This window comes from Silurus aristotelis, assembly GCF_946808225.1.
Source record: "Silurus aristotelis genome assembly, chromosome: 3".
NCBI classification, from domain to species: domain Eukaryota; kingdom Metazoa; phylum Chordata; class Actinopteri; order Siluriformes; family Siluridae; genus Silurus; species Silurus aristotelis.
Window position 1 is genome coordinate 31,642,844 of NC_139576.1, and position 288,358 is coordinate 31,931,201.

The following is a 288,358-nucleotide window of genomic DNA, read 5'->3' on the forward strand; positions in this document are numbered from 1 at the left end:
AACACGTGCTCAAGCATTTGGATGAGTCTTCGATATTCAGTGAAATTTTGCCAAAATATTTCAGTATCAAACGAGCAGCAGAAGACTTGAGCATTATCTAAACAAACTGTAGAATCGAACACAGTCAGCATGTTAAATAGTTTTCTCTAATGTTCTTACAGTATCAATTCAACAAGTCTCCCCTGCATGGGGTCAGTTCAGAAAAACTGACCAAGAAGGTACACACCTGTCAGATTCAAACCCATGCCTTCAGAGGAGACTGCAACCTGAACGCAGCGCTTTAGACCGCTCAGCCATCCTGACAGCTGTCTATCGTTCGCGGTTTAATTATCTACACGGATGACTTTAAATAGTTCTGCGGCAGTGTTAAAGAGCTGTGTTCTGGTGGAACAATCTGTGGGGAATCTAAAGAAACTAAGATCACAAATGTAGTAGGCACGATTTTAACACGATGCAGGGAGACCCCAACGGGGAATCCAGCATTTGTCCTTTTCACCCATGTACTAATCACATGCAGATAGTAAAGTAATAGGATTTGGAAATAGGTTTTTACTATTCCCCACTCTGAATAAAATACTAATTCTTATATGAATGAATTACATGCGAGCACTACATTCTTAGCCCTATTCCCAATGAAAAGGGGCTCATATAAAATTATGTGGCATTTATTAAATGTATGATTAAAAATTACTTTGGCCTAACTGTCCTTAGGCTAGCTGAAAATGTGCATATAGGAAGATGTTAAACACAGAATTTAGATACCTCGATGGTATTATGTGTTCAGACTGCCATTGAGGAATGGGACTGAGATATTAAACAGGTAACAGAGGATGGTTTCGATCCATCGACCTCTGGGTTATGGGCCCAGCACGCTTCCGCTGCTCCACTCTGCTCACGGCAAGCATTCAAGATGGGACTCACATCTTGTGGCAAAGAGTGGCTCGGCTCTACTCTTCTAGATTCCAAACGGTGCTGGGAAACCCAGTGGGGTTCTTGTCAATATCAGATGAAGTGTCAATTGAATTTGAATTACAATGTAAAGGATTCATTTGGAGACCATGCTCAGCTATCATGATAACAAAACAAGTGTTCAAGCCAGTGATCTCAAATAAAACCTAGACTTTTGTTTTGGTGACCATGTGTAGGCCAAATAATGAACACGCAAAAGTCATGGATGTATTTTGTTGGCGTTTTAAATATCTACAGGGTTGAGTTCAAAACGTGCTGCTGCAGTGTTAAAGTGCTGTGTTCCAGCATTTCTTCTCTTCAACCATGTACTGACCACATGCAGATCTTGAAGTGAAAGAATTTTGAAAGAGGTTTTACTGTTCTTCACTCTGAAGCGATACTCATCCTTATCTGTGATCTTGATCGATGTCCACCTCTCTGCTAATCACATTTAAGCACTACATTCTTACACTTATTCCCAATGAAAGGTGGCTCCTATAAAATTGTGACATTTATTAAATGTATGATTAAAAATTACTCTGGCCCAAGTGTTCTTAGGCCAGCTAAAGATTTGCATATGGGAAGATATTGCACACAAAAATCTTATACCTTCATGGCATTATGTGTTCAGATTGCTGTAAAGGAATCCTTGATCACAATTTCCTTGTAGAGCTTTTTCTTATTCTGCAAAATTGTCCAACCAATTATTTTTTTTGTATATAAAAAAGGTCCAAATGACACATACTAAGCTAATTTTCAGAAAAGATTAAAGGACTGGATTATGCAGAGCAGTGTACAGTGTAAAGCCATACACTGATTTGCTTTTATGTCACACTTTTTCTTTTACAAAGGCTGTACATGAGAAAGTGTCAAGGTTTATGGTGAATAATGCTCTTCACACCTTGGGAAACAATGGTCCACCTCCTAATTTAATTATTAAGATAACATGCCACTGTAGAAAAGGGAAAAAAGGAATCTGAGGATACTAGCAGAAAGGATGTTTAATTGTTTTTTTCCATTTGCACTTTATTTACACACAGATTTAACCCTCTGGAGTCTGAGGGTGTTTTTGGCCTCTTGAGAGATTTTGACATGCTCTTACATTTGGTTCTTTTTAGTTGCTTTTAAATATATTATTGACAAAAGACTTGTTACACTGTACTCAGCACAAACTGGGCTACCATAATATGTAAACAGCTTATATGTGTGTGTTTGTATTTTTGACTAAATAAGGTTTATGCGTGGTTTTTGAAAAAGCAAAAAAAAATAAAAAAAACTCATTGAAATAAAGCCACAAAACCCGATAGTAAACATGTTTCCCCAAGACTTTTTGAGAACAGATCTTCTAATGTAGGTTTTTTTTTAATCATGTGAAAATCATCCTGCCTGCTCATTCACATTAAACAATACATTGATTTAAAATGTAAAAGACACTTTATACTTTGAAAGGCCATATGCGAAGAGGCGTCGACATGCTGTGACTGACAGCTTCATAGACAATGGGTCGCATAATGAGCTGTCGATTACATAATGAGCTGTGGATCACTGAGCCAGGATCACAGTGAGAAGTACAGTATTACAAGTAAGAATGTGTTTCTTTTGTGGTTTATTTAAAATTGTTTTAAAAATCCCTGTTCCACTTTTGAAAGCAGTTCCTGTTCAACTGAAGACACAGGTGAACATCGCATGCCAGGCATTTCCATGGTGTTTTGTGGTGCTTACTGTAAGAAAGGATTCCTATTCAGTTGTATTTCCACGCTTCACCACTAGAGGCAGACATACAGTTTACCAAGCAATGACAAGCTCAGGGTTTGGAGTTCCTGCTCTCCTCCATTCACCTTATTTTCGGCCTTTATCTGGTTTGATTGAGACAAAATGAATATGTATAAAACCTTTATTCTCTCTGAGTCCAACTATACATTGCTTCAGCCTTCAAGTGCGAACAACCATTTTGCGGCCTATTTTGTCTTCCTGCATCTGCAATGGGTTTTATTCTTTTTATAATGCTGTTTGATATTCTACTTTCATTGAATTTAGCTATATCAATGTATTAGATTGTCTATTCGTATATGTTTGTCTATATTACTCCACTTGATTATACAAGTACCTAGATTATACTTCATTTGTATTTTCTGAACTGATTGTTACATAGCGTGTTGAACTTCACAGGAGAAAGCATTTGCAAGCCAGTCAATCTTGCATGCACCTATCAATTTGTGTTTTTGTCACTGTGATTTTACCCCGTTTAACATCTTTATCTCTGTTGGTTTCTTTTGCTCAGCTTAATCACGCAGACGTTCTGGGACATCTCCTAAGAGTGGTCTCTGCAAACAGTATCGCCAATTCCAGCTCTTCTCACTTGCTACTGAGATTGCTCAATTTATTGAACATCTCTCTAGCCCAACTGTTCCAGAGAATCCCTTTCTGCCTCCTCGCATCGTGCAGAGCACCTTTACACGTAATATGGGCACACAGACCTCATCTGACCTCTCTGCTGCCTTTAATCAACAGACCCAAACTTATGATGACGACCTTGACAATGACACCTGATTTCCTGCAACATGACCAAAAAAAAACCTTCTTTTTTTGGTGGGGAGAGCAAATCTCAATGAGGTGTTCTGTAAGATTAGTGTGACAGCCATGGGGAAAATACTCCTGAGTGAATTACAAGTCAAGTGAGTTTTTTTTAAACTCCAAAAGTTCTTAAAGGCTAACAATAAGCATTAAAACAATACCAAAAAACATTAAAACAAGAGGATGAGTTACAAATACTAAGCTTTCCCTCTGCCTGAACCATGAACACAGTAACACAGCTATTTACATTTTTATCTGAACAAAAATCATTTGAATCTATTTTTTAATCATTGTAAAAATTCAGAATTCATTTGTGAACCTCTTTCTTCTCATTGCTGTGTTTTAGGAAGATGTCGAAGATGCCTTTATGATGATCTTTTAATTGTATATTTATTTTTTTAAATGAATGTATTTGTTTTTATTTTATTAATTAATTAATTTTAAATATAAACAAACATTTGTTAAATGTAATCAAATTTTATTTAAAAAAAATCTAATTTTATTAATACTGTTAAACAAATTATTTTTTTTGTCAATTTAATTCCATATTAAAGTGCTAAGTAGATAAAAAAAAAAAATAATTAACTCTATATTGAAACATTAGTACTGTATGTTATGCCAAGTAAACATGCCAACATTGGGATGTTTTGCCAGATCAATTAAGTCTCACACTATTACTTTACAAAGCTTTAGTATGCTTAACTCTTAAAGACTGTACAATAAAAAGGGCATACACAAAAGCATATTAAAACAGCTTTTAGTAAACATATTTATTTGGATATACAAAGAATAAGTTCCATAGCAAGGTGTCAAAGTCTTTGCTTTCCCACAACTATAAAGTTTGATACAGTCTTAGACAGAAAAATAACGTAAATTTTTTTAAAAATATAATTACCCCTAAAGTTTGAAAACAATAAATACATTTACTATTAAACCTCACTGAACCAAAATAACGTGCTGTATATCCAAAAATTCTATCCATGTAATGTGTACAAACGCAGTGCAAATTGGGTGTCCAAAACTTATGAATGTGTAAGCTCACTCGTGCATTGAATCCACCAACAGTGCAACGAAACAGCAACAACGGTCAATACAGTAAGGGCTCTTAATTTAAAGATCAAATCTGAAAATATCACAGATGCTGCACTTGGATGTTGCAGTGTAATCCTAAAGCACAGTTACACTATTCAAGGCTTCACTCCACATATACAGAATCAAAGATGTATGTGAGGTAGCATACAAAATGTAGTGCAGATGCAGAGTTCTTAAAGTGATTCTCCAAAGGCTTTTTAATCTATCCAGACACTGAATTCACAACCATTGCAATGAAACGGCAACAACAGACCAAGAGAATTCTTCTCCTTACAGCTGCTCCCGTTAGGGGTCGCCACGTCGGATCATCCGTCTCCACACTACTCTGTCCTTAACATCTGCCTCTTTCAAACAAACTACCTGCATGTCTTCCCCTTACCACATCCATAAACCTTCTCCTTGTTCTTCCTCTTTTACTCCTTCCTGGCAGCTCCATCCTCAGCATTCTCCTACAGATATACCCCATGTCCCTCCTCTGCACATGTCCAAACAATTTTAATCGAGCCTCTGTCACATTGTCTCCAAAAAGTCCTACATCCGCTCATTGAAAGAGTCTGTTTTTGAGAGTTTGTGCTTTGTTGGGCAGTGCAGGCCCTAAAGGTCCATGACAACTTTCTGCAATACTTTAAATGTATACTTCAGTTAAGTCAAGTCAAGTCTCAGGAGGCTTTTATTGTCATTTCTACTATACACAGTGGTACACAGTAAAAACTAAACAACGTTCCTCCGGAACCCTGGTGCTACACTAAACAACAACATAGAGCTACAACACAACACAAGCTACATAAAGTGCATCGAGTGCAACCTAGTGCAAACAGTGCAGACGAGAAGCAGTACAGACAGACAACACAAGACAAGACACAAAACCTGAGATAGCGCCGACCAGTAAACCTACTGTATACTCTGATTATACAGTATTGTGCGAGGAGAACTGTAAAAACTATATCCGAGAGTGAATATAAACAGAGACAGTGTAGTGCAAAAAACAGCAGCAGTCAAGAGTTGTAAAAGACAGCATGTAAACAGTGTAGTATAATAACAGTATAGAATAATAAAAGACAGTCAAAGGTGCAAAAGACAGCATGTAAACAGTGTAGTACGGTAAAGTATAAATAATAATAAATAAATGATGGTGAAATGGGCTGAGATGAGTAATGAGTGTGTGTTAAGTGTTAAGTCCAGGTTATACAGTGCGTGGGTAGTTAGATGGGTAGGTTAAGTTTAAGTTAAATGGGTAGTTTAAGTTCAAAGCATACATTAAACTAAACAACATGGCAGTAGTTCATGCAACATTATCCAAGTCTTGAAATACCATCTGGCCTTCAAGGACCGTCAATTCCGACAGTAGTCTCCTCCATAGACTCTTGAATGACATCTTTGTCTTCTGCCTGCACAGTGCAGTCACAAAATTAGATACAATAAAACACACTAAATACGTGTGTATTTATATAGAAAAGCTTGCAGGTGACTATTTCCAGGTAACATCTCCACACCATCCAACCTTTTCTCTCTCTCATTTTCCTTATTCATCAGCTGCTCAAAAAACTGCCCCCACCTTCTCAACACACTCTCCTCACTAGTCAACACATTTCCATCTCCATCCTTTATTGCTCTAACTTGCAGCACATCCTTCCCAGCTTGGTCCCTCTTCCTGGCCAATCGATACAAATACTTTTCTTTTTCCTTAGTGTCCAACCTCTCACACAGCTCCTCATATGCCTTTTTCTCAGCTTTTGCCACATCCATTTTCACCTGCTGCATCTTCTTGTACTCCTGCCTACTTTTCTCATCTTTCTGCAGATCCCAATTCTGTTTCTCCAACCTCTTTCTCCTTATGCTTTCCTGCACTTCCTCATTCCACCACCACGTCTCTTTGTCTTCCTTTCTATTTCCAGATGTCACACCAAGTACCTTTCTAGCTTCATGACTCCTGCTACACCATTCCATCTAACTCACTCCAGATTTTTTCCTTCTCCTCCATCTCACAGCCGACTTGTGGAGCATAAACACTGATAACATTTATCATCACTCCTTCAAAATCCAGCATCAAGTTCATCACCCTATCAGAAACTCTCTTCTCCTCCACTACACTCTTACTGTACTCTTCCTTTAGAATCACCCCTACACCATTTCTCTTTCTATTCACACCATGAAAGAACAGTTTAAACACCTCCAATGTTACTGGCCTTACTCCCTTTTCACTTGGTCTCCTGAACATACAACATCTCTACCTTTCTCCTCTCCATCATATCAGCTACCTCTCTCCCTTTACCAGTCATAGTACCAACATTTAAAATACCAACCCGAACCTCCACTCCCCTACACTTCTCCTTTTCCTGCTGTTTCTGTAGACATCTTCCTCCTCTCCTTCTCCTCCTTCGGCCAAAAGTAGCCCAATTACCCTGTTGGCTAACAATACCTGTGGCGGTCGTTGGTAGCCCGGGCCTCGAACAATCTGGTATGAAATTCTTATTCGTGATCCGCATATTTGAATTTGCACATGTTTTACGCTGAATGCCCTTCCTGACTCAACCCTTCCCTTTTATCTGGGCATGGGACCGGCACTAAGAGTGCACTGGCTTGTGCCTCCCTAATGACTGGGTTTTATTTATTTAGCAGACGCCCTTATTCAGAGTGACATACAAAAGTGCTTTAAGTCTATTGAGATGTATCGATCTGTCTAATTTATATATCCATCTTCCTGCTAGTCTGTATTAACAGTTTTTTTTTCCACTATTAGGTAACCATCTACTTGTTTATTCTGTATGTCTGTGTTTGAAAGACAAAGGAGAACAATTATTTTATTATTGTTTTGATTTCTAATGAAAATAAAGTCACTGTCAGAAGTGGGATTTGAACCCACACCTCCATGTGGAGACCAGAACACTCAGTTTCTTGGAAGGTATTGAACCTTGAGGCTGGCGCCTTAGACCGCTCGGCCATCCTGACATACAAGCATGTGTTTCTTATCCCCTCAAAAAAAACTATTTTTACAAATTTCTGTCTACTTGTTTGTCTTTTCTATCCTTCTATTTGTGTTTTTCTTATCTATCTATGTTAGTCCTAGCATTTTAGATCTAAATGCCTATATGCCTGCGTGACACTAAAACATGTAGTGGTAACGGCTACTTTTTATATATCAGAGCCCAAACTTCTTTACTTTAACTTGAGTAAAAAAGTGTAGTCAGTACTTTAACCTTTACAAACGTTTTTTAAAACATGAGTACCTGTACTTCTACTTAAGTGAAGGATGTGTGTACTTTTGCCACCTCTGATGATTAGCTATTGTTTTAAGCAAACCCTGCATTGACTGGTCAGTTCACATACACAATAGGCTCATGCTGGACGTTTTTTTTTGTGTGTATTCTAGCGGTTGGTTGGATAGATGTATGGAAATACAGTGGAACCCACTTATCTCGACCTCGGTTAACTCGACAACCCTATTAAGTCGACGTTTTTAAAGTGGAACCGCCAAATTCTCGCTTTTTCTAAGCATTTCTATTTGTTTGTCGACTTTTTTATGTCGCCGAACCCTAATATCTCGAGCACAAGGGGGGAAAAAATTGCCATTTAACGTCAGTTATCTCGATTGGCACTGTGCAGCCGCAGAAGAACTCGAGAAAGTGGCGGAAAAATCAAGCCTTACAGATGCCACAGATGTTGTATTGTATACTGGTGAATCTCTGCTGTTAGTTAGTGCACATATGCCTTTTGTTGTTAAATGTTATGCGATGAACGGGAGGCGAAAGTAGAAGCGCGGCGCTGAACAGCACACGGGAGAACGTGGGATGAGCAGCAAAAGCATAGAATGAACAAAGGCAGGATCGGGGGGGGAATCCGCGATGCGCTTTGGGAAGAAAAGAGCAGCTGTTGAGAGAGTGCCGGTGGGAAGACACGTACCGGGATACGCATGCGCGATAACAGCGACCGCCGTGAACAAACATATACCAACAATAACGGACGGTGAGAGTGTGGAAGTTTAAATAGGAGCTGGTGATGAATGTTGAACGAGCACCATATGTGCGCGATTGAAGCCGGGAGCTTCAGAGAAAGCGTCCGAGAAAGCACCTGCAACGCCGAAGGGGGTGCCGAAGGGGGCGTGGCAGGTGGATTCCTGACAGTTAACAAACATGTACTGTATGTATTTTTATAGCATGCCTTTATCAAACAAATCGCGGCAACGCTGTTGTGTAAAAAAACCCTTCAAAAACACGTGCATGCACATTCTTATTTATTAATGCACATCATGTACATAAAGAAATGTCTAGCATGTTAATATATTGGCGCCATATTGATTTTAGTTTATCTCGATCATCGGTTACCTCTATGCTTTTTGGCAACCCCCTAGGACATCGACATAACCGGGTTCCACTGTATTTGCATACAAGAAAAAGAAAAGATTTTCAGGCAAGAAATTGAGGTAGAGGGGCATCTTCTACAGCTACAATCAATTATTAGTTTTTGTATTACATTTAGAAAAGTGTCAACCATATTGAGGTAAACGCCACGCGGTGTGATTAAGAATCTACTTTTCTTCTTTTTATTTCTTTAGATCAACATATAAAACACTGTAATATATTATAGGGTTGTTTATCTGTTCTTATAACTTCATTGACAGTGAAATCGTTCATCCATTTCTGATGGTTCTTTGTGTCCTTTAGCCTGCTGTCCTTCATCTTGCAGTTTGATCTCAATCATGCCTCGTTTCTGTGTAACAGAATGCTGATGAACAGAGAAGCTTCATGTGTGAACATCTACATGTAGAGGAATGTATCTACCTTGATGTTATCTCTTCTCTGCATCTCCTCTCCTTCTGGTTCTGCTGGAGAATCTGCCTCAGAGCAGTTTCCATATCTGTAGGCTAAAGAGAACAGCAATAAGCTTCATTCCACACACCGACTCTGTAGATGTGTAGGGGTGTGTGTACCTTTTTCTCCTTACGTGTGTGTTCCTCTGTAGGACGGTCCAAGTATGTACCTGCTGCATGTGGCTGGACCTGAAAAGAAGTACAGATAAAAGTAATGAGGTCGAGTGTGAGTGTTTTCCTGGACAGAAGAAAGTTCAGGCTTCCAAGTCTTTCTTCTTTCATAATGAATGAATCAGTGAATGAAACTAACTGTCTTCACTCTAAATGAAACATTTTCTGCATGTTCATGGGACACTGTACTGTAGCGGTGTGTAAGTGTGTGTCACCTCGTCTCATCTCTCTGATCTCATCCTGATAATGCTGTCCGATTTGTTGCAACTGCCTGAGATACTTTTGAGCCCCGTCATTTTATTAATCTGTCTTGTGCTGCTTGTTGAGGTGCAGCGACTCTCTCATTGAGGAATCTGGACCATTCAGCATCTGCTGTACTTGGCCTCAGACCCTGCATTTAAATAAAGTGAAGTAAGATTTCACATTAAAAACAAGTATTTATGTATTTTTGGACCTTTAAGTCAAAAAGATTAAGACCTTCTCCATGGTTTAAGGAGGATTCTGGTCTCCTAATATACATGTAGGTTTAAATCCCACTTCTGAAATGACAAAAATTTTATTTTATTTCATCTATTTAATGTCCAAATATTCACATTTGTATCTGTAATATTAACTGGCTGTGGGCATGGTCTCAACTGTAAACACCTAAAAATGAAACAGTTTTAAAATAAATGTGAAGGAATTAGAAATAAATGATGTTTGTGATCTGGCACACTTGATATTGGACAAAGTGTAAGTGTAAGAACTGCTCTCCAACTTCTACAGCTTCATATCTACAGTGGGGGAAATAATTATTCAATCCCCTGCTCATTTTGTAAATTTACCCGCTTACAAAGAAATGAACAGTCTAGAATTTTTATGGTAGATTTATTTTAACTAAGAGACAGAATATAAAACTATATAAAAAAATATAATTAAAAAATATAATTTTTTTATCAAGTTTTTCTCAGGTTCAATGACAAAGCAAAACAAGGAATTAAAAAAAAAAGGAAAATTTTGTATTGAAATTAATTAAGACATTTAAGAACAGAATAGAAATTGATTATAAAAATACAGTGGGGTCAGTTCAGATGTAGCACAGCGCTCATTTAGTAAATGCACAGATAAACAATATGCTAATTGTGTTAATGTTAAATTAACATTATACCAATTCATCCCAAATAAAACACTGCATGGGAAACGGCTTTGGTGTGTTAGTGTAAGTGCACTATGCTACAAGCTATCGTAAATAAGCTAACGTTCACTAGATAAGTCATATTTTAATCGCTAATAGAGCAGATTCATAGAAAATTACACCGCTAATCAGCATTTTTACCGCAACTCATTTATGAATGAGTCTGCATCAACTACATCAAAGAGAATCACTTTATTTAAAGTGAATAAAATACCCTAGTTAATGGAGTTGAACATTAATTGAGCCGCAGACACACACCTGACTCGTGTGTGTAGAGTAGGTGTGATGAACTGGGAAAGCAGGCAGTGGGTCAAACCACTGTGAGGAAGGGGAGGGGGAACTCAACTGTTTCTAAATGCGATTTTTTTTCTACTTACACAATTATTTAGGTATGCATACATTTATTTTCCACAATAGAGAGTGTGATATTTTTTTAATAAATTTTTTTGGGGGGATAACACTTGGATATGGGGGGGCATGTCATCCCGGTCCCCCCCGGGATTTACGCCCATGTTTACCTGTACCTATTTTAATATATTTTGGTCACGTTCGGCGGGCCGGATTAATAAATCCAACAGGCCGTAGTTTGCCCATGTCTGGTCTATATGCAAACATCTTACGAAAAAAACGCAATTTAAAATGTATCTTTTAATGTGGTATTATATTGAGTAACTACTATTTGTGACTCAATCAATATAATAATTATTGGAAAAACTTTGTAGAGTTTAGTACAGTAGTAAAAAGGGGTTTCCCCCCCCAAAAGAGCACAAAATATGATTTAAATAATAATAAAAATAATACAAAATCATTAAATGTTGATTAATTAGGATCTACAAACATTTAGATATTTTTTATAAATATTTAATAAAATGTTGCCCTATTCAACAGGTGGCTCCGTGGCGCAATGGACAGCGCATTGGACTTCTAGGCCAGGCACTAGTAGCGATGTGATTCAAAGGTTGTGGATTCAAGTCCCACCGGAGTCGCTTCTTTTCTTTATTAATTCAAAAGAAAAGAATAATAATTTTACTTATATTAATAAAACGCCTTGAAATAAATACGATCGCAATTTGTATTTCTTATCAAATTTTCTTTGTTTCTGTTAAACCTAAAATGCATTGACTAACAGTTTCCTATAGGGGGCGCTTAGTGTCCCAACTCTGGTCTTAAAAACCCCCATTGTTCAGGGGTTTCGTGTGCATTATCCAAGTGTATCACGTTATTAATAGATTTACTAAACCTGTGCAAATTTGCTTAAATTCCCTGGACCTAAAACCTACTAGCACCCCTGCTGAGATTTTTACCGGCCTTCAGCTCCATTGTTCTCCTGCTTTTGTTGTGCAAACACACCAATTACCTGTGAGGCCTGGCACATTTGCATTTGTTTACTCAGAGTAGCTCAGAGGCCAGAAGAAGACTCAGAATTGTGTCTCACTGAATTGTGTCAGAGGGCCACACCAACGATAACTTGAACTTCATTCTGCTCAACTTTTTTCCATTGTAAAATGCACTAAATTATATATTTTGAATAGCTGGTACTGATCATCGGAAGAATAAAACTATTCTGTAAATATTTGTAAAATTGTGGTGTATCGAATAAGAAAACAAAAAAGATTATTGTCATCCTAACCTCACTAAAATCAATGAATTGCAATTCAAAGAATAAATTCAATTACAAAAGTTTTTTATTTATTATTATAAATTATTATAATTTATTTGGTACCATTCATAGTATTGACAGACAGACAGCGGTCAATTATTATTAGCAACGGTCTGTTATACAAAATAATTGCCTGCAGAACATTTGGAAGCCCATTCAAGTGAATGGAACGTATTATTATATTATAATAATTAAGTATTTTCTGGATCTACGGGGAATGTTTCAAAGATGACCACATGATCTAAGGCAATGAATTCCATATTTTTTGTGTTATGCCTTTTTCCTTGGCACATCACTGGAATAAACTCTTTGCAGATACATCCTCTCTTGAAATTTCAGCATTGCATGTTTTGCAAATCGCTATCCGTGGGTCTTTCTCTAAGATATTGAAATAAGTCCACACTGCAGACATGTTGGCTCTTATCCAGATAACTGTGTGCAAGCTGCGCTTTTTTATTGCGTCATTAGCAGGCCGTAGTTTGCCCAGGTCTCATCTATGGTCATGTGTTCTCCTGGAGTGAAACTCTCAGCACAGTTCTTGTTGAAGCGTGTCCAGATAATTTCTCTGTTTTCAACTGTTCTGCCCGCATGTCCTTGTCATCAAATCGAAGGTGTTGCATAATTGAAATAAATCTATCTCGGGGCATTGTCTCTTTGATTACTGGCACCAGAAAACTTTCTGACCAGCAAACCACACTGGCACCAACAGGACACATGATTGCTCTTACAAACAGAATTGAAATGAATGCCATCAGTTCATGAATTGCCAAATTCCAGTCCCGCTCTGTTCTGCGGGCTTGATGGACCGTGCATTTCCTGATGGTCTGCAGCATTCCCACGTCTAACAGGCAAAGGAAGCTTTGAAGCACGCTTGTTATTTTACGCTGTCGGAAGATAAACAAATAGAGAATGGTAAATTTACATGAACCTCACTCTAAATAGGTTTATATAAATATCATATGTACTATGGCAATGACAAACCTTAGCAGACTCTGTGGGTTCAGCTTGCGCAGTGAAGCACGAGTGTTTTGCTACTGCACTGGGCATTCCAATGTCCTCCTCTACCCACACAGTGTCGTCTTTTGCCGTCTGGCTCAGACAGGGCTTCCCAGTACCACGGTGCATCTTCCGTGGAAGCATGTTGGGTTCTTGTTCCGTCTCCTTTTCGGATTCTTCTAAAGAGGTATCAGTGGCCTGCTGGACAATTGAAATCTCTCCTCCATCAGAGTCTGCTCCGTCCATTTCCTGAAGCCAGGCCAAAGCTTGTTGCGCGGAGACGTTCTTCCTGCGAGGCCATCCTGATGTGCGTTCTCAAAAATGCGAAGAAGAAATGATTCTCCCGCCTGGGTCGGTCTGCTTTTATGCACAGCACTGTGCTGTAGTCATGCAATGCCACTCCCTTACATACACAGTCACAATGGACAGAATCACGACCAATTGTTAGGAAGGTTTCCTATCCAGCTCGAAGGACAAAATGTTAGGATTTTCACTATCTGGTGTGGGGATCAGGGGATCGTACTTGCCCCAGCGTGTCAGTCAAAACACGGTACAGGATTCAGAACACTCAACATTCCTGGGTATAGAACTGATCGCATATAAGGTGATTCTTGCTATCTTAGCTGCTGTTCAGTAGGTTGCGTGATGCAGAATGCATGCTGAAAGGCCACTGCTGAGTGACCACTGCTGAATGGTCAGTGCTGAGTGACTCTCCTGAATGGTCAGTGCTGAGTGACAGGTTGCACAATGTCGAATGGCCACTGGTAGTTTACACTGTAGTTCACCATCTCCCTCAGAGTCTAATGACTTCAGGAGACCCACGAGAGCTTGAATTTCAAAGGGAGAACAGATCAAAACTGGCTGTATCTCCAGGCAACACTAGAGGCAGACACACAGTTTACCAAGCAATGACAAGCTGCCTAAAGCCCTATTCGGACGGGACTAGTTTTACAGGGGGTCGTTAGAGAAATTTCTGTTTCACAGAGGTACTTTGTGATTTTAATCCGTCCGAATCTGCCATGTCTGTCTTTTTCTCACACGACCTCTGTAAAAATTCCAGAGCAAATTACCTACTGTATTTCAGCAAACTCGCCGCTCCTATGAGAAATCTAATCCCGTCCGAATGCGAATTTCTGTGATTGGCGAAAACGTTTTTTTAAAAACGTGTTTACTTGTGTGTTTTGGTCAACCTGAACTACCGTACTAACCCTAGCGTGCCAGTATTCAAATTTCTGCTTTCTGCGCACCAATAATGGATGTATAGGTCTTGTGTAACGCCCACATGTAAAACACAGACATTCCTACCTCCGCAATAAACACAGAGATGTTAGTCCCTTACGAATCCATACATGAAATGACAGATGTCGGCTGAAAAAAATTCGAACTCAAACGTCGTTTGGAAAACTAGTCCCGTCTGAATAGGGCTTAGGACATCACAGGAGATTTAGCAACTCCGTGAAGATAAGGCGGCCATTCTGCACAGGTTAAGACTCTCTCACACACACAGAGACACACATAAAAAAAATTATAAAATAGAGGTGGGGAAAAAGACTTAGAAAACAAGAGACAGGATTGAGAATGATGTAGAATTCTAATACACACAGACACTCACAGACACACACACACACACACACACACACACACACACACACCTCATGAAGATTACGGACCATCACACACCCCAGTGCTCATGGTAGTTTTTACTCCTTGGTGTTTTGCATTGTTTTAAGATTCATAAACACACTGTTGATATCACCCAAATGAGGATGGGTTTCCCTTTTGAGTCTGGTTCCTCTCAAGGTTTCTTCCTCATGTAGCGCCCTATTCCCCTCGATTTTTTTATTGGAATGGGGCCTGGGTTCTCTTAGTTAGAAACTGTCATATTTTGTTACCTCACAAGGTTAAGAAATAGGACCACATGAGGACCACATGAGTCGCCCGCGGGCCTTTTCCAAAAATAGCACACTATAGCGCCACTTACCAGTGAGCTGCATCTAATTTTTTTGTTGCTATTCTTTTGTTTTAAATGACAATATTAAAATATAAATGACTAGATATAGATGAATATAATTCATTATTAATAATAACTTTAGATACTCATCTTGAAAGTACTCGGTATCGGATTAAAAAGAAAATGATTGGTATCGCTCATCAATATTGATGACACCAGCTGAAATACTTGACTCTGTGTGGTGTGATGTGAAATCAGACACGGGACTGCAGACTGCAGCTCACTGGAAGTTTTTAATGTTTCTTCTGATAAACACACAACAAATCAGGAGCCTCTGTGGTGATATTTCACTTATTGTTCTCTATAAAATAAATGTGTGGTAGACTTATCACCATGTGCCCTCACATTCATAAAAATACAAACAAAAAGTGTAAAATAATCACACAGATAGATAAAGAAACCTCACACAAAAACTTCAGTGAGAAGAAATAAAAAAATTATTTCGGCTGCTTCCTTTAGGGGGCGCCACAGCGGATCATCCTCCTCCACACTACCCTGTCCTCTATTTCTGCTTCTTTCAACCAAAAAATATATATAAATAATACATAAATAGAAAAGTAAATTATATAAAATTAAACCAGTGTATCATAAATTTAGGAGAAACCCACCACTCCAATGAGATTACAATACAGAAAGGGAAGAGGAGGAGTCTTGACAGGAAGTGACATCAGCTTCTATTATCAAGGCATTTAAAGGAAGCACCCATTTTGATCAGGCAACTACATTTATAAACACAGATATGAGTATAAACAAGACAAATCAACAATTTTGTATGAATTGAAACAGGACATGTAAATTTAACAGGGTAAATTATACACCTGTTACATACATCTATAGGTTTAAAACGAGGAAAAGGTTTGTCACGTGTCACCTTTTAATGTGTTTCATTATTTAACCTGGACTTCCTTTTTAATCATTCTTCAATTACATGCAGTAGCACAAGTAGTTACTCTCTTTGGGTGGATGAATGGATAGATATGTGTGTTATAGGATGTGTAAGAGGGTACATTTACAGAATAAGCAGGAGATTGAATAATTATTTCCCCCACTGTAGATATGAAGCTGTAGAAGTTGGAGAGCAGTTCTTACACTTTGTCCAATATCAAGTGTGCCAGATCACAAACATCATTTATTTCTAATTCCTTCACAATTAATTTAAAACTGTTTCATTTTTAGGTGTTTACAGTTGAGATCATGCCCACATCCAGTTAATATTACAGATACAAATGTGAATATTTGGACATTAAATAGATCAAATAAAATAATATTTTGTCATTTCAGAAGTGGGATTTAAACCCACTTGTATATTAGGAGACCAAAATCCTCCTTAAACCATGGAGAAGGTCTGAATCTTTTTGACTGAAAGGTCTGAAAATACATAAATACTCGTTTTTAATGTGAAATCTTACTTCACTTTGTTTAAATGCAGGGTCTGAGGTGGTCCAGATTCCAGATTCCTCAATGAGAGAGTCGCTGCACCTCAACAAGCAGCACAAGACAGAATACAGGGACAACCGGTGTCTCTGACTGTCTTCTAAATTAAAGAGAGATCAATTATAAAACTGAAAAGGGGGTCATCCTTGCAGAAGTGTGTGTGTGTGTGTGTGTGTGTAAGAGTATCTCAGGCAGTTGCAACAAATCGGACAGCATTATCAGGATAAGATCAGAGAGATGAGACGAGGTGACACACACTTACACACCGCTACAGTACAGTGTCCCATAAACATGCAGGAAATGATTTAGAGTGAAGACAGTTAGTTTCATTCACTGATTCATTCACAATGAAAGAAGAAAGACTTGGAAGCCTGAACTTTCTTCTGTCCAGGAAAACACTCACACTCGACCTCATTACATTTATCTGTACTTCTTTTCAGGTCCAGCCACATGCAGCAGGTACATACTTGGACCGTCCTACAGAAGAACACACACACATCCACCATGCAAAGAGAAAAAGGTACACACACCCCTACATGTCCACAGAGTCAGTGTGTGGAATGAAACTTATTGCTGTTCTCTTTACAGATATGGAAACCATCTGAGAAGGATCCAAGCAGAACTGGACTGGGACAAAAAATCAAGCTCTGGCATTTTGGTCCAGATTTATTAATACAAAAAAACTCTAATCCACACTGATGAATCCTAAAACTAATTATGACCTCCATCTGATGCAGCAAGCTCACACAGAGCCCAAAAGGGGAGATGATTGAAGATGTGATTGGGTCAGCCCAATTTCTGTAAGGACTATACAATGTGTGTATGCAGTATAAGTGACTTGTTCCTAATTGTTTATTTGTTTTGCTTTGAGTGCATGAACTTTATTAATAGTGAAAATCATAAATGAAGAACAATTAAATAAATAAATCCTGCCGTTTATTGCGCCCCACCTGTTATGTCTTTATTCCCCACTAGAGGGCCGCATCCCACACTTTGAGATCCACTGAGCTAGGCTAACTAGCCGGCTAATTAATCTTAGCTTCAATCGTTTTCATCCTCAGTCTAAATATTGTACATTTAGTGAGCTATAAATAAACTATACGTATCATAATAATGTAAAATAGAATGTATTCCTCTTTTTGTTTAGATTTCAGTCAGAAATTCTAAGAAACTAGTTAACACAAAAACAGCGCTAGCAAACCACGCTAGCATGAGGCTAATTATGATGTCTCCTACACTATTAGCCGAAATGTCAGTTTCTGCTCACTGCAACATTTCTGGAAATATTATCTCTCTTTTATTCTTTATTTTTTAGTCAAATTTATCATTTTTTTCCTGCAAGTCTATGAATTATGTATGTGAACAGACTAATCAACGCAGGGTTTGCTTTCAGTGCTAGCCAATCATCAGAGAGAAGGGGCGGGACTTGTACAGAGTATATAGCGCCATCACTCGGCCCTGTGGTCACGTGGTTCTTTATGGCGCTCAATCAGTTCCTGATGTGTTTTTTTCTTTTGCCTCTGCGGCGAATATATAAATTTATTTGTGTATTTGTATTATTTAATTTAACGTAAACAAGAAGAAAAGAAGATGCCTTTTTTGGTAAAAATTTTAATAACATTTTTTTCCCCTTATAGCGCCAACCAATCAACTGAGAAAAGGGGCGGGACTTGTACAGAGCTGTAGTTCTTAAGCTGTTATTGATCTCTTCTTTTGTTCTACCTGCATGTAGCCTAGTGGTTACGTATCTGGTTGCAGTGTTCATTGCAGGACAAATTCGCGGTTCGAATCCCGCGGTGGCATCTCATGCTAATGAAATATAAACTGCAACCAGCCAGGTAGGCTGTTCTTTTGGGATTATATATATAATTTTTTTCCCACCCAGAATTATTTATTTATTTGTGTATCTTTTTTAGGTATTAAAGTATTTTTGTATGTACCTTTTTTTCTGTTAAGTTTAAATATTGAATTTGTTTCTTTTCCTTTTTTGTAGCTTGGGCTCTTCTAACCAGACAGGTTACAAAGTATGTATTTTAATAATGTATTAATCCTCTGGAGTCTGATTCGCCGCCGGCACCCAAACGTGATTTTTTTCAGATGCCAGCAAAAAGAGCTTAAACTGCTCGGTCATATTTGACATGTCAAACATGTCAAAGTAATACATCATTTAAATCTGTAAAGGGTCTACTTTTATTTGTGTATGCTCACTATATAAACAAAACGTTGTATTTTTTTTAATGAATAAAATAGTCAGGGTGCGCCATCTGTCGCCTTTGTCTGCGTGAACTTCGTTTAGAAACACGTCATCAATATGCGCTGAAACTCGGCCAATAGCTGACACACAGAAATAAAAAATATATATTTAGACAGCTTAAAGTGTGTAGTTTTAGAATAAGTCGGTGAAATAAAAAACATATGTTTTCAATGAATATAAATCATGTGAAACGAAGTAGAGGCACAGATTTTCCACCAATTATCTGATAATGAGCTGCGAGCGGACACGCCCCCCCGCTATTCACAGGTAAAACAGTTCACACGTTGAGTCACACACACACACACACACACGCCCACGCCCCCCGGACAGTGGCATAAAACAATGGCAGAGAATTTACCTTTTCATCTAAAGAAGACTGCGATTCCGACGAGGAGCGTTTGCATTTTGAAGAGCGAGGACTTTCCAGCAAGTTGCTACGATGAGTAAGTTATTAAGTCTTACATTGTGATCATATAAAACTCATATTGTTTGTAGACATCTCTGACTAGATTTTGTCAGCATTGCCTTTTAATGTTACAACAAAAATACGCCAATATCTGCTCATTTATAACATGAACTGTTTGTAATTGTATGCTCTAAATATTGTTGCCGTTATATAAAGTTATATTTTAGCCTCAGTTCAGTTTTGGTTCGTGTCACTGGTCATCCTGAAAGTCTGTTATGTAGTGTTATCTAGCAGAGATGTTCTGGAATGCTGAGGTGTAAATGCTATATGTACAATGCATGTTAACAAATATATATATATATATATATATATATATATATATATATATATATATATATATATATATATATATATAATTAGTTCAAGTGTATTCATCAAAAATACTGAAAAATATATTGTTTGGTTATTTTTAGGAATGTGGCTGCATCACCCCTGCCTTCACTGGAAACTCACACCAGGCCACGCAGGTGTCGCTCCATTTTCAGTTCGACTGAGAATCATCCTGAGTAAGTACATATTTTATATTTTCTTAAGTTTGAATCATTATTGCATTGTATGACAACTTTATCAATGATAATATTATTTGCTCAGCTGTAAATGGTGATGGTGTACATGTCTGAGATGCATTATGGTCTATGGCCCATCAACAAACATTTATCTGTCCTATTGCCCATCAACAAATAGGCCTATAGGCTGTACAATGCATGCTAACAAATATATTGTTCAAGTGTATTCATCATCCTAAAATATATTGTTTGTTTATTTTTAGGAATGTGGCTGCATCACCCCTGCCTTCACTGGAAACTCACACCAGGCCACGCAGGTGTCGCTCCATTTTCAGTTTGACCGAGAATCTTCCTGAGTAAGTACATATTTTATATTTTCTTATTATATTTAGTTTGAATCATTATTGCATTGTATGACGTATGCAAACAACTTTACCAATGACACAATAAGTGATGTTCGTGTGTGTGTTTCATAAACAGATGTGATCAAGCACCTGCTCCAAAAAGGGCAAAGGCAGCACACACAGTCCACCATGTCATGGAAGGATCAGACAGATAACGACACAGTTCCACAGACTCTGCGATTCCTGCCCGCACGTGAAACCTGGACCTTAACTGAGGTCTTCTGACTCTCATTCTCCATTTAGTCTATTTAAAATATTTTTCCCTGTATACTTTGTGCCACAACAAAATGCTCAAGCTGCCAAGTCAATAGCCAAGGGACGCAAATACAAATGGAGAGATGTAACCGTGAGTGAGATGTATCGCTACATTAGGCTTTTATTTTACATGGCAATGGTAAAGTTGCCCTCCATCATAAACTACTGGCAACAGAGCAGTATTTTCACAGTTCCCTTTCCAGCAACAATTATGTGAAGGGACAGATACAGGACAATTTCATGGAATGTACACATGAGTCACCCAGATGCAGACAAAGAAAATGACAGAAAGAGGGGCACATCTGAACATGATTGTCTGTTCAGAGTGAAACTGCTTATGGACACAATCCGTAAGACCTGCAAAGCAATTTATCATCCTAGTAGACATTTAGCCGTGGATGAGAGGATGGTAGCATGCAAAGCTAACACTGGGAGGACACAGTACATGAAAAGCCAAGCCAACTAAGTGGGGGTTCAAGTTGTTTGTTCTTGCCGATTCCTCAAATGGATACACTATTATTATTTAATGCATAGTATTGTAGCCCTACAGGCTAGGATTTGCAGAACCCTACTGTAGTGTATTGTGTTATTGTTTTTGTTGCACTCTTTATTTTTTATACATACTGTACTGTATTGTTTTATCATTACACAATTCCCTTTTTAATGCTGTCCTTGCTAATGTGTATTTTTAATAAACACAAAGGAAACACATTCCTTGTTGTAGTACTGTACTTCTCACTGTGATCCTGGCTCAGTGATCCACAGCTCATTATGTAATCGACAGCTCATTATGCGACACATTGTCTACGAGGCTGTCAGTCACAGCATGTCGACGCCTCTTCGCATATGGCCTTTTAAAGTAGAAAGTGTCTTTTACATTTTATTTCAAAGTATTGTTTAAGGTGAATGAGCAGGCAGGATGATTTTCACATGATTAAAAATAAAAAACCCTACATTAGAAAATCTGTTCTCAAAAAGTCTTGGGGAAACATGTTTACTATCGGGTTTTGTGGCCTTATTTCAGTGAGTTTTTTTCTTTTTGCTTTTTTTTAAAAACCATGCATAAACCTTATTTAGTCAAAAATACAAACACACACATATAAGTTGTTTACATATTATGGTAGCCCAGTTTGTGCTGAATACAGTGTAATAAGTCTTTTGTCAATAATATATTTTAAAAGCAACTAAAAAGAACCAAATGTAAGAGCATGTCAAAATCTCTCAAGGGGCCAAAAACACCCTCAGACTCCAGAGGGTTAACTGTAGGTCACAGCTGAGCTGAAAGAGGATGAGCTTCTTTAAACTGACAGTGAAGTACGACTGGATGAAAGAATCTGTAAAACCCCACAACGATGTACTCGAGAAAGTCATGACTTTTATAAAACTGCTCGAGAATTTTTATTATAAGATTCAACAAAAAAGTCCATAAATTTACTCATTTTCTGCTCAATGACTTTGTTTTAGGACCTGATTTAAGAGAGACACGAACACAACCACCTTCAGATAAAGTACCAAGAGCTGATGGAAAACGCAACAAACCATGAGTTCTTCTATAAGTGTGTGTGGATCCAGTAGAATGGGAGGAATACAAACAAAGACTGAATTTTTGTTGTAGTTGTTGTAAAGTCTTATGATGGTGAGGGTATGAATGTAGTAGTAGTTTCTTTCGGCTTCTCCCGTTAGGGGTCGCCACAGCGGATCCTCCACACGTTTGATTTGGCATATGTTTTACGCTGGATGCCCTTCCTAACGCAACCCTCCCTAATTTATCCGGGCTTGGGACCGGCACTGAGAGTGGCTGGGGATGGTTCCCTGACCGGGAATCGAACCCGGGTCGCAGCGGTGAGAGCGCTGCATCTTAACCACTAGACCACCAGGGGACCTATGGTGAGGGTATGAATATAATTGACTAATAGCGACATCTAGTTCAAAGAATCTGAAATCTTATCAAGTGTGCCAGATCACAAACATCATTTATTTCCAATTCCTTCACATTAATTTTTTAAAACTGTTTCATTTTTAGGTGTTTATAGTGGAGATCATCACATCCAGTTATTATTACAGATACAAATGTGAATATTTGGACATTAAATAGATCATATAAAAAACAATTTTGTCATTTCAGAAGTGGGATTTAAACCCACATGTATATTAGGAGACCAGAATCCTCCTTAAACCATGGAGAAGGTCTGAATCTTTTTAACTAAAAGGTCTTAAAAAATTTGTACAGCAGATGCTGAATGGTCCAGATGCCTCAATGAGAGAGTCGCTGCACCTCAACAAGCAGCACAAGACAGAATACAGGGACAACCGGTGTCTCTGACTGTCTTTTAAATTGAGTGTGTGTTTGTGTGTGTGTAAGAGTATTTCAGGCAGTTGCAACAAATCGGACAGCATTATCAGGGTTGATTATTGCTGTTCTCTTTAGCCTACAGATATGGAAACTGCTCTGAGGCAGTTTCTGCAGCAGAACCAGAAGGAGAGGAGATGCAAAAAAGAGATAACATCAAGGTAGATACATTCCTCTACATGTAGATGTACAAACATGAAGCTTCTCTGTTCATCTGCATTCTGTTACACAGAAACGAGTCATGACTGAGATCAAACTGCAAGATGAAGGACAGCAGACTAAAGGACACAAAGAACCATCAGAAATGGATGAACAATTTCACTGACAATAAAGCTATAAGAACAGATAAACTATATAATACTATAATATATTGGTGTTTTATATGTTGATCTCTGGTGGTCTAGTGGCTAGGATGCGGCGCTCTCACCGCTGTGGTCCAGGTTCAATCCCTGGTCAGGGAACCAACCCCAGCCACTCTTAGTGCCGGTCTCAAGCCCGGATAAATGGGTAGGGTTGCGTTAGGAAGGGCATCCAGCGTAAAAGCATGTGCCAAATTAAACATGCGGATGATCCGCTGTGGCGATTATAATTGATTGTAGATGTAGAAGATGCCCCTCCACCTCAAATTTTTGCCTGCTGCTTTTTGGAAAATCTTTTCTTTTTCTTGTATGCATATATTTTCATCCATCCAACCGCATCCCTGGGTGGGTTTAAACCACCAACCTTTTGGTTAACAGACGAAAGTCCTGACCGATTGCACCAAAAGCTGGGGAACAGTAGTCTGTTAAGGGGTGGGAACAAGGAAAAAGAAGAGGAAATGGGAAAGAAGAAAAAACAAATTAGAAAAATAAAAGAAAAAAGAACGAAAAGGGAAAATAAAACCAACCTTCCACATTTCTTATAGTTTTGGCAGACTGATGTTCATGTTTAACTAAAAATCGGCTTTTTATGTACAGTATAGAGAGTAAAGGAGAGCGAGAACTTTATCTCTCGACAAGCTGTGAGCAAAATGAGTGAACTTTTCGCCACGTGATTATCAGCCAATGTTTTGTTTACTACAGTTGCTAGAATACACACAAAAAAAATGTCCAGCGTGAGTCCATTGTGTATGTGAACTGATCAGTCAATGCAGGGTTTGCTTAAAGCAATAGCCAATCATCAGAGGTGGCAAAAGTACATACATCCTTCACTTAAATAGAAGTACAAGTACTCATGTTTTAAAAAAATGTTTGTAAAGGTTAAAGTACTGACTACACTTTTTTACTCAATTTAAAGTAAAGAAGTTTGGGCTCTGACATTTGGTATTAAGTAAAAAGTAGCCGTTACCACTACATGTTTTAGTGTCACGCAGGCATATAGGCATTCAGATCTAAAATCAGATAAGACTAACATAGATAAGAAACACACAAATAGGAGGATAGATAAGACAAACAAGTAGACAGAAATTTGTAAAAATAGTTTTATCAGCCACTGAGAGGATAAGAAACACATGCTTGTATGTCAGGATGGCCGAGCGGTCTAAGGCGCCAGACTCAAGGTTCAATACCTTCCAAGAAACTGAGTGTTCTGGTCTCCACATGGAGGCGTGGGTTCAAATCCCACTTCTGACAGAGACTTTATTTTCATTAGAAATCAAAACAATATTAAAATAATTACTCTCCTTTGTCTTCCAAACACAGACATAAGCCCTATTCAGACGGGACTAGTTTTCCATCTATATAAAATACCTTTGGTTGGGTAAAGTGCAAAGACCACATAGAATAACTGAAACGACGTTACCGCGAATGTGTGAAGCACAACAAGAAGACTGGGTCGGATCCACAACGCTGCACATTCTTCGAGGAACTGGACTCTGTTCTTGGTTAGTTGCTTCTTTTAAGAGTATTAATTTTGTATTGAAATGTATTTAACAGTGTATAAAGCATGTATGGCTATGTTCATAAGCATACATATCAAATGAAATAATAGACATAAATAATACAATGCAGTGAACAAGCTACCGTTAGAGACACAATCAAGTACTGTAATTCAACCAGTACTGTCGATATTGAGTAGATATTTCTGTTTCTTTAGCTTGTCGTCCAATGACTAACCCAGGTGATGGACATATGGATGCGTCAAGTTTAGAGGAAGGTGATATCACTGGTAAGTTTGGGAATTTTTCTCTGTACAAAATGTCAGTGTTGCTATTTATTTAATATCTTGAAGCTCTCGAATTTTCTAAATTATATGATTTGTTACAGGTACCAGTTCACACTCATCTGGTATAGCAGAGCCATCAGGAGACAAAGCAGCTACATTTACAGCGACTGAAGATGACAGTGGTCAAAGGTCAGAGCAGACCACCAATACTGGCCAAACTTCCATCATTACAAGTAAGTTTGAAATTAATATTAAGCAAGATTAAACATGACTTTAAAGAAACAATAAAGAAATGGAACAGTTTTAAATGGTATTTATAGTAAATTTTTTTATTATATTGAAATGTAAAAATGCATAGGTGTTAAAGTATTCTGTATTTGAATAGTTGGTGAACACCAGAGTGAAAAAGTTTTAAATAATTTACAGAAACAAATTAACCAGTTAAAAATTTAAACTCTTTCTAAAAAGCCAAGTAATTCATAATTATTCACATCTTGAAGTCTCCACAATAACAATATTGACAATGTTCATTATTATGATATATTGTATTATCATATAACAGCACGTCTTTTTGTCTTATGATACAATACAATTTTGTGATTTTTCTCATCAGGGCGTGAACGCAAAGGAAAAAAAAAAACAAATTATGGGAGCCATGGAGAGAGGGATAAACATGTTAATACAACATGACATTGATACAACAGCAGCAGAGCTTAAACAGCGTCTTGACAAAGAGCACATGGCCTAGAAGAGACAGCTCCAGCAGGCCAGGTTGGATCTGGACAAAGCACGTCTTGAATTTGAGATAAAACGTCAGGAAGCTGAAGACAGGCGTGCTCGAGAGACCCAGCAATTCATGGTTCAAATTCTGCAAGTGCTTAGACCTGCATTGCCACAGTATGGCCCCTCGACTTCGTTTGCACAATATCAACATCCTGCTCAGCACTATTATTTATCTGATCCATTTGCTTTTTCACCTGGCGAAGCCTCGCACTAAAATCCGTCAACATCGGTTTTCCAAGATCAACGCTCACTGTCTGACCAAAGAAATGACCACTAGTTTTCTGGCCATTGTTTTTTGCAAACATTATTGTGCAGTTGCACTTGTTTATACTAAATAAAATAACTGTTCTAGGAACAGTAATGTTGTGAAACTGTAGGAAGTTATGTTTTTGCACTAAGCAACGTTTATATTTTTGTACTTTAATGCCTAATGGTTACTTGAATATGTTAAAATCCAGTTCACTTTAAAAGTAAAGAGACAAATGTTCAATACATGTCACAAGCTTTATTAGGAACATAAGATTGTTTCTTTTTTTGGTTCTTATAAACAGTAGTTTTGTAAGAACAAAACTACTGTTTGTAAGAACCAAAAAAAGTAACAAAAAAAGTTTTTAAACAAAAACAAAAAACAGACCCCATGTAAAACTAGTCCCGTCAGAATAGGGCTTAAGATACAACCTTGCGACTTAAACCCACGCCTTCTCTGACATTCTGAAGTTATGGTACCACTCAGTTTCCCCAAAATTCTGCAGCACATCTGTCTCCCAAAAGGTGCCGGTGCACTCCTTTCTAGCACTTGGTGCAGTTGACATGCTGTGAACTATATGAAAGTGCATTTCAGTAATATAATTGAAAAACTGCCTTGGTGGCCATTGTCTAGGTCAGATGGTGAACACGCAAATGTAGAAGACGTATTTCGTTCGCGGTTTAATTATCTACGCTGATGACTTTAAATAGTTCTGCTGCAGTGTTAAAGAGCTGTGTTCTGGCGGAACAATCTGTGGGGAATTTGTAAGACACTAAGATCACAAATGTAGTAGGCATGATTTTAACATGGCGCAGGGAGACCCCAACGGATTTTAGGTCCGTCACCTTATCCTCTCAGCCTTGATTATGGAAGGTTTTCCATGACCCCTGCACATCCATCAATGAGTCAACTGGTGCTTGCCTGCATCAAAAGGAAACCAATGGCAATCTTTCTGTTTGGTGCACAAAGTAGGCAGGTCATTTGAATCCAGCATTTGTCCTTTTCACCCATGTACTCATGACATGCAGATAGTGAAGTAATAGGATTTGGAAATAGGTTTATATTTTTCCCCACTCTGAAGTGATACTCATCCTTATATGTGATCTCAATCTATGTCCACCTCTCTGCTAATCACATGCGAGCACGACATGCTTACCCCTATTCCCAATGAAAAGGGGCTCATATAAAATTATGTGGCATTTATTAAATGTATGATTATAAATGACTTTGGCCTAACTGTCCTTAGGCTAGCTGAAAATGTGCATATAGGAAGATGTTCGACACAGAATTCAGATACCTCGATGGCATTATGTGTTCAGATTTCCATTGAGGAATGGGACTGAGGTATTAAACAGGTAACAGTTAGCAGAGGATGGTTTCGATCCATCGACCTCTGGGTTATGGGCCCAGCACGCTTCCGCTGCGCCACTCTGCTCGCTGCAAGCAACCGAGACGGGACTCACATCTTGTGGCAAAGAGTGGCTCGGCTCTACTCTTCTAGCTTCCAAACGGTGCTGGGAAACCCAGTGGGGTTCTTGTCAATATCAGATGAAGTGTCAATTGAATTTGAATTACAATGTAAAGGAGTCAGTCAGAGACCATGCTCAGCTATCATGATAACAAAACAAGTGTTCAAGCCAGTGATCTCAAATTAAACCTAGACTTTTGTTTTGGTGACATGTGTAGGCCAAATAATGAACACGCAAAAGTCATGGATGTATTTTGTTGGCGTTTTAATTATCTACGGGGTCGACTTCAAAACGTGCTGCTGCAGTGTTAAAGAGCTGTGTTCCTGCATTTCTTCTCTTCAACCATGTACTGACCACATGCATATCTTGAAGTGAAAGAATTTTGAAATAGGTTTTACTGTTCTTCACTCTAAAGCAGTAATGATTTGTATTTATTTCTCCCAACAACCAGATATGTCCAAAACACACATACTAAGCTTATTTTCAGAAAACAATAAAGGACTGGATTATGCAGATCAGTGTACTCTGTACAGCATTGTTGTGAAATATGTCCTTTTCATACGGTGGCCGAGAAGTGCAAAACACATTAACAAATCCAAAAACAAATTAACAAATCCAAAAACAAATTAACAAATCCGAAAACAAATTAACAAATCCGAAAACAAATTACCAAATCCAAAACCAAATTACCAAATCCAAAAACAAATTAACAAATCCAAAAACAAATTAACAAATCCAAAAACAAAACAACAAATCCAAAAACACATTAACAAATCCGAAAACAAATTAACAAATTAGAAAACACTAACAAATCCAAAAACAAAATAACAAATCCAAAAACAAATTAACAAATTCAAAAACATAGTAGACAAGACACCTGTCACTCACCTGTATATCTTGACTGACAGGTGTCTTGTCCAATGATCTGTAAGTTTCCATTCGCAAACTATACCTACCTTTTCCGGTTTGTCTGGCTTGTCGTTGTGTTTTTTGGATTTGTTAATGTGTTTTTGAATTTGTTAATTTGTTTTCGGATTTGTTAATTTGTTTTCAGATTTGTTATTTTGTTTTTGGATTTGTTTGTGTTTTCTAATTTGTTAATTTGTTTTCGGATTTGTTAGTGTGTTTTTGGATTTGTTGTTTTGTTTTTGAATTTGTTAATTTGTTTTCGGATTTGTTGTTTTGTTTTTGGATTTGTTAATTTGTTTTTGGGTTTGTTAATTTGTTTTTGGATTTGTTAATTTGTTTTTGGGTTTGTTAATTTTTTTATGAATTTGGTAATTTGTTTTTGGATTTGTTGTTTTGTTTTTGGATTTGTTGTTTTGTTTTTGGATTTGTTAATTTGTTTTTGGATTTGTTAATGTGTTTTGCACTTCTCGGCCACCGTAGTCTTTCTCCATTGCCTCTCTGATAACACATGATTTTTTTCTCCAATGTTATTTCATCAAAGTCTGATTACATTTTTGTTATCCATCAAAACCAAATAAGATTTGGCATTATTTTCTTAACTATGGTTGTTGGGATGCTCTGCACATCTGCCAGGTCCAGCTTTTCCCTACGGCCCTTAGCAGCCTGAGAGCACTTTCCTTAGACGGGGATCCTTATAAATATGAAATAAGATGCAGATTAGACAATAAAGTTTGGAAATAGCAAAGAGGGTTAACATTTTTTGTAGTTTGTAGTTTATGTGGTACACATGGATTTACTTAAGACACAAAAATATTGTCTTAAAAACACACAACAGTTCACTTTTTTCTTTTCTTTTTTTTGTGTATTTTTTGTATCAGCAAATTCTGATCTCTAATATAAAAACTTCCCAAATGTAACCTGTTATTAAAAGTACAAATCATTTCTAGGGTCATTTAAGTCTTACAAAAATATAACTCACAAATATAAACAAGGTAATTAGTAAACTTAAAGTTAATAAAACTTACGTAATGTAAAAAGCTTCACTTTGGAGTTATTAGATGAAACCTGAAAAAAGTCTAATTACAGCAACGACAACAAGCTGCTGATAATATGACCTACAATATATAATAACCTAAACTAATACATTTAATACTACACTAATTTAATCTAAATCATTAAAACTCACCTACAGAAAAATAGAAAATTACCAATCTGGAATACTCTAAATATAGCTGCAAAACTAAGTAATAAAATGCAACGAACAAAAAAAATCATGACATAATTCTTTTAACATAAAAAAAGTTATCTGACCATTTTATATCATTAATACAAAAAAATAAACATAAAATACCTGAAGAGGTCTGCTGGAATCACCAAGGAGCTGTAATCTAATACAGACTCAAAGATACTGAAGTCACAACACACATTTAATATTTTTTCCTGTTAATCAAAGTTGTGAATTTACCTCAAATATCTGGGTCACAAGGTAGAATATAATAAAATAATTTCTAGATGGTATTTCTAGTGTTAATATTCAGACTGCATCTAACCATTATGGTGTGTGAGTGTCTGTTTGTATTACTCTCCATATTGCCAGATAACAACATTTAAATCACACAATACATGCTACAAATCCACAAATCTAGGAGACAGTAACATGAGAAGTGATGCTGTATCATGATATAATACCGTATTTTCCGGACTATAAGCCGCTACTTTTTTTTCCATGCTTTGAACCTTCTTAAACAATGAAGCGGCTAATTTATGGATTTTTCCTGGGTTTTTCTCGGTTTCACAAGCTTCAAGCCAAAAAACTGAGCCCCAAAACATTAGACCAATGAAATTGCCGAAGGGGTTCAGATGAACCAATAAATTTCTTCATATCAAATCGGGTGCGCTCTCACTGAATCATAAATATGCATGAGGTTCCTCTGACGTTTGACCTGCCGCTCACTCGGACTGTCAACAGGAAAGGCGACGTCACACTAAAAACAACCGGGCATAAAAAAATGCACTTCAACTGTGTTCTGAGCTGCACGGCATCGGGAGAAAAGCTTTACCAATGGTGATTTTTAAACGCGCGACGATGCCAAAAGATAAACTCCCGAGAGAAATTGTTGTGAAAGGAAGGAGGAAGACAGTAAACAATGACTTTCTTGGTAGGCTACTGTTTAGATACAAGCCGTGTAACAGGCACTGTCTTTCGTTAAAGCCTGTGTAAAGTTCATTAGTTTCAATGTAGGCACCTGCAGCTTATAGACAGGTGCGGCTGATTTATATTCAAAATGAAAATCTTTGTAACATTCAGTGGGTGTGGTTTATATTTGGATGAAATCATTAACTCCATTGTACACTTAGCAATAAGAGGGTTCATACAACACTTTGACTTAAAGCAGAACCGCTGTGAGCAGGATTTGAACCTGCGTGGGGAAACCCCATTGGATTTCGAGTCTAACGCCTTAACCTCTCGGCCATCACAGCAGTGTTGAAGTGAAAGATGGAAATGAAGAGATGTCTTTATTATTCTTTCATAGTTCTTCATAGTTTCACCTTAAAAGAAGCATTTAGAATTGAACAGTGTCTCTGACAAACGTTGGTTAAAAAAGAAACCCTCAAAGCATCTGTCCCAGACGCACCACCCTGCCAGCAACAGTCACTCAGTCCACTCAGTGCTTGGTGTCTAACAAAAGCCAGAACGTCCCTGGGTGGGTTTGGAAACCAGCCTTTTGTTTAACAGCTGAAAGCGCTAACCAGTGGCGCCATTGGCTGAGAAACAAATGGAAGATCTCGCACTGATTAGCTGTCATTACAAGAGACACAGCGCACAAGTGAGCTTCCGAGATCAGACGAGATCGAGCGTTCTCAGAGTGGTATGGCCGTAAGCGAGAATTGCTGATTCAAATTGCCAATTTATTTTTGTTTGCTTATATGCCTTTTCTTCTATTCAAGCTCAACTTTTATCACAATTTATCCACCACAGTAGATGTTCATCCTTAAATTAAGCATGAAGGCAAATAAAATGTACATAATTTAAAAAATTGGGCCCAGGACCTCAACAGTTCTTTATAAAAATCTAGAAACCCCTCTGTTATGTAATTCTTTGTTTTCATCCACAATGTTGTCTCCAAGTTTGAAGTTGCTTCACTTTTTTAAGAAAAAACCCCATTGTTACTTTCCATGACACGTTGCTTTCTTCATCCATGTACTTTTTTAACATTTATCATTTGTTCCACATCCATTAACCCCAATCCTTCCTTCTCTATTACTCCCATTAAGGTGTTGTATGCAATTCTTGCGGGCTTCCCTTCCCATAAAAAATCTAAAAAACTTTTTTTAGCCTTCTTTCTGCCCACAATGGCACAGATGATGTGTAGAAAATGTACCATAATTTAGAAATCAATAAAATGTTAAGAACTAACTTTATTTCTTTTGCTGTCTTTTCATCCCTCCTCATTAAAACTCCTAAAATCTTTATTTCTTTTGCTTCCATAAAAGTAAAATGCTCCTGAATCTCATGTATAGCGTTTTATCATAATTTATTTTGGCTCCTGATCCCCTGCAGAACTTTTGTACCGTTTGCATTGCTTTTTTCACCCCCTCCAGATTTTTTACCAATAGCGTTGTGTCATCCGCATATTTAAATATTTTATTCTCTTCTCCCTCGATGCCTAATCCTTTTATTTCTTGCTCTTGTTTTTTTAAGTTAGTCCAAAAGGAACCACAATTAGATGTACAATTAATGTATGGGTCATATACAAATACAACATGAATGGGTCCAAGAGCAAACAATCGAGATCAATTGCTACTGTGGACAGTGGTGCCTAATGTTTGTTAGTTGCAGCACTGCTTTGTTATTGCTGGAAGAGTAGGACCCTCAGAGCAATTGCTGTCAACAGTTGTGTGTTGCATGCTAATTTCAACAGAATTTTAGTGGTTTGTTAAAACTATGACCAGATATTAGATAGAATGTTTTCACTGCTATGGCATGGCTATTGTTTGTCAATATGTATCTTATAACTATATTGAACTATATTTGTATTTGACCATATTTATTGTTGAGTACCTTAGCTCAAATTAATGGTAGGACTAGCATCAAGACAAAAATCAAATCTATGCTTCTGCCTTATTAGCTGTTAGCTCGAATGCATATGTCCAAACAATATTTTTTCCCTAAATCTAATAGCAAAGTATTTCCATTCAACAGCTGGCTGAGTAGTCACCAAGTGGCATCGAGGCGCTGTGGCTTTGTTGGTTAAAGTACCTGTCTTGTAAACAGGAGATCCTGGGTTCAAATCCCAGCAGTGCCTGGTGCAATTGTCCTTTGCTGCTTCTTCTTGAGTACCTTCCATCTTTTTCTTCATGGCTTGAGATGTAACATTGCAAGTGGATAAGATGGTTTCTCTGGGGCACTGAATGGTAAATTGCAGGCTTTGCTCTGACCCTTTTAAAGGCTTGATAGTATTTTTTAGCAATGGAAAAAACTTTTTGAACAAACTACAAGCCATCCATTAAGATGAACATTTCCGAGATAGTAAAATACAGCACTGTTTAACGTAGGGCTCTGTGGCGCAATGGATAGCGAATCGAGACAATGGACTGGTTAAAAGATGAAGAGATGCCAATAAAATCAATAAAAAAGAAAGAAAAGGAACTGCAGAAAGAGTTTACCTGAAGGAAGTGACAGTGGAGGCAGGTCAACTGAAAGATATGGGAGTATCAGACATAAATAAAGCATTAATAGAGCGGATTGTTGAAGGGAGGATTCTCGCAGTGCGTCCCAAACAAAATAAGTTGTATAAGGTCACTCTGGAACAATAAGAGGACACTGAGAATCTCTTGGACGGTTTGGTTATCAATGGAACCAAGTGTGAGGTCAAAAGACTGCAAAATAGAGACTATGTTGTCTCCTTCATGCAGCTGCCTGTCTACATTACTGATAATAAAATTATAAATAAATTGTAGGGATGGGGAGTTTTCCCAATATCCAAAATAAAAAGGTGAGTGTATCCAGGCACCAACATTGAGGACGAGGGACAAGGTTTGTGAAAACGTGGCTCCCAAAAAAAGTTGCCTCTCTCCCAATACAAAAATAGAAACGGCAGAAGGCCTGTAGTACTTCCGGTTACGCACAGCCATCAAGTGAAGACCTGCCAGCTGTGCATGAGCCCGAATCATTTGGTGAAGGATTGCCCAGATTTTAAGTGCTTTAACTGTGAGAAGAGAGGGCACATTGCGAGGGACTGCAACGCAGTAACGTGCCCGGATTGCAATCTGCCTTTAAATAAGTGTGAGTGTTGGATGGGGAATGAAAAGGCGGAGGATGAACAGCAGGTGGATGCGCAGTTGCATGAACGAGACAGTGAGCAGCGAGAAAAGTAAATAACAACACAAGAGGGAGAAACAACAATGGACAAGGGCGTGGAACAAGAAGAAAAGAAGCACAACAACCAGGAGGATCACTTACAGCAGGACGGGGAATCTAGACCCAAATAGGACTAACTGAAAGTTTGCAAAACGCTTTGGTGGAGAAGAAGGACCAAGAGAAGAGACATCGGTGGACATGCAACAAGGACGGAGAATCATGGACTCAAATGGAGTTGACGTACAGCCTGCAAAATGACCTGAACACAATAGAATCCGACCCTCCAGCATATAAGGAACAAGCAACAGGAATTAAAGATGAAAAGGGAAAAGAAAAAAGGAGGACAAACAAGTGAAACCAACGAAAAGAATGAGGTCAGTAAAGGCAATATCTAATGTAGAGGTTGCCAGGAAGAAAGTCCTTAAAAAAGACATGATAAAGACTGAAAACAGGTTTGACTCGCTAAAGGACTTTGAGGAGCTGAACTGAGATGATCAGTCAAAGGGAAATTAAAATGTATCTTTTTTTTAAAACTGTTATGGATTATAAATTGATATCCTTCTAAAAGTTGCTAAGTAACGCCGTGACATCATTGTGCGATGACGTCGTTTCGTCGTTGAAGTGCAAGACTGCGTCTTTATGTTACAAAGTATATAGAAAATGTAGTACAGGACAGAGTCTCTGTATTTTCTGAGCAGCACTGCAGCGCCCCCTGTCACCAAACAGGTGAACCCTTCCCAAGGAAGAACAATCAATCAATCAATCAGTGTATCGTTCAAGGCTGGTCAGGGAACATTGATTTAGATGCATCTTCAATGGAATGAATTTGTGTAGGCAGAACACATCAATAAAAAGGAACTACATACCTGTTTTTACTAACGAGCCTTACTCCCTTTCCACTTGGTCTCCTGAACAAACAACATATGTACCTTTCTCCTCTCCATCATATCAGCTACCTCTCTCTCTTTACCAGTAATAGTATTTGGGACCGGCACTAAGAGTGCACTGGCTTGTGCAACCCTATTGGCTGGGTTTTTCCTATCGATCTGTCTAATTTATATATCCATCTTCCTGCTAGTCTGTATTAACAGTTTTTTTCTGTCTGTCGTTCCCACTATTAAGTAACCAGCTACTTGTTTATTCTGTATGTCTGTGTTTGAAAGACAAAGGAGAATAATTATTTTATTGTTGTTTTGATTTCTAATGAAAACAAAGTCACTGTCAGAAGTGGGATTTGAACCCACGCCTCCATGTGGAGACCAGAACACTCAGTTTCCTGGAAGGTATTGAACCTTGAGTCTGGCGCCTTAGACCGCTCGGCCATCCTGACATACAAGCATGTGTTTCTTATCCCCTTAGTGGCTGATAAAACTATTTTTACAAGTTTCTGTCTACTTGTTTGTCTTATCTCTCCTTCTATTTGTGTGTTTCTTATCTATCTACGTCACTCTTATCTGGTTTTCTGTCTGAATGCATATATATGCCTGTTCATCTTTCCTATCAATCTATTGATCTGTCTAATTTATATATCCATCTGCCTGCTTGTCTGTTTTAACAGTTTGTTTCTGTCTGTCTTTCCCACTATTAGGTAACCATCTTTGTTCTGTATTATATATATTTTTGTTTTGATTTCTAATGAAAATAAAGTTACTGTCAGAAGTGGGATTTAAATCCATGCCTCCATGTGGAGACCAGAACACTCAGTTTCCTGGAAGTTATTGAACCTTAAGTCTGGTACCTTTCAAATATTACTCTGTCTTTCTGTCTATCTGTATATCCACCCGGCCATCTATTTGTCCGCCTTTTTGTCTATCTATCTGCCTGTCAGGCTTATATTGTTTTCTGAATGCCCATCTGACTGCTTGTCTTTCCTATCTACCATGCTGTCTGTCTGTCTGTCTGTCTGTCTGTCTGTCTGTCTGTCTGTCTGTCTGTCTGTCTGTCTGTCTATCTATCTATCTATCTATCTATCTATCTATCTATCTATCTATCTATCTATCTATCTATCTATCTATCTATCTATCTATCCATCCATCCATCCATCCATCCATCCATCCATCCATCCATCCATCCATCCATTCATCTGCCTGCTTGTCTGAATTAACTGTTTTTTTTTCCTCTCTGTCTGTCTGTCTGTCTGTCTTTCCCACTATTGGGTGACCATCTACTTGTTTCCTCTGTATGTCTTGTTTGAAAGACAAAGTAAAAATTATTTTTATATTTGTTAGTATTTGAACACACACCTCCATGTGGAGATCAAACACTCTTAAAAATATTTCACTCTCAAATACTATTAAGAGCTATATTTTACACATTTCTGTCTACTTATTTATCTTATCTAGACTTCTATTTGTGTTTATCTATGTCAGTTTAATCTGTTTTTTAGTCTGAATGCCTATATGCCTGCTCATCTTTTCTATCGCTCTATCAATCTATATCTATCTAATTTATCTACCCATCTGCCTGCTTGCAAAGGCGGCAAAAGTACACACATCCTTCACTTAAGTAGAAGTACAGATATTCATGTTTTGAAAGACTCTGGAAAAAGTTGAAGTTCTGACTATAATTTTTTACTTAAGTTAAAGTGAAGAAGTTTGGGCTCTGACATGTACTTAATTAGTAGTAAAATGCTACTTTTTTACTTGTTTCAGTGTCACACTGGTAACTGGACCTCACATCATATTATTATTAGGGCTGCCAATCGATTCAAATATTTAATCACACTGTTCTAAATGTGAAGAGAGATGACAGAGATGTCAGAAAGCGCCCCCTATATGTTTTCTCGCATCAGTAAAACAAATGTTTACTGATTAAATATTATTTTTCGGTAAAGTATTTATTTATTTTTATAGCTGAGCAAAGAAAAGACATGGTGAATAAACGTGTGTTGCACTGGAGGATTAATTACACCTCTTTTATATTTATTTATTTATTTATTTATTTATATTTTAATTAAAAATGATCAAACAGAAATGCGCTGCATTGATCACACGTTAATAAAAACGGGAATTTTTTTTTTTTACAAAAAAACTAATTACAAATGTTGTTACCCAATGAATGCTGAACAACAACCATATAGAACACAAGCAGAGAAAAGATGATGATGATCAGGAATGTCTCTGTTCTCAGTCATGTTTACATCACTGACTCCCTCTGTCTCATCCATGTTAACCCCAGACTCTTGTTGCCTTCTGACTGCTTATTGTTAACTTTGTAAACTAGTCTACATCTGTGGTGTGTGAGAGCCAAACAGAAAGATTGCCATTACTTTCCCTTTGATGCACGCAAGCCACAGTGGCCTTAAGGCAGAACCTTGTGTAGTCATGGCTAAGTGGGTAAGGTGACGGATTTGAAATCCGTTGGGGTTTTCCTGCACCACGTTAAAATCTTGCCTACTACGTTTGTGATCTTCGTTTCTTACAAATTTCCTACAGATTGTTCTGCCAGAACACAGCTCTTTAACACTGCAGCAGAACTATTTTAAGTCAACCCCGTAGATGATTAAACCGCAAACGAAATACGTCTGCTACATTTACGTTTTTTAAGTCTTCTGTTGCTTGTTTGATACTGAAATATTTTGGCACAATTTCACTGAATATCGAAGACTCATTCAAATGCTTGAGCGTGTCTTTGGACAAAAATAGTTGAAACCTCGCTGTAACACACCAGTCTAGCTTTCATTTGACATCACTGGCTTGAACACTTGTTTTGTTATCATGATAGCTAAGCATGGTCTCTCATTTGAACAGAATCTGGTTCCAGGAATGGCACAAAAGTGTGCAACTGTGTGGCTAAATCTGTGTGTAAATAAAGTGCAAAGGGAAAAGAATGCAATGTCTTATCTGCTAGTATCCTCAGATTCCTTATTTTATCGTTTCTATAGTGGCATTTTATATTAATAATTCAATTAGAAGATGGATCATTGATGAACCTTGACACTCTTATTTACAGCGTTTGTGAAAGAAAAAGTGTCACATAAAAGTAAATCAGTGTATTGCATAATGTGAACAAGTGAAAAGGACAGATTTCACAACAATGCTGTACAGAGTACACTGATCTGCATAATCCAGTCCTTTATTGTTTTCTGAAAATAAGCTTAGTATGTGTGTTTTGGACATATCTGTTTTTTTAGAGAAATAAATACAAATCATTACTTTTTGACTAAAAAAGGCTAAACTTCACAAACTAAAAGAAAAACTGTGTGCAGTGCAGGATAACCTTTGTATTGTATTTGACAAGAGCTCGTGAGACTGTTTAACATAGAGCTAAAACGAGCACCTTTTGACTAGCATTTACAGCGACCCTCGATCTCGCTGGATCTAGAGTTTGGACCCATTGATTAAATTCTGCAGTATTTATTGAAGGAGATTTGACCAAATTTATAAAGTGGCAGCAGTGGGATTCGAACCCACGCCTCCAAAGAGACTGGAGCCTAAATCCAGTGCCTTAGACCACTTGGCCACGCGACCAGTAGTTAAACTCTGAGATAGGACTGGGTCTTCTTTTTCTTCTTGGCCTTCTTCCATGTTTTCAATTCTTTTTAGCCATTCTTGAGGTATAGAGTTCTTGATTACATCATATTTATTTTCTATTTCTTGTCTGCTCAAATCCTCCTTTGCCTCCTCCATTATGTCCACAATGTATTGTGTTGGTAAAAACCCCTCTTTGAATTCATGTAAAACATCTCTTACTTTCATAATACCCACATCCCACCATTTCTTAAAGAATATCTCTTTCCCCTGATTTAAAATGCCATTGTTTAAGAATAAAGACTGATTTAAAATGTTCTCTTTTCCTTGTGGATTAAAATGTACATGAGATAAAAATTTGCCCCAGGCTCTCAAGAGTTCTTTATAAAAGTCTGGCAACCCCTCCGTTATCCAATTCTTTGTTTTCATCCACAGTATGTTGTCACCAAGACACTTGTTGCTACACTTAATTTAGAAAAAACCCATTGTTGCTTTCCATGCCGCATTGCTTTCTTCATCTATGTATTTTTTTTTATCATTTTCACCCTCAGACTGTTTTTTCTTTGTTCCACATCCATTAATCCCAGTCCTCCCTTCTCTATTGCTCCTATTAAAGTGTTGTATGCAATTCTTGTGGGCTTCCCTTCCCATAAAAAATCAAAAAAACATTTTTTCAGCCTTTTTTTCTGCCCACAACGGCATAGATGATGTGAATAAAATGTACCACAGTTTAGAAATCATTAAGACGTTAAGAACTAAAACTTTCCCTTTTAGTGTTAATGTTCTCATTTTCCAAAATATCAACCTCCTTTCAATCCCTCCTAATATTTCCTCCCACATTGTTTCTTCTGCTTTCTTTTCATCCCTCCCCATTAAAACTCCTAAAATCTTTATTTATTTTGCTTCCATAAAAGTAAAATGCTTCGTTAGAACCGTCGCCCTTCCCAATCTCATGTACACCGTTTATTTTGGCTCCTAATTCCCTACAGAACTTTTGTATGATTTGCATTGCTTTTTTTCACCCCTCCAGATCTTTGACCAATAGCATTGTGTCGTCTGCATTTTTAAATATTTTAATCTCTTCTCCTTCGATGCCTAAAACTTTTATTCCTTGCTCTTGTTTTATAGTTAGTCCTAAAGGTCTAAAGTCTAAACTGATAATAAAACCATCTTTATTCTGCTCACGCATGTATCTTATCGTATCTTTTATACTAATTGTTGTGTCTGCTATATCTCTACCCTTTACACCGTACACATGGTTAGTTTTAATTATGCTCAGCATTACTTCCTTCAGTCTGTTGGCTAAGATTTTGGATAAAATCCTAAAATCAGTATTCAGCATAGTGATTGGTCTGTAGTTTTTAAGATTTGTTTTCTCCCCTTTTTTCTTGTATATCAATTTTATTAAGCCCATTCCCATTCTTTGATTTAACTCTCCTTTTTAAAAAATATCCACGTATACTTCTTTCAAAATACAAGTTAAAAGGTCTTGAATAACTATATATATCTTGAATAACTCAGGATACTAGCGGAACGGATGTTGCATTTTTTTCCCTTTTGCACTTTATTTACACACAGATTTAGCCACACAGTTGCACAATTTTGTGCCATTCCTGGAACCAGATCCTGTTCAAATGAGAGATCATGCTCAGCTATCATGATAACAAAACAAGTGTTCAAGCCAGTGATGTCAAATGGACTATTTTTGTCTAAAGACATGCTCAAGCATTTGGATGAGTCTTTATTATACAGTGAAATTTTGCCAACATTTTTCAGTATCAAAAAAGCAACAGAAGACTTCGAACATAGTCAACATGTTAAATAGTTTTCTCTCATGTTTTTTCAGTATTAATAACAACTCAAGTCTCCTCCACATGGGCTCAGTTCAGAAAAATTGACCAAGAAGGTACAGCCCTATCTGAAGTGCGATTCAAACCCACACCTCCAGAGGAGACTGCAACCTGAACGCAGCGCCTTAAAAAGCTCAGCCATTCTGACAGCCAGGCTTTGACTTTTCTTGCATTTGTAACCATGTCTAGGCCATATGGTGAACATGCAACAGTAGCAGATGTATTTAGTTCGTGGTTTAATCATCTACAGTGTTGACTTTAAAAAGTGCTGCTGATCCACTCAGCCATGGTTACGGAAGGTTTTCCCGATTCTGAACATCCATCAAAAACATTTGTTTTACTGATGCGCCAAGTCTCAAATCAGCACTGAAATCAGCCATGATGCGCACATTCAGCATTTTACTGTCTGGGGGCGGCAAACACGGCAGCACGTTTTGTGCCATTTTTTTCTCATAACACCGAAACGAACATAAATTACTGTCTTTTTTGATCCCACTTCTGACAATGACTTTAATTTCATTAGAAATCAAAACAATAATGAAATAAATATTCTCCTTTGTATTTCAAACACAGACATACAGAATAAACAAGTACATGGTTACCTATTAGTGGGAACGACAGGCAGAAAAACATGGCAGCATCAGTCGAGGATCTGGCAAAAAGTGTAACTGAGTTTCGGGAGACAAAAAGGTATCACTAAAGGATCAAATAAACAAGTCCTTTATCAATCTTTATCTTTATCAGATAACAGACAAGTATATATACACACTGGATAAAACCCGAGCTTAAACTGTTCCTGGTTGGGTAAGAAAACATAGTAACCAGGGATGTGTGAACCCAGACAAACACTTTCTGTGTACCTTACATACTCACATCATAAAGATCCTATAGACACTGAACAGACAACATAGGAATGTGTTTAGAGAACCAGTGTGAGACCCATCTTAATACTAACAAATATGAAAAAATATACAAAAATTTAGCAGGTTGGCCGAACACTCGAGCGCCTTGCAACCCTTGTCAGACTGTCCAAGAACTTCAGCAACTAGCTCAAGAATGGGACCCCCATATTCTTTATTTGTTGCAGTTCTCAAATGCCCATCGAGGGTAACATGTCTGCTCATAAAAAACCTTTTACCCAGAAGAAAAAGCAGCACCAGCAACTCCCCATAACTGTGTTCATCACTCGGAAGAAGACACCAGACACTACGCCTTTAGCGACAACAGAAGTTATGGACGAGGGTGAAGATACTGCACCACCTGATGAAGAGCTGTAATACTCTTCTTGGGTATGCAGTACATTCATTTCATCACCTTCATCATCATTAGTACTGCATACTTAATTCATCCTCATCTTCATCATTCAGGTTGTACCTTCACTGGTGAGGACCCATATAGAATTTTTATGTTAAAATGGTAAATTACGTAGGTTTAAGAATATTAAATGTTTAAAAGCAGAGAAAAGGTTCATGAGAGTGTCGATGTGGTTTATAAATTCTGTATACTGTACTGTATACATATTAGGTTGCCACTTCACGTTCTTTCTCCTATCGGGGGGTCTGGAACATAACCTCCACGATAGGCAAGGAATTACTTTATATCCAAATCTTTTATTTACTAGAGAGGACCTTTGGCTGATCCTGAACACTTGGCTGTTGCAAACAAGAACAGAGCAAACACCGTACTAATACGTCTCTGTAGCAGCAGTTTTCAGGCTTCTTGGTATGTTTACCGTAAATCCTGATTTTGAGCATCTTCTCACATTATTTGTGGACTGTTCAGTTTTTTACTCATGTTCTTTGTCCATCTGAAACAGGACGACTTGGCTAACAAGGGCTTAAGGAGAAACTCCCAATGTCAGTCCAAAATCTGACAAAAAAGCATAGTTGTGTTTGGAACAGAAAAACTCAGGAAAGATATCATTAAATCTTTATTCTCTGATGTTTAGTTCTTTATCAACAGGAAAGTGCTTCATCCACTCATGATCTGGCAGCCAGCAACCCCAAAGTCACTGTAAAGATTTTGATATCATGGTGGCAAGACATCACAAAGCTCATTCCTCCAGCCGTCACCAAGCCTCAGACTCTCTTTATGAATAATTTAATAGATTACTTTTATAGTGATTTACATCTAAAACTTTTGTTCATAAAGAAATAAATAACATTTTAGATCTGTACAGTGTTATCTGCTGTCTTTTATAGTTTATGTTTATGTGGAAAAAGCCTGTATGCTATAGACTCCATGATGGAGACATCAGACATGCTGGTTTGTGATGGTTGGACACTGGTTTGTAATGGTTGGATGCTGGTTTGTGATGGTTGGATGCTGGTTTGTGAATGGAGGGAGGAGCCAGAAAAGCATAGGAAGGAAAAAATGCATAAGCGCACATGGAAACCCGGAGATATTTTATGAGGTTAATATAAAAGCTTCTGCTAGAGATGATGAATGCGGCGGTGCAGCTGTGGCTGCAGTGAAAAGAGACTTGTTGAATTGTGTTCACTGGATTTCCTGCTTTAGTTACCGGCATTCATTTAAACTGTATTAAATGTCTGTGATGCAGCGCTCTGTTATACTGCATATCTGTATAATTCTATAGCTGTGGCATCATAATGATGTTATTAAAAGGGGGATTGGGACTGAAGACCTGCCACTGTATAAACTATTAGAGACAACGAGTAACGCTGTGCAGATCTACTGTGTATTTTATTTATTTATGTACATATATATACAATGTTATGACTTTAATCTATAAAAAATATTCATAAAGAGATCACATTTTTAGGCTTCATGTGATGATGGAGGAAGCTGATCTAAGGCACTTGGTGACGGCTGAGGGAACGCGCTTGAATGTGACCTTGTTCTGCTTCAGGATCAGTTGCAAAACAAAGCCCAGGTGCTCGTAAGCTCTTAGTAAACGCTTCAGGGAGAAAAAATGAAAAGGAAAAGCATTTAAACACATGCAAAGTTTATTAAATACAACATGCTCTAAAATTAAAACACACCCAAATACACAGGACCAAAAACAGTGTTATTAAAAAAGGGGCTTCTCTGCATTTAATTGATGCTTTTTCTACAACAACTCATAAAAAGTGCCAGGAAAATTCCTTTGGGGTTTTTAGTCACTTTCTTTACAAAAACATGCTGTATGTTACCACTGAAATGTTGCAGTAGTTCTATATTATGAATCTGGACTTTTTCAATGAAGAACAAAGCATGGAGTAGAATAAACTAATACTAATACTAATAATTATAATAATAAGAGGAAGAAAAAGAACTGCATTAGTTAGAAACAGTTGAATTGTAACACTCAGGTCACATTGGCAATTGTCAGTCTCACACTCCCCTCTAGTGGCAATGTCAGTGCTTGATTTTTGCTTAATTCTGAGTAAATATTATTAATAATTTGTTTGTTTTATAATATGTTTATGATGTATCTCTCTCTCTCTCTCTCTCTCTCTCTCTCTCTCTCTCTCTCTCTCTCTCTCTCTCTCTCTCAGACTAGAGTACAGGTGTGCAGTAAAAAAGCTCACACATCTGGCCTATTAAAGAGATGTGTAAGGATGTTGAGCAGTGTGTCAGGTTTCATTAAACACTGTGAGTGTGGATGAGAGAGCTGGTCTCATATTGCTCCAGAAAATTATTATTAAGTTACTGAAAATAACTTGCATTGTTTAGTGGCTGTTTCTCTGATTTAGTGACTGGCAGAGTAATGAAAATACTCCAGCATGTACAGTAATTGAGTGACAGTAGGTAGCGCAATAATGACCTTGTTTATTCATGACATAAGAATTAATGATGTCAACATTAATTAAAAAAAAACACAAAGTTGAATGAGAGAGATCTCAAAGTGAGCTACCTAGTAGCTGAACTCGTAGCCTAATCAAAAAAAAGCCCCACACTGTGGCAGAGACATTAATGCTACCTGCCTGCAAAGCCGCTGTCAACAAGATGCTCGGCCCTGACGCAATTAAAGATATAGCTAAAGTTCCTCTCAGATTACACAATTACCAGACGTATTGATGAAACTAAAAACAGAGAGACACTGAGAGCTGCTGAGCAAAAGCTTTGTGTGTCTTTCCTCAATTCCTGCAGGAAATCATTGTTGTGTTCATCTAAACAGCCCCAGATTTCACACTGAGTGACTATAAACTAACTGAGAGACTGAATTAAGAAAGAAAGGAGACTAGTGGTAAATCTTTTCTATAGTTGTGAGGTGACTGATACACAAAGCCATGGAGCAGTTGGACACTGGGGAGACAATCAGATGAATGAAAGTAGAAAATGTGATAAAAACCTAAAGTTTATTGTAAGATTTGAGTCATAATTGTTCAGATGCACAGTGTAGCAGCAATGACACAAAATTCACTTCAGTACAAGAGCAAAAAATTATAGAAAAAAAAAGAAAAACAGATTAAATTAAAAAAAAAAAAAACAATCCAATGTTATAATGTAACTTTACAGGCAAAAAATGAAGAAAAAAAAGAATAAGATATTTTCTGTTATTTTTCGCATTGTTTATGTCAAACATTAATTAATAAATAAAAACACACAAATAAATAAATTCCAGGACGGATGCAAAAAAATAAAATGAATAAATAAATAAAACAAATAATTAATAAATAAATAAATAAATAATACAAAATAATAAATAAATAAAAACACCACCAACCTCATTATAGGACCTTATTGAACACAGTTACCGACCACGTGACCACTAGGCTACGCGGCAGGTCGGGTGATGACGTCACTCAATAAGCTGCTACATACTCTGTACAAGACAAATGATTGGCTGGAACTTTGAACAAACTCTGCATTGATTGGTCAGTTGACAGACATAATAGGCGTGGTCAACAAACAGCACTGCAATCCATCAACTCACTCTTGTGTGTATCTTAGCAACTGTAGTAAACCAACCAGCAGCTAATAATCACAAGGCGAAACGTTTATTCATTTTGATCGCGTTTTCATGTTTTTGTATTTTTGCAGTATTAAACTGACAAATGGATTCTGTTCCTCCATGTGGTGATGGCCCCTGGAACACTCCAGTAGAAAGGTGTGTGTGTGTGTGTGTGTATTGAGCACGTGGGTATTATCTTATCCAAACCCGCGCGCGCGCGCTCTCTCTCTCTCTCTCTCTCTCTCTCTCTTTCTCTCTCTCTCTCTCTCTCTCTCTCTCTCTCTCTCAGTATACCCAGAGCCCAGGCAAACCCTCAAACGGGAGATGCTCCCAGCATTGACAATATTTATATTGATGCCATAACTCATGATTATATGATATTACGTGAGCAGGATACAGGCAGAAGTAAGTTCCTCTTCAAAGCAGATGCTGTTACAGAAACACTGTGTATGAGTGTGGAAATCATACTTTTTCGGTTCGTGTTAAATGTTTTTTTCTTCCTTTGCAGTTATAGTTGTTTATGCCATTGACAATCAATACGGACGTTAGAGTCCAGACACGTCTCAAGCCGCAGCTTCAAAGCAGATGCTGTTACTGAGCCACACTGTGAACGAGTGTGTTGGATCTCATTCAGCTAATGAACATGCAATCGTGTGCTTCTTGTTCCTGCCGTTAAAGTGTGTGATCTTTTTTTTTTTTTTTTAGATGATCACCTCCAAACCTTTAGCTCAAATATAAAATATCACAAAAATAATTACTTTAAAATATTAACAAACAAAAATCTAAAACAATAACAAAAATAAAAACACAAAAATAAACCCTGTGTCTCTGATTTCATTATTCCCCATTCTACTGGATCCACTGCATGGGGTTTACTGGGTGGCTCCTGGAACTTCAGATCCCGGGAGATGCACAGGTTAAGACTCTCTCACACACACACAGAGACACACATAAAAAAAATAGAGGTGGGGGAAAAAAGACACCAGAAAATAAAACAAACTACAGCAAAAAATCCAACACAAAAAAAAAACAGAAGAAAAAAACAACACCAAAAATACTTAGAAAACAAGAGACAGGATTGAGAATGATGTAGAATTCTAATACACACACACACACACACACACAAACACACACACCTCATGAAGATTACGGACCATCACACACTCCAGTGCTCAGGGTAGTTTTTACTCCTTGGTGTTTTGTATTGTTTTAAGATTCATAATCACACTCTTGATATCACCCAAATGAGGATGGGTTTCCCTTTTGAGTCTGGTTCCTCTCAAGGTTTCTTCCTCATGTAGCTCCCTATTCCCCTCGATTTTTTTATTGGAATGGGGCCTGGGTTCTCTTAGTTAAAATCTCTCATATTTATTTACCTCACAAGGTTAAGAAATAGGACCACATGAGGACCACATGAGTCGCCCGCGGGCCTTTTCTAAAAATAGCACACTATAGCGCCACTTACCAGTGAGCTGCATCTAATTTTTTTGTTGCTATTCTTTTGTTTTAAATGACAATATTAAAATATAAATAACTAGATATAGATGAATATAATTCATTATTAATAATAACTTGTGTTATAGGATTTGTAAGAGGGTAAATTTATAAAATGAGCAGGAGATTGAATAATTATTTCCCCCACTGTAGATAAGAAGCTGTAGAAGTTGGAGAGCAGTTCTTACACTTTGTCCAATATCAAGTGTGCCAGATCACAAACATCATTTATTTCTAATTCCTTCACATTTAATTTAAAACTGTTTTATTTTTAGGTGTTTACAGTTGAGACTATGCCCACATCCAGTTATTATTACAGATACAAATGTGAATATTTGGACATTAAATAGATCAAATAAAATAATATTTTGTCATTTCAGAAGTGGGATTTAAACCCACATGTATATTAGGAGACCAGAATCCTCCTTAAACCATGGAGAAGGTCTGAATCTTTTTGACTGAAAGGTCTGAAAATATATAAATACTTGTTTTTAATGTGAAATCTTACTTCACTTTGTTTAAATGCAGGGTCTGAGGCCAAGTACAGCAGATGCTGAATGGTCCAGATTCCTCAATGAGAGAGTCGCTGCACCTCAACAAGCAGCACAAGACAGAATACAGGGACAACCGGTGTCTCTGACTGTCTTCTAAATTAAAGAGGGATCAATAAAAAAAACTGAAAAGGGGCTCATACTTGCAGAAGTGTGTGTGTGTGTGTGTGTGTGTGTGTGTGTGTGTGTGTGTGTGTGTGTGTGTGTGTGTGTGTGTGTGTGTGTGTGTAAGTAAGAGTATCTCAGGCAGTTGCAACAAATTGCAGCATTATCAGGATGAGATCAGAGAGATGAGACGAGGTGACACACACTTACACACTGCTACAGTACAGTGTCCCATGAACATGCAGGAAATGATTTAGAGTGAAGACAGTTAGTTTCATTCACTGATTCATTCACAATGAAAGAAGAAAGACTTGGAAGCCTGAACTTTCTTATGTCCAGGAAAACACTCACACTCGACCTCATTACATTTATCTGTACTTCTTTTTAGGTCCAGCCACATGCAGCAGGTACATACTTGAACCGTCCTACAGAAGAACACACACACATCCACCATGCAAAGAGAAAAAGGTACACACACCCCTACACGTCCACAGAGTCAGTGTGTGGAATGAAACTTATTGCTGTTCTCTTTACAAATATGGAAACTATCTGAGAAGGATCCAAGCAGAACTGGACTGGGACAAAAAATCCAGCTCTGGCATTTTGGTCCAGATTTATTAATACAAAAAAACTCTAATCCACACTGATGAATCCTAAAACTAATTATGACCTCCATCTGATGCAGCAAGCTCACACAGAGCCCAAAAGGGGAGTTGATTGAAGATGTGATTGGGTCGGCCCAATTTCTGTAAGGACTATACAATGTGTGTATGCAGTATAAGTGACTTGTTCCTAATTGTTTATTTGTTTTGCGTGCATGAACTTTATTAATAGTGAAAATCATAAATGAAGAACAAATAAATAAATCCTGCCGTTCATTGCGCCCCACCTGTTATGTCTTTATTCCCCACTAGAGGGCCGCATCCCACACTTTGAGATCCACTGAGCTAGGCTAACTAGCCGGCTAATTAATCTTAGCTTCAATCGTTTTCATCCTCAGTCTAAATATTGTACATTTAGTGAGCTATAAATAAACTATACGTATCATAATAATGTAAAATAGAATGTATTCCTCTTTTTGTTTAGATTTCAGTCAGATATTCTAAGAAACTAGTTAACACAAAAACAGCGCTAGCAAACCCGGCTAGCATGAGGCTAATTATGATGTCTCCTACACTATTAGCCGAAATGTCAGTTTCTGCTCACTGCAACATTTCTGGAAATAATATCTCTCTTTTATTCTTTATTTTTTAGTCAAATTTATCAGCTTTTTCCTGCAAGTCTATGAATTATGTATGTGAACAGACTAATCAACGCATGGTTTGCTTTCAGTGCTAGCCAATCATCAGAGAGAAGGGGCGGGACTTGTACAGAGTATATAGCGCCATCACTCGGCCCTGTGGTCACGTGGTCCTTTATGGCGCTCAATCAGTTCCTGACGTGTTTTTTTCTTTTGCCTCCGCGGCGAATATATAAATTTATTTGTGTATTTGTATTATTTAATTTAACGTAAACAAGAAGAAAAGAAGATGCCTTTTTTTGTAAAAATTTTAATAACATTTTTTTCCCCTTATAGCACCAACCAATCAACTGTGAAAAGGGGCGGGACTTGTACAGAGCTGTAGTTCTTAAGCTGTGATTGATCTCTTCTTTTGTTCTACCTGCACGTAGCCTAGTGGTTACGTATCTGGTTACAGTGTTCATTGCAGGACAAATTCGCGGTTCGAATCCCGCGGTGGCATCTCATGCTAATGAAATATAAACTGCAACCAGCCAGGTAGGCTGTTCTTTTGGGATTATATATATAATTTGTTTCCCACCCAGAATTATTGATTTATTTGTGTATCTTTTTTTTAAAAGGTATTAAAGTATTTTTGTATGTACCTTTTTTCTGTTAAGTTTAAATATTGAATTTGTTTCTTTTCCTTTTTTGTAGCTTGGGCTCTTCTAACCAGACAGGTTACAAAGTATGTATTTTAATAATGTATTAACCCTCTGGAGTCTGATTCGCCGCCGGCACCCAGACGTGATTTTTTTCAGATGCCAGCAAAAAGAGCTTAAACTGCTCGGTCATATTTGATTAAACATGTCAAAGTATTACATCATTTAAATCTGTAAAGGGTCTACTTTTATTTGTGTATGCTCACTGTATAAACAAAACGTTGTATTTTTTTTAATGAATAAAATAGTCAGGGTGCGCCATCTGTCGCCTTTGTCTGCGTGAACTTCGTTTAGAAACACGTCATCAATAAGCGCTGAAACTCGGCCAATAGCTGACACACAGAAATAAAAAATATATATTTAGACAGCTTAAAGTGTGTAGTTTTAGAATAAGTCGGTGAAATAAAAAACATATGTTTCCAATGAATATAAATCATGTGAAACCAAGTAGAGGCACAGATTTTCCACCAATTATCTGATAATGAGCTGCGAGCGGACACGCCCCCCCGCTATTCACAGGTAAAACAGTTCACACGTTGAGTCACACACACACGCACACGCACACACACACGCCCCCGGACAGTGGCATAAAACAATGGCAGAGAATTTACCTTTTCATCTAAAGAAGACTGCGATTCCGACGAGGAGCGTTTGCATTTTGAAGAGCGAGGACTTTCCAGCAAGTTGCTACGATGAGTAAGTTATTAAGTCTTACATTGTGATCATATAAAACTCATATTGTTTGTAGACATCTCTGCCTAGATTTTGTCAGCATTGCCTTTTAATGTTACAACAGAAATCCGCCAATATCTGCTCATTTATAACATGAACTGTTTGTAATTGTATGCTCTAAATATTGTTGCCGTTATATAAAGTTATATTTAAGCCTCAGTTCAGTTTTGGTTCGTGTCACTGATCATCCTGAAAGTCTGTTATGTAGTGTTAGCTAGCAGAGATGTTCTGGAATGCTGAGGTGTAAATGCTATATGTACAATGCATGCTAACAAATATATATATATATATATATATATATATATATTATATTAGTTCAAGTGTATTCATCAAAAATACTGAAAAATATATTGTTTGTTTATTTTTATGAATGTGGCTGCATCACCCCTGCCTTCACTGGAAACTCACACCAGGCCACGCAGGTGTCGCTCCATTTTCAGTTTGACCGAGAATCATTCTGAGTAAGTACATATTTTATATTTTCTTATTATATTTAGTTTGAATCATTATTGCATTGTATGACATGCAAACAACTTTACCAATGACACAATTAGTGATGTTCGTTTGTGTGTTTCATAAACAGATGTGATCAAGCACCTGCTCCAAAAAGGGCAAAGGCAGCACACACAGTCCACCATGTCATGGAAGGATCAGACAGATAACGACACAGTTCCACAGACTCTGCGATTCCTGCCCGCACGTGAAACCTGGACCTTAACTGAGGTCTTCTGACTCTCATTCTCCATTTAGTCTATTTAAAATATTTTTCCCTGTATACTTTGTGCCACAACACAAATGCTCAAGCTGCCAAGTCAATAGCCAAGGAACGCAAATACAAATGGAGAGATGTAACCGTGAGTGAGATGTATCGCTACATTGGGCTTTTATTTTACATGGCAATGGTAAAGTTGCCCTCCATCATAGACTACTGGCAACAGAGCAGTATTTTCACAGTTCCCTCTCCAGCAACACTTATGTGAAGGGACAGACACAGGACAATTTCATGGAATGTACACATGAGTCACCCAGATGCAGACAAAGAAAATGACAGAAAGAGGGGCACATCTGAACATGATCGTCTGTTCAGAGGGAAACCGCTTATGGACACAATCCGTAAGACCTGCAAAGCAATTTATCATCCTAGGAGACATTTTGCCGTGGATGAGAGGATGGTAGCATGCAAAGCTAACACTGGGAGGACACAGTACATGAAAAGCCAAGCCAACTAAGTGGGGGTTCAAGTTGTTTGTTCTTGCCGATTCCTCAAATGGATACACTATTATTATTTAATGCATAGTATTGTAGCCCTACAGGCTAGGATTTGCAGAACCCTACTGTAGTGTATTGTGTTATTGTTTTTGTTGCACTCTTTATTTTTTATACATACTGTACTGTATTGTTTTATCGTTACACAATTCCCTTTTTAATGCTGTCCTTGCTAATGTGTATTTTTAATAAACACAAAGGAAACACATTCCTTGTTGTAGTACTGTACTTCTCACTGTGATCCTGGCTCAGTGATCCACAGCTCATTATGTAATCGACAGCTCATTATGCGACACATTGTCTACGAAGCTGTCAGTCACAGCATGTCGACGCCTCTTCGCATATGGCCTTTCAAAGTAGAAAGTGTCTTTTACATTTTATTTCAAAGTATTGTTTAAGGTGAATGAGCAGGCAGGATGATTTTCACATGATTAAAAATAAAAAACCCTACATTACAAGCTCTGTTCTCAAAAAGTCTTGGGGAAACATGTTTACTATCGGGTTTTGTGGCCTTATTTCAGTGAGGTTTTTTTTTGCTTTTTTCAAAAACCACGCATAAACCTTATTTAGTAAAAAATACAAACACACACAAAAGTTGTTTACATATTATGGTAGCCCAGTTTGTGCTGAATACAGTGTAATAAGTCTTTTGTCAATAATATGTTTTAAAAGCAACTAAAAAGAACCAAATGTAAGAGCATGTCAAAATCTCTCAAGGGGCCAAAAACACCCTCAGACTCCAGAGGGTTAACTGTAGGTCACAGCTGAGCTGAAAGAGGATGAGCTTCTTTAGACTGACAGTGAAGTACGACTGGATGAAAGAATCTGTAAAACCCCACAACGATGTACTCCGAGAAAGTTTTTTTGTATTACTAAGTCATAACTTTTATAAAACTGCTCGAGCATTTTTATTATAAGATTCAACAAAAAAGTCCATAAATGTACTCATTTTCTGCTCAATGACTGTTTTAGGACCTGATTTAAGAGAGACACGAACACAACCACCTTCAGATAAAGTACCAAGAGCTGATGGAAAACGCAACAAACCATGAGAAGACACTGAAGTTAAGTTCTTCTATAAGTGTGTGTGTGTGTGTGTGTGTGTGTGTGTGTGTGTGTGTGTGTGTGTGTGTGTGTGTGTGTGTGTGTGTGTGTGTGTGTGTCTGTGTGGATCCAGTAGAATGGGAGGAATACAAACAAAGACTGAATTTTTGTTGTAGTTGTTGTAAAGTCTAATGATGGTGAGGGTATAAATATAATTGACTAATAGTGACATCTAGTTCAAAGAATCTGAAATCTTATCAAGTGTGCCAGATCACAAACATCATTTATTTCCAATTCCTTCACATTTAATTTAAAACTGTTTTATTTTTAGGTGTTTACAGTTGAGACCATGCCCACATCCAGTTATTATTACAGATACAAATGTGAATATTTGGACATTAAATAGATCAAATAAAAAACAATGTTGTCATTTCAGAAGTGGGATTTAAACCCACATGTTTATTAGGAGACCAGAATCCTCCCTAAACCATGGAGAAGGTCTGAATGCTTTACCTCTGTGTATTCGCTCTGTATCATCCTTATCTGTTTTTAAAACTTTGCTAAAAACCCATCTTTTTGAATTAGCATATACTTAGTGAGGAAGTTGTATTGTAATGTTTGTTTTATTATGATGTTTTTATTGCTTATTTGTTCTGTGCAATTGTCTATTATAATATGTGCAGCACATTGGACAACCTCGGTTGAGATAAATGGTGCTATATAAATAAATTTGACATTGACATTGACATTGAATCTTTTTGACTAAAAGGTCTTAAAAAACTCGTACAGCAGATGCTGAATGGTCCAGATGCCTCAATGAGAGAGTCGCTGCACCTCAACAAGCAGCACAAGACAGAATACAGGGACAACCGGTGTCTCTGACTGTCTTTTAAATTGAGTGTGTGTTTGTGTGTGTGTAAGAGTATCTCAGGCAGTTGCAACAAATCGGACAGCATTATCAGGGTTGATTATTGCTGTTCTCTTTAGCCTACAGATATGGAAACTGCTCTGAGGCAGATTCTGCAGCAGAACCAGAAGGAGAGGAGATGCAAAAAAGAGATAACATCAAGGTAGATACATTCCTCTACATGGAGATGCACACACATGAAGCTTTTCTGTTCATCTGCATTCTGTTACACAGAAACGAGTCATGATTGAGATCAAACTGCAAGATGAAGGACAGCAGACTGAAGGACACAAAGAACCATCAGAAATTGATGAACGATTTCACTGGCAATGAAGCTATAAGAACAGATAAACTATATAATACTATAATATATTGGTGTTTTATATGTTGATCTCTGGTGGTCTAGTGGTTAGGATGCGGCGCTCTCACCGCTGTGGTCCGGGTTCAATCCCTGGTCAGGGACCCAACCCCAGCCACTCTTAGTGCCGGTCTCAAGCCCGGATAAATGGGTAGGGTTGCGTTAGGAAGGGCATCCAGCTTAAAAGCATGTGCCAAATCAAACATGCGCATGATCCGCTGTGGCGATTATAATTGATTGTAAATGTAGAAGATGCCCCTCCACCTCAAATTTTTGCCTGCTGCTTTTCGGAAAATCTTTTCTTTTTCTTTTATGCATATATTTCCATCCATCCATGCATCCAACCGCATCCCTGGGTGGGCTCAAACCACCAACCTTTTGGTTAACAGACAAAAGTCCTGACTGATTGCACCAGAAGCTGGGGAACAGTAGTCTGTTAAGGGGTGGGAAGAAGGAAAAAGAAGAGGAAATGGGAAAAAAGAAGAAACAAATTAGAAAAAGAAAAGAAAAAAGAAAAGGGAAAATAAAACCAACCTTCCACATTTCTTATAGTTTTGGACAGACAGATGTTCATGTTTAACTAAAAATCGTCTTTTTATTTACAGTATAGAGAGTAAAGGAGAGCGAGAACTTTACCTCTCGACAAGCTGTGAGCAAAATGAGTGAACTTTTCGCCACGTGATTATCAGCCAATGTTTTGTTTACTACAGTTGCTAGAATACACAAAAAAAAACGTCCAGCATGAGCCTATTGTGTATGTGAACTGACCAGTCAATGCAGGGTTTGCTTAAAGCAATAGCCAATCATCAGAGGTGGCAAAAGTACACACATCCTTCACTTAAGTAGAAGTACAGGTACTCATGTTTTAAAAAACGTTTGTAAAGGTTAAAGTACTGACTACACTTTTTTACTCAAGTTAAAGTAAAGAAGTTTGGGCTCTGACATTTGGTATTAAGTAAAAAGTAGCCGTTACCACTACATGTTTTAGTGTCACGCAGGCATATAGGCATTCAGATCTAAAATCAGATAAGACTTACATAGATAAGAAACACACAAATAGAAGGATAGATAAGATAAACATGTAGACAGAAATTTGTAAAAATAGTTTTATCAGCCACTGAGAGGATAAGAAACACATGCTTGTATGTCAGGATGGCCGAGCGGTCTAAGGCGCCAGACTCAAGGTTCAATACCTTCCAAGAAACTGAGTGTTCTGGTCTCCACATGGAGGCGTGGGTTCAAATCCCACTTCTGACAGTGACTTTATTTTCATTCGAAATCAAAACAATAATAAAATAATTATTCTCCTTTGTCTTCCAAACACAGACATAAGCCCTATTCAGACGGGACTAGTTTTCCATCTATATAAAATACCTTTGGTTGGGTAAAGTGCAAAGACCACATAGAATATCTGAAACGACGTTACCGCGAATGTGTGAAGCACAACAAGAAAACTGTGTCGGATCCACAACGCTGCACATTCTTCGAGGAACTGGACTCTGTTCTTGGTTAGTTGCTACTTTAAAGAGTATTAATTTTGTATTGAAATGTATTTAACAGTGTATAAAGCATGTATGGCTATGTTCATAAGCATACATATCAAATGAAATAATAGACATAAATAATACAATGCAGTGACCAAGCTACCGATAGAAACACAATCAAGTACTGTAATTAAACCAGTACTGTCGATATTGAGTAGATATTTCTGTTTCTTTAGCTTGTCGTCCAATGACTAACCCAGGTGATGGACATATGGATGCATCAAGTTCAGAGGAAGGTGATATCACTGGTAAGTTTGGGAATTTTTCTCTGTACAAAATGTCAGTGTTGCTATTTATTTAATATCTTGAAGCTCTAGAATTTTCTAAATTATATGATTTGTTACAGGTACCAGTTCACACTCATCTGGTATAGCAGAGCCATCAGGAAACAAAGCAGCTACATTTACAGCGACTGAAGATGACAGTGGTCAAAGGTCAGAGCAGACCACCAATACTGGCCAAACTTCCATCATTACAAGTAAGTTTGAAATTAATATTAAGCAAGATTAAACATGACTTTAAAGAAACAATAAAGAAATGGAACAGGTTTAAATGGTATTTATAGTACATTTTTTAATTATATTGAAATGTAAAAATGCATAGGTGTTAAAGTATTCTGTATTTGAATAGTTGGTGAACACCAGAGTAAAAAAGTTTTAAATACTTTACAGAAACAAATTAAAAAGTTACAAATTTAAACTCTTTCTAAAAAGTCAAGTAATTCATAATTATTCACATCTTGAAGTCTCCACAATAACAATATTGACAATGTTCAATATTATGATATCTTGTATTATCATATAACAGCACGTCTTTTTGTCTTATGATACAATACAATTTTGTGATTTTTCTCATCAGGGCGTAAACGCAAAGGAAAAAAAAAAACAAATTATGGAAGCCATGGAGAGAGGGATAAACATGTTAATACAACATGACATTGATACAACAGCAGCAGAGCTTGAACAGCGTCTTGACAAGGAGCACATGGCCTAGAAGAGACAGCTCCAGCAGGCCAGGTTGGATCTGGACAAAGCACGTCTTGATTTTGAGATAAAACTTCAGGAAGCTGAAGACAGGCGTGCTCGAGAGACCCAGCAATTCTGCAAGTGCTTAGACCTGCATTGCCACAGTATGGCCCCTCGACTTCGTTTGCACAATATCAACATCCTGCTCAGCACTATTATTTATCTGATCCATTTGCTTTTTCACCTGGCGAAGCCTCGCACCAAAATCCGTCAACATCGGTTTTCCAAGATCAACGCTCACTGTCTGACCAAAGAAATGACCACTAGTTTTCTGGACATTGTTTTTTGCAAACATTATTGTGCAGTTGCACTTGTTTATACTAATTAAAATAACTGTTCTAGGAACAGTAATGTTGTGAAACTGTAGGAAGTTATGTTTTTGCACTAAGCAACGTTTATATTTTTGTACTTTACTGCCTAATGGTTACTTGAATATGTTAAAATCCAGTTTACTTTAAAAGTAAAGAGACAAATGTTCAATACATGTCACTTTATGAGAACATAAGATTGTTTCTTTTTTTGGTTCTTACAAACAGTAGTTTTGTAAGAACAAAACTACTGTTTGTAAGAACCAAAAAAAGTAACAAAAAAAGTAACAGACCCCCTGTAAAACTAGTCCCGTCAGAATAGGGCTTAAGATACAACCTTGCGACTTAAACCCACGCCTTCTCTGACATTCTGAAGTTAAGGTACCACTCAGTTTCCCCAAAATTCTGCAGCAAATCTGTCTCCCAAAAGGTGCTGGTGCACTCCTTTCTAGCACTTGGTGCAGTTGACATGCTGTGAACTATATGAAAGTGCATTTCAGTAATATAATTAAAAAACTGCCTTGGTGACCATTGTCTAGGTCATATGGTGAACACGCAAATGTAGAAGACGTATTTCGTTCGCGGTTTAATTATCTACGCTGATGACTTTAAATAGTTCTGCTGCAGTGTTAAAGAGCTGTGTTCTGGCGGAACAATCTGTGGGGAATTTGTAAGACACTAAGATCACAAATGTAGTAGGCATGATTTTAACATGGCGCAGGGAGACCCCAACGGATTTTAGGTCCGTCACCTTATCCTCTCAGCCTTGATTATGGAAGGTTTTCCATGACCCCTGCACATCCATCAATGAATCAACTGGTGCTTGCCTGCATCAAAAGGAAACCAATGGCAATCTTTCTGTTTGGTGCACAAAGTAGGCAGGTCATTTGAATCCAGCATTTGTCCTTTTCACCCATGTACTCATGACATGCAGATAGTGAAGTAATAGGATTTGGAAATAGGTTTATATTTTTCCCCACTCTGAAGTGATACTCATCCTTATATGTGATCTCAATCTATGTCCACCTCTCTGCTAATCACATGCGAGCACGACATGCTTACCCCTATTCCCAATGAAAAGGGGCTCATATAAAATTATGTGGCATTTATTAAATGTATGATTATAAATGACTTTGGCCTAACTGTCCTTAGGCTAGCTGAAAATGTGCATATAGGAAGATGTTCGACACAGAATTCAGATACCTCGATGGCATTATGTGTTCAGATTTCCATTGAGGAATGGGACTGAGGTATTAAACAGGTAACAGTTAGCAGAGGATGGTTTCGATCCATCGACCTCTGGGTTATGGGCCCAGCACGCTTCCGCTGCGCCACTCTGCTCGCTGCAAGCAACCGAGACGGGACTCACATCTTGTGGCAAAGAGTGGCTCGGCTCTACTCTTCTAGCTTCCAAACGGTGCTGGGAAACCCAGTGGGGTTCTTGTCAATATCAGATGAAGTGTCAATTGAATTTGAATAACAATGTAAAGGAGTCAGTCAGAGACCATGCTCAGCTATCATGATAACAAAACAAGTGTTCAAGCCAGTGATCTCAAATTAAACCTAGACTTTTGTTTTGGTGACATGTGTAGGCCAAATAATGAACACGCAAAAGTCATGGATGTATTTTGTTGGCGTTTTAATTATCTACGGGGTCGACTTCAAAACGTGCTGCTGCAGTGTTAAAGAGCTGTGTTCCTGCATTTCTTCTCTTCAACCATATACTGACCACATGCAGATCTTGAAGTGAAAGAATTTTGAAATAGGTTTTACTGTTCTTCACTCTAAAGCAGTAATGATTTGTATTTATTTCTCCCAACAACCAGATATGTCCAAAACACACATACTAAGCTTATTTTCAGAAAACAATAAAGGACTGGATTATGCAGATCAGTGTACTCTGTACAGCATTGTTGTGAAATATGTCCTTTTCATACGGTGGCCGAGAAGTGCAAAACACATTAACAAATCCAAAAACAAATTAACAAATCCAAAAACAAATTAACAAATCCAAAAACAAAACAACAAATCCAAAAACACATTAACAAATCCGAAAACAAATTAACAAATTAGAAAACACTAACAAATCCAAAAACAAAATAACAAATCCAAAAACAAATTAACAAATTCAAAAACATAGTAGACAAGACACCTGTCACTCACCTGTATATCTTGACTGACAGGTGTCTTGTCCAATGATCTGTAAGTTTCCATTCGCAAACTATACCTACCTTTTCCGGTTTGTCTGGCTTGTCGTTGTGTTTTTTGGATTTGTTAATGTGTTTTTGAATTTGTTAATTTGTTTTCGGATTTGTTAATTTGTTTTTAAATTTGTTAATTTGTTTTCAGATTTGTTATTTTGTTTTTGGATTTGTTTGTGTTTTCTAATTTGTTAATTTGTTTTCGGATTTGTTAGTGTGTTTTTGGATTTGTTGTTTTGTTTTTGAATTTGTTAATTTGTTTTCGGATTTGTTGTTTTGTTTTTGGATTTGTTAATTTGTTTTTGGGTTTGTTAATTTGTTTTTGGATTTGTTAATTTGTTTTTGGGTTTGTTAATTTTTTTATGAATTTGGTAATTTGTTTTTGGATTTGTTGTTTTGTTTTTGGATTTGTTAATTTGTTTTTGGATTTGTTAATGTGTTTTGCACTTCTCGGCCACCGTAGTCTTTCTCCATTGCCTCTCTGATAACACATGATTTTTTTCTCCAATGTTATTTCATCAAAGTCTGATTACATTTTTGTTATCCATCAAAACCAAATAAGATTTGGCATTATTTCCTTAACTATGGTTGTTGGAATGCTCTGCACATCTGCCAGGTCCAGCTTTTCCCTACGGCCCTTAGCAGCCTGAGAGCACTTTCCTTAGACGGGGATCCTTATAAATATGAAATAAGATGCAGATTAGACAATAAAGTTTGGAAATAGCAAAGAGGGTTAACATTTTTTGTAGTTTGTAGTTTATGTGGTACACATGGATTTACTTAAGACACAAAAATATTGTCTTAAAAACACACAACAGTTCACTTTTTTCTTTTCTTTTTTTTGTGTATTTTTTGTATCAGCAAATTCTGATCTCTAATATAAAAACTTCCCAAATGTAACCTGTTATTAAAAGTACAAATCATATTTAGGGTCATTTTAAAAAATATAACTCACAAATATAAACAAGGTAATTAGTAAACTTAAAGTTAATAAAACTTACGTAACGTAAAAAGCTTCACTTTGGAGTTATTAGATGAAACCTGAAAAAAGTCTAATTACAGCAACGACAACAAGCTGCTGATAATATGACCTACAATATATAATAACCTAAACTAATACATTTAATACTACACTAATTTAATCTAAATCATTAAAACTCACCTACAGAAAAATAGAAAATTACCAATCTGGAATACTCTAAATATAGCTGCAAAACTAAGTAATAAAATGCAACGAACAAAAAAAATCATGACATAATTCTTTTAACATAAAAAAAGTTATCTGACCATTTTATATCATTAATACAAAAAAATAAACATAAAATACCTGAAGAGGTCTGCTGGAATCACCAAGGAGCTGTAATCTAATACAGAATCAAAGATACTGAAGTCACAACACACATTTAATATTTTTTCCTGTTAATCAAAGTTGTGAATTTACCTCAAATATCTGGGTCACAAGGTAGAATATAATAAAATAATTTCTAGATGGTATTTCTAGTGTTAATATTCAGACTGCATCTAACCATTATGGTGTGTGAGTGTCTGTTTGTATTACTCCCCATATTGCCAGATAACAACATTTAAATCACACAATACATGCTACAAATCCACAAATCTAGGAGACAGTAACATGAGAAGTGATGCTGTATCATGATATAATACCGTATTTTCCAGGCTATAAGCCGCTACTTTTTTTTCCATGCTTTGAACCTTCTTAAACAATGAAGCGGCTAATTTATGGATTTTTCCTGGGTTTTTCTCGGTTTCACAAGCTTCAAGCCAAAAAACTGAGCCCCATAACATTAGACCAATGAAATTGCCGAAGGGGTTCAGATGAACCAATAAATTTCTTCATATCAAATCGGGTGCGCTCTCACTGAATCATAAATATGCATGAGGTTCCTCTGACGTTTGACCTGCCGCTCACTCGGACTGTCAACAGGAAAGGCGACGTCACACTAAAAACAACCGGGCATGAAAAAATGCACTTCAACTGTGTTCTGAGCTGCACGGCATCGGGAGAAAAGCTTTACCAATGGTGATTTTTAAACGCACGACGATGCCAAAAGATAAACTCCCGAGAAAAATTGTTGTGAAAGGAAGGAGGAAGACAGTAAACAATGACTTTCTTGGTAGGCTACTGTTTAGATACAAGCCGTGTAACAGGCACTGTCTTTCGTTAAAGCCTGTGTAAAGTTTATTAGTTTCAATGTAGGCACCTGCAGCTTATAGACAGGTGCGGCTGATTTATATTCAAAATGAAAATCTTTGTAACATTCAGTGGGTGTGGTTTATATTTGGATGAAATCATTAACTCCATTGTACACTTAGCAATAAGAGGGTTCATACAACACTTTGACTTAAAGCAGAACCGCTGTGAGCAGGATTTGAACCTGCGTGGGGAAACCCCATTGGATTTCGAGTCTAACGCCTTAACCTCTCGGCCATCACAGCAGTGTTGAAGTGAAAAATGGAAATGAAGAGATGTCTTTATTATTCTTTCATAGTTCTTCATAGTTTCACCTTAAAAGAAGCATTTAGAATTGAACAGTGTCTCTGACAAACGTTGGTTAAAAAAGAAACCCTCAAAGCATCTGTCCCAGACGCACCACCCTGCCAGCAACAGTCACTCAGTCCACTCAGTGCTTGGTGTCTAACAAAAGCCAGAACGTCCCTGGGTGGGTTTGGAAACCAGCCTTTTGTTTAACAGCTGAAAGCGCTAACCAGTGGCGCCATTGGCTGAGAAAAAAATGGAAGCTCTCGCACTGATTAGCTGTCATTACAAGAGACACAGCGCACAAGTGAGCTTCCGAGATCAGACGAGATCGAGCGTTCTCAGAGTGGTATGGCCGTAAGCGAGAATTGCTGATTCAAATTGCCAATTTATTTTTGTTTGCTTATATGCCTTTTCTTCTATTCAAGCTCAACTTTTATCACAATTTATCCACCACAGTAGATGTTCATCCTTAAATTAAGCATGAAGGCAAATAAAATGTACATAATTTAAAAAATTGGGCCCAGGACCTCAACAGTTCTTTATAAAAATCTAGAAACCCCTCTGTTATGTAATTCTTTGTTTTCATCCACAATGTTGTCTCCAAGTTTGAAGTTGCTTCACTTTTTTAAGAAAAAACCCCATTGTTACTTTCCATGACACGTTGCTTTCTTCATCCATGTACTTTTTTAACATTTATCATTTGTTCCACATCCATTAACCCCAATCCTTCCTTCTCTATTACTCCCATTAAGGTGTTGTATGCAATTCTTGCGGGCTTCCCTTCCCATAAAAAATCTAAAAAACTTTTTTTAGCCTTCTTTCTGCCCACAATGGCACAGATGATGTGTAGAAAATGTACCATAATTTAGAAATCATTAAAATGTTAAGAACTAACTTTATTTCTTTTGCTGTCTTTTCATCCCTCCTCATTAAAACTCCTAAAATCTTTATTTCTTTTGCTTCCATAAAAGTAAAATGCTCCTGAATCTCATGTATAGCGTTTTATCATAATTTATTTTGGCTCCTGATCCCCTGCAGAACTTTTGTACCGTTTGCATTGCTTTTTTCACCCCCTCCAGATTTTGGACTAATATCATTGTGTCATCCGCATATTTAAATATTTTATTCTCTTCTCCCTCGATGCCTAATCCTTTTATTCCTTTTATTCCTTGCTCTTGTTTTTTTAAGTTAGTCCAAAAGGAACCACAATTAGATGTACAATTAATGTATGGGTCATATACAAATACAACATGAATGGGTCCAAGAGCAAACAATCGAGATCAATTGCTACTGTGGACAGTGGTGCCTAATGTTTGTTAGTTGCAGCACTGCTTTGTTATTGCTGGAAGAGTAGGACCCTCAGAGCAATTGCTGTCAACAGTTGTGTGTTGCATGCTAATTTCAACAGAATTTTGGTGGTTTGTTAAAACTATGACCAGATATTAGATAGAATGTTTTCACTGCTATGGCATGGCTATTGTTTGTCAATATGTATCTTATAACTATATTGAACTATATTTGTATTTGACCATATTTATTGTTGAGTACCTTAGCTCAAATTAATGGTAGGACTAGCATCAAGACAAAAATCAAATCTATGCTTCTGCCTTATTAGCTGTTAGCTCGAATGCATATGTCCAAACAATATTTTTTCCCTAAATCTAATAGCAAAGTATTTTCATTCAACAGCTGGATGAGTAGTCACCAAGTGGCATCGAGGCGCTGTGGCTTTGTTGGTTAAAGTGCCTGTCTTGTAAACAGGAGATCCTGGGTTCAAATCCAAGCAGTGCCTGGTGCAATTGTCCTTTGCTGCTTCTTCTTGAGTGCCTTCCAGCTTTTTCTTCATGGCTTGAGATGTAACATTGCAAGTGGATAAGATGGTTTCTCTGGGGCACTGAATGGTAAATTGCAGGCTTTGCTCTAACCCTTTTAAAAACTTGATAGTATTTGTTAGCAATGGAAAAAACTTTTTGAACAAACTACAAGCCATCCATTAAGATGAACATTTCCGAGATAGTAAAATACAGCACTGTGTAACGTAGGGCTCTGTGGCCCAATGGATAGCGCATCCAGACAATGGACTGGTTAAAAGATGAAGAGGTGCCAATAAAATCAATAAAAAAGAAAGAAAAGGAACTGCAGAAAGAGTTTACCTGAAGGAAGTGACAGTGGAGGCAGGTCAACTGAAAGATATGGGAGTATCAGACATAAATAAAGCATTAATAGAGCGGATTGTTGAAGGGAGGATTCTCGCAGTGCGTCCCAAACAAAATAAGTTGTATAAGGTCACTCTGGAACAATAAGAGGACACTGAGAATCTCTTGGACGGTTTGGTTATCAATGGAACCAAGTGTGAGGTCAAAAGACTGCAAAATAGAGACTATGTTGTCTCCTTCATGCAGCTGCCTGTCTACATTACTGATAATAAAATTATAAATAAATTGTAGGGATGGGGAGTTTTCCCAATATCCAAAATAAAAAGGTGAGTGTATCCAGGCACCAACATTGAGGACGAGGGACGAGGTTTGTGAAAACGTGGCTCCCAAAAAAAGTTGCCTCTCTCCCAATACAAAAATAGAAACGGCAGAAGGCCCGCAGTACTTCCGGTTACGCACAGCCATCAAGTGAAGACCTGCCAGCTGTGCATGAGCCCGAATCATTTGGTGAAGGATTGCCCAGATTTTAAGTGTTTTAACTGTGAGAAGAGAGGGCACATTGCGAGGGACTGCAACGCAGTAACGTGCCCGGATTGCAATCTGCCTTTAAATAGGTGTGAGTGTTGGATGGGGAATGAAAAGGCGGAGGATGAACAGCAGGTGGATGCGCAGTTGCATGAACGAGACAGTGAGCGGCGAGAAAAGTAAATAACAACACAAGAGGGAGAAACAACAATGGACAAGGGCGTGGAACAAGAAGAAAAGAAGCACAACAACCAGGAGGATCACTTACAGCAGGACGGGGAATCTAGACCCAAATATGACTAACTGAAAGTTTGCAAAACGCTTTGGTGGAGAAGAAGGACCAAGAGAAGAGACATCGGTGCACATGCAACAAGGACGGAGAATCATGGACTCAAATGGAGTTGACGTACAGCCTGCAAAATGACCTGAACACAATAGAATCCGACCATCCAGCATATAAGGAACAAGCAACAGGAATTAAAGATGAAAAGGGAAAAGAAAAAAGGAGGACAAACAAGTGAAACCAACGAAAAGAATGAGGTCAGTAAAGGCAATATCTAATGTAGAGGTTGCCAGGAAGAAAGTCCTTAAAAAAGACATGATAAAGACTGAAAACAGGTTTGACTCGCTAAAGGACTTGGAGGAGATGAACTGAGATGATCAGTCAAAGGGAAATTAAAATGTATCTTTTTTTTAAAACTGTTATGGATTATAAATTGATATCCTTCTAAAAGTTGCTAAGTAACACCGTGACATCATTGTGCGATGACGTCGTTTCGTCGTTGAAGTGCAAGACTGCGTCTTTATGTTACAAAGTATATAGAAAATGTAGTACAGGACAGAGTCTCTGTATTTTCTGAGCAGCACTGCAGCGCCCCCTGTCACCAAACAGGTGAACCCTTCCCAAGGAAGAACAATTAATCAATCAATCAGTGTATCGTTCAAGGCTGGTCAGGGAACATTGATTTAGATGCATCTTCAATGGAATGAATTTGTGTAGGCAGAACACATCAATAAAAAGGAACTACATACCTGTTTTTACTAACGAGCCTTACTCCCTTTCCACTTGGTCTCCTGAACACACAACATATGTACCTTTCTCCTCTCCATCATATCAGCTACCTCTCTCCCTTTACCAGTAATAGTAATTGGGACCGGCACTAAGAGTGCACTGGCTTGTGCAACCCTATTGGCTGGGTTTTTCCTATCGATCTGTCTAATTTATATATCCATCTTCCTGCTAGTCTGTATTAACAGTTTTTTTCTGTCTGTCGTTCCCACTATTAAGTAACCAGCTACTTGTTTATTCTGTATGTCTGTGTTTGAAAGACAAAGGAGAATAATTATTTTATTGTTGTTTTGATTTCTAATGAAAACAAAGTCACTGTCAGAAGTGGGATTTGAACCCACGCCTCCATGTGGAGACCAGAACACTCAGTTTCCTGGAAGGTACAGAACCTTAAGTCTGGCGCCTTAGACCGCTCGGCCATCCTGACATACAAGCATGTGTTTCTTATCCCTTCAGTGGCTGATAAAACTATTTTTACAAGTTTCTGTCTACTTGTTTGTCTTCTCTATCCTTCTATTTGTGTGTTTCTTATCTATCTATGTCACTCTTATCTGGTTTTCTGTCTGAATGCATATATATATGCCTGTTCATCTTTCCTATCAATCTATTGATCTGTCTAATTTATATATCCATCTGCCTGCTTGTCTGTTTTAACAGTTTGTTTCTGTCTGTCTTTCCCACTATTAGGTAACCATCTTTGTTCTGTATTATATATATTTTGTTTTGATTTCTAATGAAAATAAAGTTACTGTCAGAAGTGGGATTTAAATCCATGCCTCCATGTGGAGACCAGAACACTCAGTTTCCTGGAAGTTATTGAACCTTAAGTCTGGTACCTTTCAAATATTACTCTGTCTTTCTGTCTATCTGTATATCCACCCGGCCATCTATTCGTCCGCCTTTTTGTCTATCTATCTGCCTGTCAGGCTTATATTGTTTTCTGAATGCCCATCTGACTGCTTGTCTTTCCTATCTACCATGCTGTCTGTCTGTCTGTCTGTCTGTCTGTCTGTCTGTCTGTCTGTCTGTCTGTCTGTCTGTCTATCTATCTATCTATCTATCTATCTATCTATCTATCTATCTATCTATCTATCTATCTATCTATCTATCTATCTATCCATCCATCCATCCATCCATCCATCCATCCATCCATCCATCCATCCATCCATCCATCCATCCATCCATCCATCCATCTGCCTGCTTGTCTGAATTAACTGTTTTTTTTTCCTCTCTGTCTGTCTGTCTGTCTTTCCCACTATTGGGTGACCATCTACTTGTTTCCTCTGTATGTCTTGTTTGAAAGACAAAGTAAAAATTATTTTGATATTTGTTAGTATTTGAACACACACCTCCATGTGGAGATCAAACACTCAGTTTTCTGGAAGGTTTTAATCCTTGAGTCTGTACTTTAGACGACTCAGCAATACTATTAAGAGCTATATTTTACACATTTCTGTCTACTTATTTATCTTATCTAGACTTCTATTTGTGTTTATCTATGTCAGTCTAATCTGTTTTTTAGTCTGAATGCCTATATGCCTGCTCATCTTTTCTATCGCTCTAGCAATCTATATCTATCTAATTTATCTACCCATCTGCCTGCTTGCAAAGGCGGCAAAAGTACACACATCCTTCACTTAAGTAGAAGTACAGATATTCATGTTTTGAAAGACTCTGGAAAAAGTTGAAGTTCTGACTATAATTTTTTACTTAAGTTAAAGTGAAGAAGTTTGGGCTCTGACATGTACTTAATTAGTAGTAAAATGCTACTTTTTTACTTGTTTTAGTGTCACACTGGTAACTGGACCTCACATCATATTATTATTAGGGCTGCCAATCGATTCAAATATTTAATCACACTGTTCTAAATGTGAAGAGAGATGACAGAGATGTCAGAAAGCGCCCCCTATATGTTTTCTCGCATCAGTAAAACAAATGTTTACTGATTAAATATTATTTTTCGGTAAAGTATTTATTTATTTTTATAGCTGAGCAAAGAAAAGACATGGTGAATAAACGTGTGTTGCACTGGAGGATTAATTTCACCTCTTTTATATTTATTTATTTATTTATTTATTTATATTTTAATTAAAAATGATCAAACAGAAATGCGCTGCATTGATCACACGTTAATAAAAACGGGAATTTTTTTTTTTACAAAAAAACTAATTACAAATGTTGTTACCCAATGAATGCTGAACAACAACCATATAGAACACAAGCAGAGAAAAGATGATGATGATCAGGAATGTCTCTGTTCTCAGTCATGTTTACATCACTGACTCCCTCTGTCTCATCCATGTTAACCCCAGACTCTTGTTGCCTTCTGACTGCTTATTGTTAACTTTGAAAACTAGTCTACATCTGTGGTGTGTGAGAGCCAAACAGAAAGATTGCCATTACTTTCCCTTTGATGCACGCAAGCCACAGTGGCCTTAAGGCAGAACCTTGTGTAGTCATGGCTAAGTGGGTAAGGTGATGGATTTGAAATCCGTTGGGGTTTTCCTGCACCACGTTAAAATCTTGCCTACTACGTTTGTGATCTTCGTTTCTTACAAATTTCCTACAGATTGTTCTGCCAGAACACAGCTCTTTAACACTGCAGCAGAACTATTTTAAGTCAACCCCGTAGATGATTAAACCGCAAACAAAATACTTCTGCTACATTTAAGTTTTTTAAGTCTTCTGTTGCTTGTTTGATACTGAAATATTTTGGCACAATTTCACTGAATATCGAAGACTCATTCAAATGCTTGAGCGTGTCTTTGGACAAAAATAGTTGAAACCTTGCTGTAACACACCAGTCTAGCTTTCATTTGACATCACTGGCTTGAACACTTGTTTTGTTATCATGATAGCTAAGCATGGTCTCTCATTTGAACAGAATCTGGTTCCAGGAATGGCACAAAAGTGTGCAACTGTGTGGCTAAATCTGTGTGTAAATAAAGTGCAAAGGGAAAAGAATGCAATGTCTTATCTGCTAGTATCCTCAGATTCCTTATTTTATCGTTTCTATAGTGGCATTTTATATTAATAATTCAATTAGGAGATGGATCATTGATGAACCTTGACACTTTCTTATTTACAGCGTTTGTGAAAGAAAAAGTGTCACATAAAAGTAAATCAGTGTATTGCATAATGTGAACAAGTGAAAAGGACAGATTTCACAACAATGCTGTACAGAGTACACTGATCTGCATAATTCAGTCCTTTATTGTTTTCTGAAAATAAGCTTAGTATGTGTGTTTTGGACATATCTGGTTTTTTAGAGAAATAAATACAAATCATTACTTTTTGACTAAAAAAGGCTAAACTTCACAAACTAAAAGAAAAACTGTGTGCAGTGCAGGATAACCTTTGTATTGTATTTGACAAGAGCTCGTGAGACTGTTTAACATAGAGCTAAAACGAGCACCTTTTGACTAGCATTTACAGCGACCCTCGATCTCGCTGGATCTAGAGTTTGGACCCATTGATTAAATTCTGCAGTATTTATTGAAGGAGATTTGACTAAATTTATAAAGTGGCAGCAGTGGGATTCGAACCCATGCCTCCAAAGAGACTGGAGCCTAAATCCAGCGCCTTAGACCACTCGGCCACGCGACCAGTAGTTAAACTCTGAGATAGGACTGGGTCTTCTTTTTCTTCTTGGCCTTCTTCCATGTTTTCAATTCTTTTTAGCCATTCTTGAGGTATAGAGTTCTTGATTACATCATATTTATTTTCTATTTCTTGTCTGCTAAAATCCTCCTTTGCCTCCTCCATTATGTCCACAATGTATTGTGTTGGTAAAAACCCCTCTTTGAATTCATGTAAAACATCTCTTACTTTCATAATACCCACATCCCACCATTTCTTAAAGAATATCTCTTTCCCCTGATTTAAAATGCCATTGTTTAAGAATAAAGACTGATTTAAAATGTTCTCTTTTCCTTGTGGATTAAAATGTACATGAGATAAAAATTTGCCCCAGGCCCTCAAGAGTTCTTTATAAAAGTCTGGCAACCCCTCCGTTATCCAATTCTTTGTTTTCATCCACAGTATGTTGTCACCAAGAAACTTGTTGCTACACTTAATTTAGAAAAAACCCATTGTTGCTTTCCATGCCGCATTGCTTTCTTCATCCATGTATTTTTTTTTATCATTTCCACCCTCAGACTGTTTTTTCTTTGTTCCACATCCATTAATCCCAGTCCTCCCTTCTCTATTGCTCCTATTAAAGTGTTGTATGCAATTCTTGCGGGCTTCCCTTCCCATAAAAAATCTAAAAAACATTTTTTCAGCCTTTTTTTCTGCCCACAACGGCATAGATGATGTGAATAAAATGTACCACAGTTTAGAAATCATTAAGACGTTAAGAACTAAAACTTTTCCTTTTAGTGTTAATGTTCTCATTTTCCAAAATATCAACCTCCTTTCAATCCCTCCTAATATTTCCTCCCACACTGTTTCTTCTGCTTTCTTTTCGTCCCTCCCCATTAAAACTCCTAAAATCTTTATTTCTTTTGCTTCCATAAAAGTAAAATGCTTCGTTAGAACCGTCGCCCTTCCCAATCTCATGTACACCGTTTATTTTGGCTCCTAATTCCCTACAGAACTTTTGTATGATTTGCATTGCTTTTTTTCACCCCTCCAGATCTTTGACCAATAGCGTTGTGTCGTCTGCATTTTTAAATATTTTAATCTCTTCTCCTTCGATGCCTAAAACTTTTATTCCTTGCTCTTGTTTTATAGTTAGTCCTAAAGGTCTAAAGTCTAAACTGATAATAAAACCATCTTTATTCTGCTCACGCATGTATCTTATCGTATCTTTTATACTAATTGTTGTGTCTGCTATATCTCTACCCTTTACACCGTACACTTGGTTAGTTTTAATTATGCTCAGCATTACTTCCTTCAGTCTGTTGGCTAAGATTTTGGATAAAATCCTAAAATCAGTATTCAGCATAGTGATTGGTCTGTAGTTTTTAAGATTTGTTTTCTCCCCTTTTTTCTTGTATATTAATTTTATTAAGCCCATTCCCATTCTTTGATTTAACTCTCCTTTTTAAAAAATATCCACGTATACTTCTTTCAAAATACAAGTTTAAAGGTCTTGAATAACTATATATATCTTGAATAACTCAGGATACTAGCGGAACGGATGTTGCATTTTTTTCCCTTTTGCACTTTATTTACACACAGATTTATCCACACAGTTGCACAATTTTGTGCCATTCCTGGAACCAGATCCTGTTCAAATGAGAGATCATGCTCAGCTATCATGATAACAAAACAAGTGTTCAAGACAGTGATGTCAAATGGACTATTTTTGTCTAAAGACATGCTCAAGCATTTGGATGAGTCTTTATTATACAGTGAACTTTTGCCAACATTTTTCAGTATCAAAAAAGCAACAGAAGACTTCGAACATAGTCAACACGTTAAATAGTTTTCTCTCATGTTTTTTCAGTATTAATAACAACTCAAGTCTCCTCCACATGGGCTCAGTTCAGAAAAATTGACCAAGAAGGTACAGCCCTATCTGAAGTGCGATTCAAACCCACACCTCCAGAGGAGACTGCAACCTGAACGCAGCGCCTTAAAAAGCTCAGCCATCCTGACAGCCAGGCTTTGACTTTTCTTGCATTTGTGACCATGTCTAGGCCATATGGTGAACATGCAACAGTAGCAGATGTATTTAGTTCGCGGTTTAATTATCTACGGTGTTGACTTAAAAAAGTGCTGCTGATCCACTCAGCCATGGTTACGGAAGGTTTTCCCGATTCTGAACATCCATCAAAAACATTTGTTTTACTGATGCGCCAAGTCTCAAATCATCACTGAAATCAGCCATGATGCGCACATTCAGCATTTTACTGTCTGGGGGCGGCAAACACGGCAGCACGTTTTGTGCCATTTTTTTCTCATAACACCGAAACGAACATAAATTACTGTCTTTTTTGATCCCACTTCTGACAATGACTTTAATTTCATTAGAAATCAAAACAATAATGAAATAAATATTCTCCTTTGTATTTCAAACACAGACATACAGAATAAACAAGTACATGGTTACCTATTAGTGGGAACGACAGGCAGAAAAACATGGCAGCATCAGTCGAGGATCTGGCAAAAAGTGTAACTGAGTTTCGGGAGACAAAAAGGTATCACTAAAGGATCAAATAAACAAGTCCTTTATCAATCTTTATCTTTATCAGATAACAGACAAGTATATATACACACTGGATAAAACCCGAGCTTAAACTGTTCCTGGTTGGGTAAGAAAACATAGTAACCAGGGATGTGTGAACCCAGACAAACACTTTCTGTGTACCTTACATACTCACATCATAAAGATCCTATAGACACTGAACAGACAACATAGGAATGTGTTTAGAGAACCAGTGTGAGACCCATCTTAATACTCACAGATATGAAAAAATATACAAAAATTTAGCAGGTTGGCTGAACACTCGAGCGCCTTGCAACCCTTGTCAGACTGTCCAAGAACTTCAGCAACTAGCTCAAGAATGGGACCCCCATATTCTTCATTTGTTGCAGTTCTCAAATGCAATCGAGGGTAACATGTCTGCTCATAAAAAACCTTTTACCCAGAAGAAAAAGCAGCACCAGCAACTCCCCATAACTGTGTTCATCACTCGGAAGAAGACACCAGACACTACGCCTTTAGCGACAACAGAAGTTATGGACGAGGGTGAAGATACTGCACCACCTGATGAAGAGCTGTAATGCTCTTCTTGGGTATGCAGTACATTCATTTCATCACCTTCATCATCATTAGTACTGCACACTTAATTCATCCTCATCTTCATCATTCAGGTTGTACCTTCACTGGTGAGGACCCAAATAGAATTTTTATGTTAAAATGGTAAATTACGTAGGTTTAAGAATATTAAATGTTTAAAAGCAGAGAAAAGGTTCATGAGAGCGTCGATGTGGTTTATAAATTCTGTATACTGTACTGTATACATATTAGGTTGCCACTTCACGTTCTTTCTCCTATCGGGGGGTCTGGAACGTAACCCCCACGATAGGCAAGGAATTACTTTATATCCAAATCTTTTATTTACTAGAGAGGACCTTTGGCTGATCCTGAACACTTGGCTGTTGCAAACAAGAACAGAGCAAACACCGTACTAAGACGTCTCTGTAGCAGCAGTTTTCAGGCTTCTTGGTATGTTTACTGTAAATCCTGATTTTGAGCATCTTCTCACATTATTTGTGGACTGTTCAGTTTTTTACTCATGTTCTTTGTCCATCTGAAACAGGACGACTTGGCTAACAAGGGCTTAAGGAGAAACTCCCAATGTCAGTCCAAAATCTGACAAAAAAGCATAATTGTGTTTGGAACAGAAAAACTCAGGAAAGATATCATTAAATCTTTATTCTCTGATGTTTAGTTCTTTATCAACAGGAAAGTGCTTCATCCACTCATGATCTGGCAGCCAGCAACACCAAAGTCGCTGTTAAGATTTTGAAATCATGGTGGCAAGACATCACAAAGCTCATTCCTCCAGCCGTCACCAAGCCTCAGACTCTCTTTATGAATAATTTAATAGATTACTTTTATAGTGATTTACATCTAAAACTTTTGTTCATAAAGAAATAAATAACATTTTAGATCTGTACAGTGTTATCTGCTGTCTTTTATAGTTTATGTTTATGTGGAAAAAGCCTGTATGCTATAGACTCCATGATGGAGACATCAGACATGCTGGTTTGTGATGGTTGGACACTGGTTTGTAATGGTTGGATGCTGGTTTGTGATGGTTGGATGCTGGTTTGTGAATGGAGGGAGGAGCCAGAAAAGCATAGGAAGGAAAAAATGCATAAGCGCACATGGAAACCCGGAGATATTTTATGAGGTTAATATATAAGCTTCTGCTAGAGATGATAAATGCGGCGGTGCAGCTGTGGCTGCAGTGAAAAGAGACTTGTTGAATTGTGTTCACTGGATTTCCTGCTTTAGTTACCGGCATTCATTTAAACTGTATTAAATGTCTGTGATGCAGCGCTCTGTTATACTGCATATCTGTATAATTCTATAGCTGTGGCATCATAATGATGTTATTAAAAGGGGGATTGGGACTGAAGACCTGCCACTGTATAAACTATTAGAGACAACGAGTAACGCTGTGCAGATCTACTGTGTATTTTATTTATTTATGTACATATATATACAATGTTATGACTTTAATCTATAAAAAATATTCATAAAGAGATCACATTTTTAGGCTTCATGTGATGATGGAGGAAGCTGATCTAAGGCACTTGGTGACGGCTGAGGGAACGCGCTTGAATGTGACCTTGTTCTGCTTCAGGATCAGTTGCAAAACAAAGCCCAGGTGCTCGTAAGCTCTTAGTAAACGCTTCAGGGAGAAAAAATGAAAAGGAAAAGCATTTAAACACATGCAAAGTTTATTAAATACAACATGCTCTAAAATTAAAACACACCCAAATACACAGGACCAAAAACAGTGTTATTAAAAAAGGGGCTTCTCTGCATTTAATTGATGCTTTTTCTACAACAACTCATAGAAAGTGCCAGGAAAATTCCTTTGGGGTTTTTAGTCACTTTCTTTACAAAAACATGCTGTATGTTACGACTGAAATGTTGCAGTAGTTCTATATTATGAATCTGGACTTTTTCAATGAAGAACAAAGCATGGAGTAGAATAAACTAATACTAATACTAATAATTATAATAATAAGAGGAAGAAAAAGAACTGCATTAGTTAGAAACAGTTGAATTGTAACACTCAGGTCACATTGGCAATTGTCAGTCTCACACTGCCCTCTAGTGGCAATGTCAGTGCTTGATTTTTGCTTAATTCTGAGTAAATATTATTAATAATTTGTTTGTTTTATAATATGTTTATGATGTATCTCTCTCTCTCTCTCTCTCTCTCTCTCTCTCTCTCTCTCTCTCTCTCTCTCTCTCTCAGACTAGAGTACAGGTGTGCAGTAAAAAAGCTCACACATCTGGCCTATTAAAGAGATGTGTAAGGATGTTGAGCAGTGTGTCAGGTTTCATTAAACACTGTAAGTGTGGATGAGAGAGCTGGTCTCATATTGCCCTAAAATTATTATTAAGTTACTGAAAATAACTTGCATTGTTTAGTGGCTGTTTCTCTGATTTAGTGACTGGCAGAGTAATGAAAATACTCCACCATGTACAGTAATTGAGTGACAGTAGGTAGCGCAATAATGACCTTGTTTATTCATGACATAAGAATTAATGATGTCAACATTAATTTAAAAAAAACACAAAGGTGAATGAGAGAGATCTCAAAGTGAGCTACCTAGTAGCTGAATTTGTAGCCTAATCAAAAAAAGCCCCACACTGTGGCAGAGACATTAATGCTACCTGCCTGCAAAGCTGCTGTCAACAAGATGCTCGGCCCTGACGCAGTTAAAGAAATAGCTAAAGTTCCTCTCAGATTACACAATTACCAGACGTATTGATGAAACTAAAAACAGAGAGACACTGAGAGCTGCTGAGCAAAAGCTTTGTGTGTCTTTCCTCAATTCCTGCAGGAAATCATTGTTGTGTTCATCTAAACAGCCCCAGATTTCACACTGAGTGACTATAAACTAACTGAGAGACTGAATTAAGAAAGAGAGGAGACTAGTGGTAAATCTTTTCTATAGTTGTGAGGTGACTGAAACACAAAGCCATGGAGCAGTTGGACACTGGGGAGACAATCAGATGAATGAAAGTAGAAAATGTGATAAAAACCTAAAGTTTATTGTAAGATTTGAGTCATAATTGTTCAGATGCACAGTGTAGCAGCAATGACACAAAATTCACTTCAGTACAAGAGCAAAAAATTATAGAAAAAAAAAGAAAAACAGATTAAATTAAAAAAAAAAACAATCCAATGTTATAATGTAACTTTACAGGCAAAAAATGAAGAAAAAAAAGAATAAGATATTTTCTGTTATTTTTCGCATTGTTTATGTCAAACATTAATTAATAAATAAAAACACACAAATAAATAAATTCCAGGACGGATGCAAAAAAATAAAATGAATAAATAAATAAAACAAATAATTAATAAATAAATAAATAAATAATACAAAATAATAAATAAATAAATAAAAACACCACCAACCTCATTATAGGACCTTATTGAACACAGTTACCGACCACGTGACCACTAGGCTACGCGGCAGGTCGGGTGATGACGTCACTCAATAAGCTGCTACATACTCTGTACAAGACAAATGATTGGCTGGAACTTTGAACAAACTCTGCATTGATTGGTCAGTTGACAGACATAATAGGCGTGGTCAACAAACAGCACTGCAATCCATCAACTCACTCTTGTGTGTATCTTAGCAACTGTAGTAAACAAACCAGCAGCTAATAATCACAAGGCGAAACGTTTATTCATTTTGATCGCGTTTTCATGTTTTTGTATTTTTGCAGTATTAAACTGACAAATGGATTCTGTTCCTCCATGTGGTGATGGCCCCTGGAACACTCCAGTAGAAAGGTGTGTGTGTGTGTGTGTATTGAGCACGTGGGTATTATCTTATCCAAACCCGCTCTTTCTCTCTCTCTCTCTCTCTCTCTCTCTCTCTCTCTCTCTCTCTCTCTCTCTCTCTCTCTCTCTCTCTCTCTCTCTCAGTATACCCAGAGCCCAGGCAAACCCTCAAACGGGAGATGCTCCCAGCATTGACAATATTTATATTGATGCCATAACTCATGATTATATGATATTACGTGAGCAGGATACAGGCAGAAGTAAGTTCCTCTTCAAAGCAGATGCTGTTACAGAACCACTGTGTATGAGTGTGGAAATCATACTTTTTCGGTTCGTGTTAAATGTTTTTTTCTTCCTTTGCAGTTATAGTTGTTTATGCCATTGACGATCAATACGGACGTTAGAGTCCAGACACGTCTCAAGCCGCAGCTTCAAAGCAGATGCTGTTACTGAGCCACACTGTGAACGAGTGTGTTGGATCTCATTCAGCTAATGAACATGCAATCGTGTGCTTCTTGTTCCTGCCGTTAAAGTGTGTGATCTTTTTTTTTTTTTTTTAGATGATCACCTCCAAACCTTTAGCCTAAATATAAAATATCACAAAAATAATTACTTTAAAATATTAACAAACAAAAATCTAAAACAATAACAAAAATAAAAACACAAAAATAAACCCTGTGTCTCTGATTTCATTATTCCCCATTCTACTGGATCCACTGCATGGGGTTTACTGGGTGGCTCCTGGAACTTTAGATCCCGGGAGATGCACAGGTTAAGACTCTCTCACACACACAGAGACACACATAAAAAAAAATAGAGGTGGGGGAAAAAAAGACACCAGAAAATAAAACAAACTACAGCAAAAAATCCAACACAAAAAAAAACCAGAAGAAAAAAACAACACCAAAAATACTTAGAAAACAAGAGACAGGATTGAGAATGATGTAGAATTCTAATACACACACACACACACAAACACACACACCTCATGAAGATTACGGACCATCACACACTCCAGTGCTCAGGGTAGTTTTTACTCCTTGGTGTTTTGTATTGTTTTAAGATTCATAATCACACTCTTGATATCACCCAAATGAGGATGGGTTTCCCTTTTGAGTCTGGTTCCTCTCAAGGTTTCTTCCTCATGTAGCGCCCTATTCCCCTCGATTTTTTTATTGGAATGGGGCCTGGGTTCTCTTAGTTAAAATCTCTCATATTTATTTACCTCACAAGGTTAAGAAATAGGACCACATGAGGACCACATGAGTCGCCCGCGGGCCTTTTCTAAAAATAGCACACTATAGCGCCACTTACCAGTGAGCTGCATCTAATTTTTTTGTTGCTATTCTTTTGTTTTAAATGACAATATTAAAATATAAATAACTAGATATAGATGAATATAATTCATTATTAATAATAACTTGTGTTATAGGATTTGTAAGAGGGTAAATTTATAAAATGAGCAGGAGATTGAATAATTATTTCCCCCACTGTAGATATGAAGCTGTAGAAGTTGGAGAGCAGTTCTTACACTTTGTCCAATATCAAGTGTGCCAGATCACAAACATTATTTATTTCTAATTCCTTCACATTTAATTTAAAACTGTTTTATTTTTAGGTGTTTACAGTTGAGACTATGCCCACATCCAGTTAATATTACAGATACAAATGTGAATATTTCGACATTAAATAAATCAAATAAAATAATATTTTGTCATTTCAGAAGTGGGATTTAAACCCACATGTATATTAGGAGACCAGAATCCTCCTTAAACCATGGAGAAGGTCTGAATCTTTTTGACTGAAAGGTCTGAAAATATATAAATACTTGTTTTTAATGTGAAATCTTACTTCACTTTGTTTAAATGCAGGGTCTGAGGCCAAGTACAGCAGATGCTGAATGGTCCAGATTCCTCAATGAGAGAGTCGCTGCACCTCAACAAGCAGCACAAGACAGAATACAGGGACAACCGGTGTCTCTGACTGTCTTCTAAATTAAAGAGGGATCAATAAAAAAAACTGAAAAGGGGCTCATACTTGCAGAAGTGTGTGTGTGTGTGTGTGTGTGTGTGTGTGTGTGTGTGTGTGTGTGTGTGTGTGTGTGTAAGTAAGAGTATCTCAGGCAGTTGCAACAAATTGCAGCATTATCAGGATGAGATCAGAGAGATGAGACGAGGTGACACACACTTACACACTGCTACAGTACAGTGTCCCATGAACATGCAGGAAATGATTTAGAGTGAAGACAGTTAGTTTCATTCACTGATTCATTCACAATGAAAGAAGAAAGACTTGGAAGCCTGAACTTTCTTATGTCCAGGAAAACACTCACACTCGACCTCATTACATTTATCTGTACTTCTTTTTAGGTCCAGCCACATGCAGCAGGTACATACTTGAACCGTCCTACAGAAGAACACACACACATCCACCATGCAAAGAGAAAAAGGTACACACACCCCTACACGTCCACAGAGTCAGTGTGTGGAATGAAACTTATTGCTGTTCTCTTTACAAATATGGAAACTATCTGAGAAGGATCCAAGCAGAACTGGACTGGGACAAAAAATCCAGCTCTGGCATTTTGGTCCAGATTTAGTAATACAAAAAAACTCTAATCCACACTGATGAATCCTAAAACTAATTATGACCTCCATCTGATGCAGCAAGCTCACACAGAGCCCAAAAGGGGAGATGATTGAAGATGTGATTGGGTCGGCCCAATTTCTGTAAGGACTATACAATGTGTGTATGCAGTATAAGTGACTTGTTCCTAATTGTTTATTTGTTTTGCTTTGAGTGCATGAACTTTATTAATAGTGAAAATCATAAATGAAGAACAAATAAATAAATCCTGCCGTTCATTGCGCCCCACCTGTTATGTCTTTATTCCCCACTAGAGGGCCGCATCCCACACTTTGAGATCCACTGAGCTAGGCTAACTAGCCGGCTAATTCATCTTAGCTTCAATCGTTTTCATCCTCAGTCTAAATATTGTACATTTAGTGAGCTATAAATAAACTATACGTATCATAATAATGTAAAATAGAATGTATTCCTCTTTTTGTTTAGATTTCAGTCAGATATTCTAAGAAACTAGTTAACACAAAAACAGCGCTAGCAAACCCGGCTAGCATGAGGCTAATTATGATGTCTCCTACACTATTAGCCGAAATGTCAGTTTCTGCTCACTGCAACATTTCTGGAAATAATATCTCTCTTTTATTCTTTATTTTTTAGTCAAATTTATCAGCTTTTTCCTGCAAGTCTATGAATTATGTATGTGAACAGACTAATCAACGCAGGGTTTGCTTTCAGTGCTAGCCAATCATCAGAGAGAAGGGGCGGGACTTGTACAGAGTATATAGCGCCATCACTCGGCCCTGTGGTCACGTGGTCCTTTATGGCGCTCAATCAGTTCCTGACGTGTTTTTTTCTTTTGCCTCCGCGGCGAATATATAAATTTATTTGTGTATTTGTATTATTTAATTTAACGTAAACAAGAAGAAAAGAAGATGCCTTTTTTTGTAAAAATTTTAATAACATTTTTTTCCCCTTATAGCACCAACCAATCAACTGTGAAAAGGGGCGGGACTTGTACAGAGCTGTAGTTCTTAAGCTGTGATTGATCTCTTCTTTTGTTCTACCTGCACGTAGCCTAGTGGTTACGTATCTGGTTGCAGTGTTCATTGCAGGACAAATTCGCGGTTCGAATCCCGCGGTGGCATCTCATGCTAATGAAATATAAACTGCAACCAGCCAGGTAGGCTGTTCTTTTGGGATTATATATATAATTTGTTTCCCACCCAGAATTATTGATTGATTTGTGTATCTTTTTTTTAAAATGTATTAAAGTATTTTTGTATGTACCTTTTTTCTGTTAAGTTTAAATATTGAATTTGTTTCTTTTCCTTTTTTGTAGCTTGGGCTCTTCTAACCAGACAGGTTACAAAGTATGTATTTTAATAATGTATTAATCCTCTGGAGTCTGATTCGCCGCCGGCACCCAGACGTGATTTTTTTCAGATGCCAGCAAAAAGAGCTTAAACTGCTCGGTCATATTTGATTAAACATGTCAAAGTAATACATCATTTAAATCTGTAAAGGGTCTACTTTTATTTGTGTATGCTCACTGTATAAACAAAACGTTGTATTTTTTTTAATGAATAAAATAGTCAGGGTGCGCCATCTGTCGCCTTTGTCTGCGTGAACTTCGTTTAGAAACACGTCATCAATAAGCGCTGAAACTCGGCCAATAGCTGACATACAGAAATAAAAAATATATATTTAGACAGCTTAAAGTGTGTAGTTTTAGAATAAGTCGGTGAAATAAAAAACATATGTTTCCAATGAATATAAATCATGTGAAACCAAGTAGAGGCACAGATTTTCCACCAATTATCTGATAATGAGCTGCGAGCGGACACGCCCCCCCGCTATTCACAGGTAAAACAGTTCACACGTTGAGTCACACACACACACACCCACCCACCCACACACACCCCGGACAGTGGCATAAAACAATGGCAGAGAATTTACCTTTTCATCTAAAGAAGACTGCGATTCCGACGAGGAGCGTTTGCATTTTGAAGAGCGAGGACTTTCCAGCAAGTTGCTACGATGAGTAAGTTATTAAGTCTTACATTGTGATCATATAAAACTCATATTGTTTGTAGACATCTCTGCCTAGATTTTGTCAGCATTGCCTTTTAATGTTACAACAGAAATCCGCCAATATCTGCTCATTTATAACATGAACTGTTTGTAATTGTATGCTCTAAATATTGTTGCCGTTATATAAAGTTATATTTTAGCCTCAGTTCAGTTTTGGTTCGTGTCACTGGTCATCCTGAAAGTCTGTTATGTAGTGTTATCTCGCAGAGATGTTCTGGAATGCTGAGGTGTAAATGCTATATGTACAATGCATGCTAACAAATATATATATATATATAATATTAGTTCAAGTGTATTCATCAAAAATACTGAAAAATATATTGTTTGGTTATTTTTAGGAATGTGGCTGCATCACCCCTGCCTTCACTGGAAACTCACACCAGGCCACGCAGGTGTCGCTCCATTTTCAGTTCGACTGAGAATCATCCTGAGTAAGTACATATTTTATATTTTCTTAAGTTTGAATCATTATTGCATTGTATGACAACTTTATCAATGATAATATTATTTGCTCAGCTGTAAATGGTGATGGTGTACATGTCTGAGATGCATTATGGTCTATGGCCCATCAACAAACATTTATCTGTCCTATTGCCCATCAACAAATAGGCCTATAGGCTGTACAATGCATGCTAACAAATATATTGTTCAAGTGTATTCATCATCCTAAAATATATTGTTTGATTATTTTTAGGAATGTGGCTGCATCACCCCTGCCTTCACTGGAAACTCACACCAGGCCACGCAGGTGTCGCTCCATTTTCAGTTCGACCGAGAATCATCCTGAGTAAGTACATATTTTATATTTTCTTATTATATTTAGTTTGAATCATTATTGCATTGTATGACATGCAAACAACTTTACCAATGACACAATTAGTGATGTTCGTGTGTGTGTTTCATAAACAGATGTGATCAAGCACCTGCTCCAAAAAGGGCAAAGGCAGCACACACAGTCCACCATGTCATGGAAGGATTAGACAGATAACGACACAGTTCCACAGACTCTGCGATTCCTGCCCGCACGTGAAACCTGGACCTTAACTGAGGTCTTCTGACTCTCATTCTCCATTTAGTCTATTTAAAATGTTTTTCCTGGTATACTTTGTGCCACAACACAAATGCTCAAGCTGCCAAGTCAATAGCCAAGGAACGCAAATACAAATGGAGAGATGTAACCGTGAGTGAGATGTATCGCTACATTGGGCTTTTATTTTACATGGCAATGGTAAAGTTGCCCTCCATCATAGACTACTGGCAACAGAGCAGTATTTTCACAGTTCCCTTTCCAGCAATAATTATGTGAAGGGACAGATACAGGACAATTTCATGGAATGTACACATGAGTCACCCAGATGCAGACAAAGAAAATGACAGAAAGAGGGGCACATCTGAACATGATTGTCTGTTCAGAGTGAAACTGCTTATGGACACAATCCGTAAGACCTGCAAAGCAATTTATCATCCTAGGAGACATTTTGCCGTGGATGAGAGGATGGTAGCATGCAAAGCTAACACTGGGAGGACACAGTACATGAAAAGCCAAGCCAACTAAGTGGGGGTTCAAGTTGTTTGTTCTTGCCGATTCCTCAAATGGATACACTATTATTATTTAATGCATAGTATTGTAGTATCTACAGGCTAGGATTTGCAGAACCCTACTGTAATGTATTGTGTTATTGTTTTTGTTGCACTCTTTATTTTTTATACATACTGTACTGTATTGTTTTATCGTTACACAATTCCCTTTTTAATGCTGTCCTTGCTAATGTGTATTTTTAATAAACACAAAGGAAACACATTCCTTGTTGTAGTACTGTACTTCTCACTGTGATCCTGGCTCAGTGATCCACAGCTCATTATGTAATCGACAGCTCATTATGCGACACATTGTCTACGAAGCTGTCAGTCACAGCATGTCGACGCCTCTTCACATATGGCCTTTCAAAGTAGAAAGTGTCTTTTACATTTTATTTCAAAGTATTGTTTAAGGTGAATGAGCAGGCAGGATGATTTTCACATGATTAAAAATAAAAAACCCTACATTACAAGCTCTGTTCTCAAAAAGTCTTGGGGAAACATGTTTACTATCGGGTTTTGTGGCCTTATTTCAGTGAGTTTTTTTTTTTTTTGCTTTTTTCAAAAACCACGCATAAACCTTATTTAGTAAAAAATACAAACACACACATATAAGTTGTTTACATATTATGGTAGCCCAGTTTGTGCTGAATACAGTGTACTAAGTCTTTTGTCAATAATATATTTTAAAAGCAACTAAAAAGAACCAAATGTAAGAGCATGTCAAAATCTCTCAAGAGGCCAAAAACACCCTCAGACTCCAGAGGGTTAACTGTAGGTCACAGCTGAGCTGAAAGAGGATGAGCTTCTTTAGACTGACAGTGAAGTACGACTGGATGAAAGAATCTGTAAAACCCCACAACGATGTACTCCGAGAAAGTTTTTTGTATTACTAAGTCATGACTTTTATAAAACTGCTCGAGAATTTTTATTATAAGATTCAACAAAAAAGTCCATAAATTTACTCATTTTCTGCTCAATGACTTTGTTTTAGGACCTGATTTAAGAGAGACACGAACACAACGACCTTCAGATAAAGTACCAAGAGCTGATGGAAAACGCAACAAACCATGAGAAGACACTGAAGTTAAGTTCTTCTATAAGTGTGTGTGTGTGTGTGTGTGTGTGTGTGTGTGTGTGTGTGTGTGTGTGTGTGTGTGTGTGTGTGTGTGTGTGGATCCAGTAGAATGGGAGGAATACAAACAAAGACTGAATTTTTGTTGTTGTTGTTGTTGTTGTAAAGTATAATGATGGTGAGGGTATGAATATAATTGACTAATAGCGACATCTAGTTCAAAGAATCTTCCTTCACATTTATTTTTTAAAACTGTTTCATTTTTAGGTGTTTATAGTGGAGACCATCACATCCAGTTATTATTACAGATACAAATGTGAATATTTGGACATTAAATAGATCATATAAAAAACAATTTTGTCATTTCAGAAGTGGGATTTAAACCCACATGTATATTAGGAGACCAGAATCCTCCTTAAACCATGGAGAAGGTCTGAATCTTTTTAACTAAAAGGTCTTAAAGAATTCGTACAGCAGATGCTGAATGGTCCAGATGCCTCAATGAGAGAGTCGCTGCACCTCAACAAGCAGCACAAGACAGAATACAGGGACAACCGGTGTCTCTGACTGTCTTTTAAATTGAGTGTGTGTTTGTGTGTGTGTAAGAGTATCTCAGGCAGTTGGAACAAATCGGACAGCATTATCAGGGTTGATTATTGCTGTTCTCTTTAGCCTACAGATATGGAAACTTCTCTGAGGCAGATTCTGCAGCAGAACCAGAAGGAGAGGAGATGCAGAGAAGCGATAACATCAAGGTAGATACATTCCTCTACATGTAGATGTCCACACATGAAGCTTCTCTGTTCATCTGCATTCTGTTACACAGAAACGAGTCATGATTGAGATCAAACTGCAAGATGAAGGACAGCAGACTGAAGGACACAAAGAACCATCAGAAATGGATGAACAATTTCACTGACAATGAAGCTATAAGAACAGATAAACTATATAATACTATATTATATTGGTGTTTTATATGTTGATCTCTGGTGGTCTAGTGGCTAGGATGCGGTTCTCTCACCGCTGTGGTCCGGGTTCAATCCCTGGTCAGGGAACCAACCCCAGCCACTCTTAGTGCCGGTCTCAAGCCCGGATAAATGGGTAGGGTTGCGTTAGGAAGGGCATCCAGCGTAAAAGCATGTGCCAAATCAAACATGCGCATGATCCGCTGTGGCGATTATAATTGATTGTAGATGTAGAAGATGCCCCTCCACCTCAAATTTTTGCCTGCTGCTTTTTGGAAAATCTTTTCTTTTTCTTGTATGCATATATTTTCATCTATCCAACCGCATCCCTGGGTGGGTTTAAACCACCAACCTTTTGGTTAACAGACGAAAGTCCTGACCGATTGCACCAAAAGCTGGGGAACAGTAGTCTGTTAAGGGGTGGGAACAAGGAAAAAGAAGAGGAAATGGGAAAGAAGAAAAAACAAATTAGAAAAATAAAAGAAAAAAGAACGAAAAGGGAAAATAAAACCAACCTTCTACATTTCTTATAGTTTTGGCAGACTGATGTTCATGTTTAACTAAAAATCGGCTTTTTATGTACAGTATAGAGAGTAAAGGAGAGCGAGAACTTTATCTCTCGACAAGCTGTGAGCAAAATGAGTGAACTTTTCGCCACGTGATTATCAGCCAATGTTTTGTTTACTACAGTTGCTAGAATACACACAAAAAAAATGTCCAGCGTGAGTCCATTGTGTATGTGAACTGACCAGTCAATGCAGGGTTTGCTTAAAGCAATAGCCAATCATCAGAGGTGGCAAAAGTACATACATCCTTCACTTAAATAGAAGTACAAGTACTCATGTTTTAAAAAATGTTTGTAAAGGTTAAAGTACTGACTACACTTTTTTACTCAATTTAAAGTAAAGAAGTTTGGGCTCTGATATTTGGTATTAAGTAAAAAGTAGCCGTTACCACTACATGTTTTAGTGTCACGCAGGCATATAGGCATTCAGATCTAAAATCAGATAAGACTAACATAGATAAGAAACACACAAATAGGAGGATAGATAAGACAAACAAGTAGACAGAAATTTGTAAAAATAGTTTTATCAGCCACTGAGGGGATAAGAAACACATGCTTGTATGTCAGGATGGCGCGCGGTCTAAGGCGCCAGACTCAAGGTTCAATACCTTCCAAGAAACTGAGTGTTCTGGTCTCCACATGGAGGCGTGGGTTCAAATCCCACTTCTGACAGAGACTTTATTTTCATTAGAAATCAAAACAATATTAAAATAATTATTCTCCTTTGTCTTCCAAACACAGACATAAGCCCTATTCAGACGGGACTAGTTTTCCATCTATATAAAATACCTTTGGTTGGGTAAAGTGCAAAGACCACATAGAATAACTGAAACGACGTTACCGCGAATGTGTGAAGCACAACAAGAAGACTGGGTCGGATCCACAACGCTGCACATTCTTCGAGGAACTGGACTCTGTTCTTGGTTAGTTGCTTCTTTTAAGAGTATTAATTTTGTATTGAAATGTATTTAACAGTGTATAAAGCATGTATGTCTATGTTCATAAGCATACATATCAAATGAAATAATAGACATAAATAATACAATGGAGTGAACAAGCTACCGTTAGAGACACAATCAAGTACTGTAATTCAACCAGTACTGTCGATATTGAGTAGATATTTCTGTTTCTTTAGCTTGTCGTCCAATGACTAACCCAGGTGATGGACATATGGATGCGTCAAGTTCAGAGGAAGGTGATATCACTGGTAAGTTTGGGAATTTTTCTCTGTACAAAATGTCAGTGTTGCTATTTATTTAATATCTTGAAGCTCTCGAATTTTCTAAATTATATGATTTGTTACAGGTACCAGTTCACACTCATCTGGTATAGCAGAGCCATCAGGAGACAAAGCAGCTACATTTACAGCGACTGAAGATGACAGTGGTCAAAGGTCAGAGCAGACCACCAATACTGGCCAAACTTCCATCATTACAAGTAAGTTTGAAATTAATATTAAGCAAGATTAAACATGACTTTAAAGAAACAATAAAGAAATGGAACAGTTTTAAATGGTATTTATAGTAAATTTTTTTATTATATTGAAATGTAAAAATGCATAGGTGTTAAAGTATTCAGTATTTGAATAGTTGGTGAACACCAGAGTGAAAAAGTTTTAAATACTTTACAGAAACAAATTAACCAGTTAAAAATTTAAACTCTTTCTAAAAAGCCAAGTAATTCATAATTATTCACATCTTGAAGTCTCCACAATAACAATATTGACAATGTTCATTATTATGATATATTGTATTATCATATAACAGCACGTCTTTTTGTCTTATGATACAATACAATTTTGTGATTTTTCTCATCAGGGCGTAAACGCAAAGGAAAAAAAAAACCAAATTATGGGAGCCATGGAGAGAGGGATAAACATGTTAATACAACATGACATTGATACAACAGCAGCAGTGCTTGAACAGCATCTTGACAAAGAGCACATGGCCTAGAAGAGACAGCTCCAGCAGGCCAGGTTGGATCTGGACAAAGCACGTCTTGAATTTGAGATAAAACGTCAGGAAGCTGAAGACAGGCGTGCTCGAGAGACCCAGCAATTCATGGTTCAAATTCTGCAAGTGCTTAGACCTGCATTGCCACAGTATGGCCCCTCGACTTAGTTTGCACAATATCAACATCCTGCTCAGCACTATTATTTATCTGATCCATTTGCTTTTTCACCTGGCGAAGCCTTCCACTAAAATCCGTCAACATCGGTTTTCCAAGATCAACGCTCACTGTCTGACCAAAGAAATGACCACTAGTTTTCTGCCCATTGTTTTTTGCAAACATTATTGTGCAGTTGCACTTGTTTATACTAAATAAAATAACTGTTCTAGGAACAGTAATGTTGTGAAACTGTAGGAAGTTATGTTTTTGCACTAAGCAACGTTTATATTTTTGTACTTTAATGCCTAATGGTTACTTGAATATGTTAAAATCCAGTTCACTTTAAAAGTAAAGAGACAAATGTTCAATACATGTCACAAGCTTTATTAGGAACATAAGATTGTTTCTTTTTTTGGTTCTTACAAACAGTAGTTTTGTTAGAACAAAACTACTGTGTGTAAGAACCAAAAAAAGTAACAAAAAAAGTAACAGACCCCCTGTAAAACTAGTCCCGTCAGAATAGGGTTTAAGATACAACCTTGCGACTTAAACCCATGCCTTCTCTGACATTCTGAAGTTAAGGTACCATTCAGTTTCCCCAAAATTCTGCAGCACATTTGTCTCCCAAAAGGTGCTGGTGCACTCCTTTCTAGCACTTGGTGCAGTTGACATGCTGTGAACTATATGAAAGTGCATTTCAGTAATATAATTGAAAAACTGCCTTAGTGACCATTGTCTAGGTCAGATGGTGAACACGCAAACGTAGAAGACGTATTTCGTTCGCGGTTTAATTATTTACGTGGATGACTTTAAATAGTTCTGCTGCAGTGTTAAAGAGCTGTGTTCTGGCGGAACAATCTGTGGGGAATTTGTAAGACACTAAGATCACAAATGTAGTAGGCATGATTTTAACATGACGCAGGGAGACCCCAACGGATTTTTGGTCCGTCACCTTATCCTCTCAGCCTTGATAATGGAAGGTTTTCCATGACCCCTGCACATCCATCAATGAGTCAACTGGTGCTTGCCTGCATCAAAAGGAAACCAATGGCAATCTTTCTGTTTGGTGCACAAAGTAGGCAGGTCATTTGAATCCAGAATTTGTCCTTTTCACCCATGTACTCATCACATGCAGATAGTGAAGTAATAGGATTTGGAAATAGGTTTATACTTTTCCCCACTCTGAAGTGATACTCATCCTTATATGTGATCTCAATCTATGTCCACCTCTCTGCTAATCACATGCGAGCACGACATTCTTACTCCTATTCCCAATGAAAAGGGGCTCATATAAAATTATGCGGCATTTATTAAATGTATGATTATAAATGACTTTGGCCGAACTGTCCTTAGGCTAGCTGAAAATGTGCATATAGGAAGATGTTCGACACAGAATTCAGATACCTCAATGTCATTATGTGTTCAGAATACCATTGAAGAATCGGACTGAGGTATTAAACAGGTAAAAGTTAGCAGAGGATGGTTTCGATCCATCGACCTCTGGGTTATGGGCCCAGCACGCTTCCGCTGCGCCACTCTGCTCGCTGCAAGCAACCGAGACGGGACTCACATCTTGTGGCAAAGAGTGGCTCGGCTCTACTCTTCTAGCTTCCAAACGGTGCTGCGAAACCCAGTGGGGTTCTTGTCAATATCAGATGAAGTGTCAATTGAATTTGAATTACAATGTAAAGGAGTCAGTCAGAGACCATGCTCAGCTATCATGATAACAAAACAAGTGTTCAAGCCAGTGATCTCAAATTAAACCTAGACTTTTGTTTTGGTGACCATGTGTAGGCCAAATAATGAACACGCAAAAGTCATGGATGTATTTTGTTGCCGTTTTAATTATCTACGGGGTCGACTTCAAAACGTGCTGCTGCAGTGTTAAAGAGCTGTGTTCCTGCATTTCTTCTCTTCAACCATGTACTGACCACATGCAGATCTTGAAGTGAAAGGATTTTGAAATAGGTTTTACTTTTCTTCACTCTGAAGCGATACTCATCCTTATCTGTGATCTCAATCGATGTCCACCTCTCTGCTAATTACATTTAAGCACTACATTCTTACACTTATTCCCAATGAAAGGTGGCTCATATAAAATTGTGACATTTATTAAATGTATGACTAAAAATGACTCTGGTCTAAGTGATTCTAGGCCAGCTGAAAATTTGCATATAGGAAGATCTTGCACACAACATTCTGACACCTCCATGGCATTGTGTGTTCAGATTGCCATGAAGGATTCCTTGATCACAATTTCCTTGTAAAACTTTTTCTTAATCTGCAAAATAGACCAACCTATATGAAATAAAATGGTAAGATTTTTTTTGTTGTATATTTAAAAGGTCCAAATGACACATACTAAGCTTATTTTTAGAAAACATTAAAGGACTGGATTATGCAGACCAGTGTACAGTGTAAAGCCATACACTGATTTGCTTTTATGTGACACTTGTAGTTTTAGTTTCAGAAAATGTAAATGACTAGTTATGTCTGCAGCAAAGGCCAATTTCCATACCCACTCTTCATCAGACAGTAAAGGCTGTGGCTTGCCTTTACTTTCCAGGAAGTCACCTATTTCCTTTCTTAACTTAAATTCTCTGCTCAAAACTTTCTCACAACTTAGCCATCTTACTGCTGTGTAATATGGTAAATCTTGCGATTTTGTGTCTGTATCTTTTAACATGCCTCTGAACTGTCTATGGTTGAGGCTATGTGACCTTATTAAATTCACCATCTTCACCACTGGATTCAGTACACTGCTAATGTCCACATATTTAGCACACAAAGCTTGCTGGTGAATAATACAGTGCAGGAACATTGGTTGTAGAATGTTTTTCTCATTACACATCTGCTTCACTTGTCCAACCAAGCCTTTCTTTATGCCACTCATGTTCTTTCCTCCATCAACAGTCAGGCAACTGAGGTTAGTCCAGTCCAAGTTATAATCAGCAAATGTTTTTTTCAATTCATTGAATATATCCTCTCCGGTAACAGTGCCATACCTGCTATGTAGGGAAGCCAGCTCTTGTGTTATATTCATGTCTTCATCCACACCTCAAATGAACACAAGCAGTTGAGAGGTGGAACAGCTGTCCAGTGATTCATCCATTGCAATTGAAAAATGGCGAAACTTGCTTGCATTTTTCGCTATTTGAATCACAATGTTTTCACCCATGTCTGCAACACGGCGGGCAATGGTATTTGCACCCAAAGCTACATTTTCAAATTGTACAATCATTCCTTTACTACTTCACCATCTGTAAACGGTTTGCCACTTTTAGCCAGGATGTAGGCAACTTTATAACTGGCCTTAGTTAGGGATTCATTTTCATTTGAGGATTTACTGAACAAGTATTTCAAACTCCATTCTTCTTGAAATTGCAGACACTCATCGTCTATTTTTCTTTTCCTCTTCTCGGCCATCACTGGGCACTAAAATGAGGTGAATTCAACATAAATAAATAGTGAAACTGAAAGTATCTTGCACACAATATCGCTCAAAAAACCTGATTATGCAAACTAATTTCGTCGCAATTATTGCTGCAAATGACCCGAAACAATTTTTAAAAATATCTTATGAGTTCTTAAGTTAAACTTACCTGAATAAAGTGTGCAAATATATCTACTTATGGTAGAGAGATTGTTGCTTTTAATCTTTCCTCTTCAGAATATTTGAAAAATTCTTACTAAACTAACGACATTCCCAATACTTTAAACACTTATGTGAAGGAAATTATCACTAAATAAAATAGAGTGCAACATGTTTCGCAATCAGACGCTAACTGACACCAACAACTCCTCATCGCAGCAGTCAACCGCAACTGTCAAAATGTGATCAAAATAATCAAGTCTTGAACAAGCAGCAAACCATTTAAAAACTTCACCACTAGATGGCGTTATATCATTTTATTGACTGTGAACGGAAGCAGAAAAAGTAAGCAGCGAATAAGGTTTTGCAATGTAGTGATCGGTTGGAAAACATAACGCACTACTGCGTGCCTCTATTTTAATTCGGTAAAAACATAACGTCCACATAAGCGGCGGCTGATCTTGGCAGGATACATGTAAATTTCCGTAATTTTTTTCCGTAGACAAAAAGGTCTCCACGGCCCGGATGAGAGGGCCGTAGTTTGGAGACCCCTGCGTTAATTGAATACTCCTTGAATTGAGCTCCTTGAATACTGCTGTTGGACATGAAATCGGGGATAACCTTCATGGTGGGCTTCTTACAAGAAAAGCACATTAAACAATTGGAGAAAGCTTCAAAAAACTCCTGAGATTCGCCCTCTCTGAGCAAGCACAGAGACAAGTATATTATTGAGGCCAGGTGTCACAACAGCAGACACATGAGCGGAGCCCGGATAGCTCATTTAGTAGAGCATCAGACTTTTAATCTGAGGATCCAGAGTTCAAGTCCCTGTTCTTGTGTTAAAAAGCTAATGATTGTTTGTTGTTATTTGTGGGAAAATCAACAGCTTGTCTGAATCTTCACTTGATGACAAAATTCTATGAACCTTTCTCTTGCACAGAGTACAAGCTCTGACATGCCAGATGTTTTCCAAGTCCTACCCATACATGAGTAAATAATGGTTTAGTCTCACTGTGGTAAGCATACTTTATGGTGGTGACCAACAAATGGCTGTGACAATAGTCGTCTTTGTTTGAACCCAAAAGATATTCCCATGATCCTCCCATGCAAATAACATTGGTTTAAACATACTTTAACTGTGACATTATTTGACGTGTCACTGAAACTTGAATTGTGAATACATAGGGTTGTTTTTACTCTGAACAGGCAACACAGAAGACGCTGCGGGTTCACAGAATAATTCACGAGTCGCTGTTATATGAACAATAAAACATTTTATTTTTAATTACCAGAAAAACTACAAAGATGTCAAATGATAAAATATCAAAGATGCAAACACACAAAGGTACAAATAATATTTCAAAATGATGTATATATTAGCGAAAGAGGCACAGGGTTTATTTGTATATTTGTTATTATCATTAAATCTGATTAAACATTTTAGGAGATTATTTTCTTTATATGGTTTAATCTATAGGTGGTGGTGAGGGTTTCTGTGTGTGTGTGTGTGTGTGTGTGTGTGTGTGTGTGTGTGTGTCTTAGTGTCTGAGTGACTGTTACTGGGTGGTGCGTCTTAGAAAAAGGCTTGCAGGTTTGAACAAGTTCCAGATGCTACTTTTCCTCATGGTGAATTTCCTCGGAGACCACATGACTCTCATAGGTTTCCCCATATGAAACTCACAATTAAGTGTTGCCAACGCTCGCTCAGCTGAGGAAACAAAATTCATTACAGGTCATTCATTTCAGTAAAAAATACTGGGGAAAGATGGGTGAGGAGAAAACACTCTCAAATTTTAAGTCAGAAAACCTGACCATATTCATGTAATAAAGTAGTAAAATAATACAGAAATTACTCCTGGAGTTTTAAGTGGACAATAAACTGGTAAAAATGCAGAAATAGTGTATTGGGGTTTAATGAGGATTTAATTACCATCGGCTCTCTGGTAAAAGTTGACGTAGGAAAAGCAAAAAAACAGTCTAAACAGTATTCAGAATAAATAGGATTAGTTAGCCGGCTAGTTAGCCTAGCTCAGTGGTTCTCAAATTGTGGGCCCTCTAGTGGAGAATAAAGATATGACAGGTGGGGCGCAATGAAAGGCGGGATTTATTTATTTATTTGTTCTTCATTAATGATTTTCAATATGAATAAAGTTCATACACACAAAGCACCACAAACAAAGTTGTAAAAATCTATTCGATGGATAAGTGTGTGACATTGATCACAAAAAACAAACAAACAAACAGGTAATTCAGCACAAGCAGACAAAAAAATGTAGATGGTAGGAGCAATAAACCAAAAATTCAGCCTTAAAGAAAATATAATTGTGGTTTGTGTTATCCTGTTCCTTTTGCCACATCTTATCTCTGAAACCTTTTAGATGTTGCTAAACTGAAAATGAAATACAGATCTGATCTCAATATTAAACATGACTTGAGAGTGACAGTATCAAGTCTACAGCTCAGTTGTGAAAAGATGTATGAAATGCATTTGCTCTATTTTACACAGACTGCAAAGTGACAGAAAGGCAAAGTGATAACACAACTACACCTTTCTTTTCTCTATTTTTGTTTTTGATGTTAGTTGATGATCATTTAGAATTGGATAGTTTAATAAATTAGACATTTTTCAACTTGAAATATTTCATCATCCTTTTTTGAGGTGACGGAGGACAGGTGGGGTTTAAAAATCCACCCCTCTGAAGTGGTAAATGGCAGAAAAAGATTGAGAATCACTGCTAAAAAACACAAACAGAAGTCACATTAGTACAGAATGGAGCATAAAGCACGTCCGGATACTGCCGCTAGAGGGCAGTGTGAGACTGAGAGTTGAGGATGTGAGCTGTGTGAAGCTGGGGCTCAATAGTCTGTTAAGGGGCTGGAAAGAGGGAAAAAGAAGGGAAAACAGGAAAAAGAGAAAGAAAAATTTGAAAAATGGAAGAAAAAAGAAAAGGTAAAGGAAACATGTCTTGCACATTTCTTATGGTTGTTGGCAGATTGATGTATATATTTTTTAGCAAACTGCCTTATGTGCTTCCCAGGGAGAATCTCTGATGTGAATGACGCTGGTTCGAATCCCTCAATAGTGCACAAAAATACTGATGATGTGAATAAAAATACATCACTTGTCACTCATGTTCATTAATATTATAAAAAATCTTTTAACAAAAGTCTCTTTTTCATTATATGGGACATGTTCTGTATTTATCTTTTATATTTATATTCTACTTAAAAATACTACTACTATTACTACTACTACTACTACTACTAATAATAATAATAATGAAGATGATAATGGGTTCACAGCAGGTTCACAGAATAATTCACGAGTCACTGTTCTATAAACAATAAAACATTTTATTTTTAATTACTGAAAATGCTACAATATTACAAATCAATGTATATATTAACAAAGGTTATTTAACAATAGATATAATCAAGTACAAAGATTAAAAAAATGATCCTAATTGGGTCTGAAACAACAACCTAATCATAAATAACTATAGATTATAATAGTAGTAAATCCACAAAAATAAATGGTAAAATAATATCAAGTCTCTGAGTGACTCAAAACACCAGGAAGAAATGGTTAAAGAAGCAGAACAGAAGAAACAGCAGAACTGGATGCAGATGAAGGTCTGGATGCAGATGAAGGTCTGGATGCAGATGAAGGTCTGGATGCAGATGAAGGACTGGATGCAGATGAAGGACTGGATGCAGATGAAGGTCTGAATGCAGATGAAGGACTGGCTGAAGGAGATGAACTTTGACTACCAGGCTGTAAAGACACATATTGTATATTATGAACTTAAGCATAATAATGATGATAATAATGACATATGAAGATCTTTTTAAATTACAGGAATCTGCATTGGTACATTTACATTAGGTTTGGCTGCTGAATTGTTGCTGAAGGATCCACCAAACCGTGACTTTGTAGACTAAAAAAGAGAGGCGACAGAACAGACTGACATTCATGTAAAATCATACATGTGCTGGAAATGTAAAGATCTGATTTCACTTTTCAAGAAAACACAAATAATCTTCTATCCAATAAAATACAATATGAATATAAAAGGCTTCGGGGACGTTCCAGAGATAATTGCGTGTGGAGTAAATACTGAAATATGAAAATAATGAATGAGCAGTGATAATGTAAGTGCAGGCTGTATAATGGTGGGGGTGGAGGTAGGGGGCGCTACAGCAGTAGGAGTGGAGTAAAGCAGGTGGAACACTTGCAGCAGGTGGAACACTTACGACCTGGTAAAAGAACAATAAAGAGTGTGGAAAACAGGTTTTATTTACCTTTTAGTCTTGGTATTTTTTACAGATCTAAATAAGAAGAAACATTGCAAAATCTAACATTCACACATTAATATGTTTAATCCACAATCATCTCTGTACACTAGTGAGAGTCTGAGGGCAGAAGTCAAGTGATATGAAACATATTCTTTTGAAACAAGAAGTTTCAAGAACCTTTTTGATCTTGTAGAAAGCACAAGATGAATCATGTTTCCTAAAGAGATAATGTGAGTTCTAATGTTCTTCCTCCTCGTCCCAGCAAAACAACTTTCACCTCGAGTAAAACAAATTATGTTTGTTTCTAACGTTTCTTCTATGCTGAAACACTTCTGTACATCGTTCACTTCACACAGTAAAGCCTTAAAAGTAAATCACTATCACACATTGATGAAACGCTGTGAGCAGGATTTGAACCTGCGTGGGGAAACCCCATTGGATTTCAAGTCCAACGCCTTAACCACTCGGCCATCACAGCGGTGATGAAGTTTGCTGCAATGTCTTGACTTGTCTAAAATTTCACCTAAAAAGAAGCATTTAGAATTAAAAGTGTCAGAGTACACAGAGTACCAGCTCTAAAGTTTTCACATGCTTTCCAAGTCTTACCCATACATTAGCAAATTATGGTTTAGTCTCACTCTGATAAGCATCCTTTATGGTGTATTTTGACCAACCAATGGCTCTGAGAATAGTCGTCTTTGTTTGAACCCAAAAGATATTCCCATGATTCTCCCATGCAAATATCATTGGTTCAAACATACTTTGACTGTGACATTATTTGAGGTGTCACTGAAACTTGAATTGTGAAAAGATCTCAGTCACTATTTGCAGAGTTAACTATTTTTTTCAGCTAGAGCAAATTGACAAAGCTTGGTAACATGTTATAGGAGGGTTATAATGTAGTAAAGTTAATTTGATGAGACAGACTAGACTTTGGACAAATTCAAAGTCTCCACATTGGAAAATCAAAGATAGAGCAGCTGCTAATAGAGGCCAAAAAGCAAGAGTCCAGCAACCATGACCTCAACGTGATTTTCAAGCTTCAAGAAACTCCTGGTAAGGTGTCGCCTGGCAAGGTGTCGCAACTGTTTTAGTTCAAAGCAGGAACTTGAGCAGAGCCCAGATAGCTCAATTAGTAGCGCATCAGACTTTTAATCTGAGGGTCCAGGGTTCAAGTCCCTATTCGGCCGTTAAAAAGTCAGCGGGTGGCTGATTTTTGTTGTGGGACAATCCAAAGCTTTTCTGAATCTTCCCTTGATGTCAAAATGCCATTAGATTTTTACTTACAAAGAGTACCGGCTCTGACGTTTCCACATGCGCCATTAACTCCAAGCAGCTGACTTCACCCACCTCATGGCCCAGAGAAGGCTTTGCATTTTTCTCATCGCAGTTGTAATGACAAATTGAGTACTTTGATAGTGACATTATTTATGGTGTCACTGAAACTTGAATTTTGAATACATCTCAGTCACTATTTGCAGTTATCTTTTTTTTAGCTAGAGCAAATTGATAAAGCTTGGTAACATGTTATAGGAGGGTTATAATGTACTAACATTATTTGGATGAAACAGACTATGCACCACGAGGTCTGAGTAGCTTGAGATGTAAAATTGCAAGTGGATAAGATGGTTTCTCTGGGGCACTGAATGGTGAATTGCAGGCTTTGCTCTGACCCTTTTGAAAGCTTGATAGTATTTGTTAGCAATGGAAAAAAACAGTGATTTTAAACAAACTACGAGGCATCCCTTAAGATAAACAGTTCCAAGATAGTAAAATACAGACCTCTGAGGTGTTGATTACATGGGTATGTCTTAAATCCTAAATGAACAGTCCAATGGTATAGTAATTGTTCTAAATATGATTTAAAAATCTCTTATATTAAACCAATACAACATGCATGGGTCCAAGAGCAAACGATCTAGTTAAGCTGACTACCACTTAGGACATTGGTGCCTAATGTTGGTTAGTTGCAGGTCCCCTTTGTTATTGCTGAAAGCGTGGTACCATGGCCATACAAACTGCAATGAAAATCAGGTAAATCGGGTACGACTGCGCTGTGATTTCAACACAAAACATTATAGGCCTTTTTATCAATGAGCAAACTGTTTGTGGTGGTACAACGCCCTAGCAAGCTCAGATTCCGAGGTTTGTAATAACACGGATATACCGTACAGTCAGTTTGGACAGTACATTGGTACAGCAGTTGCTCTAAATCAGTTAAAAAATATTTTTACACAAAAGAAAAACAACAGCCAACAGGGCCTTTATTGTATTACATTCTCAGAGCGGGGGTTCCTAGTAACGGCCTTTGGCCAGGTCGCCTCGTTAGCGCAGTAGGTAGCGCGTCAGTCTCATAATCTGAAGAGCGTGAGTTCGATCCTCACACGAGGCACGTTTTCTTTTGAAATCTTCATCACTACTAGTGGTTCTACAGGCAGACAAACTGCAACAAAAATCAAGTTAAACAGCTACAAGTGTGCACTGTGTAACGTAGGGCTCTGTGGCCCAATGGATAGCGCATCGAGACAATGGACTGGTTAAAAGATGACGAGATGCCAATAAAATCAATAAAAAAAAATGAAAAGGAACTGCGGAAAGAGTTTACCTGAAGGAAATGACAATGGAGGCAAGACAACTGAAAGATATGAGAGTATCAGACATAAATAAAGGATTAACAGAGCGGATTGGTGAAGGGAGGATTCTCGTAGTGCGTCCCAAACAAAATAAGTTGTATGAGGTCACTCTGGAACAATAAGAGGACACTGAGTATCTCTTGGACGGTTTGGTTATCAATGGAACCAAGTGCGAGGTCAAAAGACTGCAAAATAGAGACTATGTTGTCTCCTTCATGCATCTGCCTGCCTACATCACTGATAATAAAATTATAAATAAATTGTAGGGATGGGGAGTTTTCCCAATATCCAAAATAAAAAGGAGAGTGTATCCAGGCACCAACATTGAGGACGAGGGACGAGGTTTGTGAAAACGTGGCTCCCAAAAAAAGTTGCCTCTCTCCCAATACAAAAATAGAAACGGCAGAAGGCCCGCAGTTCTTCCGGGTTACGCACAGCCATCAAGTGAAGACCTGCCAGCTGTGGATGAGCCCGAATCATTTGGTGAAGGATTGCCCAGATTTTAAGTGCTTTAACTATGAAAAGAGAGGGCACATTGCGAGGGACTGCAACGCAGTAACGTGCCCGGATTGCAATCTGCCTTTAAATAAGTGTAAGTGTTGGATGGGGAATGAAAAGGCGGAGGATGAACAGCAGGTGGATGCGCAGTTGCATGAACGAGACAGTGAGCGGCGAGAAGAGTAAATAACAACACAAGAGGGAGAAACAACAATGGACAAGGGCGTGGAACAAGAAGGAAAGAAGCACAACAACCAGGAGGATCACTTACAGCAGGACGGGGAATCTAGACCCAAATAGGACTAACTGAAAGTTTGCAAAACGCTTTGGTGGAGAAGAAGGACCAAGAGAAGAGACATCGGTGGACATGCAACAGGACGGAGAATCATGGACTCAAATGGAGTTGACGTACAGCCTGCAAAATGACCTGAACACAATAGAATCCGACCCTCCAGCATGTAAGGAACAAGCAACAGGAATAAAAGATGAAAAGGGAAAATAAAAAAGGAGGACAAACAAGTAAAGCCAACAAAAAGAATGAGGTCAGTAAAGGCAATATCTAATGTAGAGGTTGCCAGAAAGAAAGTCCCTAAAAAAGACATGATAAAGACTGAAAACAGGTTTGACTCGCTTAAGGACTTGGAGGAGATGAACTGAGATGATCAGTCAAAGGGAAATTGAAATGTATTTTTATTTTAAAACTGTTATGGATTATAAATTGATATCCTTCTAAAAGTTGCTAAGTAACACCGTGACATCATTGTGCGATGACGTCGTTTCGTCGTTGAAGTGCAAGACTGCGTCTTTATGCTACAAAGTATCTAGAAAATGTAGTACAGGACAGAGTCTCTGTATTTTCTGAGCAGCGCTGCAGCGCCCCCTGTCACCAAACAGGTGAACACTTACCAAGGAAGAACAATCAATCCATCAGTGTATCGTTCAAGGCTGGTCAGGGAACATTGATGGATACAGATAAGACACTATACAGTGCATTTGAAGAAAACATTTACTTGTTTTAAGGTCGGTGTTACTCTGATATAATTTTTGTATTTTTTATTTTTTTAGAACGATCACAAAAACAATGAAATTTCTCAAATTGTCGGGTAATCTCAGCAAAAATATAATTATTAATATTGTTTGTATGTGTTATGTTTAAAAATAGATAAAAAAAAAAAAAAAGGTAAAAAGACATACATATTAGGTCTTAACATCAAGCATCGATTTTAGTTGCATCTTCAATGGAATGAATTTGTGTAGGCAGAACACATCAATAAAAAGGAACTACATACCTGTTTTTACTAACGAGCCTTACTCCCTTTCCACTTGGTCTCCTGAACACACAACATATGTACCTTTCTCCTCTCCATCATATCAGCTACCTCTCTCCCTTTACCAGGAATAGTAATTGGGACCGGCACTAAGAGTGCACTGGCTTGTGCAACCCTATTGGCTGGGTTTTTCCTATCGATCCGTCTAATTTATATATCCATCTTCCTGCTAGTGTGTATTAACAGTTTTTTTCTGGCTGTTTTTCCCACTATTAGGTAACCATCTACTTGTTTATTCTGTATGTCTGTGTTTGAAAGACAAAGGAGAATAATTATTTTATTGTTGTTTTGATTTCTAATGAAAATAAAGTCACTGTCAGAAGTGGGATTTGAACCCAAGCCTCCATGTGGAGACCAGAACACTCAGTTTCCTGGAAGGTACAGAACCTTGAGTCTGGCGCCTTAGACCGCTCGGCCATCCTGACATACAAGCATGTGTTTCTTATCCCTTCAGTGGCTGATAAAACTATTTTTACAAGTTACTGTCTACTTGTTTGTCTTATCGATCGTTCTATTTGTGTGTTTCTTATCTATCTACGTCACTCTTATCTGGTTTTCTGTCTGAATGCATATATATATATACCTGCTCATCTTTCCTATCAATCTATTGATCTGTCTAATTTATATATCCATCTGCCTGCTTGTCTGTTTTAACAGTTTGTTTCTGTCTGTCTTTCCCACTATTAGGTAACCATCTTTGTTCTGTATGTCTGTGTTTGAAAGACAAAGGAGAATTAATTTCATATTTTTGTTTTGGTTTCTAATAAAAATAAAGTTACTGTCAGAAGTGGGATTTAAACCCATGCCTCCATGTGGAGACCAGAACACTCAGTTTCCTGGAATGTATTGAACTTTGAGTCTGGTACCTTTTGAATATTACTCTGTTTGTTTGTCTATCTGTCTATCTGTCTGTCTATCTATCCACCCGGGCATCTATTTGTTCGCCTTTTTGTCTATCTATCTGCCTGTCAGGCTTATATTGTTTTCTGAATGCCTATCTGACTGCTTGTCTTTCCTAACTACCATGCTGTCTGTCTGTCTGTCTGTCTGTCTGTCTTTCCCACTATTGTTCTCCAGTGTTCTGTATTGTTGAAAGATTTATGATCAAACTCTTGATGTCACCCAAATGAGGATAATGTTCCCCTTTTGAGTCTGGTTCCTCTCATGGTTTCTTCCTCATTACATCTAAGGGAGTTTTTCCTTGCCACAGTCACCACGGCTGCTCATCAGGGATAAATGCACACCATTCACCTTGACTGTTGATTTCTGTAAAGCTGCTTTGAGACAATGTCTGTTGTGAAAAGCGCTATAGAAATAAACTTGACTTGACTTGACTTGACTACTGGGTGACCATCTACTTGTTTCCTCTGTATGTCTTGTTTGAAAGACAAAGGAAAAATTATTTTTATATTTGTTAGTATTTGAACACACACCTCCATGTGGAGATCAAACACTCTACTTTACTTTAGACGACTCAGCAATACTATTAAGAGCTATATTTTACACATTTCTGTCTACTTATTTATCTTATCTAGCCTTCTATTTGTGTTTCATCTTGTGCTCATCTTTTCTATCGCTCTATCAATCTATATCTATCTAATTTATCTACCCATTTACCTGCTTGCAAAGGCGGCAAAAGTACACACATCCTTTACTTAAGTAGAAGTACAGATATTCATGTTTTGAAAGACTCTGGAAAAAGTTGAAGTTCTGACTATAATTTTTTAAGTTAAAGTGAAGAAGTTTGGGCTTTGACATGTACTTAATTAGTAGTAAAATGCTACTTTTTTACTTGTTTTAGTGTCACACTGGTAACTGGACCTCACATCATATTAATATTAGGGCTGCCAATCAATTCAAATATTTAATCACACTGTTCTAAATGTGAAGAGAGATGACAGAGACGTCAGAAAGCACCTTTTATATATATATATATTTATTTATTTATTTATTTATTTATTTATTTATATTTTCATTAAAAATGATCAAACAGAAATGCGCTGCATTGATCACACGTTAATAAAAACAGGACATTTTTTATACAAAAAAACTAATTAAAAATTGTGTTACCCAATAAATGTATCCAGGCTGAACAACAACCATATAGAACACAAGCAGAGAAAAGATGATGATGATCAGGAATGTCTCTGTTCTCAGTCATGTTTACATCACTGACTCCCTCTGTCTCATCCATGTTAACCCCAAACTCTTGTTGCCTTCTGACTGCTTATTGTTGACTTCGTAAACTAGTCTACATCTGTGGTGTGTGAGAGCCAAACAGAAAGATTGCCATTGGTTTCCCTTTGATGCACGCAAGCCCCAGTGGTCTTAAGGCAGAACCTTGTGTAGTCATGGCTAAGTGGGTAAGGTGACGGGTTTGAAATCCGTTGGGGTTTTCCTGCACCATGTTAAAATCTTGCCTACTACGTTTGTGAACTTTGTTTCTTACACATTTCCCATAAATTGTTCTGCTTGAACACAGCTCTTTAACACTGCAGCAGAACTATTTTAAGTCAACCTTGTAGATAATTAAACCGCAAACGAAATACGTCTGCTAAATTTGCGTGTTCAAGTCTTCTGTTGCTTGTTTGATACTGAAATATCTTGGCAAAATTTCACTAAATATCGAAGACTCATCCAAATGCTTGAGCGTGTCTTTGGACAAAAATAGTTGAAACCTCGCTGTGACACACCAGTCTAGCTTTCATTTGACATCACTGGCTTGAACACTTGTTTTGTTATCATGATAGCTAAGCATGGTCTCTTATTTGAACAGAATCTGGTTCCAGTAATGGCACAAAAGTGTGCAACTGTGTGGCTAAATCTGTGTGTAAATAAAGTGCAAGTATGTGTGTTTTGGACATATCTGGTTGTTTGGAGAAATAAATACAAATCATTACTTTTTGACTAAAAAAGGATAAACTTGAAAACTGAAAGAAAAACTGTGTGCAGTGCAGGATAACCTTTGTATTCTATTTGACAAGAGCTTGTGAGACTGTTTAACATAGAGCTAAAACTAGCACCTCTTGACTAGCATTTACAGCGACCCTACAGCAGATCTAGGCTTTGGACCCGCTGATCAACATCTGCAGTATTAACGGAAGGAGATTTGACCAAATTTATAAACTGGCAGCGGTGGGATTCGAACCCACGCCTCCAAAGAGACTGGAGCCTAAATCCAACGCCTTAGACCACTCGGCCACGCTACCAGTAGTTAAACTCTGAGATAGGACTGCCAGCTTGTGGAGGAGATGCTGTCGCAGCCAGCCATAATCTCAGTGGCATGCAATAAACACACAACAGGCTTTGCAGAATTGGCAGTCCATTGCATTTCCCCTCTGATTGTCAACAATCATCCACATATAATAACAGGATTCAGAAGCAAGTTTTTTTGCCACTGTCGTTTTGCCACAGCTGCGATGATCTAATCCAATTCTATTTTAATTTGCATATGTAAAAATAGCCTTATGTCTGATAAAATATTCTGATTTCTGCAACTTTGTAAAGGTTTCCCGTTCATATTTCTCCTTATGCTGTCTTCTTTTAAATCTTTAAACGTGCGCAACCAATATTCATTTGCAACAGGTCTCTTAAAAACAGCATCTCTAAAAAGGCAAAACAACATTTTCACAGAATATGTTTTAAAAGCAAACAATTTTCCCCCAAGACTCACATTCACATTTTTTTCTTCTTGGCCCTCTTCCATGTTTTCAATTCTTTTTAGCCATTCTTGAGGTATAGAGTTCTTGATTACATCATATTTATTTTCTATTTCTTGTCTGCTAAAATCCTCCTTTGCCTCCTCCATTATATCCACAATGTATTGTGTTGGTAAAAACCCCTCTTTGAATTCATATAAAACATCTCTTACTTTCATAATACCCACATCCCACCATTTCTTAAAGAATATCTCTTTCCCCTGATTTAAAATGCCATTGTTTAAGAATAAAGGCTGATTTAAAATGTTTTCTCTTCCTTGTGGATTAAAATGTACATGAGTCAAAAATTTGCCCCAGGCCCTCAAGAGTTCTTTATAAAAGTCTGGCAACCCCTCCGTCATTCAATTCTTTGTTTTCATCCACAGTATGTTGTCTCCAAGATTGAAGTTGCTACACTTATTTAAGAAAAAAACCATTGTTGCTTTCCATGCCGCATTGTTTTCTTCATCCATGTATTTTTACCTTCAGACTGTTTTTTTCTTTCTTCCACATCTTCCACATCCATTAATTCCAGTCCTATCCCACAACGGCATAAATGATGTGTATAAAATGCAGTATAGAATAATACAGTGTAGTATAATACAGTTTAGAAATCATTAAGGCTTTAAGAACTTAAACTTTCCCTTTTAGTGTTAATGTTCTCATTATCCAAAATATCAACCTCCTTTCAATCCCTCCTAATATTTCCTCCCACATTGTTTCCTCTGCTTTCTTTTCATCCCTCCCCATTAAAACTCCTAAAATCTTTATTGCTTTTGCTTTTATAAAAGTAAAATGTGCCGTTAAAACCGCCGTCCTTCCGAATCTCCTGTACACTGTTTTATCCTCGTTTATTTTGGCTTCTGATCCCCTACAGAACATTTGTATGATTTGCATTGCTTTTTTCACCCCTCCAGATCTTTGACCAATAGCGTTGTGTCACTCGCATACTGAAATATTTTATTTTTTTCTCCCTCGATGCCTAATCCTTTTATTCCTTGCTCTTGTTTTATAGTTAGTCCTAAAGGGTCCACAATTAGAGAATATAAAAGTGCTGACAGCGGCATCCTTGTCTTATTGATCTGGTTATTTTAAAACACTGTGTTAAAAACCCATTACATTAAATTTTTGTTACTGCACCTTAGTTTTGTTACTGCACCTAAGATCCTAATCCATTTAATTAAATGTTTTCCAAAACCAAACCTCTTTAAAACGTCAAATAAGAAACTATGTTCCACCCTGTCAAATGCTTTCTCAAAGTCTAAACTGATAATAAAACCATCTTTATTCTGCTCACGCATGTATCTTATTGTATCTTTTATACTAATTGTTGTGTCTGCTATATCTCTACCCTTTACACCGTACACATGGTTAGTTTTAATTATGCTCAGCATTACTTCCTTTAGTCTGTTGGCTAAGATTTTGGATAAAATTTTAAAATTAATTTCTTGTAATACAATAACGCCAATAACCATTTAAAACACTAAAGAATATAAATGGAAACCTGGCACGGTAATGCCATTAAACATTATCACAAATGATCTGTGCTGAATTGGTCCGGTCTGGTTCTGTTCATCATTGATTGGATAAGAACAGTTCAATATTACTGGCTGTGGAAATCAATGGGTGGTGACTCGTTATACTATAAGAAAAACGCCGTTTTTTACGCCGTCACATGACAATATAATCGACGTAAAAAGCGGCGCTTTTCTTGTGTACTAAACGCCGTCAAATACGACGTCATTTACGTATTTTCACACGCTTTTTACGCGGTTTGTGATCACAACGGCGTATTTTACGGCGCCAATACTGTTTAAAACGCCGTATTTAACTGCGTTTTTAATGTTAACACATTTAATCTAAGGCGTAATTATGACCCTTTTGGCTTGCCATAGACTTCCTTCTTAATCATTCAACAATTACATGCAGTAGCACAAGTAGTTACTCTCTTTGGGTGGATGAATGGATAGATATGTGTGTTATAGGATTTGTAAAAGGGGAAATTTACAGAATGAGCAGGAGATTGAATAATTATTTCCCCCACTGTAGATATGAAGCTGTAGATGTTGGAGAGCAGTTCTTACACTTTGTCCAATATCAAGTGTGCCAGATCACAAACATCATTTATTTCTAATTCCTTCACATTTAATTTAAAACTGTTTCATTTTTAGGTGTTTACAGTTGAGACCATGCCCACATCCAGTTAATATTACAGATACAAATGTGAATATTTGGACATTAAATAGATCAAATAAAATAATATTTTGTCATTTCAGAAGTGGGATTTAAACCCACATGTATATTAGGAGACCAGAATCCTCCTTAAACCATGGAGAAGGTCTGAATCTTTTTGACGGAAAGGTCTGAAAATACGTAAATACTTGTTTTTAATGTGAAATCTTACTTCACTTTGTTTAAATGCAGGGTCTGAGGTCAAGTACAGCAGATGCTGAATGGTCCAGATTCCTCAATGAGAGAGTCGCTGCACCTCAACAAGCAGCACAAGACAGAATACAGGGACAACCAGTGTCTCTGACTGTCTTCTAAATTAAAGAGGGATGAATTAAAAACTGAAAAGGGGCTCATCCTTGCAGAAGTGTGTGTGTGTGTGTGTGTGTGTGTGTGTGTGTGTGTGTGTGTGTGTGTTTGTAAGAGTATCTCAGGCAGTTGCAACAAATCGGACAGTATTATCAGGATGAGATCAGAGAGATGAGACGAGGTGACACACACTTACACACCGCTACAGTACAGTGTCCAATGAACATGCAGGAAATGTTTAATTTAGAGTGAAGACAGTTAGTTTCATTCACTGATTCATTCACGAAAAAAGAAGAAAGACTTGGAAGCCTGAACTTTCTTCTGTCCAGGAAAACACTCAAAATTGACCTCATTACATTTATCTGTACTTGTTTTCAGGTCCAGCCACATGCAGCAGGTACATACTTGGACCGTCCTACAGAAGAACACACACACATCCACCATGCAAAGAGAAAAAGGTACACACACCCCTACACGTCTACAAATAAATAAATCCTGAGGTTTATTGCGCCTCACCTGTCATGTCTTTATTCCCCACTAGAGGGCCGAGTCCCACACTTTGAAAACCACGGAGCTAGGCTAACTAGCCGGCTAATTAATCTTAGCTTCAATCGTTTTCATCCTCAGTCTAAATATTGTACATTTAGTGAGCTATAAATAAACTATACATATCATAATAATGTAAAATAGAATGTATTCCTCTTTTTGGTCAAATTTTAGTCAGATATTCTAAGAAACTAATTAACACAAAAACAGCGCTAGCAAACCCGGTTAGCATGAGGCTAATTATGATGTCTCCTACACTATTAGCCGAAATGTCAGTTTCTGCTCACTGCAACATTTCTGGAAATATTATCTCTCATTTATTCTTTATTTTTTAGTCAAATTTATCAGCTTTTTCCTGCAAGTCTATGAATTATGTATGTGAACAGACTAATCAACGCAGGGTTTGCTTTCAGTGCTAGCCAATCATCGGAGAGAAGGGGCGGGACTTGTACAGAGTATATAGCGCCATCACGCGGCCCTAGTGGTCACAAGTTCGTTTATGTTAATAACTTCCTGATGTGTTTTTTTCTTCTTTTTTTTGCCTCTGCGGCGAATATATAAATTTATTTGTGTATTTGTTTGTATTATTTCATTTAACGTAAACAAGAGGAAAGGAAGATTGCTTTTCTTCCTTATAGCGCCAACCAATCAACTGTGAAAAGGGGCGGGACTTGTACAGAGATGTAGTTCTTAAGCTGTGATTAAACTGTTCTTTTGTCCGGCCTGCACGTAGCCTAGTGGTTACGTATCTGGTTGCAGTGCTCATTGCGGGACAAAGTCGCGGTTCGAATCCCGTGGTGGCGTCTCATGCTAATGAGATATAAACTGCAACCAGGCAGGCTGTTGTTTTGGGATTATATATATATATATTTTTTTTTTCCCACCCAGAATTATTTATATCTTTGTGTATCTTTTTTAGGTATTAATGTATTTAAAATGTAAACAATGTGAAGAGACCTTTTTTTCTGTTAAGTTTAAATATTGAATTTTTTTATTTTTTTCATTTTTTGTAGCTTTGGGCTCTTTTAACCAGACAGGTTACAAAGTATGTATTTTAATAATGTATTAAAGATGTAATATATTTATATAATATGATTTATTTATTTGTGTATATTTTGTTTTCAAATTCTCAGGCTCTGTGCAGAACTGATGTATTTGTTCTTCTCCTTTAGTATGTTTTTGTCTCTCTGAATTCTTGCTCAGTCTTCAGAAATGTCTGAATGTGTGTGAATGTGGATGTTGTTATAGGAAATCCATCAACTTTGCAGTGATGACAGAACCTCGGCTTCATGGAGGCCACATGGCACCACTCTTTAACTGATTATTTCTCTGTAAGTGCAGAACTCTGTGTTTCTTTTCCTCACAATATAAAACCAGACAAAAGCAGAAAAAAGTTTAAATAACTGTTTTTTTTTCCTTTCTTAAATTTCAGCAGTTTTTATTTATTCTCATTTCTTTCAACTTTTTCTTTTCATGTGAATGAAAATAAGTCACTGTGTGCTGTAATATTTTTGCTGGAAATTGCAATAAAGTATGTGCTTAAAATGTATGCATTGTTTTCTTAATGTACTTATATATTATATTAATTTCTTTCAGCTTCTCCCATTAGGGGGCGCCACAGCGGATCCTCCACATGTTTGATTTGGCACATGTTTTTACGCTGGATGCCCTTCCTAACGCAACCCTTCACATTTATCCGGGCTTGGGACCGGCACTAAGAGAGGCTGGGGTTGGTTCCCTGACTGGGGATCGAACCCGGGCCACAGTGGTGAGAGCGCCGCATCCTAACCACTAGACCACCAGGGAACCTGGGAGTTAACTTTAACACTTATTTTATCAAAAGTCTCTTTCATTATATGAGCCATGTTTTGTTTGAATTAATGATAATAATGGGTTCAGCAGGTTCACAGAATAATTCACGAGTCACTGTTCTATGAACAATAAAACATTTTAATTTTAATTACTGAAAATGCCACACAAAATGTCACATGATAAAATATAATAATGCAAACACACAAAGATACAAATACTATTTACAAATTATGTACATATTAGTGAGGGGCATTTAACAACAAATATAAACATTTATGATTAAAAATTTCCAAAGTGGGTTTAAAAAAAAACAACCAAATAATAAACAACAATAGATACAAATAATAAATCCACAAAAACAGAATCATGGATGCAGATGAAGAACTGGATGCAGATGAAGGACTGGATGCAGATGAAGGTCTGGATGCAGATGAAGGACTGGATGCAGATGAAGGTCTGGATGCAGATGAAGGACTGGATGCAGATGAAGGACTGGATGCAGATGAAGGACTGGATGCAGATGAAGGACTGGATGCAGATGAAGGACTGGATGCAGATGAAGGACTGGCTGAAGGAGATGAACTTTGACTACCAGGCTGTAAAGACACATATTGTATATTATGAACTTTAGCATAATAATGATGATAATAATGACATATGAAGATCTTTTTAAATTACAGGAATCTGCATTAGTACATTTACATTAGGTTTGGCTGCTGAATTGTTGCTGAAGGATCCACCAAACCGTGACTTTGTAGACTAAAAAAGAGAGGCGACAGAACAGACTGACATTCATGTAAAATCATACATGTGCTGGAAATGTAAAGATCTGATTTCCCTTTTGAAGAAAACACAAATAATCTTCTATCCAATAAAAGACAATATGACTATAAAAGGCTTTGGGGACGTTCCAGAGATAATTGCGTGTGGAGTAAATACTGAAATATGAAAATAATGAATGAGCAGTGATAATGTAAGTGCAGGCTGTATAATGGTGGGGGTGGAGGTAGGGGGCGCTACAGCAGTAGGAGTGGAGTAAAGCAGGTGGAACACTTGCAGCAGGTGGAAAAAGACCTGGTAAAAGAACAATAAAGAGTGTGGAAAACAGGTTTTATTCACCTTTTAGTCTTGGTATTTTTTACAGATCTAAATAAGAAGAAACATTGCAAAATCTAACATTCACACATTATTATGTTTAATCCACAATCATCTCTGTACACTAGTGAGAGTCTGAGGGCAGAAGTGAAGTGATATGAAGATCTATAAATATAACACACTTTAACACACTTGAGCAAAATCCAAATTCTTTTACAATGATCTCAGTGTTTATCTATTTATCACTGGATGAGACATGGGAATAGATAAAGCAGACATTGTTATTTATGATTAGGGATGTAAACTGTAGCAGCGAACGTCAAGAAGGAAAGGCGTCCCGAACCGCGAGTGTGTGGGTGAACCCTGGTGTGAGTACTGGAAAGAAAAACGCCAGCATGAAAAACAAAGAAAAATAAAGAAGCTCCGCTTGGTGAACTTTTGCCTGTCTGTCTTTCTTTCAGTGCATTTGTTACATAAACATCACTTTAATGAGATTTTGTAAATAAAAATAAATATTGCAACAACTATTTCTGCATCACACAGCAGAGGACATTTAAAGCACATGAGTTTGGTCACAAATATAGTTGTGCAGGTTCACAGTGACGTGACATGAAAGAGAGGATTACCTGAAAGTCTGAAATGAACACTTTAGGAGGGTGGAATCCACAAAGACGTTTCTGTGGTCCACCGAAAAGACAAGACGTCCACTCATCGTCCTCTACCCCCGCAGACGAGACGTCCACTCATCATCTCCTAAAGCCTTTTGAGACGTTTTAGACATGTCTGAGACATTTGAAACATGTTTTTGTTTAAAAAGATTTTTCTGAACCTTTTTGATCTTGTAGAAAGCACGAGACGAATCATGTTTCCTAAAGAGGTAATGTGAGTTCTAATGTTCTTCCTCCTCGTCCCAGCAAAACAACTTTCACCTCCAGTAAACCAGATTATGTTTGTTTCCAATGTTTCTTCTATGCATGAAACACTTCTGTACATTGTTCACTTCACACAGTAAAGACTTAACAATAAATCACTATCACACATTGATGAAACGCTGTGAGCAGAAACCCCATTAGATTTCGAGTCTAACGCCTTCACCACTCAGCCATCACAGCAGCAGTTCCTGTCCCTTGTAACCCTGAGCTTTTTAACAGGAGCAACATTCTGGCTAACAGCAGAACACACTAACCAACTGCACAACAGAGATCTTTTATTAACATCTCCTTTGGTGGTTTGAATAAACCACGTTTGGCTTTAAACCAGCAGTCAGTAACCGGCGTGTGTTTTGCATGAGGCCCATGTGACATGAGACTCTTAATCTCAGGGTGCTGGATTTGTGCCCCACGTTTTGTGAGGAAAGGAATTGCAGTGACATGCTGAGATGTCGAAGGTTTGTGTTCATTGTGTTTAAAAAACAAACAAACAAACAAAAAAGAAAAAAACCCACTTGACTGGTGTACACACATTCTGGAGACACAGAAGGTAAAAAGGGGAAAAAGCCACACAGAAGGTGAGGTGATGAACTGAAGTCAGATGGTAGGAAGTAAAAGATGCTGCAGAAAGAAAAAATTTAGGAAAGAGGAGAAAACAGTGAGGGTGAGGAGAAGATTCATATGGAAGTCTGTTTCTGCCACATAAAAAAAGGTTTACCCAAAAAAGTTTTTTTTCTCACAATTGCAACTTTTTTAGGCAGTCGGGCAGCGTCACCTCCTCTGTAGTGCCAGAAAGCTTCACATATTTAAAATAAAATGTGCTTCAATCAATAAAATCACATGATATTAATCTGAGCCTCTGAACCCTGGAGAGAACTCTGTCTAACAATCAGCTCTGGAGGAGACGGAACAAGACAGATGAAGCAGAGGAGCCTCGTTCACACACCAACAGCTTCAAACTTCAGACCCACAACATGGTTACCGGTGGAGGCAACAAAAACGTTGGATGTTTATAAGTAAATAAAGTCAGAGTTTATTTATTTATATATTTGTATTTGCATTTTTATGTAATATGCCAATTAAATGCTTTAAATGAGTTTAGTTTTCACAGACTACTAAAATAATCGATAGCTGCAGCCCCAAATATAACTACTAAATATAGTTATAGTGTGTGTGTGTGTGTGTGTGTGTGTGTGTGTGTGTGTGTGTGTGTGTGTGTGTGTGTGTGTGTGTGTGTAGTGTCCTGGTAGATCTGGACTTCACTCACAGATGCTGAAGGAGCTTTAACTGGATTTTATCCTTGTCCTGGTTTCTGGATGTGGGTGGACTCTGGTTGTGGTGGTTCCTCTCAGTTTCGTGCTTCTTATGAGATTAAAGTGTTGATGGAGCTGTAACACAACAGAGACACTGCTGTTAGTCTTTATGCCGACACCAGCAAAATTACCCCTGATGCTGACTGAAATCCCCTCATATGACCAAACCCACCCTTTATATTAATAGATTACACTTTAAGGTCGTTAAAAAGTTTGCCGCCAAGATTCTCTTTCACCAAATTTGCCGCCTCTTGAGATTTTAATTGGAAAAGTTCAGACCCTTTTGTCTCCGTCTCGTAACCGACAACCTTCAGGAGGGACGTCATGTCAACACACAATTCATATTAAACAGATCTAATACAGGACTTTAGTAAAACAAACAAATTTATTTTACTACTACTTACACACTTACCAGCTACCTGATGTTCAATAGTAGAAAAATGTTCAATAGAGCGACTGTACGACTGCTGGAACAGTGAGTTTCCAAACTTTATGGGTTTTTATTCTCTTTGAAACACTGAGTTTATTATTTATTATTAGAGCTGCAACAATAATCACATAATAATCGATAATGAAATTGGTTGTGAGTGAATGCTGTTATCCTCATCATGTGAAAATGGTGTAGTTTATTGAAGTGTTATTGTGTAAACTGTTTGTTTGTAACTTCGGGAGTCGCACTGGATCTGTTCTGTCGTGACTCGCGAGCATCAGGTTGCACAATCGACTCGATCAGTTCGATTACTGTTTTTACTTTATTTATACTGATTATTTTCCTGTTATATCACATTCCCAATGTATTATCTATACTGTAGAATTGTCTGTGTCATGTGATTTGATCACATTTTGTTCATATTAGAACAAAGTACGGTGGCCGAGAAGTGCAAAACACATTAACAAATCCAAAAACAAATTAACAAATTAGAAAACACTAACAAATCCAAAAACAAAATAACAAATGTATTTATGTATGTGTATATATTTGTATTTTTATGCACCTGTTTTGTGTATTGTAATGTAAATTGTACATGTTATTGCCAAGTTGTTTGTATATGGTTAATTGCTTAATAAAAACATAAATAAATAAATAAATAAATAAATAAATAAATAAATAAATAAAAGGGGAAAAAAAGTTGTACTTCCTGTATATCTTGACTGACAGGTGTCTTGTCCAATGATCTGTAAGTTTCCATTCGCAAACTATACCTACCTTTTCCGGTTTGTCTGGCTTGTCGTTGTGTTTTTTGGATTTGTTAATGTGTTTTTGAATTTGTTAATTTGTTTTTGAATTTGTTAATTTGTTTTCGGATTTGTTATTTTGTTTTTGGATTTGTTAGTGTTTTCTAATTTGTTAATTTGTTTTCGGATTTGTTAGTGTGTTTTTGGATTTGTTGTTTTGTTTTTGAATTTGTTAATTTGTTTTTGGATTTGTTAGTTTGTTTTCGGATTTGTTAATTTGTTTTTGGGTTTGTTAATTTGTGTTTTTCACTTCTCGGCCACCGTAGTTTTTCTCCATTGCCTCTCTGATAACACGTGATTTTTTTCTTCAATGTTATTTTATCAAAGTCTGATAAAATTTTTGTTATCCATCAAAACCAAATAATATTTGGCATTATTTCCTTAACTATGGTTGTTGGAATGCTCTGCACATCTGCCAGGTCCAGCTTTTCCCTACGGCCCTTAGCAGCCTGAGAGCACTTTCCTTAGAGGGGGATCCTTAAAAAAATGAAATAAGATGGAGACAAAAGACAATAAAGTTTAGAAATAGCAAAGAAGGTTAACATTCTTTGTAGTTTGTAGTTTATGTGGTACACATGGATTTACTTAAGACACAAAATTTTTTTCTTAAAAACACACAACAGTTAACTTTTTTATTTTCTTTTTTTCTGTGTATTTATTGTAGCAGCAAATTCTGATCTCTTATATAAAAACTTCCCAAATGTAACCTGTTATTAAAAGTACAAATCATATTTAGGGTTATTTAAGTCTCACAAAAATATAACTCACAAATATAAACAAGGTAATTAGTAAACTAAAGTTAATAAAACTTTGACATGTACGTAAAAAGCGTCACTTTGGAGTTATTAGATGAAACCTGAAAAAAGTCTAATTACAGCAACGTCAACAAGCTGCTGATAATATGACCTACAATATATATTAACCTAAACTAATACATTTAATACTACACTAATTTAATCTAAATCATTAAAACTCACCTACAGAAAAATCAAAAATTAACAATCTGGAATACTCTAAATATAGCTGCAAAACTAAGTAATAAAATGCAACGAAAAAAAAAATCATGACATAATTCTTTTAACATAAAAAAAAAGGTTATTTGACCATTTTATATCATTAATACAAAAAAATACAAATAAAATACCTGAAGAGGTCTGCTGGAATCACCAAGGAGCTGTAATCTAATACAGAATCAAAGATACTGAAGTCACAACACACATTCAATATTTTTTCCTGTTAATCAAAGTTGTGAATTTACCTCAGATATCTGGGTCACAAGGTAGAATATAATAAAATAATTTCTAGATGGTATTTCTAGTGTTAATATTCAGACTGCATCTAACCATTATAGTGTGTGAGTGTCTGTTTGTATTACTCTCCATATTGCCAGATAACAACATTTAAATCACACAATAAATGCTACAAATCCACAAATCTAGGAGACAGTAACATTAGAAGTGATGCAGTATCATGATATAATACCGTATTTTCCAGACTATAAGCCGCTACTTTTTTCCCACGCATTGAACCTTCTTAAACAATGAAGCGGCTAATTTATGGATTTTTCCTGGGTTTTTCTCGGTTTCACAAGCTTCAAGCCAAAAAACTGAGCCCCATAACATTAGACCAATGAAATTGCCGAACGGGTTCAGGTGAACCAATAAAATTCTTTATATCAAATCGGGTGCACTCCCACTTAATCATAAATATGCATGAGGTTCCTCTGACGTTTGACCTGCCGCTCACTCGGACTGTCAACAGGAAAGGCGACGTCACACTGAAAACAACCGGGCATGAAAAAATGCACTTCAACTGTGTTCTGAGCTGCACAGCATCGGGAGAAAAGCTTTACCAATGGTGATTTTTAAACGCACGACGATGCCAAAAGATAAACTCCCGAGAGAAATTGTTGTGAAAGGAAGGAGGAAGACAGTAAACAATGACTTTCTTGGTAGGCTACTGTTTAGATACAAGCCGTGTAACAGGCACTGTCTTTCGTTAAAGCCTGTGTAAAGTTCATTAGTTTTAATGTAGGCACCTGCAGCTTATAGACAGGTGCGGCTGATTTATATTCAAAATGAAAATCTTTGTAACATTCAGTGGGTGTGGTTTATATTTGGATGAAATCATTAACTCCATTGTACACTTAGCAGTAAGAGGGTTCATACAACACTTTGACTTAAAGCAGAACCGCTGTGAGCAGGATTTGAACCTGCGTGGGGAAACCCCATTGGATTTCGAGTCTAACGCCTTAACCTCTCGGCCATCACAGCAGTGTTGAAGTGAAAGATGGAAATGAAGAGATGTCTTTATTATTCTTTCATAGTTCTTCATAGTTTCACCTTAAAAGAAGCATTTAGAATTGAACAGTGTCTCTGACAAACGTTGGTTAAAAAAGAAACCCTCAAAGCATCTGTCCCAGACGCACCACCCTGCCAGCAACAGTCACTCAGTCCACTCAGTGCTTGGTGTCTAACAAAAGCCAGAACGTCCCTGGGTGGGTTTGGAAACCAGCCTTTTGTTTAACAGCTGAAAGCGCTAACCAGTGGCGCCATTGGCTGAGAAACAAATGGAAGATCTCGCACTGATTAGCTGTCATTACAAAAGACACAGCGCACAAGTGAGCTTCCGAGATCAGACGAGATCGAGCGTTCTCAGAGTGGTATGGCCGTAAGCGAGAATTGCTGATTCAAATTGCCAATTTATTTTTGTTTGCTTATATGCCTTTTCTTCTATTCAAGCTCAACTTTTATCACAATTTATCCACCACAGTAGATGTTCATCCTTAAATTAAGCATGAAGGCAAATAAAATGTACATAATTTAAAAAATTGGGCCCAGGACCTCAACAGTTCTTTATAAAAATCTAGAAACCCCTCTGTTATGTAATTCTTTGTTTTCATCCACAATGTTGTCTCCAAGTTTGAAGTTGCTTCACTTTTTTAAGAAAAAACCCCATTGTTACTTTCCATGACACGTTGCTTTCTTCATCCATGTACTTTTTTAACATTTATCATTTGTTCCACATCCATTAACCCCAATCCTTCCTTCTCTATTACTCCCATTAAGGTGTTGTATGCAATTCTTGCGGGCTTCCCTTCCCATAAAAAATCTAAAAAACTTTTTTTAGCCTTCTTTCTGCCCACAATGGCACAGATGATGTGTAGAAAATGTACCATAATTTAGAAATCATTAAAATGTTAAGAACTAACTTTATTTCTTTTGCTGTCTTTTCATCCCTCCTCATTAAAACTCCTAAAATCTTTATTTCTTTTGCTTCCATAAAAGTAAAATGCTCCTGAATCTCATGTATAGCGTTTTATCATAATTTATTTTGGCTCCTGATCCCCTGCAGAACTTTTGTACCGTTTGCATTGCTTTTTTCACCCCTTCCAGATTTTTTACCAATAGCGTTGTGTCATCCGCATATTTAAATATTTTATTCTCTTCTCCCTCGATGCCTAATCCTTTTATTCCTTGCTCTTATTTTTTTAAGTTAGTCCAAAAGGAACCACAATTAGATGTACAATTAATGTATGGGTCATATACAAATACAACATGAATGGGTCCAAGAGCAAACAATCGAGATCAATTGCTACTGTGGACAGTGGTGCCTAATGTTTGTTAGTTGCAGCACTGCTTTGTTATTGCTGGAAGAGTAGGACCCTCAGAGCAATTGCTGTCAACAGTTGTGTGTTGCATGCTAATTTCAACAGAATTTTGGTGGTTTGTTAAAACTATGACCAGATATTAGATAGAATGTTTTCACTGCTATGGCATGGCTATTGTTTGTCAATATGTATCTTATAACTATATTGAACTACATTTGTATTTGACCATATTTATTGTTGAGTACCTTAGCTCAAATTAATGGTAGGACTAGCATCAAGACAAAAATCAAATCTATGCTTCTGCCTTATTAGCTGTTAGCTCGAATGCATATGTCCAAACAATATTTTTTCCCTAAATCTAATAGCAAAGTATTTCCATTCAACAGCTGGCTGAGTAGTCACCAAGTGGCATCGAGGCGCTGTGGCTTTGTTGGTTAAAGTGCCTGTCTTGTAAACAGGAGATCCTGGGTTCAAATCCAAGCAGTGCCTGGTGCAATTGTCCTTTGCTGCTTCTTCTTGAGTGCCTTCCAGCTTTTTCTTCATGGCTTGAGATGTAACATTGCAAGTGGATAAGATGGTTTCTCTGGGGCACTGAATGGTAAATTGCAGGCTTTGCTCTAACCCTTTTAAAAACTTGATAGTATTTGTTAGCAATGGAAAAAACTTTTTGAACAAACTACAAGCCATCCATTAAGATGAACATTTCCGAGATAGTAAAATACAGCACTGTGTAACGTAGGGCTCTGTGGCCCAATGGATAGCGCATCCAGACAATGGACTGGTTAAAAGATGAAGAGGTGCCAATAAAATCAATAAAAAAGAAAGAAAAGGAACTGCAGAAAGAGTTTACCTGAAGGAAGTGACAGTGGAGGCAGGACAACTGAAAGATATGGGAGTATCAGACATAAATAAAGCATTAATAGAGCGGATTGTTGAAGGGAGGATTCTCGCAGTGCGTCCCAAACAAAATAAGTTGTATAAGGTCACTCTGGAACAATAAGAGGACACTGAGAATCTCTTGGACGGTTTGGTTATCAATGGAACCAAGTGTGAGGTCAAAAGACTGCAAAATAGAGACTATGTTGTCTCCTTCATGCAGCTGCCTGTCTACATTACTGATAATAAAATTATAAATAAATTGTAGGGATGGGGAGTTTTCCCAATATCCAAAATAAAAAGGTGAGTGTATCCAGGCACCAACATTGAGGACGAGGGACGAGGTTTGTGAAAACGTGGCTCCCAAAAAAAGTTGCCTCTCTCCCAATACAAAAATAGAAACGGCAGAAGGCCCGCAGTACTTCCGGTTACGCACAGCCATCAAGTGAAGACCTGCCAGCTGTGCATGAGCCCGAATCATTTGGTGAAGGATTGCCCAGATTTTAAGTGCTTTAACTGTGAGAAGAGAGGGCACATTGCGAGGGACTGCAACGCAGTAACGTGCCCGGATTGCAATCTGCCTTTAAATAGGTGTGAGTGTTGGATGGGGAATGAAAAGGCGGAGGATGAACAGCAGGTGGATGCGCAGTTGCATGAACGAGTGAGCGGCGAGAAAAGTAAATAACAACACAAGAGGGAGAAACAACAATGGACAAGGGCGTGGAACAAGAAGAAAAGAAGCACAACAACCAGGAGGATCACTTACAGCAGGACGGGGAATCTAGACCCAAATAGGACTAACTGAAAGTTTGCAAAACGCTTTGGTGGAGAAGAAGGACCAAGAGAAGAGACATCGGTGCACATGCAACAAGGATGGAGAATCATGGACTCAAATGGAGTTGACGTACAGCCTGCAAAATGACCTGAACACAATAGAATCCGACCATCCAGCATGTAAGGAACAAGCAACAGGAATAAAAGATGAAAAGGGAAAAGAAAAAAGGAGGACAAACAAGTAAAGCCAACAAAAAGAATGAGGTCAGTAAAGGCAATATCTAATGTAGAGGTTGCCAGGAAGAAAGTCCTTAAAAAAGACATGATAAAGACTGAAAACAGGTTTGACTCGCTAAAGGACTTGGAGGAGATGAACTGAGATGATCAGTCAAAGGGAAATTAAAATGTATCTTTTTTTTAAAACTGTTATGGATTATAAATTGATATCCTTCTAAAAGTTGCTAAGTAACACCGTGACATCATTGTGCGATGACGTCGTTTCGTCGTTGAAGTGCAAGACTGCGTCTTTATGTTACAAAGTATATAGAAAATGTAGTACAGGACAGAGTCTCTGTATTTTCTGAGCAGCACTGCAGCGCCCCCTGTCACCAAACAGGTGAACCCTTCCCAAGGAAGAACAATCAATCAATCAATCAGTGTATCGTTCAAGGCTGGTCAGGGAACATTGATTTAGATGCATCTTCAATGGAATGAATTTGTGTAGGCAGAACACATCAATAAAAAGGAACTACATACCTGTTTTTACTAACGAGCCTTACTCCCTTTCCACTTGGTCTCCTGAACACACAACATATGTACCTTTCTCCTCTCCATCATATCAGCTACCTCTCTCCCTTTACCAGTAATAGTAATTGGGACCGGCACTAAGAGTGCACTGGCTTGTGCAACCCTATTGGCTGGGTTTTTCCTATCGATCTGTCTAATTTATATATCCATCTTCCTGCTAGTCTGTATTAACAGTTTTTTTCTGTCTGTCGTTCCCACTATTAAGTAACCAGCTACTTGTTTATTCTGTATGTCTGTGTTTGAAAGACAAAGGAGAATAATTATTTTATTGTTGTTTTGATTTCTAATGAAAACAAAGTCACTGTCAGAAGTGGGATTTGAACCCACGCCTCCATGTGGAGACCAGAACACTCAGTTTTCTGGAAGGTACAGAACCTTGAGTCTGGCGCCTTAGACCGCTCGGCCATCCTGACATACAAGCATCGGTTTCTTATCCCTTCAGTGGCTGATAAAACTATTTTTACAAGTTTCTGTCTACTTGTTTGTCTTCTCTATCCTTCTATTTGTGTGTTTCTTATCTATCTACGTCACTCTTATCTGGTTTTCTGTCTGAATGCATATATATATGCCTGTTCATCTTTCCTATCAATCTATTGATCTGTCTAATTTATATATCCATCTGCCTGCTTGTCTGTTTTAACAGTTTGTTTCTGTCTGTCTTTCCCACTATTAGGTAACCATCTTTGTTCTGTATTATATATATTTTGTTTTGATTTCTAATGAAAATAAAGTTACTGTCAGAAGTGGGATTTAAATCCATGCCTCCATGTGGAGACCAGAACACTCAGTTTCCTGGAAGTTATTGAACCTTAAGTCTGGTACCTTTCAAATATTACTCTGTCTTTCTGTCTATCTGTATATCCACCCGGCCATCTATTTGTCCGCCTTTTTGTCTATCTATCTGCCTGTCAGGCTTATATTGTTTTCTGAATGCCCCTCTGACTGCTTGTCTTTCCTATCTACCATGCTGTCTGTCTGTCTGTCTGTCTGTCTGTCTGTCTGTCTGTCTGTCTGTCTATCTATCTATCTATCTATCTATCTATCTATCTATCTATCTATCTATCTATCTATCTATCTATCCATCCATCCATCCATCCATCCATCCATCCATCCATCCATCCATCTGCCTGCTTGTCTGAATTAACTGTTTTTTTTTCCTTTCTGTCTGTCTGTCTGTCTGTCTGTCTGTCTGTCTGTCTGTCTGTCTGTCTGTCTGTCTGTCTGTCTGTCTGTCTGTCTGTCTTTCCCACTATTGGGTGACCATCCACTTGTTTCCTCTGTATGTCTTGTTTGAAAGACAAAGTAAAAATTATTTTGATATTTGTTAGTATTTGAACACACACCTCCATGTGGAGATCAAACACTCAGTTTTCTGGAAGGTTTTAATCCTTGAGTCTGTACTTTAGACGACTCAGCAATACTATTAAGAGCTATATTTTACACATTTCTGTCTACTTATTTATCTTATCTAGACTTCTATTTGTGTTTATCTATGTCAGTCTAATCTGTTTTTTAGTCTGAATGCCTATATGCCTGCTCATCTTTTCTATCGCTCTAGCAATCTATATCTATCTAATTTATCTACCCATCTGCCTGCTTGCAGAGGCGGCAAAAGTACACACATCCTTCACTTAAGTAGAAGTACAGATATTCATGTTTTGAAAGACTCTGGAAAAAGTTGAAGTTCTGACTATAATTTTTTACTTAAGTTAAAGTGAAGAAGTTTGGGCTTTGACATGTACTTAATTAGTAGTAAAATGCTACTTTTTTACTTGTTTCAGTGTCACACTGGTAACTGGACCTCACATCATATTATTATTAGGCTGCCAATCGATTCAAATATTTAATCACACTGTTCTAAATGTGAAGAGAGACGACAGAGACGTCAGAAAGCTCCCCCTATATGTTTTCTCGCATCAGTAAAACAAATGTTTACTGATTAAATATTATTTTTCGGTAAAGTATTTATTTATTTTTATAGCTGAGCAAAGAAAAGACATGGTGAATAAACGTGTGTTGCACTGGAGGATTAATTTCACCTCTTTTATATTTATTTATTTATTTATTTATTTATTTATTTATTTATATTTTAATTAAAAATGATCAAACAGAAATGCGCTGCATTGATCACACGTTAATAAAAACGGGAATTTTTTTTTTTTACAAAAAAACTAATTACAAATGTTGTTACCCAATGAATGCTGAACAACAACCATATAGAACACAAGCAGAGAAAAGATGATGATGATCAGGAATGTCTCTGTTCTCAGTCATGTTTACATCACTGACTCCCTCTGTCTCATCCATGTTAACCCCAGACTCTTGTTGCCTTCTGACTGCTTATTGTTAACTTTGTAAACTAGTCTACATCTGTGGTGTGTGAGACCCAAACAGAAAGATTGCCATTACTTTCCCTTTGATGCACGCAAGCCACAGTGGCCTTAAGGCAGAACCTTGTGTAGTCATGGCTAAGTGGGTAAGGTGACGGATTTGAAATCCGTTGGGGTTTTCATGCACCATGTTAAAATCTTGCCTACTACGTTTGTGATCTTTGTTTCTTACAAATTTCCCACAGATTGTTCTGCCAGAACACAGCTCTTTAACACTGCAGCAGAACTATTTTAAGTCAACCCCGTAGATGATTAAACCGCAAACGAAATACGTCTGCTACATTTACGTTTTTTAAGTCTTCTGTTGCTTGTTTGATACTGAAATATTTTGGCACAATTTCACTGAATATCGAAGACTCATTCAAATGCTTGAGCGTGTCTTTGGACAAAAATAGTTGAAACCTTGCTGTAACACACCAGTCTAGCTTTCATTTGACATCACTGGCTTGAACACTTGTTTTGTTATCATGATAGCTAAGCATGGTCTCTCATTTGAACAGAATCTGGTTCCAGGAATGGCACAAAAGTGTGCAACTGTGTGGCTAAATCTGTGTGTAAATAAAGTGCAAAGGGAAAAGAATGCAATGTCTTATCTGCTAGTATCCTCAGATTCCTTATTTTATCGTTTCTATAGTGGCATTTTATATTAATAATTCAATTAGGAGATGGATCATTGATGAACCTTGACACTCTTATTTACAGCGTTTGTGAAAGAAAAGGTGTCACATAAAAGTAAATCAGTGTATTGCATAATGTGAACAAGTGAAAAGGACAGATTTCACAACAATGCTGTACAGAGTACACTGATCTGCATAATCCAGTCCTTTATTGTTTTCTGAAAATAAGCTTAGTATGTGTGTTTTGGACATATCTGGTTGTTCAGAGAAATAAATACAAATCATTACTTTTTGACTAAAAAAGGCTTAACTTCACAAACTAAAAGAAAAACTGTGTGCAGTGCAGGATAACCTTTGTATTGTATTTGACAAGAGCTCGTGAGACTGTTTAACATAGAGCTAAAACGAGCACCTTTTGACTAGCATTTACAGCAACCCTCGATCTCGCTGGATCTAGAGTTTGGACCCATTGATTAAATTCTGCAGTATTTATTGAAGGAGATTTGAACAAATTTATAAAGTGGCAGCAGTGGGATTCGAACCCACGCCTCCAAAGAGACTGGAGCCTAAATTCAGTGCCTTAGACCACTCGGCCACGCGACCAGTAGTTAAACTCTGAGATAGGACTGGGTCTTCTTTTTCTTCTTGGCCTTCTTCCATGTTTTCAATTCTTTTTAGCCATTCTTGAGGTATAGAGTTCTTGATTACATCATATTTATTTTCTATTTCTTGTCTGCTCAAATCCTCCTTTGCCTCCTCCATTATGTCCACAATGTATTGTGTTGGTAAAAACCCCTCTTTGAATTCATGTAAAACATCTCTTACTTTCATAATACCCACATCCCACCATTTCTTAAAGAATATCTCTTCCCCCTGATTTAAAATGCCATTGTTTAAGAATAAAGGCTGATTTAAAATGTTCTCTTTTCCTTGTGGATTAAAATGTACATGAGATAAAAATTTGCCCCAGGCTCTCAAGAGTTCTTTATAAAAGTCTGGCAACCCCTCAGTCATCCAATTCTTTGTTTTCATCCACAGTATGTTGTCACCAAGACACTTGTTGCTACACTTAATTTAGAAAAAACCCATTGTTGCTTTCCATGCCGCATTGCTTTCTTCATCCATGTATTTTTTTTTATCATTTTCACCCTCAGACTGTTTTTTCTTTGTTCCACATCCATTAATCCCAGTCCTCCCTTCTCTATTGCTCCTATTAAAGTGTTGTATGCAATTCTTGAGGGCTTCCCTTCCCATAAAAAATCTAAAAAACATTTTTTCAGCCTTTTTTTCTGCCCACAACGGCATAGATGATGTGTATAAAATGTACCACAGTTTAGAAATCATTAAGACGTTAAGAACTAAAACTTTCCCTTTTAGTGTTAATGTTCTCATTTTCCAAAATATCAACCTCCTTTCAATCCCTCCTAATATTTCCTCCCACATTGTTTCTTCTGCTTTCTTTTCATCCCTCCCCATTAAAACTCCTAAAATCTTTATTTCTTTTGCTTCCATAAAAGTAAAATGCTTCGTTAGAACCGTCGCCCTTCCCAATCTCATGTACACCGTTTATTTTGGCTCCTAATTCCCTACAGAACTTTTGTATGATTTGCATTGCTTTTTTTCACCCCTCCAGATCTTTGACCAATAGCGTTGTGTCGTCTGCATTTTGAAATATTTTAATCTCTTCTCCTTCGATGCCTAAAACTTTTATTCCTTGCTCTTGTTTTATAGTTAGTCCTAAAGGTCTAAAGTCTAAACTGATAATAAAACCATCTTTATTCTGCTCACGCATGTATCTTATCGTATCTTTTATACTAATTGTTGTGTCTGCTATATCTCTACCCTTTACACCGTACACTTGGTTAGTTTTAATTATGCTCAGCATTACTTCCTTTAGTCTGTTGGCCAAGATTTTGGATAGAATCCTAAAATCAGTATTCAGCATAGTGATTGGTCTGTAGTTCTTAAGATTTGTTTTTTCCCCTTTTTTCTTGTATATCAATTTTATTAAGCACATTCCCATTCTTTGATTTAACTCTCCTTTTTAAAAAATATCCACATATACTTCTTTCAAAATACAAGTTTAAAGGTTTTGAATAACTATATATATCTTGAATAACTCAGGATACTAGCGGAACGGATGTTGCATTTTTTTCCCTTTTGCACTTTATTTACACACAGATTTAGCCACACAGTTACACAATTTTGTGCCATTCCTGGAACCAGATCCTGTTCAAATGAGAGATCATGCTCAGCTATCATGATAACAAAACAAGTGTTCAAGCCAGTGATGTCAAATGGACTATTTTTGTCTAAAGACATGCTCAAGCATTTGGATGAGTCTTTATTATACAGTGAACTTTTGCCAACATTTTTCAGTATCAAAAAAGCAACAGAAGACTTCGAACATAGTCAACATGTTAAATAGTTTTCTCTCATGTTTTTTCAGTATCAATAACAACTCAAGTCTCCTCCACATGGGCTCAGTTCAGAAAAATTGACCAAGAAGGTAGACCCCTATCTGAAGTGCGATTCAAACCCACACCTCCAGAGGAGACTGCAACCTGAACGCAGCACCTTAAAAAGCTCAGCCATCCTGACAGCCAGGCTTTGACTTTTCTTGCATTGGTGACCATGTCTAGGCCATATGGTGAACATGCAACAGTAGCAGATGTATTTCGTTCGCGGTTTAATTATCTACGGTGTTGACTTTAAAAAGTGCTGCTGATCCACTCAGCCATGGTTACGGAAGGTTTTCCCGATTCTGAACATCCATCAAAAACATTTGTTTTACTGATGCGCCAAGTCTCAAATCAGCACTGAAATCAGCCATGATGCGCACATTCAGCATTTTACTGTCTGGGGGCGGCAAACACGGCAGCATGTTTTGTGCCATTTTTTTCTCATAACACCGAAACGAACATAAATTACTGTCTTTTTGATCCCACTTCTGACAATGACTTTAATTTCATTAGAAATCAAAACAATAATGAAATAATTATTCTCCTTTGTATTTCAAACACAGACATACAGAATAAACAAGTACATGGTTACCTATTAGTGGGAACGACAGGCAGAAAAACATGGCAGCATCAGTCGAGGATCTGGCAAAATGTGTAACTGAGTTTCGGGAGACAAAAAGGTATCACTAAAGGATCAAATAAACAAGTCCTTTATCAATCTTTATCTTTATCAGATAACAGACAAGTATATATACACACTGGATAAAACCCGAGCTTAAACTGTTCCTGGTTGGGTAAGAAAACATAGTAACCAGGGATGTGTGAACCCAGACAAACACTTTCTGTGTACCTTACATACTCACATCATAAAGATCCTATAGACACTGAACAGACAACATAGGAATGTGTTTAGAGAACCAGTGTGAGACCCATCTTAATACTAACAAATATGAAAAAATATACAAAAATTAGGAGGTTGGCCGAACACTCGAGCGCCTTGCAACCCTTGTCAGACTGTCCAAGAACTTCAGCAACTAGCTCAAGAATGGGACCCCCATATTCTTCATTTGTTGCACTTCTCAAATGCAATCGAGGGTAACATGTCTGCTCATAAAAAACCTTTTACCCAGAAAAAAAAGCAGCACCAGCAACTCCCCATAACTGTGTTCATCACTCGGAAGAAGACACCAGACACTACGCCTTTAGCGACAACAGAAGTTATGGACGAGGGTGAAGATACTGCACCACCTGATGAAGAGCTGTAATGCTCTTCTTGGGTATGCAGTACATTCATTTCATCACCTTCATCATCATTAGTACTGCACACTTAATTCATCCTCATCTTCATCATTCAGGTTGTACCTTCACTGGTGAGTACCCATATAGAATTTTTATGTTAAAATGGTAAATTACATAGGTTTAAGAATATTAAATGTTTAAAAGCAGAGAAAAGGTTCATAAGAGTGTCGATGTGGTTTATAAATTCTGTATACAGTACTGTATACATATTAGGTTGCCACTTCACGTTCTTTCTCCTATCGGGGGGTCTGGAACATAACCTCCACGATAGGCAAGGAATTACTTTATATCCAAATCTTTTATTTACTAGACAGGACCTTTGGCTAATCCTGAACACTTGGCTGTTGCAAACAAGAACAGAGCAAACACCGTACTAAGACGTCTCTGTAGCAGCAGTTTTCAGGCTACTTGGTATGTTTACTGTAAATCTTGATTTTCAGCATCTTCTCACATTATTTGTGGACTGTTCAGTTTTTTACTCATGTTCTTTGTCCATCTGAAACAGGACGACTTGGCTAACAAGGGCTTAAGGAGAAACTCCCAATGTCAGTCCAAAATCTGACAAAAAAGCATAGTTGTGTTTGGAACAGAAAAACTCAGGAAAGATATCATTAAATCTTTATTCTCTGATGTTTAGTTCTTTATCAACAGGAAAGTGCTTCATCCACTCATGATCTGGCAGCCAGCAACCCCAAAGTCGCTGTAAAGATTTTGGAATCATGGTGGCAAGACATCACAAAGCTCATTCCTCCAGCCGTCACCAAGCCTCAGACTCTCTTTATGAATAATTTAATAGTTTACTTTTATAGTGATTTCCATCTAAAACCTTTGTTCATAAAGAAATAAAATACATTTTAGATCTGTACAGTGTTATCTGCTGTCTATTATAGTTTATGTTTATGTGGAAAAAGCCTGTATGCTATAGACTCCATGATGTAGACATCAGACAGTTTGGATCAGGACCAGCAAAACCCATCACAGTGAGCACTGAGACCTCAGGGCCGTATCCTCAGTCACCAGCTGTTCACACTGTGATTCATGACTGTGCTGCAATGCACAGCTCAAATCATCAAGTTCACCAGTCACATGACTATAATGAGTCTCATCATTAAGAACAACGAGACAGTTTTCAGACAGGAAATGCAGTGGATAATGGACTGGTGCAGACTCAACAATCTTGTGTTCACCTGTGAAGAAACTCACCTGGTCTCTCAAATCCTCCAGCATTGTGGATGATCAAACACACACCCTTCATACACACTTTTACCCTCTGTGGTGCCTGAGAGCCAGGAAATGATACACCAGTGGAAGGTTGAAAAGTCACACCGTAACAAGAAACATGTTGATGTGATGAAAACGGTGCAAAATTAAATAAAGAAGCCAGACTGAAATCCAGTCAGAGTTTCTCACAAACTGTTCCTGCAGGATGCAGACCAGGCAGCCGTCTCAAATGAGCTGTTTTTCAGAACTTTCTATTGAAATATTTAAAGTTTCTCAAAGTCTGTTACACCAAACCATAAACAATCAGACAGTGCCATGTTAAGCCTTCAGGCTGGATTCTGGTTTGTGATGGTTGGATGCTGGTTTGTGATGATTGGATGCTGGTTTGTGAATGGAGGGAGGAGCCAGACAAGCATAAGAGGGAAAAAATGCATAAGCACACGTGGAAACCCGGAGATATTTTATGAGGTTAATATTGAAGTTTCTGCTAGAGATGATGAATGCGGCGGTGCAGCTGTGGCTGCAGTGTAAAGAGACTTGTTGAATTGTGTTCACTGGGTTTTCTGCTTTAGTTAACAGCATTCATTCACGCTGTATGAAATGTCTGTGATGCAGCGCTCTGTTATACTGCATATCTGTATAATTCTATAGCTGTGGCATCATAATGATGTTATTAAGAGGGGGATTGGGACTGAAGACCTGCCACTCTATAAACTATTAGAGACAATGAGTAACACTGTGCAGATCTACTGTGTATTTTATTTATTTATGTACAAATATATACAATGTTATGACTATAATCTATAACAAATATTTATAAAGAGATCACATTTTTAGGCTTTATGTGATGATGGAGGAAGCTGATCTAAGGCACTTGGTGACGGCTGAGGAAACACGCTTGAATGTGATCTTGTTCTGCTTCAGGATCAGTTACAAAACAAAGCCCAGGTGCTCGTAAGCTCTTAGTAAACGCTTCAGGGAGAAAACATGAAAAGGAAAAGCATTTAAACACATGCAAAGTTTATTAAATACAACATGCTCTAAAATTAAAACACACCCAAATACACAGGACCAAAAACAGAGTGTTATTAAAAAAGGGGCTTCTCTGCATTTAATTGATGCTTTTTCTACAACAACTCATATAAAGTGCCAGGAAAATTCCTTTGGGGTTTTTAGTCGCTTACTTTACAAAAACATGCTGTATGTTACCACTGAAATGTTGCAGTAGTTCTATATTGTGAATTTGGACTTTTTAACGGAAGATCAAAGCATAGAGTAGAAGAAATTAATAACACTAATAATAATAATAATAATAATAATAATAATAATAATAATAATAATACTAATAATATAAAAAGAAGAAGAAGAAGAAGAAGAACAGTATTAGATATAGAAAAAGTTGAATTGTAACACGCAGAATTGTCAGTCTCACACTGCCCTCTAGTGGCACTGTCAGTGCTTGATTTTTGCTTAATTCTGTGTAAAAACTATTAATCATCTGTTTGTTTTATAATATTTTTATAAACTCTCTCTCTCTCTCTCTCTCTCTCTCTCTCTCTCTCTCTCTCTCTCTCTCTCTCTCTCTCTCTCTCAGACCAGAGTACAGATGTGTGATATTAAGGAGATGTGTGAGGATGTTATCAGTGTGTCTGGTTACAAACTACAGATGTTTTTGGGAGTGTAGATGAGAGAGCTGGTCTCATAGAAAATTATTATTAAATTACTGTAAATAATTTATTATATATAAATAGGATTTCACACTGAGTGACTATAAACTAACTGAGAGACTGAATTAAGAAAGAAAGGAGACTAGTGGTAAATCTTTTCTATAGTTGTGAGGTGACTGATACACAAAGCCATGGAGCAGTTGGACACTGGGGAGACAATCAGATGAATGAAAGTAGAAAATGTGATAAAAACCTAAAGTTTATTGTAAGATTTGAGTCAGAATTGTTCAGATGCACAGTGTAGCAGCAATGACACAAAATTCACTAAAAAAAATATCGAAAAAAAAAAAGAAAACAATCCAATGTTATTTAAACTTTACAGGCAAAAAATGAAGAAAAAAAAGAATAAGATATTTTCTGTTATTTTTCGCATTGTTTATTGTTAGATTTTTATCATGCCCAAACGAAACTTAATTCTTGGAGAGGTTTTCCATACGACCTGCGATGCCCGTAGGCCTTTCTGATATCAGGGAAGAAGAAATACACAGCACACAGAATGCATGTTCTTCCTCTTCTCTTTATTGCAGGTAGCAGAACGTATATATACACATACAGAGAAACGGCTGTCCTAAACTTGTTTCCTGTTTAGACAAGAGGATATACTAGCCGGAGATGTGTGAGCCCAGATAAGACTCCCTGTTTACCTTACATACTAACATCGTAAATATTCTATAGACACTGAACAGACAAAGGAATGTGTGTGAAACAGTGTGAAAACCCTCTTAACACTAACAATGGCCACTTTAAATCATTTATGATTTAGCATCACACACCAAAACATAGGATGTTCATCCTGGGAACCGAACTGATGACAAACTGCAAATGAAAAGATGAAGACAAACAAAAACATACAGATTCCATTTCATTCTTTCCCTACATGCATATAATCCTTCATCATCACCACTCCAATCGGGCCTTTATGGCCTGTCTTACCATCGTCATCAAACATGGCAACATACAAAGTACAATTCCAACAATCAATGAAAGAATCAATCCTTAAACAAAATAGTGTTCAACACTCATAAACAAACTCTTAATCTTCTCAAAAAAAAACTTTGTTCAGCAGTTGTTTCACGTTCTGCAAGACATCATGAAACAATTGTTTCTCAGTGCTTGTTCAATATGTGTATTATAAGGTTGTTTCTTCTCTTTAAATCATGTATTCAAAGAGAATAAAAAAGATTTGGAGTCTAGTTACATCTATGCACATATAGTTATAGAATTTAGACCTAGAGCGGGTATCAGGGTAAGCTAAACAAAACAGTCAAGTGAGTCAGATCTTCACCCCGGAGGTGGCCTCCTTTCTACTATAAAGAAAGGATCTTTCTGTGGGCTCTCAATTGTTTCATCCCTAAATACTCACTTAGGTAGGCTTCTTAGGCCAACAGACCAATTAGTGCATAGAATAAGTGGGTGCTGTTTTAATCCTTGCGTGTATCCACTGTGGCTGATAATCAGTCAGAACTCCAGTTCTGGTTACAGCTAGAACAGTCGCTGGACCCAGAAACTTCGGCTCACCGACCTTGGTAGGCTTCAGACTTCATATCAGGACCTGCTGATTAGGCACAAAAGGGTGTGTTGGCTTATCTGTGGGCAGAGGAAGAGTTAGTAAGACATCAGCACTGATAGAATTAAATTTCTCAACCAGGGCAGAAATGTAGTTGTCCAACATCACTTCCAGGTTACCTAAGGAAGAAATGCCAGTGCGTCCCCTGACCCATGGGGTCGGGAAAGGCTTGAACATAAAACTTTCAAAGGTTAGTTTTGTTAAAGATGGGGTCATTTTTATTTCTGTGAGTACTTCCGGGAGAACAACAGTCCAATTTCAACCTGTTTCAATGCAGGCTATAGTAATACGCTCCTTAATGGTTCTGTTTGTTCTCTCTACCACTCCAGCTGACTGTGGGCGATAGGAAATATTAAAAATGCCAGTCGATTGCTAAGCTTTTAGCCAAAAGTTGTGTTACCTTTGAAGCAAAAGGTGTGCCGTTATCAATTTCAATCACACTAGGAATACCAAACCTAGAGATGATCTCTTTCATTAATATTTTGACAACCGTTTTAACATTCTCTGTCACGCATGCAAATGCTTCTGGCCACTTACTAAATCTGCCAAATATAACCAACAGGTACCTCAAATTTCCTACAGGTGGCATATGTTTAACTATGGCCACTTTGGCAGGGAGTTGAACAGCTTTTAAAAGGTCGCCTATGGGATTAAAATGTGCTATGGGCATTCCATCAGCTGTTTTAAAGTCTCTTTGCTTCCATGTTTCGGCAAAATCATGCACAACACCATAAGCATACTTAGAATCAGTGTATAACGTCACTACTTTACCTTCAGACAACTGACATGCTCTTGCAAGTGCAACCAACTCTGCAGCTGGTGCTGATGTGTATGGTAATGATTTAGCTTCAACTATTACATCAGGTAATCTTACAACCGCATATCCACATAAATACACACATTTAGAAGGTTTTAAACATGAACCATCTACATATAGGCAATCCCCCTCTTCCAGGGCCATATCTAAAAGATCGGGCTTACAAGAGGTCTCTTGTTCAATGTGTTTAAGGCAATCATGTGCCTCGTCAAAACCATCTACGTCAATATCGTCTAGCAGATCACGCAGAGCTACTACAGCTGAATGTGGCTAAGAAGAAGGCTTAATAGTTAAGTTTTCAGCCAAGAGTGTGGTTTCATAACCAGATCTACATTGTGCTGTCATATGTTGTGTGTTGAGGTTGTGTAAAATAGCTGTTACCTGATGTGAGGTGTACAGTATCAAAGGATGTGACAGCACCGTTTTCTCAGCATCCCGGACCATCAGAGCAGCAGCCACTGCACGCAAGCACGGAGGCATCCCTTGTGCTATGTTGTCTAAAGATTTGAAAAGATACGCAACAGGGCGATATCTGTCACCGTGTTCCTGGGCTGGATCCCCGCAGCCGTACCACCACGTTTGTGCACATAAAGGTGAAAAGGCTTAGCATAACTCGGAAGACCTAGAGCTGGAGCAGACTGTATAGCCTTCTTGAGGGCAGCAAAACTGTCAGTCCACAGTCCACAGAATAAGATGTGATGGGGAGCTTTGTGATCAATAGCACTACGCAAAACTTTATCATGCTGTGCACAGTCAGGCATCCATGCTCGGCAGTAGTTCACCAGTCCCAAGAAGCTCTGCATCTGTTTCACAGTCTGAGGTTTTGAAAACCTAGTTACAAGCTGTAGTTGGTCCTGCGATATCTTACGTTGGCCTTCTGAGATCACATGGCCCAGATATGAGACCTTTCTCTTCACCCACTGTAGTTTCTGGTGTGAAGCTTTAAATCCAGCCTGAGCCAGGACGTTGCAGACAATCACTGACGCTTTGTGGCAGTCTTGCTCAGTCAGTCCTGTGACAAGGATCTCATCTGCGTATTGAAGAATGGAGGTTGATTCTGGAAGGTGTATATCAGCCAAAGTTCTGTGCACTACAGTGGAAAATACGGCTGGCGAGTCAACAAAGCCCTGAGGAAAATATGTCCAGGTGAATTGATGTCCCCCATAGGTAAACGTGAAAATCAGCTGCGTCTCTGAGGCCAACACTAAAAAAAAGCAGAACAAAGATCAATCACAGTAAAAAAATCTGTGAGTCGCTGGTATAGAGAACAATGGTAGCTACATTGGGCACCAAAAGAGCCAAACGGAATAACTATTTTATTAATCTCACGTAAATCTTGTGTTAGCCTCCAACATTTTTTATCCGCCTTCAAGAAAGGATTATTAGCTGTGTTATAAGGTGAATGTGTCTCGATCAAAACACTTAGTGACAATAAATTGTCAATTGAGAACGTTCTTCTCTTTCGACAATGAATATTGTTTACCAAAAATCGGATGGTGTGTTTTCATGAGTGCATGATACGGTTTTACCTGGATTAAACCTGCCTCGTCTTTGTGAAAGGCCCATAATTTAGGGTTAACTTCACCTGAATTTGGTTTATCGGGCAGGACCTCTGTACTACCCTGGAAGAAATCTTCCGGATGTGGCTGTGGTTCGGTTGAGAGCATGAGGACAGAAGGAAAAGACAGTGAGACATTGGTATCAAAAAACAGAATATCCATTCCCATTTTGTGCATCATATCTCTTCCTAAAAGGTTTAAAGGCGAGTTTGGAATTATTGTAAAGCTATGATAAAATTTGTATTGGTTGGTATCACCACGGGCAAAAGGTGAGCTACAGGACATGAAATTGGAACTCTATCTATTCCCTAATAGATGAACTTCCCCCTTTTCCTAGGACCTCCACCTTGAGTTTTGTGCTGAGGCTGGAATGTACCACTTCCTGTTGCAATGAAAAGCCTAACGGGTTAACTAAACCTGGAGCAGAACAGAAACCTCTAGCAGCATCTAAATCTCTAGGAAAAAGTATCTAGATGTGACACAATTTTACTCCATAATGCCAAATGATCTAAATAAGGATTAGTGCAGTAACCGGCACAATTCCTATACATCCAATATTTGGGATTTTCTCCCGGCAGTAAGTGAGAAATGTCATGACCCAACGTCTTTACACAGAACTAAGAACAGACACACAACACTTAACACACAGACAATACACGCAACATCAGGCACCTAGGGGATCGCAGTCTTCAAACAAAAAAAGTAATCCAGTCTCTCTCTAATTGGATCACAAATTTTGTAAGTTAGGAGAAAAAAATAGCCTATAAAGCCAAAACAAGATTGAAGTCTTTTGAAAAATTTGAAAGTCTTTTCAAAATGTCAGTTTTTCTTTAGTTCCTTTTCTTGTTTCTCTCACTTAATTATTATTATTTTTTTAAATACATTTTTCATTTATCTATTTTTTTTGGGCATAGGAAAATTATCGTGGATTCTGTTGGATACTTCCGACAATATCGCCTATATTATACAGAGCGTGAAAAACGTCTTCTAATCTTGCATCTTACGTCTACGGTGAGGAAAACAATGTGCAAATAGTGACTGAGATGTATTCACAATTCAAGTTTCAGTGACACCTCAAATAATGTCACAGTCAAAGTATGTTTGAACCAAGTACAGGCTCTGACATTTTTGACAATAGTCGTCTTTGTTTGAACCCAAAAGATATTCCCATGATCCTCCCATGCAAATATCTTTTGGGTTCTAACAAAGACGACTATTGTCAGAGCCATTGGTTGGTCAAAGTTAACACCATAAAGGATGCCTACTACATTGAGACTAAACCATAAATTGCTAATGTATCGGTAAGACTTGGAAAGCATGTGGAAACGTCAGAGCCCGTACTCTGTGCAAGAAAAGACATCTTATGGTGTCCTAAATGCAGAACCAAGGGACATGCTGTGTGAAAGCTGTTGTGCAGCCTCATCTGGAAACGTCTGTATGGGAAAAGTTGATGGCTCTTAAAAGAGCCATTGGGGACCTGGAGGTTATTGTCGTCAAGTTTATTTCTATAGCACTTTTCACAAAGGACATTGTCTTAAAGCATCTTTACAGTATTTAACAGTTAAGGTGAATGATGTGTATTTATCCCTGATGAGCAGCCATGGTGACTGTGGCAAGGAAAATCTCCCTTAGATGGTATGAGGAAGAAACCTTGAGAGGAGCCAGACTCAAAAGGGGAACCCATCCTCATTTGGGTGATATCAAGAGTGTGATTATAGCCTTTAAAAAATACGTTGCAAAGAGCCCTATGTTGCACAGTGCTGTATTTTACTATCTTGTTAAATGTTTATCTTAATTGCCGGCTCGTGGTTTGTTAAAAAGCACAGTTTTTTAATTGCTAACAAATACTATCAAGCTTTTAAAAGGGTCAGAGCAAAGCCTGCAATTCACCATTTAGTGCCCCAGAGAAACCATCTTATCCACTTGCAATGTTAAATCTCAAGCCATTAAAAAAACTTGAAGGCACTCAAGTGGAAGCAGCAAAGGACAACTGCATCAGGCACTGCTGGGATTTGAACCCAGGATCTCCTGTTTACAAGACAGGCACTTTAACCAACTAAGCCACAGCGCCTTGATACCACATGGCAAATACTCAGCCAGCTGTTGAATGGAAATTCTTTGATTTTAGATTTAGAAAAAAATATTGCATTGAAATATGCATTCGAGCTAACAGCTAATAAGGCAGAAGCATAGATTAGATTTTTGTCTTAATGCTGTCCTACCATTAATTTGAGACTTGCTAAGGTCCTATAATCAAATACAAATATAGTTAAGATACATATCAACAAACAATAGCCATGCCATAGCAGTGAAAACGTTCTATCTAATATCTGATCATAGTCTCAACAAGCCACTAAAATTCTGTTGAAATTAGCATGCAACACACAACTGTTGACAGCAATTGCTCTGAGGGTCCTACTCTTCCAGCAATAACAAAGCAGCGCTGCAACTAACAAACAAACATTAGGCACCACTGTCCTTAGTTGAAGGAGCAATTGATCTTGATTGTTTGCTTTAGGACCCATGCATGTTGTATTTGTTTTATATAAGAAACTTTTATAAAAAAAAAATTGTAGAACAATTGCTGTACCACTGGACTGTGCACTTTGGTTGTAAGAGAAACCTCTTGTAATCAAGAACTGGTAATCTGCCAGTGCCTGCCAGATGAATCAAGACAAGCAGTATATAATTGTTCATGCCAATGAGACTGTTAGTGTGAAGATGGGCCTCACACTAGTTCTCTGTTTAGTGTCTGTAGGATCTTTACGATGAGTATGTAAATTACACGGAAAGTCTTTGTGTGGGCTCACACATCTCTGGTTACTGTATATGTCTTCTTACCCAATCAGGAACAGTTTTAGGTCAGCTTTTTTCCAGTGTGTATATATATATATTTGTCTGTTGTCTGCACTAAACTGAAGAAGAACATTTGCGCCATTTTGTGTGCTGTGTGATTTTTTTTGTGTGCTGTGTGATTTTTTTGTGTGCTGTGTGATTATAGAGGTTTCCAATGTAATTTGTCATTGTTTTTATTAACCCAAAATATATTCCCATGATCCTCCCATGCAAATATCATTGGTTCAAACATACTTTAACTTTTATATTATTTGATATGTCACTGAAACTTAAATTGTGAATACATCTTAGTTACTATTTGTAGAGTTATCTTTTTTGTCAGCTAGAGCAAATTGACAAAGCTTGGGAACATGTTATAGGAGTGTTATAATGTACTAATGTTAATTTGATGAGACAGACTCCACTTTGGACAAATTCAGTCTCCACATTAGGCAATCAAAGATAGAGCAGCTGCTAAAAGAGGTTAAAAAGCAAGAGTCCAGCAACCATGACCTCAACATGATTTGAACACACAACCACGCTACAGTTGCGCCACGAGGTCAGAGTCGCTGCATGAACCCACCTCATGGCACAGAGTTGGCTTTGCATGTTTCTCGTCACGGTTGTAATGACAAATTGAGTCTGATGGTCACATAGCAGGCTCTGACATTTTCTGCTTTTGAAGTCCCTGATTGTTGGTGTAATTAAGATTTAGGAGTTATTTTTCATATGTACAGGAAACAATCTGTTACACTATACAGTGAAATAATAAACTTAGTGTCAATCATTTGGTCTGTGACGAAATGTCAAGTTTGTTTTCAAAAAGCTGATGCTATATGTTAGACTATGGACAAAGATTGGCAAAGGAGCTCCTTGAATACTGCTGTTGGACATGAAATAGGGGATAACCTTCATGGTGGGTTCTTACAAGAAAGGCACATTAAACAATTGGAGAAAGTTTCAAGAAACTCCTGAGATTCGCCCTCTCTGAGCAAGCACAGAGACAATTATTTTATTGAGGCCAGGTGTCGCAACAACAGACTTGTGCGCAGAACTTGAATAGCTCAGTCGGTAGAGCATCAGACTTTCAATCTGAGGGTCCAGGGTTCATGTCCCTGTTTGGGTGTTAAAAAGCTAACTGTTGTTTGTTCTTATTGGTGGGAAAATAGAAAAGCTGGTCTGAATCCTCACTTGATGTGAGTGAGTAAGAGAGAGTTTTAGCCTTTGCATCTCCTGGGATGTGAAGTTTCGGGTGCCACCCAGTAAACTCCATGCAGTGGATCCAGTAGAATGGGGAATAATACAAACAGAGACACAGGGTTTCTTTTTTTTTATGTTTGTTGTTATTGTTTTAAATCTGATTAAAAAATGTAAGAAATAATTGTTTGTGTTATTTCATCTTTAGGCGATGGTGAAGGTCTGGAGGTGGTTAAACCATACACCTCATTCAAAGAATCTGAAAAACAACAAGAAATACGTCACACACTTTAACAGCAGAACCACGAAGCACCAAGTCTTTAGAACGCAGCCACAGCATTATTCACATATCAGCTCACTGTATTTTCATGTGAAACAAATATGTAACATCTGTAACTTAGACAAAAGCAGCATTTCACACGAAAAAAATCAAACGTACAAATTCACATGTGATAAAATGATACACAATCCCATGTTCATTAGCTGAATGAGATCTAACACACTCGTTCACAGTGAGGTTCTATAACAGCATCTGCTTTGAGGAGATACTTACAGTACATGTGTCTGGACTCTAAAGTCTGTTCTGAATGATCCTGACAGGAACAACATTTACTGCAAATATGAAGAAAAGACAAATTTAACACAAAAAATTCAAATGTATGAATTCCAGCATGATGAAATGATACATGATTACAAGTTCATTTACTGTTTGATCTCTAACATGTTCATTCACACACTCGTTCCCACATTGAAGAGAAACTTACTTCGGTCTGGATTCTGTGGAGGTCCAATTATATTATTGTGCCTGATGGCATCAACATCAGTTCTGTTAATTCTGGGAGCATCTCCCATTTCATTTATCCTTCTGGGAATCCTGAGAGAGAGAGAGAGAGAGAGAGAGAGAGAGAGAGAGAGAGAGAGAGAGAGAGAGAGAGAGAGAGAGAGATCATCATAAACATTATAAAACAAACAAATGATTAATAATATTTACTCGGAATTAAGCAAAAATCAAGCACTGACATTGCCACTAGAGGGCAGTGTGGGACTGACAATTGTCAATGTGAACTGTGTGTTACAATTCAACTGTTTCTAACTAATGCAGTTCTTCTTTTTCTTTGTTTTTTTTTTCTACCTCTTATTATTATAATTATTATTATTTGTTTTATTAGTTTATTCTACTCTTAGCTTTGTTCTTCATTGAAAAAGTCCAGATTCATAACATAGAACTACTGCAACATTTCAGTGGTAACATACAGCATGTTTTTGTAAAGTAAGTGACTAAAAACCACTGAAATAAAATAAATAAAATACACAGTAGATCTGCACAGTGTTACTTGTTGTCTCTAATAGTTTATACAGTGGCAGGTCTTCAGTCCCAATATCCCTCTTAATAACATCATTATGATGCCACAGCTATAGAATTATACAGATATGCAGTATAACAGAGCGCTGCATCACAGACATTTCATACAGCGTGAATGAATGCTGTTAACTAAAGCAGGAAATCCAGTGAACACGATTCAACAAGTCTCTTTTCACTGCAGCCACAGCTGCACCGCCGCATTCATCATCTCTAGCAGAAACTTCAATATTAACCTTATAAAATATCCCCGGGTTTCCATGCACTCTTATGCATTTTTTTTCTTCCTATGATTTTTTCGGCTCCTCCCTCCATTCACAAACCAGCATCCAACCATTACAAACCAGCACCCAATCATCACAAACCAGCATCCAACTATCACAAACCAGTATCCAACCATCACAAACCAGTGTCCAACCATCACAAACCAGTGTCCAACCATCACAAACCAGTGTCCAACCATCACAAACCAGTGTCCAACCATCACAATCCAGCGTCCAACCATCACAAACCAGCACCCAATAATCACAAACCAGCATCCAACCATCACAAACCAGCGTCCAACATTCAGTTTCCTGAAGGTATTGAACTTTGAGTTCACCTTTTAAATATTAGTCTGTCTGTCAGTCTTATATTTTTTTCTGAATGCCTATCTGACCGCTTGTCTTTTCTATTTACCATGCTGTCTGTCTGTCTGTCTGTCTGTCTGTCTGTCTGTCTGTCTGTTTATCCATCCATCCATCCATCCATCCATCCATCTGCCTGCTTGTCTGTATTAACTGTTTTTTTTCCTCTCTGTCTCTGGCTCATTGATGGATGTGCAGACTTCAGGCAGAACCGTGTGTAGTCATGGCTGAGTGGATAAGGCAACGAACCTAAAATCCGTTGGGGTCTCCCTGCGCTGTGTTAAAATCTTGCCTACACTGTTTGTAATCTTAGTTTCTTACAAACTCCCTGCACATTGTTCCACCAGAACACAGCTCTTTAACACTGCAGCAGCACTTTTATAAGTCAAACCCGTATATAATTAAAATGCAAACATAACATTTTGCATGTTCACCATTTGGCCTACACATGGTCACCAAGGCAAAAGTCTAGGTTTCATTTGAGATCACTGGCTTGAACACTTGTTTTGTTATCATGATAGCTGAGCATGGTCTCTGACTGAATCCTTTACATTGTAACCCAAATTCAATTGAAGCTTCATCTAATATTGACAAGAACCCCACTGCGTTTCCCAGCGCCGTTTGGAAGCCAGAGGTCGTTGGATCGAAACCATCCTCTGCTAAATGTTACGTGTTTCATAACTCAGTCCAATTTACAGCTCAGAGTGGGGAATCGACTACAACCATTTTCCTTCATATTAGTTGGACTTAACCCAGCCATTAGGGGGGCACAAGCCAGTGTACTCTTAGTGCCGGTCCCAAGCCCGGGTAAATGGGGAGGGTTGCGTTAGGAAGGGCATCCAGCGTAAAACATGTGCCAAATCAAATATGCGGATCACAAATGAGAATTTCATACCGGATCGGTCGAGGCCCGGGTTAACAACGACCGCCACAGGTATCGTTAGCCGACAGGGTACCGGTGAAAATTGGGCTACTGTTGGCCGAAGAAGGAGAAGGAGAGGAGGAAGGCGTCTACAGAGACGGCAGGAAAAGGAGCAGTGTAGGAGAGTAGAGGTTCGGGTTGGTACTTTAAATGTTGGTACTATGACGGGTAAAGGGAGAGAGATAGCTGATATGATGGAGAGGAGAAAGGTAGATGTGTTGTGTGTTCAGGAGATTAAGTGGAAAGGGAGTAAGGCCAGGAACATTGGAGGTGGGTTTAAACTGTTTTATCATGGTGTGGATGGGAAGAGAAATGGTGTAGGGGTGATTCTGAAGGAAGAGTACAGTAAGAGTGTAGTGGAGGTGAAGAGAGTTTCTGATAGGGTGATGATCGTGAAGGTGGAAGTTGAAGGGATGATGATAAATGTCATCAGTGCCTATGCTCCACAAGTTGGCTGTGAGATGGAGGAGAAGGAAAGATTCTGGAGTGAATTAGATGAAGTGGTAGATGGTGTACCTAGGAAAGAACGATTGGTGATTGGGGCAGACTTTAATGGGCATGTAGGTGAAGGGAACAGAGGTGATAAGGAGGTGATGGGTAGGTATGGTTTGAAGGAGAGGAATGTGGAAGGGCAGATGGTGGTAGATTTTGCTAAAAGGATGGAAATGGCAGTGGTGAACACGTATTTTAGGAAGAAGGAGGATCATAGGGTGACGTATAAGAGTGGACGAAGGTGCACACAGGTGGATTATCTTCTGTGTAGGAGATGCAACCTGAAGGAGATTGGAGACTGTAAGGTGTTGGCGGGGGTCAGTGTAGCTAGACAGCATCGGATGGTGGTCTGTAGGATGGTTTTGGAGGCAAAGAAGAAGAGGAGGAAAGTAAGGTTTGAAAGAAGAATAAGATGGTGGAAACTGAAGGAGGAAGAGTGTAGTGTGAGGTTCAGGCAAGAGGTCAGACAGGGGCTTGGTGGTGGTGAAGAGGTGCCGGATGATTGGGCAACTACTGCAGGAGTGATGAGGGATGCAGCTAGAAAAGTACTTGGTGTGACATCTGGAAATAGAAAGCAAGACAAGGAGACGTGGTAGTGGAATGAGGAAGTGCAGGAGAGCATTAGGGGAAAGAGGTTGGCAAAACAGAAGTGGGATCGACAGAGTGATGAGAAAAGTAGGCAGGAGTACAAGGAGATGCGGCAGCAGGTTAAAAGGGATGTGGCGAAAGCCAAGGAAAAGGCATATGAGGAACTGTATAAGAGGTTGGACACTAAGGAAGGAGAAAAGGATTTATACCGATTGGCCAAGCAGAGGGACCGAGCTGGGAAGGATGTACTGCAAGTTAGAGCAATAAAGGATGGAGAGGGAAATGTGTTGACTAGTGAGGAGAGTGTGTTGAGAAGATGGAGGGAGTATTTTGAGCAGCTGATGAATGAGGAAAATCAGAGAGAGAGAAGGTTGGAGGATGTGGAGTTGGTGAAGCAGGATGTAGATAGGATTAGTAAGGAGGAAGTGAGAGCAGCGATTAAGAGGATGAAGAATGGAAAGTCGGTTGGACCAGATGACATACCGGTAGAAGCGTGGAGATGTTTAGGAGAGATGGCAGTGGAGTTTTTAACCAGATTGTTTAACAGGATTCTGGAAGGGGAGAGGATGCCTGAGGAATGGAGAAGGAGTGTGCTGGTACCGATCTTTAAGCATAGGGGAGATGTGCAGACCTGCAGTAACTACAGGGGAATAAAGTTGATCAGTCACACCATGAAGTTATGGGAAAGAGTAGTGGAAGCCAGGCTGAGAGAAGAGGTGACCATTTGTGAGCAACAGTATGGTTTCATGCCGAGGAAGAGCACCACAGATGCCTTATTTGCTTTGAGGATGTTGATGGAGAAGTATAGAGAAGGACAGAAGGAGCTGCATTGTGTATTTGTGGATTTAGAGAAAGCGTACGACAGGGTGCCGAGAGAGGAGTTGTGGTATTGTATGAGGAAGTCAGGTGTGTCAGAGAAGTATGTGAGGGTGGTGCAGGACATGTATGAGGACAGTGTGACGGCAGTAAAGTGTGCAGTAGGTACGACAGACTGGTTCAGGGTGAAGGTTGGACTGCATCAAGGATCGGCCCTGAGCCCTTTCCTGTTTGCAGTGGTGATGGACAGGTTAACGGACGAGGTCAGACAGGAGTCTCCCTGGACTATGATGTTTGCAGATGATATTGTGATTTGTGGTGAGAGTAGAGAGCAGGTTGAGAAGAGCCTGGAGAGGTGGAGATATGCGCTGGAGAGAAGGGGAATGAAAGTCAGTAGGAGTAAGACAGAGTACATGTGTGTGAATGAGAGGGAGGGCAGTGGAGTGATGCGGTTGCAGGGAGAAGAGGTGGAGAAGGTGGAGGAGTTCAGGTACCTGGGGTCAACAGTGCAAAGTAATGGAGAGTGTGTTAGGGAAGTGAAGAAAAGAGTGCAGGCAGGGTGGAGTGGGTGGAGAAGAGTGACAGGAGTGATTTGTGATAGAAGAGTATCTGCAAGAATGAAAGGGAAAGTTTATAGGACTGTGGTGAGACCTGCGATGTTGTATGGATTAGAGACAGTGGCATTGAGTAAAAGACAGGAGGTGGAGCTGGAGGTAGCAGAGCTGAAGATGTTGAGGTTTTCGTTGGGAGTGACGAGGATGGACAAGATTAGAAATGAGTTTATTAGAGGGACAGCGCATGTAGGATGTTTTGGTGACAAGGTGAGGGAGGCGAGATTGAGATGGTTTGGACATGTGCAGAGAAGGGACATGAATTATATTGGTAGAAAAATGCTGAAGATGGAGCCACCAGGTAGGAGAAAAAGAGGAAGGCCAAGGAGGAGGTTCATGGATGTGGTGAGGGAAGACATGCAGGTAGTTGGTGTGAAAGAGGCAGATATAGAGGACAGGGTGGTATGGAGACGGATGATCCGCTGTGGCGACCCCTAATGGGAGCAGCCGAAAGAAGAAGAAGAAGATTAGTTGGACTATTTTGCAAGTTAAAATTATCAGATCAACCAACAAAATTTCCATACAGGTGAAAATACAGCTCTACAAGGAAATTGCAATCAAGTATTCCTCTATGGCAATCTGAACACATAATGCCATCGAGGTATCAGAATTTTGTGTTCAAGATCTTCCTGTATGCACATTTTCAGCCAGCCTAAGGACAGTTCAAGGCCAAAGTAATTTCTTTTCATACATTTAATGTCACATAATTTTATATGAGCCACCTTTCATTAGGAATAAGGATAAGAATGTAGTGCTTGCATGTGATTAGCAGAGAGGTGGACATCGATTGAGATCACAGATATGGATGAATATCGCTTCAGAGTGGAGAAAAGTAAAACCTATTTCAAAATCCTATTACTTTAATATCTGCATCTTAATATCTGCATCTGATGAGTACATGGGCGAAAAGGACAAATGCTGGATTCGAATGACCTGCCTACTTTGTGCAGCAAACAGAAAGATTGGTTTCCCTTTGATGCAGGCAAGCACCATTCGACTCATTGGGGGATGTGCAGAGGTCATGGAAAACCTTCTATGATCATGGCTGAGTGGATACCACTGCATTTCCCAGCACCATTTGGAAGCCAGAAGAGTAGATCCAAGCTGCTCTTTGATCTTTGGTTGCTTGCAGTGAGCCGAGTGGTGCAGCGGAAACGTGCTGTGTCCATAACCCAGAGGTCGATGGATTGAAACCATCACCTGCTGAAAGTTCCCTGTTTCATAACTCAGTCCCCTTTCCAGCTCAGAGTGGGGCATTGAGTGGAATTATCATACTTTTTTTCCTTCATATTGGTTGGACAAGTTGAAATAATCAAAGCAACCAACAAAATTTTCCTACAGATGAAAATACAGCTCTACAAGGAAATTGTGATTGCCATTGGTTTCCTCTTGATGCAAGCAAGCACCAGTTGACTCATTGATGGATGTGCAGAGGTCATGGAAGACCTTCTATAATCATGGATGAGGGGATAATTCAATGGTCCCGAAATCCATTGGGGTCTACCTGCGCCATGTTCAAATCCTGCCTACTAAGTTTGTTCTTTTGTTTCTGACAATTTCCCTGCAGATTGTTTTGCCAGAACACAGCTCTTTAACACTGCAGTAGCACTTTTCCAAGTCAAACCCATATATAATTACTTCTGATTTCTGACACCCTGCACATGTTGGTGACGGGAAAGCGAAATCCAAAAAGCCAGAGTAATGTTCAGCATAAAACCAGAGTAATTTAAAGGTCGTCAGGCAATTATGGCCTCAGTATATTAAAGACAAGAAATCGCTCTCACAGGATTTCAACGTCTTTGGTGCTATGAGGTAACAAGCCCTAAGTAAAAACCAAGTTATCATATAGTTGTTGCGATACAGTTGTCTGATAGCTCTTGTTCACCCCAACAAAGGTTATTAAGGGCAGAAGTTGAGTTTGTCCGGGATTTTAAACCAGAGGCCTCTCGAACCCAAAGCGAGAATCATACCCCTAGACCAATGAGCTGGGAGCACTGGTTGCATGGCAAAGGTCTTAATGGTTACTTAATGGTGTCGAGCCAAAACTGCACTCTGGGAAATAGGAACGTGCAGCAAACTATAAACAAGTTATCACCAATACAGTGTTCTGATCTAAGTTTATTTTCTGTAAAACATGGGCTTGTCCGGGAGTTGAACCCGGGACCTCTTGCACCCGAAGCGAGAACCATACCCCTAGACCAACAAGCCTTGCCCTAAAATAACCGAAAACTTTAAGGTGTCCAGTCAAAGCCGCCCTCTGTAACTGCAAGAAACAGAAAGGTTCATTAGAGATTTAAACTTCATTGAAACTTTTGTAATAAAATGTCACTGTACATTGCAAACACGTCTTCTCTTCTCCATGCTAACATTTTAAAACCGTTACATGGTGCTACCTAAAATGTAAGATCAGAGAAGAGCTAAACTATTCAGTCCAACACTTGGTATTGATTTACCACTGGATTGACACTACACCCTGCACATGTAGGTGAAGGGAAGATGAGATCCAAACAGCCAGAGGTCCAAGATTCTTTTTGTTACTTTGTAATTTATTTACAGACTGTTCACTATAAATCCAGAGTATTTTAAAGGTCGTCAGTTTCGCAGGATTCAATGTCTTTGGTGCTATGAGGTAACAAGCACCAAGCGAGGACCAAGTTATCAGCGATACAGCTGTCTGATACCTCTTGTTCACCCCAACAAATGTTATTGAGGGCAAAAGTTGAGCTCATCCAGGATTTGAACCCGGAACTTCTCACCCTCAAGATAAGAATCCTACCCCTGGAGTAAACTGGATTTTAACATATTTAAGTAACCATTAGGCATTAAAGTGCAAATATGTAAACGTTGCTTAGTGCAAAAACATAACTTCCTACAGTTTCACAACATTACTGTTCCTAGAACAGTTTTTTTTAATTAGTATAAACTGTGCAACTGCACAATAATGTTTGCAAAAAACAATGCTCAGAGAACTAGTGGTCATTTCTTTGGTCAGACAGTGAGCGTTAATCTTGGAAAACTGATGTTGACGGATTTTAGTGCAAGGCTTCGCCAGGTGAAAAAGCAAATGGATCAGATGAATAATAGTGCTGAGCAGGATGTTGATATTGTGCAAACGAAGTCGAGGGGCCATACTGTGGCATTGCAGGTCTAAGCACTGCAGAATTTGAACCATGAATTGCTGGGTCTCTCGAGCACGCCTGTCTTCAGCTCCCTGACGTTTTATCTCAAATTCAAGACGTGCTTTGTCCAGATCCAACCTGGCCTGCTGGAGCTGTCTCTTCTAGGCCATGTGCTCCTTGTCAAGATGCTGTTCAAGCTCTGCTGCTGTTGTATCAATGTCATGTTGTATTAACATGTTTATCCCTCTCTACATGGCTTCCATAATTTGGGTTTTTTTCCTTTGCGTTTACTTCCTGATGAGAAAAATCACAAAATTGTATTGTATCATAAGACAAAAAGATGTGCTGTTATATGATAATACAAGATATCATAATAATGAACATTGTCAATATTGTTATTGTGGAGACTTCAAGATGTGAATAATTATGAATTACTTGACTTTTTAGAAAGAGTTTACATTTTTAACTGGTTAATTTGTTTCTGTAAAGTATTTAAAACCTTTTCACTACGGTGTTTACCAACTATTCAAATACAGAATACTTTAACACCTATGCATTTTTACATTTCAATATAATTTAAAAATTTACTATAAATACCATTTAAAACTGTTCCATTTCTTTATTGTTTCTTTAAAGTCATGTTTAATCTTGCTTAATATTAATTTCAAACTTACTTGTAATGATGGAAGTTTGGCCAGTATTGGTGGTCTGCTCTAAACTTTGACTACTGTCATCTTCAGTCGCTGTAAATGTAGCTGCTTTGTCTCCTAATGGCTCTGCTATACCAGATGAGTGTGAACTGGTACCTGTAACAAATCTTATAATTTTGAAAATTCGAGAGCTTCAAGATATTAAATAAATAGCAACACTGACATTTTGTACAGAGAAAAATTCCCAAACTTACCAGTGATATCACCTTCCTCTGAACTTGATGCATCCATATGTCCATCACCTGGGTTAGTCACTGGACGACAAGCTAAAGAAACAGAAATATCTACTCAACATCGACAGTACTGGTTTAATTACAGTACTTGATTGTGTCTCTAACGGTAGCTTGTTCACTGCATTGTATTGTTTATGTCTATTATTTCATTTGATATGTATGCTTATGAACATAGCCATACATGCTTTATACACTGTTAAATACATTTCAATACAAAATTAATACTCTTAAAAGTGGCAACTAACCAAGAACAGAGTCCAGTTCCTCGAAGAATGTGCAGCGTTGTGGATCCGACCCAGTCTTCTTATTATGCTTCACACATTCGCGGTAACGTCGTTTCAGTTATTCTATGTGGTCTTTGCACTTAACCCAACCAAAGGTATTTTATATAGATGGAAAACTAGTCCCGTCTGAATAGGGCTTATGTCTGTGTTTGGAAGACAAAGGAGAATAATTATTTTATTATTGTTTTGATTTCTAATGAAAATAAAGTCACTGTCAGAAGTGGGATTTGAACCCATGCCTCCATGTGGAGACCAGAACACTCAGTTTCCTGGAAGGTACAGAACCTTGAGTCTGGCGCCTTAGACCGCTCGGCCATCCTGACATACAAGCATGTGTTTCTTATCCTCTCAGTGGCTGATAAAACTATTTTTTACAAATTTCTGTCTACTTGTTTGTCTTCTCTATCCTTCTATTTGTGTGTTTCTTATCTATCTATGTAAGTCTTATCTGATTTTAGATCTGAATGCCTATATGCCTGCGTGACACTAAAACATGTAGTGGTAACGGCTACTTTTTACTTAATACCAAATGTCAGAGCCCAAACTTCTTTACTTTAACTTGAGTAAAAAAGTGTAGTCAGTACTTTAACCTTTACAAACGTTTTTTAAAACATGAGTACCTGTACTTCTACTTAAGTGAAGGATGTGTGTACTTTTGGCACCTCTGATGATTGGCTATTGCTTTAAGCAAACCCTGCATTGACTGGTCAGTTCACATACACAATGCGCTCATGCTGGACGTTTTTTGTAGCAACTGTAGTAAACAAAACATTGGCTGATAATCACTCAGCGAAAAGTTCACTCATTTTGCTCACAGCTTGTTGAGAGGTAAAGTTCTCGCTCTCCTTTACTCTCTATACTGTAAATAAAAAGCCGATTTTTAGTTAAACATGAACATCAGTCTGCCAAAACTATAAGAAATGTGGAAGGTTGGTTTTATTTTCCCTTTTCTTTCTTTTTTCTTTTATTTTTCTAATTTGTTTTTTCTCCTTTTCCATTTCCTCTTCTTTTTCCTTGTTCCCACCCCTTAACAGACTACTGTTCCCCAGCTTTTGGTGCAATCGGTCAGGACTTTCGTCTGTTAACCAAAAGGTTGGTGGTTTAAACCCGCCCAGGGATGCGGTTGGATGAATGAAAATATATGCATACAAGAAAAAGAAAAGATTTTCCAAAAAGCAGCAGGCAAAAATTTGAGGTGGAGGGGCATCTTCTACATTTACAATCAATTATAATCGCCACAGCGGATCATGCGCATGTTTGATTTGGCACATGCTTTTACACTGGATGCCCTTCCTAACGCAACCCTACCCATTTATCCGGGCTTGAGACCGGCACTAAGAGTGGCTGGGGTTGGTTCCCTGACCAGGGATTGAACCCGGACCACAGCGGTGAGAGCGCCGCATCCTAGCCACTAGACCACCAGAGATCAACATATAAAACACCAATATATTAAAGTATTATATAGTTTATCTGTTCTTATAGCTTCATTGTCAGTGAAATTGTTCATCCATTTCTGATGGTTCTTTGTGTCCTTCAGTCTCCTGTCCTTCATCTTGCAGTTGGATCTCAATCATGACTCGTTTCTGTGTAACAGAATGCAGATGAACAGAGAAGCTTTATGTGTGGACATCTACATGTAGAGGAATGTATCTACCTTGATGTTATCGCTTCTCTGCATCTCCTCTCCTTCTGGTTCTGCTGCAGAAACTGCCTCAGAGCAGTTTCCATATCTGTAGGCTAAAGAGAACAGCAATAATCAACCCTGATAATGCTGTCCGATTTGTTGCAACTGCCTGAGATACTCTTACACACACACAAACACACACTCAATTTAAAAGACAGTCAGAGACACCGGTTGTCCCTGTATTCTGTCTTGTGCTGCTTGTTGAGGTGCAGCGACTCTCTCATTGAGGCATCTGGACCATTCAGCATCTGCTGTACAAATTTTTTAAGACCTTTTAGTTAAAAAGATTCAGACCTTCTCCATGGTTTAAGGAGGATTCTGGTCTCCTAATATACATGTGGGTTTAAATCCCACTTCTGAAATGACAAAATTGTTTTTTATATGATCTATTTAATGTCCAAATATTCACATTTGTATCTGTAATAATAACTGGATGTGGGCATGGTCTCCACTATAAACACCTAAAAATGAAACAGTTTTAAAAAATTAATGTGAAGGAATTGGAAATAAATGATGTTTGTGATCTGGCACACTTGATAAGATTTCAGATTCTTTGAACTAGATGTCGCTATTAGTCAATTATATTTATACCCTCACCATCATTAGACTTTACAACAACTACAACAAAAATTCAGTCTTTGTTTGTATTCCTCCCATTCTACTGGATCCACACACACACACACACACACACACACACACACACACACACTTATAGAAGAACTTAACTTCAGTGTCTTCTCATGGTTTGTTGCGTTTTCCATCAGCTCTTGGTACTTTATCTGAAGGTCGTTGTGTTCGTGTCTCTCTTAAATCAGGTCCTAAAACAAAGTCATTGAGCAGAAAATGAGTAAATTTATGGACTTTTTTGTTGAATCTTATAATAAAAATTCGAGCAGTTTTATAAAAGTCATGACTTTCTCGAGTACATCGTTGTGGGGTTTTACAGATTCTTTCATCCAGTCGTACTTCACTGTCAGTTTAAAGAAGCTCTTCCTCTTTCAGCTCAGCTGTGACCTACAGTTAACCCTCTGGAGTCTGAGGGTGTTTTTGGCCCCTTGAGAGATTTTGACATGCTCTTACATTTGGTTCTTTTTAGTTGCTTTTAAAATATATAATTGACAAAAGACTTATTACACTGTATTCAGCACAAACTGGGCTACCATAATATGTAAACAACTTATATGTGTGTGTTTGTATTTTTGACTAAATAAGGTTTATGCATGGTTTTTAAAAAAAAGCAAAAAGAAAAAACTCACTGAAATAAGGCCACAAAACCCGATAGTAAACATGTTTCCCCAAGACTTTTTGAGAACAGAGCTTGTAATGTAGGGTTTTTTATTTTTAATCATGTGAAAATCATCCTGCCTGCTCATTCACCTTAAACAATACTTTGAAATAAAATGTAAAAGACACTTTCTACTTTAAAAGGCCATATGTGAAGAGGCGTCGACATGCTGTGACTGACAGCTTCGTAGACAATGTGTCGCATAATGAGCTGTCGATTACATAATGAGCTGTGGATCACTGAGCCAGGATCACAGTGAGAAGTACAGTACTACAACAAGGAATGTGTTTCCTTTGTGTTTATTAAAAATACACATTAGCAAGGACAGCATTAAAAAGGGAATTGTGTAACAATAAAACAATACAGTACAGTATGTATAAAAAATAAAGAGTGCAACAAAAACAATAACACAATACACTACAGTAGGGTTCTGCAAATCCTAGCCTGTAGATACTACAATACTATGCATTAAATAATAATAGTGTATCCATTTGAGGAATCGGCAAGAACAAACAACTTGAACCCCCACTTAGTTGGCTTGGCTTTTCATGTACTGTGTCCTCCCAGTGTTAGCTTTGCATGCTACCATCCTCTCATCCACGGCTAAATGTCTCCTAGGATGATAAATTGCTTTGCAGGTCTTACGGATTGTGTCCATAAGCAGTTTCACTCTATACAGACAATCATGTTCAGATGTGCCCCTCTTTCTGTCATTTTCTTTGTCTGCATCTGGGTGACTCATGTGTACATTCCATGAAATTGTCCTGTATCTGTCCCTTCACATAATTGTTGCTGGAAAGGGAACTGTGAAAATACTGCTCTGTTGCCAGTAGTCTATGATGGAGGGCAACTTCACCATTGCCATGTAAAATAAAAGCCCAATGTAGCGATACATCTCACTCACGGTTACATCTCTCCATTTGTATTTGCGTCCCTTGGCTATTGACTTGGCAGCTTGAGCATTTGTGTTGTGGCACAAAGTATACCGGGAAAAATATTTTAAATAGACTAAATGGAGAATGAGAGTCAGAAGACCTCAGTTAAGGTCCAGGTTTCACGTGCGGGCAGGAATCGCAGAGTCTGTGGAACTGTGTCGTTATCTGTCTAATCCTTCCATGACATGGTGGACTGTGTGTGCTGCCTTTGCCCTTTTTGGAGCAGGTGCTTGATCACATCTGTTTATGAAACACACACACGAACATCACTAATTGTGTCATTGGTAAAGTTGTTTGCATACGTCATACAATGCAATAATGATTCAAACTAAATATAATAAGAAAATATAAAATATGTACTTACTCAGGATGATTCTCGGTCAAACTGAAAATGGAGCGACACCTGCGTGGCCTGGTGTGAGTTTCCAGTGAAGGCAGGGGTGATGCAGCCACATTCCTAAAAATAACCAAACAATATATTTTAGGATGATGAATACACTTGAACAATATATTTGTTAGCATGCATTGTACAGCCTATAGGCCTATTTGTTGATGGGCAATAGGACAGATAAATGTTTGTTGATGGGCCATAGACCATAATGCATCTCAGACATGTACACCATCACCATTTACAGCTGAGCAAATAATATTATCATTGATAAAGTTGTCATACAATGCAATAATGATTCAAACTAAATATAATAAGAAAATATAAAATATGTACTTACTCAGGATGATTCTCAGTCGAACTGAAAATGGAGCGACACCTGCGTGGCCTGGTGTGAGTTTCCAGTGAAGGCAGGGGTGATGCAGCCACATTCCTAAAAATAACCAAACAATATATTTTTCAGTATTTTTGATGAATACACTTGAACTAATATAATATATATATATATATATATATATATATATATATATATATATATATATATATATATATATATATTTGTTAACATGCATTGTACATATAGCATTTACACCTCAGCATTCCAGAACATCTCTGCTAGCTAACACTACATAACAGACTTTCAGGATGACCAGTGACACGAACCAAAACTGAACTGAGGCTAAAATATAACTTTTATATAACGGCAACAATATTTAGAGCATACAATTACAAACAGTTCATGTTATAAATGAGCAGATATTGGCGGATTTCTGTTGTAACATTAAAAGGCAATGCTGACAAAATCTAGGCAGAGATGTCTACAAACAATATGAGTTTTATATGATCACAATGTAAGACTTAATAACTTACTCATCGTAGCAACTTGCTGGAAAGTCCTCGCTCTTCAAAATGCAAACGCTCCTCGTCGGAATCGCAGTCTTCTTTAGATGAAAAGGTAAATTCTCTGCCATTGTTTTATGCCTGTGTGTGTGTGTGTGTGTGTGTGTGTGTGTGTGTGTGTGTGTGTGTGTGTGTGTGTGTGTGTGTGTGTGTGTGTGTGTGTGTGTGTGTGTGTGTGTGTGTGTGTGTGTGTGTGTGTGTGTGTGTGTGTGTGTGTGTGTGTGTGTGTGTGTGACTCAACGTGTGAACTGTTTTACCTGTAAATAGCGGGGGGGGGCGTGTCCGCTCGCAGCTCATTATCAGATAATTGGTGGAAAAGCTGTGCCTCTACTTGGTTTCACACGATTTATATTCATTGGAAACATATGTTTTTTATTAGTTGTATTCTAAAACTACACACTTTAAGCTGTCTAAATATATATTTTTTATTTCTGTGTGTCAGCTATTGGCCGAGTTTCAGCGCATATTGATGACGTGTTTCTAAACGAAGTTCACGCAGACAAAGGCGACAGATGGCGCACCCTGACTATTTTATTCATTAAAAAAAATACAACGTTTTGTTTATACAGTGAGCATACACAAATAAAAGTAGACCCTTTACAGATATAAATGATGTATTACTTTGACATGTTTGATCAAATATGACCGAGCAGTTTAAGCTCTTTTTGCTGGCATCTGAAAAAAATCACGTTTGGGTGCCGGCGGCGAATCAGACTCCAGAGGATTAATACATTATTAAAATACATACTTTGTAACCTGTCTGGTTAGAAGAGCCCAAGCTACAAAAAAGGAAAAGAAACAAATTCAATATTTAAACTTCAATATTTAAACTATTTAAACAGAAAAAAGGTACATACAAAAGATACACAAATAAATCAATAATTCTGGGTGGGAAACAAATTATATATATAATCCCGAAAGAACAGACTACCTGGCTGGTTGCAGTTTATATTTCATTAGCATGAGATGCCACCGCGGGATTCGAACCGCGAATTTGTCCTGCAATGAGCACTGCAACCAGATACGTAACCACTAGGCTACGTGCAGGTAGATCAAAAGAAGAGATCAATCACAGCTTAAGAACTACAGCTCTGTACAAGTCCCGCCCCTTTTCACAGTTGATTGGTTGGTGCTATAAGGGGAAAAAAATGTTATTAAAATTTTTTACAAAAAAAGGCATCTTCTTTTCTTCTTGTTTACGTTAAATTAAATAATACAAATACACAAATAAATTTATATATTCGCCGCGGAGGCAAAAGAAAAAAACACATCAGGAACTGATTGAGCGCCATAAAGGACCACGTGACCACAGGGCCGAGTGATGGCGCTATATACTCTGTACAAGTCCCGCCCCTTCTCTCTGATGATTGGCTAGCACTGAAAGCAAACCCTGCGTTGATTAGTCTGTTCACATACATAATTCATAGACTTGCAGGAAAAAGCTGATAAATTTGACTAAAAAATAAAGAATAAAAGAGAGATATTGTTTCCAGAAATGTTGCAGTGAGCAGAAACTGACATTTCGGCTAATAGTGTAGGAGACATCATAATTAGCCTCATGCTAGCCGGGTTTGCTAGCGCTGTTTTTGTGTTAACTAGTTTCTTAGAATATCTGACTGAAATTTAAACAAAAAGAGGAATACATTCTATTTTACATTATTATGATACGAATAGTTTATTTATAGCTCACTAAATGTACAATATTTAGACTGAGGATGAAAACGATTGAAGCTAAGATTAATTAGCCGGCTAGTTAGCCTAGCTCAGTGGATCTCAAAGTGTGGGATGCGGCCCTCTAGTGGGGAATAAAGACATGACAGGTGGGGCGCAATAAACGGCAGGATTTATTTATTTATTTGTTCTTCATTTATGATTTTCACTATTAATAAAGTTCATGCACTCAAAGCAAAACAAATAAACAATTAGGAACAAGTCACTTATACTGCATACACACATTGTATAGTCCTTACAGAAATTGGGCTGACCCAATCACATCTTCAATCATCTCCCCTTTTGGGCTCTGTGTGAGCTTGCTGCATCAGATGGAGGTCATAATTAGTTTTAGGATTCATCAGTGTGGATTGGAGTTTTTTTGTATTAATAAATCTGGACCAAAATGCCAGAGCTGGATTTTTTGTCCCAGTCCAGTTCTGCTTGGATCCTTCTCAGATAGTTTCCATATCTGTAAAGAGAACAGCAATACGTTTCATTCCACACACTGACTCTGTGGACGTGTAGGGGTGTGTGTACCTTTTTCTCTTTGCATGGTGGATGTGTGTGTGTTCTTCTGTAGGACGGTTCAAGTATGTACCTGCTGCATGTGGCTGGACCTAAAAAGAAGTACAGATAAATGTAATGAGGTCGAGTGTGAGTGTTTTCCTGGACATAAGAAAGTTCAGGCTTCCAAGTCTTTCTTCTTTCATTGTGAATGAATCAGTGAATGAAACTAAATGTCTTCACTCTAAATCATTTCCTGCATGTTCATGGGACACTGTACTGTAGCAGTGTGTAAGTGTGTGTCACCTCGTCTCATCTCTCTGATCTCATCCTGATAATGCTGCAATTTGTTGCAACTGCCTGAGATACTACACACACACACACACACACACACACACACACACACACACACACACACACACACACAGACACACACACACACACACACACACACACACACACACACTTCTGCAAGGATGAGCCCCTTTTCAGTTTTTTTATTGATCCCTCTTTAATTTAGAAGACAGTCAGAGACACCGGTTGTCCCTGTATTCTGTCTTGTGCTGCTTGTTGAGGTGCAGCGACTCTCTCATTGAGGAATCTGGACCATTCAGCATCTGCTGTACTTGACCTCAGACCCTGCATTTAAACAAAGTGAAGTAAGATTTCACATTAAAAACAACTATTTATGTATTTTCAGACCTTTCAGTCAAAAAGATTCAGACCTTCTCCATGGTTTAAGGAGGATTCTGGTCTCCTAATATACATGTGGGTTTAAATCCCACTTCTGAAATGACAAAATATTATTTTATTTGATTTATTTAATGTCGAAATATTCACATTTGTATCTGTAAAATTAACTGGATGTGGGCATGGTCTCAACTGTAAACACCTAAAAATAAAACAGTTTTAAATTAAATGTGAAGGAATTAGAAATAAATAATGTTTGTGATCTGGCACACTTGATATTGGACAAAGTGTAAGAACTGTTTTCCAACTTCTACAGCTTCATATCTACAGTGGGGGAAATAATTATTCAATCCCCTGCTCATTTTATAAATTTACCCTCTTACAAATCCTATAACACAAGTTATTATTAATAATGAATTATATTCATCTATATCTAGTTATTTATATTTTAATATTGTCATTTAAAACAAAAGAATAGCAACAAAAAAATTAGATGCAGCTCACTGGTAAGTGGCGCTATAGTGTGCTATTTTTAGAAAAGGCCCGCGGGCGACTCATGTGGTCCTCATGTGGTCCTATTTCGTAACCTTGTGAGGTAAATAAATATGAGAGATTTTAACTAAGAGAACCCAGGCCCCATTCCAATAAAAAAATCGAGGGGAATAGGGAGCTACACGAGGAAGAAACCTTGAGAGGAACCAGACTCAAAAGGGAAACCCATCCTCATTTGGGTGATATCAAGAGTGTGATTATGAATCTTAAAACAATACAAAACACCAAGGAGTAAAAACTACCATGAGCACTGGAGTTTGTGATGGTCCGTAATCTTCATGAGGTGTGTGTGTTTGTGTGTGTGTGTGTGTGTGTGTGTGTGTATTAGAATTCTACATCATTCTCAATCCTGTCTCTTGTTTTCTAAGTATTTTTGTTGTTGTTTTTTTCTTCTGGTTTTTTTTTGTGTTGGATTTTTTGCTGTAGTTTGTTTTATTTTCTGGTGTCTTTTTTTCCCCACCTCTATTTTTTTTAAATGTGTGTCTCTGTGTGTGTGAGAGAGTCTTAACCTGTGCATCTTCCGGGATCTGAAGTTCCAGGAGCCACCCAGTAAACCCCATGCAGTGGATCCAGTAGAATGGGGAATAATGAAATCAGAGAAACAGGGTTTATTTTTGTGTTTTTATTTTTGTTGTTATTGTTTTAGATTTTTGTTTGTTAATATTTTAAAGTAATTATTTTTGTGATATTTTATATTTAGGCTAAAGGTTTGGAGGTGATCATCTAAAAAAAACAACAAGAAGATCACACACTTTAACGGCAGGAACAAGAAGCACACGATTGCATGTTCATTAGCTGAATGAGATCCAACACACTCGTTCACAGTGTGGCTCAGTAACAGCATCTGCTTTGAAGCTGCGGCTTGAGACGTGTCTGGACTCTAACGTCCGTATTGATTGTCAATGGCATAAACAACTATAACTGCAAAGGAAGAAAAAAAACATTTAACACGAACCGAAAAAGTATGATTTCCACACTCATACACAGTGGTTCTGTAACAGCATCTGCTTTGAAGAGGAACTTACTTCTGCCTGTATCCTGCTCACGTAATATCATATAATCATGAGTTATGGCATCAATATAAATATTGTCAATGCTGGGAGCATCTCCCGTTTGAGGGTTTGCCTGGGCTCTGGGTATACTGAGAGAGAGAGAGAGAGAGAGAGAGAGAGAAAGAGAGAGAGAGAGAGAGAGAGCGTTTGGATAAGATAATACCCACGTGCTCAATACACACACACACACACACACACACACACACCTTTCTACTGGAGTGTTCCAGGGGCCGTCACCACATGGAGGAACAGAATCCATTTGTCAGTTTATTACTGCAAAAATACAAAAACATGAAAACGCGATCAAAATGAATAAACGTTTCGCCTTGTGATTATTAGCTGCTGGTTTGTTTACTACAGTTGCTAAGATACACAGAAGAGTGAGTTGATGGATTGCAGTGCTGTTTGTTGACCACGCCTATTATGTCTGTCAACTGACCAATCAATGCAGAGTTTGTTTAAAGTTCCAGCCAATCATTTGTCTTGTACAGAGTATGTAGCAGCTTATTGAGTGATGTCATCACCCGACCTGCCGCGTAGCCTAGTGGTCACGTGGTCGGTTACTGTGTTCAATAAGGTTCTATAATGAGGTTGGTAGTGTTTATTTAAACACTATAAAGCTATTTCTTTAACTGCGTCAGGGCCGAGCATCTTGTTGACAGCAGCTTTGCAGACAGGTAGCATTAATGTCTCTGCCACAGTGTGGGGCTTTTTTTGATTAGGCTACGAGTTCAGCTACTAGGTAGCTCACTTTGAGATCTCTCTCATTCACCTTTGTGTTTTTTTTTTATTAATGTTGACATCATTAGTTCTAATGTCATGAATAAACAAGGTCATTATTGCGCTACCTACTGTCACTCAATTACTGTACATGGTGGGGTATTTTCATTACTCTGCCAGTCACTACATCAGAGAAACAGCCACTAAACAATGCAAGTTATTTTCAGTAACTTAATAATAATTTTCTGGAGCAATATGAGACTCATAACTCATAACTCATCACACTCTCTCATCCACACTCACAGTGTTTAATGAAACCTGACACACTGCTCAACATCCTTACACATCTCTTTAATAGGCCAGATGTGTGAGCTTTTTTACTGCACACCTGTACTCTAGTCTGAGAGAGAGAGAGAGAGAGAGAGAGAGAGAGAGCGAGAGAGAGAGAGAGAGATACATCATAAACATATTATAAAACAAACAAATTATTAATAATATTTACTCAGAATTAAGCAAAAATCAAGCACTGACATTGCCACTAGAGGGCAGTGTGAGACTGACAATTGCCAATGTGACCTGAGTGTTACAATTCAACTGTTTCTAACTAATGCCGTTCTTTTTCTTCCTCTTATTATTATAATTATTATTATTAGTGTTATTAGTTTATTCTACTCCATGCTTTGTTCTTCATTGAAAAAGTCCAGATTCATAACATAGAACTACTGCAACATTTCAGTGGTAACATACAGCATGTTTTTGTAAAGAAAGTGACTAAAAACTCCAAAGGAATTTTCCTGGCACTTTATATGAATTGTTGTAGAAAAAGCATCAATTCAATGCAGAGAAGCCCCTTTTTTAATAACACTGTTTTTGGTCCTGTGTATTTGGGTGTGTTTTAATTTTAGAGCATGTTGTGTTTAATAACCTTTGCATGTGTTTAAGTGCTTTTCCTTTTCCTTTTTTCTCCCTGAAGCGTTTACTAAGAGCTTACGAGCACCTGGGCTTTGTTTTGCAACTGATCCTGAAGCAGAACAAGATCACATTCAAGCGCGTTCCCTCAGCCGTCACCAAGTGCCTTAGATCAGCTTCCTCCATCATCGAATGAAGCCTATAAATGTGATCTCTTTATGAATATTTTTTATAGAATATAGTCATAACATTGTATATATTTGTACATAAATAAATAAAATACACAGTAGATCTGCACAGCGTTACTCGTTGTCTCTAATAGTTTATACAGTGGCAGGTCTTCAGTCCCAATCCCCTTTTTAATAACATCATTATGATGCCACAGCTATAGAATTATACAGATATGCAGTATAACAGAGCGCTGCTTCACAGACATTTCATACAGTTTAAATGAATGCCGGTAACTAAAGCAGGAAACCCAGTGAACACAATTCAACAAGTCTCTTTTCACTGCAGCCACAGCTGCACCGCCGCATTCATCATCTCTAGCAGAAGCTTTTATATTAACCTCATAAAATATCTCCAGGTTTCCATGTGCGCTTATGCATTTTTTCCTTCCTATGCTTTTCTGGCTCCTCCCTCCATTCACAAACCAGCATCCAACCATCACAAACCAGCATCCAACCATCACAAACCAGTGTCCAACCATCACAAACCAGCATGTCTGATGTCTCCATCATGGAGTCTATAGCATACAGGCTTTTTCCACATAAACATTAACTATAATAGACAGCAGATAACACTGTACAGATCTAAAATGTATTTTATTTCTTTATGAACAAAAGTTTTAGATGGAAATCACTATAAAAGTAATCTATTAAATTATTCATAAAGAGAGTCTGAGGCTTGGTGACGGCTGGAGGAATGAGCTTTGTGATGTCTTGCCACCATGATTCCAAAATCTTTACAGCGACTTTGGTGTTGCTGGCTGCCAGATAATAAGTGGATGAAGCACTTTCCTGTTAATAAAGAACTAAACATAAGAGAATAAAGATTTAATGATATCTTTCCTGAGTTTTTCTGTTCCAAACACAATTATGCTTTTTTGTCAGATTTTGGACTGACATTGGGAGTTTCTCTTTAAGCCCTTGTTAGCCAAGTCGTCTTGTTTCAGATGGACAAAGAACATGAGTAAAAAACTGAACAGTCCACAAATAATGTGAGAAGATGCTCAAAATCAGGATTTACAGTAAACATACCAAGTAGCCTGAAAACTGCTGCTACAGAGACGTCTTAGTACGGTGTTTGCTCTGTTCTTGTTTGCAACAGCCAAGTGTTCAGGATCAGCCAAAGGTCCTGTCTAGTAAATAAAAGATTTGGATATAAAGTTATCCCTTGCCTATCGTGGGGGTTACGTTCCAGACCCCCCGATAGGCGAAAGAACGTGAAGTGGCAACCTTATATGTATACAGTACTGTATACAGAATTTATAAACCACATCGACACTCTTATGAACCTTTTCTCTGCTTTTAAACATTTAATATTCTTAAACCTACGTAATTTACCATTTTACCATAAAAATTCTATATGGGTACTCACCAGTGAAGGTACAACCTGAATGATGAAGATGAGGATGAATTAAGTGTGCAGTACTAATGATGATGAAGGTGATGAAATGAATGTACTGCATACCCAAGAAGAGCATTACAGCTCTTCATCAGGTGGTGCAGTATCTTCACCCTCGTCCATAACTTCTGTTGTCACTAAAGGCTTAGTGTCTGGTGTCTTCTTCCGAGTGATGAACACAGTTATGGGGAGTTGCTGGTGCTGCTTTTTCTTCTGGGTAAAAAGGTTTTTTATAAGCAGACATGTTACCCTCGATTGCATTTGAGAACTGCAACAAATGAAGAATATGGGGGTCCCATTCTTGAGCTAGTTGCTGAAGTTCTTTGAACAGTCTGACAAGGGTTGCAAGGCGCTCGAGTGTTCGGCCAACCTCCTAAATTTTTGTATATTTTTTCATATTTGTTAGTATTAAGATGGGTCTCACACTGGTTCTCTAAACACATTCCTATGTTGTCTGTTCAGTGTCTATAGGATCTTTATGATGTGAGTATGTAAGGTACACAGAAAGTGTTTGTCTGGGTTCACACATCCCTGGTTACTATGTTTTCTTACCCAATCAGGAACAGTTTAAGCTCGGCTTTTATCCAGTGTGTATATATACTTGTCTGTTATCTGATAAAGATAAAGATTGATAAAGGACTTGTTTATTTGATCCTTTAGTGATACCTTTTTGTCTCCCGAAACTCAGTTACACTTTTTGCCAGATCCTCGACTGATGCTGCCATGTTTTTCTGCCTGTCGTTCCCACTAATAGGTAACCATGTACTTGTTTATTCTGTATGTCTGTGTTTGAAAGACAAAGGGGAATAATTATTTCATTATTGTTCTGATTTCTAATGAAAATAAAGTCACTGTCAGAAGTGGGATTTGAACCCACGCCTCCATGTGGAGAACAGAACACTCAGTTTTCTGTAAGGTACAGAACCTTGAGTCTGGCACCTTAGACCGCTCGGCCATCCTGACATACAAGCATGTGTTTCTTATCCCCTCAGTGGCTGATAAAACTATTTTTTTACAAATTTCTGTCTACTTGTTTGTCTTATCTATCCTTCTATTTGTGTTTCTTATTTATGTAAGTCTTTTGTTTTTCTGTCTGAATGCCTATATACCTGCTCATCTTTCCTATCAATTAATATCTATCTATTTAATCTCTCCATCTGCCTGCTTGCAGAGGCGGCAAAAGTACACACTTCCTTCACTTAAGTAGAAGTACAGATATTCATGTTTTAAAAGACTCTGGTAAAAGGTGGAGTTCTGACTATACTTTTTTATTCAAGTTAAAGTGAAGAAGTTTGGGCTTTGACATGTACTTAATTAGTAGTAAAGGCTTCGTTTTTACGTGTTTCAGTGTCACACTGGTAACTGGACCTCACATCATATTAATATTAGGGCTGTCAGTCAATTCAAATATTTAATCGCGCTGTTCTAAATGTGAAGAGAGATGACAGAGATGGCAGAAAGCGCCCCCTATTTGTTTTCTTTATTTTACAAAAGCACAGCATTTTGTTGTTATTATTATTATTGTGTATAAAAAAAGTAGAGCCTTTACATATTTGAATGATGTGTTGCTCTGTTTGATCAAAAAAGACAGTAATTTATGTTCGTTTCGGTGTTATGAGAAAAAAATGGCACAAAACGTGCTGCCGTGTTTGCCGCATCAGACAGTAAAATGTCGAATGTGCGCATCATGGCTGATTTCAGTGCTGATTTGAGACTTGGTGCATCAGTAAAACAAATGTATTTGATGGATGTGCAGAATCGGGAAAACCTTCCGTAACCATGGCTGAGTGGATCAGCAGCACTTTTTTAAGTCAACACCGTAGATAATTAAACCACGAACGAAATACATCTGCTACTGTTGCATGTTCACCATATGGCCTAGACATGGTCACCAATGCAAGAAAAGTCAAAGCCTGGCTGTCAGGATGGCTGAGTTTTTTAAGGCGCTGCGTTCAGGTTGCAGTCTCCTCTGGAGGTGTGGGTTTGAATCGCACTTCAGATAGGGGTCTACCTTCTTGGTCAATTTTTCTGAACTGAGCCCATGTGGAGGAGACTTGAGTTGTTATTGATACTGAAAAAAGATGAGAGAAAACTATTTAACATGTTGACTCTGTTCAAAGTCTTCTGTTGCTTTTTTGATACTGAAAAATACTGGTAAAATTTCACGGTATAATAAAGACTCATCCAAATGCTTGAGCATTAAAAACTACAGACCAATCACTATGCTGAATACTGATTTTAATATTTTATCCAAAATCTTAGCCAACAGACTGAAGGAAGTAATGCTGAGCATAATTAAAACTAACCAAGTGTACGGTGTAAAGGGTAGAGATATAGCAGACACAACAATTAGTATAAAAGATACAATAAGATACATGCGTGAGCAGAATAAAGATGGTTTTATTATCAGTTTAGACTTTGAGAAAGCATTTGACAGGGTGGAACATAGTTTCTTATTTGACGTTTTAAAGAGGTTTGGTTTTGGAAAACATTTTATTAAATGGATTAGGATCTTATACAAAGGTGCAGTAACAAAAATTAAATGCAATGGGTTTTTAACACAGTGTTTTAAAATAACCAGATCAATAAGACAAGGATGCCGCTGTCAGCACTTTTATATTCTCTAATTGTGGAACCTTTAGGACTAACTATAAAACAAGAGCAAGGAATAAAAGGATTAGGCATCGAGGGAGAAAAGAATAAAATATTTTAGTATGCGAGTGACACAATGCTATTGGTCAAAGATCTGGAGGGGTGAAAAAAGCAATGCAAATCATACAAAAGTTCTGTTGGGAATCAGGAGCCAAAATAAACGAGGATAAAACGGTATACATGAGATTGGGAAGGGCGACGGTTCTAACGAAGCATTTTACTTTTATGGAAGCAAAAGAAATTAAGATTTTAGGAGTTTTAATGGGGAGGGATGAAAAGAAAGCAGAGGAAACAATGTGGGAGGAAATATTAGGAGGGATTGAAAGGAGGTTGATATTTTGGAAAATGAGAACATTAACACTAAAAGGAAAAGTTTTAGTTCTTAAAGTCTTAATGATTTCTAAACTGTGGTACATTTTATACACATCATCTATGCCGTTTTGGGCAGAAAAAAAGGCTGAAAAAATGTTTTTTAGATTTTTTATGGGAAGGGAAGCCCTCAAGAATTGCATACAACACTTTAATAGGAGCAATAGAGAAGGGAGGACTGGGATTAATGGATGTGGAACAAAGAACAAACAGTCTGAGGGTGAAAATGAAAAAAATATATATACATGGATGAAGAAAACAATGCGGCATGGAAAGCAACAATGGGTTTTTTCTAAATTAAGTGTAGCAACAAGTGTCTTGGAGACAACATACTGTGGATGAAAACAAAGAATTGGATAACTGAGGGGTTGCCAGACTTTTATAAAGAACTCTTGAGGGCCTGGGACAAATTTTTATCTCATGTACATTTTAATCCACAAGGAAGAGAGAACATTTTAAATCAGCCTTTATTCTTAAACAATGGCATTTTAAATCAGGGGAAAGAGATATTCTTTAAGAAATGGTGGGATGTGGGTATTATGAAAGTAAGAGATGTTTTATATGAATTCAAAGAGGGGTTTTTACCAACACAATACATTGTGGACATAATGGAGGAGGCAAAGGAGGATTTTAGCAGACAAGAAATAGAAAATAAATATGATGTAATCAAGAACTCTATACCTCAAGAATGGCTAAAAAGAATTTAAAACATGGAAGAGGGCAAAGAAGAAAAAGATGTGAATGTGAGTCTTCGGGAAAAATTGTTTGCTTTTAAAACATGTTCTGTGAAAATGTCGTATTGCTTTTTTAGAGATGCTGTTTTTAAGAAACCTGTTGCAAATGAATATTGGTTGTGCAAGTTTAAAGATTTAAAAGAAGACAGCATATGGAGAAATATGAAGGGGAAACTTATACAAAGTTGCAGAACTCAGAATATTTTATCAGACATAAGGCTATTTTTACAGATGCAAATTAAAATAGAATTGGATTAGATCATCGCAGCTGTGGCAAATCAACAGTGGCAAAAAAACTTGCTTCTGAATCCTGTTATTATATGTGGATGAATGTTGACAATCAGAGGGGAAATGCAATGGACTGCCAATTCTGCACAGCCTGTTGTGTGTTTTTTGCATGCCACTGACATTATGGCCGGCCGCTACAGCAAATCCTCCACAAGCTGGCAGTCCTATCTCAGAGTTTAACTACTGTTAGCGTGGCCGAGCGGCCTAAGGCGCTGGATTTAGGCTCCAGTCTCTTTGGAGGCGTGGGTTCGAATCCCACCGCTGCCAGTTTATAAATTTGGTCAAATCTCCTTCCGTAAATACTGCAGAATTTAATCAGCGGGTCCAAACCCTAGATCCATAAGAGTGTCAAGGTTCATCCATGATCCATCTCCTAATTGAATTATTAATATAAAATGCCACTATAGAACCGAAAAAATAAAGAATCTGAGGATACTAGCAGGTAAGACATTGTATTCTTTTCCCTTTGCACTTTATTTACACACAGATTTAGCCACACAGTTGCACACTTTTGTGCCATTCCTGGAACGAGATTCTGTTCAAATAAGAGACCATGCTTAGCTATCATGATAACAAAACACGTGTTCAAGCCAGTGATGTCAAATGAAAGCTAGACTGGTGTGTCACAGCAAGGTTTCAACTATTTTTGTCCAAAGACACGCTCAAGCATTTGGATGAGTCTTCGATATTCAGTGAAATTTTGCCAAAATATCAAACAAGCAACAGAAGACTTGAACACGCAAATGTAGCAGACGTATTTCGTTTGCGGTTTAATTACCTACAAGGTTGACTTAAAATAGTTCTGCTGCAGTGATAAAGAGCTGTGTTCTGGCAGAGCAATCTGTGGGAAATTTGTAAGAAACAAAGATCACAAACGTAGTAGGCAAGATTTTAACGTGGTGCAGGAAAACCCCAACGGATTTCAAATCCGTCACCTTACCCACTTAGCCATGACTACACAAGGTTCTGCCTTAAGACCACTGTGGCTTACATGCATCAAAGGGAAACTAATGGCAATCTTTCTGTTTGGCTCTCACACACCACAGATGTAGACTAGTTTACAAGTCAACAATAAGCAGTCAGAAGGCAACAAGAGTTTGGGGTTAACATGGATGAGACAGAGGGAGTCAGTGATGTAAACATGACTGAGAACAGAGACATTCCTGATCATCATCATCTTTTCTCTGCTTGTGTTCTATATGGTTGTTGTTCAGCCTGGATATATTTATTGGGTAACACAATTTGTAATTAATTTTTTTTTGTAATTTTTTTTTCCTGTTTTTATTAACGTGTGATCAATGCAGCGCATTTCTGTTTGATCATTTTTAATGAAAATATAAATAAATAAATAAATAAATAAATACATATAAAAGAGGTGTAATTAATCCTCCAGTGCAACACACGTTTATTCACCATGTCTTTTCTTTGCTCAGCTATAAAAATAAATAAATAAACTTTACCGAAAAATTATATTTAATCAGTAAACATTTGTTTTATTGATCTGAGAAAACAGATAGGGGGCGCTTTCTGACGTCTCTGTCATCTCTCTTCACATTTAGAACAGTGTGATTAAATATTTGAATCGACTGGCAGCCCTAATATTAATATGATGTGAGGTCCAGTTACCAGTGTGACACTGAAACAAGTAAAAAAGTAGCATTTTACTACTAATTAAGTACATGTCAAAGCCCAAACTTCTTCACTTTAACTTAAGTAAAAAATTATAGTCAGAACTTCAACTTTTTCCAGAGTCTTTCAAAACATGAATATCTGTACTTCTACTTAAGTGAAGGATGTGTGTACTTTTGCCGCCTCTGCAAGCAGGCAGATGGGTAGATAAATTAGATAGATATAGATTGATAGAGCGATAGAAAAGATGAGCAGGCATATAGGCATTTAGACTAAAAAACAGATTAGACTGACATAGATAAACACAAATAGAAGTCTAGATAAGATAAATAAGTAGACAGAAATGTGTAAAATATAGCTCTTAATAGTATTGCTAAATCGTCTAAAGTACAGACTCAAGAATAAAAACCTTCCAGAAAACTGAGTGTTTGATCTCCACATGGAGGTGTGTGTTCAAATACTAACAAATATCAAAATAATTTTTTCTTTGTCTTTCAAACAAGACATACAGAGGAAACAAGTAGATGGTCACCCAATAGTGGGAAAGACAGACAGACAGACAGACAGAGAGGAAAGAAACAGACAAGATAGATAGATAGATAGATAGATTGAGTGTTCTGGTCTCCACATGGAGGCATGGGTTTAAATCCCACTTCTGACAGTAACTTTATTTTCATTAGAAAACAAAACAATAATATGAAAATAATTCTCCTTTGTCTTTTAAACACAGACATACAGAACAAAGATGGCTACCTAATAGTGGGAAAGACAGACAGAAACAAACTGTTAAAACAGACAAGCAGGCAGATGGAAATATAAATTAGACAGATCAATAGATTGAAAGGAAAAATTAGCAGGCATATATATGCATTCAGACAGAAAACCAGATAAGAGTGACGTAGATAGATAAGAAACACACAAATAGAAGGATAGAGAAGACAAACAAGTAGACAGAAACTTGTAAAAATAGTTTTATCAGCCACTGAGGGGATAAGAAACACATGATTGTATGTCAGGATGGCCGAGCGGTCTAAGACGCCAGAATTAAGGTTCTATACCTTCCAGAGAAACTGAGTGTTCTGGTCTTCACATGGAGGCGTTGGTTCAAATCCCACTTCTGACAATGACTTTATTTTTATTAGAAATCAAAACAACAATAAAATAATTATTCTCCTTTGTCTTTCAAACACAGACATACAGAATAAACAAGCACATGGTTACCTAATAGTGGGAAAAACAGACAGAAAATCAGCCAGAAAAACTGTTAATACAGACTAGCAGGAAGATGGATATATAAATTAGACAGATCGATAGGAAAAACCCAGCCAATAGGGTTGCACAAGCCAGTGCACTCTTAGTGCCGGTCCCAATTACTATTACTGGTAAAGGGAGAGAGGTAGCTGATATGATGGAGAGGAGAAAGGTACATATGTTGTGTGTTCAGGAGACCAAGTGGAAAGGGAGTTAGGCTCGTCAGTAAAAACAGGTATGCAGTTCCTTTTTAATGATGTGTTCTGCCTACACAAATTCATTCCATTGAAGATGCATCTAAAATCGATGCTTGATGTTAAGACCTAATATGTATGTCTTTTTACCTTTTTTTTTTTTTTATCTATTTTTAAACATAACACATACAAACAATATTAATAATTATATTTTTGCTGAGATTACCCGACAATTTAAGAAAATTCATTGTGTTTTTGTGATTGTTCTAAAAAATAAAATTAAAAAATTAAAAAATTATATCAGAGAAACACTGACCTTAAAACAAGTGAATGTTTTCTTCAAAAGCACTGTATAGTGTCTTATCTGTATCCATTAATGTTTCCTGACCAGCCTTGAATGATACACTCTTTATCATGTCTTTTTTAAGGACTTTCTTTCTGGCAACCTCTACATTAGATATTGCCTTTACTGAACTCATTCTTTTTGTTGGTTTCACTTGTTTGTCCTCCTTTTTTCTTTTCCCTTTTCATCTTTTATTCGAGTTGCTTGTTTCTTACATGCTGGATGGTCGGATTCTATTGTGTTCAGGTCATTTTGCAGGCTGTATGTTAACTCCATTTGAGTCAATGATTCTCCGTCCTGTTGTATGTCCACTGATGTCGCTTTCCCTTCGTCCTTCTTCTCCACCGCGTCCAAAGCCTTTTGCAAACTTTCAGTTAGCGTTATTTGAGTTCAGATTCCCCGTCCTGCTGTAAGTGATCCTCCTGGTTGTTGTGCTTCTTTCCTTCTTGTTCCACGCCCTTGTCCATTGTTGTTTCTCCCTCTTGTTTTGTTATTTACTCTTCTCGCCGCTCACTGTCTCGTTCATGCAACTGCGCATCCACCTGCTGTTCATCCTCCGCCTTCTCATTCCCCATCCAACACTCACACTTATTTAAAGGCAGATTGCAATCTGGGCACGTTACTGCGTTGCAGTCCCTCGCAATGTGCCCTATCTTCTCATAGTTAAAGCACTTGAAATCTGGGCAATCCTTCACCAAATGATTCGGGCTCATGCACAGCCGGCAGGTCTTCACTTGATGGCTGTGCGTAACCGGAAGTACTGCAGGCCTTCTGCTGTTTCTATTTTTGTATTGGGAGAGAGGCAACTTTTTTTGGGAACCACGTTTTCACAAACCTCGTCCCTCGTCCTCAATGTTGGTGCCTGGATACACTCACCTTTTTATTTTGGATATTGGGAAAACCCCCCATCCCTACAATTTATTTATAATTTTATTATCAGTAATGTAGACAGGCAGCTGCATGAAGGAAACCACATAGTCTCTATTTTGCAGTCTTTTGACCTCACACTTGGTTCCATTGATAACCAAACCGTCCAAGAGATACTCGGTGTCCTCTTATTGTTTCAGAGTGACCTCATACAACTTATTTTGTTTGGGACGCACTGCGAGAATCCTCCCTTCAACAATCCGCTCTATTAATGCTTTATTTATGTCTGATACTCTCATATCTTTCAGTTGTCCTGCCTCCACTGTCACTTCCTTCAGGTAAACTCTTTCTGCAGTATCTTTTCTTTCTTTTTTATTGATTTTATTGGCATCTCGTCATCTTTTAACCAGTCCATTGTCTGGATGCGCTATCCATTGCGCAACAGAGCCCTACGTTAAACAGTGCTGTATTTTACTATCTCGAAATGTTCATCTTAATGGATAGCTTGTAGTTTGTTCAAAAAGTTTTTTCCATTGCTAACAAATACTATCAAGCTTTTAAAAGGGTCAGGGCAAAGCCGGCAATTCACCATTCAGTGCCCCAGAAAAACCATCTTATCCACTTGCAATGTTACATCTCAAGCCATGAAGAAAAAGCTGGAAGGCACTCAAGAAGAAGCAGCAAAGGACAATTGCACCAGGCACTGCTGGGATTTGAACCCAGGATCTCCTGTTTACAAGACAGGGACTTTAACCAACTAAGCCACAGCACCTCGATGCTGCTCAGTGACTACTCAGCCAGCTGTTGAATCGAAATACTTTGCTATTAGATTTAGAAAAAAAATATTGCTTGGACATATGCATTCAAACTAACAGCTAATAAGGCAGAAGCATAGATAAGATTTTTGTCTTGATGCTAGTTCTACCATTAATTTGAGACTTGCTAAGGTCCTCAAAATAAAATATGGTCGAGTACAAATATAGTTAAATATAGTTATAAGATACATATCGACAAACAATAGCCATGCCATAGCAGTGAAAACGTTCTATCTAATATCTGGTCATAGTTTTAACAAACCACCAAAATTCTGTGGAAATTAGCATGCAACACACAACTGTTGACAGCAATTGCTCTGAGGGTCCTACTCTTCCAGCAATAACAAAGCAGTGCTGCAACTAACAAACATTAGGCACCACTGTCCACAGTAGCAATTGATCTCGATTGTTTGCTCTTGGACCCATTCATGTTGTATTTGTATATGACCCATACATTAATTGTACATCTAATTGTGGTTCCTTTTGGACTAACTAAAAAAACAAGAGCAAGGAATAAAAGGATTAGGCATCGAGGGAGAAGAGAATAAAACATTTAAATATGCGGATGACACAATGATATTAGTCCAAAATCTGGAGGGGGTGAAAAAAGCAATGCAAACTGTACAAAAGTTCTGCAGGGGATCAGGAGCCAAAATAAATTATGATAAAACGGTATACATGAGATTCAGGAGCATTTTACTTTTATGGAAGCAAAAGAAATAAAGATTTTAGGAGTTTTAATGAGGAGGGATAAAAAGGGACAGCATAAGAAATAATGTTAGTTCTTAACATTTTAATGATTTCTAATCTATGATACATTTTCTACACATCATCTGTGCCACTGTGGGTGGAAAGAAGGCTAAAAAAAGTTTTTTAGATTTTTTATGGGAAGGGAAGCCCGCAAGAATTGCATACAACACCTTAATGGATGTGGAACAAATAAAAATAAATGAAAATGATAAAAAAGTATATGGATGAAGAAAGCAACGCGTCATGGAAAGCGACAATGGGGTTTTTCTTAAACAAGTGAAGCAACTTTGAACTTGGAGACAACATAATGTGGATGAAAACAAAGAATTACATAACAGAGGGGTTTCTAGACATTTATAAAGAACTGTTGAGGGCCTGGGCCAAATTTTTTGACTCATGGACATTTTATTTGCTTTAATGCTCAATTTAAGGATGAACATCTACTGTGGTGAATAAATTGTGATAAAAGTTGAACTTGAATAGCAGAAAAGGCATATAAGCAAAAAATGTTTTTTCGCTCGATCTCGTCTGATCTCTGAAGCTCGCTTGTGCGCTGTAAGTCTTGTAATGACAGCTAATCAGTGCAAGATCTTCCATTTCTTTCTCATCCAATGGCGCCACTGGTTAGCGCTTTCAGTTGTTAACCAAAAGGCTGGTTTCCAAACCCACCCAGGGACGTTCTGGCTTTTGTTAGACACCAAGCACTGAGTGGACTGAGTGACTGTTGCTGGCAGGGTGGTGCGTCTGGGACAGATACTTTGAGGGTTTCTTTTTAAGCCAGCGTTTGTCAGAGACACTGTTCAATTTTAAATGCTTCTTTTAAGGTGAAACTATGACGAACTATGAAAGAATAATAAAAACATCTCTTCATTTCCATTTTCTCGCTTCAACACTGCTGTGATGGCCGAGAGTTTAAGGCGTTGGACTTGAAATCCAATGGGGTTTCCCCACGCTGGTTTGAATCCTGCTCACAGCGGTTCGGCTTTAAGTTAAAGTGTTGTATAAACTCTCTTATTGCTAAGTGTACAATGGAGTTAATGATTTCATCCAAATATAAACCGCACCCACTGAATGTTACAAAGATTTTCATTTTGAACATAAATAAGCCGCACCTGTCTATAAGCTGCAGGTGCCTACATTAAAACTAATAAACTTTACACAGGCTTTAATGAAAGAAAGTGCATTTTTTCATGCCCGGTTGTTTTTAGTGTGACGTCGCCTTTCCTGTTGACAGTCCGAATGAGCGGCAGGTCAAACGTCAGAGGAACTTAATGCATATTTATGATTAAGTGGGAGCGCACCCGATTTGATATAAAGAATTTTATTGGTTCACCCGAACCCGTTCGGCAATTTAATTGGTCTAATATTATGGGGCTCAGTTTTTTGGCTTGAAGCTTGTGAAACCGAGAAAAACCCAGGAAAAATCCATAAATTAGCCGCTTCATTGTTTAAGCTTCATTGGTTGAAAGCGTGGGAAAAAAGTAGTGGCTTATAGTCCGGAAAATACGGTATTATATCATGATACTGCATCACTTCTCGTGTTACTGTCTCCTAGATTTGTGTATTTGTAGCGTTTATTGTGTGATTTAAATGTTGTTATCTGGCAATATGGGGAGTAATACAAACAGACACTCACACACTATAATGGTTAGATGCAGTCTAAATATCAACACTAGAAATACCATCTAGAAATTATTTTTACAGAAGAAAATAGCAGTAAGAAATGCACACCTTTCTTTAATCACTATTTTGTGTCTTGTTTATTTGTCTTACACTGTTTTGTGTTGTCTTGCACTGTCCTGTGTTGTCTTTAACTGTCTTGTGTTGTCTTTGCACTCTTTGCACCAGGTTTCACACGATGCACTTTATGTGGCGAGGACACGTAATAGTCCATAGCCATATGATTTCTGTGATTGTTGTTGTATGTAGCACCAGGGTTCAGGAGGAACGTTGTTTCATTTCACTGTGTAATGCGTCAGCTATATTTGGTTGAAATGACAATAAAAGCTTCTTGGCTTGACTTGACTAATTAGGCACTGAAACAAGTAGAAGAAAACCTGGGTAAACCTCACCTGTCTGGCAGACGACCTAAAACCAGAGTGGGTTAAAAACCACAACCAAGAATTACTAACTCTGAATGTGTTCACGAAATTTTGTGTTATTGTGCAAACATGTCCTGTGCTTAATCTCAACTACAGAAGCAGGTGAGAGAAACACTTCTTTTTTCAGATGACAGCTGGATAATCTGAAACAGGAGACTGTGTGGTGGTGAGAGATATAAGAATGAAGAGCTGAAGAGAGAAGAAGTGGCTGAGACCGTTCCAAGTTCTCCTGATCACAGAGTCGGTAATGAAGGCTACAGAGACATGCCAGTCACTGCAAGTGTGTTCCAGAGCTCAGAGAGCCGTCACCTAATCATCGATTGGGCAGAGAGTAGAGATTCCCACTGGCGCTCATAACTACCCAGGTGAAGTTGAGCAGAGAGTCGGTTACCCACTACTGCTGCACAACACATGCAGTGAGTAGAATTACTAACTGCTGTACATGTGTGTGGAAAAGCCAGCAAGGCGAGAAACTTCCCCACAAGTTTCATCTCCACCTTCATGACCAGCGATCGGTCACACCTACTGATGTGGGTCAAGTCAAGAGTTAAGAGGCTTGACCTCCTAAGAGAAGCAGCAGCTCTTCTTTATCAACCACCAACGTGCATAGTAAAGCATTGTGGACGTGTTTTGTCAAGCAATAAAACTTCTGACTTGAGAGATTATCCTAATTGCAGAAGCAAGGGACATGCTGTGTGAAAGCTGTTGTGCAGCCTCATCTGGAAACATCTGTATGGGAAAAGTTGACGGCTCTCAAAAGAGCCATTGGGGGCCTGGAGGTTATTGCCAAGTCAAGTTTATTTCTTTAGCGTTTTTCACAACGGACATTGTCTCAAAGCATCTTTAATCTCATCTGGATTTACATTTTTTAATAAAAATTTTTTAAAAACATTTTTTAAACAAAATAATTTAACTGTTAAGGTGAATGGTGTGTATTTATCCCTGATGAGCAGCCATGATGACTGTGGCAAGGAAAAACTCCCTTAGATGTTTTGAGGAAGAAACCTTGAGAGGAGCCAGACTCAAAAGTGGAACCCATCCTCATTTGGGTGACATCAAGAGTGTGATTATAGCCTTTAAACAATACAGTACACTGGAGATTGAGAACTGACATGAGCACCAGAATGTAGGATTATAAGTAATGTCCTTTCTACAATCTTATACAGTCATTTGAGATTATGGAACCAGGAGCTACTAAGAAACTCATAAAATAAAATATTGTGGAAGCACACACCTAATTTTTAAACTCGAACACAAGAGCTCTGTGAAAAAAAATCCAAACACCATGTTTCCCTCAAAATTTAGGGGGCACTCAATGTAAATGTGATGTAAGTGATGGAGACCAATTTCACAGTGCCAAATGCATCCCATGCCTAATTCTGCCATGTATTCAGACATCGCACCATTTAGCCAATGCTGTGGTCTGGTATCTCTAGGAGACGTCGCGAAAACATGATTTTTGTTTCGGGGAATAACATATGGGCCTCTCTGAAGTCTGATTTCATCCGCCACATTAGATCAAGCCTGTTAGTGCCCAGAAGTCCGAGTAGTTCCCGCTGAGGTGAATAATCATTAGATCTGAGTCATAGCTTTATATTCATTTATATGATCTTTGCTTGGCGTATAATTTCTTGAAAACATTAAAATGACATACAATTTTCATTTTTGTTGGTATTTAAATGATGGTTTAGTTTTGAAACTGATCAGGTTTAAAAGCCTGCACACACAAAACCACACACACACACACACACACACACACACACACACACACACACACACACACACACACACACACACACACACACACACACAGTTGTAAGATAGTTCATCTTAAAAGTAATTTAATTTATTAAACTTTTTCAGATCACTGATTCTATACCCTGTGACCCAGATATTTGAGGTAAATTCACAATTTTAACCTTTTTAAGAGTAAAATGTCAGCGCTTTAGTTTTGGCCAATTCGTATAATTGATCCCCTTTAAAGTCTGAACATAAAACTTAATACTGTTTTGATTAACAGGAAAAAATATTAAATGTGTGTTGTGACTTCAGTATCTTTGATTCTGTATTAGATTACAGCTCCTTGGTGATTCCAGCAGACCTCTTCAGGTATTTTATTTGTATTTTTTTGTATTAATGATATAAAATGGTCAGATAACTTTTTTTTATGTTAAAAGAATTATGTCATGATTTTTTTTTTTTCGTTGCATTTTATTACTTAGTTTTGCAGCTATATTTAGAGTATTCCAGATTGGTAATTTTCTATTTTTCTGTAGGTGAGTTTTAATGATTTAGATTAAGTTAGTGTAGTATTAAATGTATTAGTTTAGGTTAATATATATTGTAGGTCATATTATCAGCAGCTTGTTGTCGTTGCTGTAATTAGACTTTTTTCAGGTTTCATCTAATAACTCCAAAGTGACGCTTTTTACGTACGTGTCAAAGTCATTAATTACCTTGTTTATATTTGTAAGTTATATTTTTGTAAGACTTAAATGACCCTAAATATGATTTTTACTTTTAATAACAGGTTACATTTGGGAAGTTTTTATATAAGAGATCAGAATTTGCTTATACAATAAATACACAGAAAATAAGAAAATAAAAAAGTTAATTTTTGTGTGTTTTTAGGACAATTTTTTTGTGTCTTAAGTAAATCCATGTGTACCACATAAACTACAAACTACAAAGAATGTTAACCCTCTTTACTATTTCTAAACTTTATTGTCTAATCTCCAGGCTGCTAAGGGCCGTAGGGAAAAGCTGGACCTGGCAGATGTGCAGAGCATCCCAACAACCATAGTTAAGGAAATAATGCCAAATTTCCTTTGGTTTTGATGGATAACAGAAATATAATTACACTTTGATGAAATAACATTGGAGAAAAAAATCATGTGTTTTCAGAGAGGCAATGGAGAAAAACAGCATTTATCAACAATCCCCAGCGACACAGAGGACAAAAGTGTTTGCTCCGACATCCAACATGTGATTGTTTCCAGCACAGTAGGTACATGAAGTAAAATAAAACTCCACATAGCTGGTATTGTTTACATTTTTCATGATTAACAGTTTAATTGTCTTGGCTAAAATGTAATACAGATGTACTCATTACTCAGTGGTGGAATGGATTAATCATCTCAATCCATTCCACCACTATTTATTTATTTATTTATTTATTTATTTATTTATTTATTTATTTATTTATTTATACTTGACTGGACTACACTCTTTAACTGCTGTTTTTAGCATCTTTCACTGTATTATACTGTTTACATGCTGTCTTTTGCATTTTTCACTGTATTATATTACACTGTTTACATGCTGTCTTTTGCACCTCTTGACTGCTGCTGTTTTTTGCACTACATTGTTCTGTTTATATTCACTCTCGGAAATTGTTTATCCAGTTCTCCTCGCACAGTACTGTATAATCAAAGTATTCAGTAGGTTTACTGGTCGGCGCTATATTGGGTTTTGTGTTGTCTTTTGTTGTCTGTCTGCACTGTCTGTCTGCACTGTTTTTTGTCTGCACTGTTTGCACTAGGTTGCTGTTTAGTGTAGCACCAGGGTTCCAAGGGAACGTTGTCTTGTTGACTTGACTTGACTTGCTTAAATGTGATTAGCAGAGAGGTGGACATCGATTAAGATCACAGATAAGGATGAGTATCGCTTCAGAGTGAAGAAAATTAAAACCTCTTTCAAAATCCTTTCACTTCAAGATCTGCATGTGGTCAGTACATGGTTGAAGAGAAGAAATGCTGGAACACAGCACTTTAACACTGCAGCAGCACGTTTTGAAGTTAACCTTGTAGATACTTAAAACGCCAACAAAATACATCCATGACTTTTGCGTGTTCATTATTTGGCCTACACATGGTCACCAAAGCAAAAGTCTAGGTATTATTTGAGATCACTGGCTTGAACACTTGTTTTGTTATCATGATAGCTGAGCATGGTCTCTTACTAAATCCTTTACATTGTAATTCAGATTCAATTGAAGCTTCATCTGATACTGACAAGAACCCCACTGGGTTTCCCAGCACCGTTTGGAAGCTAGAAGAGTAGATCCGAGCCACTCTTTGCCACAAGATGTGAGTCCCATCTTGGCTGCTTGCAGCGAGCAGAGTGGCGCAGCGGAAGCGTGCTGGGCCCATAACCCAGAAGTCGATGGATTGAAACCATCCTCTGCTAACTGTTACCTGTTTAATACCTCAGTCCCATTCCTTAATGGCAATCTGAACACATAATGCCATTGAGGTATCTAAATTCTGTGTTCAACATCTATATGCACATTTTCAGCTAGCCTAAGGACAGTTAGGCCTAAGTCATACGTTTAATAAATGCCACATAATTTTAAATGAGCCCCTTTTCATTGGGAATAGGGGTAAGAATGTAGTGCTCCCATGTGAATAGCAGAGAGATGGACATAGATAAAGATCACAGATAAGGATGAGTATCACTTCAGAGTAGAGAAAAGTAAAACCTATTTCCAAATCCTATTACTTCACTATCTGCATGTGATGAGTACATGGGTGAAAAGGACAAATGCTGGATTCGAATGACCTGCCTACTTTGTGCACCAAACAGAAAGATTGCCATTGGTTTCCTTTTGATGCAGGCAAGCACCAGTTGACTCATTGATGGATGTGCAGGGGTCATGGAAAACCCCCCATAATCAAGGCTGAGAGGATAAGGTGGCGGACCTAAAATCCGTTGGGGTCTCCCTGCGTCATGTTAAAATCATGCCTACTACATTTGTGATCTTAGTGTCTTTCAAATTCCCCACAGATTGTTCCACCAGAACACAGCTCTTTAACAGTGCAGCAGAACTATTTTAAGTCACACCCGCGTAGATAATTAAACCGCAAACGAAATAAGTCTTCTACATTTGCGTGTTCACCATATGATCTAGACATGGTCACCAAGGCAAGAGGCAGCTAACCCTGGCTGTCAGGATGGCCGAGCGGTCTAAGGCGCTGCGTTCAGGTCGCAGTCTCCTCTGGAGGCGTGGGTTCGAATCCCACTTCTGACAGATGGGCTTCCTTGTTGGTCTGTTTTTTTTTTAACTGAGCCCATGCAGGGGAGACTTGTTGAGTTGATACTGATACTGAGTTGATTCTAAAAGAACATGAGCGTAAACTATTCAACATTCTGACTCTGTTCGTTTGTACAGTTTGCTTGGATAATGCTCAAGTCTTTTGCTGCTTGTTTGATATTGAAATATCTTGGCAAAATTTCACTGAATATCGAAGACTCATACAAATGCTTGAGCATGTCTTTGGACAAAAATAGTTGAAACCTTGCTGTGACACACCAGTCTAGCTTTCATTTGACATCACTGGCTTGAACACGTGTTTTGTTATCATGAAAGCTAAGCATGGTCTCTCATTTGAACAGAATCTCGTTCCAGGAATGGCACAAAAGTGTGCAACTGTGTGGCTAAATCTGTGTGTAAATAAAGTGCAAAGGGAAAAGAATGCAATGTCTTATCTGCTAGTATCCTCAGATTCCTTATTTTTTCGTTTCTATAGTGGCATTTTATCTTAATAATTCATTTAGGAGATGGATCATTGATGTACCATGACACTCTCTTATTTACAGCGTTTGTAAAAGAAAAAGTGTCACATAAAATTAAATCAGTGTATTGCATAATGTGAACAAGTGAAAAGGACAGATTTCACAACAATGCTGTACAGAGTACACTGATCTGCATAATCCAGTCCTTTATTGTTTTCTGAAAATAAGCTTAGTATGTGTGTTTTGGACATATCTGGTTGTTCGGAGAAATAAATAAAAATCATTACTTTTTGACTAAAAAAGGCTAAACTTGACAAACTAAAAGAAAAACTGTGTGCAGTGCAGGATAACCTTTGTATTCTATTTGACAAGAGCTCGTGAGACTGTTTAACATAGAGCTAAAACAAGCACCTTTTGACTAGCATTTACAGCGACCCTCGATCTCGACGGATCTAGAGTTTGGACCCGCTGATCAACATCTGCAGTATTAACGGAAGGAGATATACTGTATTTGACCAAAGTTATAAAGTGGCAGGATTCTAACCCACACCTCCAAAGAGACTGGAGCCTAAAGCCAGCGCCTTTGACCGCTCGGCCACGCTACCAGTAGTTAAGCTCTGAGATAGGACTGCCAGCTTGTGGAGGAGATGCTGTTGCAGCCGGCCATAATGTCAGTGGCATGCATGAAACACGCTTAACAAAAAACTTTTGTTTGAGAACAAAGTAATACAAAAACACACAACAGGCTGTGCAGAACTGGCAGTCCATTGCATTTCCCCTCTGATTGTCAACAATCATCCACATATAATAACAGGATTCAGACGCAAGTTTTTTTGCCACTGTAGTTTTGTCACAGCTGCAAACGATCCATCATGGAAACAGACAACCTTTACAAAATAGACAGCAACCAAAACAGCTTCAGAAATTCCTCTAAAGGCAGCGGCACACTTGCGTCTTCTGCCAATGGTAAATTTTGGTTTGTTGTTTGTTGGGCTTTTGATGCCACTGGAGGCATTTAAGTGGACAGCAAGAAAGAAGGGGAGCCACAATCCCTAGGAAAGCCTTTGGAGACTAGATGTCGCAATGCTTACGCAAACCTCACGGCTTTGGAATTTCCTCTAAACAGTCAAGTATGACTTTACTGAGAAGCATTATATCCTGAAGCCTGATATCCTGTGATAGAAATAGCAACAAAGCTAGAAGTTGCTATAAATCGGCAACTTAGATTCAACCTTGTGACAAGGGTGGGACTCGAACCCACGCGTAGAAAGCACAATAGATTCGCAGTCCATCCCCTTAACCTTTTTTTTTTTTTTTTTTTTAGAATACATTTCCAAGTGAAAATACATCAGGTTTAAAGGCTCTAAACCTCCCAAAGCATGAAAATCACAATTATTTTTACATTCTTTTCATTTTGTTAAAATGACATTCTTCAATCTGAATCTTCTAAAACCTTAGTGACTTCCTGCTTAAAAACTTTGTCAAATTCATCTATATTTCCATCTTCTTTAAAATAATAGAACAAGAATAATAGAACTCCTTTAAAATTTCCTTTTAAAAACAAACCAGACATCCATTAAAAATTTTTCTCTCTTTGCTACCACCCGTCTTTCCCATATTGCACTCTACATCAACATCACCAGTAGATTTAGAAGCGTTTTGTTTTTACTTTTCTTCTCAAAGCCCAACATCATCACCTTATTCCATTCCATATCATCATCATCATCATCATCATCATCATCTTCCCCTCTCAATTTTACAATCATTCTTTAACATTTCCTAATAAAATCCTCAAATTCTTTACAGTATAAAAACAGGTGTAAAAATCCCTCAGCATCATCATTACAAACTTTGCATGATGCGGACTGTTCCATTCCAATTCTATTTTAATTTGCGTCTGTAAAAATAGCCTTATGTCTGATAAAATATTTTGAGTGCTGCCACTTTGTATAAGTTTCCCCTTCATATTTCTCCATATGCTGTCTTCTTTTAAATCTTTAAACTTGCGCAACCAATATTCATTTGCAACAGGTCTCTTAAAAACAGCATCTCTAAAAAAGCAATACAACATTTTCACAGAACATATTTTTTAAAAGCAAACAATTTTTCCCCCAGACTCACATTCACATCTTTTTCTTCTTGGCCCTCTTCCATGTTTTCAATTCTTTTTAGCCATTCTTGAGGTATAGAGTTGTCGAGAAATAATTTTAATCAACCTTATCTAGCGGATGTTATAATCAAACTAACATTAATCCAACAAAAAATAACCTAAATCAAATATAGAACTTATTAGATACAATAGAAGTAGTTTTGATAACACCTATTTAACTATATGTTAATCAAGTCTTTATTTACACCTATTTAACTATATGTTAATCAAGTCTTTATTTACACCTATTTAACTATATGTTAATCAAGTCTTTATTTACACCAAGTATAAAATAGTAATAATAAGATATTTACATGTGTGAGTAGGATAGCTTCTCTGACTGAATGTTATAAGTGTGTGGAATAGATAAAGAAGGACAGAAAACGACCTTGAGGGAGTTTTAAGCATTTTTATTGGGATAGCAAGGCGGGTGGGCTGCTGCAGCTGCAGGAGACATGAAGGAGTAGCTTGGCCCAAGGCCGGGTGAAGGCACAGGAGCACGTTGGTTTGGCGCAGGAGATGTAGGGGAATAATCATTGGGAGACCAGTGTGAGGGATAGGGAGAAAACGGTGGGGGACAGGAGCCTTCACTGCAGTTGTCATCATAAGCTCGATAGCGGGTAGCAGAGAGATCAGGAGAGGTCTGTGTGCCCATGTCGCGCGTAGCAGTGCTCTGCACTATGCGAGGAGGCAGATAGGGATTCGCTGGAACAGTTAGGCCAGAGAGTTGTTCAAGGAAATGAGCAAGCTCGGCAGCAAGTGAGGAGAGCTGGAACTGGCGGTATTGTCTGCGAAGAAGACCCATTGGAGATATTCCAGAACGTTTGCGTGGCGGAGCTGAGCAAAAGAGACCAACAGAGATAAGATGTTAGACAGGGTAACATCACGGTGACTGCTAGGTGTAGGCAAAGGATAACACACATTCAAGAGAAAATTCTATATACTATGCAACAATCGGTTCAGAATGCACAATTAAAATATAACCTGGGCACTTGCAGCTATCAAATAAAATAATATAATCAAGCACATGTATACAGACAATCTAATACACTGAGATAACTCAATTCAATAAATGTAGAATAGCAAACAGCATTATAAAAAGAGTAAAGCATAACACTTACCCATTGCAGGTGCAGGAAGACAAAATAGGCCGCAAAAATGGTGTTCACACTTGGAGGACTGAAAACAGCGTATGGTTGGATCCAGAAAAATAAGGGCTTTATACTCACTTATTTTTTTTTATATAAAATCAAGGAAAAGGCCGAATATAAGGGGAATTGGGAAAAAACAGGAACTCCAAATATGGTGTTGTTTGGAGGAATAAGCACCAAGGTCAAAGATAAGGGGAATTGAAAAAAGAGGGCAAGATCGGAAAATAAGGGGAATTACTCAAGGTGAAGAAATTAGAAAAAATAGAAAGATACGGTGGCTACAGAGTATAAATACAAGCGTGAAACAGACAGTACTTGTACTTCCTCACTTTGGCGTGCTCTATCATTTTGATGTGCTGTTCATTTTGATGTGAGGTACCCATCTTCTATTGAGCTCATTGGAACGTGTATGGAATAAAGAAGTTTGCTTTTACTCATCTGAGACTGAGGATCCTTCATTGGCAGTTTGTGTCTATTATATTTAAGTTTTTCTAGAGTTGGCTGAGCATTATTGGGAATCTTCTAAACAAAAGAATCCACCCTCGATGTGTCGCCTCAGAGACGGGCTCTGAGTTCCGACATATTTAATGGCGCCCAACGTGGGGCCCTGAAGGTCAGCGTAAAGGTCGAAAACCTGAACAGGGGACCGAACATTCTGTGGGCTGCAGCCGCTGACAACAAGATTCAGAGAAAAAGGTAAGCAGACACCTGTTATACTCAAAGTCTGTGATTAGTAACTGTATGCCCATAGGGTTGTCGGCCCTGGGGAGGGTATAGACTGCTGACCTAGGGTCCAAGAACTATTGGGTGGAAAAAATTTAGTGTTGGATGAGAAAAAGCAAACATGAAATAAAGTTGAAAAGGTGGAGAGTCACTGCGTATAAGAGGTGCAGGGTGGGACCCACATGAAATAAAGTTGAAAAGGTGGAGAGTCACTGCGTATAAGAGGCGCAGGGTGGGACCCACGTAGAACTACGGCTAATTATTTGTACCTTAGTCTGTTAGACTTTCCATATGGTCTAATAGGTTGCAGACTATGCAGACCGAAATCGCGTAGACCCAAAGGTGAAGCCTTGGTGATTCGGGTTCAAGTCCCGGTGTGAGAAGATAACACTTCTCATATGGTCTAAAAACAGGAAAAGATACCATAGGTCTTTACTAGGGGATCCAGATTCGCAAACTGGTGTGGAAAGGGTACATTTAAAAGGGTTGTGAGTTGTTAGTATAAGAGTAAAAAGGCTCGGAGAGTCACCGTAATGAGTACGGGGTGGGACCTGAGGATATGAAGTGATGGCCATGGGTACATGTACGTTGTGTTAACTGCAGTGTGTAAATATTTTGCTGTCATAGTATTTGTAAAGAGTGTGTTTGTGAAAGCCGGATTGAAGAGTGTATTTCTATGAATGCTTGTGTCCTGTCTGTAGATGAAATTGTGATTATACTTGTATTATTGTCATATCTGTATTATTAATAAAATAGTATGATATATACGCGCACACATTAGAAGTACAGGAGAGCTGCGCGTGGACGAGAGAAGGAGCACAAAAGGAGGGGGCGCGGGCACGCGCATACAGACACGGAGCGCACGAGGGAGGGTGCGCATGCGCATAGGCGCACGGAGCATAGTACACACACACACACACACACGCAGCGCGATTGAATAAAGAATAAATAAATAAATAAATAAACAAGTAAATAAAATAAAGGGAATATAGCAAAATAAATGCGTGAACTTGATGGACATAGAGATAGAAACGAACGGACTTAGAACCCATTTTTGGGACGAAAGGACATACAAAGATAGAAACGGTATAGAGAGGAGACAGACAGAGAAGCAGATACAAGACAAGTTGTGGGCTATTACACGTTTACATGGTATAGAGGTATTACACCAGATATTTCCAGAGGAAAACTGGTATGAAAAAATAAGAAGCATCTGGAAACCCCAACTGTTAAGCCCAGTATTGCGCACCCTAGTGGAAGCCCCTACACCTAGTAAAGCAGTGATACACCTGTTTGATTTCATAGCAGACCCAAACAGTGAAGACGAAGAACCATTGATAGAATTAAATGCAGAAGTACCTGAACAATCTAATTATTGCTCGGGACTGACAGCAACTGTTGTAGTAGAGCCTAAAGAGGTAGTGTGGGAAAGAGGTGCAGCCACCTCAATTCTAGTTGATAAAATCAACTCGTTAAGTGGACAAAGCCGGAAAAATCCAACACGACCTTGTAAAACAGTGAGACGAATAAACGTCTACCTAAAGTGGTCTGCTCAAAATAGAAACCCAGGCCACCGTAGAGAAGCACACAGAGCGAGACAAGGGTGCATCATGAGTACGGAGGAATCTCCAATCACACCTGTGGATGTGATAATTATAAGGCATAAAGGGGCTGAAAAGGAGATCAAAAAATACATGAAAAAATGGAAAGACCTGACAACTGGGGATTTGCAATGGCCAGAAGAGGGAACATTTAATAAAGAAAAGTGTGATGTAATGAAGACCAGAATAAGAAATTGGGGAGAAATAAAGAAAGAAAAGAAGGAAAAGACAAAACGGAAGTTAGACATCATTGAGTGGTTTGAGCATGAGGGGGAAATGCTAAAAGTACACAAGGAAAAGACAGAGAAAGGAACAGGAAGTAAAGAGGGAAAAGGGTCAGAAAAGGACTCAGCCCCACCATTGGAGGAGTTTGAGGAACAGAAAAAACCACCTCCATATGCTGAAGCAAAGAAGCATGAGGTGATTAGCTTCTACCCAGTACTAAAGAAAGAGTATCATGACATACAACTAGACATAACAGGAGGACGGATTAAAGGGAGGATGGAACTTCCAGCTCCAGACAACAAGATAAACAAGGAAAGAGCAAGACAAACAAATAGAGTGTTATTTCAGACTCCTGATGAAGAGGAGGGGAATGATGAAGAAAGCGGCAACGAAGGGAGATATGACTATGAACACGATTATGATCTAGATATCCCACCTGAAGAATGGGAGAGAGAGCGAGAGGAATTGGAACCGCCTGAGTATGACCAGAATCAAAGACATTGCCAGAAAAAGCAGCCACTAAGACATACAAGGGGTGAAAGCACCCCAAAAGTACAAGAAAGACTAAGCAAAGCCACCTCTCTTTCAGACCTCAGAAACAAAAAAGAAAGCAAAGAAGATTCAAACTCAGGAGAAGAATGCAAGGAAGAAGAAGAGTTTATTATTCTGAACCCAGAAAGAGGGGAAAAAGTGCATGTTCACGGAATATTGGAAATGACGCCAAGAATGCCACAGAAAAGTGATCCACTGCACACAGAGGTAAAAACTCTGCAGGAAGAAATGACATTTCATGAAAAAGAAAATGCAGCAAACAGACAAGAACTGGCAGACACCCAAAAGAGGATGGAAAAAATGGAAGAAATCCTAAAAGACACTCAAAGGGAAATGAGCCAGACAAAGGAGATTATAACGAAAGTGACAGGTGAAAATCATCAATTAAAGGTGAAGCTATACCGACACGAAAATGCCCAACTCGAGGCAGAAATACAGAGAGCAGAACAGAAAAGCTCAGAAAAAATGGACCAGTGCCAACAATATCTTGATGAGCTACAACTTCAACTGTCAATGAATCAGCCAGAAACCAACGTCAAGGCCGGAAGAAAGGAAAGTCAGAAGAAAATAAGAGAAACAACAACGAACTTTCCACAAGAACACAGAATGACAAGGTCACAAGTACAAAGAAAGAATCATGATGATAAAGAGGAAAGCATGGAAGAAGAAGAAAGGATAAGTACTAAATACCGAAAATCCTTGCAGATGCCAGTCATTATAAAAGGCACAGACTCAGTATACACACCATGGTCATTTATGGATCTTACGGGACTAATAAGCAGACTGCCTAACATATGTGAAGGAGCACAAAGATTTGAAGAACAGACACGCTTTGAAGAACAGACTATGGGACAAATGCTGGCTATGGGAGATATCAAGGCAATTTTGACACAGTCATTGGGAAAAGCTAAAATGATAGAAATATTGGATCAGGCACACCTAGGAGAAGTGGGGAAGGATCAAAAGTATGATCGTTGGACATTTGGAGTGAAAAGAAATGACGTATGGAATGCACTTCGCTCCGCATACCCAACTCAATCTGATTTAACCAAGGTAGAAAACCTAAAAATGGACGAAAAAGAGGGGGCTGTTGCCTTTATTCTTAAATTACAGAAAGCATGGGCCGAAGAGATGGGGTCAGCATGGGATGAGACAACGGCTAACATCACATTGTTCAAAATAATGTTAAAAAGGGCACTTCCAAGTGAAGTACAAGAAAAACTTGAGTCAGTTGTGGGACTTAATGCCTTGCCCTGGGCAGCTTTCCAGGCAAATGTCACACATGCTGTGGAAATGTATAGGAAAAAGAAAGAAGCAAATAAACAGGCAGCAGAAGATTTAATAACATTGCTGCACAAAGCACAGCTTGGAGAGATAACTCGGAGCAAACAAGAAAATCAAGAAAAACGCAAAGAAGAGAAAAGTTCAGCTAAACAAGCAGCAGTCATGATGGTACCAACGAATACACAGAAGGATTCAGCTGGTCAAAACATACCAGATCAGGGAAATCAGCAACTAATGCCCGTGGGACAACCAATGATGGCATATCCAACATATCAACAATATCCACCACAAAACAGAGGGTGGGGGCAAGGAAGAGGCAGAGGAAGAGGAGGAATGTTTCAACCAAGACCAAGGAATTATCAACCACCGAGAGGAGGAAGATGCTGGAACTGCCAAGATCCCAACCACATGATGAGAGACTGCCCATATCCAATAAGACAACAGCAAGGTAACCAACAACAAAATCAAAGTTGGCAAGACCCCGGAAATTGGGCAGGACCATGGATGGGCCAGAGTCAGCAGAATCAACAGACTCAAGCAAACTTTAGAGGCGACCCTCCGGGGCCACCTCAAGGTAACATGTGAAGATGCCCAGAGAAGCCAGAGGGGGAGCTGGTACAGTGCCCCACCTCACTGTACCCTGCACAAGAACCAACCATAATGGTGGATGTAAGTAACCAGCTCCAAGCATCGTTTTTGATTGACACAGGAGCAACATTCACAAGCATTGGAAAAGAAGGCTCTAAGCTCCCCCTCTCACGCAAAGCAGTAAAGACAGTAGGCTTCTCGGGTAAAACTCAAACTTTGCATTTTACAGAGCCACAAGACATAACAGTAGAAGGAATCACAATACAAGCACCATTGTTGTATTCCCCTGATACCCCAGCAAATCTATTAGGCAGAGATGTATTATGCAAGCTAGGAGCAAAAATCTTCTGTGGACCTACAGGAGTGTGGGTCGAACTTCCCGAATGCCTAGCTCAACAGTATGTGTTGGTGGAAAGAAAAATAGAACAACAGACACTGGATAAAGTCTATTGGCTGGAACTCGATGTGACATCCTCAGAAATTCACAAGCTGTATGACCACTGGAAAGCATGGTTCACGAACATGCGTCCAGAATGTGTGGAAACCAGGAAACCATGGCATTGCACAATGAGGTATGATGAGGGGGGACAAGATGAAGAATACGAGACTTTGTGGGGAGAACATGTAGAAGGAAACCAGTATAGTCTCAAAGCAGAAAACGTGATCATTGGTCCCCAAGGAATAGCTGCAACAGTACAGCTACCAGACCACATTGCACAGTGGTATTCAGTCGAGAACTCTGTTCCACATGTCTCCCTAATGATCAGGCAAAATTTTAAATCAAAAGACTTAGGGCCAATGGTCAGAGAAGCAAGTCAGAAAACTGAATGGATACCAATAGGAGAAAATATGAGCGTGTCATTGGACAGGAAATATCTCAAAATAAAACTAACAGCTGAAGACAGTGTGGTAGCTCACACCGTTTTGATCAACAGACAGGTGCAGGTGAGAACGCAAGTAGGACAAATTGGACAATGGCAGCAGAAGGTAGAACAGACTGGACTAGAAAGAGAACAGGTACTGAAACAGATTCCGGAAAAGTTATGGACTAAACATCAGACAGATGTAGGGTTAGTTAAGTCATCAGGGTTGGCGAAAATTCAATTAAAACCCAGTGTGCAGTTACCTTACCAGAAACAGTACCCATTGTCGCAACAAGCGATAGAGGGGATAAGACCAACCATCGAGGGATTAGTTGAAGCAGGAGTCTTAATTCCAACAAACAGCCCTTGCAACACACCCATTTTTCCGGTCAGAAAACCTAATTCAGACAAATGGAGATTGGTCCACGATTTAAGACCAGTAAATCGTGTGGTGGTAGCAGAAAATCCTGTAGTACCTGATCCACACACTTTGTTAACAAACATCCCCGAAGGGACTAAATGGTACACTGTGATTGATTTATGCTCAGCATTTTTTAGTGTACCTTTGCACCCTGAGTCTCAGTTCCTGTTTGCATTTACATATGGGGGAAAACAATACACCTACACGCGTCTGCCACAAGGGTATTGTGAAAGTCCGTCAATTTTTAACCAGGTGTTAGCACGAGATCTGGCAGATCTAGACATTCAAAGCAGTTTACTCCAATATGTGGACGACCTACTAATTTGTAGTCAAACTAAAGAACAGTGCATGAAGGACTCGTTAAAGGTCCTGGAAACCCTAGCTCATAATGGACACAAGGTCAGTAAGGAAAAATTGCAATTCTGCCAACAAAAGGTAGAATATTTGGGTAGAGTGCTCGAAGGCACTACACGCAAAATCTCACCCTCACATGTAGAAGCAATTCAGAAAACACCGCAACCACAAACAGTACAACAGATGTTGTCATTCTTGGGTCTAGCTGGTTTTAGTAGACCGTGGATTTGTGATTTTGCATTAAAAACACAACCTCTCAGAGACATGATGAAAGCAGCTGATCAGACAAAATCTAGCGCACGACTGGTCTGGACAGAAGAAGGCAAAAAGGCCTTTGAAATAATCAAAAGTGATCTAAAATCTGCCCCAGCACTAGCCTGTCCAGACTACACAAAACCATTTCACCTCTATGTCTCAGAAAGGCGAGGTTTTGCGTCAGCCATTTTAGCACAACAGCAACAGAGTATGGGGAAGAAGCCAATTGCATACTATAGCACAGCTCTTGACAATGTGGAAAAAGGCATGCCACCCTGTTACAGAGGATTGGCAGCCGCAGAGTTTGCCTATCAGAAAGCATCAACAATCACGATGGGTCATCCAGTGACCCTGTACACTTCTCATGCATTACATGCTCTGCTGACAAGTCAAAAGTTTGTAATCACAAATGCACGAAGAACAGGGTATGACGTAATTCTGTCTGCACCGGAACTGACAATTGAGAGATGCCTCACAAATAATCCAGCTGATCGAGTAGTCTTGACAGATGAGGGAATTCCCCATGAATGCACTACAGAGGCAGAGAAATTTCTAAAAGCCAGAGATGATCTAGAGAACCAACCATTGCAAGATGCCCAAATTGTCATGTTTGTGGATGGTTCATGCTATCGCTCAAATGATGGCAATAAAGCAGGATATGCCGTGGTCATGCACAATGAGGAAGATGACTCGTTTCGAGTACTAGCTAGTGTAAGTGTGCCACAACCTTGCTCTGCCCAATTGGCAGAAATAAAGGCTTTAGCAGCAGCATGTAGACTAGGAGCAGGGGGAAAGTGTACTATTTACACTGATTCAGCCTATGCACATGGGGTATGTCACACATTTGGACCCATCTGGGAACAAAGAGGTTTCCAGAGAGCTGATGGATCATCCATTTTGCATGGTCCCACAATTTCTGATTTGCTCAAAGCAATGATGCTTCCAAAAGCATTAGCCATTGTGAAATGTAAAGCCCACAAATCTGATGGGGAGATGATTAGTAGAGGTAATGCAGCAGCAGATGAGGCAGCTAAAAAAGCAGCGGTAGGCGAAGACTGTGTGAAAGTGATGATGCAGGAAGGAGAGCATGAGGAAGTAAGAGGGCAGGTAACAGAAGAAGATCTTGGAGAATATCAGGATTTAGCAAGTGGGGAAGAGAAAGAAAAGTGGAAGAAACGGGGTGCAGTACAAGACCCCAACACAGGGTTATGGAGAAGTGTTGATGGAGTGTGGGTGGCACCGCTAGCTCTTCTACCGAGGCTCATTGCTGATTCACATGGGGTAGATCACTGTAATCGTAGGGAGACAATAGACACAATCCGAAGGAATTGGTGGTCGCCATATCTGGCCAGTATGGTGGACAAATTCCTGAGGTCCTGTGAGCTATGTGCAGCACGTAATGTCAGAAAACATTTCACAGCACCAATCAGTCACATTCCTGAACCAAGGGGACCGTTTCGACATTTGATGATGGACTTTGTGGACATGGCAGACAGGAAGGAAGGGAAAAGATATATCTTGGTAGTAATAGATCGTTTTAGTAGATGGGTAGAAGCAACAGCTACTGCCAAGAATGACGCAAAGACTGTGGCTAAGTTTCTGATCAGGGAAGTAATTCCAAGGTTCGGGATACCTGATAAATTGAGCTCTGACAATGGACCACATTTTGTGAATAATGTGATCAAGGCATTTTCAGAAGCTTTGTGTATCAAGCAAAGAATGGGGTGTGTTTACCATCCACAATCACAGGGAATGGTTGAACGAGCAAATGGGGTGTTGAAGGAGAAAATAGCAAAAATTTGTGCTAGCACAGATTTGAATTGGGTGCAGGCTCTTCCACTGGCATTGATGAAAATGCGCTCTCAAACAAATCGCAATACACACCTGACACCACATGAGCTGCTGACTGGAAGACCCATGCCAGTCGCTTTTACACAAGGACCTTACACAGGCTCCTCACTTGACCAACTTGAAGCAGACATGTCTAGTTATTGCAAACATCTGACGCAAATACACAGAACTTTATATTCACAGGTCTGTGAAGCCACACACGGAGCACATGTTGATGAGCCACTGCAGCAGGTGCAACCAGGTGATTACGTGTACATCAAAGTGTTCAAAAGAAAACACTGGAGTGAGCCACGACGTGAAGGCCCATTCAAGGTGGTATTAGCGACTCCTACCGCAGTCAAGGTCGAAGGTAAGGAACACTGGTATCACCTTAACCATTGTTGCAGAGCTGCAGTGAAAGGACCAAAGTGGAGGAAATCTCAGGCTGAGTTGGCACACTGTGCCCACTCTGACGACTCAGAAAGCGACGACGACAGCGCTGGCCCAGCTCAAGACAGAGGGTCAGCCTACAGAACACGTGCCAAAACCAAACAGCCATGACCAGTTGAAGGGGAACCGAAGGCAGGGTGCTCATATCAGGTTGATTCACAACCACAGCACGAGACAATAGATTCTGACAAACTGGAAGAGACTGTTCATAGACTACTAGACAGTGACGAAAACACTCTCATTCCACCTGAACAGTTTGGCACCCTTAATCTACAAGATCTAGTAGACCTAGATATCAATCTACCTGTGGAACCATGATGGAGAGTTCCCCAAAACCCAAACAGACTCACCCCACCAAAAGAGACTGGGCGGTACTTGTCATGGCTTTAGTAGTATGGTTCATTTGCACTTACATTTCCCTTGACCGATATCTACATCATCCAGCAGATGTATCAGTCCCTTTGTCTAACATTTCTCTAAATAACTGCTCTCAGCCCGCAGCATGCCCAGAAAGTCGCAACATGTCCACACACAGATACAAGAGATCTAAACCTCTATGGTCCCTAGATCACCACGCTAAAACCAGTCTCACTTCAGCAGAAGCTGCTAGAGTTTCTGTATATTTGGCAAGAAACGTGCTTGCAGACCAATTCCGGTGTGCACTGGGTGTTTTGAATAACACCAAGGTCCTACCATTCTTTCCTGCAACTGCACAACATATATTTGTAACATATACTATATCCCTAGCTCATCCTCGTAACTCAACAGAAACAACAGACACTCCCGAATACGAGATGAGACTTGAGGCTCGAATGACCGACACAGATAAAGGAACAGACATTATAGTGGTCACAGGAGTACCTCTCAGAGTTGTCTCTCGTATGGCAGGCTCCCGCAGTTGTGTTGCTATCACGCTTTTATGGTTCTACGGTTTTCCCCAAGTAGGTCTCCCACATGGCACGTTCGAAAGAACCTCAGTAGAGTCTCTAGTGTATGGGACTGATCTATATAAGATTTTTGTATATGTCCCTAACTGGCAAGAAGGGATGAACCTACCTAGAATACAACTTAGTTTTAGATACAAGAACCCCACCTATCCCTCCAATTCAAAAGCCCCAATTTGTGTTAGATGCACTGAAAGGATCAACGTAACATCAGTAAAGCAATATGCAGAAACTACAAATATTCAGCCAAACCTTAACCTGTACAGACAATGGCTGGAAGAGTCAGGACGTGCAGCAGTGCCTAACTCTACATGTATTGTATGCGACAGAAGATCTCGTCGCCCACCTCGTGTTATGCCAACAGTAGGGTTAGAGGCATGCGACAAAGAACCCTATGATACCACTCATCTCTGTCCAGCAATATGTTTATTGGGTTCAGCCGCTGAAAATTATGGAGCCACATGGATGCGCTCCCGTAGTGCTTCATGCGAATATCAGCCCCTAGCCACACTCAGTAATGATGACTTGCGGGTGATTGTGCACCCAGAACAAACTTTCCCATTGTGCCTTCGCGCAAAAGGAGTAATTACTGTAGGTTCATTACCTGACAAGGCATGTGTACAACAGATTGACGCAACGTTCCACATACTTAACTTAAGACAGTCTTGTAATTCCTCCACACAAAAATGTGACATTAATGCACGTAGACAGTTTCATGTCCCGAACTTGAGGATGGGCACACTGCCCTTAGCGGACATATTTTGGTTCTGCGGAGGAAGTGAAGTGCTGCAGGTTCTACCTAGCCTGTGGCATGGTCTTTGCGCTCCAGTAGTTCTAGAAGGACGTCTCATTGTTATGGCGGTAAATGAGACCCGCTTAAATGACCTGTTTAGGTCAAGACGACGTCGGGATGCTCCTCAGGGTAACATTGCACAGACCATTTTATCTAGTATCGTGAACGACTATAGGGATAAATATCTCACGGTCACTAATAAATCTAGGTTACCCTTATGGGGCCCGGATCCTGAGATCTATATAAGTTGGAAGGGCACACCAGTAGGTGTTCCAGCTGAATTTGCCGCTCTAGACAAGGGTGCCTCCAAGGCATTGACAATGTTTCTCCCTTGGATCCAGATAGATCGCAATATGGCCTGGATAAATTATATTTGGTACAACCAACAACGTTTTATCAATCACACAATTGAAGCCTTGAAACTGATATCGGAACAACTTCATGCCACTACACTAATGGCTGTGCAGAATAGGTTCGCGATTGACAAAATGCTTGGCCCAGACCAAGGTGTATGCCATCTTATTGGGGAGGACTGTTGCGCGGTTATTCCTCTCCACACTGGCTCTGCAGGTCCGCTACACGCTCTACTGGACCGTATGGTGAAAGCTCGTGATGAGATGGTCTCCAATAATGCGAAGGAATCTGCTCTGTCCAGCTGGCTAAGTTGGCTTTTTTCTTCGAGCTGGTTGGCGGGACTGGTGCGCATTGGAACTACACTTGCCATTATTCTTGCAGCCGTGGCATGTTTTGTTTGCTGTGGAATTCCTTGTCTTCGTGCTCTTATCAGCATGACTGTGCACTCACTGTTCGGACAATATGTACAGTTCCCAATGTCTGCTGTCACAGAGCAGGAATTTCCTGTAGATCACATCTATGCTGCCATGGACCATGATGTTTATGTGGACATGAATGCAAGGCTTTTTGCCCTGTGCGAAGGACACAAATAACTTTCCCCAGACATATCCTTTTTACTATGTATATATATATATCTAACTAACCATCTATTTATCCGTGTTTGATTACTGAGCTCGATAATAATGACATGCTCACTGAGTCTTCCTTCTATATTTCCACTTTTAGGAAAACTGCTTCGGATGCTTGCTGTCTTAATTCTGTTGTATGAACCATGTTGTTGTTGTGAGTTCTCCATGTTGTGTGCAGGAACATGGCCGCTGGTGAACCCAGGTGGCTACAGCCGAATCTGCGGCTGTTTCCTGGTGTGTGCGCATTCACTGACACGTGTTATGAGGGATATCGCTTTGCCTTCGACACATTCAGGGGTCCCTGTGAAGCGTGTGATGCCCTCGCCTTTGACCGTCAGACACATTGCTTGTGGTGCCAGGGCTGTGACGACTGTCCACTGGGAGACCGGTGCTATGATGGACCCCGTGATTGGTTCGGTTTTCCTCCACAAAGAGATGATTTTGTTTGGGAAACAGATGAGGACCAGCGTAGACCAGTGACCGCCATTATGCGCCACGCTAACATGTTTTCTCCGGAGGGAATGTGGTTAGACTCCATTCAGAACTCTGTTTATGATCCTCCTGGTGGACTCCAGCTGGTCACTCGTGTATTCACTATGCGTCGTGCTATCTCCCTGGCCGAATCATTTGGAGCTCTTTCCTTCTCAACAAGAGCTCGTAACACCCATAGTTTCCTGCTCACGACCTTCGTCATGCAACGCACTACTGTGACATTCTACACCATTACCTTAGGAGGCTATGTTCTGTGGACAACGGAACCAGCCAAACATCGGAACTGGCACTGTCGCCCTATCCTGGTTCGCAGATGCCGCATGCGTGCTATAGACTCAGAAATAATCTCAATGCAGGGAAGACGTTCCCGCTTAAAATGGTACTACGCTGTGTGGTTCGCGATACAGACTGGTCGCCGTATAACTGCTCCCTTACCACATTGGATAAAGCGGTTGTCACCTGTCCCATAGCTCTTCCACATTTATGCGGACTATATTGTTTCGTTTTCATTTTAGTTCTATTTCACATGTCTCATATTTAAAGCTGCATGTACAATCACGACTGAGGATGACCTTGGTGATGATTCTTCCACTGTCGCGCCACTGGCGGGCAGAGTGGGAATTTTCCCTGGCACTTGACTGTCTACAGGGTTTTTCGCCCACTCCTAGTTCATCAATGTTGTGATTAGGCACGGCCCTTGCATTTAGAGGGTGGGAGTAATGTCGATCTATTGTTTGTTCAGTAATGTCGATCTATTGTTTGTTCATTTATCTTTCCTGTCTTTGCGTTAGCGATCGCTTATCTTTGTTTATTATTTTCCTTTGCGTTTATTTACGTTTATTATTTTCGCTTATTTTTCCAATTTTAAGTGGCTTGATTTTTGTTCTCCTTATTACACGATTCTACGTCTGTTGTATTTACTTTTGATTACCGTGGATATTAAGCCTTAATGGACTTTTCCAACACATTCACGTGGATATAAACACACGAGTACCTGGTAAAGTACTAGTAACCTCTTCCAGGGCTCCAACAAGACCCCCTGCGATACGTAAAGTATCTGGGTCAGAAGAAAACAACATGTGCCAAAGAACACAAAAGACTTTTTACGTTGGTTTTACTATTGCATTACATGATATGTATGATTGGTAAGGTTATCACGGAAGTAAGCGGAATGTGAGACTATGAAGTCTCAGAGGGGGGAGTAATGTCGAGAAATAATTTTAATCAACCTTATCTAGCGGATGTTATAATCAAACTAACATTAATCCAACAAAAAATAACCTAAATCAAATATAGAACTTATTAGATACAATAGAAGTAGTTTTGATAACACCTATTTAACTATATGTTAATCAAGTCTTTATTTACACCTATTTAACTATATGTTAATCAAGTCTTTATTTACACCTATTTAACTATATGTTAATCAAGTCTTTATTTACACCAAGTATAAAATAGTAATAATAAGATATTTACATGTGTGAGTAGGATAGATTCTTTGACTGAATGTTATAAGTGTGTGGAATAGATAAAGAAGGACAGAAAACGACCTTGAGGGAGTTTTAAGCATTTTTATTGGGATAGCAAGGCGGGTGGGCTGCTGCAGCTGCAGGAGACATGAAGGAGTAGCTTGGCCCAAGGCCGGGTGAAGGCACAGGAGCACGTTGGTTTGGCGCAGGAGATGTAGGGGAATAATCATTGGGAGACCAGTGTGAGGGATAGGGAGAAAACGGTGGGGGACAGGAGCCTTCACTGCAGTTGTCATCATAAGCTCGATAGCGGGTAGCAGAGAGATCAGGAGAGGTCTGTGTGCCCATGTCGCGCGTAGCAGTGCTCTGCACTATGCGAGGAGGCAGATAGGGATTCGCTGGAACAGTTAGGCCAGAGAGTTGTTCAAGGAAATGAGCAAGCTCAGCAGCAAGTGAGGAGAGCTGGAACTGGCGGTATTGTCTGCGAAGAAGACCCATTGGAGATATTCCAGAACGTTTGTGTGGCGGAGCTGAGCAAAAGAGACCAACAGAGATAAGATGTTAGACAGGGTAACATCACGGTGACTGCTAGGTGTAGGCAAAGGATAACACACATTCAAGAGAAAATTCTATATACTATGCAACAATCGGTTCAGAATGCACAATTAAAATATAACCTGGGCACTTGCAGCTATCAAATAAAATAATATAATCAAGCACATGTATACAGACAATCTAATACACTGAGATAACTCAATTCAATAAATGTAGAATAGCAAACAGCATTATAAAAAGAGTAAAGCATAACACTTACCCATTGCAGGTGCAGGAAGACAAAATAGGCCGCAAAAATGGTGTTCACACTTGGAGGACTGAAAACAGCGTATGGTTGGATCCAGAAAAATAAGGGCTTTATACTCACTTATTTTTTTTTAATATAAAATCAAGGAAAAGGCCGAATATAAGGGGAATTGGGAAAAAACAGGAACTCCAAATATGGTGTTGTTTGGAGGAATAAGCACCAAGGTCAAAGATAAGGGGAATTGAAAAAAGAGGGCAAGATCGGAAAATAAGGGGAATTACTCAAGGTGAAGAAATTAGAAAAAATAGAAAGATACGGTGGCTACAGAGTATAAATACAAGCGTGAAACAGACAGTACTTGTACTTCCTCACTTTGGCGTGCTCTATCATTTTGATGTGCTGTTCATTTTGATGTGAGGTACCCATCTTCTATTGAGCTCATTGGAACGTGTATGGAATAAAGAAGTTTGCTTTTACTCATCTGAGACTGAGGATCCTTCATTGGCAGTTTGTGTCTATTATATTTAAGTTTTTCTAGAGTTGGCTGAGCATTATTGGGAATCTTCTAAACAAAAGAATCCACCCTCGATGTGTCGCCTCAGAGACGGGCTCTGAGTTCCGACAGAGTTCTTGATTACATCATATTTATTTTCTATTTCTTGTCTGCTAAAATCCTCCTTTGCCTCCTCCATTATGTCCACAATGTATTGTGTTGGTAAAAACCCCTCTTTGAATTCATATAAAACATCTCTTACTTTCATAATACCCACATCCCACCATTTCTTAAAGAATATCTCTTTCCACTGATTTAAAATGCCATTGTTTAAGAATAAAGAGTGATTTAAAATGTTCTCTCTTCCTTGTGGATTAAAATTTACATGAGTTAAAAATTTGCCCCAGGCCCTCAAGAGTTCTTTATAAAAGTCTGGCAACCCCTCAGTCATCCAATTCTTTGTTTTCATCCACAGTATTTTGTCTCCAAGATTGAAGTTGCTACACTTATTTAAGAAAAAACCCATTGTTGCTTTTCATGCCGCATTGTTTTCTTCATCCATGTATTTTTTTATCATTTTCACCCTCAGACTGTTTGTTCTTTGTTCCACATCCATTAATCCCAGTCCTCCCTTCTCTATTGCTCCTATTAAAGTGTTGTATGCAATTCTTGCGGGCTTCCCTTCCCATAAAAAATCAAAAAAACATTTTTTCAGCCTTTTTTTCTGCCCAAAACGGCATAGATGATGTGTATAAAATGTACCACAGTTTAGAAATCATTTAGACTTTAAGAACTAAAACTTTTCCTTTTAGTGTTAATGTTCTCATTTTCCAAAATATCAACCTCCTTTCAATCCCTCCTAATATTTCCTCCCACATTGTTTCTTCTGCTTTCTTTTCATCCCCATTAAAACTCCTAAAATCTTTATTTCTTTTGCTTCTATAAAAGTAAAATGTGTCCCGTTAAAACCGCCGCCCTTCCGAATCTCATGTACACTGTTTTATCCTCGTTTATTTTGGATCCTGATCCCCTACAGAACATTTGTATGATTTGCATTGCTTTTTTCACCCCTCCACATCTTTGACCAATAGCGTTGTGTCACTCGCATACTGAAATATTTTATTCTTTTCTCCCTCGATGCCTAATTCTTTTATTCCTTGCTCTTGTTTTATAGTTAGTCCTAAAGGTTTCACAATTAGAGAATATAAAAGTGCTGACAGCGGCATCCTTGTCTTATTGATCTGGTTATTTTAAAACACTGTGTTAAAAACCCATTGCATTAATTTTTGTTACTGCACCTTTGTATAAGATCCTAATCCATTTAATAAAATGTTCTCCAAACACAAACCTCTTTAAAACGTCAAATAAGAAACTATGTTCCACCCTGTCAAATGCTTTCTCAAAGTCTAAACTGATAATAAAACCATCTTTATTCTGCTCACGCATGTATCTTATTGTATCTTTTATACTAATTGTTGTGTCTGCTATATCTCTACCCTTTACACCGTACACATGGTTAGTTTTAATTATGCTCAGCATTACTTCCTTCAGTCTGTTGGCTAAGATTTTGGATAAAATTTTAAAATCAGTATTCAGCATAGTGACTGGTCTGTAGTTTTTAATGCTCAAGCATTTGGATAAGTCTTTATTATACCGTGAAATTTTACCAGTATTTTTCAGTATCAAAAAAGCAACAGAAGACTTCGAACAGAGTCAACATGTTAAATAATTTTCTCTCATGTTTTTTTCAGTATCAATAACAACTCAAGTCTCCTCCACATGGGCTCAGTTCAGAAAAATTGACCAAGAAGGTAGACCCCTATCTGAAGTGCGATTCAAACCCACACCTCCAGAGGAGACTGCAACCTGAACGCAGCGCCTTAAAAAGCTCAGCCATCCTGACAGCCAGGCTTTGACTTTTCTTGCATTGGTGACCATGTCTAGGTCATATGGTGAACATGCAACAGTAGCAGATGTATTTCGTTCACGGTTTAATTATCTACGGTGTTGACTTAAAAAAGTGCTGCTGATCCACTCAGCCATGGTTACGGAAGGTTTTCCCGATTCTGCACATCCATCAAATACATTTGTTTTACTGATGCGCCAAGTCTCAAATCAGCACTGAAATCAGCCATGATGCGCACATTCGACATTTTACTGTCTGGGGGCGGCAAACACGGCAGCACGTTTTGTGCCATTTTTTTCTCATAACACCGAAACGAACATAAATTACTGTCTTTTTTGATCAAACAGAGCAACACATCATTCAAATATGTAAAGGCTCTACTTTTTTTTTTTACACAATATTGATAACAACAAAATGCTGTGCTTTTGTAAAGTAAAGAAAACAGATAGGGGGCGCTTTCTGCCATCTCTGTCATCTCTCTTCACATTTAGAACAGCGCGATTAAATATTTAAATCGACTGACAGCCCTAATATTAATATGATGTGAGGTCCAGTTACCAGTGTGACACTGAAACAAGTAAAAACAAAGCCTTTACTACTAATTAAGTACATGTCAAAGCCCAAACTTCTTCACTGTAACTTGAGAAAAAAAGTATAGTCAGAACTTTAACTTTTACCAGAGTCTTTTAAAACATGAATATCTGTACTTCTACTTGAGTGAAGGATGTGTGTACTTTTGCCGCCTCTGCAAGCAGGCAGATGGAGAGATTAAATAGATAGATATTAATCGATAGGAAAGATGAGCAGGTATATAGGCATTCAGACAGAAAAACAAAAGACTTACATAAATAAGAAACACAAATAGGAGGATAGAGAAGACAAACAAGTAGACAGAAATTAGTAAAAATAGTTTTAACAGCCACTGGAGGGATAAGAAACACATGCTTGTATGTCAGGATGGCTGAGCGGTCTAAGGTATCAGACTCGAGGTTTTATACTTTTCAGAAAACTGAGTGTTCTGGTCTCCACATGGAGGCGTGGGTTCAAATCCCACTTCTGACGGTAACTTTGTTTTAATTAGAAATCAAAACAATAATATAAAATTAATTTGTTTGTTTTTCAAACACGGACATACAGAATAAACAAGTAGATGGTTACCTAATTGTGGGGAAAAAAAGACAGAAAAAACTGTTTATACAGACAAGCAGGCAGATGGATATATAAATTAGATCGGATAGGAAAGATAAACAGGCATATATATGCATTTAGACAGAAAAACAGATACGAGTGATATAGATAGATAAGGATCACACAGATAAAAGGATAATTTAAATAAACAAATAGACAGAAACTTGTAAAAATAGTTTTATCAGCCACTGAGGGGATAAGAAACACATGCTTGTATGTCAGGATGGCCGAGCGGTCTAAGGCGCCAGACTCAAGGTTCTATACCTTCCAGGAAACTGAGTGTTCTGGTCTCCACATGGAGGCGTGGGTTCAAATCCCACTTCTGACAGTAACTTTATTTTTTCTTAATTCCTTCCCCACATTGGGCAATAAAAAGCTTTTGCACTGGCGCACTGAGATGGCAAAGGTTTCTATTCATGTTGCTGACACCTTTCTAACGAATCTGGTCGTCCTTATTAAGCCGCTTATTATCACAAAAGCATGTGTCTGGTTGTCTCAGTCGGTAGAGCATGAGATTCTTAATCTCAGGGTTGTGGGTTCGTGCCCCACGTTGGGTGAGGACAGCTATTGCAGTGACATGCTTAGATGAAAAAGCTTTCTGTTCATCATAGTGACACCACCAAATCTGCTACACACAAGATTGGAAATGTGTGTACGCCATTTTCCACTCAAAGGTTCTGTTTAAAAAAAAAAAAGAACCTTTACAGGTGTACACACATTCTGGAGACACAGAAGGTAAAAAGGGGAAACAGCGACCGAGATGAAGAACTGAAGTCAGATGGTTAGAAGTAAAAGACGCTGCAGAATAAAAAGAGGAGGAGAGCGGAGAAAACAGTGAGTGTGAGGAGAAGATTCATATGGAAGTCCATTTCTGCCACATAAAAAAAGTTTCCAATTACAAGTTTTTTTCCCAAGTAAACTTCAGACCAACAAAATGGTTACCGGTGGAGGCACCAGAAATGTTGGATGTTTATGAGAAAAAGTTTTATGTTTATTTATATTTATATATTTGTATTTGCATTTTGATGTAATCTGCCATTTAAATGCTCTAAATGGGTTTAGTTTTTTCACAGACTGCAATTTCAGCAATAAAAAAAAGTTATTTTTTTCTAAAAAGGAAACAAATTACTTGCTTATTTTGAGAGACCCGTCTTATTTCTTATTTTCTTATATTTAGTGTCGCTTATTAATAAAGAAATAAATGCAACTTATCCAATTACTCAACTAATCGATGGACTAATTGGTAGAAAACTCGATTACTAAAATAATCCCCAAATATAACTACTAAATATAGTTATTGTTGTGTGTGTGTTTGTGTGTGTGTGTGTGTGTGTGTGTGTGTGTGTGTGTGTGTGTGTATGTTTTGTTGTTAATGTTGTGTCCTTGTAGATCTGGACTTCACTCACAGATGCTGAAGGAGCTTTAAGAATCTCACGCTCTACGCCGAGCACATCATTTAATTCTCCATGTCACATGGACTTCATGCAAAACACACGCCGGCTACTGACTGGTAGTTTAAAAACAACCAGTGCCGCATGTGGTTTATCCAAAAAACTAAAAGAGAGTCCAAAGAGAGGTCTTTGTGCATTTGGCTGTTTTTCTGTCTGTCTTTCCCACTATTAGGTAACCATCTATTTGTTTATTCTGTATGTCTGTGTTTGAAATACAAAGGAGAACAATTATTTTATTGTTGTTTTGATTTTTAATGAAAATAAAGTCACTGTCAGAAGTGGGATTTGAACCCACGCCTCCATGTGGAGACCAGAACACTCAGTTTCTTGGAAGGAATTGACCCTTGCGCCCTAGACCGCTCGGCCATCCTGACATACAAGCATGTGTTTCTTATCCCCTCAGTGGCTGATAAAACTATTTTTACAAATTTCTGTCTACTTGTTTATTTTTTCTATCCTTCTATTTGTGTTTTTCTTATCTATCTATGTAAGTCTTATCTGATATCTGATCTGAATGCCTATATGCCTGCGTGACACTAAAACATGTAGTGGTAACGGCTACTTTTTACTTAATTCTAAATGTCAGAGCCCAAACTTCTCTACTTTAACTTGAGTAAAAAAGTGTAGTCAGTACTTTAACCTTTACAAACATTTTTTTAAAACATGAGTACCTGTACTTCTACTTAAGTGAAGGATGTGTGTACTTTTGCCACCTCTGATGATTGGCTATTGCTTTAAGCAAACCCTGCATTGACTGGTCAGTTCACATACACAATGCGCTCATGCTGGACGTTTTTTTTGTGTGTATTCTAGCAGTTGGTTGGATAGATGTATGGAAATACAGTGGAACCCACTTATCTCGACCTCGGTTAACTCGACAACCCTATTAAGTCGACGTTTTTAAAGTGGAACCGCCAAATTCTCGCTTTTTCTAAGCATTATGTTATTGGTTATGTCGACTTTTTTATGTCGCCGAACCCTAATATCTCGAGCACAAGGGGGGAAAAATTTGCCATTTAACGCCGGTTATCTCGATTGGCACTGTGCAGCCGCAGAAGAACTCGAGAAAGTGGCGGAAAAATCAAGCCTTACAGATGCCACAGATGTTGTATTGTATACTGGTGAATCTCTGCTGTTAGTTAGTGCACATATGCCTTTTGTTGTTAAATGTTATGCGATGAACGGGAGGCGAAAGTAGAAGCGCGGCGCTGAACAGCACACGGGAGAACGTGGGATGAGCAGCAAAAGCATAGAATGAACAAAGGCAGGATCGGGGGGAAATCCGCGATGCGCTTTGGGAAGAAAAGAGCAGCCGTTGACAGAGTGCCGGTGGGAAGACACGTACCGGGATACGCATGCGCGATAACAACGACCGCCGTGAACAAACATATACCAACAATAACGGACGGTGAGAGTGTGGAAGTTTAAATAGGAGCTGGTGATTAATGTTAAACGAGCACCATATGTGCGCGATTGAAGCCGGGAGCTTCAGAGAAAGCGTCCGAGAAAGCACCTGCAACGCCGAAGGGGGTGCCGAAGGGGGCGTGGCAGGTGGATTCCTGACAGTTAACAAACATGTACTGTATGTATTTTTATAGCATGCCTTCATCAAACAAATCGCGGCAACGCTGTTGTGTAAAAAACCCCTTCAAAAACACGTGCATGCACATTCTTATTTATTAACGCACATCATGTACATAAAGAAATGTCTAGCATGTTAATATATTGGCGCCATATTGATTTTAGTTTATCTCGATCATCGGTTACCTCTATGCTTTTTGGCAACCCCCTAGGACATCGACATAACCGGGTTCCACTGTATTTGCATACAAGAAAAAGAAAACATTTTCAGGCAAGAAATTGAGGTAGAGGGGCATCTTCTACAGCTACAATCAATTATTAGTTTTTGTATTACATTTAGAAAAGTGTCAACCATATTGAGATAAACGCCACGCGGTGTGATTAAGAATCTACTTTTCTTCTTTTTATTTCTTTAGATCAACATATAAAACACTGTAATATATTATAGGGTTGTTTATCTGTTCTTATAACTTCATTGACAGTGAAATCGTTCATCCATTTCTGATGATTCTTTGTGTCCTTTAGCCTGCTGTCCTTCATCTTGCAGTTTGATCTCAATCATGACTCGTTTCTGTGTAACAGAATGCTGATGAACAGAGAAGCTTCATGTGTGAACATCTACATGTAGAGGAATGTATCTACCTTGATGTTATCTCTTCTCTGCATCTCCTCTCCTTTTGGTTCTGCTGGAGAATCTGCCTCAGAGCAGTTTCCATATCTGTAGGCTAAAGAGAACAGCAATAAGCTTCATTCCACACACTGACTCTGTAGATGTGTAGGGGTGTGTGTACCTTTTTCTCCTTACGTGTGTGTTCCTCTGTAGGACGGTCCAAGTATGTACCTGCTGCATGTGGCTGGACCTGAAAAGAAGTACAGATAAAAGTAATGAGGTCGAGTGTGAGTGTTTTCCTGGACAGAAGAAGGTTCAGGCTTCCAAGTCTTTCTTCTTTCAGAATGAATGAATCAGTGAATGAAACTAACTGTCTTCACTCTAAATTAAACATTTTCTGCATGTTCATGGGACACTGTACTGTAGCGGTGTGTAAGTGTGTGTCACCTCGTCTCATCTCTCTGATCTCATCCTGATAATGCTGTCCGATTTGTTGCAACTGCCTGAGATACTTTTGAGCCCCGTCATTTTATTAATCTGTCTTGTGCTGCTTGTTGAAGTGAAGCGACTCTCTCATTGAGGAATCTGGACCATTCAGCATCTGCTGTACTTGGCCTCAGACCCTGCATTTAAATAAAGTGAAGTAAGATTTCACATTAAAAACAAGTATTTATGTATTTTTGGACCTTTAAGTCAAAAAGATGCAGACCTTCTCCATGGTTTAAGGAGGATTCTGGTCTCCTAATATACATGTAGGTTTAAATCCCACTTCTGAAATGACAAAAATTTTATTTTATTTCATCTATTTAATGTCCAAATATTCACATTTGTATCTGTAATATTAACTGGATGTGGGCATGATCTCAACTGTAAACACCTAAAAATAAAACAGTTTTAAATTAAATGTGAAGGAATTAGAAATAAATGATGTTTGTGATCTGGCACACTTGATATTGGACAAAGTGTAAGTGTAAGAACTGCTCTCCAACTTCTACAGCTTCATATCTACAGTGGGGGAAATAATTATTTAATCTCCTGCTCATTTTATAAATTTACCCGCTTACGAAGAAATGAACAGTCTAGAATTTTTATGGTAGATTTATTTTAACTAAGAGACAGAATATAAAACTATATTAAAAAAATATAATTAAAAAATATAATTTTTTTATCAAGTTTTTCTCAGGTTCAATGACAAAGCAAAACAAGGAATTAAAAAAAAAGTAAAATTTTGTATTGAAATTAATTAAGACATTTAAGAACAGAATAGAAATTGATTATAAAAATACAGTGGGGTCAGTTCAGATGTAGCACAGCGCTCATTTAGTAAATGCACAGATAAACAATATGCTAATTGTGTGTTAATGTTAAATTAACATTATACCAATTCATCCCAAATAAAACACTGCATGGGAAACGGCTTTGGTGTGTTAGTGTCAGTGCACTATGCTACAAGCTATCGTAAACAAGCTAACGTTCACTAGATAAGTCATATTTTAATCGCTAATAGAGCAGATTCATGGAGAATTACATCGCTAATCAGCATTTTTGCCGCAACTCATTTATGAATGAGTCTGCATCAACTACATCAAAGAGAATCACTTTATTTAAAGTGAATAAAATACCCTAGTTAATGGAGTTGAACATTAATTGAGCCGCAGACACACACCTGACTCGTGTGTGTAGAGTAGGTGTGATGAACTGGGAAAGCAGGCAGTGGGTCAAACCACTGTGAGGAAGGGGAGGGGGAACTCAACTGTTTCTAAATGCATTTTTTTGCGAGTTTTTTCTACTTACACAATTATTTAGGTATGCATACATTTATTTTCCACAATAGAGAGTGTGATATTTTTTTTATACATTTTTTTTGGGGGATAACACTTGGATATGGGGGGGCATGTCATCCCGGTCCCCCTCGGGATTTACGCCCATGTTTACCTGTACCTATTTTAATATAATTTGGTCACGTTCGGCGGCCTGATTAATAAATCCAACAGGCCGTAGTTTGCCCATTTCTGGTCTATATGCAAACATCTTACGAAAAAAACGCAATTTAAAATGTATCTTTTAATGTGGTATTATATTGAGTACCTACTATTTGTGACTCAATCAATATAATAATTATTGGAAAAACTTTGTAGAGTTTAGTACAGTAGTAAAAAGGGGTTTCCCCCCCCAAAAGAGCACAAAATATGATTTAAATAATAATAAAAATAATACAAAATCATTAAATGTTGATTAATTACGATCTACAAACATTTAGATATATTTTATAAATATTTAATAAAATGTTGCCCTATTCAACAGGTGGCTCCGTGGCGCAATAGATAGAGCATTGGACTTCTAGGCCAGGCACTAGTAGTGATGTGATTCAAAGGTTGTGGGTTCGAGTCCCACCGGAGTTGCTTCTTTTCTTTATTAATTCAAAAGAAAAGAATAATAATTTTACTTATATTATTAAAACGCCTTGAAATAAATACGATCGCAATTTGTATTTCTTATCAAATTTTCTTTGTTTCTGTTAAACCTAAAATGCATTGACTAACGGTTTCCTATAGGGGGCGCTTAGTGTCCCAACTCTGGTCTTAAAAACCCCCATTGTTCAGGGGTTTCGTGTGCATTATCCAAGTGTATCACGTTATTAATAGATTTACTAAACCTGTGCAAATTTGCGTAAATTCCCTGGACCTAAAACCTACTAGCACCCCTGCTGAGATTTTTACAGGCCTTCAGCTCCATTGTTCTCCTGCTTTTGTTGTGCAAACACACCAATTACCTGTGAGGCCTGGCACATTTGCATTTGTTTACTCAGAGTAGCTCAGAGGCCAGAAGAAGACTCAGAATTGTGTCTCACTGAATTGTGTCAGAGGGCCACACCAACGATAACTTGAACTTCATTCTGCTCAACTTTTTTCCATTGTAAAATGCACTAAATTATATATTTTGAATAGCTGGTACTGATCATCGGAAGAATAAAACTATTCTGTAAATATTTGTAAAATTGTGGTGTATCGAATAAGAAAACAAAAAAGATTATTGTCATCCTAACCTCACTAAAATCAATGAATTGCAATTCAAAAAATAAATTCAATTACAAAAGTTTTTTATTTATTATTATAAATTATTATAATTTATTTGGTACCATTCATAGTATTGACAGACAGACAGCGGTCAATTATTATTAGCAACGGTCTGTTATACAAAATAATTGCCTGCAGAACATTTGGGAGCCCATTCAAGTGAATGGAACGTATTATTATATTATAATAATTAAGTATTTTCTGGATCTACGGGGAATGTTTCAAAGATGACCACATGATCTAAGGCAATGAATTCCATATTTTTTGTGTTATGCCTTTTTCCTTGGCACATCACTGGAATAAACTCTTTGCAGATACATCCTCTCTTGAAATTTCAGCATTGCATGTTTTGCAAATCGCTATCCGTGGGTCTTTCTCTAAGATATTGAAATAAGTCCACACTGCAGACATGTTGGCTCTTATCCAGATAACTGTGTGCAAGCTGCGCTTTTTTATTGCGTCATTAGCAGGCCGTAGTTTGCCCAGGTCTCATCTATGGTCATGTGTTCTCCTGGAGTGAAACTCTCAGCACAGTTCTTGTTGAAGCGTGTCCAGATAATTTGTCTGTTTTCACCTGTTCTGCCCGCATGTCCTTGTCATCAAATCGAAGGTGTTGCATAATTGAAATGAATCTATCTCGGGGCATTGTCTCTTTGATTACTGGCACCAGAAAACTTTCTGACCAGCAAACCACACTGGCACCAACAGGACACATGATTGCTCTTACAAACAGAATTGAAATGAATGCCATCAGTTCATGAATTGCCAAATTCCAGTCCCGCTCTGTTCTGCGGGCTTGATGGACCGTGCATTTCCTGATGGTCTGCAGCATTCCCACGTCTAACAGGCAAAGGAAGCTTTGGAGCACGCTTGTAATTTTACGCTGTCGGAAGATAAACAAATAGAGAATGGTAAATTTACATGAACCTCACTCTAAATAGGTTTATATAAATATCATATGTACTATGGCAATGACAAACCTTAGCAGACTCTGTGGGTTCAGCTTGCGCAGTGAAGCACGAGTGTTTTGCTACTGCACTGGGCATTCCAATGTCCTCCTCTACCCACACAGTGTCGTCTTTTGCCGTCTGGCTCAGACAGGGCTTCCCAGTACCACGGTGCATCTTCCGTGGAAGCATGTTGGGTTCTTGTTCCGTCTCCTTTTCGGATTCTTCTAAAGAGGTATCAGTGGCCTGCTGGACAATTGAAATCTCTCCTCCATCAGAGTCTGCTCCGTCCATTTCCTGAAAAAATAAAATAGAGGTGGGGAAAAAGACTTAGAAAACAAGAGACAGGATTGAGAATGATGTAGAATTCTAATACACACAGACACACACAGACACACACACACACACACACACACACACACACACACACACACACACACACACACACACACACACACACACACACACACACACACCTCATGAAGATTACGGACCATCACACACCCCAGTGCTCATGGTAGTTTTTACTCCTTGGTGTTTTGTATTGTTTTAAGATTCATAAACACACTCTTGATATCACCCAAATGAGGATGGGTTTCCCTTTTGAGTCTGGTTCCTCTTAAGGTTTCTTCCTCATGTAGCTCCCTATTCCCCTCGATTTTTTTATTGGAATGGGGCCTGGGTTCTCTTAGTTAGAAACTGTCATATTTTGTTACCTCACAAGGTTAAGAAATAGGACCACATGAGGACCACATGAGTCGCCCGCGGGCCTTTTCCAAAAATAGCACACTATAGCGCCACTTACCAGTGAGCTGCATCTAATTTTTTTGTTGCTATTCTTTTGTTTTAAATGACAATATTAAAATATAAATGACTAGATATAGATGAATATAATTCATTATTAATAATAACTTTAGATACTCGTCTTGAAAGTACTCGGTATCGGATTAAAAAGAAAATGATTGGTATCGCTCATCAATATCGACGACACCAGCTGAAATACTTGACTCTGTGTGCTGTGATGTGAAATCAGACACGGGACTGCAGACTGCAGCTCACTGGAAGTTTTTAATGTTTCTTCTGATAAACACACAACAAATCAGCAGCCCCTGTGGTGATATTTCACTTATTGTTCTCTATAAAATAAATGTGTGGTAGACTTATCACCATGTGCCCTCACATTCATAAAAATACAAACAAAAAGTGTAAAATAATCACACAGATAGATAAAGAAACCTTACACAAAAACTTCAGTGAGAAGAAATAAAAAAATTATTTCGGCTGCTTCCTTTAGGGGGCGCCACAGCGGATCATCCTCCTCCACACTACCCTGTCCTCTATTTCTGCTTCTTTCAACCAAAAAATATATATAAATAATACATAAATAGAAAAGTAAATTATATAAAATTAAACCAGTGTATCATAAATTTAGGAGAAACCCACCTCTCCAATGAGATTACAATACAGAAAGGGAAGAGGAGGAGTCAGGACAGGAAGTGACATCAGCTTCTATTATCAAGGCATTTAAAGGAAGCACCCATTTTGATCAGGCAACTACATTTATAAACACAGATATGAGTATAAACAAGACAAATTAACAATTTTGTATGAATTAAAACAGGACATGTAAATTTAACAGGGTAAATTATACACCTGTTACATACATCTATAGGTTTAAAACGAGGAAAAGGTTTGTTACGTGTCACCTTTTAATGTGTTTCATTATTTAACCTGGACTTCCTTTTTAATCATTCTTCAATTACATGCAGTAGCACAAGTAGTTACTCTCTTTGGGTGGATGAATGGATAGATATGTGTGTTACAGGATTTGTAAGAGGGTACATTTACAGAATAAGCAGGAGATTGAATAATTATTTCCCCCACTGTAGATATGAAGCTGTAGAAGTTGGAGAGCAGTTCTTACACTTTGTCCAATATCAGGTGTGCCAGATCACAAACATCATTTATTTCTAATTCCTTCACAATTAATTTAAAACTGTTTCATTTTTAGGTGTTTACAGTTGAGACCATGCCCACATCCAGTTAATATTACAGATACAAATGTGAATATTTGGACATTAAATAGATCAAATAAAATAATATTTTGTCATTTCAGAAGTGGGATTTAAACCCACTTGTATATTAGGAGACCAAAATCCTCCTTAAACCATGGAGAAGGTCTGAATCTTTTTGACTGAAAGGTCTGAAAATACATAAATACTCGTTTTTAATGTGAAATCTTACTTCACTTTGTTTAAATGCAGGGTCTGAGGCCAAGTACAGCAGATGCTGAATGGTCCAGGTTCCTCAATGAGAGAGTCGCTTCACCTCAACAAGCAGCACAAGACAGAATACAGGGACAACCGGAGTCTCTGACTGTCTTCTAAATTAAAGAGAGATCAATTATAAAACTGAAAAGGGGGTCATCCTTGCAGAAGTGTGTGTGTGTGTGTGTGTGTGTAAGAGTATCTCAGGCAGTTGCAACAAATGGGACAGCATTATCAGGATGAGATCAGAGAGATGAGACGAGGTGACACACACTTACACACCGCTACAGTACAGTGTCCCATAAACATGCAGGAAATGATTTAGAGTGAAGACAGTTAGTTTCATTCACTGATTCATTCACAATGCAAGAAGAAAGACTTGGAAGCCTGAACTTTCTTTTGTCCAGGAAAACACTCACACTCGCCCTCATTACATTTATCTGTACTTCTTTTCAGGTCCAGCCACATGCAGCAGGTACATACTTGGACCGTCCTACAGAAGAACACACACACATCCACCATGCAAAGAGAAAAAGGTACACACACCCCTACATGTCCACAGAGTCAGTGTGTGGAATGAAACTTATTGCTGTTCTCTTTACAGATATGGAAACCATCTGAGAAGGATCCAAGCAGAACTGGACTGGGACAAAAAATCAAGCTCTGGCATTTTGGTCCAGATTTATTAATACAAAAAAACTCTAATCCACACTGATGAATCCTAAAACTAATTATGACCTCCATCTGATGCAGCAAGCTCACACAGAGCCCAAAAGGGGAGATGATTGAAGATGTGATTGGGTCAGCCCAATTTCTGTAAGGACTATACAATGTGTGTATGCAGTATAAGTGACTTGTTCCTAATTGTTTATTTGTTTTGCTTTGAGTGCATGAACTTTATTAATAGTGAAAATCATAAATGAAGAACAAATAAATAAATAAATCCTGCCGTTTATTGCGCCCCACCTGTCATGTCTTTATTCCCCACTAGAGGGCCGCATCCCACACTTTGAGATCCACTGAGCTAGGCTAACTAGCCGGCTAATTAATCTTAGCTTCAATCGTTTTCATCCTCAGTCTAAATATTGTACATTTAGTGAGCTATAAATAAACTATACGTATCATAATAATGTAAAATAGAATGTATTCCTCTTTTTGTTTAGATTTCAGTCAGATATTCTAAGAAACTAGTTAACACAAAAACAGCGCTAGCAAACCCGGTTAGCATGAGGCTAATTATGATGTCTCCTACACTATTAGCCGAAATGTCAGTTTCTGCTCACTGCAACATTTCTGGAAATATTATCTCTCTTTTATTCTTTATTTTTTAGTCAAATTTATCAGCTTTTTCCTGCAAGTCTATGAATTATGCATGTGAACAGATTAATCAACGCAGGGTTTGCTTTCAGTGCTAGCCAATCATCAGAGAGAAGGGGCGGGACTTGTACAGAGTATATAGCGCCATCACTCGGCCCTGTGGTCACGTGGTCCTTTATGGCGCTCAATCAGTTCCTGATGTGTTTTTTTTCTTTTGCCTCCGCGGCGAATATATAAATTTATTTGTGTATTTGTATTATTTAATTTAACGTAAACAAGAAGAAAAGAAGATGCCTTTTTTGGTAAAAATTTTAATAACATTTTTTTCTCCTTATAGCGCCAACCAATCAACTGTGAAAAGGGGCGGGACTTGTACAGAGCTGTAGTTCTTAAGCTGTGATTGATCTCTTCTTTTGTTCTACCTGCACGTAGCCTAGTGGTTACGTATCTGGTTGCAGTGTTCATTGCAGGACAAATTCGCGGTTCGAATCCCGCGGTGGCATCTCATGCTAATGAAATATAAACTGCAACCAGCCAGGTAGGCTGTTCTTTTGGGATTATATATATAATTTTTTTCCCACCCAGAATTATTGATTTATTTGTGTATCTTTTTTAGGTATTAAAGTATTTTTGTATGTACCTTTTTTCTGTTAAGTTTAAATATTGAATTTGTTTCTTTTCCTTTTTTGTAGCTTGGGCTCTTCTAACCAGACAGGTTACAAAGTATGTATTTTAATAATGTATTAACCCTCTGGAGTCTGATTCGCCGCCGGCACCCAAACGTGATTTTTTTCAGATGCCAGCAAAAAGAGCTTAAACTGCTCGGTCATATTTGATCAAACATGTCAAAGTAATACATCATTTAAATCTGTAAAGGGTCTACTTTTATTTGTGTATGCTCACTGTATAAACAAAACACGTCATCAATATGCGCTGAAACTCGGCCAATAGCTGACACACAGAAATAAAAAAATATATATTTAGACAGCTTAAAGTGTGTAGTTTTAGAATAATTTGGTGAAATAAAAAACATATGTTTCCAATGAATATAAATCATGTGAAACCAAGTAGAGGCACAGCTTTTCCACCAATTATCTGATAATGAGCTGCGAGCGGACACGCCCCCCCGCTATTCACAGGTAAAACAATTCACACGTTGAGTCACACACACACACACACACACACACCCCCCCCCCGGACAGTGGCATAAAACAATGGCAGAGAATTTACCTTTTCATCTAAAGAAGACTGCGATTCCGACGAGGAGCGTTTGCATTTTGAAGAGCGAGGACTTTCCAGCAAGTTGCTACGATGAGTAAGTTATTAAGTCTTACATTGTGATCATATAAAACTCATATTGTTTGTAGACATCTCTGCCTAGATTTTGTCAGCATTGCCTTTTAATGTTACAACAGAAATCCGCCAATATCTGCTCATTTATAACATGAACTGTTTGTAATTGTATGCTCTAAATATTGTTGCCGTTATATAAAAGTTATATTTTAGCCTCAGTTCAGTTTTGGTTCGTGTCACTGGTCATCCTGAAAGTCTGTTATGTAGTGTTAGCTAGCAGAGATGTTCTGGAATGCTGAGGTGTAAATGCTATATGTACAATGCATGTTAACAAATATATATATATATATATATATATATATATATATATATATATATATATATATATATATTATATTAGTTCAAGTGTATTCATCAAAAATACTGAAAAATATATTGTTTGGTTATTTTTAGGAATGTGGCTGCATCACCCCTGCCTTCACTGGAAACTCACACCAGGCCACGCAGGTGTCGCTCCATTTTCAGTTCGACTGAGAATCATCCTGAGTAAGTACATATTTTATATTTTCTTAAGTTTGAATCATTATTGCATTGTATGACAACTTTATCAATGATAATATTATTTGCTCAGCTGTAAATGGTGATGGTGTACATGTCTGAGATGCATTATGGTCTATGGCCCATCAACAAACATTTATCTGTCCTATTGCCCATCAACAAATAGGCCTATAGGCTGTACAATGCATGCTAACAAATATATTGTTCAAGTGTATTCATCATCCTAAAATATATTGTTTGATTATTTTTAGGAATGTGGCTGCATCACCCCTGCCTTCACTGGAAACTCACACCAGGCCACGCAGGTGTCGCTCCATTTTCAGTTCGACCGAGAATCATCCTGAGTAAGTACATATTTTATATTTTCTTATTATATTTAGTTTGAATCATTATTGCATTGTATGACATGCAAACAACTTTACCAATGACACAATTAGTGATGTTCGTGTGTGTGTTTCATAAACAGATGTGATCAAGCACCTGCTCCAAAAAGGGCAAAGGCAGCACACACAGTCCACCATGTCATGGAAGGATTAGACAGATAACGACACAGTTCCACAGACTCTGCGATTCCTGCCCGCACGTGAAACCTGGACCTTAACTGAGGTCTTCTGACTCTCATTCTCCATTTAGTCTATTTAAAATATTTTTCCCGGTATACTTTGTGCCACAACACAAATGCTCAAGCTGCCAAGTCAATAGCCAAGGAACGCAAATACAAATGGAGAGATGTAACCGTGAGTGAGATGTATCGCTACATTGGGCTTTTATTTTACATGGCAATGGTAAAGTTGCCCTCCATTATAGACTACTGGCAACAGAGCAGTATTTTCACATTTCCCTTTCCAGCAACAATTATGTGAAGGGACAGATACAGGACAATTTCATGGAATGTACACATGAGTCACCCAGATGCAGACAAAGAAAATGACAGAAAGAGGGGCACATCTGAACATGATTGTCTGTTCAGAGTGAAACTGCTTATGGACACAATCCGTAAGACCTGCAAAGCAATTTATCATCCTAGGAGACATTTTGCCGTGGATGAGAGGATGGTAGCATGCAAAGCTAACACTGGGAGGACACAGTACATGAAAAGCCAAGCCAACTAAGTGGGGGTTCAAGTTGTTTGTTCTTGCCGATTCCTCAAATGGATACACTATTATTATTTAATGCATAGTATTGTAGCCCTACAGGCTAGGATTTGCAGAACCCTACTGTAGTGTATTGTGTTATTGTTTTTGTTGCACTCTTTATTTTTTATACATACTGTACTGTATTGTTTTATTGTTACACAATTCCCTTTTTAATGCTGTCCTTGCTAATGTGTATTTTTAATAAACACAAAGGAAACACATTCCTTGTTGTAGTACTGTACTTCTCACTGTGATCCTGGCTCAGTGATCCACAGCTCATTATGTAATCGACAGCTCATTATGCGACACATTGTCTACGAAGCTGTCAGTCACAGCATGTCGACGCCTCTTCGCATATGGCCTTTCAAAGTAGAAAGTGTCTTTTACATTTTATTTCAAAGTATTGTTTAAGGTGAATGAGCAGGCAGGATGATTTTCACATGATTAAAAATAAAAAACCCTACATTAGAAAATCTGTTCTCAAAAAGTCTTGGGGAAACATGTTAACTATCGGGTTTTGTGGCCTTATTTCAGTGAGGTTTTTCTTTTTGCTTTTTTTTAAAAACCATGCATAAACCTTATTTAGTCAAAAATACAAACACACACATATAAGTTGTTTACATATTATGGTAGCCCAGTTTGTGCTGAATACAGTGTAATAAGTCTTTTGTCAATTATATATTTTAAAAGCAACTAAAAAGAACCAAATGTAAGAGCATGTCAAAATCTCTCAAGGGGCCAAAAACACCCTCAGACTCCAGAGGGTTAACTGTAGGTCACAGCTGAGCTGAAAGAGGATGAGCTTCTTTAGACTGACAGTGAAGTACGACTGGATGAAAGAATCTGTAAAACCCCACAACGATGTACTCGAGAAAGTCATGACTTTTATAAAACTGCTCGAGAATTTTTATTATAAGATTCAACAAAAAAGTCCATAAATTTACTCATTTTCTGCTCAATGACTTTGTTTTAAGACCTGATTTAAGAGAGACACGAACACAACCACCTTCAGATAAAGTACCAAGAGCTGATGGAAAACGCAACAAACCATGAGAAGACACTGAAGTTAAGTTCTTCTATAAGTGTGTGTGTGTGTGTGTGTGTGTGTGTGTGTGTGTGTGTGTGTGTGTGTGTGTGTGTGTGTGTGTGTGTGTGGATCCAGTAGAATGGGAGGAATACAAACAAAGACTGAATTTTTGTTGTAGTTGTTGTAAAGTCTAATGATGGTGAGGGTATGAATATAATTGACTAATAGCGACATCTAGTTCAAAGAATCTGAAATCTTATCAAGTGTGCCAGATCACAAACATCATTTATTTCCAATTCCTTCACATTAATTTTTTAAAACTGTTTCATTTTTAGGTGTTTATAGTGGAGATCATCACATCCAGTTATTATTACAGATACAAATGTGAATATTTGGACATTAAATAGATCATATAAAAAACAATTTTGTCATTTCAGAAGTGGGATTTAAACCCACATGTATATTAGGAGACCAGAATCCTCCTTAAACCATGGAGAAGGTCTGAATCTTTTTAACTAAAAGGTCTTAAAAAATTCGTACAGCAGATGCTGAATGGTCCAGATTCCTCAATGAGAGAGTCGCTGCACCTCAACAAGCAGCACAAGACAGAATACAGGGACAACCGGTGTCTCTGACTGTCTTTTAAATTGAGTGTGTGTTTGTGTGTGTGTAAGAGTATTTCAGGCAGTTGCAACAAATCGGACAGCATTATCAGGGTTAATTATTGCTGTTCTCTTTAGCCTACAGATATGGAAACTGCTCTGAGGCAGATTCTGCAGCAGAACCAGAAGGAGAGGAGATGCAGAGAAGCGATAACATCAAGGTAGATACATTCCTCTACATGTAGATGTCCACACATGAAGCTTCTCTGTTCATCTGCATTCTGTTACACAGAAACGAGTCATGATTGAGATCCAACTGCAAGAGGAAGGACAGGAGACTGAAGGACACAAAGAACCATCAGAAATGGATGAACAATTTCACTGACAATGAAGCTATAAGAACAGATAAACTATATAATGCTATAATATATTGGTGTTTTATATGTTGATCTCTGGTGGTCTAGTGGTTAGGATGCGGCGCTCTCACCGCTGTGGTCCGGGTTCAATCCCTGGTCAGGGAACCAACCCCAGCCACTCTTAGTGCCGGTCTCAAGCCCGGATAAATGGGTAGGGTTGCGTTAGGAAGGGCATCCAGTGTAAAAGCATGTGCCAAATCAAACATGCGCATGATCCGCTGTGGCGATTATAATTGATTGTAGATGTAGAAGATGCCCCTCCACCTCAAATTTTTGCCTGCTGCTTTTTGGAAAATCTTTTCTTTTTCTTGTATGCATATATTTTCATCCATCCAACCGCATCCCTGGGTGGGTTTAAACCACCAACCTTTTGGTTAACAGACGAAAGTCCTGACCGATTGCACCAAAAGCTGGGGAACAGTAGTCTGTTAAGGGGTGGGAAGAAGGAAAAAGAAGAGGAAATGGGAAAGGAGAAAAAACAAATTAGAAAAATAAAAGAAAAAAGAAAGAAAAGGGAAAATAAAACCAACCTTCCACATTTCTTATAGTTTTGGCAGACTGATGTTCATGTTTAACTAAAAATCGGCTTTGTATGTACAGTATAGAGAGTAAAGGAGAGCGAGAACTTTACCTCTCAACAAGCTGTGAGCAAAATGAGTGAACTTTTCGCTGAGTGATAATCAGCCAATGTTTTGTTTACTACAGTTGCTAGAATACATACAAAAAAAACGTCTAGCGTGAGCGCATTGTGTATGTGAACTGATCAGTCAATGCAGGGTTTGCTTAAAGCAATAGCCAATCATCAGAGGTGCCAAAAGTACACACATCCTTCACTTAAGTAGAAGTACAGGTACTCATGTTTTAAAAAACGTTTGTAAAGGTTAAAGTACTGACTACACTTTTTTACTCAAGTTAAAGTAAAGAAGTTTGGGCTCTGACATTTGGTATTAAGTAAAAAGTAGCCGTTACCACTACATGTTTTAGTGTCACGCAGGTATATAGGCATTCAGATCTAAAATCAGATAAGACTTACATAGATAAGAAACACACAAATAGAAGGATAGAGAAGACAAACAAGTAGACAGAAATTTGTAAAAATAGTTTCATCAGCCACTGAGAGGATAAGAAACACATGCTTGTATGTCAGGATGGCCGAGTGGTCTAAGGCACCAGACTCAAGGTTCTGTACCTTCCAGGAAACTGAGTGTTCTGGTCTCCACATGGAGGTGTGGGTTCAAATCCCACTTCTGACAGTGACTTTATTTTCATTAGAAATCAAAACAATAATAAAATAATTACTCTCCTTTGTCTTCCAAACACAGACATAAGCCCTATTCAGACGGGACTAGTTTTCCATCTATATAAAATACCTTTGGTTGGGTAAAGTGCAAAGACCACATAGAATAACTGAAACGACGTTACCGCGAATGTGTGAAGCATAATAAGAAGACTGGGTCGGATCCACAACGCTGCACATTCTTCGAGGAACTGGACTCTGTTCTTGGTTAGTTGCCACTTTTAAGAGTATTAATTTTGTATTTAAATGTATTTAACAGTGTATAAAGCATGTATGGCTATGTTCATAAGCATACATATCAAATGAAATAATAGACATAAACAATACAATGCAGTGAACAAGCTACCGTTAGAGACACAATCAAGTACTGTAATTAAACCAGTACTGTCGATGTTGAGTAGATATTTCTGTTTCTTTAGCTTGTCGTCCAATGACTAACCCAGGTGATGGACATATGGATGCATCAAGTTTAGAGGAAGGTGATATCACTGGTAAGTTTGGGAATTTTTCTCTGTACAAAATGTCAGTGTTGCTATTTATTTAATATCTTGAAGCTCTCGAATTTTCTAAATTATAAGATTTGTTACAGGTACCAGTTCACACTCATCTGGTAAAGCAGAGCCATCAGGAGACAAAGCAGCTACATTTACAGCGACTGAAGATGACAGTGGTCAAAGGTCAGAGCAGACCACCAATACTGGCCAAACCTCCATCATTAAAAGTAAGTTTGAAATTAATATTAAGCAAGATTAAACATGACTTTAAAGAAACAATAAAGAAATGGAACAGTTTTAAATGGTATTTATAGTACATTTTTTTATTATATTGAAATGTAAAATGCATAGGTGTTAAAGTATTCAGTATTTGAATAGTTGGTGAACACCAGAGTGAAAAAGTTTTAAATACTTTACAGAAACAAATTAACCAGTTAAAAATTTAAACTCTTTCTAAAAAGCCAAGTAATTCATAATTATTACATCTTGAAGTCTCCACAATAACAATATTGACAATGTTTATTATTATGATATATTGTATTATCATATAACAGCACGTCTTTTTGTCTTATGATACAATACAATTTTGTGATTTTTCTCATCAGGGCGTAAACGAAAAGGAAAAAAAAAACAAATTATGGAAGCCATGGAGAGAGGGATAAACATGTTAATACAACATGACATTGATACAACAGCAGCAGAGCTTGAACAGCGTCTTGACAAAGAGCACATGGCCTAGAAGAGACAGCTCCAGCAGGCCAGGTTGGATCTGGACAAAGCACGTCTTGAATTTGAGATAAAACGTCAGGGAGCTGAAGACAGGCGTGTTCGGGAGACCCAGCAATTCATGGTTCAAATTCTGCAGTGCTTAGACCTGCATTGCCACAGTATGGCCCCTCGACTTCATTTGCACAATATCAACATCCTGCTCAGAACTATTATTCATCTGATCCATTTGCTTTTTCACCTGGCGAAGCCTCGCACTAAAATCCGTCAACATCAGTTTTCCAACGCTCACTGTCTGACCAAAGAAATGACCACTAGTTCTCTGAGCATTGTTTATTGCAAACATTATTGTGCAGTTGCACTTGTTTATACTAATTAAAAAAAACTGTTCTAGGAACAGTAATGTTGTGAAACTGTAGGAAGTTATGTTTTTGCTCTATGCAACGTTTACATTTTTGCACTTTAATGCCTAATGGTTACTTGAATATGTTAAAATCCAGTTTACTCCAGGGGTAGGATTCTTATCTTGAGGGTGAGAAGTTCCGGGTTCAAATCCTGGATGAGCTCAACTTTTGCTCTCAATAACATTTGTTGGGGTGAACAAGAGGTATCAGACAGCTGTATCGCTGATAACTTGGTTCTCGCTTGGTGCTTGTTACCTCATAGCACCAAAGACATTGAATCCTGCGAAACTGACGACCTTTAAAATACTCTGGATTTATAGTGAACAGTCTGTAAATAAATTACAAAGTAACAAAAAGAATCTTGGACCTCTGGCTGTTTGGATCTCACCTTCCCTTCACCTACATGTGCAGGGTGTAGTGTCAATCCAGTGGTAAATCAATACCAAGTGTTGGACTGAATAGTTTAGCTCTTCTCTGATCTTACATTTTAGGTAGCACCATGTAACGGTTTTAAAATGTTAGCATGGAGAAGAGAAGACGTGTTTGCAATGTACAGTGACATTTTATTACAAAAGTTTCAATGAAGTTTAAATCTCTAATGAACCTTTCTGTTTCTTGCAGTTACAGAGGGCGGCTTTGACTGGACACCTTAAAGTTTTCGGTTACTTTAGGGCAAGGCTTGTTGGTCTAGGGGTATGATTCTCGCTTCGGGTGCTAGAGGTCCCGGGTTCAACTCCCGGACAAGCCCATGTTTTACAGAAAATAAACTTAGATCAGAACACTGTATTGGTGATAACTTGTTTATAGTTTGCTGCACGTTCCTATTTCCCAGAGTGCAGTTTTGGCTTGACACCATTAAGTAACCATTAAGACCTTTGCCATGCAACCAGTGCTCCCTTCTTCTAGCTCGTTGGTCTAGGGGTATGATTCTCGCTTTGGGTTCGAGAGGCCTCTGGTTTAAAATCCCGGACAAACTCAACTTCTGCCCTTAATAACCTTTGTTGGGGTGAACAAGAGCTATCAGACAACTGTATCGCAACAACTATATGATAACTTGGTTTTTACTTAGGGCTTGTTACCTCATAGCACCAAAGACGTTGATATCCTGTGAGAGCGATTTCTTGTCTTTAATATACTGAGGCCATAATTGCCTGATGACCTTTAAATTACTCTGGTTTTATGCTGAACATTACTCTGGCTTTTTGGATTTCTCTTTCCCGTCACCAACATGTGCAGGGTGTCAGAAATCAGAGGTAATTATCTATGGGTTTGACCTGGAAAAGTGCTGCTGCAGTGTTAAAGAGCTCTGTTCTGGCAAAACAATCTGCAGGGAAATTGTCAGAAACAAAAGAACAAACTTAGTAGGCAGGATTTGAACATGGCGCAGGTAGACCCCAATGGATTTCGGGACCATTGAATTATCCCCTCATCCATGATTATAGAAGGTCTTCCATGACCTCTGCACATCCATCAATGAGTCATCTGGTGCTTGCTTGCATCAAGAGGAAACCAATGGCAATCACAATTTCCTTGTAGAGCTGTATTTTCATCTGTAGGAAAATTTTGTTGGTTGCTTTGATCATTTCAACTTGTCCAACCAATATGAAGGAAAAAAGTATGATAATTCCACTCAATGCCCCACTCTGAGCTGGAAAGGGGACTGAGTTATGAAACAGGGAACTTTCAGCAGGTGATGGTTTCAATCCATCGACCTCTGGGTTATGGACACAGCACGTTTCTGCTGCACCACTCGGCTCACTGCAAGCAACCAAAGATCAAAGAGCAGCTTGGATCTACTCTTCTGGCTTCCAAATGGTGCTGGGAAATGCAGTGGTATCCACTCAGCTATGATCATAGAAGGTTTTCCATGACCTCTGCACATCCCCCAATGAGTCGAATGGTGCTTGCCTGCATCAAAGGGAAACCAATCTTTCTGTTTGCTGCACAAAGTAGGCAGGTCATTCGAATCCAGCATTTGTCCTCTTTGCCCATGTACTCATCAGATGCAGATATTAAGATGCAGATATTAAAGTAATAGGATTTTGAAATAGGTTTTACTTTTCTCCACTCTGAAGCGATATTCATCCATATCTGTGATCTCAATCGATGTCCACCTCTCTGCTAATCACATGCAAGCACTACATTCTTATCCTTATTCCTAATGAAAGGTGGCTCATATAAAATTATGTGACATTAAATGTATGAAAAGAAATTACTTTGGCCTTGAACTGTCCTTAGGCTGGCTGAAAATGTGCATACAGGAAGATCTTGAACACAAAATTCTGATACCTCGATGGCATTATGTGTTCAGATTGCCATAGAGGAATACTTGATCGCAATTTCCTTGTAGAGCTGTATTTTCACCTGTATGGAAATTTTGTTGGTTGATCTGATAATTTTAACTTGCAAAATAGTCCAACTAATATGAAGGAAAATGGTTCTAGTCGATTCCCCACTCTGAGCTGTAAATTGGACTGAGTTATGAAACACGTAACATTTAGCAGAGGATGGTTTCGATCCAACGACCTCTGGCTTCCAAACGGCGCTGGGAAACGCAGTGGGGTTCTTGTCAATATTAGATGAAGCTTCAATTGAATTTGGGTTACAATGTAAAGGATTCAGTTAGAGACCATGCTCAGCTATTATGATAACAAAACAAGTGTTCAAGCCAGTGATCTCAAATGAAACCTAGACTTTTGCCTTGGTGACCATGTGTAGGCCAAATGGTGAACATGCAAAATGTTATGTTTGCATTTTAATTATAAAATAATTAAACGGGTTTGACTTATAAAAGTGCTGCTGCAGTGTTAAAGAGCTGTGTTCTGGTGGAACAATCTGCAGGGAGTTTGTAAGAAACTAAGATTACAAACAGTGTAGGCAAAATTTTAACACAGCGCAGGGAGACCCCAACGGATTTTAGGTTCGTTGCCTTATCCACTCAGCCATGACTACACACGGTTCTGCCTGAAGTCTGCACATCCATCAATGAGCCAGAGACAGAGAGGAAAAAAAACAGTTAATACAGACAAGCAGGCAGATGGATGGATGGATGGATAAACAGACAGACAGACAGACAGACAGACAGACAGACAGACAGACAGACAGACAGACAGACAGACAGCATGGTAAATAGAAAAGACAAGCGGTCAGATAGGCATTCAGAAAAAAATATAAGACTGACAGACAGACTAATATTTAAAAGGTGAACTCAAAGTTCAATACCTTCAGGAAACTGAGTGTTGGACGCTGGTTTGTGATGGTTGGATGCTGGTTTGTGATGATTGGGTGCTGGTTTGTGATGGTTGGACGCTGGATTGTGATGGTTGGACACTGGTTTGTGATGGTTGGACACTGGTTTGTGATGGTTGGACACTGGTTTGTGATGGTTGGATACTGGTTTGTGATGGTTGGATGCTGGTTTGTGATGATTGGGTGCTGGTTTGTAATGGTTGGATGCTGGTTTGTGAATGGAGGGAGGAGCCGAAAAAATCATAGGAAGAAAAAAAATGCATAAGAGTGCATGGAAACCAGGGGATATTTTATGAGGTTAATATAAAAGCTTCTGCTAGAGATGATGAATGCGGCGGTGCAGCTGTGGCTGCAGTGAAAAGAGACTTGTTGAATCGTGTTCACTGGATTTCCTGCTTTAGATAACGGCATTCATTCACGCTGTATGAAATGTCTGTGATGCAGCGCTCTGTTATACTGCATATCTGTATAATTCTATAGCTGTGGCATCATAATGATGTTATTAAGAGGGATATTGGGACTGAAGACCTGCCACTGTATAAACTATTAGAGACAACAAGTAACACTGTGCAGATCTACTGTGTATTTTATTTATTTTATTTCAGTGGTTTTTAGTCACTTACTTTACAAAAACATGCTGTATGTTACCACTGAAATGTTGCAGTAGTTCTATGTTATGAATCTGGACTTTTTCAATGAAGAACAAAGCTAAGAGTAGAATAAACTAATAAAACAAATAATAATAATTATAATAATAAGAGGTAGAAAAAAAAACAAAGAAAAAGAAGAACTGCATTAGTTAGAAACAATTGAATTGTAACACACAGTTCACATTGACAATTGTCAGTCCCACACTGCCCTCTAGTGGCAATGTCAGTGCTTGATTTTTGCTTAATTCCGAGTAAATATTATTAATCATTTGTTTGTTTTATAATGTTTATGATGATATCTCTCTCTCTCTCTCTCTCTCTCTCTCTCTCTCGCTCTCTCTCTCTCTCTTTCAGACTAGAGTACAGATGTGCAGTAAAAAAGCTAAGACATCTGGCCTATTAAGGAGATGTGTAAGGATGTGAGCAGTGTGTCAGGTTTTATTTAACACTGTGATGAGAATTGTATACTGCCTTCATCTTGTACAAACAACTGATGTTTTTGGGAGTGTGGATGAGAGAGCTGGTCTCATATTGCTCCAGAAAATGATTATTAAGTTACTGAAAATAATTTTCATTGTTTAGTGGCTGTTTCTCTGATGTAGTGACTGGCAGAGTAATGAAAATACTACACCATGTACAGTAATTGGGTGACAGTAGGTAGCGCAATAATGACTTTGTTTATTCATAACAAAAGAATTAATGGTGCCAACTTTAATAAAAAAAAAACACAAAGGTGAATGAGAGAAATCTCAAAGTGAGCTACCTAGTAGCTGAACTCTTAGCCTAATCAAAAAAAGCCCCACACTGTGGCAGAGACATTAATGCTACCTGCCTGCAAAGCCGCTGTCAACAAGATGCTCAACCCTGACGCAGTTAAAGAAATAGCTAAAGTTCCTCTCAGATTACACAATTACCAGACGTATTGATGAAACTAAAAACAGAGAGACACTGAGAGCTGCTGAGCAAAAGCTTTGTAAAGAAAATAAATAAAAACAGTTCAAATTCAAAAAGGGAAAAGAAATATGTAATGTTGTATGTATGTCATGTAATGTTATTTAACTTCACAGGAAAAATGTTTAATATAGTTTCTGTTGTTTTTCACGTTGTTTACAGCAAAATTGAATCAATACTTAAAAATACACAAATAAATAAATTAATTCGGAGGCGAAGTTCATCTATTAGGGAATAGATAGAGTTCCAATTTCATGTCCTGTAGCTCACCTTTTGCCCGTGGTGATACCAACCAATACAAATTTTATCATAGCTTTACAATAATTCCAAACTCGCCTTTAAACCTTTTAGGAAGAGATATGATGCACAAAATGGGAATGGAAATTCTGTTTTTTGATACCAATGTCTCACTGTCTTTTCCTTCTGTCCTCATGCTCTCAACCGAACCACAGCCACATCCGGAAGATTTATTTCAGGGTAGTACAGAGGTCCTGCCCGATGAACCAAATTCAGGTGAAGTTAACCCTAAATTATGGGCCTTTCACAAAGACGAGGCAGGTTTAATCCAGGTAAAACCGTATCATTTATTTAACACTGTGATGAGAATTGTATACTGCCTTCATCTTGTACAAACAACTGATGTTTTTGGGAGTGTGAATGAGAGAGCTGGTCTCATATTGCTCCAGAAAATGATTATTAAGTTACTGAAAATAATTTTCATTGTTTAGTGGCTGTTTCTCTGATGTAGTGACTGGCAGAGTAATGAAAATACTACACCATGTACAGTAATTGGGTGACAGTAGGTAGCGCAATAATGACTTTGTTTATTCATAACAAAAGAATTAATGGTGCCAACTTTAATAAAAAAAAAACACAAAGGTGAATGAGAGAAATCTCAAAGTGAGCTACCTAGTAGCTGAACTCTTAGCCTAATCAAAAAAAGCCCCACACTGTGGCAGAGACATTAATGCTACCTGCCTGCAAAGCCGCTGTCAACAAGATGCTCAACCCTGACGCAGTTAAAGAAATAGCTAAAGTTCCTCTCAGATTACACAATTACCAGACGTATTGATGAAACTAAAAACAGAGAGACACTGAGAGCTGCTGAGCAAAAGCTTTGTAAAGAAAATAAATAAAAACAGTTCAAATTCAAAAAGGGAAAAGAAATATGTAATGTTGTATGTATGTCATGTAATGTTATTTAACTTCACAGGAAAAATGTTTAATATAGTTTCTGTTGTTTTTCACGTTGTTTACAGCAAAATTGAATCAATACTTAAAAATACACAAATAAATAAATTAATTCGGAGGCGGATGCAAAAAGAAAAAATAAAAAAATAAAGAAAAATACAACCTTACAGGACCTTATTGAGCGCAGTAGCCGACCACGTGACCACTAGGCTACGTGGCAGGCCGGGTGATGACATCACTCAATAGGTCCATGCAGACTCTGTACAAGTCCAATGATTAGGCTAGAACTTTGAACATTGCATTGATTGGTCAGTTTACAGACATAGTGGGCGTGGTCAACAAACAGCAGGTAATTCATCACCTCATATCGAACTTTTTTTTGTGTTGTGTATCTTAGCAACTATAGTAAACAAAGCAGCGGCTAATAATCACGAGGCGAAAAGTTTATTCATTTTGATTGCAGCTCGTCAAAAGGTAGAGTTTCTCTTTCCTTCACATAGATAGATAGATAGATAGATAGATAGATAGATAGATAGATAGATAGATAGATAGATAGATAGATAGATAGATAGATAGATAGATAGATGTTAATTGTTAGATTTTAGTAACTGTATTTAAACGTTTTCATGTTTTTGTATTTCTGCAGTAATAAACAGACAAATGGCTTCAGTCAGTAATTTTGGTGACGGCCCCTGGAACCCTACAGTAGAAAGGTGTGTGTGTGTGTGTGTGTGTGTGTGTGTGTGTGTGTGTTGAGTACATGTGTACTAGCTTAGCAAAATGTAAAAAAAAGTCCCCTCTCTCTCTCTCTCTCTCTCTCAGGATTCCCAGAAGGATAAATGAAATGGGAGATGCTCCCAGAATTAACAGAACTGATGTTGATGCCATCAGGCACAATAATATAATTGGACCTCCACAGAATCCAGACCGAAGTAAGTTTCTCTTCAATGTGGGAACGAGTGTGTGAATGAACATGTTAGAGATCAAACAGTAAATGAACTTGTAATCATGTATCATTTCATCATGCTGGAATTCATACATTTGAATTTTTTGTGTTAAATTTGTCTTTTCTTCATATTTGCAGTAAATGTTGTTCCTGTCAGGATCATTCAGAACAGACTTTAGAGTCCAGACACATGTACTGTAAGTATCTCCTCAAAGCAGATGCTGTTATAGAACCTCACTGTGAACGAGTGTGTTAGATCTCATTCAGCTAATGAACATGGGATTGTGTATCATTTCATCACGTGTGAATTTGTACGTTTGATTTTTTTCGTGTGAAATGCTGCTTTTGTCTAAGTTACAGATGTTACATATTTGTTTCACATGAAAATACAGTGAGCTGATATGTGAATAATGCTGTGGCTGCGTTCTAAAGACTTGGTGCTTCGTGGTTCTGCTGTAAAGTGTGTGACGTATTTCTTGTTGTTTTTCAGATTCTTTGAATGAGGTGTATGGTTTAACCACCTCCAGACCTTCACCATCGCCTAAAGATGAAATAACACAAACAATTATTTCTTACATTTTTTAATCAGATTTAAAACAATAACAACAAACATAAAAAAAAAGAAACCCTGTGTCTCTGTTTGTATTATTCCCCATTCTACTGGATCCACTGCATGGAGTTTACTGGGTGGCACCCGAAACTTCACATCCCAGGAGATGCAAAGGCTAAAACTCTCTCTTACTCACTCACATCAAGTGAGGATTCAGACCAGCTTTTCTATTTTCCCACCAATAAGAACAAACAACAGTTAGCTTTTTAACACCCAAACAGGGACATGAACCCTGGACCCTCAGATTGAAAGTCTGATGCTCTACCGACTGAGCTATTCAAGTTCTGCGCACAAGTCTGTTGTTGCGACACCTGGCCTCAATAAAATAATTGTCTCTGTGCTTGATCAGAGAGGGCGAATCTCAGGAGTTTCTTGAAACTTTCTCCAATTGTTTAATGTGCCTTTCTTGTAAGAACCCACCATGAAGGTTATCCCCTATTTCATGTCCAACAGCAGTATTCAAGGAGCTCCTTTGCCAATCTTTGTCCATAGTCTAACATATAGCATCAGCTTTTTGAAAACAAAATTGACATTTCGTCACAGACCAAATGATTGACACTAAGTTTATTATTTCACTGTATAGTGTAACAGATTGTTTCCTGTACATATGAAAAATAACTCCTAAATCTTAATTACACCAACAATCAGGGACTTCAAAAGCAGAAAATGTCAGAGCCTGCTATGTGACCATCAGACTCAATTTGTCATTACAACCGTGACGAGAAACATGCAAAGCCAACTCTGTGCCATGAGGTCGGTTCATGCAGCGACTCTGACCTCGTGGCGCAACTGTAGCGCGGTTGTGTGTTCAAATCATGTTGAGGTCATGGTTGCTGGACTCTTGCTTTTTAACCTCTTTTAGCAGCTGCTCTATCTTTGATTGCCTAATGTGGAGACTGAATTTGTCCAAAGTGGAGTCTGTCTCATCAAATTAACATTAGTACATTATAACACTCCTATAACATGTTCCCAAGCTTTGTCAATTTGCTCTAGCTGACAAAAAAGATAACTCTACAAATAGTAACTAAGATGTATTTACAATTTAAGTTTCAGTGACATATCAAATAATATAAAAGTTAAAGTATGTTTGAACCAATGATATTTGCATGGGAGGATCATGGGAATATATTTTGGGTTAATAAAAACAATGACAAATTACATTGGAAACCTCTATAATCACACAGCACACAAAAAAATCACACAGCACACAAAAAAAATCACACAGCACACAAAATGGCGCAAATGTTCTTCTTCAGTTTAGTGCAGACAACAGACAAATATATATATATACACACTGGAAAAAAGCTGACCTAAAACTGTTCCTGATTGGGTAAGAAGACATATACAGTAACCAGAGATGTGTGAGCCCACACAAAGACTTTCCGTGTAATTTACATACTCATCGTAAAGATCCTACAGACACTAAACAGAGAACTAGTGTGAGGCCCAACTTAACACTAACAGTCTCATTGGCATGAACAATTATATACTGCTTGTCTTGATTCATCTGGCAGGCACTGGCAGATTACCAGTTCTTGATTACAAGAGGTTTCTCTTACAACCAAAGTGCACAGTCCAGTGGTACAGCAATTGTTCTACAATTTTTTTTTTTATAAAAGTTTCTTATATAAAACAAATACAACATGCATGGGTCCTAAAGCAAACAATCAAGATCAATTGCTCCTTTAACTAAGGACAGTGGTGCCTAATGTTTGTTAGTTAGTTGCAGCGCTGCTTTGTTATTGCTGGAAGAGTAGGTCCCTCAGAGCAATTGCTGTCAACAGTTGTGTGTTGCATGCTAATTTCAACAGAATTTTAGTGGCTTGTTGAGACTATGATCAGATATTAGATAGAACGTTTTCACTGCTATGGCATGGCTATTGTTTGCTGATATGTATCTTAACTATATTTGTATTTGATTATAGGACCTTAGCAAGTCTCAAATTAATGGTAGGACAGCATTAAGACAAAAATCTAATCTATGCTTCTGCCTTATTAGCTGTTAGCTCGAATGCATATTTCAATGCAATATTTGTTTCTAAATCTAAAATCAAAGAATTTCCATTTAACAGCTGGCTGAGTATTTGCCATGTGGTATCAAGGCGCTGTGGCTTAGTTGGTTAAAGTGCCTGTCTTGTAAACAGGAGATCCTGGGTTCAAATCCCAGCAGTGCCTGATGCAGTTGTCCTTTGCTGCTTCCACTTGAGTGCCTTCAAGTTTTTTTAATGGCTTGAGATTTAACATTGCAAGTGGATAAGATGGTTTCTCTGGGGCACTAAATGGTGAATTGCAGGCTTTGCTCTGACCCTTTTAAAAGCTTGATAGTATTTGTTAGCAATTAAAAAACTGTGCTTTTTTACAAACCACGAGCCGGCAATTAAGATAAACATTTAACGAGATAGTAAAATACAGCACTGTGCAACATAGGGCTCTTTGCAACGTATTGTTTAAAGGCTATAATCACACTCTTGATATCACCCAAATGAGGATGGGTTCCCCTTTTGAGTCTGGCTCCTCTCAAGGTTTCTTCCTCATACCATCTAAGGGAGATTTTCCTTGCCACAGTCACCATGGCTGCTCATCAGGGATAAATACACATCATTCACCTTAACTGTTAAATACTGTAAAGATGCTTTGAGACAATGTCCTTTGTGAAAAGTGCTATAGAAATAAACTTGACGACAATAACCTCCAGGTCCCCAATGGCTCTTTTAAGAGCCATCAACTTTTCCCATACAGACGTTTCCAGATGAGGCTGCACAACAGCTTTCACACAGCATGTCCCTTGGTTCTGCATTCAGGACACCATAAGATGTCTTTTCTTGCACAGAGTACGGGCTCTGACGTTTCCACATGCTTTCCAAGTCTTACCGATACATTAGCAATTTATGGTTTAGTCTCAATGTAGTAGGCATCCTTTATGGTGTTAACTTTGACCAACCAATGGCTCTGACAATAGTCGTCTTTGTTTGAACCCAAAAGATATTTGCATGGGAGGATCATGGGAATATCTTTTGGGTTCAAACAAAGACGACTATTGTCAAAAATGTCAGAGCCTGTACTTGGTTCAAACATACTTTGACTGTGACATTATTTGAGGTGTCACTGAAACTTGAATTGTGAATACATCTCAGTCACTATTTGCACATTGTTTTCCTCACCGTAGACGTAAGATGCAAGATTAGAAGACGTTTTTCACGCTCTGTCTAATATAGGCGATATTGTCGGAAGTATCCAACAGAATCCACGATAATTTTCATATGCCCAAAAAAAATAGATAAATGAAAAATGTATTTAAAAAAATAATAATAATTAAGTGAGAGAAACAAGAAAAGGAACTAAAGAAAAACTGACATTTTGAAAAGACTTTCAAATTTTTCAAAAGACTTCAATCTTGTTTTGGCTTTATAGGCAATTTTTTTCTCCTAACTTACAAAATTTGTGATCCAATTGGAGAGACTGGATTACTTTTTTTGTTTGAAGACTGCGATCCCCCTGGTGCCTAGTGTTGCGTGTATTGTCTGTGTGTTAAGTGTTGTGTGTCTGTTCTTAGTTCTGTGTAAAGACGTTGGGTCATGACATTTCTCACTTACTGCCGGGAGAAAATCCCAAATATTGGATGTATAGGAATTGTGCCGGTTACTGCACTAATCCTTATTTAGATCATTTGGCATTATGGAGTAAAATTGTGTCACATCTAGATACTTTTTCCTAGAGATTTAGATGCTGCTAGAGGTTTCTGTTCTGCTCCAGGTTTAGTTAACCCGTTAGGCTTTTCATTGCAACAGGAAGTGGTACATTCCAGCCTCAGCACAAAACTCAAGGTGGAGGTCCTAGGAAAAGGGGGAAGTTCATCTATTAGGGAATAGATAGAGTTCCAATTTCATGTCCTGTAGCTCACCTTTTGCCCGTGGTGATACCAACCAATACAAATTTTATCATAGCTTTACAATAATTCCAAACTCGCCTTTAAACCTTTTAGGAAGAGATATGATGCACAAAATGGGAATGGAAATTCTGTTTTTTGATACCAATGTCTCACTGTCTTTTCCTTCTGTCCTCATGCTCTCAACCGAACCACAGCCACATCCGGAAGATTTATTTCAGGGTAGTACAGAGGTCCTGCCCGATGAACCAAATTCAGGTGAAGTTAACCCTAAATTATGGGCCTTTCACAAAGACGAGGCAGGTTTAATCCAGGTAAAACCGTATCATGCACTCATGAAAACACACCATCCGATTTTTGGTAAACAATATTCATTGTCGAAAGAGAAGAACGTTGGCATTGCTCCAGTTATTGACAATTTATTGTCACTAAGTGTTTTGATCGAGACACATTCACCTTATAACACAGCGAATAATCCTTTCTTGAAGGCGGATAAAAAATGTTGGAGGCTAACACAAGATTTACGTGAGATTAATAAAATAGTTATTCCGTTTGGCTCTTTTGGTGCCCAATGTAGCTACCATTGTTTTCTATACCAGCGACTCACAGATTTTTTACTGTGAATGATCTTTGTTCTGCTTTTTTTTAGTGTTGGCCTCAGAGACGCAGCTGATTTTCACGTTTACCTATGGGGGACATCAATTCACCTGGACATATTTTCCTCAGGGCTTTGTTGACTCGCCAGCCGTATTTTCCACTGTAGTGCACAGAACTTTGGCTGATATACACCTTCCAGAATCAACCTCCATTCTTCAATACGCAGATGAGATCCTTGTCACAGGACTGACTGAGCAGGACTGCCACAAAGTGTCAGTGATTGTCTGCAACGTCCTGGCTCAGGCTGGATTTAAAGCTTCACACCAGAAACTACAGTGGGTGAAGAGAAAGGTCTCATATCTGGGCCATGTGATCTCAGAAGGCCAACGTAAGATATCGCAGGACCAACTACAGCTTGTGACTAGGTTTTCAAAACCTCAGACTGTGAAACAGATGCAGAGCTTCTTGGGACTGGTGAACTACTGCCGAGCATGGATGCCTGACTGTGCACAGCATGATAAAGTTTTGCGTAGTGCTATTGATCACAAAGCTCCCCATCACATCTTATTCTGTGGACTGTGGACTGACAGTTTTGCTGCCCTCAAGAAGGCTATACAGTCTGCTCCAGCTCTGGGTCTTCCGAGTTATGCTAAGCCTTTTCACCTTTATGTGCACAAACGTGGTGGTACGGCTGCGGGGATCCAGCCCAGGAACACGGTGACAGATATCGCCCTGTTGCGTATCTTTTCAAATCTTTAGACAACATAGCACAAGGGATGCCTCCGTGCTTGCGTGCAGTGGCTGCTGCTCTAATGGTCCGGGATGCTGAGAAAACGGTGCTGTCACATCCTTTGATACTGTACACCTCACATCAGGTAACAGCTATTTTACACAACCTCAACACACAACATATGACAGCACAATGTAGATCTGGTTATGAAACCACACTCTTGGCTGAAAACTTAACTATTAAGCCTTCTTCTTAGCCACATTCAGCTGTAGTAGCTCTGCGTGATCTGCTAGACGATATTGACGTAGATGGTTTTGACGAGGCACATGATTGCCTTAAACACATTGAACAAGAGACCTCTTGTAAGCCCGATCTTTTAGATATGGCCCTGGAAGAGGGGGATTGCCTATATGTAGATGGTTCATGTTTAAAACCTTCTAAATGTGTGTATTTATGTGGATATGCGGTTGTAAGATTACCTGATGTAATAGTTGAAGCTAAATCATTACCATACACATCAGCACCAGCTGCAGAGTTGGTTGCACTTGCAAGAGCATGTCAGTTGTCTGAAGGTAAAGTAGTGACGTTATACACTGATTCTAAGTATGCTTATGGTGTTGTGCATGATTTTGCCGAAACATGGAAGCAAAGAGACTTTAAAACAGCTGATGGAATGCCCATAGCACATTTTAATCCCATAGGCGACCTTTTAAAAGCTGTTCAACTCCCTGCCAAAGTGGCCATAGTTAAACATATGCCACCTGTAGGAAATTTGAGGTACCTGTTGGTTATATTTGGCAGATTTAGTAAGTGGCCAGAAGCATTTGCATGTGCGACAGAGAATGCTAAAACGGTTGTCAAAATATCAATGAAAGAGATCATCTCTAGGTTTGGTATTCCTAGTGTGATTGAAATTGATAACGGCACACCTTTTGCTTCAAAGGTAACACAACTTTTGGCTAAAAGCTTAGCAATCGACTGGCATTTTTAATATTTCCTATCGCCCACAGTCAGCTGGAGTGGTAGAGAGAACAAACAGAACCATTAAGGAGCGTATTACTATAGCCTACATTGAAACAGGTTGAAATTGGACTGTTGTTCTCCCGGCAGTACTCACAGAAATAAAAATGACCCCATCTTCAACAAAACTAACCTTTGAAAGTTTTATGTTCAAGCCTTTCCCGACCCCATGGGTCAGGGGACGCACTGGCATTTCTTCCTTAGGTAACCTGGAAGTGATGGTGGACAACTACATTTCTGCCCTGGTTGAGAAATTTAATTCTATCAGTGCTGATGTCTTACTAACTCTTCCTCTGCCCACAGATAACCCAACACACCCTTTTGTGCCTAATCAGCAGGTCCTGATATGAAGTCTGAAGCCTACCAAGGTCGGTGAGCCGAAGTTTCTGGGTCCAGCGACTGTTCTAGCTGTAACCAGAACTGGAGTTCTGACTGATTATCAGCCACAGTGGATACACGCAAGGATTAAAACAGCACCCACTTATTCTATGCACTAATTGGTCTGTTGGCCTAAGAAGCCTACCTAAGTGTGTATTTAGGGATGAAACAATTGAGAGCCCACAGAAAGATCCTTTCTTTATAGTAGAAAGGGGGCCACCTCCGGGGTGAAGATCTGACTCACTTGACTGTTTTGTTTAGCTTACCCTGATACCTGCTCTAGGTCTAAATTCTATAACTATATGTGCATAGTTGTAACTAGACTCCAAATCTTTTTTATTCTCTTTGAATACATGATTTAAAGAGAAGAAACAACCTTATAATACACATATTGAACAAGCACTGAGAAACAATTGTTTCATGATGTCTTGGAGAACGTGAAACAACTGCTGAACAAAGTTTTTTTTTGAGAAGATTAAGAGTTTGTTTATGAGTGTTGAACACTATTTTGTTTAAGGATTGATTCTTTCATTGATTGTTGGAATTGTACTTTGTATGTTGCCATGTTTGATGACGATGGTAAGACAGGCCATAAAGGCCTCGATTGGAGTGGTGATGATGAAGGATTATATGCATGTAGGGAAAGAATGAAATGGAATCTGTATGTTTTTGTTTGTCTTTATCTTTTTATTTGCAGTTTGTCATCAGTTCGGTTCCCAGGATGAACATCCTATGTTTTGGTGTGTGATGCTAAATCATAAATGATTTAAAGTGGCCATTGTTAGTGTTAAGAGGGTTTTCACACTGTTTCACACACATTCCTTTGTCTGTTCAGTGTCTATAGAATATTTACTATGTTAGTATGTAAGGTAAACAGGGAGTCTTATCTGGGCTCACACATCTCCGGCTAGTATATCCTCTTGTCTAAACAGGAAACAAGTTTAGGACAGCCTTTTCTCTGTATGTGTATATATACGTTCTGCTACCTGCAATAAAGAGAAGAGGAAGAACATGCATTCTGTGTGCGGTGTATTTCTTCTTCCCTGATATCAGAAAGGCCTACGGGCATCGCAGGTCGTATGGAAAACCTCTCCAAGAATTAAGTTTCGTTTGGGCATGATAAAAATCTAACAATAAACAATGCGAAAAATAACAGAAAATATCTTATTCTTTTTTTTCTTCATTTTTTGCCTGTAAAGTTTAAATAACATTGGATTTTTTTCTTTTTTTTCCTATATTTTATTTAGTGAATTTTGTGTCATTGCTGCTACACTGTGCATCTGAACAATTCTGACTCAAATCTTATAATAAACTTTAGGTTTTTATCACATTTTCTACTTTCATTCATCTGATTGTCTCCCCAGTGTCCAACTGCTCCATGGCTTTGTGTATCAGTCACCTCACAACTATAGAAAAGATTTACCACTAGTCTCCTTTCTTTCTTAATTCAGTCTCTCAGTTAGTTTATAGTCACTCAGTGTGAAATCCTATTTATATATAATAAATTATTTACAGTAACTTAATAATAATTTTCTATGAGACCAGCTCTCTCATCTACACTCCCAAAAACATCTGTAGTTTGTAACCAGACACACTGATAACATCCTCACACATCTCCTTAATATCACACATCTGTACTCTGGTCTGAGAGAGAGAGAGAAAGAGAGAGAGAGAGAGAGAGAGAGAGAGAGAGAGAGAGAGAGAGAGAGAGAGAGAGAGAGAGAGAGAGAGAGAGAGAGAGAGTTTATAAAAATATTATAAAACAAACAGATGATTAATAGTTTTTACACAGAATTAAGCAAAAATCAAGCACTGACAGTGCCACTAGAGGGCAGTGTGAGACTGACAATTCTGCGTGTTACAATTCAACTTTTTCTATATCTAATACTGTTCTTCTTCTTCTTCTTCTTCTTTTTATATTATTATTATTATTATTATTATTATTATTATTATTATTATTATTATTATTATTATTAGTGTTATTAATTTCTTCTACTCCATGCTTTGATCTTCCGTTAAAAAGTCCAAATTCACAATATAGAACTACTGCAACATTTCAGTGGTAACATACAGCATGTTTTTGTAAAGTAAGCGACTAAAAACCCCAAAGGAATTTTCCTGGCACTTTATATGAGTTGTTGTAGAAAAAGCATCAATTAAATGCAGAGAAGCCCCTTTTTTTAATAACACTCTGTTTTTGGTCCTGTGTATTTGGTTGTGTTTTAATTTTAGAGCATGTTGTATTTAATAAACTTTGCATGTGTTTAAGTGCTTTTCCTTTTCATGTTTTCTCCCTGAAGCGTTTACTAAGAGCTTACGAGCACCTGGGCTTTGTTTTGGAACTGATCCTGAAGCAGAACAAGATCACATTCAAGCGTGTTTCCTCAGCCGTCACCAAGTGCCTTAGATCAGCTTCCTCCATCATCACATGAAGCCTAAAAATGTGATCTCTTTATAAATATTTGTTATAGATTATAGTCATAACATTGTATATATTTGTACATAAATAAATAAAATACACAGTAGATCTGCACAGTGTTACTCGTTGTCTCTAATAGTTTATAGAGTGGCAGGTCTTCAGTCCCAATCCCCCTCTTAATAACATCATTATGATGCCACAGCTATAGAATTATACAGATATGCAGTATAACAGAGCGCTGCATCACAGACATTTCATACAGCGTGAATGAATGCTGTTAACTAAAGCAGGAAACCCAGTGAACACAATTCAACAAGTCTCTTTACACTGTAGCCACAGCTGCACTGCCGCATTCATCATCTCTAGCAGAAGCTTCAATATTAACCTCATAAAATATCCCAGAGTTTCCATGTGCACTTATGCATTTTTTCCTTCTTATGCTTTTCTGGCTCCTCCCTCCATTCACAAACCAGCATCCAACCATCACAAACCAGCATCCAACCATCACAAACCAGAATCCAGCCTGAAGGCTTAACATGGCACTGTCTGATTGTTTATGGTTTGGTGTAACAGACTTTGAGAAACTTTAAATATTTCAATAGAAAGTTCTGAAAAACAGCTCATTTGAGACGGCTGCCTGGTCTGCATCCTGCAGGAACAGTTTGTGAGAAACTCTGACTGAATTTCAGTCTGGCTTCTTTATTTAATTTTGCACCGTTTTCAGCACATCAACATGTTTCTTGTTACGGTGTGACTTTTCAACCTTCCACTGGTGTATCATTTCCTGGCTCTCAGGCACCACAGAGGGTAAAAGTGTGTATGAAGGGTGTGTGTTTGATCATCCACAATGCTGAAGGATTCGAGAGACCAGGTGAGTTTCTTCACAGGTGAACACAAGATTGTTGAGTCTGCACCCGTCCATTATCCACTGCATTTCCTGTCTGAAAACTGTCTCGTTGTTCTTAATGATGAGACTCATTATAGTCATGTGACTGGTGAACTTGATGATTTGAGCTGTGCATTGCAGCACAGTCATGAATCACAGAGTAAACAGCTGATGACTGAGAATACGGCCCTGAGGTCCCAGTGCTCACTGTGATGGGTTTTGCTGGTCCTGATCCAAACTGTCTGATGTCTACATCATGGAGTCTATAGCATACAGGCTTTTTCCACATAAACATAAACTATAATAGACAGCAGATAACACTGTACAGATCTAAAATGTATTTTATTTCTTTATGAACAAAGGTTTTAGATGTAAATCACTATAAAAGTAAACTATTAAATTATTCATAAAGAGAGTCTGAGGCTTGGTGACGGCTGGAGGAGTGAGCTTTGTGATGTCTTGCCACCATGATTCCAAAATCTTTACAGCGACTTTGGGGTTGCTGGCTGCCAGATCATGAGTGGATGAAGCACTTTCCTGTTGATAAAGAACTAAACATCAGAGAATAAAGATTTAATGATATCTTTCCTGAGTTTTTCTGTTCCAAACACAACTATGATCACCATTGTGTATTTGTGGATTTAGAGAAAGCGTACGACAGGGTGCCGAGAGAGGAGTTGTGGTATTGTATGAGGAAGTCAGGTGTGTCAGAGAAGTATGTGAGGGTGGTGCAGGACATGTATGAGGACAGTGTGACGGCAGTAAAGTGTGCAGTAGGTACGACAGACTGGTTCAGGGTGAAGGTTGGACTGCATCAAGGATCGGCCCTGAGCCCTTTCCTGTTTGCAGTGGTGATGGACAGGTTGACGGACGAGGTCAGACAGGAGTCTCCCTGGACTATGATGTTTGCAGATGATATTGTGATTTGTGGTGAGAGTAGAGAGCAGGTTGAGAAGAGCCTGGAGAGGTGGAGATATGCGCTGGAGAGAAGGGGAATGAAAGTCAGTAGGAGTAAGACAGAGTACATGTGTGTGAATGAGAGGGAGGGCAGTGGAGTGATGCGGTTGCAGGGAGAAGAGGTGGAGAAGGTGGAGGAGTTCAGGTACCTGGGGTCAACAGTGCAAAGTAATGGAGAGTGTGTTAGGGAAGTAAAGAAAAGAGTGCAGGCAGGGTGGAGTGGGTGGAGAAGAGTGACAGGAGTGATTTGTGATAGAAGAGTATCTGCAAGAATGAAAGGGAAAGTTTATAGGACTGTGGTGAGACCTGCGATGTTGTATGGATTAGAGACAGTGGCATTGAGTAAAAGACAGGAGGTGGAGCTGGAGGTAGCAGAGCTGAAGATGTTGAGGTTTTCGTTGGGAGTGACGAGGATGGACAAGATTAGAAATGAGTTTATTAGAGGGACAGCACATGTAGGTGCAGAGAAGGGACATGAATTATATTGGTAGAAAAATGCTGAAGATGGAGCCACCAGGTAGGAGGAAAAGAGGAAGGCCAAGGAGGAGGTTCATGGATGTGGTGAGGGAAGACATGCAGGTAGTTGGTGTAAAAGAGGCAGATATAGAGGACAGGGTGGTATGGAGACGGATGATCCGCTGTGGCGACCCCTAATGGGAGCAGCCGAAAGAAGAAGAAGATACAGAACAAAGATGGTTACCTAATAGTGGGAAAGACAGACAGACAGAAACAAACTGTTAATATAGACAAGCAGGCAGATGGATATATAAATTAGACAGATCAATAGATTGATAGGAAAGATGAGCAGGCATATGTATGCATTCAGACAGAAAACCAGATAAGACTGATGTAGATAGATAAGAAACACACAAATAGAAGGATAAATAAGACAAACAAGTAGACAGAAACTTGTAAAAATAGTTTTTTCAGCCACTGAGGGGATAAGAAACACATGCTTGTATGTCAGGATGGCCGAGCGGTCTAAGGCACCAGACTCAAGGTTCTGTACCTTCCAGGAAACTGAGTGTTCTGGTCTCCACATGGAGGCGTGGGTTCAAAAACCACTCCTGACAGTGACTTTATTTTCATTAGAAATCAAAACAACAATCAAATAATTATTCTCCTTTTTCTTTCAAACACAGACATACAGAATAAACAAGTAGATGGTTACCTAATAGTGGGAAAGACAGACAGAAAAACAGCCAGAAAAAAACTGTTAATACAGACTAGCAGGAAGATGGATATATAAATTAGACAGATCGATAGAAAAAACCCAGCCAATAGGGTTGCACAAGCCAGTGCACTCTTAGTGCCGGTCCCAGTTACTATTCCTGGTAAAGGGAGAGAGGTAGCTGATATGATGGAGAGGTGAAAGGTACATATGTTGTGTGTTCAGGAGACCAAGTGGAAAGGGAGTAAGGCTCGTTAGTAAAAACAGGTATGTAGTTCCTTTTTATTGATGTGTTCTGCCTACACAAATTCATTCCATTGAAGATGCATCTAAAATCGATGCTTGATGTTTAGACCTAATATGTATGTCATATGCACCTTTTTTTTATTTAATCTATTTTAGAACATAACACATACAAACAATATTTATAATTATATTTTTGCTGAGATTACCCGACAATTTGAGAAAATTCATTGTGTTTTTGTGATCGTTCTAAAAAAATAAATAAATAAAATAATTATATCAGAGAAACACTGACCTTAAAACAAGTGAATGTTTTCTTCAATTGCACTGTATAGTGTCTTATCTGTATCCATCAATGTTCCCTGACCAGCCTTGAACGATACACTGATTGATTGATTGATTGTTCTTCCTTTAGAAGTGTTCACCTGTTTGGTGACAGGGGGCGCTGCAGCGCTGCTCAGAAAATACAGAGACTCTGTACTGTACTACATTTTCTATATACTTTGTAACAGAAAGACGCAGTCTTGCACTTCAACGACGAAATGATGTCATCGCACAATTCAATTCAATTCATTTTTATTTGTATAGCGCTTTTAACAATGAACATTGTCTCAAAGCAGCTTTACACAGATAATTTGGTGATTAAACGTAAATATGTTCTTTGTAAGTATGTTTGTCCCTGATAAGCAACTGTGGCAAGGAAAAACTCCCCGAGATGGCATAAGGAAGAAACCTCGAGAGGAACCAGACTCAAGAGGGAACCCATCCTCATCTGGGTTGCACCAAATGTCCATTTGAAGCAGATATACAATGTTGCAGGGTGCAGTGATGATGATCAAAAGCAAACTGTATTCCTGAGTCAGTGTAGCAGACTGTTGACATTAACTACAGTCCAATCCATCCTCAAAGCACCCGTTCTACTCCGGAATTACATGGAACCACCCAAGGTGTTGATGAGAGACCGTCCCAAGCTGCACAGAAGTGTGAAGATCCACGGAGGGGAGAGGGGCAGGAACAGTGGTCACTGGAGCCTCAGGAGCATGTTTAACTCAACCAAGAGAGAGAGAGAGAGAGAGAGAGAGAGAGAGAGAGAGAGAGAGAGAGAGAGAGAGAGAAGAGGGTTGACGGGAAGAGAAGGATATGGATTATTAAGTGTCCCTATTGGTGTATGAAAGTTAATGTCACTGTGCAGTTTGGACTCCGGCAAGACTCGCTATGGCAGCATAGGTATATGCAAATATGCTCATTATTTTACTTTAGTTGAGTATAAAGACAAAAACTTTTTAGTCAAAAGTAAGCTGTGTCTTTCTGGTTCGAAGGTCGTATCTACTGCGATAAACAGCAACTCCAATCTGTCGAAGCTTCTCCAGGAACTCCATGCCTGAGGAGCTAGAAGCTAGAAGCTAACCCGGTGTTCTGTTCTACATTGTTGATAGTTTTCATACTTAAGCTGTAAAAGAAACATTTTTAAGAGCTCAACACAACAGCTTTTATGATGCAGAAGCCACTTTAGTTTTTGATTGTGAATATATTATTCAGTGTGTTTTGTTATTTATTTCAGAAATCCTTGTGATATATTCAGTTTGTGCTGGTCTGACTTCAATAAAATAGTGTTTAAAAATGACTTCGTGTTTGAGTCAGTTTTGTGTTTGTATAAACCATAACGCATAAAAGGACATTAATGGGAACATTAAAGAAGGTTCTTTAAAAAAGTAACTAAAAAGTTACTTTTAACAGTAACGCATTACTTTTTGGTGTAAATAATCATCAAAGTAATTGAGTTACTTTTTAAATGAAGTAACGAGTAACTGTAACTAGTTACTATTTTTTAGTAACGAGCACAACACTGGTTATGGCGCTTAATAAGTTTTTGGTGTGATGTGTTTTTTTTTTTCTCCGTGGTGAATTCATGAATTTATTTGTGTATGTGTTTGCAATATTTCAACATAAACAAGAAGAAAAAAGTTTAAATAACTGGATTTTTTTCCTTTTGTAAATTTCAGCAGTTTTTATTTTTTTCTCATTTCATTCATTCATTTTTTTTTTTAATGTGAACGAAAATAAATCACTTGTCACTGTGTTGTAATATTTTTTCTCGAAATTGCAATAAAGTGCTTAGAATGAATGCATTGTTTTCTTAATGTACTTATTCAACTTTAACACTTATTTTATCAAAAGTCTCTTTTTTATTTTATGGGACATGTTTTATATTTATGTTATATATATTTTTTATTCTACTAAATAATAATAATAATAATAATAATGAAGATGATAATGGGTTCAGCAGGTTCACAGAATAATTCACGAGTCACTGTTCTATGAACAATAAAACATTTTATTTTTAATTACTGAAAATGCTACAAAAATGTCACATGATAAATTATAATAGATGCAAACACACAAAGATACAAATACTATTTACAAATTATGTACATATTAGTGAGGGGTATTTAACAACAAATATAAACATTTATGATTAAAAAGTTCTAAAGTGGGTTTAAAAAAACAACCAAATAATAAACAACAATAGATACAAATATTAAATCCACAAAAACAGAATCATTACACAACTGTATATTATTAGCAAACAATATTTATAAACGGTAAAACAATATCAAATTCTTGAGTGACTCTAAACACCAGGAAGAAATGGTTAAAGGAGCAGAACTCAAAGAAACAGCAGGACTGGATGCAGATGAAGGAAACCGTGACTTTGTAAACTAAAAAAGAGAGGCGACAGAACAGACTGACATTCATGTAAAATCATACATGTGCTGGAAATGAAAAGATCTGATTTCCCTTTTGAAGAAAACACAAATAATCTTCTATCCAATAAAAGACAATATGACTATAAAAGGCTTTGGGGACGTTCCAGAGATAATTGCGTGTGGAGTAAATACTGAAATATGAAAATAATGAATGAGCAGTGATAATGTAAGTGCAGGCTGTATAATGGTGGGGGTGGAGGTAGGGGGCGCTACAGCAGTAGGAGTGGAGTAAAGCAGGTGGAACACTTGCAGCAGGTGGAACACTTACGACCTGGTAAAAGAACAATAAAGAGTGTGGAAAACAGGTTTTATTCACCTTTTAGTCTTGGTATTTTTTACAGATCTAAATAAGAAGAAACATTGCAAAATCTATCATTCACACATTAATATGTTTAATCCACAATCATCTCTGTACACTAGTGAGAGTCTGAGGGCAGAAGTCAAGTGATATGAAAGCACATGAGTTTGGTCACAAATATAGTTGTGCAGGTTCACAGTGACGTGACATGAAAGAGAGGATTACCTGAAAGTCTGAAATGAACACTTTAGGAGGGTGGAATCCACAAAGACGTTTCTGTGGTCCACCAAAAAGTTTCGACTGGCCGTGGACCTGCATTGGACATTTCTCACTCTGTACAAATAAAGACCTTTAGGTTATGGGAAATGTGTTTAATCATCTTCTCTTATACTTTTTTGTCAGCACAAACCTTATGAAACAGATCAAACCATTTCTTCTGACGGGGAGCAGGTGTGTTTCCAGCTTCAGAGCTAAACCCTGAGTTCACACATCCCTGGTTACTATGTTTTCTTACCCAATCAGGAACAGTTTTAGCTCGGGTTTTATCCAGTGTGTATATTTACTTGTCTGTTATCTGCAATAAACTAAAGAAGAACATTTGCGCCATTCTGTGTGCTGTGTGATTCTTCCCTGATCAGAAAAGACATTGTAGATCGTATGGAAAACCTCTCCAAGATTGAACTTTTTACATGATAAAATTCTAACAATATCTGAGGAAAAGAAAGGATGTCGTGAATAAATGTTTGTTGTGTTAAGGTTTTCAATTTTCCCCTTTTTTTAAAAATATTTATTTATTTATTTATTTATATTTTTAATAAAAATGGAAAAACGTGTGCTGCATTAATTGCGCATTAATACAATTTGTGCTGTTAAAAATGAATTTGGGTTAAAGTGTTATTAAAGTATAAAGGACATTAAATAAAGGTCAACCAAAAGTTGTTAAGCTTTTTCATGAGCCATTTATACTTTTTGCATTTTCTTTGTAGAATCTGTACAAAAACACATAATTTGACTTAATTTAAAAACAGCAGGAAAACTGTAATGCGAGGAAAATGCACAAGAATCTGCATGCGCTCTGTTATACTGCATGTATTATATGCTGTATAATAATGATGGTTTCTACAGCTGTGGCATCATATTGATGTTATTAAGAGGATGATTGGGACTGAAGGCAGATGATTATGTGTGAAATGCACGACCCGCCACTGTAAAGAGACAATCAATAACACTGTGCAGATCTATTATGTATTTTATTTATTTTTGTACAAAAATATTTTAAAAAACCTAATCTATTAAACATTATTTATTGTGATCATTTTTTTTGTCTTTATGTGAGAACAGAGGAAGCTGATCTGCTGAAGGCACTTGGTGACGGCTGGAGGAACGGGCTTTGTGAGGTCTTTTTTCCACGACTCCAAAGCGTTCAGAGCGACTTTGGGGCTGCTGGGTGCCAGATCATGAGTGGCATAAACCACTGCGAGCTGCACCTCCCACGGCAAATCTGCACACAAAATCCATCATAAAATTAGGACTTGCTGAAGCACTCTTCTGTTGATAAAGAACTAAACATCAGAGAATAAAGATAAAGATTGATAAAGGACTTGTTTATTTGATACCATTTTGCCCCCTGAACTCATTTACACGTTTCACCAGATCCTCGACTGATGCTGCCACGTTCTCCTTAAGGCCATTTTGGCCAAGTCGCCCTGTTTGAGATGGACAAAGAACATGAGTAAAAAACAGAAGAATCCAGAAATAATGTGAGAAAATGCTCTAAAACAGAATTTACAGGAAACTTACCAAGTAGCCTGAATATTGCTGCTACAGAGACGTTTCTGAACTTTGTTTCCTCTGTTTGTATTTGTTTCAGCCAAGTATTCAAAATGAGCCACACACTTTTTCTGTTAAATAAAAAATTGGACATATTAAGTTTTTTTGTGGCGGTAATAGAATACCATCAATTGTAAGTTTATGCAACAAGAATGGAAATTTTGCAGTATTTGGTACACACACTGTCTCATATGAGTCTCACATTTGCCGGTTTGCAATCTATTAAATGTTCAAAAAAACTAGAAAGATGAGAATTAAACACGTTGAAGCAGTTTCACAATCAGTACCGTATAACATGGGAGTCGGTCCAAATCCAGCCCAGTTGTGCACAGAGAAGGTCCAGGCTGAATACGTAGTCCCAGGCAGCAGGACAGAGATCATCACCATACCAACTGCTCTTCTGGAAAGTCAGACTTTTGTCTTTCAGAAGAGCCTTCAGTGTGCTGGTGATGGCTCTGTAGCTGTCTCCAGGAGGCTCCTGGCAGAAAATACATCTTTTCTTTAAAAACCAGATCAATGAAACAATGTTAACAATAATATGATCATAACTGAAAGGTCACAACCAATCACAAGTGCAGATGATTGAAATACTGAGGTAGAGCTCTAACTGTGCATTCTGCTCTTTTTATAACTTCCATTTATTACTCTTATGTAAGGAGGAGTCCTAGAAAAGATTTTAGATACACATGCAAAGTAGCACACGTTTCTAAAGGGTTTATGTATCAGACAGTAGCAGGAGTAAATAATGCTCTAGAATAGTACATGAGTATGTAATTTGAGGCACAGATTTAGTTTGTTTATTCAGTAGTGAGCACAGTGTCACATGGTTCTATATCACTTCCTTTATTAGTATATTATGAAACACAGATTTATTTGCATGTTTATTGCACTGATCTGATCATTTTGATCATAAACAGCGTCATTAACGCTGGAGTTAAGTGCAGTTTCTTTGCTGCTGGTTATCAGCACTTATACACTACACTAATAAAAAAAGACTAAAATAGTGATGTAGAATAGTGATAGATACTTATTGATTTAATTCTACATGAATTTATAATAAATTTGCTCCATAGATCACATGGACATTGGAAATTAAAAGTAGATTAAGAATGAAGTAAAACACATAAAAATTCCAGTTGAAAAAGGATGTTTAATGACTGTTCTGGTGACTGTTGTGATGAGAATCAGCTACTTACTGTATCCCAGTGCAGATATTTGCTGAGCAAGTAATACACCTTTCCGTATGCCTTCATTTTGCACACGATGTGAACGGCTCTGCATAAAGGGCTGTTACAGGAGAAAACACTTGGCCATGCTGTCACCATGACCATTATCAGTTTTGGGGCTTGAGAAAAGTCTGCAAAGGAAATAAAATGATATCACATATTTAAAATACACTGTATAGGAAGAAAAACAGAACCAAAAACAGAACACAACTGGCTTCTTTATATACCTTTTATTTATTTATTTATTTATTTATTTATTTATTTATTTATTTATTTATTTATTTATTTATTTATTTTTTTTTTTTTTTTAGTAAATATATAATGAAATGTCAATATAATCTCACCTTCTTTAAGAAATCTGTAGGCGAGGGCCTGTGCTTTATGAGAGTCTCCTCTCTTTTGACACAAGCCCACATAAACCCTACAGAGAGACTGCAGGAGTTCATGTCCCATAGACTCTTTCTCCGCCTTGATCTACTCCAAAACCGCTTTCAGAAACGTCTCTGCTAACGACTAAATGAGACAGAAGAAAAGTTTCAACCAAAAAAAGTTCAACCAATCATGTTTTTAAAACAAATATTAGGGGGTTAAGACTGGACTGTAGATTAGGTTTAGGAAAACTACTCGACTTTGCATAAACCAAAACCTGGAGTAAACATTTTTACATGACAAATTATATCTACTGTTCAATTTCAGAACATCAGGACCAGTGAATTAAGGATTGACTATTAAAACTGATAAAACTCAAATCAAGAGCTATAGAATTGCATGTACACTAAATTAAATGCATGCGTTTGAATTGAATGCACACTAAATAAAACAGAAGATAATCACTGACCTCGTTCACACAAAACTTGGAAATGACAGATTTTTCTTCCTCTGTGAGAGAAGGAAGTTCACATTTCCCTTTAAGTAGTGCATCAATCCAGTTTGGAGATAAAACATCATCACAGGAATCCTGCAGTGTTTTTAATGCACTAGTGATGAGGGATTGTGTTGTGTGTTTGTGAGGTGCAGCAAGTCGAGGCTTTTTAGCAGCACTGGGTGGTGGCATGTCTGATGCAGCTCTCTTTGTTCTAATATAAACAAAATGTGATCAAATCACATGACACAGACAATTCTACAGTATAGATAATACATTGGGAATGTGATATTACAGGAAAATAATCAGTATAAATAAAGTAAAAACAGTATTCGAACTGATCGAGTCGATTGCGCAACCTGATGCTCGCGAGTCACGACAGAACAGATCCAGTGCGACTCCCGAAGTTACAAACAAACAGTTTACACAATAACACTTCAATAAACTACACCATTTTCACATGATGAGGATAACAGCATTCACTCACAACCAATTTCATTATCGATTATTATGTGATTATTGTTGCAGCTCTAATAATAAATAATAAACTCAGTGTTTCAAAGAGAATAAAAACCCATAAAGTTTGGAAACTCACTGTTCCAGCAGTCGTACAGTCGCTCTATTAAACATTTTTCTACTATTGAACATCAGGTAGCTGGTAAGTGTGTAAGTAGTGGTAAAATAAATTTGTTTGTTTTACTAAAGTCCTGTATTAGATCTGTTTAATATGAATTGTGTGTTGACATGACGTCCCTCCTGAAGGTTGTCGGTTACGAGACGGAGACAAAAGGGTCTGAACTCTTCCAATTAAAATCTCAAGAGGCGGCAAATTTGGTGAAAGAGAATCTTGACGGCAAACTTTTTAACGACGTTAAAGTGTAATCTATTAATATAAAGGGTGGGTTTGGTCATATGAGGGGATTTCAGTCAGCATCAGGGGGTGATTTTGCTGGTGATTATGAAGATGAAGATTATGAAGATTATGGACCTATGGATGATCATGGAGAAGTAGATGCCGAGTGTTTAAAGGCCCTGGCATGGAGAAGCTGATGCTGGATCTATGATGATCACAAATTGTTCTGTATTGTTGAAAGATTTATGACCAAACTTTTGATGTCACCCATATGAGGATGGGTTCCCCTTTGAGTCTGGTTCCTCTCAAGGTTTCTTCCTCATATCATCTAAGGGAGTTTTTCCTTGCCACTGTCGCCACGGCTGCTCATCAGGGACAAACGCACACCATTCACCTTCACTGTTGTTTTCTGTAAAGCTGCTTTGAGACAATGTCTGTTGTGAAAAGCGCTATACAAATAAACTTGACTTGACTTGACTTGACTTGGTGTCGGCATAAAGACTAACAGCAGTGTGTAAGAGCAGTGTCTCTGTTCTGTTACAGCTCCATCAACACTTTAATCTCATAAGGAGCGCGAGACTGAGAGGAACCACCACAACCAGAGTCCACCCACATCCAGCTCAAGTTCCAGCTGTGAAGGAGAAACCAGCTGCAGCTCAAGATCCAGCTGTGGAGGAGAAACCAGGACAAGGATCAAATTCAGTTAAAGCTCCTTCAGCATCTGTGAGTGAAGTCCAGATCTACAAGGACACTACATACACACACACACACACACACACACACACACACACACACACACACACACACACACACACACACACACACACACACTATAACTATATTTAGTAGTTATATTTGGGGCTGCAGCTATCGATTATTTTAGTAGTCTGTGAAAACTAAACTCATTTAAAGCATTTAATTGGCATATTACATAAAAATGCAAATACAAATATATAAATAAATAAACTCTGACTTTATTTACTTATAAACATCCAACGTTTTTGGTGCCTCCACCGGTAACCATGTTGTGGGTCTGAAGTTTGAAGCTGTTGGTGTGTGAACGAGGCTCCTCTGCTTCATCTGTCTTGTTCCGTCTCCTCCAGAGCTGATTGTTAGACAGAGTTCTCTCCAGGGTTCAGAGGCTCAGATTAATATCATGTGATTTTATTGATTGAAGCACATTTTATTTTAAATATGTGAAGCTTTCTGGCACTACAGAGGAGGTGACGCTGCCCAACTGCCTAAAAAAGTTGCAATTGTGAGAAAAAAAACTTTTTTGGGTAAACCTTTTTTTATGTGGCAGAAACAGACTTCCATATGAATCTTCTCCTCACCCTCACTGTTTTCTCCTCTTTCCTAAATTTTTTCATTCTGCAGTATCTTTTACTTCCTACCATCTGACTTCAGTTCATCACCTCACCTTCTGTGTGGCTTTTTCCCCTTCTTACCTTCTGTGTCTCCAGAATGTGTGTACACCAGTCAAGTGTTTTTTTTTTTTTTTTTTAAGAACACAATGAACACAAACCTTCGACATCTCAGCATGTCACTGCAATTACTGTCCTCACAAAACGTGGGGCACAAATCCAGCACCCTGAGATTAAGAGTCTCATGTCACATGGGCCTCATGCAAAACACACGGCGGTTACTGACTGCTGGTTTAAACCCAAATGTGGTTTATCCAAACCACCAAAGGAGATGTTAATGAAAGATCTCTGTTGTGCAGTTGGTTAGTGTGTTCTGCTGTTAGCCAGAATGTTGCTCCTGTTAAAAAGCTCAGGGTTACAAAGGACAGGAACTGCTGCTGTGATGGCTGAGTGGTGAAGGCGTTAGACTCGAAATCTAATGGGGTTTCTGCTCACAGCGTTTCATCAATGTGTGATAGTGATTTATCATTACCTCTTTAGGAAACATGATTCATCTCGTGCTTTCTACAAGATCAAAAAGGTTCAGAAAAATCTTTTTAAACAAAAACATGTTTCAAATGTCTCAGACATGTCTAAAACGTCTCAAAAGGCTTTAGGAGATGATGAGTGGACGTCTCATCTGTGGCGGTAGAGGATGATGAGTGGACGTCTCATCTGTGGCGGTAGAGGATGATGAGTGGACGTCTTGTCTGTGGCGGTAGAGGACGATGAGTGGACGTCTCGTCTGTGGCGGTAGAGGATGATGAGTGGACGTCTCGTCTGCGGGGGTAGAGGACGATGAGTGGACGTCTTGTCTGTGGCGGTAGAGGACGATTAGTGGACATCTCATCTGTGGCGGTAGAGGACGATGAGTGGACGTCTCGTCTGCGGCGGTAGAGGACGATGAGTGGACGTCTCGTCTGCGGCGGTAGAGGACGATTAGTGGACGTCTCGTCTGCGGGGGTAGAGGACGATGAGTGGACGTCTCGTCTGCGGCGGTAGAGGACGATGAGTGGACGTCTCGTCTGCGGCGGTAGAGGACGATGAGTGGACGTCTCGTCTGCGGCGGTAGAGGACGATGAGTGGACGTCTCGTCGGCGGCGGTAGAGGATGATGAGTGGACGTCTTGTCTGTGGCGGTAGAGGATGATGAGTGGACGTCTCGTCTGTGGCGGTAGAGGATGATGAGTGGACGTCTCGTCTGCGGGGGTTTGGCAGCACTGGGGTTATTCTCTGAAGCTGGAAACACACCTGCTCCCCATCAGAAGAAATAGTTTGATCTGTTACATGAGGTTTGTGCTGACAAAAATGTATAATAGAAGATGATTAAACACATTTCCCATAACCTAAAGGTCTTTATTTGTACAGAGTGAGAAATGTCCAATGCAGGTCCACGGCCAGTAGAAACTTTTCGGTGGACGATGAGTGGACGTCTCGTCTGTGGCGGTAGAGGACGATGAGTGGACGTCTCGTCGGCGGCGGTAGAGGACGATGAGTGGACGTCTCGTCTGTGGCGGTAGAGGACGATGAGTGGACGTCTCGTCTGTGGCGGTAGAGGATGATGAGTGGACGTCTCGTCTGCGGCGGTTTGGCAGCACTGGGGTTATTCTCTGAAGCTGGAAACACACCTGCTCCCCATCAGAAGAAATGGTTTGATCTGTTACATGAGGTTTGTGCTGACAAAAATGTATAATAAAAGATGATTAAACACATTTCCCATAACCTAAAGGTCTTTATTTGTACAGAGTGAGAAATGTCCAATGCAGAGATTTACAAAATCTCATAAAAGTGATGTTTATGTAACAAATGCACTGAAAGAAAGACAGACAGGCAAAAGTTCACCAAGCGGAGCTTCTTTATTTTTCTTTGTTTTTCATGCTGGCATTTTTCTTTCCAGTACTCACACCAGGGTTCACCCACACACTCGCGGTTCAGGACGCCTTTCCTTCTTGACGTTCGCTGCTACAGTTTACATCCCTAATCATATATAACAATGTCTGCTTTATCTATTCCCATGTCTCATCCAGTGATCAAATAGTGGAAGCACTGAGATCATTGTAAAAGAATTTGGATTTTGCTCAAGTGTGTTAAAGTGTGTTATATTTATAGATCTTCATATCACTTCACTTCTGCCCTCAGACTCTCACTAGTGTACAGAGATGATTGTGGATTAAACATATTAATGTGTGAATGTTAGATTTTGCAATGTTTCTTCTTATTTAGATCTGTAAAAAATACCAAGACTAAAAGGTGAATAAAACCTGTTTTCCACACTCTTTATTGTTCTTTTACCAGGTCGTAAGTGTTCCACCTGCTGCAAGTGTTCCACCTGCTTTACTCCACTCCTACTGCTGTAGCGCCCCCTACCTCCACCCCCACCATTATACAGCCTGCACTTACATTATCACTGCTCATTCATTATTTTCATATTTCAGTATTTACTCCACACGCAATTATCTCTGGAACGTCCCCAAAGCCTTTTATAGTCATATTGTCTTTTATTGGATAGAAGATTATTTGTGTTTTCTTCAAAAGGGAAATCAGATCTTTACATTTCCAGCACATGTATGATTTTACATGAATGTCAGTCTGTTCTGTCGCCTCTCTTTTTTAGTTTACAAAGTCACGGTTTGGTGGATCCTTCAGCAACAATTCAGCAGCCAAACCTAATGTAAATGTACCAATGCAGATTCCTGTAATTTAAAAAGATCTTCATATGTCATTATTATCATCATTATTATGCTTAAGTTCATAATATACAATATGTGTCTTTACAGCCTGGTAGTCAAAGTTCATCTCCTTCAGCCAGACCTTCATCTGCATCCAGTCCTTCATCTGCATCCAGACCTTCATCTGCATCCAGTCCTTCATCTGCATCCAGTCCTTCATCTGCATCCAGACCTTCATCTGCATCCAGTCCTTCATCTGCATCCATGATTCTGTTTTTGTGGATTTAATATTTGTATCTATTTTTGTTTTTGGTTGTTTTTTTAAACCCACTTTGGAAATTTTTAATCATAAATGTTTATATTTGTTGTTAAATACCCCTCACTAATATGTAAATAATTTGTAAATAGTATTTGTATCTTTGTGTGTTTGCATTATTATATTTTATCATGTGACATTTTTGTAGCATTTTCAGTAATTATAATGTTTTATTGTTCATAGAACAGTGACTCGTGAATTATTCTGTGAACCTGCTGAACCCATTATCATCTTCATTATTATTATTATCATTACTGTTATTAATATTAAGTGGAATGAAAATATATATATAACATTAATTATACATATAATGAAAGAGACTTTTGATAAAATAAGTGTTAAAGTTAACTCCCAGGTTCCCTGGTGGTCTAGTGGTTAGGATGCGGCGCTCTCACCGCTGTGGCCCGGGTTCGATCCCCGGTCAGGGAACCAACCCCAGCCCCTCTTAGCGCCGGTCCCAAGCCCGGATAAATGTGGAGGGTTGCGTTTGGAAGGGCATCCAGTGTAAAAACATGTGGAGGATCCGCTGTGGCGCCCCCTAATGGGAGAAGCTGAAAGAAATTAATATAAGTGTTAAAGTTAAATAAGTACATTAAGAAAACAATGCATACATTTTAAGCACTTAATTTATTGCAATTTCCAGCAAAAATATTACAGCACACAGTGACAAGTGATTTATTTTCATTCACATGAAAAGAAAAAGCTGAAAGAAATGAGAATAAATAAAAACTGCTGAAATTTAAGAAAGGAAAAAAAACAGTTATTTAAACTTTTTTCTGCTTTTGTCTGGTTTTATATTGTGAGGAATAGAAACACAGAGTTCTGCACTTACAGAGAAATAATCAGTTAAAGAGTGGTGCCATGTGGCCTCCATGAAGCCGAGGTTCTGTCATCACTGCAAAGTTTTCCTATAACAACATCCACATTCACACACATTCAGACATTTCTGAAGACTGAGCAAGAATTCAGAGAGACAAAAACATACTAAAGGAGAAGAACAAATACATCAGTTCTGCACAGAGCCTGAGAATTTGAAAACAAGATATACACAAATAAATAAATCATATTATATAAATATATTACATCTTTAATACATTATTAAAATACATACTTTGTAACCTGTCTGGTTAAAAGAGCCCAAAGCTACAAAAAAAAAAAAAAAAAAAAAAAAAAAATATTTAAACTTAACAGAAAAAGGTCTCTTCACATTGTTTAAATTTTAAATACATTAATACCTAAAAAAGATACACAAAGATATAAATAATTCTGGGTGGGAAAAAAATATATATAATCCCAAAACAACAGCCTGCCTGGTTGCAGTTTATATCTCATTAGCATGAGACGCCACCACGGGATTCGAACCGCGACTTTGTCCCGCAATGAGCACTGCAACCAGATACGTAACCACTAGGCTACGTACAGGCCGGACAAAAGAACAGTTTAATCACAGCTTAAGAACTACAGCTCTGTACAAGTCCCGCCCCTTTTCACAGTTGATTGGTTGGCGCTATAAGGGAAAAAAAGCAATCTTCTTTTCCTTAGTTTACGTTAAATGAAATAATACAAACAAATACACAAATAAATTTATATATTCGCCGCAGAGGCAAAACAAAGAAGAAAAAAAAACATCAGGAAGTTATTAACATAAACGACCACGTGACCACTAGGGCCGCGTGATGGCGCTATATACTCTGTACAAGTCCCGCCCCTTCTCTCGGATGATTGGCTAGCACTGAAAGCAAACCCTGCGTTGATTAGTCTGTTCACATACATAATTCATAGACTTGCAGGAAAAAGCTGATAAATTTGACTAAAAAATAAAGAATAAAAGAGAGATAATATTTCCAGAAATGTTGCAGTGAGCAGAAACTGACATTTCGGCTAATAGTGTAGGAGACATCATATTTAGCCTCATGCTAGCCGGGTTTGCTAGAGCTGTTTTTGTGTTAATTAGTTTCTTAGAATATCTGACTAAAATTTGACCAAAAAGAATACATTCTATTTTACATTATTATGATACGTATAGTTTATTTATAGCTCACTAAATGTACAATATTTAGACTGAGGATGAAAACGATTGAAGCCAAGATTAATTAGCCGGCTAGTTAGCCTAGCTCCGTGGTTCTCAAAGTGTGGGACGCGGCCCTCTAGTGGGGAATAAAGACATGACAGGTGGGGCGCAATGAACGGCAGGATTTATTTATTTGTTCTTCATTAAAGATTTTTACTATTAATAAAGTTCATACACTCAAAGCAACACAAATAAACAATTAGGTACAAGTCACTTATACTGCATACACACATTGTATAGTCCTTACAGAAATTGGGCTGACCCAATCACATCTTCAATCATCTCCCCTTTTGGGCTCTGTGTGAGCTTGCTGCATCAGATGGAGGTCATAATTAGTTTTAGGATTCATCAGTGTGGATTAGAGTTTTATTGTATTAATAAATTACACTTTTTAAAAAAGACATTTATAATGTGTAAATTCTCACCCTTTTCTACCTGTTATTATATGGCTTTAGTGCTTTTATGAAATAGGAGTTTATTTACATAATCAAGGGTGTGCAAAGATGAGATGTGTTTGTGATCGTATGTAGTGGGCCGATCTGGACCAAAATGCCAGAGCTTGATTTTTTGTCCCAGTCCAGTTCTGCTTGGATCCTTCTCAGATAGTTTCCATATCTGTAAAGAGAACAGCAATACGTTTCATTCCACACACTGACTCTGTGGACGTGTAGGGGTGTGTGTACCTTTTTCTCTTTGCATGGTGGATGTGTGTGTGTTCTTCTGTAGGACGGTCCAAGTATGTACCTGCTGCATGTGGCTGGACCTGAAAAGAAGTACAGATAAATGTAATGAGGGCGAGTGTGAGTGTTTTCCTGGACAGAAGAAAGTTCAGGCTTCCAAGTCTTTCTTCTTTCATTGTGAATGAATCAGTGAATGAAACTAACTGTCTTCACTCTAAATCATTTCCTGCATGTTCATGGGACACTGTACTGTAGCGGTGTGTAAGTGTGTGTCACCTCGTCTCATCTCTCTGATCTCATCCTGATAATGCTGTCCGATTTGTTGCAACTGCCTGAGATACTCTTACACACACACACACACACACACACACACACACACACACACACACACACTTCTGCAAGGATGAGCCCCTTTTCAGCTTTTAATTCATCCCTCTTTAATTTAGAAGACTGTCAGAGACACCGGTTGTCCCTGTATTCTGTCTTGTGCTGCTTGTTGAGGTGCAGCGACTCTCTCATTGAGGAATCTGGACCATTCAGCATCTGCTGTACTTGACCTCAGACTCTGCATTTAAATAAAGTGAAGTAAGATTTCACATTAAAAACAAGTATTTATATATTTTCAGACCTTTCAGTCAAAAAGATTCAGACCTTCTCCATGGTTTAAGGAGGATTTTGGTCTCCTAATATACATGTGGGTTTAAATCCCTCTTCTGAAATGACAAAATATTATTTTATTTGATCTATTTAATGTCCAAATATTTACATTTGTATCTGTAATAATAACTGGATGTGGGCATGGTCTCAACTGTAAACACCTAAAAATGAAACAGTTTTAAATTAAATGTGAAGGAATTAGAAATAAATGATGTTTGTGATCTGGCACACTTGATATTGGACAAAGTGTAAGAACTGCTTTCCAACTTCTACAGCTTCATATCTACAGTGAGGGAAATAATTATTCAATCTCCTGCTCATTCTGTAAATGTACCCTCTTACAAATCCTATAACACACATATCTATCCATTCATCCACCCAAAGAGAGTAACTACTTGTGCTTCTGCATGTAATTGTTGAATGATTAAGAAGGAAGTCTATGGCAAGCCAAAAGGGTCATAATTACGCCTTAGATTAAATGCGTTAACATTAAACAGTATTGGCGCCGTAAAATACGCCGTTGTGATCACAAACTGATTATATTGTCATGTGACGGCGTAAAAAAACGGCGTTTTTCTTATAGTATAACGAGTCACAAATAAAAACTTCAGCAAAGTTTCTACAAAAATCTGAATCTTTGGATTTTTTATAACAACTCTGGTAAAAAATTGGTTGCAAGATCCAAATGTATTTGATTGTCAAAAAATAAATCAGAAAATAATTTTGGTGTGGCAACTGGGCACTTTTATTTCACCAGCATTCCAGGAGACCTCAACATCGACGTGCATTGCCTTAAATTAAATACAACGTCTTAACATATTTACATATTAAAATAATGACTATTAAAGTCATAGCCGCAAGCTTATTTGTATCTATACAAATGTAAAAAGGTGATTTCACCAAATTTCACCAAAAAAATTTGGATGTTTTGGACACCGGTTTTTTGGTGTCAAGAAATAAAAACCTGAAAGTGATCATGTATAATGGAACATACTGTAAACAAACTTGAAAGGTTCGCTCTATTTTGGGATGAACTTATCCTTTCTTATGATTCATTTATGATTCATTTAGTTTTGTCTTGTAATACAATAACGCCAATAACCATTTAAAACACTAAAGAATATAAATGGAAACCTGGCAAGGTAATGCCATTAAACATTATCACAAATGATCTGTGCTGAATTGGTCCGGTCTGGTTCTGTTCATCATTGATTGGATGAGAACAGTTCAATATTACTGGCTGTGGAAATCAATGGGTGGTGACTCGTTATACACGCCGTAAAAGACACGTGCGCTCTGTGCAACCAAAACGCCGTCACACGACAATATGAACGGCATAAAAAGCGGCGCTTTTCTTGTGTACTAAATGACGTCAAACACGACGTCATTTACGTATTTTCACGCGCTTTTTACGGCGTTTGTGATCACAATACTGTTTAAAACGCCGTATTTAACAGCGTCTTTAATGTTAAAGCGTTTAATCTAAGGCGTAATTATGACCCTTTTGGCTTGCCTGGGTAAAATAAAAAACACATTAAAAGGTAGTCCGGGTTAAATAATGAACACAGTAAAAGGTAGTCCGGGTTAAATAATGAACACATTAAAAGGTAGTCTGGGTTAAATAATGAACACATTAAAAGGTAGTCCGGGTTAAATAATGAACACATTAAAAAATAGTCCGGGTTAAATAATGAACACAGTAAAAGGTAGTCCGGGTTAAATAATGAACACATTAAAAGGTAGTCCGGGTTAAATAATGAACACATTAAAAGGTAGTCCGGGTTAAATAATGAACACAGTAAAAGGTAGTCCGGGTCGGGGGATAGAGAGAGAATGTGAGAGCAGGTGATTATGAAGAGACGTGTATTGAGTCACGACCCGGACCAAGTTCAAATATTTCATACACTGTATTTATATAACGAGATCTGTACAGTTGACCCTATTATGGTAGTTGAAAAAAAATTCATCACTAAGTTTGGGTTACATTGTAAATTGTAGTGTTAAAGCATGATTTTGATCACAATACTGTTTGTTTTAATGTTTGATTCTATAAAAATTGTATATTTATTTAATCTGGTCAATGCCGCAATGCATCACGGGAAGACATACTTCCGCAAACATCTTCAAAAGTATAATAGGCTTCAATCTTGTTTAAAAAGCTTTCCTATAATAATACTACTGTATAAAAAAACCTGTTTTAAAAAGTTGTTTGACAGTTAAATTTACAGACAAAACACGATAAATATTTACATAACATATTATTAACTTATAAACTTTCACTGCACCTCTCTGGATTCCGCTTCACATCAACGCCATTTAGCCACGCCCACATCGCCCGTACCGCTATTTAACAATGACACGTGACAAACCTTTTCCGCCGTTTTAAACCTATAGATGTATGTAACAGGTGTATAATTTACCCTGTTAATTTACATGTCCTGTTTCAATTCATACTAAATTGATAATTTGTCTTGTTTATACTCATATATGTGTTTATAAATGTGGTTACCTGATCAAAATGGGTGCTTCCTCTAAATGCCTTGATAATAGAAGCTGATGTCACTTCCTGTCCTGACTCCTCCTCTTCCCTTTCTGTATTGTAATCTCATTGGAGTGGTGGGTTTCTCCTAAATTTATGATACAATGATTTAATGTTATATAATTTACTTTGATATTTATTTATTATTTATTGATATATTTTTGGTTGAAAGGAGCAGAAATAGAGGACAGGGTAGTGTGGAGGAGGATGATCCGCTGTGGCGCCCCCTAAAGGGAGCAGCCGAAATAATTTTTTTATTTCTTCTCACTGAAGTTTTTGTGTGAGGTTTCTTTATCTATCTGTGTGAATATTTTACACTTTTTGTTTGTATTTTTATGAATGTGAGGGCACATGGTGATAAGTCTACCACACATTTATTTTATAGAGAACAATAAGTGAAATATCACCACAGAGGCTCCTGATTTGTTGTGTGTTTATCAGAAGAAACATTAAAAACTTCCAGTGAGCTGCAGTCTGCAGTCCCGTGTCTGATTTCACATCACACCACACAGAGTCAAGTATTTCAACTGGTGTCATCAATAGTGATGAGCGATACCAATCATTTTCTTTTTAATCCAATACCGAGTACTTTCAAGATGAGTATCTAAAGTTATTATTAATAATGAATTATATTCATCTATATCTAGTCATTTATATTTTAATATTGTAATTTGAAACAAAAGAATAGCAACAAAAAAATTAGATGCAGCTCACTGGTAAGTGGCGCTATTGTGTGCTATTTTTTAGAAAAGGACCGTGTGGACTCATATGGTCCTCATGTGGTCCTATTTCTTAACCTTGCGAGGTAAAGAAATATGAGAGTTTCTAACTAAGAGAAACCAGGCCCCATTCCAATAAAAAAAATCGAGGGGAATAGGGAGCTACATGAGGAAGAAACCTTGAGAGGAACCAGACTCAAAAGGGAAACCCATCCTCATTTGGGTAATATCAAGAGTGTGATTATGAATCTTAAAACAATACAAAACACCAAGGAGTAAAAACTACCACGAGCACTGGAGTGTGTGATGGTCCGTAATCTTAATGAAGTGTGTGTGTGTGTGTGTGTGTGTGTGTGTGTGTGTGTGTGTGTGTGTGTGTGTGTGTGTGTGTTGTTTTTTTCTTGTTTTTTTTTTTTTTGTGTTGGATATTTTGCTGTAGTTTGTTTTGTTTTTTGGTGTCTTTTTTTCCCCACCTCTATTTTTTTAAATGTGTGTCTCTGTGTGTGTGAGAGAGTCTTAACCTGTGCATCTCCCGGGATCTGAAGTTCCAGGACCCACCCAGTAAACTCCATGCAGTTGTAGCGACTGGGGGAGAAGAGGGACAAACTTATAATACAGATAAATTGAGTATATAGTTGGAAGCACAGTCTGCCCCCATTCTCCACCATTATATGTAGCGAATTTAGCTCGCAAAGAAAAGGGAATATTTATAAGTAATTATAACGGGTTATAGTTACACCTAAATATTTAAATTAAGTTGAATTGACGGTAATGGAATTAACATTACACTTATTTGTCTGTTCGTCCTGCAAACAGACAGTATAATTTTATATTAATTCTATAAAAGAGGTATCTCCCTGGCCAAGAAAGACGTTACCCCCTTTTACTTTATACCGTAAATTAAATTAAATTAAATAGAGCATGTAGTTCAGACCTGATGTTGCAGGAACTTCGCATTTATGGAACGTACTCAGAGACAATCACTTATGAAAAATACGGCGTATAATAAATGAGACAAACACAACATAAAAATAATAACTACACAAACAAACAAACAAAAAAGAAATAAAGAAAAAAATAAAAATGAAAATAAAATAAACAAAAGTTGAAATTAGGAAAGGAGGAAGAGAAAGGAAAGGGAGAAGAAGATAAAGAAAGGAAAGGCAGCTTACTTCAAATTAATCACATCCTAACTGAGAAATCGTCATGGAAATTTAAATTCGTCTTAATATTAAGGGGTTCAAACTTAACACGCATCTAAATTAGTTGGTAAACCGGTTACTTGCATTGACTTGTTGCACAAGAGTCCAGATGCGGTAGACAAAAGAATCTTGGACGAGTCGGTTAGAATGGAGTCAGATGTTCTCCCAGCTTCTCCTGAAGATCAGAGCAGTTGGTGTTTTGAAGATAAAGCTTGCTGGAAGATCTCAAAAGAGATTTGAGATCTCGTCCCGAAGAGTCGCTGCTGAGCTGTTCGAAGCGTCCGACTCTCCGGGCCATCGGGCCCCCGGGCCTTCGGGCCCTGGGGGTCCAAGCCTTTCCGGTCGAGCCGAGTGAGCGAGTTGCTCTCTTGACTGAACTCTGACTGGACCCGACTGAACTCTGACTGGACAATGATTAGTTGGGTTCAAGATGTTTTAAAGGTCCTGAACCCCACCCATCTTTGGGGGAATGGCCAATGCTATGGCCTGAAATTTTGGAGGGAAAAACTTCCTTTGTTCATGCATCTGAGGGCATGGTTTCCGGGCTATACTTGCTTTTGGAGGACTTTAAAGTTTTATTCAAAGTGAATTAAGACGGTATGGTACATTTCATGATCAAATAAAATGCACCATTGTTTGAAAAATAAAGAAACAGATAATTTTGCGGTCATTTGGATACTAAACATGAAAAGGAATGACACTATAAGGCAGAGGTACATTAACTTACAGAGATCAGTAATTAACTGATGTTAATACAATATTGTATTCTGATAAATAAAATGCACCCTTGTCAGGAAAGTAAAGAACAGATACTTCTAAGTCAATCAAGCCTTAAGAAGAGAAGAGACAACATTTAACACAGAGTTACATTGCTAAACATTTTAAGGTTTAAATATTATTGATGTAGAGTTAAACACTTGCTTTATTTATAGTAGAAGATACAAACAAGATGTATGTTTGTATTATGTGAAGTGGGACATTCTATTTATTAATTAATAAAAGAATGCTCCCTTTGGTGTGTGTCTGCATATGTGTGTGTGTGTGTCACAAACAGACGTACTGGGGCCGAGTTCCGAGAGTGAATTGTTTTATGGTCTGAGGGTCGCTGTGAATTCAACCAGAGAGGCCAGGGGGGTTATCTGGCTTTCGGGGTGGTGTGTGTGTGTGTGTGTGTGTGAGACTGTGTGTGTGTGTGTGTGACTGTGTGGTGTGTGTGTGTGTGTGTGTGTGTGTGTGTGTGTGTGAGGGTCAAACAGAATATCTGCGAAGGGGGTTATCTGTCTTGTGGTAAAATCCAAACGTTCTGGAGCCGGTTGTGTGTGTTTGTCATAAGCAGCCATGCTGGATCAAATTTCGAGTTTGGATTGTTTCATGAGTTTTATGACTTTATTGTTTAATGGGTCCCGGTAAACTAAACAAGAGTTCAGGATTTGGTCCTGTTTAGTGTCTTCGAAGGGGGAGTGTGACACTTTACGGATATACCACCCCCAATAAATGTTTCACCTTTTGATTGAGATGTAGATGTCATAGGTTAAAAGGAATGCCTGGGACATGAAGTCTAAGTGACCTGTGCCAGACGCTACACAGTGGATCCAGTAGAATGGGGAATAATGCAATCAGAGACACAGGGTGTATTTTTATGTTCTTATTTTTGTTGTTGTTGTTTTAGATTTTTGTTTGTTAATATTTTAAAGTGATTATTTTTTGTGATATTTTATATTTAGGTGGTGGTGATGGTTTGGAGGTGATCATCTAAAAAAAACAACAAGAAGATCACACACTTTAACGGCAGGAACAAGAAGCACACGATTGCATGTTCATTAGCTGAATGAGATCCAACACACTCGTTCACAGTGTGGCTCGGTAACAGCATCTGCTTTGAAGCTGCGGCTTGAGACGTGTCTGGACTCTAACGTCCGTATTGATTGTCAATGGCATAAACAACTATAACTGCAAAGGAAGAAAAAACATTTAACACGAACCGAAAAAGTATGATTTCCAGCATGATGAAATGATACATGATTACAGGTTTATTTACTGTGAGCTCTAACATGTTTATTTACACACTCGTTCACACACTCAGTCACACACTCCTACACAGTGGTTCTGTAACAGTATCTGCTTTAAAGAGGAACTTACTTCTGCCTGTATCCTGAGAGAGAGAGAGAGAGAGAGAGAGAGAGAGAGAGACTGTGGATGAGAGAGAGAGAGAGAGAGAGAGAGAGAGAGAGAGAGAGAGAGAGAGAGAGAGAGAACGTTTGGATAAGATAATACCCACGTGCTCAATACACACACACACCTTTCTACTGGAGTGTTCCAGGGGCCATCACCACATGGAGGAACAGAATCCATTTGTCAGTTTATTACTGCAAAAATACAAAAACATGAAAACGCGATCAAAATGTATAAACGTTTCGCCTTGTGATTATTAGCTGCTGGTTTGTTTACTACAGTTGCTAAGATACACACAAGAGTGAGTTGATGGATTGCAGTGCTGTTTGTTGACCACGCCTATTATGTCTGTCAACTGACCAATCAATGCAGAGTTTGTTCAAAGTTCCAGCCAATCATTTGTCTTTTACAGAGTATGTAGCAGCTTATTGAGTGACGTCATCACCTGACCTGCCGCGTAGCCTAGTGGTCACGTGGTCGGTAACTGTGTTCAATAAGGTCCTATAATGAGGTTGGTTGTGTTTTTATTTATTTATTTATTATTTTTTATTATTTATTTATTTATTAATTATTTATTTTATTTATTTATTCATTTTATTTTATTGCATCCGTCCTGGAATTTATTTATTTGTGTGTTTTTATTTATTAATTAATGTTTGACATAAACAATGCGAAAAATAACAGAAAATATCTTATTCTTTTTTTTCTTCATTTTTTGCCTGTAAAGTTTAAATACCATTGGATTGTTTTCTTTTTTTCTTTTTTTGATTTAATCTGTTTTTCTTTATTTTTTAAATACTTTTTGCTCTTGTAGTGAAGTGAATTTTGTGTCATTGCTGCTACACTGTGCATCTGAACAATTATGACTCAAATCTTACAATAAACTTTAGGTTTTTATCACATTTTCTACTTTCATTCATCTGATTGTCTCCCCAGTGTCCAACTGCTCCATGGCTTTGTGTATCAGTCACCTCACAACTATAGAAAAGATTTACCACTAGTCTCCTTTCTTTCTTAATTCAGTCTCTCAGTTAGTTTATAGTCACTCAGTGTGAAATCTGGGGCTGTTTAGATGAACACAACGATGATTTCCTGCAGGAATTGAGGAAAGACACACAAAGCTTTTGCTCAGCAGCTCTCAGTGTCTCTCTGTTTTTAGTTTCATCAATACGTCTGGTAATTGTGTAATCTGAGAGGAACTTTTTTAGCTTTTTCTTTAACTGCGTCAGGGCCGAGCATCTTGTTGACAGCGGCTTTGCAGGCAGGTAGCATTAATGTCTCTGCCACAGTGTGGGGCTTTTTTTGATTAGGCTACGAGTTCAGCTACTAGGTAGCTCACTTTGAGATCTCTCTCATTCACCTTTGTGCTTTTTTTAAATTAATGTTGACATCATTAATTCTTATGTCATGAATAAACAAGGTCATTATTGCGCTACCTACTGTCACTCAATTACTGTACATGGTGGAGTATTTTCATTACTCTGCCAGTCACTACATCAGAGAAACAGCCACTAAACAATGCAAGTTATTTTCAGTAACTTAATAATAATTTTCTGGAGCAATATGAGACCAGCTCTCTCATCCACATTTACAGTGTTTAATGAAACCTGACACACTGCTCAACATCCTTACACATCTCTTTAATAGGCCAGATGTGTGAGCTTTTTTACTGCACACCTGTACTCTAGTCTGAGAGAGAGAGAGAGAGAGAGAGAGAGAGAGAGAGAGAGAGAGAGAGAGAGATAGATACATCATAAACATATTATAAAACAAACAAATTATTAATAATATTTACTCAGAATTAAGCAAAAATCAAGCACTGACATTGCCACTAGAGGGCAGTGTGAGACTGACAATTGCCAATGTGACCTGAGTGTTACAATTCAACTGTTTCTAACTAATGCAGTTCTTTTTCTTCCTCTTATTATTATAATTATTATTATTAGTATTAGTTTATTCTACTCCATGCTTTGTTCTTCATTGAAAAAGTCCAGATTCATAACATAGAACTACTGCAACTTTTCAGTGGTAACATACAGCATGTTTTTGTAAAGAAAGTGACTAAAAACCCCAAAGGAATTTTCCTGGCACTTTATATGAGTTGTTGTAGAAAAAGCATCAATTAAATGCAGAGAAGCCCCTTTTTTAATAACACTGTTTTTGGTCCTGTGTATTTGGGTGTGTTTTAATTTTAGAGCATGTTGTATTTAATAAACTTTGCATGTGTTTAAATGCTTTTCCTTTTCATTTTTTCTCCCTGAAGCGTTTACTAAGAGCTTACGAGCACCTGAGCTTTGTTTTGCAACTGATCCTGAAGCAGAACCTGAAGCAGAAGATCACATTCAAGCGCGTTCCCTCAGCCGTCACCAAGTGCCTTAGATCAGCTTCCTCCATCATCACATTAAGCCTAAAAATGTGATCTCTTTATGAATATTTTTTATAGATTATAGTCATAACATTGTATATATATGTACATAAATAAATAAAATACACAGTAGATCTGCACAGTGTTACTCGTTGTCTCTAATAGTTTATACAGTGGCAGGTCTTCAGTCCCAATCCCCCTTTTAATAACATCATTATGATGCCACAGCTATAGAATTATACAGATATGCAGTATAACAGAGCGCTGCATCACAGACATTTAATACAGTTTAAATGAATGCCGGTAACTAAAGCAGGAAATCCAGTGAACACAATTCAACAAGTCTCTTTTCACTGCAGCCACAGCTGCACCGCCGCATTCATCATCTCTAGCAGAAGCTTTTATATTAACCTCATAAAATATCTCCGGGTTTCCATGTGCGCTTATGCATTTTTTCCTTCCTATGCTTTTCTGGCTCCTCCCTCCATTCACAAACCAGCATCCAACCATCACAAACCAGCATCCAACCATCACAAACCAGTGTCCAACCATCACAAACCAGCATGTCTGATGTCTCCATCATGGAGTCTAGAGCATACAGGCTTTTTCCACATAAACATAAACTATAAAAGACAGCAGATAACACTGTACAGATCTAAAATGTATTTTATTTCTTTATGAACAAAAGTTTTAGATGTAAATCACTATAAAAGTAATCTATTAAATTATTCATAAAGAGAGTCTAAGGCTTGGTGACGGCTGGAGGAATGAGCTTTGTGATGTCTTGCCACCATGATATCAAAATCTTTACAGTGACTTTGGGGTTGCTGGCTGCCAGATAATAAGTGGATGAAGCACTTTCCTGTTGATAAAGAACTAAACATCAGAGAATAAAGATTTAATGATATCTTTCCTGAGTTTTTCTGTTCCAAACACAACTATGCTTTTTTTGTCAGATTTTGGACTGACATTGGGAGTTTCTCCTTAAGCCCTTGTTAGCCAAGTCGTCCTGTTTCAGATGGACAAAGAACATGAGTAAAAAACTGAACAGTCCACAAATAATGTGAGAAGATGCTCAAAATCAAGATTTACAGTAAACATACCAAGTAGCCTGAAAACTGCTGCTACAGAGACGTCTTAGTTTTGCTCTGTTCTTGTTTGCAACAGCCAAGTGTTCAGGATCAGCCAAAGGTCCTCTCTAGTAAATAAAAGATTTGGATATAAAGTTATCCCTTGCCTATCATGGGGGTTACGTTCCAGACCCCCCGATAGGCGAAAGAACGTGAAGTGGCAACCTTATATGTATACAGTACTGTATACAGAATTTATAAACCACATCGACACTCTTATGAACCTTTTCTCTGCTTTTAAACATTTAATATTCTTAAACCTACGTAATTTACCATTTTAACATAAAAATTCTATATGGGTACTCACCAGTGAAGGTACAACCTGAATGATGAAGATGAGGATGAATTGAGTGTGCAGTACTAATGATGATGAAGGTGATGAAATGAATGTACTGCATACCCAAGAAGAGCATTACAGCTCTTCATCAGGTGGTGCAGTATCTTCACCCTCGTCCATAACTTCTGTTGTCGCTAAAGGCTTAGTGTCTGGTGTCTTCTTCCGAGTGATGAACACAGTTATGGGGAGTTGCTGGTGCTGCTTTTTCTTCTGGGTAAAAAGGTTTTTTATAAGCAGACATGTTACCCTCGATTGCATTTGAGAACTGCAACAAATGAAGAATATGGGGGTCCCATTCTTGAGCTAGTTGCTGAAGTTCTTTGAACAGTCCGACAAGGGTTGCAAGGCGCTCGAGTGTTCGGCCAACCTCCTAAATTTTTGTATATTTTTTCATATTTGTTAGTATTAAGATGGGTCTCACACTGGTTCTCTAAACACATTCCTATGTTGTCTGTTCAGTGTCTATAGGATCTTTATGATGTGAGTATGTAAGGTACACAGAAAGTGTTTGTCTGGGTTCACACATCCCTGGTTACTATGTTTTCTTACCCAATCAGGAACAGTTTAAGCTCGGGTTTTATCCAGTGTGTATATATACTTGTCTGTTATCTGATAAAGATAAAGATTGATAAAGGACTTGTTTATTTGATCCTTTAGTGACACCTTTTTGTCTCCCGAAACTCAGTTACACTTTTTGCCAGATCCTCGACTGATGCTGCCATGTTTTTCTGCCTGTCGTTCCCACTAATAGGTAACCATGTACTTGTTTATTCTGTATGTCTGTGTTTGAAAGACAAAGGGGAATAATTATTTCATTATTGTTCTGATTTCTAATGAAAATAAAGTCACTGTCAGAAGTGGGATTTGAACCCACGCCTCCATGTGGAGAACAGAACACTCAGTTTCCTGGAAGGTACAGAACCTTGAGTCTGGCACCTTAGACCGCTCGGCCATCCTGACATACAAGCATGTGTTTCTTATCCCTTTAGTGGCTGATAAAACTATTTTTTACAAATTTCTGTCTACTTGTTTGTCTTATCTATCCTTCTATTTGTGTTTCTTATTTATGTAAGTCTTTTGTTTTTCTGTCTGAATGCCTATATACCTGCTCATCTTTCCTATTGATTAATATCTATCTATTTAATCTCTCCATCTGCCTGCTTGCAGAGGCGGCAAAAGTACACACATCCTTCACTTAAGTAGAAGTACAGATATTCATGTTTTAAAAGACTCTGGTAAAAGTTAAAGTTCTGACTATACTTTTTTACTCAAGTTACAGTGAAGAAGTTTGGGCTCTGACATGTACTTAATTAGTAGTAAAATGCAACTTTTTTACTTGTTTCAGTGTCACACTGGTAACTGGACCTCACATCATATTAATATTAGGGCTGTCAGTCGATTCAAATATTTAATCGCGCTGTTCTAAATGTGAAGAGAGATGACAGAGATGGCAGAAAGCGCCCCCTATCTGTTTTCTTTACTTTACAAAAGCATAGCATTTTGTTGTTATTATTATTGTGTACAAAAAAAAAGTAGAGCCTTTACATATTTGAATGATGTGTTGCTCTGTTCGATCAAAAAAGACAGTAATTTATGTTCGTTTCGGTGTTATGAGAAAAAAATGGCACAAAACGTGCTGCCGTGTTTGCCGCCCCCAGACAGTAAAATGCTGAATGTGCGCATCATGGCTGATTTCAGTGCTGATTTAAGACTTGGCGCATCAGTAAAACAAAAGTTTTTGATGGATGTGCAGAATCGGGAAAACCTTCCGTAACCATGGCTGAGTGGATCAGCAGCACTTTTTTAAGTCAACACCGTAGATAATTAAACCGTGAACGAAATACATCTGCTACTGTTGCATGTTCACCATATGACCTAGACATGGTCACCAATGCAAGAAAAGTCAAAGCCTGGCTGTCAGGATGGCTGAGCTTTTTAAGGTGCTGCGTTCAGGTTGCAGTCTCCTCTGGAGGTGTGGGTTTGAATCGCACTTCAGATGGGGGTCTACCTTCTTGGTCAATTTTTCTGAACTGAGCCCATGTGGAGGAGACTTGAGTTGTTATTGATACTGAAAAAACATGAGAGAAAAATATTTAACATGTTGACTCTGTTTGAAGTCTTCTGTTGCTTTTTTGATACTGAAAAATACTGGTAAAATTTAACGGTATAATAAAGACTCATCCAAATGCTTGAGCATTAAAAACTACAGACCAGTCACTATGCTGAATACTGATTTTAAGATTTTATCCAAAATCTTAGCCAACAGACTGAAGGAAGTAATGCTGAGCATAATTAAAACTAACCAAGTGTACGGTGTAAAGGGTAGAGATATAGCAGACACAACAATTAGTATAAAAGATACAATAAGATACATGCGTGAGCAGAATAAAGATGGTTTTATTATCAGTTTAGACTTTGAGAAAGCATTTGACAGGGTGGAACATAGTTTCTTATTTGACGTTTTAAAGAGGTTTGGGTTTGGAAAACATTTTATTAAATGGATTAGGATCTTATACAAAGGTGCAGTAACAAAAATTAATGCAATGGGTTTTTAACACAGAGTTTTTAAATAACCAGATCAATAAGACAAGGATGCCGCTGTCAGCACTTTTATATTCTCTAATTGTGGAACCTTTAGGACTAACTATAAAACAAGAGCAAGGAATAAAAGGATTAGGCATCGAGGGAGAAAAGAATAAAATATTTCAGTATGCGAGTGACACAGCGCTATTGGTCAAAGATCTGGAGGGGTGAAAAAAGCAATGCAAATCATACAAAAGTTCTGTAGGGGATCAGGAGCCAAAATAAACGAGGATAAAACAGTGTACATGAGATTCGGAAGGGCGGCGGTTTTAACGGAGCATTTTACTTTTATAGAAGCAAAAGAAATAAAGATTTTAGGAGTTTTAATGGGGAGGGATGAAAAGAAAGCAGAAGAAACAATGTGGGAGGAAATATTAGGAGGGATTGAAAGGAGGTTGATATTTTGGAAAATGAGAAAATTAACACTAAAAGGGAAAGTTTTAGTTCTCAACGTCTTAATGATTTCTAAACTGTGGTACATTTTATACACATCATCTATGCCGTTGTGGGCAGAAAAAAGGCTGAAAAGATGTTTTTAGGATTTTTTATGGGAAGGGAAGCCCGCAAGAATTGCATACAACACTTTAATAGGAGCAATAGAGAAGGGAGGACTGGGATTAATGGATGTGGAACAAAGAACAAACAGTCTGAGGGTAAATATGGTAAAAAAATAAATGGATGAAGAAAGCAATGCGGCATGAAAAGCAACAATGGTTTTTTTCTTAAATAAGTGTAGCAACTTCAATCTTGGAGACAAAATACTGTGGATGAAAACAAAGAATTGGATGACTGAGGGGTTGCCAGACTTTTATAAAGAACTCTTGAGGGCCTGGGACAAATTTTTAACTCATGTACATTTTAATCCACAAGGAAGAGAGAACATTTTATATCAGTCTTTATTCTTAAACAATGGCATTTTAAATCAGGGGAAAGAGATATTCTTTAAGAAATGGTGGGATGTGGGTATTATGAAAGTAAGAGATGTTTTATATGAATTCAAAGAGGGGTTTTTACCAACACAATACATTGTGGACATAATGGAGGAGGCAAAGGAGGATTTTAGCAGACAAGAAATAGAAAATAAATATAATGTAATCAAGAACTCTATACCTCAAGAATGGCTAAAAAGAATTGAAAACATGGAAGAAGGCCAAGAAGAAAAAGATGTGAATGTGAGTCTGGGGGAAAAATTGTCTGCTTTTAAAACATGTTCTGTGAAAATGTTGTATTGCCTTTTTTAAGAAACCTGTTGCAAATGAATATTGGTTATGCACGTTTAAAGATTTAAAAGAAGACAGCATATGGAGGAATATGAAGGGGAAACTTATACAAAGTTGCAGAACTCAAAATATTTTATCAGACATAAGGCTATTTTTACAGTCGCAATTTAAAATAGAATTGGAATGGAACAATCCGCTTCATGCAAAGTTTGTAATGATGATGCTGAGGGGTTTTTACACCTGTTTTTATACTTAAAAGAATTAGAGGATTTTAATGGGAAATGTAAAAGAATGATTGTAAAATTGAGAGGGGAAGATGATGATGATGATGATGATGATATGGAATGGAATAAGGTGATGATGTTGGGCTTTGAGAAGAAAAGTAAAAACAAAACACTTCTGAATCTACTTGTGATGTTGATAAAGAGTGCAATATGGGAAAGACGGGTGGTAGCAAAGAGGGAACAATTTTTAATGGATGTCTGGTTTGTTTTCAAAAGGAAATTTGTAAGGAATGTTGAATACCTGTTCTATTATTTTAAAAAAGATGGAAATATAGATGGTTTTAGAAGATTCAGGTTGAAGAATGTAATTTTAACAAAATAATAAGAATATAAAAATAATTGTAATTTTCATGCTCTGGGAGGTTGAAAGCCTTTTAACCTGATGTATTTTCACTTGGAAATGTATTCTCAAAAAAAAGGTTAGGGGGATGGACTGCGAATCCATTGTGCTTTACACGCGTGGGTTCAAGTTCCACCCTTGTCACAAGGTTGTATCTTAGTTGCCGATTTATAGCAACTTTTAGCTTTGTTGCTATTTCTATCACAAGGCTTCAGGATATAATGCTTCTCAGTAAAGTCATACTTGACTGTTTAGAGGAAATTCCAAAGCTGTGTGGTTTGCGTAAGCATTGCAAAATCTTGCCTCCAAAGGCTTTCCTAGGGATTGTGGCTCCCCTTCTTTCTTGCTGTCCACTTAAATGCCTCCAGTGGCATCAAGAGCCCAACAAACAACAAACCAAAATTTACCATTGGCAGAAGACGCAAGTGTGCCGCTGCCTTTAGAGGAATTTCTGAAGCTGTTTTTGTTGCTGTCTATTTTGTAAAGGTTGTTTCCATGATGGATCGTTTGCAGCTGTGGCAAAACAACAGTGGCAAAAAAACTTGCGTCTGAATCCTGTTATTATATGTGGATGATTGTTGACAATCAGAGGGGAAATGCAATGGACTGCCAATTCTGCACAGCCTGTTGTGTGTTTTTGTATCACTTTGTTCTCGAGCAAAAGTCTTTTGTTAAGCGTGTTTCATGCATGCCGCTGACATTATGGCTGGCTGCGACAGCATCTCCTCCACAAGCTGGCAGTCCTATCTCAGCACTTTACTACTGGTAGCGTGGCCGAGTGGACTAAGGCGCTGGATTTAAGCTCCAGTCTCTTTGGAGGTGTGGGTTCAAATCCCACCGCTGCCACTTTACAATTTTGGTCAAATAGAGTAGATCTCCTTCCGTAAATACTGTAAATGTTGATCAGCGGGTCCAAAGCCTAGATCCGTCGAGATCGAGGGTCGCTGTAAATGCTAGTCAAAAGGTGCTTGTTTTAGCTCTATGTTAAACAGTCTCACAAGCTCTTTTTCTTTTAGTTTCTCAAGTTTAGCCTTTTTTAGTCAAAAAGTAATGATTGTATTTATTTCTCCGAACAACCAGATATGTCCAAAACACACATACTAAGCTTATTTTCAGAAAACAATAAAGGACTGGATTATGCAGATCAGTGTACTCTGTACAGCATTGTTGTGAAATCTGTCCTTTTCACTTGTTCACATTATGCACTGATTTACTTTTAGGTGACACCTTTTCTTTCGCAAACGCTGTAAATAAGAGAGTGTCATGGTTCATCAATGATCCATCTCCTAATTGAATTATTAAGATAAAATCCCACTATAGAAATGAAAAAATAAGGAATCTGAGGATACTAGCAGATAAGACATTGCATAATTTTCCCTTTGCACTTTATTTACACACAGATTTAGCCACACAGTTGCACACTTTTGTGCCATTCCTGGAACCAGATTCTGTTCAAATAAGAGACCATGCTTAGCTATCATGATAACGAAACAAGTGTTCAAGCCAGTGATGTCAAATGAAAGCTAGACTGGTGTGTCACAGCGAGGTTTCAACTATTTTTGTCCAAAGACATGCTCAAGCATTTGGATGAGTCTTCGATATTCAGTGAAATTTTGCCAAAATATTTCAGTATCAAACAAGCAACAGAAGACTTGAACACGCAAATGTAGCAGACGTATTTTGTTTGTGGTTAAATTATCTACGGGGTTGACTTAAAATAGTTCTGCTGCAGTGTTAAAGAGCTGTGTTCTGGCAGAACAATCTGTGGGAAATGTGTAAGAAACGAAGATCACAAACGTAGTAGGCAAGATTTTACATGACTGAGAACAGAGACATTCCAGATCATCATCATCTTTTCTCTGCTTGTGTTCTATATGGTTGTTGTTCAGCCTGGATACATTTATTGGGTAACAAAATTTTTTATTAGTTTTTTTGTATAAAAATATTTCCTGTTTTTATTAACGTGTGATCAATGCAACGCATTTCTGTTTGACAATCTTTAATTAAAATATAAATAAATAAATAAATAAATAAATAAATTAATTAATTAATTAATAATCTAATAAATAAATAAATATAAAAGGGGCGAAATTAATCCTCCAGTGCAACACACGTTTATTTACCATGTCTTTTCTTTGCCCAGCTATAAAAATAAATAAATAAACTTTACTGAAAAATAATATTTAATCAGTAAACATTTGTTTTACTGATGCTAGAAAACATATAGGGGGCGCTTTCTGACGTCTCTGTCATCTCTCTTCACATTTAGAACAGTGTGATTAAATATTTGAATCGATTGGCAGCCCTAATATTAATATGATGTGAGGTCCAGTTACCAGTGTGAAACTGAAAGAAGTAAAAAGTAGCATTTTACTACTAATTAAGTACATGTCAAAGCCCAAACTTCTTCACTGTAACTTGAGTAAAAAATTATAGTCAGAACTTCAACTTTTTCCAGAGTCTTTCAAAACATGAATATCTGTACTTCTACTTAAGTGAAGGATGTGTGTACTTTTGCCGCCTCTGCAAGCAGGCAGATGGGTAGATAAATTAGATAGATATAGATTGATAGAGCGATAGAAAAGATGAGCAGGTATATAGGCATTTAGACTAAAAAACAGATTAGACTGACATAGATAAACACAAATAGAAGTCAAGATAAGATAAATAAGTAGACAGAAATGTGTAAAATATAGCTCTTAATAGTATTGCTGAGTCGTCTAAAGTACCAGACTCAAGGATTTAAACCTTCCAGAAAACTGAGTGTTTGATCTCCACATGGAGGTGTGTGTTCAAATACTAACAAATATCAAAATAATTTTTCCTTTGTCTTTTAAACAAGACATACAGAGGAAACATGTAGATGATCACCCAATAGTCAAGTCAAGTCAAGTTTATTTCTATAGCGCTTTTTACAACAGACATTGTCTCAAAGCAGCTTTACAGAAATCAACAGTGAAGGTGAATGGTGTGCATTTATCCCTGATGAGCAGCCGTGGTGACTGTGGCAAGGAAAAACTCCCCTAGATGTAATGAGGAAGAAACCATGAGAGGAACCAGACTCAAAAGGGGAACCCATCCTCATTTAGGTGATATCAAGAGTTTGATCATAATTCTTTCAACAATACAGAACACTGGAGAACAATAGTGGGACAGACAGACAGACAGACAGACAGACAGACAGACAGACAGACAGACAGACAGACAGACAGACAGACAGACAGAGAGGAAAAAAAAACAGTTAATTCAGACAAGCAGGCAGATGGATGGATGGATGGATGGATGGATGGATGGATGGATGGATGGATGGATGGATGGATGGATGGATGGATGGATGGATGGATAGATAGATAGATAGATAGATAGATAGATAGATAGATAGATAGATAGATAGATAGACAGACAGACAGACAGACAGACAGACAGACAGACAGCATGATAGATAGGAAAGACAAGCAGTCAGATGGGCATTCAGAAAACAATATAAGCCTGACAGGCAGATAGATAGACAAAAAGGCGGACAAATAGATGGCCTGGTGAACAGACAGATAGACAGATAGACAGACAAACAGACTAATATTTGAAAGGTACCAGACTCAAAGTTCAATACATTTCAGGAAACTGAGTGTTCTGGTCTCCACATGAAGGCATGGGTTTAAATCCCACTTCTGACAGTGACTTTATTTTTATTAGAAACCAAAACAAAAATATGAAATTAATTGTCCTTTGTCTTTCAAACACAGACATACAGAACAAACAAGTAGATGGTTACCTAATAGTGGGAAAGACAGACAGAAACAAACTGTTAAAACAGACAAGCAGGCAGATGGATATATAAATTAGACAGATCAATGGATTGATAGGAAAGATGAGCAGGCATATATATGCATTCAGACAGAAAACCAGATAAGAGTGACGTAGATACAGTGAGGAAAATAAGTATTTGAACACCCTTCTATTTTGCAAGTTCTCCCACTTAGAAATCATGGAGTGGTCTGAAATTGTCATCGTAGGTGCATGTCCACTGTGAGAGACATAATCTAAAAAAGAAAATCCAGAAATCACAATGTATGATTTTTTAACTATTTATTTGTATGATACAGCTGCAAATAAGTATTTGAACACCTGAGAAAGTCAATGTTAATATTTGGTACAGTAGCCTTTGTTTGCAATTACAGAGGTCAAACGTTTCCTGTAGTTTTTTCACCGGGTTTGCACACACTGCAGGAGGGATTTTGGCCCACTCCTCCACACAGATCTTCTCTAGATCAGTCAGGTTTCTGGCCTGTCGCTGAGAAACACGGAGTTTGAGCTCCCTCCAAAGACTCTCTATTGGGTTTAGGTCTGGAGACTGGCTAGGCCACACCAGAACCTTGATATGCTTCTTACAGAGCCACTCCTTGGTTATCCTGGCTGTGTGCTTCGGGTCATTGTCATGTTGGAAGACCCAGCCTCGACCCATCTTCAATGCTCTAACTGAGGGAAGGAGGTTGTTCCCCAAAATCTTGCAATACATGGCCCCGGTCATCCTCTCCTTAATACAGTGCAGTCGCCCTGTCCCATGTGCAGAAAAACACCCCCAAAGCATGATGCTACCACCCCCATGCTTCACAGTAGGGATGGTGTTCTTGGGATGGTACTCATCATTCTTCTTCCTCCAAACACGTTTAGTGGAATTATGACCCAAAAGTTCTTTTTTGGTCTCCTCTGACCACATGACTTTCTCCCATGACTCCTCTGGATCATCCAAATGGTCAATGGCAAACTTAAGACGTGCCTGGACATGTGCTGGTTTAAGCAGGGGAACCTTCCGTGCCATGCATGATTTCAAACCATGACGTCTTAGTGTATTACCAACAGTAACCTTGAAAACGGTGGTCCCAGCTCTTTTCAGGTCATTGACCAGCTCCTCCTGTGTAGTTCTGGGTTGATTTCTCACCTTCCTTAGAATCATTGAGACCCCACGAGGTGAGATCTTGCATGGAGCCCCAGTCCGAGGGAGATTGACAGTCATGTTTAGCTTCTTCCATTTTCTAATGATTGCTCCAACAGTGGACCTTTTTTCACCAAGCTGCTTGGTAATTTCCCCGTAGCCCTTTCCAGCCCTGTGGAGGTGTACAATTTTGTCTCTAGTGTCTTTGGACAGCTCTTTGGTCTTGGCCATGTTAGTAGTTGGATTCTTACTGATTGTATGGGGTGGACAGGTGTCTTTATGCAGCTAACGACCTTAAACAGGTGCATCTAATTTAGGATAATAAATGTAGTGGAGGTGGACATTTTAAAGGCAGACTAACAGGTCTTTGAGGGTCAGAATTCTAGCTGATAGACAGGTGTTCAAATACTTATTTGCAGCTGTATCATACAAATAAATAGTTAAAAATATATACATTGTGATTTCTGGATTTTTTTTTTAGATTATGTCTCACACAGTGGACATGCACCTACGATGACAATTTCAGACCCCTCCATGATTTCTAAGTGGGAGAACTTGCAAAATAGCAGGGTGTTCAAATACTTATTTTCCTCACTGTAGATAAGAAACACACAAATAGAAGGATAGAGAAGACAAACAAGTAGACAGAAACTTGTAAAAATAGTTTTATCAGCCACTAAGGGGATAAGAAACACATGCTTGTATGTCAGGATGGCCGAGCGGTCTAAGGCGCCAGGCTCAAGGTTCTGTACCTTCCAGGAAACTGAGTGTTCTGGTCTCCACATGGAGGCATGGGTTCAAATCCCACTTCTGACAGTGACTTTATTTTCATTAGAAATCAAAACAACAATAAATTAATTGTTCTCCTTTGTCTTTCAAACACAGACATACAGAATAAACAAGTAGATGGTTACCTAACAGTGGGAAAAACAGCCAGAAAAAATGTTAATACAGACTAGCAGGAAGATGGATATATAAATTAGACAGATCGATAGGAAAAACCCAGCCAATAGGGTTGCACAAGCCAGTGCACTCTTAGTGCCGGTCCCAATTACTATTACTGGTAAAGGGAGAGAGGTAGCTGATATGATGGAGAGGAGAAAGGTACATATGTTGTGTGTTAAGGAGAACAAGTGGAAAGGGAGTAAGGCTCGTTAGTAAAAACAGGTATGTAGTTCCTTTTTATTGATGTGTTCTGCCTACACAAATTCATTCCATTGAAGATGCATATAAAATCGATGCTTGATGTTAAGACCTAATATGTATGTATTTTTTTTATTTTTTTATCTATTTTTAAACATAAAACATACAAACAATATTAATAATTATATTTTTGCTGAGATTACCCGACAATTTGAGAAATTTAATTGTGTTTTTGTGATCGTTCTAAAAAAAAATAATAATAATATCAGAGTAACACTGACCTTAAAACAAGTGAATGCTTTCTTCAAATGCACTGTATAGTGTCTTATCTGTATCCATCAATGTTCCCTGACCAGCCTTGAACGATACACTGATTGATTGATTGTTCTTCCTTGGGAAGTGTTCACCTGTTTGGTGACAGGGGGCGCTGCAGCGCTGCTCAGAAAATACAGAGACTCTGTACTGTACTACATTTTCTATATACTTTGTAACATAAAGACGCAGTCTTGCACTTCAACGACGAAACGACGTCATCGCACAATGATGTTACGGTGTTACTTAGCAACTTTTAGAAGGATATCAATTTATAATCCATAACAGTTTTAAAATAAAAATAAATTTCAATTTCCCTTTGACTGATCATCTCAGTTCATCTCCTCCAAGTCCTTTAGCGAGTCAAACCTGTTTTCAGTCTTTATCATGTCTTTTTTAAGGACTTTCTTTCTGGCAACCTCTACATTAGATATTGCCTTTACTGACCTCATTCTTTTCGTTGGTTTTACTTGTTTGTCCTCCTTTTTTCTTTTCCCTTTTCATCTTTTATTCCTGTTGCTTGTTCCTTACATGCTGGAGGGTCGGATTCTATTGTGTTCAGGTCATTTTGCAGGCTGTACGTCAACTCCATTTGAGTCCATGATTCTCCGTCGTGTTGCATGTCCACCGATGTCTCTTCTCTTGGTCCTTTTTCTCCACCAAAGCATTTTGCAAACTTTCAGTTAGTCCTATTTGGGTCTAGATTCCCCGTCCTGCTGTAAGTGATCCTCCTGGTTGCTGTGCTTCTTTCCTTCTTGTTCCACGCCCTTGTCCATTGTTGTTTCTCCCTCTTGTGTTATTATTTACTCTTCTCGCCGCTCACTGTCTCGTTCATGCAACTGCGCATCCACCTGCTGTTCATCCTCCGCCTTCTCATTCCCCATCCAACAGTCACACTTATTTAAAGGCAGATTGCAATCCGGGCACGTTACTGCGTTGCAGTCCCTCGCAATGTGCCCTCTCTTCTCATAGTTAAAGCACTTGAAATCTGGGCAATCCTTCACCAAATGATTCGGGCTCATGCACAGCTGGCAGGTCTTCACTTGATGGCTGTGCGTAACCCGGAAGTACTACAGGCCTTCTGCCGTTTCTATTTTTGTATTGGGAGAGAGGCAACTTTTTTTGGGAGCCATGTTTTCACAAACCTCGTCCCTTGTCCTCAATGTTGGTGCCTGGATACACTCTCCTTTTTATTTTGGATATTGGGAAAACTCCCAATCCCTACAATTTATTTATAATTTTATTATCAGTAATGTAGACAGGCAGATGCATGAAGGAGACAACATAGTCTCTATTTTGCAGTCTTTTGACCTCACACTTGGTTCCATTGATAACCAAACCGTCCAAGAGATACTCAGTGTCCTCTTATTGTTCCAGAGTGACCTCATACAGCTTATTTTGTTTGGGACGCACTACGAGAATCCTCCCTTCACCAATCCGCTCTATTAATCCTTTATTTATGTCTGATACTCTCACATCTTTCAGTTGTCCTGCCTCCACTGTCATTTCCTTCAGGTAAACTCTTTCCGCAGTTCCTTTTCTTTCTTTTTTATTGATTTTATTGGCATCTCGTCATCTTTTAACCAGTCCATTGTCTCGATGCGCTATCCATTGGGCCACAGAGCCCTACGTTAAACAGTGCTGTATTTTACTATCTCTGAACTGTTTATCTCAACGGATGGCTCGTAGTCTGTTTAAAATCACTGTTTTTTCCATTGCTAACAAATACTATCAAGCTTTTAAAAGGGTCAAAACAAAGCCTGCAATTCACCATTCAGTGCCCCAGAGAAACCATCTTATCCACTTGCAATGTTCCATCTCAAGCCATAAAGAAAAAGCTCAAAGGGACTCAAGCAGAAGTGTCAAAGGACAACTGCATCAGGCACTGCTGGGATTCGAACCCAGGCTCTCCTGTTTACAAGACAGGCACTTTAACCAACTAAGCCACAGCACCTTGCTGCCAGACAGCAAATGCTTAGCCAGCTGTTGAATGGGAATTCTTCGCTCTAAGATTGGGGGGAAAAAAAGTGCATGAACATATTCATTCGAGCTAACAGCTAATAAGGCAGAAGCATGAATTATATTTTTGTCTTAATGCTAGTCCTACCATTAATTTCAGACTTGCTAAGGTCCTCAACAGAAAATATGATCAAATAGAAATATAGTTAAGATACATATTGACAAATATGTTTTGGTCAAATGGGTAGAACCATGTGGAACAAGAGGAGATTTTTTTGAAAACTGCGCCCAACAAAGCATTTCGGGTTAGGACGAGAAGCACGGATATGTCACATGCGATATGGCTCTTCAATCTACCTAGTGTAAAATAAAAGATACTAGCAAGACAAGTAAAAAATGCACAACGACTCTGGTGGGACACGAACCCACAACCTTTGAATAGCTCTACCGCCGAGTCTAGAAGTCCAATGCGCTATCCATTGAGCCACAGAGCCACTACGTTGTGGAGGTCTGTATTTTACTACCTCGGAACTGTTTATCTCAACGGATGGCTCGTAATCTGTTTAAAATCACTGTTTTTTTCCATTGCTAACAAATACTATCAAGCTTTCAAAAGGGTCAGAGCAAAGCCTGCAATTCACCATTCAGTGCCCCAGAGAAACCATCTTATCCACTTGCAAAGTTCTATCTCAAGCCATAAAGAAAAAGCTCAAAGGCACTCAAGCAGAACTGCATCAGGCACTGCTGGGATTCGAACCCAGGATCTCCTGTTTACTACACAGGTACTTTAACCAACTAAGCAACAGCAACTTTCTGTCAGACAGAAAATGCTCAGCCAGCTGTTGAATGGGAATTCTTCACTCTAAGATTTAGGGGGAAAAAAGTGCATGAACATATTTATTCGAGCTAACAGCTAATAAGGCAGAAGCATGAATTAGATTTTTGTCTTAATGCTAGTCCTACCATTAATTTCAGACTTGCTATGGTCCTCAACAGAAAATATGATCAAATACAAATATAGTTAAGATACATATTGACAAACAATAGCCATGCCATAGCAGTGAAAACGTTCTATCTAAGATCTGATCATAGTCTCAAACAAACCACTAAAATTCTGTTGAAATTAGCATGCAACACACAACTGTTGACAGCAATTGCTCTGAGGGTCCTACTCTTTCAGCAATAACAAAGCAGTGCTGCAACTAACAAACATTGGGCACCACTGTCCTTAGTGGTAGGAGCAATTGATCTTGATTGTTTGCTCATGGACCCATGAATGTATATTTGTTTTATATAAGAGATTTCTAAAATCTTTTGTAAAACAATTGTTGTACCACTGGACTGTGCGCTTTGGTTGTTAGAGAAACCCCTTGTAATCAAGAACTCGGAATCTGCCGTTGCCTGCCAGTTGAATCAACACAAGCACTATATAATTGTTTGTGCCGATGAGACGAAACACTTGTAGCTGTTTTAGTTGATTTTTGTTGCAGTTTGTCTGCCTGTAGAACCACTAGCAGTGATGACGATTTCAAAAGAAAACTTGCCTCGTGTGAGGATCGAACTCGCGACCTTCAGATTATGAGACTGACGTGCTACCTACTGCACTAACGAGGCGACCTGGCCGAAGCCCATTACTAGGAACCCCCGCTCTGAGAATGTAATACAATAAAGGCCCTGTTGGCTGCTGTTTTTCTTTTGTGTAAAAATATTTTTAACTTATTTAGAGCAACTGCTGTACCAATGTACTGTCCAAACTGACTGTACGGTATATCCGTGTTATTACAAACCTCGGAATCTGAGCTTGCTAGGGCGTTGTACCACCACAAACAGTTTGCTCATTGATAAAAAGGCCTATAATGTTTTGTGTTGAAATCACAGCACAGTCGTACCCGATTTACCTGATTTTAATTGCAGTTTATATGGCCATGGTACCACGCTTTCAGCAATAACAAAGGGGACCTGCAACTAACCAACATTAAGCACCAATGTCCTAAGTGGTATTCAGCTGAGCTAGATCGTTTGCTCTTGGACCCATGCATGTTGTATTGGTTTAATATAAGAGATTTTTAAATCATATTTAGAACAATTACTATACCATTGGACTGTTCACTTTGGATTTAAGACATACCCATGTAATCAACACCTCAGAATCCACCATTGCCTGGCAGTTGAATCAACACAAGCAGTCTATAAATGGTTGTGCCGATGAGACAAAACAGTTGTGCCCATGTTCCTAATCTTTGCTAATCAAAACATTATTGTGGGCTTTGGATGTGTGAGCACAAAGTATGGAATGATTCTGTGTCAGGAATATTTGTTGGAACATCCGATTAGGGTACAGCAACGTTTTGGTCAAATGAGTAGAACCATGTGGAACAAGAGGAGATTTTTTTGAAAACTGCGCCCAACAAAGCATTTCGGGTTAGGACGAGAAGCACGGACATGTCACATGCGATATGGCTCTTCAATCTACCTAGTGTAAAATAAAAGTTACTAGCAAGACAAGTAAAAAATGCACAACGACTCGACCTTACAAGCTTTGAATAGCTCTACCGCCGAGTCTAGAAGTCCAATGCGCTATCCATTGCGCCACAAAGCTGCTATTTTGCGGAGGTCTGTATTTTACTACCTCGGAACTGTTTATCTCAACGGATGGCTCGTGGTCTGTTTAAAATCACAGTTTTTTTCCATTGCTAACAAATACTATCAAGCTTTCAAAAGGTTTAGAGCAAAGCCTGCAATTCACCATTCAGTGCCACAGAGAAACCATCTTATCCACTTGCAATGTTCTATCTCAAGCCATAAAGAAAAAGCTGGAAGGCACTCAAGTGGAAGCACCAAAGGACAACTGCATCAGGCACTGCTGGGATTAGAACCCAGGATCTCCTGTTTACGAGACAGGCACTTTAACCAACTAAGCCACAGCGCCTTGCTGCCAGATAGCAAATGCTCAGCCAGCTGTTGAATGGGAATTCTTCGCTCTAAGATTTAGGGGGAAAAAAGTGCATGGACATATTCATTCGAGCTAACAGCTAATAAGGCAGAAGCATGAATTAGATTTTTGTCTTAATGCTAGTCCTACCATTAATTTCAGACTTGCTATGGTCCTCAACAGAAAATATGATCAAATACAAACATAGTTAAGATACATATTGACAAACAATAGCCATGCCATAGCAGTGAAAATGTTCTATCTAATATCTGATCATAGTGTTGTATATTCCTCGTCTTGATGAGGTGTAGTTGTCGGCTGGCAGAACTCTTCTTTAGACACAGTATTTCGTGTAAATAATGATTTTTATTCAGCACAGAAATATAGCATCTTTACAGGCCTTCCGGTCAAGCCTGGAGTCAGCACGCTCTGATTCAAAGTCTGACTCCAGATCCATGCTTACACACACATTAAATGCTTGCCCGTTTCTTGGGTCCACCTCTTAATGTAAATGAGATGCATATGAGCTTACTGTGCAATAATGTTGAACGTAAAGAGAAGCCTGCCTTTGCCCTGACTGAAATGTCCAGATGTTTCCAGGGCTCACATTCCCAGATCATAAAACATAAAGCGCATCCCGTTTTCCTGTACCTCGAAGTATATGGTGAACGGGGAGGTCGCCTCCCAAGAAGATATACATTCTGGACCACATTCCATATTTGTTTTAAGAACATTATTTCAACACTGGTGAGAGCCCGTATCTCTCACCAGTCTTAAGATAACATTAAGTCTACCCCCTACACTTTTGTTTACAGAGAACCATCTGTCCAGGCGGTTCAGTAATTAACTTTGGCCTCTCCAGGAATGTCACCATTGCAGAATAATATGAGTTTAGGCCTTTTGATATTACACATTTAAGATACTATACATTTAAGACACTACAATAGTCTCAACAAACCACTAAAATTCTGTTGAAATTAGCATGCAACACACTACTGTTGACAGCAATTGCTCTGAGGGTCCTACTCTTTCAGCAATAACAAAGCAGTGCTGCAACTAACAAACATTGGACACCACTGTCCTTAGTGGTAGGAGCAATTGATCTTGATTGTTTGCTCCTGGACCCATTAATGTATATTTGTTTTATATAAGAGATTTCTAAAATCTTTTGTAGAACAATTGTTGTACCACTGGACTGCACGCTTTGGTTGTAAGAGAAACCTCTTGTAATCAAGAACTCGGAATCTGCCATTGCCTAACGAGGTGACCTGGCCGAAGGCCTTTACTAGGAACCACCGCTCTGAGAATGTAATACAATAAAGGCCCTGTTGGCTGTTGTTTTTCTTTTGTGTAAAAAGATTTTTCAACTAATTTAGAGCAACTGCTGTACCAATGTACTGTCCAAACTGACTGTACGGTATATCCATGTTATTACAAACCTCGGAATCTGAGCTTGCTAGGGCGTTGTACCACCACAAACAGTTTGCTGTTTGCCTATAATGTTTTGTGTTGAAATCACAGCACAGTCGTACCCGATTTACCTGATTTTCATTGCAGTTTGTATGGCCATGGTACCACGCTTTCAGCAATAACAAAGGAGACCTGCAACTAACCAACATTAGGCACCAATGTCCTAAGTGGTATTCAGCTGACCTAGATCGTTTGCTCTTGGACCCATGCATTTACAACAATTACTATACCATTGGACTGTTCATTTAGGATTTAAGACATACCCATGTAATCAACAACTCAGAGGTCTGTATTTTATTATCTCGGAACTGTTTATCTCAAGGGATGCCTCGTAGTTTGTTTAAAATCACTGTTTTTTTCCATTGCTAATAAATACTGTCAAGCTTTCAAAAGGGTCAGAGCAAAGCCTGCAATTCACCATTCAGTGCCCCAGAGAAACCATCTTATCCACTTGCAATTTTACATCTCAAGCTACTCAGACCTCGTGGTGCATAGTCTGTTTCATCCAAATAATGTTAGTACATTATAACCCTCCTATAACATGTTACCAAACTTTATCAATTTGCTCTAGCTGAAAAAAAGATAACTCTGCAAATAGTGACTGAGATGTATTCAAAATTCAAGTTTCAGTGACACCTCAAATATTGTCACTATCAAAGTACTCAATTTGTCATTACAACTGCGACGAGAAAAATGCAAAGCCTTCTCTGGGCCATTAAGAGGTTCAAAGCGGCCACTTGGAACTCGTGGCGCAACGGTAGCGCGTCTGACTCCAAATCAAAAGGTTGTGTGTTTAAATCACATCGAGGTCATGGTTGCTGGACTCTTGCTTTTTGTCCAATGTGGAGACTTTTAATTTGTCTAAAGTGTAGTCTGTCTCATCAAATTAATGTTAGTACATTATAACCCTCCTATAACATGTTACCAAACTTTGTCAATTTGCTCTAGCTGAAAAAAATAGATAACTCTGCAAATAGTGACTGAGATCTTTTTACAATTCAAGTTTCAGTGACACCTCAAATAATGTCACAGTCAAAGTATGTTTGAACCAATGATATTTGCATGGGAGGATCATGGCAATATCTTTTGGGTTCAAACAAAGACGACTATTGTCAGAACCATTGGTTGGTCAGAATAAACACCATAAAGGATGCTTACCACAGTGAGACTAAACCATAATTTGCTAATGTATGGGTAAGTATTGGAAAGCATGTGGAAACGTCAGCGCCTGTTCTCTGTGCAAGAAAAAAATATCATGGCATTTTGACATCAAGGGAAGATTCAGATAAGCTTTGGATTATCCCACCACAAAGAATGAGCCACTAGTTAGCTTTTAAACAACCAAACAAGGACTTGAACCCTGGACCCTCAGATTGAAAGTCTGATGCGCTATCGACTAAACTATCCGGACTCGGCTTATGCACTTGCTTTGAACCTCGAACAGTTGCAATGACTATGTATAACTCACATCAAAAGCACCTTAAAAGCTCCTTTCCCAATCTTTGTCCATAGTCTTATATATAGCATTTGCTTTTTGCAAACTAACTTTACATTTCATCACTGACCAAATGACTGACACTGAGTTCATTATTTCACTGTATAGTGTAACAGATTGTTTCCTTTACATATGAAATGTAACTCCTGAATCTTATTTACACCAACAATCAGGGACTTCCAATGCGGAAAATGTCAGAGCCTGCAACCTGACCGTCAGACTCAATTTGTCATTACAACTGCGACGAGAAAAATGCAAAGCCTTCTCTGGGCCAAGAGGTGGGTGAAGTCAGCTACTTGGAGTTAAAGGCGCATGTGGAAACGTAAGAGCCGGTACTCTTTGTAAGTAAAAACCTCATGGAATTTTGACATCAAGGGAAGATTCAGAAAAGCTTTGGATTGTCAAACAACAAGTATCAGCTGACTTTTTAACACCCGAATAGGGACTTAAACCCTGGACCCTCAGATTAAAAGTCTGATGCGCTACTAATTGAGCTATCTGGGCTCTGCTCAAGTTCCTGCTTTGAAACTAAAACAGTTGCGACACCTTGCCAGGCGACACCTTACCAGGAGCTTGAAAATCACGTCGAGGTCATGGTTGCTGGACTCTTGCTTTTGGCCTTTATTAGCAGCTGCTTTATCTTTGATTTTCCAATGTGGAGACTTTGAATTAGTCCAAAGTGTTGTCTGTCTCATCAAATTAACATTACTACATTATAACTCACCTATAACATGTTACCAAGCTTTGTCAATTTGCTCTAGCTGAATAAAAAGATAACTCTGCAAATAGTGACTGAGATCTATACACAATTCAAGATTCAATGGCACCTCAAATAATGTCACAGTTAAAGTATGTTTATACCAATTATAATTTGCATGGGACGATCATGGGAATATCTTTTGGGTTCAAACAAAGACGAATATTGACAGAGCCATTGGTTGGTCAAAATACACCATAAAGGATGCTTATCAGAGTGAGACTAAACCAAAATTTGCTAATGTATGGGTAAGACTTGGAAAGCATGTGGAAACTTTAGAGCTGGTACTCTGTGTACTCTGACACTTTTAATTCTAAATGCTTCTTTTTAGGTGAAATTGTAGACAAGTCAAGACATTGCAGCAAGCTTCATTACGGCTGTGATGGCCGAGTGGTTAAGGCGTTGGACTTGAAATCCAATGGGGTTTCCCCACGCAGGTTCAAATCCTGCTCACAGCGTTTCATCAATGTGTGATAGTGATTTACTTTTAAGGCTTTACTGTGTGAAGTGAACGATGTACAGAAGTGTTTCAGCATAGAAGAAACGTTAGAAACAAACATAATTTGTTTTACTCGAGGTGAAAGTTGTTTTGCAGGGACGAGGAGGAAGAACATTAGAACTCACATTATCTCTTTAGGAAACATGATTCATCTTGTGCTTTCTACAAGATCAAAAAGGTTTAGAAAAATCCTTTGAAACTTCTTGTTTCAAAAGAATATGTTTCATATCACTTGACTTCTGCCCTCAGACTCTCACTAGTGTACAGAGATGATTGTGGATTAAACATATTAATGTGTGAATGTTAGATTTTGCAATGTTTCTTCTTATTTAGATCTGTAAAAAATACCAAGACTAAAAGGTGAATAAAACCTGTTTTCCACACTCTTTATTGTTCTTTTACCAGGTCGTAAGTGTTCCACCTGCTGCAAGTGTTCCACCTGCTTTACTCCACTCCTACTGCTGTAGCGCCCCCTACCTCCACCCCCACCATTATACAGCCTGCACTTACATTATCACTGCTCATTCATTATTTTCATATTTCAGTATTTACTCCACACGCAATTATCTCTGGAACGTCCCCAAAGCCTTTTATAGTCATATTGTATTTTATTGGATTGAAGATTATTTGTGTTTTCTTCAAAAGGGAAATCAGATCTTTACATTTCCAGCACATGTATGATTTTACATGAATGTTAGTCTGTTCTGTCGCCTCTCTTTTTTAGTTTACAAAGTCACGGTTTGGTGGATCCTTCAGCAACAATTCAGCAGCCAAACCTAATGTAAATGTACCAATGCAGATTCCTGTAATTTAAAAAGATCTTCATATGTCATTATCATCATCATTATTATGCTCAAGTTCATAATATACAATATGTGTCTTTACAGCCTGGTAGTCAAAGTTCATCTCCTTCAGCCAGTCCTTCATCTGCATCCAGTCCTTCATCTGCATCCAGACCTTCATCTGCATCCAGTCCTTCATCTGCATCCAGACCTTCATCTGCATCCAGTCCTTCATCTGCATCCAGTCCTTCATCTGCATCCAGTCCTTCATCTGCATCCAGTCCTTCATCTGCATCCAGACCTTCATCTGCATCCAGACCTGCTGTTTCTTCTGTTCTGCTCCTTTAACCATTTCTTCCTGGTGTTTTGAGACACTCAGAGACTTGATATTATTTTACCATTTATTTTTGTGGATTTACTACTATTATAATCTATCGTTATTTATGATTACTTTGTTGTTTCAGACCCAATTAGGATAATTTTTTTTTTTAATTTGTACATGATTATATCTATTGTTAAATAACCTTTGTTAATATATACATTGATTTGTAATATTGTAGCATTTTCAGTAATTAAAAATAAAATGTTTTATTGTTCATAGAACAGTGACTCGTGAATTATTCTGTGAACCTGCTGTGAACCCATTATCATCTTCATTATTATTATTATTATTATTATTATTATTATTATTATTATTATTATTAATAATAATAATTAGAATATAAATATAAAAGATAAATACAGAACATGTCTCATATAATAAAAAAGAGATTTTTGTTAAAAAAAAGTGTTAAAGGTTAAATAAGTACATTAACAAAAGAAATAAACATGCATTTTATGCACTTTATTTTAATTTCCAGTAAATAAAATCAGTCAAATCACAAAGATATTAATGAACATGAGTGACAAGTGATGTATTTTTATTCACATCATCAGTATTTGTGTGCACTATTAAGGGATTCGAACCAGCGTCATTCACATCAGAGATTCTCCCTGGGAAGCACATAAGGCAGTTTGCTATAAAATATATACATCAATCTGCCAACAACCATAAGAAATGTGCAAGACATGTTTTCATTACCTTTTCTTTTTTCTTCCATTTTTTTCTTTTTTCTTTCTCTTTTTCCTGTTTTTCCTTCTTTCCCTTCTTTTTCCCCTCTTCCCACCCCTTAATAGACTATTGATCCCCAGCTTCACACAGCTCACATCCTCAACTCTCAGTCTCACACTGCCCTCTAGCGGCACTATCCGGACGTGCTTTATGCTCCATTCTGTACTAATGTGACTTTTGTTTGTGTTTTTTAGCAGTGATTCTCAATCTTTTTCTGCCATTTACCACTTCAGAGGGGTGGATTTTTAAACCCCACCTGTCCTCCGTCACCTCAAAAAAGGATGATGAAATATTTCAAGTTGAAAAATGTCTAATTTATTAAACTATCCAATTCTAAATGATCATCAACTAGCATCAAAAACAAAAATAGAGAAAAGAAAGGTGTAGTTGTGTTATCACTTTGCCTTTCTGTCACTTTGGAAGAGAGGTAGCTGATATGATGGAGAGGAGAAAGGTAGATATGCTGTGTGTTCAGGAGACCAAGTGGAAAGGGAGTAAGGCCAGGAACATTGGAGGTGGATTTAAACTGTTTTATCATCGTGTGGATGGAAAGAGAAATGGTGTAGGGGTGATTCTGAAGGAAGAGTACAGTAAGAGTGTAGCGGAGGTGAAGAGAGTTTCTGATAGGGTGATGATCGTGAAGGTGGAAGTTAAAGGGATGATGATAAATGTCATCAGTGCCTATGCTCCACAAGTTGGCTGTGAGATGGAGGAGAATTAAAGATTCTAGAGTGAATTAGATAAGGTGGTAGATGGTGTACCTAGGAAAGAACGATTGGTGATTGGGGCAGACTTTAATAGGCATGTAGGTGAAGGAAACAGAGGTGATGAGGAGGTGATGGGTAGGTATGGTTTTAAGGAGAGGAATGTGGAAGGGCAGATGGTGGTGGATTTTGCTAAATGGATGGAAATGGCAGTGGTGAACACTTATTTTAAGAAGAAGGAGGATCATAGTGTGACGTATAAGAGTGGAGGAAGGTGCACACAGGTGGACTATGTGCTATGCAGGAGATGCAACCTAAAGGAGATTGGAGACTGTAAAGTGTTGGCAGGGGACAGTGTAGCTAGACAGCATCGGATGGTGGTCTGTGGGATGGTTTTGGAGGCGAAGAAGAAGAGGAGGAGTGTGAGGACTGAAAGAAGAATAAGATGGTGGAAACTGAAGGAGGAAGAGTGTAGTGTGAGGTTCAGGGAAGAGGTCAGACAGAGGCTCAGTGGAGGTGAGGAGGTTTTGGATGATTGGGCAACTACTGCAGGAGTGATGAGGGAGGCAGCTAGAAAAGTACTTGGTGTGACATCTGGAAATAGAAAGCAAGACAAGGAGACGTGGTGGTGGAATGAGGAAGTGCAGGAGAGCATAAGGAGAAAGAGGTTGGCAAAACAGAAGTGGGACAGACAGAGTGATGAGAAAAGTAGGCAGGAGTACAAGGAGATGCGGCAGCAGGTTAAGAGGGATGTGGCGAGAGCCAAGGAAAAGGCATATGAGGAGCTGTATGAGAGGTTGGACACTAAGGAAGGAGAAAAGGATTTGTACCGATTGGCCAGGCAGAGGGACCGAGCTGGAAAGGATGTACTGCAAGTTAGAGCAGTAAAGGATGGAGAGGGAAATGTGTTGACTAGTGAGGATAGTGTGTTGAGAAGGTGGAGGGAGTATTTTGAGCAGCTGATGAATGAGGAAAATCAGAGAGAGAGAAGGTTGGATGATGTGGAGTTGGTGAAGCAGGATGTGGATAGGATTAGTAAGGAGGAAGTGAGAGCAGCGATTAAGAGGATGAAGAGTGGAAAGTCGGTTGGACCAGATGACATACCGGTAGAAGCGTGGAGATGTTTAGGAGAGATGGCAGTGGAGTTTTTGACCAGATTGTTTAACAGGATTTTGGAAGGTAAGAAGATGCCTGAGGAATGGAGAAGAAGTGTGCTGATACCGATCTTTAAGCATAAAGGTCGATGTGCAGTCTTGCAGTAACTACAGGGGAATTAAGTTGATCAGTCACACCATGAAGTTATGGGAAAGAGTAGTGGAAGCCAGGCTGAGAGAAGAGGTGACCATCTGTGAGCAACAGTATGGTTTTATGCCGAGGAAGAGCACCACAGATGCCTTATTTGCATTAAGAATGTTGATGGAGAAGTATAGAGAAGGACAGAAGGAATTGCATTGTGTATTTGCGGATTTAGAGAAGGCGTTCGACAGGGTGCCAAGAGAGGAGTTGTGGTATTGTATGAGGAAGTCAGGTGTGTCATAGAAGTATGTGAGGGTGGTGCAGGACATGTATGAGGACAGTGTGACGTCAGTGAAGTGTGCAGTAGGAACAACAGACTGGTTCAGGGTAAAGGTTGGACTGCATCAAGGATCGGCCCTGAGCCCCTTCCTGTTTGCAGTGGTGATGGACAGGTTGACGGACGAGGTCAGACAGGAGTCTCCCTGGACTATGATGTTTGCGGATGATATTGTGGTTTGTTGTGAGAGAAGGGAGCAGGTTGAGAAGAGCCTGGAGAGGTGGAGATATGCACTGGAGAGAAGGGGAATGAAACTCAGTAGGAGTAAGACAGAGTACATGTGTGTGAATGAGAGGGAGGGCAGTGGAGTTGTGCGGTTGCAGGGAGAAGAGCTGGAGAAGGTGGAGGAATTCAGATACCTGGGTTCAACAGTGCAAAGTAATGGAGAGTGTGTTAGAGAAGTGAAGAAAAGAGTGCAGGCAGGGTGGAGTGGGTGGAGAAGAGTGACAGGAGTGATTTGTGATAGTAGGGTATCTGCAAAAATGAAAGGGAAAGTTTATAGGTCTGTGGTGAGACCTGCGATGTTGTATGGATTAGAGACAGTGGCATTGAGTAAAAGACAGAAGGTGGAGCTGGAGGTAGCAGAGCTGAAGATGTTGAGGTTTTCGTTGGGAGTGACGAGGATGGATAAGATCAGAAATGAGTTTATTAGAGGGACAGCGCACGTAGGATGTTTTGGTGACAAGGACATGTGCAGAGGAGGGACATGAATTATATTGGTAGAAGAATGCTGAGGATGGAGCCACCAGGTAGGAGGAAAAAAGGAAGACCAAGGAGGAGGTTCATGGATGTGGTGAGGGAAGACATGCAGGTAGTTGGTGTAAAAGAGGCAGATGTAGAGGACAGGGTGGTATGGAGACAGATGATCCGCTGTGGCGACCCCTAATGGGAGCAGCCGAAAGAAGAAGAAGAAGTGTCTCTTTAATACTCCAGGAGTAATTTCTGTACTATTTTACTACTTTATTACATGAATATGGTCAGGTTTTCTGACTTAAAATTTTTGAGTGTTTTCTCCTCACCCATCTTACCCCAGTATTTTTTACTGAAATGAATGACCTGTAATGAAATTTGTTTCCTCAGCTGAGCGAGCGTTGGCAACACTTAATTGTGAGCTCCTTATGGGGAAACCTATAAGAGTCATGTGGTCTCCGAGTAAATTCACCATGAGGAAAAGTAGCATCTGGAACTTGTTCAAACCTGCAAGCCTTTTTCTAAGACGCACCACCCAGTAACAGTCACTCAGACACTAAGACACACACACACACACACACACACACACACACACACACACACACACACACACACACACACACACAGAAACCCTCACCACCACCTATAGATTAAACTATATAAAGAAAATAATCTAAAAATTTTAATCAGATTAAATGATAATTACAAATATACAAATAAACCCTGTGCCTCTTTCGCTAATATATACATCATTTTGAAATATTATTTGTACCTTTGTATGTTTGCATCTTTGATATTTTATTATTTGACATCGTTGTAGTTTTTCTGGTAATTAAAAATAAAATGTTTTATTGTTCATATAACAGCAACTCGTGAATTATTCAGTGAACCCGCAGCGTCTTCTGTGTTGCCTGTTCAGAGTAAAAACAAGCCTATGTATTCACAATTCAAGTTTCAG

General features: G+C 38.2%; 1 protein-coding gene and 3 long non-coding RNA genes across 6 annotated transcripts; 2 read left to right on the top strand and 2 right to left on the bottom strand.

The window, feature by feature from the left end:
* The first annotated feature begins 79,965 nt into the window (after positions 1–79,965).
* LOC310724072 (uncharacterized protein) lies at positions 79,966–211,114 on the top strand. Of its 2 annotated transcripts, XM_083537844.1 has the most exons (6): positions 79,966–80,073; positions 80,462–80,554; positions 80,818–80,910; positions 210,427–210,519; positions 210,783–210,875; positions 210,998–211,114. In XM_083537844.1, exons 1-6 carry the CDS (start codon positions 79,973–79,975, stop codon positions 211,074–211,076), a joined length of 552 nt encoding a protein of 183 aa, XP_083393970.1. In that variant the 5' UTR covers positions 79,966–79,972; the 3' UTR covers positions 211,077–211,114. The 2 variants fall into 2 exon arrangements, 1 of the variants encoding a protein (XP_083393970.1); XR_014532897.1 differs by lacking the exons at positions 79,966–80,073; positions 80,462–80,554; positions 80,818–80,910 and adding an exon at positions 209,882–209,995.
* Positions 135,811–136,563, bottom strand: LOC310724096. The gene is made up of 3 exons (XR_014532932.1): positions 136,452–136,563; positions 136,241–136,299; positions 135,811–135,946 (listed from the first exon to the last, which is right to left on the bottom strand). It is a non-coding gene; the product is annotated as an uncharacterized lncRNA (long non-coding RNA).
* LOC310724124 lies at positions 137,663–143,082 on the bottom strand. The gene is made up of 3 exons (XR_014532961.1): positions 141,806–143,082; positions 141,580–141,642; positions 137,663–138,419 (listed from the first exon to the last, which is right to left on the bottom strand). It is a non-coding gene; the product is annotated as an uncharacterized lncRNA (long non-coding RNA).
* Positions 211,115–222,935: 11,821 nt separating the features above from the next.
* Positions 222,936–224,246, top strand: LOC310724088. Of its 2 annotated transcripts, none has more exons than XR_014532920.1 (5): positions 222,936–223,023; positions 223,321–223,387; positions 223,497–223,606; positions 223,759–223,817; positions 224,111–224,246. It is a non-coding gene; the product is annotated as an uncharacterized lncRNA (long non-coding RNA). The 2 variants fall into 2 exon arrangements; XR_014532921.1 differs by lacking the exon at positions 222,936–223,023 and adding an exon at positions 223,088–223,148.
* Positions 224,247–288,358: the final 64,112 nt, after the last annotated feature.

Coding starts and splice junctions, on each gene's coding strand:
- LOC310724072 (XM_083537844.1), top strand. CDS start 79,973: ATGGCAGAGAATTTACCTTTTCATCTAAAGAAGACTGCGATTCCGACG. Junction 80,555..80,817: donor TCGACTGAGAATCATCCTGA/GTAAGTACATAT, acceptor GATTATTTTTAG/GAATGTGGCTGCATCACCCC. Junction 210,520..210,782: donor TCGACTGAGAATCATCCTGA/GTAAGTACATAT, acceptor GATTATTTTTAG/GAATGTGGCTGCATCACCCC.